The following is a 271,674-nucleotide window of genomic DNA, read 5'->3' on the forward strand; positions in this document are numbered from 1 at the left end:
AGAAGATAGACAGACAGTGTCATGTGCAGTGCAGTCTTACTGTTTGTGCATGTCTGAAGCTGAATCAGATCAATCATGAAGGTACAGCAGCCTAGCTACATTATGATCTGACAGGCTGTTCATCACTTTGCCTGATGATCACCTCAGCTCATGGATAACCCTTTTTGAAATAGGATTTCCATATAAACTGAAGCATAACTTCAACGGGCATGTATCAGGTTTTCAATACGCAGCCATTTTACTAGAACCCCTAATCGTAAATCAACCCTTGTATCACATTGACGTTGTCAGAGTTGGTGTTTAGACTGTAGATGTCTTGTGTTTTTAATGGATATGATATCCTCACTTTTACCCTCCTAAATCTGGTGACCCGCCAAGGAGCGACATGGGCGAACACACTTGGTTCACTGGGTGAGTGCCGTCATTCCCCACCGGAGGATGGACGCAGTCGTTGGTGTCATTTGAGCAGTGCCACACATTGGCATACTGTTATTGTTGTTTCTATTGAGATAATGTGGCATTAATTCACCTGTATGCTTGTGTGACCTCAGCTTTGTTGTACAGTGTGTTTGGGGGTGGTCATCGAGAAGGCACGGGGAGCAGAGGATGACATCAACACTGTTGCTGCTGGGATTATGACAGGCATGCTGTACAAGTCCACAGGCTGGTAGAGGTACTTTTATTTTTTTTACAGTACAATAGCTGGCTGGATAGTACGATGTTGAATGCAGAACGGGAAAATCCGATTTCCGCTCTGGAAACATTTCCTCACGTCTCCTCACCCACACAAAGAAACAAAGACCGAGCCCTGGCTCACATTTCATTTACTTTTTGCATTTCAGGTCAATTGTGGGAAAAAAAATCCCATTGTTCTCATACAGTAGAACCAGTCACTCACTGTTTTCACTGATGTGAATGAAGTATTGAAAATATGCAGAGGTCAGGCCTTCGTCAAATTGAACATAATAGTCAGACAGCCGTGTTAGTGTTTTTGAGTAGCTAATACTGGATAGATCTATACAAGGATGAAAGGTTGAGGATCAGTAAGTGATCTGTTAATGATTGATACACCTGCTGCTTATTGGATTCAAAAACAAAATCTGCCCTCTGTCCAGTGGATGCATAGCCTCGCGTAGCCAGACCTTGGGCTGTAGCATTCAAAGATTGCGGAAGTGAGTGAGTGAGTGAGTGAGTGAGTGAGTGAGAGAGAGAGAGAGTGAGAGAGAGAGAGAGAGAGAGAGAGAGGATAAAAACTTTTAGATTTTTCCCCCCAGCGTATTCTTTTTAGAGGAAGCTAACAGAAAATACCAATCTAGGACTTTCTGGTTTGGTCGACCAGGAAAACCTGATGGTTTATCTCAATGGTTAAACAGGTTTTGACATGCTTCTAATTTTCCTTGTAGATTCCACTTAAAACTCCACTCAGATGTCTGCATGTGATTGAAAGAGGTGGTTGCAGACACCACTTCCTGGTTAGACTGATGACAGGTTCAGAGGGTTTGGTGGGAGGGACAGTAGGCTGTAATTGCCAGATGTTGTTATCATATAGACCGTATCTAGACAGGACACCCCTCTGCTGCCAACATTTCCCAGCATGCCTCGCACCAAATTCACGAGGGGAAGGTTTTCGAAAGCTCGCACTGGACTACACTGCTATATCACTGGGAGGGAGGTGCGTGGGTACAACATCAGCCAAAGGGGTATAAGGACACCCCACTAAATACACAACCTTGGGATCAACAACAGGTTTCGGCTTTAAAGAGTTTATATACTGCTAAGGTTGTCACATGAACACTGCTCCCCTGTCCGAGTTGACGCCGTGGGTTTTCTTTACCAGACAACTATTATTTCTGGTCTGAACATGCTCGAAACTCGTCAAGCAGACATACTGTCTGTCACATTTTAAACGTTAGACTCACATGTAGCCTCTGTAAAATCTTTCCCTTTCTGACTTTTTATGGTACAAAACAAAGTCTAGTTATGCTACTTTTTTCAAGGGTGATTTACTCTTGTTTATATTCTCTCCATCTGTGTTAAAGCCCTGTTGTAAAAAAAACTAAAAAACAAGTGGTTTTGATCACACGTCATTGAAGCTGTGCTGCTGAGTCAAATGTCAAACTAAGACCATGGTCGTAATATCTCTGTCACTGATATGTTCAACATCTAGATTTCCACTCGTGCAATGTGTCCATTGGAAATGAATCAAGTGAAGAGGTGCCTGTTTCCAGTTAGGGTTTGTCTTGTCTAGACCAGAGTCATTTATCTCTGTATGGCCCTGACCTTCACCAGTAGGAACACTCAGATGGAATCTGATCAACATAAAAAAAAGAAAAGATTATGGACTGACATTTGTATGACTTGCTTACACACGTCACTAAACCTTGCAGGAGAACGTCTAGACATACAGATCATTTCTTACGTCCATTAGGGAAGTAGGATAAACATAGCTAGTTGGGCTTTTTGTTGTTGTCCTGAGGCAACTGGCATCCAACCTGCATAATTGTAACATTATCCCATTGTGCTGATGCCTCTGCTGACTGAGTCTGCCTCCCATTCAATTTGGTTTCAGACTAGTGGTTCATTGAGAAGTCTCTTAATAGTAGTGGTAGTGATTCACACAGCGTCATAGTGGGATATGAATAACAATCCTGACACACACAGATGAAAATAAATGTTTTGTATCTAGCTACAGTGCCCAACCCAATCACATAGCCTAATATGAAGGGATCTTCATTCTTTTAGAACAATCCCCTGGTGCATACGGCGTATGGAAATGATCCAAAAGCAGTTCAATGTAGTGTTTTTGACAATGACAGCATGTTTTGCATTCTCCTTGCATCAGTGCTCTGCTCCCATGGTTGTGGGCTCCCTTGTGTGGGTAATTGGGGTGTTGTAATTCAAGCAACCTCTCTGTCTTCCTGCCATGGTGACATAAGCACCCCTACTGCATCACACACACTTATCTAGGGGCTGCTGGTTGTGGGTGTGGGCCTGTGGCTGCAGTACGAGAGAACTTATCAGTCTTATCCCTTACCGCTGTATGTGGCCAGGGACAGCCAACCATGCTGATACTCGGCTCTCCTGATACACTCTGAAGACGTGTTGGGTCTGCCTTTGCTTCTGCATGCCCATAGCAATGGCTTCTCATTGAGATGCTTTGCCATTCAAACCTGATCCTGAACTTCTCTAATCCAAAGTTAAATCTAGAATTGACTTCCTATTTCGCAAAAAAGCATCCTTCGCTCATGCTGCCAAACATACCCTCGTAAAACTGACCATTCTACCGATCCTCGACTTCGGCGATGTCATTTACAAAATAGCCTCCAATACCCTACTCAATAAACTGGATGCAGTATATCACAGTGCCATCCGTTTTGTCACCAAAGCCCCATATACTACCCACCACTGCGACCTGTACGCTCTCGTTGGCTGGCCCTCGCTTCATACTCGTCGCCAAACCCACTGGCTCCAGGTCATCTACAAGACCCTGCTAGGTGAAGTCTCCCCTTATCTCAGCTCGCTGGTCACCATAGCAGCACCCAGCTGTAGCACGCGCTCCAGCAGGTATATCTCTCTGGTCACCCCCAAAGCCAATTCCTCCTTTGGCCGTCTCTCCTTCCAGTTCTCTGCTGCCAATGACTGGAACAAACTACAAAAATCTCTGAAACTGGAAACACTTATCTCCCTCACTAGTTTTAAGCACCAGGTGTCAGAGCAGCTCACAGATCACTGCACCTGTACATAGCCCATCTATAATTTAGCCTAAACAACTACCTCTTCCCCTACTGTATTTATTTATTTAGCTCCTTTGCACCCCATTATTTCTATTTCTATTTTGCACTTTCTTCCACTACAAATCTACCTTTCCAGTGTTTTACTTGCTATATTGTATTTACTTTGCCACCATGGCCTTTTTTGCCTTTACCTCCCTTATCTCACCTCATTTGCTCACATTGTATTTAGACTTATTTTTCTACTGTATTATTGACTGTATGTTTGTTTTACTCCATGTGTAACTCTGTTGTTGTATGTGTCGAACTGCTTTGCTTTATCTTGGCCAAGTCGCAATTGTAAATGAGAACTTGTTCTCAACTTGCCTACCTGGTTAAATAAAGGTGAAATAAAAAAAATAAAAACTGTAAGCTGATCCCATGTACTTTCCTATGTATCTATGTGAAATCATGCTTAGTGCTGATGATTTACACCATCGTGGTAACTGTCACTCAACCCCGCCTGGCGCATAGGGCATCGTGTTAACTAGGGTTCCATTAACCAATGAAGACATATCCCACTGTTGCCGTTAGCTGTGTGTACTTTCCAGGTTCCATAGGCGTGTGCAAATTCCCACCAACAAACTGTCCTTTTACAATGCCTTTGTCAAGAGTCAATGTTGAATGTAGACTGTGGAAACATACCTCATGTCTTTGTTCTATTGTGGCTGTGTGAGGGGGATGGTCAGCTGGCAGGTGCTAGATGTCTCTGTGGTACTAGAATTCCATTCTTTAATCCTTCACTGTTTATAAGTCAGTGCATGATATTGTTGGCTTTATCAGTGTAGGCTGGTTAGATTTGACTTGTGTGATTGACAGTTTTTTAAAAAATTTATAGGGGGTGTACATGGACCAGCGGGAGGGGGCCTGGCCGGCCTGGCTCTGTCAGCTCTCTATATAACTGGGACCACCTGAAGGGAAACCCTCCCACCCGCTACTGAGCCCGGCACTGCTGGAACACGGACCAGTCAAAACATTTCCCCAAATATATCTTGATTCCTTTGTAGACATATCCTCCCTTTCCGTAATAACTTGTTCTCTTGTCCCTGATTGGGTACCTGAGTTAGGCCCCTAAGTTTGCATGAAAGGGTGGCCAGAGGTCTGGAAGATGTGTCAAGCGTTAGACCTAGTTTATGCTGTAATGCACATCAACGCTGCACATTCTGATGTGTATCAATTTGTTGCTGGTGTTAGGATTCATTGCTGTGAATATCTGATCAACTGCCTAAGTGCAGTTCAGGGAAAAGCTGTGCAGTCTGTAAATGTCACGTTGAATCAGTATTATTGACTGAATTGAATGTTGTTGCAAAGATTGAATGCTGTCTTACTGAAGTGAGAGGTGGAGTTGCTTCCTATGGATGTCTACATAACAAGTATCTCATTCCATAACTTTGCATGTGGTAATTTGCTAATGTTTGCTTTATTATTCCAAGAGAACGTTACTGTTAATTTTATTAAACTAAGGGAACATATCAATGTCCTGCTTTCTATAAAATGTATGATTTCCTTTATCAGTAATGTCTTATCAAGCCAGCTTGTCATTTCACCTGACTTGCACAAAAGATGTAAAAACAGGAAAGAGGCTCAAGTCTGTTCTGCTCATCACTGTAAACAAATCTCAGAAGTTATTTTGCTTTGATTGCTGTTTCAAAGGTTGCAGTCATTGAGTTCAATCATATTTGACACTGATCTGTGTATCATAGCATGTTGAATTAGATTGGTCCTCACATTGATTTACTTGTGACAGGTTTTGCTACATGAAGTTTCTGCAGTTCCAGAAAAAAAAATGGTAATGAGGCAAAGTTAACCCATTTGTCTCTACAGTCTTGGCACGGTTCTAATATTGGTCGAAAACCCTTTAAAATAGATTGAAATCAGTTTTCAGAGTCTAGAACACTTGCAGCAGTTGTAGGGTATTCAAGAAATGTGGGCTATGCACTTCTTGACTCAACCCATTTCAGTGAGGGGGTGTCTGAGTAGATATAGGCCATAGGTTGAGGCCGTCACATGCACAGGCAGGGAGAAACAAAGACGCCTGTGCATCGAGTTCAGAGTATGGTTGATCTATGGCCAATGTCTGTCATCGGTAATCGTGGGAAGACTGGTGAAACTTGGTCTGACATGGCTTATCTAATCCACAATAGTTGGGTACACAACGCCGTTGTGACAGCAGCAAATATTGGTTAATGCTTCACTGTGCATTTCTCCAGACCAACTGCCCATGCTTGCAACTTGGTTTGGGCAATAAAAAGAAGTTCAAACACTTGATTTAGGAAAGAAGTCCAACAACAGAACTCAAGGTGTTGTTTTTATTAAGAGTTAAATATGGTACAGGTACAACAGCAGAGAAAGTTAGACACGCGATCATATGGATAGTACTTTATGGTAATATGTTAAAAATCAGCAGGGAAAAAACAATATTAGAAGCATTCATCAAGCACCATTGTTTCTCCTCTCCTACCCAACTCCCCATTGCACTTCAAGAGCCATGTACAAATACCTTTGGTTTACCCACTATGGAGAGACATCTATAGAGGTAATATGCAGAAAGACATATCGGTGGTTATCAACACAAAGTGTTATTTTTGATAGGTTCTACTGTGATTACGCAGTAGTCGTTTGCTTCAGCCAATCAAAAGTCATTTCAATGGAATTACTATACTGGGCACAACGTTTTCAGCTTGCATATTTGCAACATGAAAAAAAAAAAAATCAACTCTTGCACAGCAGTGATACAATTTCAACACACAGGTGATACAGGACAGGAAAACCACCACTGTTTTCACAACGTATCCACTAAATACAATGAAGCAAACTTGAGGCACATAAACCAGAGTTATGGTAGTACGATAAAGGTAGATGTATTGGTCATGGAAAACTCCTTTAGGTTAAGCTTGTAATTCAGATGACTATTTTGAAGCCATTTCAGAGAGAGCTATACTGGTGTTTAAGACAAAGTAATATTTCACCAGATCGGAAGAAAACATACTAGGAAATAGAAATCAAAGTGTAGCTTATATGACCTGATAGTCTTATTTGAGTATGGGGGGGGAAACTAGATATACCCACAGCGCATAGTTAGACTGATGGAATTCTGTGAATATCACTAGTGATGTATACCTGACAACTCTTTACCGCATTCCATAAAAAGGGTTTCTTAAAATATGGTTGATTAAAATAAAATTTCACCTCCCTCAAACCAAACATTCATGTATTGAGCTGGTACTTTCTCAAGAATAAAGATTCTCAAAATCACATTGCGAGTTCGCTTTAGATCCAAGAGCCCATCTTGTTAGCTTGACATTGAAAACGCTATGATTATAGAAGACAAATTCAAAAAAATCCAGATGGCAGTACGTCCACAAACCCCAGTCTCTACTTCAGACCAGAGGCACATCTCAGAGAGAGAGGGAGGGGAGAAAGAGACCCAGACGAGCATTGGAGGAAAAAGTAAATCAAGACATTGTGTGCGACGATCAGCATTAAAGTGGCTCCACAATAGAATCCTAAAAATCTCCTCAAAAAGCTACTGGTTACAGCTTTTACATCTGGAAAAGAAAATAAAGAATTCAGGAACAAATAATTAACAAATTGGTTTTCAGATAAATATGAATGCCTATTGAGATTCTTACCTGTATAGGTGCCCGGTGTAGCCACTTCTCTTGGTCTCCACCGATTTTCATACAGGAAAATAGATCACATACTGTGGGAGGGGAAAGTCGCTCCTGAAATCAGACCAAGGAACACAGTATTGTGAGTATGACCCAGCTTTAGCTTGAGGCTAAAAAAGATTCACTGGTTAACCAGTGGTTGAGAGATTTCAAAACTAAAGAATGCAAAGACTACTGTGAGTTTTTCCAATCAGTTCATTATACGTCGCCTTACCTGAGCATTGGCCCGCTTGCGTAGAAGCCACTTGTCTTCTGGTTCTGTGCTGGGTTGCTCCTTTGTGCTCTCCTGTCTCAGTGTGACAGCAGTGCTACTGTGGGTCTTCTCAGGTAAGACCCAGCACTCTGGCTTCAGTGGTATGCTGAAGGGGTTCACCCACTTGGGGCCTTTGATCTGGGAGCTGTGTTCTACCCTGCTGGCCTTCTCCTCCCCCTGGGAGGCTGGTTGAGACACACAGGCTGAGAGGGATAAGGCTTGGGACGTGGGGCCTATGGTCTTGTCAGGCTTTCTAGGGTAGAGCCAGGCATCCAGGATTCCCTGAACCTTCTGTTCTTGCTCTTGGTGGTAGAGGGTGGACTGCTTGCTGGGGTTGTTTTTGTCCACCGAGACCCCGTTCTTGTCCCGACCCTCCTTCTTGAGGAGCCAGGTGGAGAGGGCCTCTTTGCCGCAGTTCTCATCACACACACACTGGGAGAAGCTGGCGCAGGACTCGTTGGCTTTGCAGGACTGCTGGCCTGGAATGGCCTGCTGCAGCCAGTTGTCTACAGGGCTGGGTGTCTGGGGTGTGTTTGGGGTCTGGGGTGTGGTGGCAGCAGAGGTGGGGGTGGTTTTCAGGCACAAGAGTTTACCCAGGTTCTCAATCTCCACGGACTTGTCACAGCAAGAGCCGCAGTCTGATTTGATCAGCCAATCGCTAGCGATGAAGCCCTCCTGGAAAGGCTTGAAGACCTGGGGTGTGTTGGGGGTCTGGGGTGTGGTGGCAGCAGAGGTGGGGGTGGTTTTCAGGCACAAGAGTTTACCCAGGTTCTCAATCTCCACGGACTTGTCACAGCAAGAGCCGCAGTCTGATTTGAGCAGCCAATCGCTAGCGTAGAAGCCCTCCTGGAAAGGCTTGAAGACCTGCTTCCACCTGTCAACATCAGAGGCCTGGCAGCTCTCGCTGGTGGTCTCCTTGGCGATAGTAGCTGGGGTGATGAGCCAGTCACTCAGTTTCTCCATCTCTGCCCTCTCTTCCTCCTCCAGAGCCATGTCTAACTCAGACTCATCAATCTTCTCGATGGAGAAGGTTGAGCTGCTGCTGGTGCTACAGATACTGTTGGTTCTCTCTCTGATGGGAGTCTCCTCCTTCAGCAGCCACAGCTCCAGGTCCATCAGGTGGCCCCAGGACTTGTGGAAGTCAAAGGGGGCCTTAGGGGAGGATGACTGGACGACAGAGGAAAGAGAAAAAAAACATGACCTTTTTGACTTTGTGATAGTCTGGGTATAAATTGGACCAAATGTTTTTCATGTGAAAATAGATGTAATTAAATATTTGTTTTTCTAGGAGCAGAGTCTAGATAAATTATAAGCAACAAGAAAATGTATTTCGCGTCTTCTGGTCTCACCTGAATATCCCTGCGGGGGATCAACCAATCCTGTGGGTTCTTGCTTGCCTGGTATCCAACTGGGGTCGTCGTCACTGGACGGTTTCCAAGGAGCCAGTCGGAAAGCGGTGCAGACTCCACCCTCTACATATAAGAAAACAAACAGGCGTGCATGTCAGTACAGTGCATTTCCTTGTGACTGAGGACTCCATGCATGTAGAACCAAAGGAATCACAACTTCACATGGAAAGGGTCTGTGACATCATGGTACAAACCTGTTTCTTAGCTGCGATTGGACAGCTCTGCTGAAGCCAAGGTTGCTCGCTAGTATTACATTTTTCAGGGACAATATTCAGCACGGGTCCTACTTCCATGTGCTGGGGAGGGAGAAAGGGAAGTTATGAACATTCTATCCACAGTTAAATGACGTGGGAGATGTCAGCGTTTTATGTAAACCGTAACCACAGATTGAGGAACTAGGGCCACAAGGCAGTCAGCGAGGAAAGCATAACCAATACCTTCACCGTGTTGTTCTCAAACGGCAATTCCCAAGATTCCCCCCAGAATATTGATAAGATGCAACTGTATACCTTCATAGAACATGGGACTGTATACATGGGAAATCTTTTCTAAGACTCTTTCCTTGACGACAACTGATATATCAATTTACATGTCTAAATCTTATGAAATATACCTTTAACATTTACACGTTCACAAAGACTGGCAATGAGTACAGTTTTATGCCTCAGTGTTCAGAGGAGTTAGTTGCAAACCTCCATTAAGAGCAGATGCGGGCAGGGTGACAGAAGAGGCTCAACCGGTAAACACACAGCCAAAGTTTAAACTTCTCAAATCAACATCGGGCTAAATCAGGTCTGAAGTGAATTTTGTTAGTAAGGTGTGTGTGTGTGTAATTCTGCTTGTAGCTCACAGAGGATCACGTACCTGGGTGGCAATGGTTCCAAAGGAGGTAATGGCCTGACGCAGGGAACGAGTATCAGCCTGGAAGCTCATCTCAGGGGTTTCCTCAGGAGTCAAGTTCAGGGAAGATAACCTGAACACACAGAAGTAGACATTTCAGCCCGCCCTCCCACAGTTAACTACATCTACCTACTTACACATGCCAAACTTCAGGTTCTAACAACTATGCCCAAGTTAATTATAGAGATATAATGGAAGAAAATACTGAAAGACTGACATGATTGCTCAAGCGCCATGACTTAAACACCAACTGTAAACAATAGTTGTGAATGCTGACTCCCAAATTACATTCAATTCAAGACAGAGGCCATTCTGGCGGCTCTTACTTTTCCATGCAGCTGGTGAGCTGGTTGGCCAGATTGTTGCTGTTGGAGTTCGCTAGCTGATGAATGAGAATGTCAAACTGGCCTCGGAGCTGTGGGCAGAAGAGAGGGAGAGAAAAGGACAAGATCAGACATGACACCAGTAACATGACAAGGTCAAAAGAGACTAAATGGAACTTGATCTTCAGAGGTTTCTGAGCAGACACTGTGCAGTGCAGATATTGTGTTGTGCTGCAGACATGGTGGTACTACTCACACAGTGAAGCTGATGCAGCTGCGCCTGCAGAGCCTCTCCCTTTAGCTGCTCCACAAGGTCAATCTGCTCCAGCAGCCACACCTCACGGGAGCGCATAAACTCCAGGTGTCTGCTGATAGAGGTGTGAAGCTGGGACTTCACCTGTAAAAATGAGAAGAGAAATGAACAAATTAGATTGCAAAAAATAAATAATTATATATATTTCAAAAAAAAGACCTGCATACACACAAACACACTGCCAAGTCATGGCTGGGAGATATCGCTCTGCTGCTGAAGCTAAGCAAGGTCAGACCCACAAACAAGACGGCACAATGACCTATACACCCATCAGAAGTCTGATTCTAGCCTCCTACACAGTCAACTACTATACCCACGTCAAAGAGTAAGGGAAAACACCTTTGCTTTTACCTATTCCTCTGCTGGGTAGTCAGAAAAGGGCTGGATAATTCTCTAAGATGCAGTGAGACGTGAGCTGCTGCTGCAGTAGTGGATCCTCCGCAGACTGCAGTGACCTGCCCTCTCCCTGCTACTGCCTTATAAAGGCGGGTCAAGGAAACTATCCGGTGGTCATGTTTCAATTGTTGGCCTCTCCGGTCCCTCTGCTCATCCTCATCACGAGCCACATACTAGTCATTAAAAATGTGGTCACGTCAGGAGGACAAAGACCCGTTTTATCACAGCTCAAAAGACCCATTTTAACACCACAGCTCTAACAGGGCTTTGCATATCTGCCACAGTTATGACATACAATAATGCCATGGATCAGTTTGTGGGGAACTAATGACTACCCTGCCATGTTTTCTAGGCTTCCCAGCACATCAAAACATACACGCCCTATACCCATCTGCCTTCCTTAAGCCTGTGGTGACTAACCATGTTGCTTGTCCTAAATCCCTGAAAACCACTGTGTTTACAGCATAGAGCCCATTGCATCAAAATCAAATCAAATGTTATTGCTCACATAGACATATTTAGCAGATGTTATTGCAGGTGTAGCGAAATGCTCGTATGAGCCCGGCTGTGTGCTCCTGACATAACCGGAGCACAGACTGACCCAGTGGGGGTTCCTTCTGATCCACTAGAATGGGGTCAACCCTGGGTGGACCACGGGGCTGTAAGAGGGTCCCCTGGTGGCTTACTCACCTCTCTGGAGTTGTCCTTGAGCTGGGCCTCAGCCCTCGTCACCCCACCAATGGCCTCCTCCAACTGAGAGCGGGCCTGCACACACTGCCTGAGGGTGGCCTTCTCTTGCTCCTCCACAAGAGACATTCTGCAGAGACACAGTTTTTGTTACAGGGTTAGAATGCTGGAAAGAAAACACGAAAAAAAATGCTGTTCTTTCTAAAGATCTAAATCCTCCCTTGGTTCAGTGAGCCACTGTCTGCTTTCAGGGATCAACTGAGCCGAATGGGGGTGCTCGAACAATCAAGTTCATTGCCTATACACAAATAAAGCAAATGCTAGTCTATTTAATGCACGAGTATGGAAATATTGTACCGTCAGCACTGAGGTTCAATTTCTGTTCCCTTATATGTTGAAACCAACACATCCACTCTCACTTTCCTGCTTTCTTTCCCCTTTCACTTCTGCTTTACATCCCTTAACACGAAGAAACAATTTGGGGGGAAATAAGTATCAGACGTGAGAAATTAAACATGGTGCACACACTCCCATCACAGTACTCATTTGTCATTGTGACCACCAACAGGTATAACTACAGTGACCGATCAGGGTCCACGCTCCACAGGGAGATGGGCCTAGTGTGCTTCAAAATATACTGAGTGCTGTATACTGTAATCATTTACCTGTGTGGAGTCACTTTTTTATGCATTTTTTAATTTAACTAGGCAAGTCAGTTAAGAACAAATTCTTATTTACAATGACGGCCTACACCAGCCAAACCCGGACGACACTGGGCCAAATTGTGCGCCGCCCTATGGGACTCCCAATCACGGCCGGATGTGATACTGCCTGGAATCGAACCAGGGTGTCTGTAGTGACGCCTCTAACCCTGAGATGCAGTGCCTTAGACCGCTGTGCCACTCGGGAGCAATGACTGAGGTCAATTTTAGCAAGGGAATTAAGTTAAAAGGAATATTTAGGCCTATTAGTTCTGAATTGGTCTCATGGCTTGTTGTTAACTCGATCTTTACACCAGCTTTCAGGTCTCTCACATGACATCCCTCACAGGCATAATGGAGCCCACAACAAAACCCCATCCTAAAATTGCTACTCAATCACTACCTGCCATACCCATTTTGCTGGGCTTTTGACAGACAACAATGGACAACTTATAGTGAATGTTCAGCATGCCCTCTAGGTCAGGTTTTCCCAAACTCAGTCCTGGAACACCTCCCCCGCTGGGTGCACATTTTGATTTTTGCCCTAGGACTTCACAGCTAATTCAAATAATCAAAGCTTGACAAGTTGGATATCATGATGAGTTGATGATTTGGTCCTGGGGGGGAAATAAACGGTAAACAAACAATGTGATTAGATGTGTTGCAAAATACAGGTCCAGAATCAGACCGGATGCCCATCATTGATTTCACAGATCACCTCAAAATCAACAAGTGGGGTTACTCTTGGTTGTATTTGAATAAAGGTTCAATAAATAAATGTTAAACTGAGACCCCAGTGTTAAACTATAGGCCTAAGCAAGTATTTCAATGCAGCTTAAAATTTAGGGATAAAATCTCACTCCCACTTAAAACACTTCCCTTTCTATACATCCATCCATGTGAGTGCTTGTTCAAGCAGCTGACATAGGATTTATTCAACTTTAAGGATCAAGCTGCAAAGTTACTGAAATGCACTGTTAAACATCACAGTAAAACGTAAGAGTTAGAATTCACATATGTTAGTACACTTTCAACCATATATAAAAACAGTACCTTGCAACAAAGTAACTGATACAAATGTCAGCTTTAGAGACTTGTTTAATCGTTTGTTAAGAGTAAAAGTAACGGTCTCCAGGACCGGGCAGCTTGCTTTTACTCTTTCTTTAGTCATTAGGAGACGACGACACACATTTAAAGGTATTTCTCATGTTAAAAATAGCACCGTCTTCGACAATTAACCGGTTGGTCAATACACGTGTTAGGGTTTAAAATGTCATGTAACATTAGCTCAGGTAAAATGGAGGAGTTCGTCTCTACATGGCTTGAATCGTCAAGGCTGGCTATGCAAGAGCCGGCAAAAAAATTACGTATTCTTGAAAATCAGCCGTACAAAGCCAACCAAACTCCAAGGTCATAGCTACCTCATGTTATGGAATGTCCAGCGATATCTGTCCGTTTTAATCCGCCGATGTTGCTCCCTTCTCTCATAAACAAAGGATAGCAGTGTAATTGTTCGCTTTCATGATTTATCGTGCAACGAACCACGGCTGATCGCTTCGTCATTGGCTGAGTTTCCTTCAGAGCCTACGTTCAATCGACCACCATCATGCCGCGTTCAAATAAAATGGGAACTCGGAAATCTCTGACTTCCGACTTCCAGACGTTCAAACAAATTAGAACTAGATCACACTGGGAAAGTAGATTTGAACGGTCATCCAACTCGGGCCTCTTTCTAGAGCTCCGACTTTCCGACCTGATTCAAATCAAATGGATTTATATAGCCCTTCTTACATCAGCTGAAGATCGCTAACGTCGAGATATGGGCCACGTATTTTTCCGAGTTCCCAGATGTTTTGAACGCGGCATAAGTCTCGCATTCCGCACGTACACCACGAATAGGAAAACAAGGGCCCTTCAAAGGCGGTTCTAAGACCGCAAAGCGAATACTTGTCAGCATTTTTCCTTTTGTCAGTCACACCAAAGAAATGCAGAGCAGGCACGGGCGCGTTAACCACACAAATAATGATTTGGCTCATTGGCTGGCTGTAATAAAATTACTTACTGTCTTTATTAAGACAATGTGAAGAACTCGTCTATTGTAAATCCCAAAGCAATCAAGTGAATTCGACATTTCTTGACATTGTAATAACAAACAATAACAATTTCCATGTAGGCAACACACTTGCAAAGTTACCAGTGAGGGTCCGTCCAAGTTACAGGCTGCCATCCCCAGAAAGTGGGTTCAGTGTTAACTATAGCGATACATTGTATCGTGTAATGTTAACTAGTTAATATGTTTTGGTAATCAGGAAGTTGCCCATCACTGTGTGTGTCCATAGATAGACAACTTTCACAATCATATGTTGACAATCTGCTACTGTGGGGTGGGGTCTTCCTAGCCCAACATGTACTATTTTAAGGAACCTACTGTTACTCCTTAAAGTCCAAGAGGTAGACTGGCTCTGGCAGCCAAAACAGCCACATACTTCATCTAAACGTGAATCGATTCTCAATTGCAATACGGTTCTAGAAACATAAAGCCCTATACTTTCATATCACATCCAAATAATTTCACAAATGCAAAATATACACTTACTGTACACTGTTTTAACCGGATTTATCACAGTTGCAGTTGACAGTATTTTTTCAGTGACAACACGTTTCTGGCGGCCTTCGAATCCCTCATGGTGTGCCCGATTTTGTTTTAAATGCGGACTCACATTTATTTAGGTATTGTGTTGGGAAGAAAAGTGCAATCACCACCTTGAAAGATTAGGAGCTCAATTCAATCCAACACGCATTGCAGTATTTACAAAGTAACTTTTTCCCCAATGTCAAATGATATCACAGATTGGTCTTGGGTAGTGTATAAACATGTAAAACTACAACCTGGGCCACCCCTCATAAGTATGCTTTCACTTTTAAGAATTAGAAGTGTGTGGGCACGGGATGAATATTGTAAATAAAGGATAAAAAAACATCTTCCCCATGTCGGATTAGATCTCACAATAATCGAACTATGAGCCAACTGTTTTTTAATATTGCGGAAAGATTGTTGCTTCCCATTGTAATTGTTTGCATCATTTCCAATCCCCCATATATTTTTGGGGTATATATATATATATATATATATATATATATATATATATATATATATACATACATACATACACACACACACACACACACACACACATATTATTCCCCGCAAACCCTACCACCCCTCCCCCAATTGGAGTAAACGAATAAACAATAACACCTAGGCTTCTACCTTCAGTTTATACATATTATACACATTTTACAGACAATCTAATTTACAATAGTTATATTTCGTTTGTTTTTAGTCCTTCCTCTATTTCTGATGTCCATCCAGTTTGATTTCTATTTGTACCTGTGCTATTTCACAACATTTCTGAACCTATATACATTTTACAGACCGTATGTTTTACATTGGTTATCTTGTTGTTATTAGTCCCACCCTTCAGCTCCATTCAACCCCTCCCATCTATCGCTTAACACCATCCATTTTGGATTTCTATTTGCCAACTGTGCTGCGATGCTTCACAAAATGACTGAACCTTTCTATTATCATAGCTTCAACAGATTGTAAATGAAAGATAAACCTTATTATATTATTGATTGACTGACTATGACTTTTAAAATCACCCAGTATTGCTATCTGCAGCGTTAGTTCTAGGTAAATGTTGCAATTCTTGTGGAAGGTAGCCTAGTGGTTGCAAGATCGAATCCCCGAGCTGACAAGGTGAAAAAAAAAGCTGTCCCTCTGCCTCTGAACAAAGGAACACACTGTTCCTAGGCCGTTATTGAAAATAAGAATTTGCTCTTAAATGACTTGCCTAGTTAAATAAAGGTATAAAATAAAAATTCCAGGACCTGTGACCAAAAACGAGCTATTTTTGGACAGTACCAAAATAAATGCCTCCTCACAGCAAAATCTGCAGAGCTGGGAAGATTTTATCCCATATATACATTGTATCCCCCATTCTATTGGTTGCAAGAATTTTGTACAATCATTTAAATTGAAAAATTCAAAGTTTTGAATCCAGCGTTGTTTTGCATGTCAATTCATAAACCATGTGCCATGGAATAGGTACATCGAAAATCTCTTCCCAACTATTTTGAAATTAATATGGCACAGCTGTCAATTTTTTGGTCCTTAAAACCTGTTGGTGCTAGGGGGCAGTATTTGCACGGCCGGATAAAAAACGTACCCGATTTAAACTGGTTACTACTCTTGCCCAGAAACGAGAATATGCATATAATTAGTAGATTTGGATAGAAAACACTCTAAAGTTTCTAAAACTGTTTGAATGGTGTCTGTGAGTATAACAGAACTCATATGGCAGGCCAAAACCTGAGAAGATTCCATACAGGAAGTGCCCTGTCTGACAATTTGTTATCCTTCTAGGGCATCTCTATCAAAAATACAGCATCTCTGCTGTAACGTGACATTTTCTAAGGCTTCCATTGGCTCTCAGAAGGTGCCAGAAAGTGGAACGACATCTCTGCAGTCTCTGGGCGAAAAAAAGCAGGAGTTTTTGTGAGTGGTCAGGCTGAGAACAGTGACACTGATGTGCGCGCCCACGAGGACTCCATGTTTTTCTTTCAGTATATGAATGAATATAACGTCGCCCGGTTGGAATATTAACGCTATTCGAAGTACGGTAATGGAATATTTTGAATTTTGTTGTCACGAAATGTGCCCGCGCGTCACCCTTCGGTGACACCGCGATTGCATAAAGGAGATCTGTATCTATAATTCTTAAAATAATTATGTATTTTGTGAACATTAATCGTGAGTAATTAAGTAAATTCACCGGAAGTTTGCGGTGGGTATGCTAGTTCTGAACATCACATGCTAATGTAAAAAGCTGTTTTTTTTATATAAATATGAACTTGATTGAACAAAACATGCATGTATTGTATAACATAATGTCCTAGGAGTGTCATCTGATGAAGATCATCAAAGGTTAGTGCTGCATTTAGCTGTGGTTTTGGTTTTTGTGACATATATGCATGCTTTGAAAATGGCTGTGTGATTATTTTTGGCAGGGTACTCTCCTGACATAATCTAATGTTTTGCTTTCGCTGTAAAGCCTTTTTGAAATCGGACAGTGTGGTTAGATTAACGAGAGTCTTGTCTTTAAATGGTGTAAAATAGTCATATGTTTGAGAAATTGAAGTTATAGCATTTATGAGGTATTTGTATTTCGCGCCACGCAATTCCACTGGCTGTTGACTAGGGTGGGACGCAAGCATCCAGTTATCATCCAGTAGGCTTTGATTAAATTTCCAATATCCTCACCCAAATTCTGTAAGCCAACTGTTTTAGCAGACTGCACCACCAATCAGTCATAGCAGTTTGGGAAAAAATACAAGTTGACATGACCACCATTATAATCTAGCTCTAAATATATAATCCTCATAGCCTACATCTTTTTTTTTACTTTGTCAAAGCACAAATGTGTATGAAGCAGGAAACAAAAATGTTGAATTTGGTCATATGCGTAAATGTGCCTATTGTGCAACGTCAGTAGTCTAGTCAAGGATACATCATGAAAATTATATTGGCACACTCCACTTACCAAGGCCATTGCCAAATAAGGCACGCTGTTACCTGCTTTTATAGTAAGCCTTGAGGTGGTACCAACCAGCACATCTAGAAAGGAGTGTATTTCATACCGAACACCTTCTCAAGGTGCCTCTACATCACGATTTCAATGGCAGAGTTTAACTGCTAGGGGCAAAGAGAGCTAGATTTACTACTAAAATATAATCACTTTGCAACGAACTGTAATGAAGACCAGAGTTGATGTGTCTCACTATAACTAAAGCCTAAATCTGTTTTCCAATTTAAAAAAAAATACATTTCAGGAAAGTTACTCTTTAACAAAACTCCCCCCATACAGGAGACATCTTCCTCCAATGACTTACTGAATGTGTCTTTTTTATTTTATTTACCTAAGCAAGTCAGTTAAGAACAAATTCTTATTTACAATGACGGCCTACCTCGGTCAAACTCTAACCCGGACAACGCTGGGCCAATTGTGCTCTACCCTACGGGACTCCCAATCACGGCCGGTTGTGATACAGCCTGGAATCGAACCAGGGTCTGTAGTAACGCCTCTAGCACTGAGATGCAGTGCCTTAGACCGCTGCGCCACTCAGGAGCTATAATGGAACTTATAGTCATGATCAACGGCTAGGGTCTTCCAATCTACAAGATGTGCCATCAATTACACGCATGATCAGGCCACACACACAGCATCGGAGCTTCACAAGCCAAGGTAGCTAGCTAATGATTTGCCTCATTTCTAGCTAACTACCTAGCTACAAATGCAATGCCTTCAGAGAATTTTGAACCCCTTCACTGCTTCCACATTTTGTTGTGTTGCAGCCGGAATTGAACATTTATTAAATTGATTTTTTCCCCTCACCCACCTACACACACACACAATACCCCATATAATGACAAAGTGAAAACATTTATTGAAAATGAAATGCATAAACATTTCATTTACATAAGTATGCACACCCCTGAGTCAATACATTGTCTGAGTCTTTCTGGGAAAGTCTAAGTGCTTTTCACACCTGTATTGGAGAATATTTGCCCATTATTCTTTTCAAAATGCTTCAAGCCATGTCAAAATAGTTGTTTATCATTGCTAGAAAACCATTTAAGTCTTGCCATAGATTTACAAGGAGATTTAAGTCAAAACTGTAACTCGGCCACTCAGGAACCTTCACTGTCTTCTTGGTAAGCAACTCCAGTGTAGATTTGGCTTTGAGTTTTAGGTTATTGTCCTCCTGAAATGTGCATTCCTCTCCCAGTGTCTGGTGGAAAGCAGACTGAGCCAGGTTTTCCAATAGGATTTTGCCTGTATTACTTTAGTGCCTTGCTGCAAACAGGATGGATGTTTTGGACAGGGTTTTCGTTAGCCGGTAAAAGTCGACTTTTGGTCGATTAAAAAAAGAGGAAAGCCGATAAATGAAATTGTTGCCAGGCGGGGAAAAAATGTGATGGTAATACCAGTCGATGCGCTCCTACATCAAAGGCAAATATACTTCATAGGCTAATAAATCCTCAAGCTGCTTGTAACTCTGTGTCGAGTGTGTTTGTTTTTATTTTTACTCATGCAAAAGACACGAGGTCCTCACCCATAAGGGCCCTCAAAAGGGACTGGGAAAAATTGGTGAAGATTATCCCCGTTTCCACTATGCCTGCCGAGAGGTGATTCTTTCTCCAAAACAGAGTGAAGACGGCCTCAAGATCGCGGCTTCTTGAGGACATAGTAACGAGGCTAATGAGCATCGCAAGCTGCTCCAAGAATTTGGACAGGTTTGACTTCCCAACAGCAGCAGCTCACTGAGCAGGCCAAGGTCCGCAGAAAACACAAGTAAATTAGAGGCAAATTATTGTGTTCGTCAGGCCTGGCTATCAACTCTGCTTCCACCCTAGGCAAGATTAACATATGCCACCGTGTCATGTATAGTATAAAGATTTGGAATCGATTGATTGACTTGAGTAATGATGTGTATCATGCGTAATTAATGTATTTTAGTTATGCTACTGAATAAGCTCTTGGAAACATCGTTGCCAACTTTTCACATCGGAGTTACAATGTTGCAATCACTAGGCAGCCAACTGCCTATAGTAAGAAACAGAGTTGTTATCAATAAGCCACGTATAGCACACATGAGTCACAACCCAAAGACATTTATTAACATCATCCAGTAGAACTATAAAAATAGTGAGAATTTGAGCTTCGGAAATAAGTGCGCTTCATTTCACAGGAGCATTGTAAAATAAAAGTTCTCTCAATGAACCAGCCTTAACGAACCCTAGTTTTGGAATATTTTTATTCTGTACAGACTTCCTTCTTTGCACTGTGTCAATTAGGTTAGTATTGTGGAGTAACTACTAGATGTGTGCCGAGTAGTCGGACAAAACGAGTATCGTAACGGATATGGGACATTTTCTGGATACGATTACGAACAGGGTATTTTTTTTATTATTATTAGTGATCAGAAAAAAGTAAGCACACATCTTTCTCATGTCAGTCAGTCAAGTGAGGTGCTAATTGGTTTAAATAACTCAACTGGCTAGTTTGTTTGTAAAGAGAAGAGTACATTGATCCTGCTGCTCTGATTGGATATAGTAAAGCTGCATTTGGCTTCATAATTTCACCCCCTCACTTTCACTTCTCTGTTGCGGTCTGTTGGGTTCTAACTTGAAATATCCTTATTCATGTTAACATATTAGAACTGGCTGTATGCAAATTTACTGAAAGTTTACATTCTGTCAGAACATGTTATGGTTAAATCTCATGTACCCTATGGAGTGGAGAAGGGCAACGTCTGGTTTCAGTCACTGATAAGGTATGACAGCTGTGAGTTAGGGAGGAGTGAGGAATGTGGGTCGAGGTCAGGTCAGATATTGTGAGGAGGAACAGTCCTATGACATACACACATAGGAGCCAGGGCCATGCCTACACCAATGAGAGGAACATGGCTGTATAGATGTGTAAGGAGTTTTATTTTACCGGTACCTTTATTTAACTAGGCAAGTCAGTTAAGAACAAATTCTTATTTACAATGACAGTCTAGGAACAGTGGGTTAACTGCCTTGTTCAGGGGCAGAATGACAGATTTGTACCTTGTCAGCTTGGGAAGTTGATCTTGCAACTTTTTGGTTACTAGTCCAACGCTCTAACCACTAGGCTACGCTGCCGCCCCAAAGTTGACTCTGACCAGTAGAGGGTGTAAATATATGTGTGGAAACATGTTGAACACTTTACTCAAGCCATTTAAGCTTTTGATTTTGAATGAATTTGTAAAAATTTCAAAAAACAGAATTACACTTAGACATAATGGGTTATTGTCCATAGGACAGTCAAACAAATACCAATTGAAATCTACTTTAAATTCAGGCTGTAACAACAAAATGTGGGAAAAAGTAAAAGGATATGAATACTTAGTGAAGGCACTGTATAAAAATCAAGTTGATCTACTGTATAGCTAGATAGCGATGTGCCCATGTGTCACATACCCTTTTTGTTTGACACCAGGCCTCAAACGATACCCCGATAAAGTTTTTTGGCTAACACTTTCGGTTATTACCCGCATGTGTTAGCTAGCTAGCTAGTATAATTAATCAAATGCAGTCTCCTGACTGGTTCATATTTCTTGAGTTTGCTCAATGAAGTATGAATACTTTGAGGCAATTCATGAGTCTCGACATAGAACCCGTCGGGTGATTGGTTGAGCCTTCTTGAGTGCGTGACGTCTCACACATGCGCTACAGAGCCATCTGTTTAGCTAGCTCGCACTACCGGCATGAGCAGTTAGCACCAGCCAAACAACAAGCCCACCAATTGTTATTTTTACCTTAACACAAACGGTCTAGTATGTGTTGCTTGGCGCAGCGGTTTAAGGCACTGCATCTCAGTGCTAGCGGCGTCACTACAGACCCTGGTTAAATTCCAGGCTGTATCACAACCAACCGTGAATGGGAGTACCATAGTGCGGCCCACAATTGGCCCAGCGTTGTCCGGGTTAGGCCATCATTGTAAATAAGAATTCGTTCTTAACTGACTTGCCTAGTTGAAAATAATAATAATGAGCAAGTTAACCCAAATGTTTCAAAGAATAGGTCATGCGTCCAGTGCCTGGCCAGTGATCTAACTAGCTACATTTCAGTAATTAGTTATCCTCCTAGATATGGTCACTGGATACACTAGCTGAGTTGAACACATTTGTCTAAAAACAGACTAGTAGCCAGTTGTTGCTGCCCAAGGTGGCCCATTGGCTCCTGGATACTATGCTATGTCCACATAACCATGTGTATGTGGCCAATAAATTTGGATGAGCTCCCGTGTCTAGCTAATGTCGCGAATTAGCATTTTGCAAGCTTGCTAGCTGAGCTGTTTTATAAGAAAAGCGGATGATATGAAGCAAACACTGTAGTTAGCTAGCACGCTCTCCTCTGCGACAATATATTAATGTCAGATTCGTATTATAATTCATGTTAACTGTAATTGAAGATGGTGGTTACTACTGGATTCAGATCCGATGGAGATAAATTGTCCGCCATGTTTTGGAAAGGGCTCAGCCTCAAGGAAACTCAACCAATCGACTCATGAAATTCCCCCTGGTCATGGCTTTTGTCAAATTAACGTCAGATTTGACTTTTTGTAGCAGTTTAGGAGAATTAGCTTAAAGCTAGGAGAAGGGTCAAATCTACTTCTGACGTTAATTTGATAAAAGCTGGATCCCATCTAGGCATGAACATAACTTTCGCGCGCTGACGTGGTTAGCGAGCGGAGCTAACGTTAGCCAACTGAATATTTTCAAAACCTTTTAGCTAAATGCCACCGACCGCACCTACCTTTCCCCCTTGTATTGCACTCTTGACTTTGAATACATCGACGTATATAGCTAAGTTAGCTAGCTGTTTTAAAATATAATTTAAAAACAACCTAGAGTCAACTGCTCTTTCTTCTCCCCGGTAAAACGTCCCGTGTCAGGGTCGTAACTAGTTAGAACAGCAACAAAGTCATACACCCAGCTATTTCTACAATGTATCTTCTTAAAATCTGATTTTAAACCTAACATTAACCCTTACCTTAACAACACTGCTGACCTAAACTTAAATGTAGACAAAACACACCAAAAAAAAGTGTTTTCTTGATTTTAAATTTGGACTTTGTGGCTGTAATATCTAGTGGAAACATAATGTGTGGGGCAAAATGACAGATTGTCTCGCACGGAAATCTCTCGCGATAGTTGTACCACTACAAATAAGTGTTTATGCTTTGCTGCTATCTAGAGGTCATATTTTTTATGTCTCTACATTAATTAGATCAGTAGGTAGGGCAGGCTGACACGAATGAAAGCACTGAGCTACTACTATATAATAAAAACAGATGAAAGGGGTTAGTTATCATAATATTTGCTGGACTATTGTATGTACAGGTATGTATGACATTGATAGTTATAGTTTTGGCCAATTGTCAGCTACTTCACCGAAATGCATTTGTGGAGATTATTATTAGGATGAGGGTGGGATCATAGAAAGGATATGAGAAAATACAATTTTATTTGTCACATGTGCTGAATACAACAGGTGTGGATTTAACCCCCTAGAATATATGCCTGGTTCTACTAAGCTAACATATGGAATTGTTTTAAAATAGTCATAGACAAAGGAGATGATTGTGGACTACAGGAAAAAGAGGACCGAGCAGGCCACCATTCTCATCGACAGGGCTGCAGTGGAGCAGGTAATGAGCTTCAAGATCCTTGGTGTACACAACACCAACAAACTAACATGGTCCAAGCACACCAAGACAGTCGTGAAGAGGGCACAACAAAACCTATCCCCCTCAGGAGACTGAAAAGATTTGGCATGGTTCCTTAGATCCTCAAAAGGTTCTACCGCTGCACCATCGAGAGCATCCTGACTGGTTGCATCACTGCCTGGTATGGCAACAGCTCGGCCTCCGACCGCAAGGCACTACAGAGGGTAGTGTGAACGGCACAGTACATCACTGGGCCAAGCTTCCTGCCATCCAGGACCTTTATACCAGGCGGTGTCAGAGGAAGGTCCAAAAAATGTTAAGACTCCAGCCACCCTAGTCATAGACTGTTCTCTCTGCTACTGCACGGCAAGCGCTAAGAGCGCCAAGTCTAGGTCCAAGAGGATTCTAAACAGCTTCTACCTCCAAGCCATAACACTCCTGAACACCTAATCAAATGGCTACCCAGACTATTTACATTTACCCCCCTCTTTTACACCACTGCTACACTCTGTTGTTATCATCTATGCAGTCACTTTAATAACTCCACATGTACACTACGTTCAAAAGTTTGGGGTCACTTAGAAATTTCCTTGTTCTTGAAAAAACAACAACATTTTTTGTCCATTAGAATAACATCAAATTCATCAGAAATACAGTGTAGACATTGTTAATGTTGTAAATGACTATTGTAGCTGGAAACAGCTGATTTTGTTTATGGAATATCTACATAGGCATACAGAGGCCCATTATCAGCAACCATCACTCCTGTGTTCCATTGGCACGTTGTGTTAGCTAATCCAAGTTTATAATTTTAAAAGGCTAATTGATCATTAGAAAACCCTTTTGCAATTAAGATCTCGCTTTTCTTAAAAAAATAAGGACATTTTTAAGTGACCCTTAACTTTTGAACGGTAGTGTACATATTACCTCAACTAACCGGTGCCCCCGCACATTGACTCCGGTACCGGTGCCCCCCTGTATATAGCCGAGCTATTGTTATTTTACTGCTGCTCTTTAATTACTTGTTACTTTTATTTCTTATTCTTATCCGTATATTTTTAAACTGCATTGTTGGTTAGGGGCTTGTAAGTAAGCATTTCACTGTAAGGTCTACACCAGTTGTATTCGGCGCATGTGACTAATACAATTGTATTTTATTTGATACCAAGGATCATTTAGTCAGTGGCATAGAGTACTTAAGTAAAAATATTTAAAATACTATTTAAGTAGTTTTTGGGAGTATTTGTACTTTACTTTAATATTTCTATTTTTGACTACTTTCCTCGACACTCAAAGTACTCGTTACATTTTGAATACTTAGCAGGACAGAAAAATGGTCAAATTCACACACTTATCAAGAGAACATCCCTGATGACTTTGATCAATAAACACAAATGCTTAGTTTGTAAAGATGTCTGAGTGTTGGAGTGTGACCCTGGCTATCCGTAAATAAATAAAAACCAAGAAAATGGTGCCGTCTGATTTGATTAATATAAGGAATTTGAATGATTTATACTTTTACTTTTGATACTTAAGTATATTTAAAACCAAATACTTTTAGACTTTTACTCAAGTAGTATTTTACTGGGTGACTTTCACTTTTACTTGAGCCATTTTCTATTAAGGTATCTCAACATTTACTCAAATATGACAATACCTTTTCCACCACCGTAGCTATTTAATTTAGAATTTTAGGACCCCAAACGCATTGAATAACAGATTCACTAAGACCGCACTCAATGAGTTGTATACGTCCATAAGCAAACAGGAAAACGCTCATCCAGAGGCGGTGGCCAGGGACTTTAATGCAGGGAAACTCAAATCCGTTTTACCTCATTTCTACCAGCATGTTAAATGTGCAACCAGAGGGAAAAAAACTCGACACCACCTTTACTCCACACACAGAGATGCGTACAAAGCTCTCCCTCGCCCTCCATTTGGAAAATCTGACCATAATTCTATCTTCCTGATTCCTGCATACAAGCAAAAACTAAAGCAGGAAGCACCAGTAACTCGGCCAATAAGAAAGTGGTCAGATGAAGCTGATGCAGGATTGTTTTGCTAGCACAGACTGGAATATGTTCAGGGATTATTCCGATAGCATTGAGGAGTACACCACATCAGTCACTGGCTTCATCAATAAGTGCATCGATGACGTCGTCCCCACAGTGATCGTACGTACATACCCCAACCAGAAGCCATGGATTACAGGAAACCTCTGCACTGAGCTAAAGGGTAGAGCTGCCACTTTCAAGGAGTTGGACTCTAACCCGGAAGCTCATAAGAAATCCCGCTATGCCCTCCGCCGAACCATCAAACAGGCAAAGTGTCAATACAGGACTAAGATTGAATCGTACTACACCAACTACGACTCTCGTCAGATGTGTCAGGGCTTGCAAACTATTACAGACTACAAAGGGAAGCACAGCCGCAAGCTGCCCAGTGACACGAGCCTACCAGACAAGCTAAATTACTTCTATGATGGCTTCGAGCCAAGTAACACTGAAGCTCCATGAGAGCATCAGCTGTTCCGGACGACTGTGTGATCACGCTCTCCGTAGCCGATGTGAGCAAGACCTTTTAAACAGCTCAACATTCACAAGGCCGCTGGGCCAGACAGATTACCAGGATGTGTACTCTGAGCATGCGCTGACCAACTGGCATGTGTCTTCACTGACATTTTCAACCTGTCCCTGACTGAGTCTGTAATACCTACATGTTTCAAGCAGACCACCATAGTCCCTGTGCCCAAGAACACTAACGTAACCTGCCTAAATGTCTACCGACCCGTAGCACTCATGACTGTAGCCATAAAGTGCTTTGGAAGCCTGGTCATGGCTCACATCAATACCATAATCCCAGAAACCCTAGACCCACTCCAAATTGCATACCGCCCCAACAGATTCACCGATCATGCAATCTCTATTGCACTCAACACTGCCCTTTCCCACCTGGACAAAAGGAGCACCTATGTGAGAATGCTGTTCATTGACTACAGCTCAGCGTTCAATACCATAGTGTCCACGAAGTTCATCACTAAGCTAAGGACCCTGGGACTAAACACCTCTCTCTGCAACTGGATACTGGACTTCCTGACGGGCCGCCCCCAGGTGGTAAGGGTAGGCAACAACACATCTGCCACGCTGATCCTCAACACTGGGGCCCCTCAGGGGTGTGTACTTAGTCCCCTCCTGTACTCCCTGTTCACCAACGACTGTGTGGCCAAGCACAACTCCAACACCATCATTAAGTTTGCTGTCGACACAACAGTGGTAGGCCTGATCACTGACAACGATGAGACAGCCTATAGGGAGGAGGTCAGAGAACTGGCAGTGTGGTGCCAGGACAACAACCTCTCCCTCAATGTGAGCAAGACAAAGGAGCTGATCGTGGACTACAGGAAAAGGCGGGCCGAACAGGCCCTCATTAACATCGATGGGGCAGTAGTGGAGCGAGTCGGGACTTTCAAGTTCCTTGGTGTCCACATCACCAATAAACCGTCATGGTCCAAACACACCAAGACAGTCGTGAAGAGGGCACAACAAAACATTTCCCCCCTCAGGAGACTGAAAAGATTTGGCATGGGTCCCCAGATCCTCAAAAAGTTCTACAGCTGCACCATCAAGAGTATCCTGGCCGGTTGTATCACCGCCTGGTATGGTAACTGCTCGGCATCTGACCGTAAGATGCTACAGAGGGTAGTGCGTACGGCCCAGTACATCACTGGGGCCAAGCTTCCTGCCATTCAGGACCTATATAATAGGCAGAGGAATGCCCATAAAACTGTCAGAGACTCCATTCACTCAAGTCATAGACTGTTTTATCTACTACTGCATGGCAAGGGGTACCGGAGCGCCAAGTCTTGGACCAAAAGTCTCCTTAACAGTTTCTACCCCCAAGCCATAAGACTGCTGAACATTTAATCAAATGGCCACCGAACTATTTACATTGACATCCCCCCATCCATTTGTTTTGTACACTGCTGCTACTCGCTGTTTATTATCTATACATAGTCACTTCAACCCTACCTACATGTACAAATTACCTCAACTAACCTGTACCTCCGCACACTGACTCGGTACCTGTACCCCATGCATATAGCCTGACTATTGTTATTTTATTGTGTTACTTTTTATAATTTTTTACTTTAGTTTATTTGGTAAATATTTTCTTAACTCTTCTTGAACTGCACTGTTGGTTAAGGGCTTGTAAGTAAGCATTTCACTGTAAGGTCTACACTTGTTGTATTCGGAGCATTTGACAAATAATGTTTGATTTGATTAGGGATGGTGCCAGGTTTCCTCCAGCCGTGACGTTTGGCATTCAGGCCAAAGAGTTCATTCTTGGTTTCATCAGACCAGAGAATCTTGTTTCTCATAGTCTGAGAGTCCTTTAGGCAAACTCCAAACAGGCTGTCATGAATTTTTTTTTTAACTTAACCTTTATTTAACTAGGCAAGTCAGTTAAGAACAAATTATTGACGGCCTAGGAACAGTGGGTTAACTACCTTGTTCAGGGGCAGAACGACAGATTTTTACCTTGTCAGCTCGGGGATTTAATCTAGCAACCTTTCGGTTACTGGCCCAACGGTCTAACCGCTAGGCTACCTACCATCATGTGCCTTTTACCAAGGAGTGGCTTCCATCTGGCCACTCTACCAAAAAGGCCTGATTGGTGGAGTGCTGCAGTGATGGTTGTCCTTCTGGAAGGTTCTCCCATCTCCACAGATGAACTCTGGAGCTCTGTCAGAGTGAACATCGGGTTCTTGGTCACCTCCCTGACCAAGGCCCTTCTCCCCCGATTGCTCAGTTTGGCCGGGCGGCCAGGTGGCCAGGTCTAGGAAGAGTCTTGGAGGTTCCAAACTTCTTCCATTTAAGAATGATGGAGGCCACTGTGTTCTTGGGGACCTTCAATGCTGCAGAAGTTTTTTGGTACCCTTCCCCAGATCTGTGCCTCGACACAACCCTGTCTCGGAGCTCTATGGACAATTCCTTCAACCTCATGGCCTGTTTTTTGCTCTGACATGCACTGGCAACTGTGGGACCTTATATGGACAGGTGTGTGCCTTTCCAAATCATGTCCAAACAATTGAATTTACCACAGGTGGACTCCAATCAAGTTGTAGAAACAGCTCAAGGATGATCAATGGAAACAGGATGCACCTGAGATAAATTTCGAGTCTCATAGCAAAGGGTCTGAATAGTTATGTAAATAAGGTATTTCTGGGGGTTTAAAACGAAAATGTGCTAAGAAAATTGTTTTTCGCTTTGTCATTATGGGGTATTGTGTGTAGATTGTTGAGGAAAAACATTAATTTAATACAATTTAGAATAAGGCTGTAACGTAACAACATGTGGAAAAAATCAAGGGGTCTGAATACTTTCCGAATGCACCTTATTTACATAAGTATTCAGACCTTTTGCTATGAGACTCGAAATTGATCTCAGATGTCTACCCTTACTAAGCACTTAAATTTGGCAACGATGTACTGTCCTCATGTGTGACAGAACACTGAGCCAATCACGGCGTGATGCTCCTATTTTCTGCTGGCTCACCACACCACCACAGAAAGCACTGAGCTAGGCTGAAACACCTGCATTTTGGAGCTGATTTACTCAAGAAAACAAAAAAGAGACCATGTCTGTATGCAACTTTATTAACTGAATGATATCTTTCTTTTTTTACATTGCTTGCAAACTGATATGTGACACGTATTAATGCCAAAATAACATGCAAAACAGGCCCCCCAAAATATTTTTATATATATATATATATATATATATATATATATATACGTTTTCTTTCTCAGAAAATGTGGGTCTCAAAACAGCTCCACTTGCACTGAATGACGGGTCGCCACTGGATGTTACCCACTGACATGATTAAAAAAATCAAAAGGCACTCGCACATCTGAGCTATCTTTTTTGCAGGTGCATGGCAACAGTTGAATAAAATGAGAAAAAAAGAAGAAACAGCAGCATGCGGGTTTCTTCTTTTTTACCCACTGACATATGAAAACTCTGAACACAAACCAGTCCAAACCAACTCTAAGCATACACCATATGCACCTATGTGAACTAAGATTTGGTCACTCTGATTTGGAGCAAAGATATTTTTGTTAATTGATTGGAGCTACATGCGATGCTTTCCATTTCAAAGTCACGCGAGATGTTATGTTTGCACGTATTACGCACGACGTGTTATGCATTGACGCACCCCCACCTGATTTGGCAGTGTAATGCATTTTTGGGAACAAATATTTATCTTTAAAGCGCCCCTGATGCTGTAATTGACAATTCATTGGTTGTATGTGAGATTAAAAGTGCAGTTTTCTTTTTAAAAGGGATCAAGAACACGTTCACCTGCTCTAAAAGATGGCTTCGTCTGATGGAAACAAAAACACGAACACGGAACCATGGGGTGGTTTTGAGGACAACATTATCCAGGTAATATTAGCTAGCGAGCTAGCTAGGCAGCAATAGCTAAGAAAATACTTGCAATGTATATACTATTATTTTCCTCGCTACATCGCGGTAATGTTACATCTTGTTTAGTGTTGCCAAACTACATTTTTCTGTGCAATACATATAGTACAGAGATAGCTAACGTTAAAGTTTGTCCGACAACAATGTTATGCTAGCTAGCTAATCAGAAACATTTATATATTTTCTTAGCTAGCTAACTTAATTATTAATTTCACAGGTTGTGACTGTCTGATGAAAACATGAACAATTTGCGCGTGAAACAATTTCACATACAAGGATGTACAGTAATTATATGTAATAAACGATCTATTACTAGGGCACTGGATCAGCAGTAATTGACATGGAAAACATGGATGACACATCAGGCTCCAGCTTTGAGGACATGGGGGAGATGCACCAGCGCATGAAGGAGGAGGAGGAGGTGGCAGAGGAGGCTGAAGCAACTGAAGAGGAGACTGGAGAGGATGGCGAGTTTCTGGGAATAAAGGGTATCAAGGGCCAGCTGGGGAGACAGGTGGCAGATGAGGTGAGCTGAGAAAGCTTTGTGATGCTGATGGACAACAACTTGTCACACACAACATTACCTTTGTTATAAAAAGGGCTTTGCCGTTACCCAATATTGTAATTTCTATCTCAATAGCCTTGTCTGGTTAATGTTGCTGTCATAACTTTGACTTTCATCACACCTTTGTCAGCTAATTTATAATGAACATTCCCTCATCCTCTTAGGTGTGGCAAGCAGGAAAGCGGCAGGCTTCCAAGGCTTTCAACCTATATGCCAACATAGACATTCTCCGGCCGTACTTTGATGTGGAGCCTATGCAAGTTAGGAACAGGTGAGTCAGTACAAATGTGTTTTGTAATCAACATGTATAGTTTAGCATTTTGTGACACTCTTCCTGACATGTACGCCTCTTTTCTACCCTAGGTTGATTGAATCAATGATACCCATCCGCATGATCAATTTTCCACAGGTGAGTTGGATTTTCTTTTCTCATACTATTTTCACAGGCTGGGGAAATATTTAAATCTAGATGTTTTCAGAGCTTACCTGGCCAATTAAAGGAAATATAAATGTTTTCACTGCTCTTCTTTTCCAACTGTAGAAGATTGCTGGGGAGCTGTATGGGCCCATGATGCTGGTGTTCACGCTGGTGGCCATCCTCCTGCACGGAATGAAGACATCAGGAACAGTTATTGTAAGAGAGCCCAACTTATACTGGCTTTATAAATACATGTTAATATACAGATGGATATGGCGTATTAGGTGTAATGAACACTTTTCTACATACAACTGTAGATGAAGGTAGCATCAACTCAACCATTTTGACATTACGAAAGCAAAAAGCATCTGTTCAGAGTCTCAGACATTAGGTACTGCTTATTTAGTACTCATGTGGTCTGTTCATCCTGCATTGTTATTATTAGTTGTCTATCTGACCTTGATTAGGCCTAATACATGTTTTTCCTCCCTGGACAGAGAGAGGGTACTCTGATGGGAACAGCCATAGGGACATGCTTTGGTTACTGGCTGGGAGTTTCCTCCTTCATCTATTTCCTGGCGTACCTATGCAATGCCCAGATCACCATGCTCCAGATGCTGTCTCTGCTGGTGAGTAAACAGTGACCATAACTCTCCTCACAGCATCCCTGTGTAATCCGTTTGCTATAAAAGCAGTGTGAAATCTCACCGTCTTTTCTACTATGTGACCCCAACAGGGTTATGGTCTTTTCGGGCACTGCGTGGTTCTCTTCGTCACCTACAACGTCCACTTCCACTCCCTGTTCTACATCTTGTGGCTGGTCGTAGGAGGGCTCTCCACACTGCGGATGGTAAATAGATTAATTACTTCAAATCTAAAGAGCCCTTTGACACTCACCGTCTTCGTTTTGAGTGGTAAGGCTAAAGCAACAGACTAGACGAACGTCGAGTAGTGAAGTCGGACACTAATGTGGTTTTCCAACAGCAAGGCTCAGATTAACATGGCAGTGTTGCCGTTGTTTATAAAAGTTTTTCTTTATAATGTTGAAATAAATATGTCAAACTGAAATCATATGTGTGTAGATTGTTCAATCAAATAGTGAGAGCCTAAAATATCACATTCATTTGTATATATCCACTAATCAAATCAAATCAAATTTATTTTTATATAGCCCTTCGTACATCAGCTGATATTCTCAAAGTGCTGTACAGAAACCCAGCCTAAAACCCCAAACAGCAAGCAAAGCATGTGAAAGAAGCACGGTGGCTAGGAAAAACTCCCTAGGAAAAACTCCCTAGAAAGGCCAAAAACCTAGGAAGAAACCTAGAGAGGAACCAGGCTATGAGGGGTGGCCAGTCCTCTTCTGGCTGTGCAGGGTGGATATTATAACAGAACATAGTCAAGATGTTAAAATGTTAAAATGTTCATAAATGACCAGCATGGTCAAATAATAATAATCATAGTAGTTGTCGAGGGTGCAACAAGCACGTCCGGTGAACAGGTCAGGGTTCCATAGCCGCAGGCAGAACAGTTGAAACTGGAGCAGCAGCACGGCCAGGTGGACTGGGGACAGCAAGGAGTCATCATACCAGGTAGTCCTGAGGCATGGTCCTAGGGCTCAGGTCCTCCGAGAGAAAGACAGAAAGAGAGAATTAGAGAGAGCATATTTAAATACACACAGGACACCGGATAAGACAAGAGAAATAATCCAGATGTAACAGACTGACCCTAGCCCCCCGACACAAACTACTACAGCATAAATACTGGAGGCTGAGACAGGAGGGATCAGAAGACTGTATAGGCCTATATGAATCGTGGAAAAGTTGGTTCCCGTCTCAGTCATTTCTTTGCGTGGGTCAAACAAAAACACCCGAATGACTGGTTGACAATAGAGCCTCCCACAATGCAGGCGAAGGCAGCAGGATGAAGTTGGTGAAGAGCAACTGTAGGTGCAAGTCAGACAATTTGTATCCCCATAATGCAACACACTTTGAAAGACAAAATATATCCGCTCGAATGTGCCCACTATGTCAGTGATAGTCAGTCTCTTCCCCTGGCTCACCTTCTCTCTCTCTCTCAGGTAGCTGCTGTTATCTCTCGGACCGTGGGCCAGACCCCACGCCTCATCCTCTGTGGAACACTGGCTGCTCTGCATATGCTCTTTCTGCTCTACCTGCACTTCGCTTATCACAAGATTGTTGAAGGTAAGATTCCCAGGAAGGCAAACCAGGACTCGTCTTCACAAAGCGTCTCAGAGTAGGAATGCTGATCTACACTGAGCAAAAATATAAAACGCAACATGGAACAATTGCAAAGATTTTACTGAGTTACAGTTCATATAAGGAAATCAGTCAATTTAAATAAATTCATTAGGCCCTAATCTATGGATTTCACATGAATGGGAATACATATATGCATCTGTTGACCACAGATAACTTAAAACCAGTCAGTATCTGATGTGACCACTATTTGCCACATGCAGCGCGACACATCTCCTTCGCATAGAGTTGATCAGGCTGTTGATTTTGGCCTGTGGAATGTTGTCCCATTCCACTTTAATGGCTGTGCGAAGTTACTGGATATTGGCGGGTACTGGAACACGCTGTCATACACGTCGATCCAGAGCATCCCAAACATGCTCAATGGGTGACATGTCTGGTGATTATGCAGGCCATGGAAGAACTGGGACATTTTCAGCTTCCAGGAATTGTGTACAGATCTTTGTGACATGGGGCCGTGCATTATCATGCTGAAACATGAGGTGATGGCGGCGGATGAATGGCACAACGATGGGCCTCAGGATCTCATCACGGGATCTCTGTGCATTCAAATTTCCGACGATAAAATGCAGTTGTGTTCGTTGTCTGTAGCTTATGCCTGCCCATACCATAACCCCACCACCACGGGGCACTCTGTTCACATCATTGACATCAGCAAACCGCTCGCCCCCACACGACAGATGTCTGCCATCTGCCCGGTACAGTTGAAAATGGGATTAATTCGTGAAGAGCAGACTTCTCCAGCATGCCAGTGGACATCAAAGGTGAGCGTTTGCCCACAAAAGTTGGTTACGACGCCGAACTGCAGTCTAAGACCCTGGTGAGGACGACGAGCACGCAGATGAGACGGTTTCTTACAGTTGGTGCAGAAATTCTTCAGTTGTGCAAACCCACAGTTTTATCAGCTGTCCAGGTTGCTGTTCTCAGACGATCCCGTAGGTGAAGAAGCCGGATGTGGAGGTCCTGGGCTGGCGTGATTACACGTAGTCTCCGGGTTGTGAGGCCGGTTGGACGTACTGCAAAAATCTCTAAACAACGTTGGAGGCGGCTTATGGTGGAGATCTGAACATTAAATTCTCTGGCAATTCCAATTGCAAGCTCCCTCAACTTGAGACATCTGTGGCATTGTGTTTGAGTGGCTTTTTATTGTCCCTAATACAAGGTGCACCTGTGTAATGATCATGCTATTTAATCATCTTGATATGCCACACCTGTCAGGTGGATGGATTGTCTTGGCAAAGGTGAAATGCTCACTAACGGGTGTAAACAAATTTGTGCACAACATTTGAGAGAAATAACCTTTTGTGCGTATAGAACATTTCTGGGATCTTTTATTTCAGCTCATGAAACATGGGACCAACACTTTACATGTTGCGATTATATTTTAGTTCAATGTAAGATCATTTTTGCCTTTTAAATCTTTAATGAAGGGTGGGGGGACCAAGATCAGCACTCCTACTTTGAGACACTTAATGAATACAGGCTCCCTTGTCCAATTATAAACACATTTTAATTGCTTATATTCAATGATCCTCCTAGGTAGGCTTGGGCAGTATACCGGGGTATTTTTAAATACTTATAGTATGATTTTTCAATACCGTCAAAATAAATAATATATAATAACCTCTGAGGTAGGGATAGGCGCTTTAAATAATTTCACTATTCAAACAGTATCATACATTTTTGTCAGATATCCGGACATTCAAAATCCATGTTTTCTTCACTGCTGCGCATTGGAGAGAGGCTGGCGCTCTATTGCTGCAGCTACAGAGGGTTGTGTGTGTGGCAGTGAGCAGGCAGAGGAAGAGCGAGAGACGCAGTAGCTGACTCGGCCACATCCAAGACTAGCTAACTTGTAGGAGCCACAATGTTATTTATCATCCCATACAGTGCATTCGGAAAGCCTTATTCTAAAATGGAATAAATAAAAAATCCTCCTCATCAATCTACACACAATGCCTCATAATGACAAAACAAAAAGGTTTTTTTCTCACATGTTTGCTAATTAAAAATAAATAAAAAACCTTATTTACGTAAGTATTCAGACCCTTTGATATGAGACTCGAAATTGAGCTCAGGTGCATCCTGTTTCCATTGATCACCCTTGAGCTGTTTCTACAACTTGATTTGAGTCCACCTGTGGAAAATTCAATTGATTGGACATGATTTGGAAAGGCACACACCTGTCTATATAAGATCCCACAGTTGACAGAGCATGTCAGAGCAAAAACCAAGCCACGAGGTTGAAGGATTTGTCCGTAGAGCTCCGAGACAGGATTGTGTCGAGGCACAGATCTGGAGAAGTGTACCAAAACATTTATGCAGTATTGAAGGTCCCCAAGAACACAGTCGCCTCCATCGAAGTTTGTAACCACCCAAGACTCTTCCTAGAGCTGGCTGCCCGGCCAATCTGAGCAATCAGGGGAGAAGGGCCTAGGTCAGGGAGGTGACCAAGGACCCGATGTTCACTCTGACAGAGCTCTAGAGTTCCTCAGTGGAGATGGGAGAACCTTCCAGAAGGACAACCATCTCTGCAGCACTCCACCAATCAGGCCTTTATGGTAGAGTTGCCAGACGGAAACCACTCCTCAGTAAAAGGCCCATGACATCCCGCTTGGAGTTTGCCAAAAGGCACCTAAAGGACTCTCAGACCATGAAAAATAAGATTCTCTGGTCTGATGAAACCAAGATTGAACTCTTTGGCCTGAATGCCAAGCATCACATCTGAAGGAACCAAGTCACGGTGAAGCATGGTGGTGGCAGCATCATGCTGTGGGGATGTTTTTCAGTGGCAGGGACTGGGAGACTAGTCAGGATCGAGGGAAAGATGAACAGAGCAAAGTACAGAGATCCTTGATGAAAAACTGCTCCAGATCATTCAGGACCTCAGACTGGGGCGAAGGTTCACCTTCCAACAAGACAACGACTCAAAGCACAAAGCTGAGACAACGCAGGAGCGGCTTCGGGACAAGTCTCTGAATGTCCTTGAGTGGCCCAGCCAGAGCCCGGACTTGAACCCGGTCGAACATCTTTGGAGAGACCTGAAAATAGCTGTGCAGCAACGCTCCCCGTTCAACCTGACAGAGCTTGAGAGGATCTGCAGAGAAGAATGGGTGAAACTCCCCAAATACAGGTGTGCCAAGCTTGTAGCATCATACCCAAGAAGACTCGAGGCTGTAATCACTGCCAAAGGTGCTTCAACCAAGTACTGAGGAAAGGGTCCAAATACTGATGTAAATGTTTTTTTATTTTTAGTACATTTTATAAAAATGTCTCAACCTGTTTTTGCTTTATCATTATGGGGTATTGTATGTAGGTTGATGAGGGATTAAAACAATTTAATCAATTTTAGGATAAGGTTGTAACGTAACAAAATGTGTAAAAAGTAAAGGGGTCTGAATACTTTCAGAATGCACTGTATAACAGTGCCTGTCTTGACTGGAGTAGCCTAGAGAACTTAGCCAGCTATAGCTAGCTAGGCTAACTGAGGCCACATTCTGCGCTTTCTCCCCAACCCCATTAGGATAAACAACAGCCTACCTGTTTGCTGCTCATTGTAGACTACTCCTTCTCATTTTGCTAACTTTTTAATTCTATAAACTTGCATTGCATTAGTGAACTGTCACTCCACTTGCTACACATTGAGCCGCTTTGATTGGCCAACCTAAACAGCAAGCTACACACCAGCTACCAGTCTTTTTATGGGCGCACGTCATAAAAACTACATTGAAAAGTTTGTTTTATTATATTAATAGTTTGAAACGTCATGGTATGTAACGATGTCACATGGATATTTTAATTTAATTTAAAATATTTTTCTGTGTTAAATAGACGTAATACAAATTAATACTCACACACAACTCAGTATTCTTATACTATTGTCCGTTCGAATATTCAAATAACTGTGCACATCTCTACTCTGGGGCACACCCACTTTGAAGGAACAGTGGGGGTGCATGCTACGCCACTGCTGATAACTATAAGGTAACTATCTAAGGTGCCAAATAAATGATCTCCTGCTAGGCATTTGGTTTGCTAACTTGCTAGCTACGTGTCTAGCTTGCAAGACCGAGCTTCTTGGTTACATCAGAGACAATCAATCAACTCCTGGATCAAGATCCCTGCTGCCTAAATTTGTTTTGTGCGTCAATGTGTTATGTCCTGTGGGTTTTTTTGTTTGGGAAGGAATAGCGCCCCTTGTGTGCACTGCCGGTAATATCGTATATCCTGGTATGGTACAGGAACGGTATGAAAATCTGGATACCGCCGAACCCTACGCCAAGGTATATTCCTAAAAGTCCAATGCAGATGTTTTTATCTCAATATCAAATAATTTCTGGGTAGCAATGAAGTATCTTACTGTGATTGTTTTAAGTTAAAATGGTAAAAAAATAAAAATAAGTAGCTTTTTAGCAAAAAGCTATTTCTCAAGCAATCATTTTTCTAGGACTGTCTGGGAGTGGTCTGAGGGAGCTAATTGGAGGGATATGTAATTTGAACTAGATGTTATTGGCAGAGAGGTTTGAAACTCTTTGTAATTGGTCTATTAACTTATACCACGTGGTGATATTGCAGGCCAAAAATCAATCCTACCAAAACAGGATGAAATTTCATGTTTTTTCCAAACAGCTCTTGTACTAAAAGGTAGTTATCATAATTGTCACAATATTATTTCAACCTCAGCGTGGAAATACCATACAAAACACTGGAAAAATCTGGTTTTTGACTCCACTGCCCTTTTAAACTGGGTCTTGAATTTGATTAAATAAAAATGAGACATTTGTTTTGCATTTTTTTGTCTGAAGGTATCCTGGACACATTGGAAGGACCCAACATGCCCCCCATCCAGAGAGTGGCCAGAGATTTGCCTGTGGTGGCCACCGCTGCTATGAATGCTGTGAATGCCACAGTGAAGACCCTTGGTGTTATCCTGCAGTCACAGTGATGTTGTGTCCAACATCAACGATGAGACCATAGGCTCATGAGAACCTGAATTCCATGGTGGTGGTGTTGTGTAGATAATACAGACTGATGTGAAGGTCAAAGACCATGGTGGTTACTGGTTATAGTTGACATTCTTCATGATACATGAACATTGTCTCGGCAAACAAATCATCATCAGTTCACAACAACTATTGGTTGTTTATATTGAACTAAATCAAAAAACTACATGGGAGTGAATGTCATGTTTGTGCTCTTCAAGTGATTGACTCCCTTTTTCATAGGGATCTTGTATTTGTTAAAGCAGCTTGAGTGCATTAAGATTCCCAGCTGTTTGCATTTGTTCTCATGTTTAGACAAATTAATATTCAACTCGACACTCTCCTTTTTGTAGGCTTTGTTACACAGGTTATGGTGATTCTATAAAATTCTAGACGTTCAATGGGAGGACGGTTCCCTAAGGCTGTGTGGTGCCTTCTATAGTTTCTTCAAAGGAATTATTATTATTATCATGTATGATACGGGGTAAATTTAGAGTTTTATCTAGCTTATTTTACACAATGCATCTCTCCTGTCTGATAACCTAATGAGAAAATAACCAGATAGATATGCAGTTGATGTCATATGAGATACTGCATTAACTTATGAATATTGTTCCTTCTAATGAGCTTTTGTTTCACCCAGTCATTTGTGTTGTGCATTATTTGTACTTCCTAACATTTGAGTGGGATGCAAGGTAACCTCTCCTCCTTTTTATTTAACTGTAAAATTGTATTTATAGGGTTATTGTACAAAAGTATACAATGGAAATAAACTTTACGGACCTAAGACATGGTCTTCTGAAAAAAAATCAAGAAGTCCTGCAATTAGATCCTAATCTATGAATTTCACATGCTTGGGAATACAGATATCCATCTGTTTGTCACAGATACCTTAAAAAAAAAATCAGTGTCTGGTGTGACCACCATTTGTCTCATGCAGTGCAACACATCTCCATTGCATAGAGTTAATCAGGCTGTTGATTGTGGCCTGTGGAATGTTGGCCAACTCTTCAATGGCTGTGTGAAGTTCCTGGATATTGGCGGGAACTGGAACATGCTGTCGTACACATCGATCCAGAACAAACCAAACATGCTAAACGGGTGACATGTCTGGTGATTATGCAGGCCATTGAAGAAGTGGGACATTTTCAGCTTCCAGGAATTGTGTACAGATCCTTGCGACATGGTGCCGTGTATTATCATGCTGAAACATGAGGTGATGGCGGTAGATGAATGGCATGACAACGGGCCGCCTGCCCATACCATAACCCCACCGCCACTATGGGGCACTCGGCAAATGTTGACATCAGCCACCCGCTCACCAACAAGGCACCATACACGCTCTGCCATCTGCCCGCTTCAGCTGAAACCGGGATTCATCCGTGAAGAGCAGACTTCTCCAGCGTGCCAGTGGCCATTAAAGGTGAGCATTTGCCCACTGAAGTTGGTTACGACGCCAAACTACCATCAGGTCAAGACCCTGGTGAGGACAACAGATGAGCTTCCCTGATACGGTTTCTGACAAGTTTGTGCAGAAATTCTTTGTTTGTGCAAACCCACCGTTTCATCAGCTGTCCAGGTGGCTGGTCTCAGACGATCCCGCAGGTGAAGAAGCCGGTTTTGGAGGTCCTGGGCTGGCGTGGTTACACGTGGTCTGTGGTTGTGAGGTTATTTGGACATGCTGCAAAATTCTCTAAAATGATGTTGGAGGTGGCTTATGGTAGAGATCTGAACATTAATATCTGGCAACAGCTCTGGTGGACATACCTGCAGTCAGCATCTCAATTGCACTCTCCCTCAACTTGAGAGATTGATGACATTGTGTTGTGTGACAAAACTTCATATTTTAGAGTCGCCTTTTATTGTCCCCAGCAAATCAAATCAAATTTATTGGTCACATACACTAATTTAGCAGATATTATTGCGGGTATATCTAAATTCTTGTGTTCCTTGCTCTAACAGTGCAGTAGTATCTAACAGTTCTCAACAATACACACTAAAAGTAAAATAATGGAATTAAAAAATATATAAATATTAGACTGAGCAATGTCAGAGTGGCATTGACTAAAATACAGTACAATAGAATACATTATATACATGTGAGATGAGTAGCAGTATGTAAACATCATTTAAACATTAAAGTGGCCAGTTATTCCAAGTCTATGTACAGTTGTGGCCAAAAGTTTTGAGAATGACACAAATATTAATTTCCACAAAGTTTGCTGCTTCAGTGTCTTTAGATATTTGTCAGATGTTACTATGGAATACTGAAGTATAATTACAAGCATTTCATAAGTGTCAAAGGCTTTTATTGACAATTACATGAAGTTGATGCAAAGAGTCAATATTTGCAGTGTTGACCCTTCTTTTTCAAGATCTCTGCAATCCGCCCTGGCACGCTGTCAATTAACTTCTGGGCCACATCCTGACTGATGGCAGCCCATTCTTGCATAATCAATGCTTGGAGTTTGTGGGTTTTTGTTTGTCCACCCGCCTCTTGAGGATTGACCACAAGTTCTCAATGGGATTAAGGTCTGGGGAGTTTCCTGGCCATGGACCCAAAATATCGATGTTTTGTTCCCCGAGCCACTTAGTTATCACTTTTACCTTATGGCAAGGTGCTCCATCATGCTGGAAAAGGCATTGTTCGTCACCAAACTGTTCCTGGATGGTTGGGAGAAGTTGCTCTCGGAGGATGTGTTGGTACCATTCTTTATTCATGGCTGTGTTCTTAGGCAAAATTGTGAGTGAGCCCACTCCCTTGGCTGAGAAGCAACCCCACACATGAATGGTCTCAGGATGCTTTACTGTTGGCATGACACAGGACTGATGGTAACGCTCACCTTGTCTTCTCCGGACAAGCTTTTTTCCGGATGCCCCAAACAATCGGAAAGGGGATTCATCAGAGAAAATGACTTTACCCCAGTCCTCAGCAGTCTAATCCCTGTACCTTTTGCAGAATATCAGTCTGTCCCTGATGTTTTTCCTGGAGAGAAGTGGCTTCTTTGCTGCCCTTCTTGACACCAGGCCATCCTCCAAAAGTCTTCGCCTCACTGTGCGTGCAGATGCACTCACACCTGCCTGCTGCCATTCCTGAGCAAGCTCTGTACTGGTGGTGCCCCGATCCCGCAGCCGAATCAACTTTAGGAGACGGTCCTGGCGCTTGCTGGACTTTCTTGGGCTCCCTGAAGCCTTCTTCACAACAATTGAACCGCTCTCCTTGAAGTTCTTGATGATCCGATAAATGGTTGATTTAGGTGTAATCTTACTGGCAGCAATATCCTTGCCTGTGAAGCCCTTTTTGTGCAAAGCAATGATGACGGCACGTGTTTCCTTGCAGGTAACCATGGTTGACAGAGGAAGAACAATGATTCCAAGCACCACCCTCCTTTTGAAGCTTCCAGTCTGTTTTTCGAACTCCATCAGCATGACAGAGTGATCTCCAGCCTTGTCCTCGTCAACACTCACACCTGTGTTAACGAGAGAATCACTGACATGATGTCAGCTGGTCCTTTTGTGGCAGGGCTGAAATGCAGTGGAAATGTTTTTTGGGGATTCAGTTCATTTGCATGGCAAAGAGGGACTTTGCAATTAATCTGATCACTCTTCTAACATTCTGGAGTATATGCAAATTGCCATCATACAAACTGAGGCAGCAGACTTTGTGAAAATGTATATTTGTGTCATTCTCAAAACTTTTGGCCACGACTGTATATAGGGCAGCAGCCTCTAAGGTGCAGGGTGACATAACCGGGTGGAAGCCGGCTAGTGATGGCTATTTAACAGTCTGATGGCCTTGAAATAGAAGCTGTTTTTCAGTCTCTCGGTCCCAGCTTTGATGCACCTGTACTGACCTCGCCTTCCTGATGATAGCGGGGTGTACAGGCTGTGGCTCGAGTGGTTGATGTCCTTGATGATCTTTTTGGCCTTCCTGTGACATCGGGTGCTGTAGGTGTCCTGGAGGGCATGTAGTTTTCCCCCTCTGGAGAGCCCTATATGATTACATGAGAATCAAAATGTGACCATGGATGCGTTTCTCATTTTAAAGTTGATTGTTAAATTAGTCTGTAAGATAGCCTTAACTTTAGGCTATTTACGTTATTAAAAAAGTAATATTGAACTGTGTTTGGTTGTCAACGCAACCAAATATCAACATTTCAAGGAGATGCATCTTCTGTTTGGATAGTTCCATCTGTGCTGCTGGCTTTAATTCAAGTTTGTCTACAAATTAATTAAAACCAACCAGAAATCTAATTTAAAGAATAGAACTAAATAAAATCAAACTTTAAATGCACTTTAAATAAAGTTTGATTTGATTTAGTCCTATTCTTTAACTTAGATTTTTGGTTGATATGGAGACGTGAATCCAGCATATTAATTATTAATTTAAAAACAAACTGGTATTAAAGCCAGACTAATTCAGTGGCACAGATGGAACTATCCAAGCAGAATATAAATATCCTTAAAATGTTGATATTTGGTTGCGTTGACAACCAAACAATTCAATAAGACTAAATATAATTATATTTGAAATCAACCAGACCTTGAAACCCTAGGCCAGTGGTTCCCAATCTTTTTGTAGTCCCCTACCCCTTCAAACATTCAACCTCCAGCTGCGTACCCCCTCTAGCACCAGGGTCAGCGCACTCTCAAATGTTGTTTTTTTGCCATCATTGTAAGCCTGCCACACACACACTGTACAATACATTTATTAAACATAAGAATGAGGTTGAGTTATCACAACCCGGCTGGTGGGAAGTGACAGAGTTCTTATAGGTCCAGGGCACAAATAATAATAATCAATAATTTTGCTCTTTATTTAGCCATCTTACATATAAAACCTTATTTGTTCATCAAATTGTGAATAACTCACCACCGGTTAATGAGAAGGGTGTGCTTGAAAGGATGGACATAACTCTGCAATGTTGGGTTGTATTGGAGAGAGTCTCAGTCTTAAATCATTTTCCACACAGTCTGCCTGTATTTAGTTTTGATGCAAGTGAGAGCAGAAAATCCACTCTCACATAAGTATGTGGTTGCAAAGGGCATCAGTGTCTTAACAGCACCATTTGCCAAGGCAGGATACTCTGAGCGCAGCCCTATCCAGAAATCTGGAAGAGGCTTCTGATTTAATTACATTTTCACAGAACCGTTTGTTTCGATGAGGCTCTCTTGTTCAGATATCGGTAAGTGGACTGGAGGCAGTCTCTCAATTCATAAAAACATAAAATACTTTGCCCCTTGATAACCAGCGCACTTCTGTATGTTGTAAAAGCGTTACATGGTCGCTGCCCATATCATTGCATAATGCAGAAAATACATGAGAGTTCAGGGGCCTTGCTTTAACAAAGTTAACCATATTCACTGTAGTGTCCAAAACGTCTTTCAAGCTGTCAGGCATTCCCTTGGCAGCAAGAGCCTCTCGGTGGATGCTGCAGTGTACCCAAGTGGCGTCGGGCCATCAGTACAGATACCAACACATCTTGACCACCAAAGTCCATTTGATGTCACAAAGCTGTCCAGTACTTTAAAAATATCTTCTTCTGTTATCCTGGTTTCCAGAAGAGGATGTCTTCCTTAATTGACCCTCCATAAACGTAACGGGCATAGCTGGGCTAGCAACAAATGTAGAATTACTGATGCTAGCATTGGATGTGCTCGTGGAAGCAGAACAACTTGTGTCGTCGACAGGTGCAGGTGTAGTACTGCTGGTAGTAGCAGTGCAACCAGTAGAGCTGGTATGTGTCTCTATGGATGCGGGCCTTACTTTAAAAAAAACTATTTATCCATTTTCAAGCAAACAGAATGAGCAGCAGCTACGTTTGGCTACATACGGACCGTTAGTGGAATTCCGCCGAGAGAGTAACGGTTAATGTGATTGGATGTTAATCATTTGACTAGGCTACCTGTATTTGACATTGTGTTGTTGTTTCGCTGAACACTAGATGGTTTAATTTTATTTTTGGCAGTGAAATGTGGCTACTCAGGCAAGAAAAAAACATCACCCAAATGTATAGCCCCATGGAAAATCTAAATGGACTGTTTGAAAATGTGAATCACATTTTTATTTGGCATACCCCTGGGGATACCCTAGTCTGGGAATAGCCTATGTGTTCTCTATTTTTTTGTTGAATTGAAACAATAGCTATGGATGACTGCAAATGCTTTATACTATAGTCCTAAATAGCTTAATTTAGGATATGTGAATGATAAAGTATGGTCAGATTTCATTTGCTCTGTTAAACCTACACTTTGGAATGACTTTGATAGCAACAGTAAATCTATTTCGTTTTTTAAGTGGAGATCGCTCAACAATCATTCTCACGATAGCACATTGGTAATAGTCAGTGATAAATATAATCGCTAAGCAGGGCTGGGCCTGGCTATAACCTTGCTGCCCAGCCTATTGAATTTTATTCTGATAGTGGAGCTAATGTTGTGTTAAAGGTACAAATTCAACATATTTTATACAAGGTTTGTCTATGTTGAAATTTGGCTACCATGATCACAAAAACCTGTGGTTAAAATTCTACCCTCAAAACATGTTGATTACTTTTTTTCAAATCCAATGTATTTTCCACATATTTCACATCACAATTACTGATGGTCAAAGAAGTGGGCAATACTGAGCTGCTTCACAGCAGTAGCCATCTAATTTTAATAAAGGACGTTCTTTAAAAAGAAACACTACCCAGTCCATGTGTTTTGCCGTGCTTTGTCAGTGGAGAAATACAATTCGGTGTTTGACTGTAGAATGTGAGTATAATCCATACTTATGGATCTAAATGTAACCTTGCTGGGTAATGGCAAGGTGAAGCATTTCCAATATTGAACTGAACAATGGAGACTTGGATGCAGCATAGCCATGCCCTCCACTAGTCCTCTCCTTTCACTCTTCGCTCACTAGGGGAACTATGGGATGTGACTGCAGTCTGCAACGAGACATGAGATAGGCACAGTGGAAGCATACTCAGCTGTCACACCCTCAACCTGGGTGACTACCAATGTGCTGGAGGCTATGGTTATTCAGTAATCCATATATATATATGAGTAACAGTCAAAGGGTTGGACACACCAACTCATTCACAGGTTTTTATTTTTACTATTTTCTACATTATAGAATAATAGTGAAGACATCAAAACTATGAAATAACACATATGGAATCATGTAGTAACCAAAAAAGTATATATTTTATATTTGAGATTCTTCAAAGTAGCCACTCTTTGCCTTGATGACAGCTTTGCACACTTTTGGCATTCTCTCAACCAGCTTCATGAAGTAGTCACCTGGCATGCATTTCAATTAACAGGTATGTCTTGTAAAAAGTTAATTAGTGGAATTTCTTTCCTTCTTAATGCTTTTGAGCCAACCAGTTGTGTTGTGACAAAGTTACATTCTTCAAGAATCAATGGCTATATATTAATACATTAAAAGTCCCTTTAATAGATTTAATTAATTAAATCTGATGTCAACCAGATGTCATCAAACAGGCACCAACTCACATCAACAAAACTCTCAAACATTAATATAGAACAATATCAACAAACTCTCTCCTTGCACGCACACACATACGTGATTCATGTGATACAGATAGCCTAAACATATCTCATAACAATGTCTTACTATCTAATAATTAACAATTTACTATCTCATAATAATGACTTACTATCTCATAACTCTTAGTCAGATTTTACTGTTTAGGTGGCGGGAACGAGCTTCCATAATAGTGTGTTTGACCCAGAGAACAGTGCAATGGAAAGGTTAAGGTTCTCATGCCAGTTTATTCTAGGCCTGTTGATTATGATGCTTTTTAAATCAAAACGTTTTTATAGGGAATAGTTATATAACAGGTCTATCTATTTGGTGATCATGTTACATTATGCACTTACATTAATTTGAGGGGAAAAAATGTAAAGGCCAAGGGCTATCTATCTATGGGTGTGGTATAGACAGGTCAGGTGATGTATTTGGGCAGGGCTAGACCAGCACAGCCCCGGTCAGACCAACGCCAGCACTGCATGTGATCAATAGCAATAACCTACTCTGTACTGAGACCACAGCTATATATATATTCGCCCTCGACTTGCATTTTTTTTTTTTCTCAGACCAGCAATATTTCCCGAGGTCTGTAGCCATACATATTCTTTGAGGAGGCTGCACGCGCCCTTGACGACTGAGGAAAACGAGCATTAGTAAAATAATTAGAGAGCAACATGTGACAGTCAGAAAAGGACTGATTGCAAAGATGTTTCTGATGACATTGAGAAGAGGGTGTCCATAGTAACCGATACCTGCTGCAAAAGGGGCAAACAAACGATCGCCTTTGCTTCAGTGCCAAGCTCAAAACATGACTGGAATGCAACCCGTTTGTTCTGCATGAGGACCTGGGAAACTGCACGACATTCGATTGTATTGGAGCCTGGCTAATATGTATCGACGAATGTATCCATTCATGGCCTGTGTAAGAAGAATCGCTAAGGGTTTAGCGAGCTACGTTGTAGCAGGAGGTTATGTCAGCGCTTGAAACGGCGCATGGTGGTTTAGGAACGATTTAACTTCAGAACACCTACCTCGTGTACTCTTTTCCTATGCATAGCCTAATAACACATGCTCAATTAAACCAGCTACAATACAGACAGCCTTGCAAATATCGGATATCGTAAATAGCCTATTGACTTTGAAATGTAATTTAACAGCTTACCGACGTTGGATAATTGTATGCCTATTATGCATGTCCATCTCTGCTGGGCACAAACCTTGAATGTAATGTAGGCCTAGTAGACAAACATTTACCAAAATGCTACCAGGTTCTATTCAAATAACAGGAGAGGCACTGTCGGGAGCTGAGATCAAGGATATTTGTGAAAGCCTGAAAGAGAACAGTGTGAGGCTTTTGTCTATCAGGGGATGTCAGCTTTCAGACCGAGACTTCGGACGGGTGTGTCGCGGAGTGACGGAGTCCCACTCACTGGCGCAACTCAACCTGAACCTCGGTGTGGTCTCCACCATCAACCGAACCAAGCATCTCGCCGATGCACTCAAAACCAACAGATCGATCCAGACCCTTTTGTAAGTAGTAGGTCACAATTAATAAGTTGTCTGTCTGATTGAATGATTGATTGGTCTTAGTGGTTGATAATGATACGGCTGCTGTCTATTCACTCACTGTAATCAGCATGGGTCCCTCAATTTGGGATCCATTAAGAGCCGCTGCGTGTTTTCGCCATGGCATCACATGGGGGACTGGACCCTAATTACCACGAGAATGAGCATGAACTCAAGTCTATGTCAAGTTGATGCTTTATGTAGCTTGAAAGCGGTGCTCTGCATTAGGCTATATGTGTAAACAGGAGTGAATGAATTGGATGGTCTTCACTGGCACTTTTATACTGAATGATATTTTGCATTTTTTCCCTCTTTCTTTCCTCCCATTTCTCATATGCCACAGTCTCCATGGAAGCCCCCTCCTGGATGCAGGATTGGTCACACTTAACACTGCTCTTTCCACTCACCCTTTACTGGTGTCTCTGGACCTGGGGGACTGTATGCTGGGGGACGAGGCACTGCGGCTAATCTGTGGCATGCTGCCTCCAGACGGGGCCAAATCAGGTAGAGCCATGCAACACTGCCCTCACTTTTACTGGAGGTATCGGACTTTGAACCTGCTCGGCCGGCTGAGGGACTGGGCCCTGGAAACAGTAGGCTAGTGTAGAGGTCCTCTCTTGTTAATGTGTGTGTAGGGAAAATGGAAGCAGAGAGTTAAACACAGATTTTAGTATAGAAAATACAGGCCAGACAAATTGCAACTTCTATAGGCTTTATAGAGCATTCATAAAGTTGTTATTAACACTACATAGCTCTGTCACAATTATCTTTTTTCATCCTATATGTAGCATGATATTCGCTTATGAGTGATTTCTGAAGCATCTTTATAGGTCGTATAAAGGGCTTTATGAAGGCATCATGTTTACAATTAGACACATTTGCCATGATAATGGAGAAAACACACACTAGCTAGTCAGAGCCTTTAATATATGGCTATATTCGGCTCTGGCTATAGCTAGTTGGTCATTTGATGGTGATAGACTGCCTGTCCCACAGGTCTTAGGGAGCTGACTCTGAGTGCAAACCCCAGCATCACCACAAAGGGCTGGGCCCGCTTGGCCATCGCTGTAGCCCACAGCTCCCAGCTCCGAGTCCTCAACCTGGACTACAACCCCCTGGGTAAGAACCAATCACGAGGACACAAAACCAATTACTGTACTTTATATCAGTGAATTTCTTTATATGGAATCCGCTTCTATGGAATCAAGTTCTTAACATTTTAAAGGAATATTGCACCTAACCCAAAGTGTTGCCATAAAAATACTTAATCAATATTAACTATTGTGAACTTCAAGTGTTGGAACAACAATGTGTCATCATGCGTAATGGGCCCGTTTCAGAGGTGAAGCACTCTTGAGTTGCCGATGATGTCCATTTTATGGGCCAGTTGCCTCCTGCATTACCCAATAATATTTGTTATCTCCATGACAACCACCTGGCTGCACTAGAGAGAAAGATAAATAGGAAAGGAGGTCATCTGAAGAATATAATGTCCCAAGTTAACTTAAGGTTACATTTTAGAGGGCATAGGCCTACTTGATACACAATTATAGGGCTATGGTCATTTTGGGTTATACAGGGTATAACATTTGGGTTCCATTTCATCCATCTGAATTATGGAGATCAATGACACTCCTAATGACTGGCACATCAAAATCAATCAAGTTTATTTATAAAGCCCTTCTTGCATCAGCTGATGTCAAAGTGCTGTACAGAAACCCAGCTTGAAACCCCAAACAGCAAGCAATGCAGGTGTAGAAGCACGGTGGCTAGGAAATGCTGTAGCAAATTGTAGGGGTAGCCCAGACCAGGACTCAAACCTGGGTTCAGTGACTGTCAGCCCAACACCTTAGCTGTTACGCCAAGAGATCTGAATCCCTTGACGAGGTCACTAGGTGTTGGATTAAGGTGGTTACACTATAGCAAGTCCCTCGTGTGAACTGCCCCTCCAATGGCCTCACGGGCGCTATCCCACTTCTGACACCAATGTAGTGAACACTGTGGGTAGCCCCAACTGGGACTTGTTTGGGCTCCCGAGTGGCACAGCAGTCTAAGGCAGTGCATCTCAGTGCTAGAGGCGTCACTACAGACCCTGGTTTGGTCACGGGCTGTATCACAACCGGCCGTGATCGGGAGTCCCATAGGGCGGCGCACATTTGGCCCAGTGTCGTCCGGGTTAGGGGGGGTTTGGCCGGGGTAGTCTGTCATTGTAAAATAAGATTTATTTTAAGACTTGCCTAGTTAAATAAAGACAATAAATCTAAACCCCTTGAGGTCGCTAGGTGCTGGGTTAAGGTCACAATACTTATACTGTTGAAAAGATGTGCATACGCCTGATGAAGGTGAAAGCCGAAACATATTTATTAGGTACACCCATCTAGTACTAGTACTGGGTCGGACCCCCCTGTAGCCATGAAGGGATGCACCTGGTCAGCAACAATGTTCAGATACGCTTTGGCGTTCAAATGTTGCTCAGTTGGTATCAAGGGACCTAACGTGTGCCAGGAAAACATTCTCCACACCATTGGCCTGTACCGTTGACACCAGGCAGGATGGGTCCATGGACTCATGCTGCTTATGTCAAATCCTGACTCTGCCATCAGCATGACGCAACAGGAACTGGGATTCGTCGGACCAGGCAATGTTTTTCCACTCCTCAATTGTCCAGTGTTGGTGATTGCGTGCCCAGTGAATAGGAGTGGAACCCGGTGTGGTCGTCTGCTGTAATAGCCCATCCGTGACAAGGACCGATGAGTTGTGCGTTCTGAGATGCTGTCAATTTTCTTGACCCTCTTTTCTCCTCAATTTTGTGATATCCAATTGGTAGTTACAGTGTTGTCCCATCGCTGCAACGCCCGTACGTAAATCGGGAGAGGCGAAGGTCGAAAGCCATGCTTCTTCCAAAACACAAACCTCCCAAGCCGCACTGCTTCTTGACACACTGCTCGCTTAACCCGGATGCCAGCCGCACCAATGTGTCGGAGGAAACACCGTACACCTGGCAACTGAAGTCAGCGTGCGGGTGCCCGGCCCGCCACAAGGAGAGCGATGGGGCGAGGACATCCCGGCCGACCAAACCCTCCCCTAACCTGAACGACGCTGAGCCAATTGGGTCTCCCCCGGCTGCGACACAGCCTGGGATTGAACCCGGGTCTGTAGTGACGCCTCTAACACTGCGATGCAGTGCCTTAGACCGCTGCGCCACTCGGGAGGCCTGAGATGCCGTTCTGCACACCGCTGTGTGCCTATTTGTGGACTGCCTGTTAGCTTGCATGATTCTTACCATTCTCATTCGACCTCGCTCATCATTCGACCTCTCTCATCAACAAGCTGTTTTTGTTTGTCGCACCTTTCTCTAAACCCTAGACACGGTCGTGGGTCAAAAATCCAGGAGGCAGGCCATTTCTGAGATACTGGAACCGGCGCGTCTGGCACCCACGATCATACCACGCTAAAAGTTGCTTAGGTCACTCGTTTTGCCCATTCTAACGTTCAATCGTACAGTAACCGGATGCCTGTCTGCCTGCTTTATATAGCAAGCCACGGCCACATTACCTACTTTCTGTAGGAGCGAATCATTTTTATGAACGTGGTGTACCTAATTAACTGTATATCAGCTTTATGCTGTCGGAATAAATGAACTGTTTATGCAAATACTAATGTGTGTGTGGTCCTAATCTGTTGTTCTGAGTCAATGGCACCAATCATCTTTCTGTAATGCTGAAATGACAAACTCACCTTCTGAATTCACTGATGTTTTGGCTGTGTTGGGATTCCAGGGGACCAGATTGCTGGTATGCTAGCAGTGGCTGTGGCGTCCAGCAGAACTCTGGAGGTGTTAGATCTGGAGGGAACAGGACTCACAAACCAGTCAGCACAGGTCTGTAGTGTCACCAACATCATCACTAGAGCATAGTCATCTGCACCACTGAGTGTGTGGAAAAACATTACAAAGAAAGTGAGAAGAAATCTGATGACTACTGAACAAAAATATAAAAGCAACATGTAAAGTATAAGCTTATTTCTCTCAAATGTTGTGCACAAATGTGCTTAGGTCGCTGTTGGTGAGCGCTTCTCCTGCCAAGATAATCCATCCACCTGACAGGTGTGCCATATCAAGAAGCTGATTTAACAGCATGATCATTACATAGGTGCACCTTGTGCTGGGGGCAATAAAAGGCCACTCTAAAATGTGCAGTTTTGTCACACAACGCTACAGATGTCTCAAGTTTTGAGGTAGCGTGCAATTGGCATGCTGACTATAGGAATGTCCACCAGAGCTGTTGCCAGATAATTTAATATTCATTTCTCTACCATAAGCTGCCTCCAATGTCGTTTTAGAGAATTTGGCAGTACGTCCAACCTGCCTCACAACTGTAGACCAGGTGTAATCACGCCAGCCCAGGACCTCCACATCCGGCTTCTTCACCTTCACCTGATTGTCAGAGACCAGCCCCCCGAACAGTTGATGAAACTGATGAGTATTTCTGTCTGTAATAAAGGCCTTTTGTTTGGAAAATCTCATTCTGATTGGCTGGGCCTATGCCGTCCCAGGGCTGCACCCCTGTCCAGGTTGTAAAATCATTAGGGCCTAATGGATTTTTCAATTCATTGATTTCCATATGAACTGTAACTCAGTAAAATTGTTATTTTTGTTCAGCATAGTTTCATTATGATTTAAAGCCGCCACCCCTAAATCAAAACATTTTAGTAATTTAGCAGACACTCTTATTCAGAGTGACTTACAGGAGCAATTAGAGGTCAGTGGCATAATCAAGGGCACATTGACAGATTTTTCAGCTAGTCGGATAGGGGATTTGAACCAGGGACCTTTCGGTTACTGGCCTAACGCTCTCAACCGCTAGGCTACCTGTCGCCTTGTCGTGTGAAAATGTGTATTTCATATCATTGGAAAAGACACCGCATTCACATGGATTTGCACCAAGTGAGCAGTTCGGATTTGTCACTTCAAGCCCAAATATCATACTTTGACTAAAACGATGACTTGACCTAAATCGTTGTGCAACATCATGGGTAAGCTCTGGCCATCATCTTTCAGCTCGAAAAAGTGGATTTCTACTGGTGTGGCCGTTTAACTTCCATGCCTCTTCTCAAAATGTGGTGCCCATTTCCAGCATTACTAATGCCAATCATCAATTGAAAAATAACATTTTATGTTTATTAATGTTATGGAGGTAGCTTTTCACATCCCTTGTGGTTCCATTATATTTGATGACCTTTAATGTGAATGTAACATTGTTCTTTTTCAATCCCACCTATTCTGTAGATTTGTAAATTGATTTTATAGTTATATCCACTAGGTGGGGCTGCTGTATATCAAATCTCCCAATTTAACTGTAATCATAGCAAAGCCCTGTTCCTCTCATGGTCTAATTTCAAAGTCAGTCCGTTTTCTTAGGAGATGAAGGGGCTTTCATGTGCATGCATATGAGTGTGGAACAACAAAGGGTGGGAGTGCTGAACAGAGCCTTGGGCTAGCATACCAAAGTCACTGTCTGGTGGCAACGAGGCCTCCTCAGTCTTTGATCGAGGTAAACTTCATCTAGACAGGCAGCTCCTTCTTAGTCTCCCTCCCACACTCACTGGTATTGACCCATAACCCTGAGTCTAATTTGCTGTGAAGATGTGCTTACCACACTCCGATACTCTTTTCTCACAAAACACGTCGCCAGCTGTGGCCCGGCAAGTGCAAATGAAGTGCTCAAGGCTTATGGACAATTTATCAATTTCAGACTTTCAATTTGTTTTCTAGCTACTATGTCTCTCTCCAGTCTAAAGATGACTGATTTATAGAGACTAGCCTTCACATGCACTTCACACTAAGAAGAAATGTCACTGCTTTTGAGACGAATACTATAAATCTGAAATCTATCTGAGCAAACAAAAATACACGTTTTGACATTGAAGTGATTTGTTACGTGCTCAAGTAATTCAAGAAGAAAAAAAAAAACACAAAATAATCGCAACATGCAACAATTTCAACGATTTTACTGAGTTAGAGTTCATTTAAGGACATGTAAATAAGTTAATTTGGCCCTAATCTATGGATTTTACATGGGAATGCAGATATTCATCTGTTGGTCACAGATACCTTTAAAGAAAAGGTAGGGAGTGGATCAGAAAACCAGTCAGTATCTGCTGTGACCACCATTTGCCTCATGCAGTGAAACACATCTCCTTCGCATAGTTGATCAGGCTGTGGAATGTTGTCCCACTCTTCTTCAATGGCTGTGTGAAGTTGCTGGATATTCGCGGGAACTGGAACACGCTGTCGTACACGTCGATCCAGAGCATCCCAAACATGCTCAATGGGTGATATGTCTGAGTATGCAGGCCATGGAAGAACTGGGACCTTTTCGACATGGAGCCGTGCATTATCATGCTGAAACATGAGATGGTGACGTCAGATGAATTACACAACAATGGGCCTCAGGATCTTGTCATGGTATCTCTGTGCATTGAAATTGCCAACGATAAAATGCAATTGTGTTTGTCTGTAGCTTATGGCTGCCAATACCATAACCCCAAAGCCACCATTGGGCACTCTGTTCACAACGTTGACATCAGCAAACCGCTCACCCACACATTTTACATTTAGTCATTTAGCAGACGCTCTTACACGTGGTCTGAGGTTGCAAGCCGGGTTGGACGTACTGCGAAATTCTCTAAAACGACGTTGGAGGCTTATGGTAGAGAAATTAACATTTCAGTTCTCTGGCAACAGCTCTACATTTCTGCAGTCAGCATGCCAATTGCATGCTCCCTCAGCTTGAAACTTCTTTGGCATTGTGTTGTGTGACAACTGCACATTTTAGTGGCCTTTCGTCCCCAGCACAAGGTGCACCTGTGTAATGATCATGCTGTTTAATCCGCTTCTTGATATGCCACATCTGTCAGGTGGATGGATTAACGCTCACTAACAGTGACGTAAACAAATTTGTGCACAATATTTGAGAGAAACAAGCTTTTTGTACGTCCGGAACATTTCTGGGGTCTGTTTCAGCTAAAGAAAATTGTGACAAACACTTTACGTTGCGTTTTTTAAATTTTTGTTCAGTGTAAATGTAAGTTCACAGCCTAGAATAAAAATCCCCACTGGCATGCAGAACTCTACCTACAAAGTCCTCTTATCAACCCCTACTGTAACCTATCAGTGCTCCATGACAGTCTCCCTCCCCTGTGCCCTCAGGTATTCCTGGACATGGTGGAGAACTACCCCACCTGTCTGCGCGTGCTGGTCCTGGCTGAGAACGCCATCAACCCCGAGCTGCAGCAGCAGATCTCAGACCTGCTCTCCGAGGGAGAGGAGGACGACGACAAAGAGAGCGAGGCACGATGCAGCGCTGGCATCCCCACCAGGGAGAAAACCACCTGGGTCCCCCACAGTAGTAAGGGCTGACCTGGCCAACCAAAACACTCTCCTTCCCTGTCCCTTCTTAGTCATCGTCTAGACAGTTCCACTGAGGTGTTCTGTTCTGGAGTCTTGCAGATTCAAAATAAATCATTTTCTATAATAAGCTGCTATAAACCCGAAACGTCGGTATAAGTGATGACCTAAAAGAAATAACCCTACTAACTAACTAACCCATTTGCTGAAGAATGAGGCCTGTTCCTGTTTCCTGAGTGCTTTAGAGTAGACTGGTAGTCAGATCTGTTTGTGCTTTGGCCAACTTGTTCATTGTCTTTCCGTCTAAGGCTAAAGCACCCTACAGATGTGGCGACCAGGCTAGCTGTGGAGTTATAGAAGTCCTAAACCCGTTTCCATTGTCTCTGCCCCTTGCAGACTCCCACCCCCAGAGGGTCCTGCTGACGTCAGGTCTAGGCGAGAGCCTACTAGCTGAGACTGAGATGTGATTCCACAGCCTTCCTACCTTTTTTTTGTTTTTACCCCTTTTCCTTTTGCTAGTCTGCACATAATTGCGTTTAAGATCACCTAGTAGCCTGCAACCAATTACACTTTTTGCATGACCTGTAGCACTTTTACATAACAGAACACATTTTGGAGCAGGCACAAAATCCTTAACCCACACCAAGTGACTTATAGGCAATAGTGAATTATTTATTTTAAACATGCACAGTCTATTTATAGTTCCGATTTTGAAGGTTATGTAACCAATACAAGTCTGTATGCTCTGATATGATAGATCGACTATATATGATTGTTGTGATGGTCTGATGTCAGAATAAATCTGTTTACATCTTCTTAAAGACGTTTGGATTCTCGTGTTTCCTGATTGGAATAGCTTACTTATTAATGCAATTCCTGTATAATACTGTACAATAGCTCACTGAACACGGGTTTCCTTTGATCTTAATGTACTTTTCTCTCCACTAAATGGTATACCAATGCTTCATATGGACATTATTTTGAAATTGTAGTAATAGCCCTAATAACAGGATGTTCCTGGGGTCAGCACTTAAACGTCACATACAAAATGATCTGAATTGAATGTAACGAGCATGTGGTAATTCAGTGTCACACTATGACAATGCAGCAGTGTTGTTTCATCATCCCTGTATACAGTGAGCCCTACCCCCACCACCACCATCCCCCACAACCGCCAGTCAAAGCTGATTACTATGGAGGAAAGACATTATCCCCATCAAATCCCCTTGTTTGAGGCCTTTGTGCCTAAATGAATTTCTAACTGGCCTAGATCTTTTGCAAACCTCCACATCAATACATTTTAAACGCCTCTCTCCAGTGTGCTTAGGGATGTTATGGACAGAGTACTAACCTCAACGTTATCCATATTGTGACATTCTATAGGACATTCTTTCTAACCTCGTCTTAACGCCTCTTTCTTTGTGATGTTGTGGATTGAGGGTACAACAAGCCAACGTTAAAGGCACAAAGTCTTAGATACAAAATCTCTGCATGACATGTCACAGAACGAAAAATAGAGAGCGGGAATTACTTTCAATGCCCATTCCGGACCAGCACATTCTCATGTACTGTAAGCGTAAACCAATCACTCCTACAATTCACATTCAGTTTCGTTGGTAATCAGTTTCCAAGGAGACCATAATCTTATCTCTCACTGATCTGAGTAATCCAGTGAGGCAGGTTTCTGATGTTGGGGTGCATAAATGAAAACAGACATTTACTGTGTTACCCCCTTTCAGTGCTCCATTCCCATAGGACAGCTAAATAATGAGTGGAACCAGGGATGGATATCGTGATCAATCTCCCGAGTTGCTAAGTGACAGGGACAACAGAGGCCTGTTTTTCAGTATCTACTCCTGTTACACTTGAACCCCTTGCTGGATATATGCTTTGAGAGCCCAACACCTAGTGGCATGATACAATAGTTTAGGGCATAGTCATTAGTTTCAATGTTGATTAAATGAATGTTAATTATATCCTTGTGATGGCAACTGTAAGTAGGCTACTTACACTTTTCATAAGCAGATTGCTGACCCTGTTGCAGTCATCATTGGATGCCACAGAGGAGAACGGAATGCCCACAGGGAGGCAGGCTGGTTCACTGCTGGACCATGCCAAACGAACGCTGCATTGCTGGCAATGATAACATCTCGTCTGCTATGCAATCCGATGACGTGGAGAATCTCTAATGCCGGCATCTAATTCAATTACCGGTAGGGTTCCTTTTTTTTGTTGAATCGCCGTCCCCTTTCTCAGGCAATGAAGGCATTTCAGCCATGAACATCTAATCTGAGCTGCAACTGGATCTTTCGCTGGAGCTCCAATTTCCTAGGTTTTACTATTGTGAGAACATTGGATGGTGTGATATTGAAAAGGAATTGTGCATACCTCATATACAAGTACTTTCGTTTAGTATTTTTAATGATTGTCAATTTTGTTAAGTGTCCACCAAATGAATACATTAAATCATTCACAAATGTATAACAGGAGGGTAAAGTATTTAGGCTTTTGTTTGTATTCATATCAGTTAATCATTGGAGGGGAAAACTCGAGCTGGACTAACATTTTAAAAGTGATCCTTAACTGCAAGTCCAGGATGAGTCATATCAGTAGGGGGAACCCTTAGGTAAGAGCTACTGTTCTAATCTTCCAAGGTAAATGTGGCTGAATGTTTAAAACGGAGCTGAACTTTCTGGTTTAGCCTCGTTTTTCGGCTCGTTCATTAAGAAATGCAGCTTGTTTGACATCAAATAGCCCATCTCTGGGGCTAGTTAGGGACCAAAAAATTACACAATGTAAATGGGACACTTAATGTTGCACATCTTTTAGTTGTCTCAATAAATACTTAATATTTGTATATGAATTTCTACAATTTATAGTTGGTTTGAGGTTAAGTCGAAGTTCGGGGGGCTATAGGTGGGTTGGTTGTTTAGCAACAAAACCAATGCGTGTGGAACTGTGGGGCAAAACAGACAGGGTTGGCTTGGATGGTTAACATGTAAACGATACTTAGTCTCCAATGTTTATTGAAAACAAAATACATTTGCACAATGAGGACTTGTCTCATGCAGTTGTTGGTTAGCTAGCTAGCAAATGTTAACCATATTAGCATTGACGTGACAAAACACCTCAACTACATGGTAATAAAAACTAGCTTAAACGAGCCACCTACGATTCCCCACATTGCAGCTTCTTTTCATTGTTGCTGGATATCTAGTCACAACACACAGACGTCTGCCCCATTGAAGCGTGAGCATCGTTGTCAGCTAACCAGTCTACGGACATTTTAAAGGATGGTCCCATGTACATTGTGTAATTTACTGATGGTCCCTAACTAGCCCCATAGGGATATCACATGTCAAACCAAATTGACCATGGTCATGACGATAGGGTCGCGAGCAGCTGCACTGCAGCTTGGGGCAGGAATGAAAATCAACCCAACCCAAGGAAAAGTGTTTCAGTACCCTTCATTCATTGAAATCCAATTTTTTCCCCCCTATCTCGCAAATCTCCGTTTTGTACGAGACCAACATCAATTATCGTATTTACACTTTGTAGTCAATTTTGTCACTAGAATGAATGTTTGACTCAGATGCCATATAGGCCGTTTTCAAAACAAGAAGTTACTTTTTAGGGGCAGTCGCTCTTTAACCTCTTAAGGAACAAACCAAGTAAAAATGTTGAGGTAACATTGCTTAACATAAAGATGGCTACATCCCTCGTACATAACCAGACCACAAATTAAGTTTAAAATATTTAATTTGTTTTAAAATATACATCAGTTAAATTCAGAAAAAATGAGTTCAGTTTTAACAGTCTTGTGTATAATTCTGTCCAAGTAATTTTTTTGAGAAAAAAAATAAAATTCACATGATACATAACCATGGAAACATACACTTACATACAAAATCAAAGGAAATCTACAAAGCTATGAATGAACAGACACCGCATCAGGAGTGCGATAATATGCAACCAAAGAACTCAACGAAGCACACTTTTCTTAGTATGAGAAAATAAATGTGATTGCCACTCTTAACTGGTAGACAGGGGTTGGGACCAACAGTTTCCTCGTAATGGAAAACATCAGGTACCAGACTGCAGTGTGTACCCTAGAATCATATTATAGGCATAACAGTATTAATCCCCAATAAGCACACCATATATTTTAAATGGCACCTGCAGCCAAATAAAAGTCCTGAATTAGGCATGTGTATCTGAGAGTATTTAACATGTATTTCATTCATGTCAAAGGGATCATTTGACAACTGAACTCCATAAAAGGAGACATGGTGAATAATAAACAGCAATGGATGCATACATTGATGTGACAAGACAGCATCTTTATTAGTATTCATGAACCATCTCATTGCAATAACACCGCCCTTGGGCAGGGACTGGCTTTGTCACCTGGCAGAAATGAATGCTGAGAGAGAGCACAAATGCAACTCCAAGCTCAGAATGTAGGATTACACTATAAAACCTGCTTCTGTATTCATATGTAGAGCCGGGGTTTTCTAATTGCATAATGTAATACTTTACGCTCCAGTTAGTCAAATATCAATATATCCAATAAACCCTTGGCACTGTGTAAATATTGTATTGGAGACAAGGCTCCTATGAACAACTGACTGGCTGTTTAAGTCATGCTCCGACTAAAACCTACACCTTAAAAAGAACTGTGAACTACCTGTTAACGGTCACCGTCACAGAGGGATTATTCCACCGCATCAGATAAAAAGAGGAGCGACGAAGCTGACATTTTTCAACATTTCAGACTAAATTTGAAAAAGAGCCACATGAGTGGAGCATCCTGGGGAAGGTGACCTTGGATCAAAGAAGCGATGTGTCGGACAGAGATGTGTTCAATTATATTCTTGAAAGAGGATTCATTAAAGTTGCAGGAGACCAGATGTAAAGGCCTATTTATAATGCTGGGTACATTAGAGCCCCGCACATTTTATCCTCCCCCCATTTCGATTTTTGTATTTGCACAAAACCTTGTCTACAGCACATCTGATGAGCCCATTAAATATTAAAAATGTACATTTCCAGTTTCAAGACCATGACAGACTACCATTCCTCCTTTCTCTTTTTGAAGTATTAGAGACCTATTTCTGAGTGTAATAAAACATGAATAATTTAGCCAAGGGTTGTTACAACTATTAATGACGGGCTATTAACAGCACATCTAGACATAATGGAAAGACCAATAAGCAGACTGTAAGCAAAAATAAAATAGCTAAAATTAAAAAAAATGTAAAAAAGTTTAAGGCTATAAATGGGTGGAGTGACGTGAACTGTGTGGATTTGTGAGCCCTCAGTCCCACGTCACACAACAAAATGGAGTTGAATTATTCAGGTTTCAGGAGTGCAACAGAAAGCTTCCAACATATTGGATACAGTATGTGGAGAGCCTTTTATACTGGGATATGGGGACTCATCTCACTCAGGAGGGAATACAGCTCTCAAATATGACCCCAGTACTGGCAGCGGCACAGTACTAAACAGAACAATGTTTCCATTTCCATGATATGTCTTGTACTTCTTGGTCTAAGAACAGAGATTTTAGGGGGGACTGAAACCCACATCTACAGGTACAGGGAGAGGGCAGGTTCAAGAGACATCAAGGAGGAATCTTTTTTTTCAGGTGGTTTCTGTGTTCCAGCATGCACTGCCTGCCAATGGACTTGAAATGATATTACACCGTCATCAGCCCATAGACGGTGGCATGAACATATAATACCAGACGGATTAGAGTCTGACTGACACCACGTGGACACAAAAGCATGTCTGAGGGTTGAGAACACTGCACCAGGCATGCAAATGTATCCTGGATTACTGCCTTATAACGAATGCAACTGCAGAGCTCCCACTGTGAGCGGTCAATCTAGGATCAATAAAACAGCAGGACTGTATCATAGACTTCATAACCACACAATCAAAGAGCTGTTAGAAAGGCCAACAAATATAAAACGTATTTTTTCCGTCAGTAAATCATCCTTATGTACTAAAGCTACATAGTTGAGTGTCTGATGCTGAACAAATGGAATTAAAATGAACACAAATTCAACATGGCTGAATGCAGAACGCTAAGTCAATCGAATATAATGGAACAAATCAAAAATCAAAAACACAAGAAAAAAGTACACACAAGGTCAATCCATAAAAATCACAAAAATAATAATCTCTTGATGAATGAATAAATATTCCCGATCCCTATAAAAGCATGTGGATGAAAAAGTAACTACAGTGAAAATAAACGTTACATACTTCATGCCATTTATCAAATCCAGTTACAAGTATGACATCCTCTGTGAACCCCCACAATGGAGACTGAGTAATACACCAATCAAAATACTTTCCTGGTTAGGATATTGTCAACGGTAGAATTACCCCAAAACTCATCATCAACCAGCTGTCACACCATACAGACCTTTCGCCTTCGATTATTCCTTGTCACTTAGATGTTCTGGACACGTACTGTAGCTGTATGAGATACAAATACGTTACCAACAGAAGTGGTACACAAAGAGAATTGAAGGCATCTTCAAGGAGAATTACTTTCACCCAGAGCCCAATGAATACTTGAAAAACACGTCCACAAAAATGCCTGGAGATGGATGTCTTGGTTCTTCCGAAAAAATGCTGACACCATTTTTCATGCCATATGGGTCTTCCTTTGTAATACCCCATGTACAGTAGAGTTACCAATAGTACTACCGGCCTGTTTGTTTCTTGAAATGAAAATACAGTGATGACAAAAATCCAATGACAGAACAAAAGTGAAATGATCTTCAATTATAGAGCAAATGTTATATCTCCATATCTAGTTATGGAAATAATATTTACACACAACAATGACATAAGTTGCACTCTGAACACAGAGCTTCAGGTTATAGGGGTGTAACGGTTCACCAAACCCAAGGTTTGGTACGTATTGCCGTTTTGGGGTCACGGTTCGGTTTTACAGAGGGGAAATGAAATCAATTGTTGCTTATTTAAGAAGACACAAAGTTTTGGTATTCCTGATTCCATATATGATCATGAGTCATAATACCTGATGAGAGCACAATCAGGAATAACACTTTTGTATTTTCTTAAATGAAAACACACGATTACTCATCAACACTAAAATAAAGTGCAATATGCGTGTGAAATCAACATGTAAACATGGCTCAGACATAGACAGGCCTATGCTATAAGGTTTTCTTACAAAGAGAAAAATATGAACACTTCTGTGACTCTCATAAAGGGGGCCTGTCTGTAGCACGGTACTTGTCATTTGCCACTCGGGGGGTAATGTGATGGGCTGTCACTTAATAAGTAGTGCTCTGTAGCCCTGGAGGTCCATCAATCTGTAGTAAGCGCAACACAGGGTGGATTGGCCAAATCATTGACAACTTCGGTTTTAGCTTGCTTATATAGAGCGGGTACTAACTACCTGTTTGCTGAAATGGGTTACGAAGATCGTAACGTTGCTCGAGCACTTTCACGAGGTGCTGAAACCCCTTAATTTTCTCAACCACCCGAAAATGGGCGCATATCCTCGGCTATAAACATGCCTATCGCTCTTGTAGTTTCTTTGGCCGGTCAGAATCAGCTGTGAAGGGTTTCTTGAATGTAGAGGGGAGACGAAGTTGTTATTTTTTGGGGCGTTTCCGTCTTGCTCCGGTGGTAGGAACACTGGGGTGATGTTGGCATGAATGTATCAACATGTTTGAGATGTTGGCAGCTGCATAGGCTCTTCTCGTTGAGCAGTGGCGACATACTCTCCCTGTCCATCGCTGTTGTAATCTACTAGGAAGCAAACATTTTCCAAAACTGGAGATTTAAACGATGGAGAACCCTCCTGGTTTATCGACCACACCACTCGCCATACAGAACTACTTCCCGGCTGCGCCTCACAAAAGAACGGTTTGAAATGCACAAATTAAGATAAGAATTTTGATTGCAATTTTGAGATATATATATATATATATCTTTTTTTTAATGTATGTATTCATTTGGGTACACAGTGCGGATCGAACCCAGGTCCCCGTACCAACCGGTTCAGTACAAATACGTGTACCGTTACACAACTAGTAGGTTACTATAGCTCAGAGAACACAAATACATTGACTGTTCTAGATTATCATTGTCATATCTCTATAAATAGTTAAGTTAACACCTGTGGCATAAAATGGTCACAAAAATAAAAAGGCCGAAATGTAAATTATTTGAATGAAGAAGTGATTGAAGAAATAATAAAAGTGAACACTTAGGATAATAGAAAGACAAAATAAAATCCCCCCCCCCCCCCCCCAAAAAAAATCTATGAAAACAAAAATACAGTTTTCTAGAAAATACATTTTGGAGTGAGACCTAGAATTTCTGGAATCAAGGGTGACCTTCCTAGTTGTTGTGTGGTGGACCAATTTCAGAGAAGAGAGCCCTTAAGATAGGGGTGCTCAACAGACCTGTGCACACTGCAGGAGCTTCAGAGGGGGATCAGAACAGATCATCTCTAGGCATTGGGGGATTACAAACCCCCTCAGACAGAGAGGGATAGGCACAGAGTCTGTGTGGGTGTCCGGTCCACCATCCACCCCAGACAACAGCATGTACTTGCAAGTGCTCATCCTCTCCCCCATTCATCGATGGAGGAAAAGTTCACATGTTATCAGATGCCTGCATGACATAACATTTCTTTAGGGGGGGGGGAGGAAACAAAAATTCAGGGCAAAAGAGAACAAAGGAGGGAGAAGGCAACGACTCCATCCATATTGTCTGTTTTCAAGTCCTGCATATCAACGATCATCTCAAATTATGAGCTGAATCGTAGCTCCATCTGGGCTGTTCCATGAAAACACACTGGCTGGATGTTTACACACAGGAAATGACACGGTATGGCTATATCCTGGAGTCGCCCTTCTCCTCCGGCAACAGTTTGGAGTGTTTGAGAGACAGAAAAAACTAACCCTCTGTAGGACCCTTTGTTCTGCTACTGGAGGGGTTTGCAGCTCACAGTGGCAAGAGAAGGAACACCATGAACTTTGCCGTTCAACTGGCAGGCAGGCATTGCACATATCTCCAAAAAAAATCAGCTCTTGAATGTGGTTATTAGAGAATGTGCATATTTCCTGACTAAACTCATGAGAGACAGCAGCACGGACAAAGGTAGGACCAACACGTAGGCATGTTGGTCGACTCGAATCATCCTTCCTTGCTGGTAAGATAAAGCGTCCACAGAGCAGAGAAGACTTAGTCTGTCAGACGACATATGAAGTGAGAGGAAAAAGTCCCCTAGTCTCAGTCCAGCAGGTTACCATGCTCCTGTGCCCGGGTCAGGCTGTCTTTGCGGTGCAAGTGGTGGACTCCCATCCTCTTTGGGCTCTTCAGGGGTCGGCCGGGGGTGGAAGTGGAGGAGTTGCCGGGGAGGGGAGGGGCGTTCTCTGTGTAGTCCTCGAGCCCTGCCAGGACCCTGGGTACTATGACAGGGAAGTCCTGGGGCAGGATGTCTCTCTCCTCTGCAGAGCTGCCTACAGACCCCGTCTCCTCCACAAACTCATTCATCTTGGCCTCCGCCAGGCTGGTCTCCACAGTGATGGTTGTTGACACGGTGTCGCCACTGGCGTCGTCTTGGTTGTCCAGGGCCATCAGCAGCTGCTCGCTCTCCTCTGTGGAGAAGTCTGCTCCGTAATGCCCCCTCCTGTTGCGGAGGTCAGCCATGCTGCTGGTGTCAGTGTCCAGGCTGGACTCTCGGCTAGCAGTCCAGCTGCGAGTGGAGGACCCCTCCTCCCCGTCAGAGTAGGCTCCCCGTAGTGCCCCCCTGTGGGATTCCCCGCCCCCTGGCTTGCTGGTCCGGGTCCTCTCCAGGTCCTTGACCGTCTCGCTGCTGAAGGAAGTGCGGTTGACCAGGGTGCCCTCAGAGGATGGTGCCATCTTCTCCACAAACATGCGCTGCCAGTTGGCCAGCAGGTCCTCCTCAGAGCTGCCTGAGCTGGCGAAGGTGCTGGGGGGCTGTGGGGGGCTGCTGAAGGGGCTGGACTGACTGGAAATGGGGTCTGCTGTGTCCAGCTGAGTAGGTGTACGGCAGGGGTCACGCTGCCCCCTTCCCCCTGAGGAAGAGGAAGCCCCAGAGCGCCAGCCCCCGTCCGACACAGCGGGGCTGTTGGGCACAGTGCGCTGGCGCTCGTTCTCCTCGTCGTTTTGCACCAGGCTGAGGGAGATGGCCTGGCGCGTTGCGTAGGTGCAGTTGGGCAGGGGGCTGTTCTTGGGGATCTTCACCTTGTCGTCCGAGGAGAACTCGATCACCTTGCGGCCGGGGTAGAGGGGATGGGGCGGAGGGGGGGCTGGGTAGGGGTTGAGCTTCTCAAAGGCCCCACCACCCTCCTCTCCTGGCTGGCCATCTGCTGACAGGCTGCTCTGGCTCCGACACATACCGTTCTGCTGGAGGAGCTCTTGTGCCTGGCTGCTTTGGGGTGGGACTCTGCTGCTGTGGCGGGGACCCCCATTCTCTCGACCCCCTCTTCCTGCCTCGGCCTGGGGCCCCGTCATGTCCACATGCACAAACACGTCCTCTGCCTGGGGTCGGCCTGCACTGCTGCTGGACTGGGCAGAGTTGAGCACCAGCGGCTCAGGCTTCTCCAGTACACGGGCAATGACGGATGTGGGCACCACGTCGGCAGGCGTCAGGCTCATGGTGTCGGAGTCCTGGCCCTGGGCCCCCTGGGGACTCTTATCCGGCAGACTGGCCTTCATGTGCTTGTTCACCATGTCCTGCAGCTCATAGGGCAGCTGGAAGACAGAGGAGACACAAACATAAAACGTAACATGTTCCACAGACAGGCAAAAAAGACCAAATCAAAAAGTTGAAGGCTATTTTAAACTAAAGTCCCGTGGTACACTAAAGTACTACATATTACAGACGTAACTTGTATTAAAAAAACATGGTACCAAATAATGAGAACTCCCAACTGCAATATCTCCCAATTCCCTCCATTAAGTGGAACGACTTTAAAAACCTGCATCTCACAAGGGCTGACAAATCTCTCTCGACTTGCGATTTTAAAACTCCCACTAAGAGCTCGCAGTGGGAGTATTTACAACCTCATGTCAAATGCAATAAGCCTTAAAACTTTACCTAATAACCGAGTAGCAAAAACGTAGCACTCATATCGCTCCTATGCAGGGACTTTGTGCTCCGATCCAAATTAGAAAGCGGCACATCTCAGTGGGATACGAGCGGAGTCAGTATTGTCAACAGTTCCAGATTATTTCTAAAAGAGCTGCTATGATCCTGTAGTGGATCGGTCTCCCTGTGTAAAAGCAGTGAGTGACTAACACATGGCAGCCAGGTCAGACACGACACTGGGCTGTCTGATGCCAACATGTGAACGGAAGAGAACACAGGGATCTAGCTGGTGGGTTGCCTTCAGAGAGGACTACAGTGAGGGAAAAAGTATTTGATCCCCTGCTGATTTTGTACGTTTGCCCACTGACAAAGAAATGATCAGTCTATAATTTTAATGGTAGGTTTATTTGAACAGTGAGAGACAGAATAACAACAACAAAAAAATCCAGAAAAACGCATGTCAAAAATGTTATAAATTGATTTGCATTTTAATGAGGGAAATAAGTTTTTGACCCCCTCTCAATCAGAAAGATTTCTGGCTCCCAGGTGTCTTTTATACAGGTAACGAGCTGAGATTAGGAGCACACACTTAAAGGGAGTGCTCCTAATCTCAGTTTGTGACCTGTATAAAAGACACCTGCCCACAGAAGCAAGCAATCAATCAGATTCCAAACTCTCCACCATGGCCAAGACCAAAGAGCTCTCCAAGGATGTCAGGGACAAGATGTGTAGGTCTACACAAGGCTGGAATGGGCTACAAGACCATCGCCAAGCAGCTTGGTGAGAAGGTGACAACAGTTGGTGCGATTATTCGCAAATGGAAGAAACACAAAAGAACTGTCAATCTCCCTCGGCCTGGGGCTCCATGCAAGATCTCACCTCGTGGAGTTGCAATGATCATGAGAACGGTGAGGAATCAGCCCAGAACTACACGGGAGGATCTTGTCAATGATCTCATGGCAGCTGGGACCATAGTCACCAAGAAAACAATTGGTAACACACTACGCCGCGCAGGACTGAAATCCTGCAGCGCCCGCAAGGTCCCCTGGCTCAAGAAAGCACATATACATGCCCGTCTGAAGTTTGCCAATGAACATCTGAATGATTCAGAGGACAACTGGGTGAAAGTGTTGTGGTCAGATGAGACCAAAATGGAGCTCTTTGGCATCAACTCAACTCGCCGTGTTTGGAGGAGGAGGAATGCTGCCTATGACCCCAAGAACACCATCCCCACCGTCAAACATGGAGGTGGAAACATTATGCTTTGGGGGTGTTTTTCTGCTAAGGGGACAGAACAACTTCACCGCATCAAAGGGATGATGGACGGGGCCATGTACCGTCAAATCTTGGGTGAGAACCTCCTTCCCTCAGCCAGGGCATTGAAAATGGGTCGTGGATGGCTATTCCAGCATGACAATGACCCAAAACACACGGCCAAGGCAACAAAGGAGTGGCTCAAGAAGCACATTAAGGTCCTGGAGTGGCCTAGCCAGTCTCCAGACCTTAATCCCATAGAAAATCTGTGGAGGGAGCTGAAGGTTTGAGTTGACAAACGTCAGCCTCGAAATCTTAATGACTTGGAGAAGATCTGCAAAGAGGAGTGGGACAAAATCCCTCCTGAGATGTGTGCAAACCTGGTGGCCAACTACAAGAAACATCTGACCTCTGATTGCCAACAAGGGTTTTGCCACCAAGTACTAAGTCATGTTTTGCAGAGGGGTCAAATACTTATTTCCCTCATTAAAATGCAAATCAATTTATAACATGTGTTTTTCTGGATTTTTTGTTATTCTGTCTCTCACTGTTCAAATAAACCTACCATTAAAATTATAGACTGATCATTTCTTTGTCAGTGGGCAAACGTATAAAATCAGCAGGTGATCAAATATTTTTCCCCTCACTGTATCTCAACCTCAATCAGAGCTGTGAAGGAGACTGTCTCCTGCTGCCTTTCTTCCCTGGCCACCAAGTGTCTCTTTGTCCCCGACTCCCCATTCACAGGAAACGAATAGCAGAAAGAATGAGAAAAAAAATCTCTCACCTCTAATGAGATAACTGAAGGGTGGCAAGAAAGAAAGAGAAAGTGAGTAGAGAGAGTAAAGGAAAAAAAAGGCAGGCATCTAGGGCCCTTCTATCATGGTAATACTGGGTGTGAAGAGGCAGGGCAGAGATATTGATTTGTGGAAAATGGGCAGAGAGAAGAGGTGATTCCACAGCACCCACAGCCTGATGCCCTAACGATCCTGGTGAGCAACGATCGGACAGCCCGCCCTCCTCCCGTTCACTTCCTCTGGTCAGCCGGGCCGGATCAATAAAACAGCACAGGGCTGCCAGGATGACCCCTGAATTTTGTATGACATACCCCTGACCTCTGGACCAATTACGTATAGAGAGCTTACAGGCTGCCTAGAGTCACAGGTCATAACCAATGATGTATATATACACTAGATGACTGACAAGGAGCGCTGTGTTGAAGCCCCTGCGCCTCCATCTTGGCACTCACATTTGTAAAGAAAATATTTTGGAAGGTATAGAAATGCATTTATTAATGTCTACATTTGTTTTTTCCACGTTTATTCTAATTGACACATTAATGCATACTTTCAAATTTTATAGTTTGAGCTAGACATACAAAAAAAGACAGTGCATTTGGAAAGCATTCAGACCCCTCTACTTTTTACATATTTTGTTACGTTACAGCCTTATTCTAAAATGGATGACATTTTTTTTTCCCTCATCAATCCACACACAATTACCCAAAATGACAACGCTAAAAGTTTTGAAGTTGTGAAAAAGTATTTTTTTTAAATACAAAAAAACCCTTAAATGTCACATTTACTTAAGTTTCAGACCCTTTACTCAGTACTTTGTTGGAGATGGGGAGCGTCACTGTACAGGTATTTTCAGTTCTCTCCAGACATGTTCGATCAGGTTAAAGTCCGGGCTCTGGCTGGGCCACTCAAGGACATTCAGAGACTTGTCCCGAAGCCACTCCTGCATTGTCTTGGTTATGTGCTTAGTGTCGTTGTCCTGTTGGAAGGTGAACTTTCGCCCCATTCCGAGGTCCTGGGCGATCTGGTGCAGGTTTTCATTAAGGATCTCTGTACTTTGCTCGGTTTATATTATCCTCAATCCTGACTAGTCTCCCAGTCCCTGCCGCTGAAAAACATCCCCACAGCACGATGCTGGTTTTTGCTCTGACATGCCCTGTCAACTGTGGGACCTTATATAGACAGGTGTGTGCGCCTTTCCAAATCACGTCCAATCAATTGAATTTACCACCAGGTGGACTCCAATCAAGTTGTAGAAACATCAAGGATGATCAATGGAAACAGGATGATCAATGGAAACAGGATACACCTGAGCTCAATTTCAAGTCTAATAGAAAAGGGTCTGAATACTTATGTAAATAAGGTCTGATTTTTTAAATATTTGTAATAAATGTGCACAAAAATTAAAAACCTGTTCTCACTATGTCATTATTGGGTATAGTGTGTAGATTGATGAGGATTTATTTTTTTTAGTTAATCAATTTTCTAATAAGTCTAATATAACAAAATGTGGAAAAAGTCAAAGGGTCTGAATACTTTCCGAATGCACTGTATGTAAAAAAAGATTCTCCTAAAAGTATACTTTTTCGAAAGTTTCTAATGTTAATGTCCCCACTACAACAACAAATACTTAAATACATATACGTTTGTCCTTTAAACATTTAATTGAAATACTGTTGATTTACGTTAATTCTTATGCTGTTCCTTCTGGGGAGCGACAATATTGTCAACTGGTGGCTTCAAAGCCTCATTGGCCAATACATAGCATCAGCAATCCAAGGTTTATATACAGTACCAGTCAAACGTTAGGAAACACCTACTCATTCCAGGGTTTTTCTTTCTACATTGTAGAATAATAGTGAAGACATCAAAACTATGAAATAACACATATGGAATCATATAGTAACCAAAAAAAGTGTTAAACAAATCAAAATATATTTGAAATTCTTCAAAGTAGCCACCCTTTACCTTGATGACAGCTTTGATTTGTTTAACACTTTTTTGGTTACTACATGATTCCATAGTTGATGTCTTCACTATTACATTTACATTTAAGTCATTTAACAGACGCTCTTATCCAGAGCGACTTACAAATTGGTGCATTCACCTTATGATATCCAGTGGAACAACCACTTTACAATAGTACATCTAAATCTTTTAGGGGGGGGTTAGAAGGATTACTTTATCCTATCCTAGGTATTCCTTAAAGAGGTGGGGTTTCAGGTGTCTCCGGAAGGTGGTGATTGACTCCGCTGTCCTGGCGTCGTGAGGGAGCTTGTTCCCCCATAGGGGTGCCAGAGCAGCGAACAGTTTTGGCTGGGCTGAGCGGGAACAATGTAGAAAATAGTACAAATAAAGAAAAACCCTTGAATGAGTAGGTGTGTCTAAACTTTTGACTGGTACTGTACGTCATTGGTCATGACGAGCTAACAAGCAGCTACGTATCATGTAATAGCTGTAGCAAAAAGTGTTACATTATTCAGTGAGTTAGAGACCTTTTTAGCACCATTCTTTCCTATAGAACACTGGCTGTATTATTGTAGGCACTGCAGGCAATCACCGTGACGGAAATCTGCACGGGCCCCATTGATGGCCACAGTCATGGTCATTTTACATGCGGTTGTATTAACTGCTTGTGCGCTGAAAATGTTATCAATTAGCATAAACGCATCAATCGAGGGCCAGTTTGAGGCAAAGTGGGCATACTATATATGGCATAATGCCTGGGTAGACAAAGCTGAGCTTTCTCATAGAACAAGTCCATGTGCAGCAGTGTGAATGCCCGGGTAGACAAAAGCTGAGCTTTCTCATAGAACAATTACATGTGCAGCAGTGTGAATTGGTGCTCAGACAGCCAATCCACTCTAGCGAGTAGCCTCAGGACTGGGCTGCTGGGCAACTTCTGCAATGCTGTATAATTGACTTGTTTCCTTAGGCAATCTTCAGAATTCATTAAATCTCCCACAGATGGCTGCTGCCCGCCTGATAAGATGATTTGTATACACAGCTTCGTTTCAGACCACCTCCCAGGGAGCAGCGCATCTGGACACAGGATGACTCAACGCTGTCTGTCTGCCTCTTTCTGCCCTCCTGTCTGTCTGCTTGCCTGTCCATTCTGCAGCATCTTTCCCCAGGAGGAAGCCGTAACCATGGTTATCCATGTTGCCCTTTGGTGTGCTTTTATCTGCTGGTGTCATCCTTCCTCTCCCCCTTTTCTGATTCTCTGCTAATGGATGATGACTGTCAAGGGGATGTTTCCTAACGGTTCATGCTTTGATTTTTCGAAAATGTGTCCTCGTCTTCCAAGGCACTTTACTTGTTTTGTTTTGCGAAAAAAAGCGCTTGCTGCAACAATTAGACTTAGATCTCAGTCGGTGGACCCAGTACAAGAACTACCAAGTTCTGCCCACTAGTTTCTTATCTAAGTCCTAAGTAGCTTAGTTGGTCAGAGCCAAGATATTTGAAATTCCAAGATGCTTCAAATGTATGCACTCATTGTACCTTAAGTTGCATTGGGGGGGGCATCTGCTATGTGGCACCTAAATACACAAAATCAGTCTCGCAAGCTCAGACAAAACGTGGGGGGGAAATTGCTGGCTCACTTGTTGAATGTATAAGGGAAGTCCATACAAGTCCATAGAATCAACAAGTGTTTAAAACAGGCTGCACAATGTGGATGCCTCTGACTACTTGAGCAGTTTAAAGAAGATCATGTGAAATGTGTGTTTAAGTACTAAAGTTGCCTTTGGTATAGAACCACCAGGTAAAGCAAAACGCTCACTCTTTCAATTAACACATGACAAATATAGGAGAGCATAAAATAGTTCCCTCAAAGCACAAATAAGCTGATCATAAAATAAGGGAATAAAATGAGGCGTGCGAACAGATCTGCAGTTTGAGGCAGGTTGTTAGGTTCCCCAGCGGTAATACTGGCTGCCACACATCCTGTAATGAATTACGGCAGGACTGGGAGATATATTTCTGCTCAGATGAATTATACTTCTCCTAAAAATAGCCCTGGCTCCTGGCTGCCTGTCACGGCCCTGCGGCGACAACCTGGCTGGCACATCGGTAGTAATAGTCCTCCGGAGACCAGAGTCTCAGGAATTAAGACAGCACTGTAGATGAATAAACTAACTGAAGGTGTTCCAGCCGGCAGGTAGCCCTGTGTATCAATGGACTGGAGAAAAAACCCTAAAGTCACTAAGCCGCACCTCCAAACATCGTCTCTCATTTAATAAGGGATTGGATTGTTAGAGCACAGGTAGTGTTGGACTATGGCACGAAAAGGGAAGCTGCTCATACTAAATGTATTTATTCAAGAGTCTCAGGGAGTGAAATAGGAATCTAATGGATTGTACACCTGAGAAAAACATTTCATCTAAGAGAAATTCATAGCGCAACACTTTGATTGAGATGGACTTGTTTATGCATACTGACTTCAAGTCCTTTGTTAGCTGATGTGTTGATTACCCAGCAGTCTGTGGTTTAACAGCTCTGATGAAGCCAGTGTTGAACTCAGTGGCTCTTGATTTAGTGGAGAGACAGCACTGATCACATTATGGGCCAGAACCCAGAGGTGAGAACAGCGACTGAGGTGCTTCAAGTTTTCATTGAAGTCAGTGGCAGGTCGAAACTAAGAAATGATTTCTGGTACTGTATATCGTCCACCTCAGAGTTGATTGGTCAACACTCAAAACACACAAAGGCCAGGAGCTGTGATAAAGCGGCCAGGCAAACCTCTGCTTTTTTTTAACCTCTCCCTCTTTCTACTCTCTTTGCTTCTCTCTTTGCCTAGTCCTCTCTGACGCCAGGGTCAGACAAAAGTCACCCAGGCGACCGCTCTCTCCCCCTCTTTCTCTCTTTCGCTCTCCCATGTCCAAGATTGTCACTGCGGAGGGCAAAACACAAAGATCTAACAGTGCCACCATGACAAGCAGAAGGCGTTTTATATATGTATGAGACGTAATCATTCACATCATACGATCAGAGCTGTACTTACATCTGCAAACTTGTGGTTTCTGAAATGGGACTTATTGCACTTCAAAAGCTGCACGGCCAAATTGCAATCTTGCCGATAGCGCTCCTGTCAGGGAGAAGAATAGAACAAGGGGTGAAAGGGTAGGGGTATGGAGAGAGAAAAGGATAAAAAAGACTAAATGTTAGAGGTATACTGGAAACGTCCATTTCTCACAAAGCACTTGGACTTTGATTCTCAGAACGGTGGTTGATCTGTTTCAAGGTCTCAATCTTCCCCCCCCCCCCCCCCACACTGTGGTTCTATACATCTAACTTCATATCTGGTATGAGATAACTCAGAGAGGGACAGTGTGACAACACCCACGTTCAACTCCTCCAGCTTGTCAATGGTGTTCTTGGCGTCCAGGAGTTTGTTGGTGAGCTCCACTATCTCCTGGTCCATGGTCTTCTTGTCCCTCTCCACCTTACGGAGCTGTAGACGGATAATGGTGGTGGGATGCATAACATTAGAAAAGCAGCGTCATGCATCACTGGCGGAGGGATAACTATGTTTAAGTAAGCACACATAGGGATTTCCTCATTGATTACAGCTAATGCCTGTCTCCGCCTCCAAAGGCTGTTGCTATCCACTCAGCGGTGTGTTGAGAGAGAGAGAGAAACCAAAAAAAGTACAGCCGCATAAAATGTCATAAAAACAGATCGATGGCACATTATGAAGTGACAGTGTGAGCTCAAAAAGGTGTCCGAGTCTGTGCCGAGTCACCCTAATAATGCGGTTACTCCCTCTCACGCCATACGTTTGGGGAATACAATAACCTAGAACTGCCGTCTCAAACAGCTGGGCAGGTGACACGCTGTTGTGGCGTTAAGAGAGCCAGTGAATCGCTTCAGTTAACATCCAGCTATGTGAGTAACACTAAAAACAACAGGACCGATAGTTTAGGCAACAATTGATCAAATACTCTGTAGCTTCAGCACTAATATTATCTGATGCATCATTATAAAGCAGGATTTAAGGGATTCTCTAATATAACAAGATGTCTCGGATTTCAGAGGTACCACAGGAATAGCTTGTGGTCCTGATTGGCTATGGTGAGTGTTTTTTAAGTAACCATGACTTAGCCAACAAATTGGGATTGCTACAGTAGGGACTTCACACTATACGTGCAATATTTCTCAAGTGAACAGAAAAAAACAAAAACGCCTTTTCTCTGGGCTTCGGTACGTTCTCTCGCAGAAAGCAATCCCTAAACCCCTGAGCTGGAGAACTTCCAGACCAATTAATAGCGTGTGCGGATCCAGACTCCTCTCTGTGTGTGTGTGTGTGTGTGTGTGTGTGTGTGTGTTAGCTAGCACAGGCCCAGATCGTTGCATTAATATTTCACCACAGGCTCATTATTTGTTATTTTTTTCATTTAACCTTTATTTAACTAGGCAAGTCAGTTAAGAACAAATTCTTATTTACAATGACCGACAGATTTTTACCTTGTCAGCGCGGGGATTCGATCAAGCACACTTTTAGTTACTGGCCCAACGCTCTAACCACTAGGCTACCTGCCCCCCCCCCATTAGAGCTTCCAGTAAGCCCACTGTGTGAGGTTTGGACCTGCACCGACGCCCTGTGAACAGCTGAGAGGCCCGGACCACGGCTGCTGTTCTGACCATCTGCTAACGCAATATGAACATCATTATTGGTGAACACACCAAGCACAATGTCAGGGGGTCCTCCCTGCATCTTCTATCTGACATTGTCCATTTACTAGCTAGATGTTGACTGAAGCCTGCACGGAAGTGAGCACTGAGCAGCTCTGTCCAGTTGTTTTAGAGGTCGTGATCGATCGCGCAACATGATTGGACAATGAAAATAGCAAGATCCAATCCTCAGAGGGACAGGGTGTAGTCACCACCACTAAATCACACTTGGTAGCAAAGAGGAACCGTCATCCATCTGTCCAGAGAGAGTCAGTGAGAGACATATAGACAGAATGAGACCCAGACTCTCCTGCTCCACTGGCTGCCATGTCAATAATTAACCAATTAGCTTTATATATGCTAAACTGAAGAGGCTTAGGAGGAGAAATACAAAATGCACACAGAAATAAGCCAGCCAGCTCCTCATTGTGATGCAGAGAGACAGTTTGACTGGGCAATGCCACATCCATAAAACACCAGAGCGATCTCTTCTACAGCACTTGTGCTGCAGCGCATAACACGCCTATGGTAAAGGGGATATACAGTCTACGCCGTCCTAATATTGAGTTGCACCACCTTTTGCCCTCAGAACAGCCTCAATTCGTCAGGGCATGGACTCTACAATGTGTCGAAAGCTAATCCACAGGGATGCTGGCCCACGTTGACTCCAATGCTTCCCACAGCTGTGTCAAGTAGGCTGGATGTCCTTTGGGTAGTGGACCATTCTTGATACACTCGGGAAACTGTTGAGCGTGAAAAAAAACACCAGTGTTTCAGTTTGACACACCGGTGTGCCTGGAACCTACTACATTACCCCGTTGACAAGTCTTTCGTCTTGCCCTCTGCACGGCACACATACACAATCCATGTCTCAATTGTCTCAAGGCTTGAAAACCTTCTTTAACCTGTCTCCTCCCCTTCATCTACACTGATTGAAGTGGATTTAACAAGTGACATCGATAAGGGATCACTGACTGACCAGGTGAAAGCTATGTCATGGGAACAGTTCCTCATGAAAACTAAAAGTTTTAAATCACTGGGCACACCCAGAGATTCACATATCGCCCAGCCCCTCCTGCCCAACCCAACCCCCATGCATAGGGGCCATAGCAGAGCTACACAGACAGGATGATCGACTGCGGGACATCTAGAGCAGTTTGCCAGGACAAGACAAGAGGATGGAGCGACTTCCCTAGTTCAGAGGCGACAAGCAGAGCAGTAATGAACATGACAACTGCAATAAATGCTCAGGGGGAGGATGGGAGGGAGGGAGACGGGGAGAGAAATAGAATGATAACGCAACTGCGTAGACCCAGGTTTGACTGATAGCAGCCTGATGATGAGACAGCCCGTCACGATGCAGCAGCATGAGAGAGGGAGAGAATGAGAGAAACAGACAAGAGAGCGAGAGGGGGAAAAAAGAAAAGAAAAGAGAGAGACGGATGGTGAGAACAAAAAGACAACAACGGAACATTTCGGTCTCTTGTTTTGGACGCTTGGCGAGATCTCCCGCGCGTCATCGGCTAATCCGGTTTCTGATCGCGAACTCCTCTAACGCAGCACGTCAGAATAGGGTGAAACAGGCCTGTCATTTAAGCCTCGACTGTTAGACAGTGGTCCATAGGCCTATTCCCAAGTCACACAGTCAACAGAACCGGGACAATTGCGTCAATTTAGGCTTAACACAAAAATAATGGAATCCACAAGGATGAGGAAGGATTTGAGAGCCGTGTGCTAGGGATGGCGGCGAGTACGCGGTAATTCGATTCGAGGTTCGCAATTCGTTTAATAATTGAATAAAAAAATGTACAAAAATGCAACCATTGTGCAGGTTAAATAATAACAAAAATGTCTAACTGTCAAATGCTGTGAAAACGTGTTGTTTTCCGTGGTGCATCAGAACAACCAGTAATTGGAACAATGGATAGCGTACTGCAAACGTTTTGAGTTCAGCCAAGTTCCACGGTAACATGCAAGAAGTCAAAATGATGAGAGTACTCAAACGCAGACATTGTTTTAACTGCCTATCCCTACTGTGCATGTTTTTAAAGGCCACCGTTGACAAGGTGAATGTGGGGTCAGAGCATGTTTTGGGCAGAGTGATCCTCTGGCAACTGCAAAGAGATGACCTCACATCAGGGCCAGACTCACTGTCACACACACACACACAACCTACCTGTCCCAACCACAAAGCTCCAACCGGCCCATCAGTCCTCGATCGTCTGTTTTCCTAAAGCTACATCCTCTACAATGACAATTAATCAGGGCTGGACTGAAGTCAGAATCGGACAGTAGAATGTTTGTAGATAATTCCACAGAACATCTATGGCGTGAATCCAGTCTGGGGAGGGCAAGCCTGTGGGTAATGGGCAGTCAAGGGGGATGGCTTGTAGTTGTGCTCAGATCACTTGCCATGCGGAGAGCTGGCAGTTACACACTACACCAAGCGACATCATTTATTTCCCTGTCAGTGTAAAACAGAGCAGCTTGAACTTTGGTTTTGTCACACAGCTATCACAGAGGGCAGGGGATCATACCACAGCCACCAGCAAAGGATCACAGCAAACTATTTCGACATTAGTCAATCTACATATTTATGGGAAATTAATATTTGGCCAGTGGGAACGTTTGCTTTGACTAAACGTGATTGGATTAGAAAGAATAGAGGTACAGTATGCACACGCATACACATACCACCAACACACACACACACACACACACACACACACACACACACACACACACACACACACACACACACACACACACACACACACACACACGGGCTAATCAAACAATCATCACACATGTGTAAACAGCAGCATACATATAGACAACATAGATGCATACTTTATGTCCTGACACACAATATCTGATTGGTGGTTGTTAGACTGTATGGTTGATGAGTCGTATTATAATCATCCAATAAACGTACAGCATCATACATAGGTTACTATGTTTTAAAAGGGACAGTCTGGGATTTGACATTGTGGGAATATGTAAAAGAGTCTCTTTGCACATATTGGTTGTCATCTAGTGTGGTTCGGGAGCGTGTGTAAGCTCGCGCACACAGACACACGTTTGCCTGGCATGCTGCCCGGGGGAATAGCAGAGCTGTGGACCTTCCCATCTCCCGGAGGGGCTAGCAGAGACATGGGTGATAGAGAGAATTGACTTCAATGAAAGGCCAGATCATTCTGTGCTAATCCCTTGCAGCACTCTGCACCACAGAACCTTCCAAAAGAGACCCTGCGGCATAATTAGCTGGCAGGTGTGGGATAACGGCGTAATGAGAGTGCTCTTTAAAAAAAAAATACACACCGCTGTATGGGAAAGGTTCTTCCCCAATACAGAACAACTCCACTGACCTGGCATGCTGGGAAACTCCTCCGACATAGAAACCTTTGGACGTTGTAGTGTTTGCAAATCTACAATACTTTTGACCAGGGAAAGGTGAAAAGGAAAAGCAGTATTTTGGGAAATGGAGTGCAGGTTAAGTTGTGTGTAAATGTTTCCTTTAAAAAAAAGGTAGTCACCAGAAGTACATTGAATATTTATGTCCAATGAACACCTATAGATAAGTAAAGAGGGCAGGTGGGAGAGTTGAAAGGTGAAAGGTTACCAGGGAATGAAGCTTCTCCTCCAGGTCCTGGTTGGCCCTCTGGGAGGCGGTGTAGCTGTTCTGCAGTCTGTGGAGGACAGAACGTGTCTCAGTTAATAGAACCGTGTCTACAGAGCTGAGCCCCATCCAGATAGAACACGTATTGGAAACCCACAGATGCTATGCTGCAGAGACTGAGACAGAGCCCACTGGTACAGAACGTAGCACTGCAGTAAAAACAACAACTCAACCACTTCATATTTTTGGTCTTTTTTTCAGTGCAATCGCCTCCCATCATAGTTGAGATTACACGGTTGTCTTCTCTTATCTGGTTGTCAAATGAATAATTCAAAATTGCCATATAGACCAGAATTATTTCCACAATGAGGCACCAGAAAACAGACAAATCCTGCAGTAGAAGTATGCATGCAGTTCTCTTGGCAGTCACATCCATGCATATTTAGTTCACTTGATTTCCATTGCTACTCAACAGCAGCGCGGTATGAATCCTCTCAGACTTAATGAAGCCATCAGAGTTTTTGCTCGCTCCGGTTTTCAACAGGTTAGACATTCGGAACAAATTACGAGAGATGGGAGGAAAAGGGAGAGGGGACCGTATTAAACCCATTTCAATAGGACCAATAGCAATTACTTTCCCACTATCCACTGCCTCCTAAATTGGCTAGATAAATTCCTCTAAAAAAAATGAGAGGTTGTGTATTTCATGAAATGCAATTATGGAGAAAATTTTAAAAAGGGCTAAAATGGCAACATGCTGATTTTCTACATAGCTTTGCAGGACATGTTTGAGATGGGCCCTGCAGTCATGTACTGAATAGGTATTGATGTTCCTGTTGCATAGAAATAGCCTCCAACCCCTGATTGTGCACCACCTTCATCATCATCATCATCATCATCTGTCACGCTCACAATGTGTAATGGTGAGCAACAGTAAAGAGGTGTGGTAGTCCGGAAGTTCAGGGCACTAAAGAGCGCCACACCTTAAGCTTTCATTAAGCATGAATCATGATAAACTATGCTCAAGTCAACTCCCTTTGAGACTTTTTAACCAAGAAACAGATGTTAGGGGGAAAATAAATCAGTATTTACAAAAAAAGTCTCATCGCTTCTCGGTCCATAGTTATATTACAAATATTGCCTTTGTATGGTTCAAACCCCATCTCACAGAAAGCCCAGAGGGTATGAATGCAGGACTTGTCCTGAAATCCAATCGAAGTCTAAGCAGCACACAAATGATGCTCACAAAGCACTCTGCCCGTCAGCCTTTCCACTGAGAGCGGATTACAAGGCCAGAGTCCAGCAGCCTGTGATCCTCTCCGTGGTCGTGAGGTCTGCACCAGGGCCAGGCTCTAGCCTACTAGTTTCATTTCCTCTTTCTGCCATGAGCCATACTGGGTGCTCATTTGACCACGCAGACGTGAACGTGTCACAATAACTGTTGTCGCCGGGCCAACTGGCCACGCGATTGATTCATTGATCGAACAATATTGCACATGGACAGGCGCACCGGTGTAACCTCATCTATATTACAACCCTGACGCAATGACACTAAATAGCTATTTCAGTGTCCAGGGTGATACCAGTGTGTATCAATGGGATTCATAGTACAAAACCTCTGGCATTTTAAGACATATTTCCCAAAGGGCTTTCCTTCCCAATAACACCAGCATCTCTCATTGCCCTCTGGACACATCCGTCGCATTCCTCACTAATCAAAAAGGCTTCGCTGCAAATCACCGCCAATGACTTCCACTGTCTTTTTTCCCCCCCAATCAAAAGTGAATAAACACTTGAGCAAAGCTCACCGATTCCCACCGAGACCACAGCGGTACCCATTTACACTTGACATTCAAGTCATTCAGCAGACGCTCTTATCCGGACTTACAGTATTGAGTCCATACGTTTTGTTCACCCTCCCGCTGCATTCCAGGGTTTCCGAGGGTAGACATTGATCTGACTTGGTGCTGATGGACTTCCAAATTGGGGAGAGCAATTACAGTCACCTGATGGCGCCACTAAGAAGTCAGATTGAATAGTCTGGCAGCCGTAAACTAATCAAATGAAGTCCTCAGAAAGTCACATGTGAATGCTGCTAAATGGGTCTGGTAAACTAAATAAACAGCTAAATAAAAAAAATTGTAGACGTAATTACAACCATTGGCTTTTCATTCCCAGAGCCTTTTCGGAGATTGATCTCTGAAAACGTCTGTAACGGTGCTGCCCGGTGATAAATCAGACAGGACGTACGAGTGGAGCACACCAGTTAACTAATGGTAATCCAAATGAACCCTTAACTTTGCTGAGGCTGCATTTGAATGGTGTGATCATCTAGTACGGAAATGCAGATGGACCATCGCATCCCACATAGGCATGTGATTTATTGATGGAAACACTGCATGGATAATTGAAAGTGACTGGTTGCTCAGAGCGAAAAACAGGAAGATGCCTCTTGATTGGAGATAAACTGGGATGATTGCTTTTGAAATGTGACACACACACAACACACACAGGATTTGAACATGAGCAGCCATGTGGTTTCCCCTGGAATCTTGACTTAAACGTGCATTTTCACATTACCGCAACCCAGAACCAAAGCATTCGTAACAGTAAATGAGCAAATCTATGTCTCCACATACATGTGGACAGCGAGATAAAAATGAAAATGGCACATTTATATATAAAGCTATTGGAAATGTATTAGAAAATAATTCAAAAAGCAAGCAACATATTTAACAATTGAAATGCTTAAGAAACAAAATGGCAACCATTATCACCCGACAGCAGATATGGGAAAATGTGTTGCCGCCAAGTCCCATTTACCAGCGTCAGCCCTGTGTCCTCCCTCTGGAAGAGTTTGTTTCCTCGTGTGGTGGTGAGAACCTCATTGATCATTACCATGACACTCCATAATAACATAAGCTTTACAATCTCATTAAAGTGAGAGAGTTTGTCTCATTAAAAAGGTGGATTATGCATACCCCGACCATTACGCGAGTCATTTTTGCCTCTTTTTTTAACCTGCATTTAAACTCAGAAATTAGGAGCAAAAAAATATATTCTCAAATCTATTTTAAATGGGTTTTTTTTTTAGGAATCAAAGCGCGCATTTTCCAGGCTTTTCAAGACCGACTTCCGTTAATAAGCTTTTAAAGTTATCGCTAAACTGAACATTTGAAATCTTTATTTAACAAGCTACAAAGTTGTACACAGATGGGACTGGGCCTGCCCTTTTCATCAGAAGTAACTTGATTGACAAGCAGATGTGTAGAGATTGATTTTTAACCAAAAACTGAGAGGCGGGTTTGCAGGTGTATTGCCAGGGAAAGCAGGAGACGCTTTCTCAACATTCAGGCTCTGAGTTCCAACTCAAAAAAGGACTGGTGGTCATGTATTGTAGAGGAAGGCCTGATGCCACTAACGAGGGCTGACAGAGGAAGTGTGATCGGGCGCTGAAGAATCCTATGTTAACATCCTCCCATTGAACAACGCTCTGAAATATAGATAGATACATCATAGATAAAACAGCATAGACTTCCTGGAATCTACATTCTTCTCCATGTGGCAGAAACTTAAAACTCCCCCCACCTCGCTCTCAAATAGACGATCCAACATGCCCAGAGGTTGAAGGAATTAAAGTAACAGCTAGCTGCATAAACAGATGCCTAAGCTCTCATTAATTCAACAGCTTTGATCAGATTCATTAAAAATGGATTGCCGGGGAAGGTATTCATTTCATCTTTCTGTTTCCGAAGAAAGTGAGGTTGGGAGAGGAAGTGAGTTGTGCGGTGTAACGGAATGAAATATTATCCGTGTCGCGAGGTGGCAAGAGTGCTTCCCATAACATTGATAATGGGCTCAGGAAATGAGGGACGTTAAACTCGTCACCTGCGGAACTTGTCTCTCATCTTCTCCAGGTCGTCGCGCGTGCGACCCATCTCCCCCTGCATGTAGTGGCGGCTGGTCTCAAACTCCGTCTCCATGGCCTCCATCTTGTGGGTGGTGTGGGAGAGCCGCCGGCGGAGGTCTTCATTCTGCTGCTGCAGGATCCTGGAGGGGAGAGGGAGTGGTAGAGAGGTGGAGGTGGAGGTGGAGGGGGGGGGCAGTCAGCCCAGGTGCAGTGGAATGGTTCACAGACAGTATTGTATTCACACATAGTGACTAGACTGACAAGACAAACAGAGAGCCATGGGAACTTGCTTCAGCCACAGAACTCACCCAAAATTCAGGGACACAGTTTATTGAAAATAATGTCAATGGGAACAGAGAAAATTCATGATTAACAACTACGATTAACATGTGGGAAAATTGGCATATGTGAAAGAAAGGTCCATGCATATGAGTGAGTGCATATTTATGACAGAAAGTGTGTGTCTTTTCTCTGTGTGTATGAGAGAGAGCGAACACATGGTTGTCCACAGCACTGGTGTGTGTGTGTGTGTGTGTGTGTGTGTGTGTGTGTGTCGGGTGGCTGCCTGCCTTTGTCCTAGTGTGTCTGTGGAGTTTAATGGGAGCAGCTGTTAGGATGCTGGGGGGACGGAGCAGCTGCCATGGGACAGGACACATCTGCCACAACCCACTGTCCACAATCCTGTCACCACACCGTGTGTCACACTATGCAGCATCCAGCCACCCACTCACTGCTGCCTGCACACTGATTAAAACCACTGTTTTCAGGGTCTCTGTCCTACTGGCTCAGACAGGCCACAATACCTCTGGGACCGCTCTGCTGCATGACAGCAGTTAGCAGCAAAAAATATCTCCGAACTACAGTCCACCGACGTATGTTTAAGTAAGACTTCCGGCGGGCTCAGATTAGGTTGTGAGAGCCAGGCAACTGATTGGGCAGACGGGGGACCACAACAGGAGCGTCCAGGTGCGTTACCCTGTCACAGGGTATGATTGGGTGTGACAGGGTGGAATGAAATTAACCCTCGCATCGCTATCTGTTCCCCGTGCTGCGTCTGCAACAGTCAAAATGGGACATTTTCCCCACCTAACAGCTGGCAGACAAAATCTTGAAAAATCGACACGAGCGCCGTCCAAACTTCCAGAGCAACAGGGTAAGTCCTCTTCACTAAGTCGACAGCTCCAGAGGGGAAGGAAGGAAAATGCCCACGTGTATCCTACACACGCAGACACACTTGCCAACCAAAACCAGAGCGGCTCAAGAAAAGAGAACATCAATAATTCATGGTATGTTACGGTTGGTGGGGCGGCAGCCAATGTTTTATTCTATAATTACACACAGGATTTCACTGTTTCTGCATGGTTCTGTTTTGGCTCTTTCAGGGCACGGGTTTGAGTGAAAAAAGGCAGAAAATTGGTTTTTGGCACAGTCTGTGGGTGCTACCCTGTAAAAGTTTACTTGAGCGAAGTGTGTGTGCGCATACACACAACACATATGTTTATGTGGATTGTGACATGAGGGACATGAGCTCAGATTCTATTCAGATCACGGAGAGTGGGTGTGTATAAGAAGTCAAGCTTACGCCTTACATTTAAAAAAAGAAAAAAACTGAAGTTAAAACAGCAAAAAGGAGCATTATCCACTCTGCTATGCTGTAAATACACGGAAGCAGTGAGGGAAAAATGTACATGAATTATACGGTAGAATACACGCTTTCACAGAACTGCTGCTGCTAACCAACGCACAGTGTGTATAAAAGCAAGGCGTGGCTACCGTCAGATCTAACCTGGATGATTGAGCATTACGGTGCAACAGCAAAGCAAAATGAGCATGTCACAGGATAAAGGCATCTTGCAATTACAGACTAGCCAGAACCTGAGTGCACCGCGGTCAGGGTACTTTTTAGGCTGTTACAAACACCTCTAACAGCCTTGCACATGGAGATGCTCCCCGGGATCCAAACAGGGAGGAGGAGGAGGAGGGGTAAATTAAGGTGCAATGGGGAAATAACTGTGAAATAACTGTGATAAGAGGAAATATATATTCCCAAGCTTTCAGAAAGTATTTTGAAAGACGGATTGGGAAACGGTCTTTCAATTCACTTGTAAAACACATCCTTAGAGGTTCAGGGGTTTTACATGTATTATACCAGGGTTTCCAAATTGGTGGCCTGTCCCAAGTTTTCTAACTACCTACATTTTTTTCTTTCTTGTTTTAAATTGTTGGACATAAAAAAAGACTGTAAAAACACCAAAAGTATTCCCACACATAAGAGATATACACCGAGTGTACAAAACATTAAGAACATCTTTCTAATACGGAGTTGCCCTTTTGACCTCGGTATCGAAAGCGATCCACAGGGATGCTGGCCCATGTTGACTCCAACGCTTCCCACAGCTGTGTCAAGTTGGCTGGATGTCCTTTGGGTGGTGAACCATTCTTGATACACATAGGAAACTGTTGAGCGTGAAGAACCCAGCAGCAGTGCAGTTCTTGACACAAACTGGTGCACCTGGCACGTACTACCATACCCTGTTCAAAGACACTTAAATCTTTTGTCTTACCCATTCACCCTCTGAATTGCACACACACACACACACACACACACAATCCATGTCTCAAGGCTTTAAAAAGAAAATCATTCTTTGACCTGTCTCCTCCCCTTCATCTACACTGATTGAAGTTGATTTAACAGGTGACATCAATAAGAGATCATAGCTTTCACCTGGATTCACCTGGTTAGTCAATGTAAAGGGAAAGAGCAGGTGTTCTTAATGTTCTGTACACTCAGTGTATCCAAATGTAAGCAAGGTTTGAAATGACTGTTTTAGTCAAATATTATATCCATTTGGGCTTCGAGCTCAATTTACAGTCTATGAATGATTTGTAATTATGTTCCAGGCCCCTTGACCATCCGTTCAATAAAATAAAAACATTTAAAATCGGCCCGTGGCTGAATCTAGCTTTTCATCCCATTAGACTTTGTCCTTGTGATCTTTGAGAGGTGAGAGAAGCAGGCGTGCGTATCATAGTGAGATGAAGAAGAGCAAAATGCAACTAAAAACGACCGCTTTCCCTAGGACTCCGATGTCTGATTTCCCTGACGGCTTCATTGGCAACAACACGGTCAGTCATCTTATCACTGTGGCCATGACGTCGTGTGACATCTCTGTCTTTCATAGGGGCCATCCCATGGTCGTCACAACCTGACACTGGGTGACGCCTGGAGATAAAGGCTGGAAGGATGCATCTGTGTGTTATGTCTAGTCAGCCATCCATACAGACAGACACGGCATAGGAAGAGAGGTAAACAAAAACAAAAAACATACTGCTAAAATACAACGAGCAAGGGTTGAGCATGTTTGGCTGAGGCCGTTAAACTCAGTGAGGCACGGCAAGGTATAGCGGAGAATGGGAAACCATTTCTGACAAAACAAAACTATTGTGACCTTAGTTCCGATTTTTCGGACCTTTTCCCATTCAGAAGAGTATGGTGGAAACAACGGGAGGAAGATCTGTCTGTCAATCGATGTATTGGTAATCCCATTCATCTGAGAAACAGTCCTCCGCAGCATACGCAGCAGACGAACAGCCAACATTCTATAGAACAGCATGACAAAACCCCTCTACCGCTGGGGAGACAGACTCAGCTCTGGCCTATGTGGAGACTTGGTGCCTTGAGGAACTCTAGGGCAAGAGTGGGTGGTAATGATTAACGGCGGCACTCAGCTCAGGTCCAGTTGTATTCAGTTAGTCAGACACAGAATCATTCAACATCCCACACCAGCACAGGGGCATCTAGGCCAATCAGTGACATTGCTTGTGTGCCACAAAGCAGCTTATCAGCATTTACCACCACAGGGAAGGGGGGGAGGGGGGGGGGGGGGGGGGGGGGACTCCAACAGCAGCTACGTCAGCGGCAATTCATTAAGCATTGCTGCCTGACGATGCCCATACATGTGGATAGTGGCCTGACTATATTTACCCTTTACATCTCGTTCACTGTAGTGTACCAGAGACGGCGCTGGGCTAGACTTTACTGCGAGAGGCTAAAATCACACATCAAACATGCACTGTCACACACACAGTTGATAGATTTGGTAGTAATTAGCTGACTATAGGGATTCTTTTGGAAGAGGAAGTGGAGCGGAGGAGGACAGCAGGACTGATGGAGGTGAAAGTTTGAGCTGTAATTACAACTAGTGTTCCGTCTCTGTGCTAGTGGTCAATCCTGCACGGCTGGTGGTGCAGAGCTGCTCTCTCATCATTAGCTGTGTGGAGTTTTCACAGCTGTGTGTGTGTGTGTGTGTGTGTGTGTGGTGTGTGTGTGTGGTTACAGCTGGGAGACACCACTGATTACATAGATTCACTTTGAGCCCAGGCTGGGGTGGGAGGAGGAGGTGTGGGTGACGGATGTTGGCGCTAACAGCAACCTGCTCCTCTTCCACTCTCGCCAACCTGCGCAGCACCCTTCCCACCACAGGGCCTTGTCATCCTAGCACCATCTGGGATCAGCCATGTCTCTATGAACCCTCCCTCCTCTCAGTGTTACTGGCGCAGAAGCTGGGCGTCTGAGTGCGGCCTGCCCGGCACCCTCTCCCCAGGAAGTGTCTAGACGGGAGCAGCTGGGGCTCCTGGGCAGGGCTGGCTGTGGCTTGGTGCCAACCTGGCCGTCTCCTATGAGCAGCCCATCTACCCAGTGCCAATCAGGTCGCGCCACCCGGGGCTACAGCTTCCCACACAGTAGACTGAGCTATACAGTACACACTGAGGAGGTGTCAAAACTGGGCTCAAAGTAAGGCAGGCAAATAGACACAGAGACCCATAGCCAAAAAAGTCATGCTGAGATTCACCGTTTTCTGTTTGTTTAAACTGTAAATCAAATTGAGTATTTTCAATCCTGTGGCTGAAGCATTTCTCACAGAAAATACAGCACATATTAGTCAAAGGAGATGATAAAATAATGACTTACTTGATCCTGTCTGCATCTGATAAGGAGTCCTGCAACAACATAAACATCCTATTAGTTTGGCCATTGTAGATATGTTTGCAACAAAACAGACATTTTGCTGGACCGGCAATCATTACTGGCTGTAATTCTTCATTTCTTTTAAAAAAGGCTCTCCATCTACAACCTTGAGGCATTCAGCTAGACAGACAATGAACAGAACTGGGAAACATCGGACATGCACTCCGTGACAACGACACACATCATTTCAAAAACACTCACCAGCGTTCAAGGACTGAACTAAGCAGAAAATTGTACAAAAAAAAGGTTCCGCATTTATATTATCCAATTTTGCACCGCACAGAATTCAGATTCCTTGGTCGTTTTCAGTGTTAGCCACATTTCTGTTGAAGCCAAAGGGTTACAGAGATAAGCAGCCAGGGCAGAATTTGACATGTCTCTCAGTGACACAGGCCGATACGTACACGTCTCATGGAGCTATGAAATCAACTTGACAGCCCCTGTCATTCTGCAAACTAAAAAGAAGCCTTCGGTTTACACAGAAGAGCAGCCTGCGCATCTACCGCACTTAAGTGGCTAGTTATCAGCACCACATTTATGAATATTGTATTCTCATCTCTGTAGAATAATTGCACTGTATTAAATCAAGAATATCTTCACGACATAATGGCCAGTCTCAACAACGGCTATACACCGAGTGCACAAAACACTCATGATCTTTCCACTGACCAGGTGAAAGCTATGATCCCTTATTGATGTCACTTGTTATTAATTCCACTTCTAATCAGTGTAGATGAAGGGGAGGAGACAGGTTAAAAATGGATTCTTTTAAGCCTGGAGAAAACGCAATATTAGGAAGGTGTTCTTAATGTTTTGTACACTCAGCGTAGCGCTATAACAGAATGCAGTGCATTAAAATAAAAATATCTAAAAGTAAAAAAGGATGAACTAACATGACAGCTGCACAACACTGACCTTTTCAGTTTGGATTGGACTCGAAAGCTGGCTAGTGAATACCACTTGATTGTTTGTACAGCACGTTTCTACTCTCGAGCCATCTAGGGAAATGACTTACCTTCAGTTATTGGCGAATGTAATTTCACTTTATAATATGACGAGAGTTGTAGCTAAACAACTCGCATGTTGAATCTGCTCGACACAATACACATATTTGTTGAGAAGGCTTCCAATTATTTTTCTGGAAGGCGTACAACAATGGAGGGGGGGAGGAAGAAAGAACTTCTCCTCACATACCTTGACCTGTGATAAAATAGAAAAAGAGAGGTGTTGTGATACTGTTTCAGAGTGAGGAGGCTGGGGCACGTATTTAGCTGTGGGTTTATCCATAGCGTCCTTGTGCTGTGTTCTGGTGTCCAGCTGAGAGGACTGGTGCCGTTTTTGCTGGTGATGGTCTCTCTGCCAACTCTTGTCCTTGCAATCAGTCTCACTGCAGCGTCGAGAGCTGGAGTCGCCGCCACCCCCCACACGGCTGTAGACGGGCCCCTCAGCTTTGGGCCTCGCTCCCTCCCTAAGGGGGCCTGCCCTACGCTTCTCTGCATTCTGGTTATGGATGTCCTTCGGGGTGGGGTGCCAGGTCTTTGGCCGACCTTTTTCCTTCCTGGAAGGCCTGTCACTGTCCAGCGCCGAGGACCACTCGTCCCACGGCCGGCTCATCGCAGACTTCCTCTCGATTCCTCGCTTCTTCTTCGCTTCAGGAGTCGGGGGAGAATTTTTTGCCTGGTGCTGAGGCTGTTTTCCCTTAACCGGTCTTGTGTCCTCTTGCTGTTTTCCACCCAGTATTTGCATTCTGGCAGGGCTGATGACCCTGGTGGTGACATCATCCAGGAAGTTGGAGAACTTCAATTTATTTTCTAGGAATTGGATCATTCTTTCTGAGGTTGCTGAGCTTTGCGAGGTGGAGGATGGGGTTATATGTCTGGTTGAGGTGGTCTTGGCCAGAGACCTCCTCTGGGGCTTCCGGCCACGGCCTCGGCTCTGGCCCAGCATCTCGGCAGACTTGGACTTCCTGAGGTCTGAGAAGTGGACGCCCAGCTGGTTGGGCTGCTTTAGGATCCCCTTAGGAGGGAGGGCTAGTCTCTGGAAGGAAGTCTGCTGGTGGTGCTGACCTCCTCTGGGAACCAGGATCTCTGCATTGTCCTTGAAGACCAGTGAGCGCTCCAGGCTGCGACTGGACTGGGCTGGAGAGGTAGAGTAGCCACCTCGCTGGGAGTCATCTGAGCAGAGGTCTTCGTCTCCAGAGAGAGCGAGTAGGCCCTCACTGCGGCTCAAGAAACGTCTCATCCCCTGCAAGTCCCTGGCTGCGACGCCTCTATGGCTGAAGATTTGGGGTGGGGGCAGGACGGTAAGATCCAGGCTGGACAGGCTGGAGACGTCCAGCTCACTGTCCGAGAGCAGAGACCAGGAGGAGGAAAATATATTGCGGCCCTCAGGACTAACTGGGCATTTCAGGTAGGGGTCTGTGAACTTTGTTCGCTGAAAATCTGGAGTATGGTTTGGAATGCGAATTACCTGGCAGGGGTCAGGAGGGTTGGGGCCAGCGGTGTTGGCAGGCGCAGACGGCGTGCTCCCACTAAGGTCCTCTAGGAACGAGGGCAAGCTGTTGCGCGACTCGCGGTGCTGAGGCGGAGCCTTGCGGTACGGCTTCCTGGCCGGGGTAGCGCTCGTCATCCTTGGTGCTCAGCGTCTGTCCGGTCGGTTATTCCTGCCAGGAGACAAGCATTAGATGTGGTAGAAGCACCAGCAGCCCTGAGCCGAGCCCTGCCCTGTGCAAAAAGCCAGCTGTAAAGGTCTGTGTCCAGTTCCCCTCCCTTTCTCTCCCTCCCTTCTGACCATGCATACTCTCTCCACTCTCCCTCTCTCCTAAAGCGGCTGCAACAAAAAAGTGGTTTGAATCAATAGGCTTTGATGAGAGCAGTAGCAGTGGGCAGTAAAAGAAACGGCTGCCTGGTGAAAACTGTCTGTAGTGGAGAGTGGAGGGAGGGGTATGGGATGCCACTTCAAATAAACATCAAACACAATTCATGTGTCGTGATGGAGTTTTTTTTATTTTTATATCTGCTCTCAGAATTTTGTCTGCAGAGTATGTGTGTGCATACGTGTATGTGGAATAGAATGAGAGAGGGGAAAATCTGAGCATGCCCTCAAGCCTACAATTGATTACAAGCAGAAGTGTGTTTCCAATAGAGAAACTCTTAAACTACAGTCCACTGACTGGAAGCATTGTGGGCTAAGTTTAGAATGTAAAAACTAGGCACATTCATTAGGAAAAGAAGCCAGACCCCCTACCAAAATCGAAACAATGCACCAAACACACTGATGCTCCGGAAGGCACTTTTAGGAACACAGGGACACCCACACACACTAGTGGCCGTAAATGAGTAAGAAGCTGAACAGGAGAAGAGCCTGTCACTATATCTATTCTGATTGATGACTTGGCTTTTGCTGAGTCACTCTGTAGCCCTGTGGATCCAATTGCCACAGAGAGTGGAGAAACACCAGAGAGCCGTCTATCCTTCCTGCAGCAGAGAGAAGGATACCGTAGTCCTCTCTATATCCATTATACATGTTACTTATGCCCCAGTCAGATACACTCGTTGCACTGTAAATGTGTCCGCATGCTTTCCAGCCGAAACAGTTCTGAAGAGTTTGTGCATATATCATGACATTTCGGTCTTTGGCAAGGTTTTTTTCCCCCGAGGTTATTTGTGCACACATTTTTTAGAGGCAAGCTGAAGTCGGTAGCCAAAGTCTACGCCTCTTCATAAGTGAACATTAGGGATTCTTCAATGAAGTGTTTGTCATTCAATGAGACAAATCATTTTTATACAATTTTTTTCACTTGAGAAACACTGCAGCAAACATCTTAGTTGGATGTAATATTGCGCGACAGATCTCCTTGGCAAAAAACGTGAAAAGTAATGACAGATGAGTTATCTTTGAGGAAGTGTATACTGGCTACGGCATTTTTTTTGACAAACAGTACTATTGCCGCGTTTTTCTAGCGATGGTCTTTTAAGGGAGTATGCGAGCACATACCTGCCAGCCGAACTGAAGTATGCCGACAACTTAAGCCACAGAAATCCTCTTAAGAGGTTCAGATACAATAAACCAGATTGAAGACCAGCACTCAAGATAACCTAAAAACATCCTAAAAACAACACTTCGATACAGCTAAGACCAGAAGTGGCTTCTTCATGGCAGGTTGGGAGAATTTACACAGAAGGTTAGGAAAATTAACATAGCAGGTTAGAAGAATTATGTTAAGGTTTGGAAAAGGGTTTGAAGCGGTGTGTTTTTAGGGAGTCCCATCAGCACTTTGTTATGTATCCCTGAGGAGAACATTCTGAGAAATCTGAATGATTAGGAAAACATTATGGAATAAAAGAAGGTCTAACCACCTCTGGCTTTGTTCAAAGATTCCCAAAACAGTGCATAATTGCACGACTGGATTATGCCCTGGGGGGACCAATGAAAATAAGCCATTGATCAGTCCACCGCTTCCTGGGTCACAGATGCCCCCACCACCACTGTTCTCTCTAATGTCCCACATGAGAAGCACAGGGGTGTTCATCATGTTGCTATTTTTACAGTGTGTGTACCCCGTTGACTGGTTCAATGGGGAAAATAAAGGGAGGGAAAGGCTGGTGCGTCACAGCGGAATTCCAACGAAAGATCGATGACCTTCCCTGTGACATGACAGAAGCTTGTGCAGTGCGGAGGGGTGGGGACACATGGTCAGAACTAGTGTATGCGATGTCAGAGCAGAGTGCCAATCAAATCAAACTATATATGTCACATGCGCCGAATACTGTGAAAAGCTTACTTACAAGCCCTTAACCAACAATGTTAAGAAAAATAAGAGTAAGAGTTTACTAAATAAGGGGGGGGGGGGGTTCAGGTTAGTCGAGGTAATATGTACATGTTGGTAGGGGTAAAGTGTCTATGCATAGATAATAAACAGCGAGTAACATCAGCGTAATGCAAATAGTCCGGGTGGCCATTTGATTAGGTGTTCAGCAGTCTTATGGCTTGGGGGTAGAAGCTGTTAAGGAGCCTCTTGGACCTAGACTTGGCGCTCTGGTACCGCTTGCAGTGCGGTGACAGAGAGAACAGTCTATGACTAGGGTGTCTGGAGTCTGACCATTTTTAGGGCCTTCCTCTGACAGAGGTATAGATGTCCTTGATGGCAGGAAGCTTGGCCCCAGTGATATACTCGGCCGTACGCACTACCCTCTGTAGCACCTTGCTGTAGAACGTTTTGATGATCTGAGGACCCATGACAAATCTTTTCAGTCCCCTGAGGGGGAATAGGAGTTGTCATGCCCTCTTCACGACTGTCTTGGTGTGCTTGGACCATGATAGTTTGCTGGTGATGTGGACACCAAGGAACTTGAAACTCTCGACCTGCTCCACTACAGCCTCGAAAAGAACGGGGGCCTGTGCGGCCCGTCTTTCTGTAGTCCACAATCATCTCCTTTGTCTTGATCACGTTGAGGGACAGGTTGATGTCTTGGCACCACTCTGCCAGGTCTCAGACCTCCTCCCTATAGGCTGTCTCATCGATGTCGGTGATCAGGCCTGCCACTGTTGTGTCGTCTGCAAACTTAATGATGGTGTTGGAGTCGTGTTTGGCCACACAGTCATGGGTGAACAGTACAGGAGGGGAATACGCACGTACCCCCGAGGGGCCCCCGTGTTGAGGATCAGCGTGGCAGATGTGTTGTTGTCTACCCTTACAACCTGGGGGCGGTCAGTCCAGGATCTAGTTGCAGAGGGAGGTGTTTAGTCCCAGGGTCCTAAGCTTGTTGATGAGCTGAGGGAACTGCTGTGTTGAACGCGGAGCTGTAGTCAATGAAGAGCATTCTCAAGTAGGTATTCCATTTGTCCAGGTGGGAAAAGGCAGTGTGGAGTGCAAGAGAGATTGCGTCATCTGTGGATCTGTTGGGGCGTTATGCTAATTGGAGTGGCTCTAGGGTTTCTGGAATGATGGTGTTGATGTGATCCATGACCAGCCTTTCAAAGCACTTCATGACTACAGACGTGAGTGCTATGGGTCGATGGTCATTTATGCAGGTTACCTTGCTGTTCTTGGGCACAGGGACAATGGTGATCTGCTTGAAACATGTAGGTATTACAGACTTGGGTCAGGGACAGGTTGAAAATGTCAGTGAAGACACTTGCAAGCTAGTCAGTACATGCTCTGAGTACACGTCCTGGTAATCCGTCTTGCTCTGCAGCCTTGTGAATGTCGACCTGTTTTAAAAAAAAGTCTCGCTCGTCTGGAATAGCTGGTGTTCTCATGGATGCTTCAGTATTGCTTGCGTCAAAAAACAACAAAAAAAAGCATTTTATTGGCGGCAGGTAGCCGAGTGGTTAGAGCGTTGGACAAGTATCCGAAAGGTTGCAAGACTGACTTGCCTAGTTAAATAAAGGTAAAAAATAAAATAACAATTTTGCCCATCTGGTAGGCTCGCGTCACTGGCCAGCTCCCGCCTGGGTTTCCCTTTGTAGTCTGTAATAGTTTGCAAGCCCTGCCACATCCAACGAGCATCAGAGCCGGTCCGGTATCAGCAGTAAATCCTTTGTGTCCGACTCCATCCATTCACCCTGTCTTTCCCTATAACCAACTTTGTAAAACAAAATTTGCATATACTGTAGAAAACATTCTCTAGCATTCTATAGCATGTATCAAGTTCACCTAGACATTAAAATATGACCTTTGTCTTTGGAAACTGCAACACCCACTTAACTGATGCTTCTACTATTTACATTTCATAGAAAGAATGACTAGAACGTGCATCCCCATTAGAAGTTCCAAGCCTGTTCTAGTCATTCTATTTCTGTGGTTCATCTATCCTCTATCTAGATTGCGAAGGACTTCACAGTATGGTGGAAAGGGAGGAATTTGGACTTAACACGAGATGTTAAATCGCTGTACTACGTAACGGTTTGACTCATCCTCAAGAACTCTATTTCCTTGCCACACTGAATTTCTCATGCATGGTGTAGTCAGTGACCCAGACCTCCGTTAAACATTAATTCAGTTACAGCAAGAAAGGGAAGAGAAAATAATGTTTTGAGTCTGGAAATCATAAATGTTTTGTGTGTTTCTTCTTCACATTTGAGTGATGAAGCCTAGAGTGATGGCCTACGCTACAAGTCCCCATGTCACGCAAGGCATGGCAACCCCTGCACTGGAAAGGAAGGGTGCATCTACTCAAAACAGGTCTTTGCCACCGGACCTGCTTAACCAACTGCATAAGAATGTGCACCTATTGGCCTGGGGTCAAATAACGTTGGCAGATATAGAAAATGTCAGCCAATTTGTCCCTGGTCACTAAAATAACCAGATCAATGAAACACCACATGGATGTACCGCCTGTATGTATGCACTGCCTATGTTTTACCAATAGGAATCTCTGTCCCCACGTCTCTGTCTCTGCCTGCGTGTGGATTTGTGAAATCGACCTCTTAAGAAAGCCAATTAAGAGTGGATTTCTGTCACTTTACAGCACTGCGGCTCTTTACAGAAATACACTTTACAGCTGTGTGGCAGCTTTTCTCAATAACAGCGCAGTGGAAAATAGCATAGTGATTTTTCGGGACTTGATGTTTGCCTGGGATTTAAGTGGCAGCACGAGAGGGTGGCAAGTTGCGTTCCATCCGTCATGAAAGAATTGGTTTCTACTCTCAGTTCTCAGCCGCACTCACACACAGGGGGGGGGGGTCTTTTCAAATGTTCCGGCAGTTAGAAGCATTAGTTTGTGGCATTTTTAAATGTGCAGGCAACAAGTCCCATTTAATGAACTTCCCTAATGGTATCCCTGCCTTGTCCTTTTCTTCATATGTCAGATGTGTCTTAAAGCTTTGCCTGAAAAACAGCATTATTATAACTGACTACGGCCCAGTTATCTTCTAAAAAGGAAGTCAAACGTATTTTATTTATTTCACGAGGTAGGCAAGTTGAGAACAAGTTCTCATTTACAATTGCGACCTGGCCAAGATAAAGCAAAGCAGTTCGACACATACAACACATGGAGTAAAACAAACATACAGTCAATAATACAGTAGAAAATAAGTCTAAATACAATGTGAGCAAATGAGGTGAAATAAGGGAGGTAAAGGCAAAAAAAGGTCATGGTGGCGAAGTAAATACAATATAGCAAATAAAACACTGGAATGGTAGATTTGCAGTGGAAGAAAGTGCAAAGTAGAAATAATGGGGTGCAAAGGAGCAAAATAAATAAATAAATACAGTAGGGGAAGAGGTACAGTGGGGCAAAAAAGTATTTAGTCAGCCACCAATTGTGCAAGTTCTCCCACTTAAAAAGATGAGAGAGGCCTGTAATTTTCATCATAGGTACACGTCAACTATGACAGACAAAATGAGAAAAAGAAATCCAGAAAATCACATTGTAGGATTTTTAATGAATTTATTTGCAAATGATGGTGGAAAATAAGTATTTGGTCACCTACAAACAAGCAAGATTTCTGGCTCTCACAGACCTGTAACTTCTTCTTTAAGAGGTTCCTCTGTCCTCCACTCGTTACCTGTATGAATGGCACCTGTTTGAACTTGTTATCAGTATAAAAGACACCTGTCCACAACCTCAAACAGTCACACTCCAAACTCCACTATGGCCAAGACCAAAGAGCTGTCAAAGGACACCAGAAACAAAATTGTAGACCTGCACCAGGCTGGGAAGACTGAATCTGCAATAGGTAAGCAGCTTGGTTTGAAGAAATCAACTGTGGGAGCAATTATTAGGAAATGGAAGACATACAAGACCACTGATAATCTCCCTCGATCTGGGGCTCCACGCAGGATCTCACCCCGTGGGGTCAAAATGATCACAAGAACGGTGAGCAAAAATCCCAGAACCACACGGGGGGACCTAGTGAATGACCTGCAGAGAGCTGGGACCAAAGTAACAAAGCCTACCATCAGTAACACACTACGCCGCCAGGGACTCAAATCCTGCAGTGCCAGACGTGTCCCCCTGCTTAAGCCAGTACATGTCCAGGCCCGTCTGAAGTTTGCTAGAGAGCATTTGGATGATCCAGAAGAGGATTGGGAGAATGTCATATGGTCAGATGAAACCAAAATATAACTTTTTGGTAAAAACTCAACTCGTCGTGTTTGGAGGACAAAGAATGCCGAGTTGCATCCAAAGAACACCATACCTACTGTGAAGCATGGGGGTGGAAACATCATGCTTTGGGGCTGTTTTTCTGCAAAGGGACGAGGACGACTGATCCGTGTAAAGGAAAGAATGAATGGGGCCATGTATCGTGAGATTTTGAGTGAAAACCTCCTTCCATCAGCAAGGGCATTGAAGATGAAACGTGGCTGGGTCTTTCAGCATGACAATGATCCCAAACACACCGCCCGGGCAACGAAGGAGTGGCTTCGTAAGAAGCATTTCAAGGTCCTGGAGTGGCCTAGCCAGTCTCCAGATCTCAACCCCATAGAAAATCTTTGGAGAGAGTTGAAAGTCCGTGTTGCCCAGCGACAGCCCCAAAACATCACTGCTCTAGAGGAGATCTGCATGGAGGAATGGGCCAAAATACCAGCAACAGTGTGTGAAAACCTTGTGAAGACTTACAGAAAACGTTTGACCTGTGTCATTGCCAACAAAGGGTATATAACAAAGTATTGAGAAACTTTTGTTATTGACCAAATACTTAATTTCCACCATAATTTGCAAATAAATTCATAAAAAAATCCTACAATGTGATTTTCTGGATATTTTTTTCTCATTTTATCTGTCATAGGTACACTTCAACTATGATGAAAATTACAGGCCTCTCTCATCTTTTTAAGTGGGAGAACTTGCACAATTGGTGGCTGACTAAATACTTTTTTGCCCCACTGTAGTTGTTTGGGCTAAATTATAGATGGGCTATGTACAGGTGCAGTAATCTGAGAGCTGCTCTGACAGCTGGTGCTTAAAGCTAGTGAGGGAGATAAGTGTTTCCAGTTTCAGAGATTTTTGTAGTTCGTTCCAGTCATTAGCAGCAGAGAACTGGAAGGAGAGGCGGTCGAAGGAGGAATTGGCTTTGGGGGTGACCAGAGAGATATACCTGCTGGAGCGCGTGCTACAGGTGGGTGCTGCTATGGTGACCAGCGAGCTGAGATAAGGGGGGACTTTACCTAGCAGGGTCTTGTCGCCAAACCCGCTGGCTCCAGGTCATCTACGAATATGAAGCGAGGGCCAGCCAACGAGAGCGTACAGGTCGCAGTGGTGGGTAGTATATGGGGCTTTGGTGACAAAACGGATGGCACTGTGATAGACTGCATCCAATTTATTGAGTAGGATATTGGAGGCTATTTTGTAAATGACATCGCCGAAGTCGAGGTTCGGTAGGATGGTCAGTTTAACAAGGGTATGTTTGGCAGCATGAGTGAAGGATGCTTTGTTGCGAAGTAGGAAGCCAATTCTAGATTTAACTTTGGATTGGAGATGCCCGATGTGAGTCTGGAAGGAGAGTTTACAGTCTAACCAGACACCTAGGTATTTGTAATTATCCACATATTCTAAGTCAGAACCGTCCAGAGTAGTGATGCTGGACAGGCAGGCAGGTGCAGGCAGCGATCAGTTGAAGAGCATGCATTTAGTTTTACTTGTATTTAGGAGCAGTTGGAGGCCACGGAAGGAGAGTTGTATGGCATTGAAGCTCATCTGGAGGGTTGTTAACACAGTGTCCAAAGAAGGGCCAGAAGTATACAGAATGGTGTCGTCTGCGTAGAGGTGGATCAGAGACTCACCAGCAGCAAGAGCGACATCATTGATGTATACAAAAAAAAAAGAGTTGGCCCAAGAATTGAACCATGTGGCACCCCCATAGAGACTGCCAGAGGTCCGGACAACAGGCCCTCCAATTTGACACACTGAACTCTATCAGAGAAGTAGTTGGTGAACCAGGCGAGGCAATCATTTGAGAAACCAAGGCTATTGAGTCTGCCGATGAGGATGTGGTGATTGTCAGAGTCGAAAGCTTTGGCCAGGTCAATGAATACGGCAGCACAGTATTGTTTCTTTCGATGGCGGTTACGATATTGTTTAGGACCTTGAGCGTGGCTGAGGTGCACCCATTACCAGCTCTGAAACCAGATTGCATAGCGGAGAAGGTGCGGTGGGATTCAAAATGGTCGGTAATCTGTTTGTTGACTTGGCTTTCGAAGACCTTGGAAAGGCAGGGTAGGATAGCTACAGGTCTAACAGTTTGGGTCTAGAGTGTCCCCTCCTTTGAAGAACGGGATGACAGCAGCTGCTTTCCAATCTTTGGGAATCTGACAACACGAAAGAGAGGTTGAACAGGCTAGTAATAGGGGTTGCAACAATTTCGGCAGATAATTTTAGAAAGAAAGGGTCCAGATTGTCTAGCCCGGCTGATTTGTAGGGGTCCAGATTTTGCAGCTCTTTCAGAACATCAGCTGACTGGATTTGGGAGAAGGAGAAATGGGGAAGGCTTGGGCGAGTTGCTGTGGGGGGTGCAGTGCTGTTGACCGGGTTAGCCAGGTCGAAAGCATGGCCGGCCGTAGAAAAATGCTTATAGAAATTCTCAATTATAGTGGATTTATCAGTGGTGACAGAGTTTCCTATCCTCAATGCAGTGGGCAGCTGGGAGGAGGTGCTCTTATTCTCCATGGACTTTACAATGTCCCAGAACCTTTTTGAGTTTGTGTTGCAGGAAGCAAATTTCTGCTTGAAAAAGCTAGCCTTCGCTTTTCTAACTGCCTGTGTATATTGGTTTCTAACTTCCCTGAAAAGTTGCATATCACGGGGGCTGTTCGATGCTAATGCAGAACGCCACAGGATGTTTTTGTGTTGGTTAAGGGCAGTCAGGTCTGGAGAGAACCAAGGGTTAGATCTGTTCCTGGTTTTACATTTCTTGAATGGGGCATGCTTATTTAAGATGGTGAGTAAGGCACTTAAAAAAAAATAACCAGGCATCCTCTACTGAAGGGATAGGTCAATATCATTCCAGGATACCCGGGCCAGGTCGATTAGAAAGGCCTGCTCGCTGAAGTGTTTCAGGGAGCGTTTGACAGTGATGAGTGGAGGTCGTTTGACTGCTGACCCATTACGGATGCAGGCAATGAGGCAGTGATCGCTGAGATCTTGGTTGAAAACAGCAGAGGTGTATTTAGAGGGCAAGTTGGTTAGGATGAGATCTATGACGGTGCCCATGTTTACGGCTTTGGGGTGGTACCTGGTAGGTTCATTGATAATTTGTGTGAGATTGAGGGCATCAAGCTTAGATTGTAGGATGGCTGGGGTGTTAAGCATGTCCCAGTTTAGGTCACCTAGCAGCACGATCTCTGAAGATAGATGGGGGGGCAATCAGTTCACATATGGTGTCCAGAGCACAACTGGGGGCAGAGGGTGGTCTATTGCAGGCGGCAACGGTGTAAGACTTGTTTTTAGAGAGGTGGGTTTTTAGAGAGGTGGATTTTTAAAAGTAGAAGTTCAAATTGTTTGGGTACAGACCTGGATAGTAGGACAGAACTCTGCAGGCTCTCTCTGCAGTAGATTGCAACACCGCCCCCTTTGGCCGTTCTATCTTGTCTGAAAATGTTGTAGTTAGGGATCAAAAGAGAGCGCCTGGGGAATAGGAGTGGAGCTAGGCACTGCAGGGCCTGGATTCACCTCTACATCGCCAGAGGAGGAGTAGGTTGAGGGTATGGCTAAAAGCTATGAGAATTGGTCGTCTAGGACGTCCGGAACAGAGAGTAAAAGGAGCAGGTTTCTGGGGGCGATAAAATAGCTTCAAGGTATAATGTACTGACAAAGGTATGGTAGGATGTGAATACAGTGGAGGTAAACCTAGACATTGAGTGATGATGAGAGAGATAGGCTCTAGAAACATCATTGAAACCAGGTGATGTCATCGCATGTGTGGGTGGTGGAACTGAAAGGTTGGATAAGGTATAACAAGCAGGGCTAGAGGCTCTACAGTGAAATAAGCCAATAAACACTAACCAGAACAGCAATGGACAAGGCATATTGACATTAAGGAGAGGCATGCTTAGCAGAGTGATCATAAGGGTCCAGAGAGTAGTGAAGTTGGATGGGGTCACGGCGATTCAGACAGCTAGCCGGGCCATGGGTAGTAAGCTGGCAGAAGATGGACTGTTTTTAGCCACCTTGTGCGTTTCTGTCGGTAGATTAGTGGGGTTCCGTGTGGTAGAGGGGACCAATCCAATTGGCAAAATAGTTAGTGGCCCGAGAAAACTTCAGTCAAGGGATTTTTCTGCCATTGAAATGCTTGGGTGAACCACCTACACTAAGTGTTTTTTCAGGTTGCCCAAGTCCTAAAAGTGTAAAATAAACAAAGCTTTCGGTGTAAACGACTAAAAACAGATAAATTATGTAGGAAAGATAATGGACCTAGATATGGGCGGCAGGTAGCCTAGGTAGAATCCCCGAACCGTCTAGGTGAAAAATCTAGTGATGTGCCCTTGACCAAAGCACTTAACCCTAGTTGCGCCTGTAAATCGCTCTGGATTAGAGCGTCTGTTAAATTTCTAAAATGTTATATATTTTCTTAGAATATAATCTTTGAGAACTAACAATGACCTAAATAAAAGCTAGAGACAGTCAGGGAGAATTTAAAATTCCAAAATCAATTAATTTAACAGTATATTTTTGGTTATTGTGTGTGAGCAAAAGAACACAGCATTAGCAAAACACATAGAATTGCAGGAAATTAGCTTTAAACTGATACATTGTCTCTCAGCTGCATGGCAAAAAGTGTAGAATTTCAGGAAATTAGCTTAACCTCAAATGTGAGAATTTCTGGGGAATTGCAGGAATTTTCTCTACACCACCTTTAAAAAGCAGCTGACCGCACCCCTTGCCACGCCCACCACCTAAGCCCCTTTTTGATTCAGAAAAAAACCCTTTCAGCTCATTAGAAAGATGGAATTACTTGTAGTGACAGCCCTTGCTTGGGACATGAGTGTTGGAATGCCATTTACCTAAAGACAGTGTATTTGAATGAGCCAGGGGGGGGGTCTTTGTAAATGAGGGTGTGAGTTAAATCAGCCTTGGAATGAATGATCAGATGCAATTACAGCACAAAGATCGTCAGGCAGAGGAACCGTGAGTGTATGAAATTACAGCACATCAAATGAAGGGATTCTGATTAGGCAATCTGAGGTTAAGGAGGAAGACATCTCAATATTATAAGGAACATAAATATAAAATGGAACATGCAACAATTTCAAAGATTTAACTGACTTGTTCATAGAAGGAGATCAGTATTAGGCCCTAATCTATGTATTTCACATTGGCGCAGCCAATTAGTTTTCCCCCCACAAAAGACGCCAAACTGCAGTCAGATTAAGACCCTGGTAAGGATGACGAGCACGCAGATAAGCTTCCCTGAGATGGTTTCTTACAGTTTGTGTAGAAATTCTTCAGTTGTGCAAACCCACAGTTTCACCAGCTGTCCAGGTGGCTGGTCTCAGACGATCCAGCAGGTGAAGAAGCCGGATATGAAGGTCCTGGGCTAGCGTGATTACAGGTGGCCTGCAGTTGTGAGGCCGGTTGGATGTACTGCCAAATTCTCTAAAACAACGGTGGAGGTGGCTTATGGTAAAGAAATGAACATTACATTCTCTGGCAACAGCTCTGTTGGACATTCCTGCAGTCAAAATGCCAATTGCACGCTCCCTCAAAACTTGAGACCTCTGTGGCATTGTGTTGTGTGACAAAAATACACATTTTAGAGTGGCCTTTTATTGTCCCCAACACAAGGTGCACCTGTGTAATGATGCTGTTTAATCAGCTTCTTGATATGCCACGCCTGTCAGGTGGATGGATTATCTTGGCAAAGGAGAAATACTCACTACCAGGGATGTAAACAAATTTGTGCACAACATTTTATAGAAATAAGCTTTTTGTGCATATGGAACATTTCTGGGATCTTTGATTTCAGCTCATGAAACATGGGACCAACACTTTACATGTGGCGTTTATATTTTTGCTCAGTATAGATTGCTAGTGGGTACAGCAGTACTTAGAACATAGAGCAAAATTGACTATAACATACTTTAGAATAGCAAAGCCTAGTCAGTGATTTAGCTTTACTTTGTGTACATGACATGAAATCTAACAAGCTATTCTGAGCTGACACTGACATGAAGAATGATATGCTGCAAGAAGGCCTGAAATATCTCTTAATGAAATGGCACAATCCAGTAGCATTACATTTGATACAATTATTACACCACACAATCCCAGTTCCTAAACCTACTTTAAAAAAACAAAACGGCATCATCATTATGGGAAACCGTACAGCTCTTCCACCGCAAAATAATCACACATGAGCAAACATATCCAACGCTTTCTGCAATCAGTAGCATGAAGAACACAGCATCTTCTAGAGCCTTCTGTATGTACTTCACAGGGGATCTGAGTGGAGCTCTGTGGTTCCCCAATGGCGAATGTGCATAAAGATGGCAGAATCTTGAGGGAAACCATTGTTTTAGCACTATCCACCAAGTTTTTAAACTACAGCACGCGATTTGGTTCAATGTGGCAATAAAATTTGCACAATCCAAAATTTGGATCATGTATACTCTGCTAATGACCATAGAAAAAAAAAGTGGAGAGCAATGTACAATACGGCAAACTTAGCAAAAAAAGGAATTTGTGGTAGGCCGCTATTACCAGGTTTTATTTTACCTTTATTTAACTAGGCAAGTCAGTTAAGAACAAATTCTTATTTTCAATGACGGCCTAGGAACATTGGGTTAACTGCCTTGTTCAGAGGCAGAACGACAGATTTTTTTTACCTTGTCAGCTCGGGGATTCGATCTTGCAACCTTTCGGTTTACTAGTCCAGCGCTCTAACCACTAGGCTACCTGCCGCCCCGTCTGGTGACTTATTATACCAGAAACATTTCCCCATGGTAAACCCACACACCTAAACATAGCAATATAACTGTACTGAAACAACCCTAGGTATATCATTATTATAAATAGAAATATGTTCTATGAAAATAACCACCATACCCAAATTCTGAGGTATTCCAGCGATGTCCTCATCCACAGGTTCTTAAGTCACAGGCATTCTGAGGAGATACAAAGGAGCAGGCTGAAATGTAATCAAAAGGGTTCCAGTAAAATAGCTATTAGCTAGTGACTTCATTTTACCCTCCGTGATAGAAAGGATTCAATGCACGTGGTGCTATGCTGGGTTCCCTCCTCCAGAATCGTGACACACCAAGGGGACTCGCTAACCTGAGACAACCCTAAAAACATTATGTGTGGAATCACTACTTTATCATACCCAGTTACCTAATGATGTCCACTGGGATTTGAGTGACATAGCTCACAATGATACCAGATTTCAAAAATAGGTCACTGAAAAAAATTAAAAATAACTTTTTACACACCCAAAACTGTTCCGAGGCACTCTACCTAAAACGTTAAATCAAATATTGAGAGAGAGTTTCATGTTTGAGTGGAAATTCACGTGAGGGTGATTGCACAGCAAGAACACTTCATACAACATTCAGCGCCCCACTTTCAGAATCTTCAATTACCTGGATTTGGTTTCGTAAAACTATTTTTACGAAACAAAGTAGGCATATGTTTAAGCAGAATACTGTAATTTAAACACAGTGGGTGTTTGGTATTCCTGTATCAAAGAACTCTTGAAGGATATGTATATTTTCTAAATAAATTCTCCTTAAATTGGCTAATACAGCTTTCTGGTTTCCAGCTATAACTTTACCACTCTCTCTCTCTCTCTCTCTCTCTCTCTCTCTCTCTCTCTCTCTCTCTCTCTCTCTCTCTGTGTGTTTATCTGCCTTGAGCTGATCACACACAATATTATTCAGTGTAAAAGCGGTCTTTTTTTGGGCTGCTCAGGGCCGTGGATAAGCAACCCTTGCAGGAAGATGTGGCAGAGAATAACAAATGTGAACGCCTGTGCTGTTGTCACCAGCAATGCGTGACAATCAGCTGGTGGTGCCCTGGATTACAAATGCACCAGGGTTTTTTCTGGATCAAAATGGGGCTTAATTGGTGGGTGTGGCATGGGCGTGGCCAATGGTGTGCTAGCCAACTCCTGTTGACAGCAGTGACAACATCTAGCTGTTTTAAAGCTCATATCCTGCAATTCTACACAGATAATCAGTTTTAATAGCAACGTGCATGCCTCGCCCACCAGAGGATCTGTCTTTCAGCCGTCTTCCTGTGTGTTTGAAATGGGCTCGACGGAATACAAAAATGTATTTTGGATCTATAAGAACGCTAAAGCGTCGCTGGGATTTAACGCATCGTCTCGACATCTTACATCACAAAAAAGATAACTACATTTTTTTTATGGGTGTTCATTTTTGTGTGGAATTGAAACAAGTTATAATTTAATAAAAAAGTTGCCATTTTGACAAATTAGACGTGTGGAAATAAAAGCAACTTCTGAAAATGAATACTCGGATTATGGTAATGTGTCTGATCTCGCCAACAATGTCAAGCATGTTTTGATGGGTGTAATCTAGAGTCAAGTGTGTTGATTTCTAATCCAAGGGTATCTTGCGATTGGCAAACATGTTGAATTATGCAAGACAATAACAGTAATTAATAAGGCAATCTAGACAGTGCAGGTGATTGAGTGCAGATAGGGTAGTGTTTAGGGAAGTGTTTAGTGCTTGAAGCCCTGTTCCACCCATTTATGCTAATGTATTTCATATATGCAAATACACTGTGTATTTATACAAATGAGGCACATAGTCTTTATTTTAACAAAAAATATTTTTACCAAACCTGATACAAGAAAATATTGTTACATTTCACAATAAGGTGAACACCTGAATTCCCACTAAAATCTAATTTGTAAAATGGTGTGTGTGCTATAACTCAGTCAATATCTGATGGTTTATAACATTTAAAAAAGTATTGTTATTCATTGTCCAAATGTTGCATTAAAAACATAATTTTGATGACTGTTGCTAATTGTAAAGCTAATTTCCTGATATTCTACAAATCTTGCCATGGCTTATCCTATCGGAGTGATTCACATTGTATAACAAAATCAAAAATGGGGGCCTCCTGTCATGACAAAAACACTCCTGAATGCATAATATTTAGATTCTCCCTGACTGTCTAACTTTTATTTTAATGATTGTTCGTTCTCAAAGATATAAAAAAAATACAAATACATACATTATCTTACACAGAATTTATCCAATCCAGAAAAACGGTCCAAAAAACAAACAAACAGTTACGTGGTCCGCCCAAGACTTTCCCATGCAGAAAAAACCTGCACACACAAGTCCACAAACACGTATGCACATGCACACACTTCAAAAACAGTCTCAGCACTGTTTGACATTTACAAATAATAAAAATCACGACGATTAAAGCCATGGAGAAAATAATGGAACATACTGTTTGCCTCACAGAGGTCACCCAGGGTTTTATAGGGCTCATTTACTATAGAACAAGCCGGTCAACAGTAAGGGAACCAAATCATTTAAAAAATATATATATATATATATATAAATTAGAAATATACCTTTTTAGCCTGTGGCTTACAGCATAAGGGCACAGCTATAGGAAGAGCTTGACCATAGAGCTTTATGGTCGTCATGAATCAATCGTAGAATTTCTATTTTAAGAGCCATCCTTAAGGTGACTCCTGAACAGTGGGTTGGTGTAAGAGTACCCCTTATTGTGATGCGTTTATCTTGCCACTGCCCTGGTAGCACTCTATGCCATAGTTAATAACGGCTGGGATGTTCATGTTGCTCCTAATCTGTGCTCCCCCTGCTGTCATTCTGTGCTAATGTGGCTATTTAGATGCCTCTCTACTCTATGTCCAGCATCCTGCTACCTGGGCTTTGTTTAACTTTCTGTAACAAATGAATTCGCAAAAATTGATTGATTGTACCGCCATTTTTGCCTCATCAACCCAATATAGCAACCAATTAGAGCAGCTGTTGGTGGCGGGCTGTAAACGGGTGGTTTTAGGGGGGAGATGGAGGCACACAGCTGGTGTACTCAAGGTCACCTGAACTGGTCCAATGAAAAAGGAGCTGCATATAAAGTGAACCTAGTGAGAGTTATTTGCAAAAAAAAAAAAAAAATGAACTAATGTTTCCACTGAGGTGATGTGCTCTGTTATTAACAAGCACCTGGACCAGGCGGCGGTGTGCTCTGTTATTAACAAGCACCTGGACCAGGCGGCGGTGTGCTCTGTTATTAACAAGCACCTGGACCAGGCGGCGGTGTGCTCTGTTATTAACAAGCACCTGGACCAGGCGGCGGTGTGCTCTGTTATTAACAAGCACCTGGACCAGGCGGCGGTGTGCTCTGTTATTAACAAGCACCTGGACCAGGCGGCGGTGTGCTCTGTTATTAACAAGCACCTGGACCAGGCGGCGGTGTGCTCTGTTATTAACAAGCACCTGGACCAGGCGGCGGTGTGCTCTGTTATTAACAAGCACCTGGACCAGGCGGCGGTGTGCTCTGTTATTAACAAGCACCTGCACCAGGCGGCGGTGTGCTCTGTTATTAACAAGCACCTGGACCAGGCGGCGGCGTGCTCTGTTATTAACAAGCACCTGTACCAGGCGGCGGTGTGCTCTACAGGGCCATGTTCAGTCTTGTTTGGGGCTAAGCTTGAATCATTTCAACGGCGGTAGAGAAAGCCACGGTTCATATAACTGAGCCCGTGGAAAATAGTCATTATTTTCCAGGGACATTGAGTATGGGCGAGAATAATAACCCGAGTCATTGTTACACTCAGGGCTTTTGATTTGGTGGAACCTAGGTGGCTGGCTCTCCTTCGCCCCGATTATGGACGCATGTATTATGTGTCTGGAGCTACTGTACTAACAACAACACACTAGACATTTACTACAAATATTGTGGCTCTTCTGCCTCATTTACATTTAGTCAACAGAAAACCCATTACATTACCTTCTTGTATCAATGAATAAATAAACATGTTTAAACAGGCTCTATTTCGAGCTTACGAGTGAAAAGCATTCTTCACTGAGGAAACCATTGGAGAATATCCCAAACAGCAGGTCCAGTGTGCCATGCAAAACTTACCTGACAAGCAATTCACAAAACAGTAAGGCCAATGTACAGAAGGGACATGAATGTGTATTTTCACACTATAATAGGAGTGATTTTGTGCATTTTCCATATACAAGAAAAAGGGAAACCAAGGACAGAGAGTAATGGATGAAAAGAATACTTTGTGTGTTGCGTGTCTGTGAGGGGGAAGAGTGAGCAAGCGAAAGAGAGAGAGAAGGCGGTAAAGCAGGATGATAGAGAATGGTGTATGAATAGCCACTCACCTTTAGGAGCATATGCTACGTGTTCCAGACTGATCGCCCTGGGTGTGTCCCCTCTGGCTCCTCTTCCTGCCCCTCCTCCTCCTTGTCCTCCTCCTCGCCTTCTTGGCATGTGAACCTATGGGCTACTGATAACCTGAAACAAAAGAAGGTGGATGGAAAAACACGTCGTGTCAGTACCTCCGAGGTGTCAATCTCCCGACTCCTCGGATATGTAACAAGCCAGACAGAGCTGGGGCTCAGGGGACAGTGTGCGAGGCAAGCCTCATACAGGAGGCTTTCATTCTCTGTCCTTGACATTCACTCCCACACCGTCTGACTGCCTGAATGACTGCTGCCACACATTAGCTCCCTCTAAGCACAGTGATGCTATTGAGGGAAAAATAAGGCCTTGATAATACATTTATGCTTCGATTGAACCGTCGGTCTGGAAGAGAGATCGTAGTCCTTTTCAAACAGAGATCCAGTGTTTCTAATGTGAGCATGATTAAGTGACAACTTAATTACTTTGTTTCCTTGGATGAGCCCTGGGGTTGAGTGCGTGAAGTCATTTGTTCAAAGTAAGGTCACAGGAGCCAAATCGCCCTGTCAAGAGCGTGACTAACACCCCGGGCCCAGCCAAATAGATACAGTAAACCTGACAATCTCTCACCTCCAATTTATTAAGGCTTACCTTAGGATATACTGGGATTTTGAATCCTTCATTTGAATAAAATAAATGAAAAAGAGAGTAGCCGAAGACCCGACACATTTGTTGCCTGGGGACGAGAGCCAGTCAGTCAGTTCACAGCTCGACCCTGGCAAAATCAGGGCTAACTTACTGACTCGTCTCTGCCAATCAGAAAGTCAATGAGACAAAGCTATGAAAGTATTTACAGGGTTAAAATGTGTGCTACTGCGGATTGGACAAGGTTCACAGTACCCCTTGGTTGCTGCGTAGATGAAATACTGTAACCCACAGGTTACCTCAATGACATATTTTACTTCATGCTCAAGTCATGAACAAAAAATGTTTAAGTTTGAAGTCTTAGAAAATAAATGTTCAGCACTGCAGTGGGCCATAGACTACAGCAGGGTTCTCTAACTCTAGGGCTGTGTTTTTAAATGCATTTCTCCATTTTCATTGTTGGACACAAAAGATGGTAAAAACACCAGGAAATCAGCTCAGAGTGATTTTAATTTAATAAATCTGTTCCCAAATATTCCCACACATAAGAGAGACACGTGATCTTATACAAACTGTAAGCAAGGTTTGAAATAATTTTTTGGTGGGGGGGGGTCAAATATTATATCCGTTTAGGCTTCTTGCGGTCAATCTGCAGTCTACAAGTTAATTGTAATTATTTTCTGACCCCCTGACCATCCACTCAAGAAAAAGATTTTCCCCTCATTCTTCCAGAATTATTTACAGACAATACAAAACACGGTTCATCATCGGCCTAAAACATCTTGATTACTGTCCAGTCATATGGTGTGTGCAAAACTGTCAAAGGCCGGCTACTTTGAAGAATCTCAAATATATTTTGATTTGTTCAACACTTTTTTGGTTACTACATGATTCAATGTGTGTTTTTTCATAGTTTTATGTCTTCACTATTATTCAGCAATGTAGAAATTAGTAAAAAATTATAGAAAAACCCTTGAATGAGTAGGTGTGTCTAAACTTTTGACTGGTACTGTAGTTAAGCTGCAGCTAGCCCAGAACAGAGCACATGTCTTGCTCTTCATTATAATCAGAGGGCTAATATTAATACTATGCATGCCAGTCTCTCTTGGATAAGAGTTGAGTAAAGACTGACTGTTATTCTTGTTTTTATAAGAAACAATGTGTTGGAAATTCCAAATTGTTTGCATAGTCAACTTACACACAGCACTGACACACACATGCTTACCCCACACCAGACATGCCACCAGGGGTCTTTTCACAGTCCCCAGTTCCAGAACAAATACAAGGAAACGTGCAGTATTATACAGAACCATGACTGCATGGAACTCTTCCATCTTATATAGCACAAGTGAACCGCAAACCTGGTTTCCAAAAACAAATAAAGCAACCTCAACGCCCCCCCCCCCCCCCCCCCCCATGTGACCTACTTGTTGTGTGAATGGACTGACATGCATGTGGAATTGATAGGCGCGAACACGTTCTTTGTAACGCCTTTTCGTTTCGTGTCCGACCCCGGTAAGACTAGCTGTCACCACTGGCGTGGGGATCCTAATAAATCAAAAACACACCCGAAGCCGGGATATAATTAAAAGCATCAGGTGGAATGTCAGTTAAAATGTCAGCAGCTGTCTTCCGACTGGGAGACACCGCTCTGTTCACAGTAGGCCTACATGGATAAAAAAATCACAGATCATATCGCAAAAGATAGAGGGGAATGAACTGTACTGTGTTATGCATGTGGGGGAGTGACAAGAAAATATGCAAATCCCTTTAAGTATCATCAACAAGACAGCACAAAATGCATTTCAGTCATATTGGATGTGGGCCTAAGTACTGAGCAGGAGGACTGGATCTAGTTTATCCATGCTGCTTTATATGAGACATGAAGAAGAATTGTAAATATCATACATGTGATGGATCAATCTCCATCGAAACGGATCCATTTTGAGAGCTGCCATGGGCCTATTCCTCCTGAATGCACCATATTGCATCACCTAACCCCAGCCCTATAACACATCCCTACCTACAATCGCGCTCTGCCCCATCCTAAACCGTGTGACGTTTAATCCACCCATATTTCCACTCATACGCTTCGTAGAGCACAGGCTCACACAGATGGACAGACCGGCCTGGACGGAGACAGTGGACACACCCCTGAGAGGAGACTGACAGTCTTCCATACTATAGTGACATTAGTTCCTCGGCCAGGGCTCAGGACATGTTTGAGTTATGGGGGCCTGAGGGCTGTGGTGCAGAGGGAGCGTCCGGCTGGGTCTGGGAGCTGTCAGATCAATGTGTGGCAGCCTCCTCACTCTCAGGTCATGGCTTCCTGTCTCCCCAAGGAACATACAGTATGGCACCAGGCAGCAGGCTCCCCACAGGAACCACACAGTGGCAAAGAGCGGAGTCACTGGCTGACTGACTGAACAGCACATTTCTATAGAGCGGCATTCTTAGTACATGCTAGATGAATTGAAGTATTCTTTAATTGTATCTTACCACAATGGAATGTCTCTAAATGACCTTGGATTTCACATTCTGTTCAAAACTACCACGCAATCAACTGTGCGGATAGAAGTGTGATTTTCGAGATTCAAATCAACTTCGAAATCCTGTGTGTCATTTGTAGGAAATGGAAAATAACACGTATAAAAACACAAAACGAGAACAATGAATCAAAACACTGTTTACCGGGGAACAGTTACTAAGAGGCTGACAGGTGTGTTTAATTACTGCCGCGTTGATGCTGGTTGGAGGAAACTAATGCAGTTTGCAGCTTTGAACCATGGTAATTATTTTCCTTTGCCTATTACATTGAAGCTTAAAGGGGCAATCTGCAGTTGAAACGATAACAAAGCACTTCCCCCCCCGTCTCTGTTCTGGTAAAAAGCTGAGGGATGGGCCTGGAGAAATGTAACCACTCTCAGATTCATAGACAGAGCTACGGATGCAAGAATTGACCATCCGTGATATTAACATGATCGTTTTAACCATGTTTTCAGGCTATATAGTGTTTGTTTACATTTGCTTTGTTTACAAAACATTGGAGTAAAACAAGCTTATATTTTGGGTTCTCATGGAGCGTGACAGTTAAACTAAGCTCATGAGGCATTTATAAGTTCTATTCTTCAAGAATCAAATGGGTATTAGGGATGCAAACTTCGGTACATTTTGCTGCCAACTAACTGACCCTCATTAACCGGTCACATTTTTTCCAAACATTAAAATTATGTGAACAACAGAAAATACTTGTATGCATACAAGGAAAGGACATTTTTCATTGAGCTTAATGTAAACGTGCAACAATAGTCAGCCTATCGTATTACAGTCAAAATGCTATAGCCTATTATTGAACATTCAACTCATGTAATGAAGCAACTAAACTAATAAACACACCATTTTCATTTCTCAAAAGGCAATTTGCGGGACACAATTTGCGGGTTCTAAACAGGGCACCTAATGCAAGCGGTGAGAGATGAAAATCTTAGTTAGAAACTTAGAAAGATGGGGAATCTAATAGTAACAACTAGGATGGGTTGCTAATATGACTAGGATTGTGTCTTTGGCTTCTAGACAACAAAATAGAGTTAATATGAAAATCAGTAGAACAGGAGAGAAATGCTGGTTATTGGCATGAGGAAGTCTTGCATTCACGTTTCTATGAATGGATTTTGGCAAGGCTACTTTGAAACAAGGTAATGCCTCATTATTTGAAGTCAAGTAAAACTTTCAGGTTTCAAACAAGTACACTGCCTCAAGCTCCCATTGGAAAGTGGTGGGTGATGCGCCGATAGCCTGACTACTGTTGACTATAGCCTATGCCAGGGGTATCCAACCTTTCCTAGCATGAGAGCAACTTCAAAAGAAATAAAACATGTCGCTAGCTTTCAAATTAGGCTCATTCTCCTCTCTCCCTTGCAACTCTTCCCCGGATCTTTAGTGCACTACTTTCTCTTGTGCACTGTGTTTTCTGTCAATATACCTAGTAAAATAAATGGTTCATAAATAAATAAATAAAGTTTTTCAACAACTATTTATCTAGGCAAGTCAGTTAAGAACAAATTCTTAATTTACAATTACGGTCTACCAAAAGGCCTCCTGCGGGGACAGGGGCTGGATGTAATTAAAAAAATAAAATAAATATAGGACAAAACACACATCACGACAAGAGAGACAACATAACACTACATAAAGAGAGACACAGCATGGTAGCAACACAACAACATGGTAGCAAACATGGCATCAGCACAAAACATGGTACAAACATTACTGGGCACAGACAACAGCACATAGGGCAAGAAGGTAGAGACAACAATACATCACGCAAAGCAGCCACAACTGTCAGTAAGCGTGTCCATGATTGAGTCTTTGAATGAAGAGACGGAGATAAAACTGTCCAGTTTGAGTGTTTTTTTTTGCAGCTCGTTCCAGTCGCTAGCTGCAGCGAACTGAAAAGATGAGCAATCCAGGGATGTGTGTGCTTTGGGGACCTTTAACAGAATGTGACTGCTGTACGTGGAGGATGAGGGCTGCAGTAGATATCTCAGATAGGGGGGAGTGAGGCCTAAAAGGGTTTTATAAATAAGCATCAACCAGTGGGTCTTGAAACGGGTATACAGAGATGACCAGTTTACAGAGAAGTAGAGTGCAGTGATGTGTCCTATAAAGAGCATTGGTGGTGTAACAGTATAGCTTCTGTCCCTCTCCTCACCCCAACCTGGGCTCGAACCAGGGACCTTCTGCACACATCAACAACTGCCTCCCACGAAGCTTCGTTACCCATCGCTCCACAAAAGCAGCGGCCCTTGCAGAGAAAGGGGAACAACTACTTCAAGGTCTCAGAGCGAGTGACGTCTCCGATTGAAACGCTATTAGCGTGCACCCCGCTAACTAGCTAGCCATTTCACACCGGTTACGGTGGCAAATCTGATGGCCAAATGGTAAAGAACATCTAGCCGCTCGAAAGCACCCTTACCTTCCGATCTATAAAATACGCCTCCATAATCTAGCATGGGTAGGATGGTCATCTGAGTCAGGGTTAGTTTGGCAGCTGGGGTGAAAGAGGAGCGATTACGATAGAGGAAACCAAGCCTAAATTTAACCTTAGCCTGCATCTTAGATATGTGCTGAGAAAAGGACAGTCTACCGTCTAGCCATACGCCCAATTACTTGTATGAGGTGACTACCTCAAGCTCTAAACCCTCAGAGGTAGTAATAACACCTGTGGGAGGAGGGGCATTGTTACCAAACCACATGACTTTTGTTTTTGAGGTGTTCAGAACAAGATTAAGGGCAGAGAAAGCTTGTTGGACACTAAGAAATCTTTGTGGAAGAGTGTTTAACACAAAATCCGGGGAGGGGCCAGCTGAATATAAGACCATCTGCATATAAATGGATGAGAGAGCTTCCTACTGCATGAGCTTTGTTGTTGATGTAAATTGAGAAGAGCGTGGGGCCTAGGATCGAGCATTGGGGTACTCCCTTGGTGAAAGAACATCTTCTGTCTCAGCTACTGTCTAACATTATACACTGCACTCTGAGGTAGTTAGCAAACCAGGCCAAAGACCCCTTAGAGACACCGATACTCCTTAGCCGGCCTACAAGAACGAAATGGTCTACCGTATCAAAAGTTTTGGCCAAGTCAATAAGAATAGCAGCACAGCATTGCTTAGAATCAAGGGCAAAGGTGACATCATTGAGGACCTTTAAGGTTGCAGTGACACCAGATTGCATACCAGAGAGAATACTATAGACATCAAGAAAGCCAGTCAGTTGATTATTGACAAGTTAACACTTTTGATAAACAGGGCAAAATATAAATAGGCCTATAACAGTTAGGATCAGCTTGATCTCCCCCTTAAAGGACGTACCGTGGCTGCCTTCCAAGCAATGGGAACCTCCCCAGAGAGGAGAGACATGTTAAAAAAGGTCAGAGATGGGCTTGGCGATGATAGGGGCAGCAACATTAAATAAGAAAGGCTCTAATCCATCTGACCCAGATGTTTTTTTGGGGGTAAAGTTTTAGGAGCTGCTTTAGCACCTCGGACTCAGTGACCGCCTGTAGGGAGAAACTTTGTAGCGGGGCAGGGGGAAAATAGGGAGGAGCATCGAGGCTAGTTGCATTAGCATGGGTGGGAGATGAGGAAATGTTGGACGGGCAAAGAGGCATGGCTGAGTCAAATAGGAATCCTGACTTAAGTGGTGATTAAAGAGCTCAGCCATGTGCTTCTTGTCAGTAACAACCAGCTGTGAGGAGGAGGGTTTATTATCCAGATCTTTAACAGTTTTCCAGAACTTCTTGGGGTTAGACCCAGAGAGAGAACTGCTTCTGAAAGAAACTAACTTTGGCCTGCCGGTCTTTTTACTGTTGTTTTATTTCTTTACCTACCCATTGTTCACCTAATACCTTTTTTGCACTATTGGTTAGAGCCCGTAAGTAAGCATTTCACTGTAATACCTGTTGTATTCAGAGCACGTGACAAATAAACTGATTTGATCAAGCTGATTCTATACCAATTTACAGAGGCCAAGTCATGAAGAAGGCTTGCTCATGAACGTTTTTTAGCAAGCGTCTATGACAAATCAGGACAGGTCATTTCACTGAGCAGCCATTATGAACACAGGCTGTAAAACAGTGATCACTAAGGTCATTACAGAAAACACAACTGATCAGGATTATTTGTGAGGATAACATCAAGGAGAGTAGCCTTTTCTGGGTGTTTGGAGTCATACCTTGTGGGATTGGTAATAATCTGAGAAAGATTTAGGAGTCCCAGTTTAGGTCACCTAGCAGGACAAACTCAGACTTAGTGTAAAGAGCCAGGAGAGAGCTTAGGGCATGTAGGGTACAGGCCGGTGCTGATGGAGGACAATGGCACCCAGCAACAGTCAACAAAGAGCTACTTGAAAGTTTAATACTTAAAACCAGCAAATCAAATTGTTTTGGGGACAGACTTGGTGGAGACAACCAATCACTGAAGGTGATTGCTGGTAAAGATTGCCACTCCCCCACCTTTGGAAGATTTGTCTTGCCAAAAAAAGGTTATAACCAGGAAGGTTAACATCCGTATTCAGATCACTCCACCTTAACCACGTCTCAGTAATGAGCAACCCATCTGGATTGGAGCTGTGAACCCACACTTTCAATTGATCCATTTTAGGTAATAAGCTTCTAGTGTTAACGTGCAGAAAACCCAGGCTTTTATGACAGCAGAAATCAGTGAAGCAGATAGTCAGAATTGGGGCTAGCAACTGTAGATGGGCCAGGGTGTACATGGAATTTCCAGATATCATTTTCCCCAAATTATGTTCTCAGTTTTATTTTTCATGATTTTAGATTTATTTTATTAATAAAGAAACAATGAAATTGGATGTTCTGAGTCCATGTCAATGCTTAAATCACATCAACAACAACAAAAAAGTATGTGCCTGGAAGAAAACGTAAACATTTATTTGAGTGTAATTCCCCTTAAATAGCGCATCTAGCATGTGAGGAATGTGCCGGTCTAGCGATGGTTTTGTACTTGTCCTGCTCACTTCATGGCAAAGTTTGTAAATGACAAATAGATACAAATTATATACTTACTCATGATATACTTCTGCCAGGTAAGCCTACTTTGCAGTTGACATTTAATTGAGAAGGTTTTGGGGGAAGTATTTCTGTAAGCCCACAAGATGGTAATCACATCAACTGTCGCGCAACACAAAGACAGACAGGGGCCAATATTGCTGGAAATTAAATTGGCAGATATTGTGTAAGGTTTGGCTTTTTAAGCCAATAGTGGCTAACCAGGGGTGAGATCATGTCGATGTTGTGTTGATTAGATAGTAGCTGGGAGCTTACGGTGTCTGATACTTGTGAGATGTGTTTATGACAGTTTGTTATGACAGGATTTGCCCCAAACATAACACTTTGTATTCAGGACAAAAACGTTGTTTCTTTGCCACTTTTTTTTGCAGTATACATGCAAACGGGATGCATGTTTTGGAATATTTTTATTCTGTACAGCCTTCCTTCCTTTTCACTCTGCCAATTAGTTTCATATTGTGGAGTAACTACAATGTTGTTGATCCATCCTCAGTTTTCTCCCATCACAGCCATTATACTCTGTAACCGTTTTTAAATCACCATTGGCCTCATGGTGAAATCCCTGAGTGGCTCCCTTCCTCTGTGGCAACTGAGTTAGGAAGGGCGCCTGTATCTTTGTAATGACTGGGTACATTGATATACCATCCAAAGTGTAATTAATAACTGCACCCATTTACCAATAGGTGCCCTTCTTCGCGAACCATTTGAAAGCCTCCCTGGCCTTTGTGGTTGAAATTCATTGCTCGACTGACCTTAGGTAGTCATTCGAAAAGTATGTTAAACACCATTACTGCACACAGAGTGAATCCATACAGCTTATGTGACTTGTTCAGTACATTTTTACTCCTGAAAAAAATAAAATGTCCATTTAGGATTGCCGTAAGAAAAGAGTTGAATATTTATGGACTCAAGACATTTCAGCTTTTCATTTGTAAACATTTCTAAAAACATAATTCCACTTTGACATTATGGGGTAGTGTGTAGATCAGTGACACGAACTCTGAATTTATTCCAATTAAAAAAATGTGGTGTGATTACTTTCTGAAGGAGCTGTACATGCGCACCAGTTTAATACCACTAAATTATGAAAATGAACCTATAGACTGATAAGCATGACTGGACAAATATATTTTCGGCAGTTAACATCCCTAACTGGGGTCGCATTAGCTTTCAGAAATCAAAACACATCTGTGTTTTAAACCATTTCACCTGCGTTTTATATTTAAAGTCAACAGTTTCTTGCTTCAATAGAGTGATGAGGCGTGCAACTAAAGTTTTTAAATCACACAAAATACATTAGTACAACACATTCGGCAGAAACTCGTTTTAAATCAGATGACAGAAATGCAACGCCATTTGGCTAGCAGCCACACGAGTAAATTAGCTTACAACGAAAAAGCAAGGTGTTGTTTGGCAAAAAGGATGCATGCCCATCATATTTCTAATGTTTATCATAGAAAGTAGCCAGCTTCATTTCCTAATGTTTTGCTTGAAGTTAATATTCGCTACTAATCGGAGAAAAACTACACCTGTGATCCAATGAGGAGCGCAAATATATTTAATCCGAGTGGAGAAGTGCAATTACTTATTACTGTTTATATACATGATTTGGAGCGAAGCCGGACTTAAACCGGGCAGAATTTACAATAAGAAATGTTTACAAAGCACAGCAAGACAATTTTTTCTGCGTTTTATCTTTCCTTCTGAGTAAAACAAAAAGCAGAATCCTGCATGAACGCGACCCCTGCCCTAAAGCGTATTGTATTCATTTATAAATCAACAAAACGGGATGTAGCAGCTGAAGATTGCCCCGTTAACTTTCTCACGTTAAGACTACCATCTATGCCTTAGAATTAAGCTTAGCAACATTTGCAATTATGAAACCTTCATGACCAGGGAACTTTGTATAATGTAGCCTACAAGTAGAAGTGTTTAAACTGTTCTGAAAAAAACAAACAAGGTTCATAGTCAAGTCAATGGCTTAGGCACTAAGTGCCTTAGCAGCTGAAACAATCATTCATCCTAAAAAGATTCAACACTAATGCAGGAAGAGTGTACAAAGAAAACATGTCTTATACAGAATAACAGATCTGTCAATGTACAGTATATTTCTAGCTAGATTTAAAATTAGGCCATTGTCCAAAATTGGATTGAGTTTGCTCAAATACAAACGCTTCACATTTCAATATTCCGCTCAAGAGCCCACTCACTACAGATTGAGCCATCTGATCACATTAATTTGTGAAAATCTTAGCATTTCTACTCCGTTACGGTTAAAGACCAGCAGAATCTTGAACGCTACCACACCAAATGGACAGTTGAACAAGTCTATCAACTCAATGCTTTGTCTGTGAAGCTCAGACACTTGCTCTTTCATCCTGTGAAAATATACTAGTGAATTAGGAAAGTATTCAGACCTTTACTTTTTCCACATTTTGTTACATTACAGCCTTATTCTAAAATCGAATAAATTGTCCCCTCCCTTCAATCTACACACAATACCCCATAATGATAAAGAAAAAACACATTTTTAGAAACGTTTGCTAATATAAAAAAATATACATCTTTTTACTGAAATATCACATTTACATACAGTTGAAGTCGGAAATTTACATACACCTTAGCCAAATACATTTAAACTCAGCTTTTCACAATTCCTGACATTTAATCCTTGTAAAAATTCTGTCTTAGGTCAATTAGGTTCACCACTTTAATAAGAATGTGAAATGGCAGAATAATATCAGCTTTTATTTCTTTCATCACATTCCCAGTGGGTCAGAAGTTTACATACACTCAATTAGTATTTGGTAGCATTGCCTTTAAATTATTTAACTTGGGTCAAACGTTTTGGGTAGCCTTCCACAAGCTTCCCACAATAAGTTGGGTGAATTTTGGCCCATTCCTCCTGACAGAGCTAGTGTAACTGAGTCAGGTTTGTAGGCCTCCTTGCTCGCACACGCTTTTTCAGTTCTGCCCACACATTTTCTGTAGGATTGAGGTCAGGGCTTTGTGATGGCCACTCCAATACCTTGACATTGTTGTCCTTAAGCCATTTTGCCACAACTTTGGAAGTATGCTTGGGGTCATTGTCCATTTGGAAGACCTATTTGTGACCAAGCTTTAACTTCCTGACTGATGTCTTGAGATGTTGCTTCAATATATCCACATAATTTTCCTCCCTCATCATGCCATCTATTTTGTTCATTATGCCATCTATTTTGTGAAGTGCACCAGACCCTCCTGCAGCAAAGCACCCCCACAACATGATGCTGCCACCCCTGTGCTTCAAGGTTGGGATGGTGTTCTTCGGCTTGCAAGCCTCCCCCTTTTTCCTCCAAACATAACGATGGTCATTATGGCCGAACAGTTCTATTTTTCTTTCATCAGACCAGAGGACATTTCTCCAAAAAGTATGATCTTTGTCCCCATGTGCAGTTGCAAACCGTAGTCTCTTTTTTATTGCGGATTTTGAGCAGTGGCTTCTTCTTTGCTGAGCGGCCTTTCAGGTTATGTCGATATAGGACTCGTTTTACTGTGGATATAGATACTTTTGTACCCGTTTCCTCCAGCATCTTCACAAGGTCATTTGCTGTTGTTCAGGAATTGATTTGCACTTTTTGCACCAAAGTACACTCATCTCTAGGAGACAGAACGCATCTCCTTCCTGAGCGGTATGACGCCTGCGTGGTCCCATGGTGTTTATACCTGCGTTCTATTGTTTGTACAGATGAACGTGGTACCTTCAGACGTTTGGAAATTGCTCCCAAGGATGAACCAGACTTGTGGAGGTCTACCATTTTTTTTCTGAGATCTTGTCTGATTTCTTTTGATTTTCCCATGATGTCAAGCAAAGAGGCACTGAGTTGGAAGGTAGGCCTTGAAATACATCCACAGGTACACTTCCAATTGACTCAAATGATGTCTTCTAAAGCCATGACATCATTTTCTGGAATTTTCCACGCTGTTTAAAGGCACAGTCAACTTAGTGTATGTAAACTTATGACCCACTGGAATTGTGATAGTGAATTATAAGTTAAATAATCTGTCTAAACAATTGTTGGAAAAATTACTTGTGTCATGCACAAAGTAGATGTCCTAACCGACTTGCCAAAACTATAGTTGGTTAACATTATGCTGCCAGGTTTACTCCAGACGTGACACTTTGCATTCAGGCCAAAGAATTCAATCTTGGTTTCATCAGATCAGAGAATCTTGTTTACCATGGTCTGAGTCCTTTAGATACCTATTGGCAAACTCCAAGCGGGCTGTCATGTGCCTTTTACTAAGGAACCATAAAGGCCTGATTGTTGGAGTGCTGCAGAGATTGCTTCCCTTCTGGAAGGTTCTCCCATCTCCACAGAGGAACTCTGGAGCTCTGTCAGAGTGACCATCGGGTTCTTGGTCACCTCCCTGACCAAGGCCCTTCTCCCCCGATTGCTCAGTTTGGCTGGGCGGCCAGCTCTAGGAAAAGTCTTGGTGTGTTCTTGGGGACCTTCAATGTTGCAGAAATCTATTGGTACCCTTCCCCAAGATCTGTGCCTCGACACAATCCTGCCTCGGAGCTCTACAGACAATTCCTTCGACCTCATGGTTTGGTTTTGCTCTGACATGCACTGTCAACTGTGGGACCTTATATAGACAGGTGTGTGCCTTTCCAAATCGGGTCCAATCAACTGAATTTACCACAGGTGGATTCCAATCAAGTTGTAGAAACATCTCAAGGATGATCAATGGAAACAGGATGCACCTGAGCTCAATTTCGAGTCTCATAGCAAAGGGTCTGAATACTTATGTTTGCACGGACAGAACTTATTTACATGTCTAAAAAGCAGTTTTAATTCTTAATCCATATTTAAAATCAATTTTAGAATAAGGCTGTAACTTAACAAAATGTGGAAAAAGGGAAGGAATCAATATTTTCCGAATGCATGCGTGTGTGTGTGTACACACACAAAAGTTGGGCACCCCTTCAAAATTAGTGGACTCGGCTATTTCAGCTACACCAGTTGTTGACCGGTGTGTAAAATCACGCACAGTCATGCAATCTGAAGAGCTCAGTGACCTTCAACAAGTCAGTTCATCAAATTTCTGCCCTGTTAGAACTACCCCGGTCAACTCTAAGCATGACAGTGCTGTTATTGTGAAGTGGAAATGTCTAGGACCAACAACGGCTCAGCCGCGAAGTGGTAGGCCACACAAGCTCACAGAACGGGACACAGTGCGTAAAAAGGAATAATGGTCTGGGGCTGTTTTTAGTGGTTGGGGCTAGGCCCCTTAATTCCAGTGAAGGGAAATCTTAACGCTACAGCATACAAATTACATTCTAGACAATTCTGTGCTTTGTGGCAAAAGCGTCGGGAAGGCCCTTTCCTGTTGTTTCAGCATGACAATGCCCCCGTGCACAAAGCGAGATACATACAGAAATAGTTTGTCGAGATCGGTGTGGAAGAACTGATTGGCCTGCACAGAACCCTGACCTCAACCTTATCGAACACCTTTGGGATGAATTGGAACGCAGACAGAGTCAGGCTTAGTCGCCCAAAATCAGTGTACGACCTCACTAATGCTCGTGGCTGAATGGAAGCAAGTCCCTGAAGATTGGATGCTGTTATAGTAGCAAACGGGGGACCAACACCATATTAATGCCCATGGTTTAAAAAAAAAATAAAAAATGTATGAGATGCTCGACGAGCAGGTGTCCACATACTTTTAATCATGTACTGTGCCATCCTTTAATCATGGATAAAGATTCATACAAAGTTAGACACTCCATAATTGCTGTAGCCACAAAGCGTGAATCTGATTGTACCATTCCACGGATTCCGGCAGGGGTTCAAGGTATGGTTATCTAACTGGCTCAATGCAGGTTGGCCACAAAGGCCTTGTGATTCATCCCCTCTTGGACAACCTAACGCTTAGTACGTTTCATTCTTTCTGAAAGATAGATTTTTTTTTTGAAAACGTCTGAAATCCAATCTCTTCAAAACGATCATGTTCTGAAAGAATATCGCTGTTAAACAAATGCTGGCTTTATTGATGTGTCCGGCATAGGTCTGGCTGCCTATGAATCCTGCGGCTCCCTCTACTTTGGTCGGCTGCCGCTGCTTCCATTCCTCATTATTTTTAATGAGAACGTGGAACACACCTGTAGAGCCCAGAAAGCTCTCACACAAATGATCAGCAGCACTTCACCTTGGGATTAACATTTATCACATAACTTCTGAATCAGAGACAGCTAAATTATTCACAATCCTTCCATTAAAGGTCAATGGAGAGTCTGAGACGGAACCCGAAGGCGGACGTCACTACTGACTAAATGTACTTTTTTCTCCTCCCAACCAGATCCAGGGTTTACCAGAGTGCCATTTCCATCCCAATATAGTGCTCAATCTCCAGTGCTCCACAAACGGACAGTCTAAAAAAGGGGTTATAAAGGCACAGCTTGGATTACAAAATAGCGCCCCTTGTGTGCACTTCTGGTAATACCCCGGTATGGTACAGAAACGGTATGACGGTATGAAAATATGGATACCGCCCAATCCGACTGCACTGCAGCCTCACAAACAAGTGACACTCGGTCACAGAGGGAAATTTCCACAAGCAGTGCTTAAGCGCATGAATGGTAATTCAGCTCTCAAGTTTGTGACAGCTAATAAAAGAAGAGAGCAGTCCTAATTAAAATCAGTAACACCCTCTGTTCATCTCTCCTCTGCACCCCTGTCTCCTTTGGGCAAAGACAGAACATTCTAATTGGTCATGGGCAGCACAGGCAAACAGAAAAAGGCTGATAAAACACATACACAAACATCTTGGCACACCAGTTGGTTACGGTCTACTATTCCGATTTAGTTATTCTCCATCTTTGACCTTCGAATGAAATTCTGTTAGTTTACTGAAAGGCTGCCAGTCTATGTCCTGTGTCAGTAGAGTGCTAACCACATGACCTAGGTTGAGAGAGGATAAGACTGCAGGAAGGAAAAAAAGAAATGTCTGGAGACGCCAGCCTGGTGTGCAATCCATCACCCGCCCCGAACGAAGTGCCCCGTCAACGAAATAAATAATATGAAGCACAAATGTCAGTCAATAATGAATAAAAACCTCCGTCCTTGTCATTACCTGTGAGTACTAACACAGTGACACCATGATGTAAAGGGATGGAGAATTTTAAAATAAATATACATGATAAAAAAAAAAGGGCATTTGAGTATAGCCTAATACCATGGCTGTCACTCCATCTCCTTCACTATGCCAGCCAAATATCCCTTCAGAGCTTGACGGGCACGCAGAGTGGCGTACATTTCCCTAACTTTGTCTGCCTGTCACCAGACACAAAAATATTCGAAATGTCAGGGAGAATCTGCCATTGGTCTTTTACTTGCACACATTTACGCAGACACACACACACATGCTATTATTTCACCACTGACCTAGGACTAATGAAAATACTGTTCACAATCACTTATAGCAGACAGTGTATTGTAATTCAGCTTTTTTTTTTATTAAAAGGAAATCAGCAATGTGCATTCATTTCCACACTGCGGATACAATCCCTGAGCAGAATAGGATGGAGTAAACACAGTATCAACATTACCACTATCCAGTACATGCTAAACAAAGCGCAGTAGCATATGAATTAGAACTAAACGCTTAGGTATCCTTTTCATATCTTTTAACACCTGATTTACTTAACAAAAAGGCACATCTCAATAGGTGGTCCAGGTAAGTCATGACATAGCACAAGTAAGGGGGTGGGCCTTTCCTCTTTTGCTCATCAAGCAAACGGGGAGCCCAATGACATCACAGATTCCCATCAGACCAACTCCTTGAATGCCCTACTCCTTGTAGTTTGCAGTTGTGTCAACAACAAAAACGTCTTTACCCTTTAGTGTGTGTGTACTTTACTGTATTGATACTTTTGATATCGCTTTTCAACAATAAAAGTTCCAAATTGGCTGGAGGATCTCTTTAAAACAATAAACAAAGGCTATCAGAGCCTGGTGAATGTAGTGGTCTGTGAAGAGGGAAAAAAATTAACTCATTATGGCATGGAAGAGTACACATTTATAGGGATATTACAGCAGCAGCAACCAGCCCAGAGGAACCCTGCTGCTGGAATGCAGTGGGGGAGAAGACGAGGCAGCTGTATTACCTCTCAGAAAGGCAGTGGAGGGAAGCCGATCCACCTGCTTAGCTGAGCAATGTTACCCAGAGCCCTCGGAGGACCGATTGTGGCTCTCATCCAGGTGTGACCTCGTGTTTCTCTCTCATTACCCAACACTGAATGAGCAAACACGTACGCACATGAACACACACACAGCCTACCTGCACCGGCTCATGCCAATTATCTGGAAATAGCGTGGAGGCGCACACACACACACACACACACACACACACACACACACACACAGTACCGTTTTAACTACACACCATACACTAAAAACAGCACACCCACACACTGCCTTCAGCCCAATTAGGCTAGGCCAACAGTATGTTGAGTTCTGTCGCCATTTCTCTCCCACCGTCTCATCTTCTCCTTGAATCATTAGTGGGAACAGGAGAAATGTCAGTGTCTGCTCTGAGCAAGGAGGGTATTTTTCCTCAAGACATTCAACAGATGTTACAACAGCTTGTGATGGAGTCTAAAAGAGACACTCATACTTTGGAAACGAGACATTTGGATTCAGATGAAAAGCGGCTAAAAAAAAAGATCAAGTTAGAGAACAAAGAAGAAGAATGAGAGAAAGTGAGACATGATAAGAGAAACCGATGAGCTGAAAGACTGGTTGAAAAGCTTTAAAAAAAAAAAGGATAGAATCAAAAGGAGGAGAAACATAAGTCAGTCTAACGTTTAGGCTATGGCTCAGTGCATGAGAGAGCCAGATGAATCACCTCATTTCCTTAGAGGAAGAAATCAACGGCAGACCACACCCCTGCCATATTCAAATAGGCCTATCAACCAGGGCCAACAAAAAAACTATGCATACCAAATGGGACAAGTGAGAACATGATGGGGAATGGAAGCAGGTAGCCTAGCAGTTAAGAGCGCTGGGCCAGTAACCGAAAGCTCGCTGGTTTGAATTAGGGCTGGGCGATATATCGAAATAATGTTTTAGCGCAATGTTCCAAATGCCTGTATCGGTTTTAATGAGTGTTTGTCGTTTTGGTCTCGTGTGCACCTTCCAACTCGCAAAGACACCAAGCCCCTCCCCCTGCCCCTCACGTCAACAAAAAAAATCTTCTTCCTCTCTGACATGCCGTTCCAACTCACTATTTGCAGTTTGGTCCAACATCGGTCATATGGACACCGAAACATTATTTGACCGTAATAGAGGAGAACTTAACCTTTGTAACGATACCCTTTTTATGTCTCAACTCCCAAAACTTAGAGCAGAGCAGACCTTACTAAGACGGGGGTATCAATGAAAATTTGTGGAAAATCTGTATTTTAGCCATACTTACATGCTAGCCGTCTAGTCGGTGTTTTATAAATGTGCAATGATCATAAAAATACGCATCTATATACAGAATTGGCAACTCGTTCTCATTCGGAGAAATAAGCATCTTATCCAGGAAGGCCACTTGACTTCAACATCTAAACAAAGTGAACAGGCTGTTGTTGTTCAAACAGTTGGAGATGGACAGGAGGGTGTATTCATAACAGTTCAACTGTACTAACTTGTCAGCAAGCAAATAGATCTAAATTGGCTAGACTTTAAATACACTGAGCAAAAACATAAAAACGCAACATGTAAAGTGTTGGTCCCATGTTTCATGAGCTGAAATAAGACTCCAGAAATGTTCCATATGCACAAAAAGGTTATTTCTCTGAGATTTTGTCAACACATTTGTTTACATCCCTGTTAGTGAGCATTTCTCCTTTGCCAAGATAATCAATCCACCTGACAGCTGTGGCATATCAAGAAGCTGATTTAAAAGCATGATCATTACACAGGTGCACCTTGTGCTGGGGACAATAAAAGGCCACTCAGTTTTGCCACACTACACAATTCCACAGATGTCTCAAGTTGAGGGATCATGCAATTGGCATGCTGAATGTTAATTTCTTTACCATAAGCCGCCTCCAACGTCATTTCATAGAATTTGGCAGTACGTCCAACCAGCCTCACAACCGCAGACCACGTGTATGGCAGTTTGCTGATGTTAACGTTGTGAACAGAGTACCCCATGGCGGCAGTGGTTATGGGCAGGCATTAGCTACGGACAACGAACGCAATTGTATTTTATTGATGACAATTTCAATGTATAGAGATACCGTGACGAGGTCCTGAGCCCCATTGTCGTGCCATTTATGCGTCGCCATCACGTGTACGACAGTGTGTTCCAGTTCCCGCCAATATCCAGCAACTTCGCACAGCCATTGAAGAGGAGCGGGACAACATTCCACAGCCAGATCAACTCTATGAGAAGGAGATGTGTCGCACTGCATGAGGCAAATAAAGGTCTGACTGGGTTTCTGATCCATGCCCCCATCTTTTTTTTAAGGTGTGTGTGACCAACAGATGCATATCTGTATTCCCAGTCAAGTGAAATCCATAGATTATGGTCTAATGAATTGATTTAAATATTTCTGATTTCCTTTTATGAACCGTAACTGAATAAAATCTTTGAAATGATTGCATCTTGCGTTTATATTTTTGTTCAGTATATAGAGATTAGCTACTCACTATGTGTAACCTTTATTTAACTAGGCAAATCAGTTCAGAACAAATTCTTATTTACGGCCTACCCCAGCCAAAACCGGACAACGCTGGGCCAATTGTGCGCCGCCCTATGGGACTCCCAATAACGGCCGGTTGTGATACTGCCTGGATTCGAACCAGGTACTGTAGTGACACCTCTTGCGCTGAGATGCGGTGCCTTAGACCGCTGCGCCACTTGGGAGCCCCATGTGCTTGAGAGACTGTTTAGTTGTGTGTTAATGTATTAGAATGCCTGCTATGAGAAGTTAGTCATTATCAGTGGATGTGCATGTTTCTGGTTACATTTGTAACAAAAATTACATTTTTCATAGACTTCAAAGCCAGTGATTATTGCAACAACAAAAAAAACAGGTTAAACTATTTTGATAAAATAATACAATTATTAGTGGGTCTTATGGATGAAGGCTTATATTTAATCCAAAGTATAATTTTACAAGTCCTGAATTTATTCGATTTGTCCCAATGCAGTCTATTGACCTTTTAATAATGCTTAGGCAATTTGTTAATATATATAAAAAAAATTATAGATAACGTGATATGATTTTTAGGCCATAATCGCCAAGCCCTAGTTCGAATCCCAGCACCGACTAGGTGAAAAACCTGTCCATGTGCCCTTGAGCAAGGCACTTAACCCTAATTGCTCCTGTAAGTCGCTCTGGATAAGAGTGTCTGCTAGATGACTAAAATGTTCATGTAAAAATGGGGGAATAATCTGACAAAATGACTTAGGCGTAGACTGCCTTTTGGGGATGTGGAAAAATGGAATAGAACAGATTGAGGGAAAAACATTGAAGGGGCATGAATACTGGGGGCGGAGACCAGAATAAGCATTGTTTACTTTGACACACTGTAGAGTACAAAATACACACTAAAATATAACATTGTCAGACAGCTTGCTGTGCCTGCCAAACCCCTGCTGGTGCAAACCCACGTTTGTTTGGATATTTTAGGTATGTAGGCCTATAAACAGCTCTTTCATAAGGTTATTAATATTATCATCAGGCAATGGAATGTGCATGCAAATGTTTTTCCTCCATCGATCCTTTTTATCCACCTCTGAATCAAAATAAAAACACCCTGTACCATTCAACGCTGATTCAAAATGTGTTTTCATATGTTTTGACAAGACCTGGGATTTCTGGGATTCATCTGTGCCTCTGGTGCAGTTTAGGAGGAGACGAACCAAGAAAGTTAGTGGATGGACTCCAAACGGCATAGAGGCTCTGCTCTTCCAAATAAACTTCCAACATTATTCCACAATCCAAGAGACACTTCCACCCTCTGTCCTGGAATCAGTCAGGAGATGGGACTAATTCACAGCCACTGCAGGGGACAAAAGACTGGAAGAGCAGACAAAGACAGCTACTGGCAGTTTCTCTTACAATTGGCTCATTCATCCCCCCCTCCTCTCTCCTGTAACTATTCCCCAGGTCGTTGCTGTAAATGAGAATGTGTTCTCAGTCAACTTACCTGGTAAAATAACGGTAAAATAACTCAATTCTCTCTGACGCTCTCCCTCTAGCTGAAACTATCCCATGGTGCCATCGGACTGCGGCTCTGGTGAGACATGCCAGTCCAGACTTCCCATACAAAGCCGCCTGTGCAGTACAAGCCCGAGCTCCTTTTATTAGTAGTCCAATATCATAGGCAAACCCCCAGGAGGCATAATGGCTTTACCGCCACTTCATATAGGAAGTAGGGGTCTGAAAATCACTTGGAGGCCACCAAGAAAATTGGACATGGACACTTCTAATCCAGAGCAAAGCACTAAGGCTGTTGCTTTTATTGCTTTGCAGTTGATTTTCCTTTTTATTTTTCTAACCCGGAGTCAAACCCCATGCTTTGCCTGTCACAAGGCACCGTTTCAACAAAACAAGTCACACGCGTACGTAGCTAGGCGACAAAAAGCAAGGGAGTAAACAGTGAACAGTAGAACATTCTGGTTAAATCATAAAGGGTAATAGCTGCCAACTGGCCTAAAAAGGCTGATAAAAATAACATCCTCTAATTGCGGTATTCTTTTTCATTACGAGGCAGTCTCAACAAAAAAACAAACACATGCGGAGTCTTTCATTAAAAGTTCATGTTGGCCAGCTCTCCCTCTATACATAATAAAAGACCAGTTTGCACACACAAAGTGCTCCCACACACTCTAGGGAGCTGGAAATCGTTAAAACCACGTGTGTAGCAGGGAAAACAAAAAGGTGGACCTGGCCAATCATATTCATAAAATATTGAGCTATAAATGAGACAGCCATATTAGTGGTAGCAACTGTGAGGATGTATGTCCTGCTTGTCTGAATAGTACTACCAGAGAACACAGTGCCTGGCAGGATTCAGGGCTGTAGTAGAGGAAGAGATGGACTCAGGAAAAGACTGCACTGTCCCTAGGGAGTGTCAATTCTCATTCTCTCTCTCTGTAAGGCCAACAACTGCTGTAGGCGACTGAATGAAACAGGAGGGGAAGTATATTCACTATGGAAACAGGGACATTCCCTGAAGAGAGAGAGAGAGTGTGTGTCTGTGTGTCTGTACGTCAGTGTACCATTGCTATACACTAGTGAGAGAAAACAGTAATCACTTGAAGTTTCTTTTAGAAGGACTGACCTCTGCTTTAATGCAATGGATCCAGAGGTCAGTACAATGCTGATGTGACCGTTTCAGCCCTAGTGATTCACTGGGCATGCAGGGGTGCCGATAATGTGCAATCAGCGCAAATCACTGAAATCACTCGAGCCTGGCGCAACCTTGGGAGCACTCCTGAAATCTTCAAACAACAGAAGAGGCAAAACTGTGACATTAGAAATGCAGATATGCTGCATGCTTTGGCCATTGTTAAGTAACACCTCTTTCCAAAGCAAGCAACGGTTTTTTCTTTTTTAGATCGTTCAGCCAAAGCATGATTGGTTATATGGGTTTTGCTTCATCATTTATTTTATGAGTCGCTTATAGGTAGTAATAGAGCCAGGCTCAGACCAGGATTACATTTTTCATCAGTATCTAACTCATTCGCAAGACACATTCCACAAAGGGATGTGTAATGAGTGTGTAAAGTGTATGAATGAATAAATGGCAGAAATAGACTCAACCTTCAGAGGAGAGCTTGAAAAAGGGAATGTTTTAAGAAGAAATACTGTGACCACTTGTTTGCCTGGATGTCAGAACACAACCAGCCCGTGATGCCAAAAGCACGGCACAATAGTAGGGCCCTGTTCACCATATCTGGAACAGTCTGTCCAAAGGTTTGCTGGGAAATCACAGGCAAGGACAGCCACTGGCACTGACGCAAGAGCGACAGCGTGGGAGGTGGTGTTGAAAACGAGTGAAAAGAGGAAGAGACAGGGCGAGAGTGAGAGCGCCTGGGAAAGGAGTCAAGAATGTCCTGGCATGAGCTCGGAGGACCGTCATGACGAGTGTGACTGCAGATGATCCTCAGCTAAAAAGGACAACGCCAGATCCACTAGAAAATAAGCAACAGACCAAATTACACGAGAGAATCCCTAATGCAAAAAGTTTGTCAAAAACAAGAATGCCATTAAAATTAAGGAGTTAGACAGTATTTCTTCTTCCTGAAGAAAGATAGCAACTTTCCCTTCCACCACAGCCTACGGTAAGGGGTGAATGATAAGCAGTGGAGGAAGTAGGCAAAGAAGCAGCTCTCGTGGCAGCCAGAATGAGAGGCCTGTAGTGCAGGCCAGAGAGGCCTATAGCCTAATGAGCCAGGCCAGTCAGAAGCTCTAATGAGGCTACGCTCCTCATCCTGGTGTTGCCACCACTACTCCAGTAGCAGCTGGCCACACAGGCAGTCACACCTGGAGAATCCCAGGATGCAGGGAGTTAAGCCCCAGCCAGCAGAGCTGGTAGCAGTGGGAGGCAGGCACAGAGAGGTAGGCTGTTAAGGCGTCTACACACTTGGTTCGGTTTGCTCCTAGCAGAGAAAAAAGGGGCAATAGTACCGTTTTGCCCCTCTTGAGACGCTGTAGCCAGTATACCCTTAGATCCATTCTAACTAAGACAAGAAATCTGTAATTAATTGACGTAATTCGCATGAAAACGAGTCCCCTCCCGTTGAACGACAAACACTCCCTACTGTTGACCAATCACTGTCGAAGGGGTTTGCCTCAAGAAAATAAAAAAATGTGTGTGCACGAACAGCCGAAAAACCCTTGGCGGAGACCAATATGAATAAAATATATGCACTAACTGTTCCGAACTCTTCGGATAGGATGCACACGACGTCTTTAGCCTAGCTAGCTAAGGCCTACGTCCCGTGTGGCTCAGTTGGTAGAGCATGGTGTTTGCAACGCCAGGGTTGTGGGTTCGATTCCCACAGGGGGTCAGTACGGAAGAAAAAAAAGTATGAAATGTATGCATTCACTACTGAAAGTCGCTCTGGATAAGAGCGTCTGCTAAATGACTAAAATGTAAAAAATGTTCAAGACTTTGTGCTGAGGAGTACGGTTTCCTAACCTCTGACTGACTTAGACACAGCCAGCCAGGTCTAACAAGGGAAGGTAAGCAACAGGAATAAGTGAGGGAAGGAAGGTTTGATGGAGTGGGTATGGAGGGAGGGGAGAGGCTTTTGAATGGCTGTGGTTGTATGCCATCGTAGAAATACCACAGCAGGCTGTCATGGGCGACAATTCATTTTAAATACTCACCAAATGTGCAAAACACCTAGATAAATCATTCAATTTGAAAACAAACTGGATATACCGGGATCCATCAGATTAAGAGAGAAAGTGTGTGTGTTGGAGGACACAAAGGGACTGTGCAACTTCTCCCAAGGTTACTTTTCAAACGGTTTAATGTCGTCTTGAGGGATGGGTGTATAGCCTAGATCAGTTATTCAACACTAGTGAGGAGAAATTGACTAAAAAACTATGGCCTTAATTGTTTTACTTTGAGTTAACGGAGTTATAAAACCCTTCAAATAAATAAATAAATAAATAAATAAATAAATAAATGCATTAGAGATCGACCGATTATGATTTTTCACCGCCGATACCGATTATTGGAGGACCAGGGGAAAGCCGATACAGATTAAAAGCGGCCGATGTTTTTTTATTTTTTGTAATAATGACAATTACAACAATACTGAATGAACACTTATTTTAACTTAATATAATACATCAATAAAATCAATTTAGCCTCAAATAAATAATGAAACATGTTCAATTTGGTTTAAATAATGCAAAACAAAGTGTTGGAGAAGAAATTAAAAGTGCAATATGTGCCATGTTTAGAAAGCTAATGTTTAAGTTCCTTGCTCAGACCATGGGAACATATGAAAGCTGGAGGTTCCTTTTAACATGAGTCTTCAATATTCCCAGGTAAGAAGTTTTAGGTTGTAGTTATTATAGGACTCTCTCTCTATACGATTTGTATTTCATATACCTTTGACTATTGGATGTTCTTATAGGCACTTTAGTATTGCCAGTGTAACAGTATAGCTTCTGTCCCTCTCCTCGCTCCTACCTGGGCTCGAACCAGGAACACATCGACAACAGCCACCCTCGAAGCAGCGTTACCCATGTAGAGCAAGGGGAACAACTACTCCAAGTCTCAGAGCGAGTGACGTTTGAAACGCTATTAGCGCGCACCCGCTAACTAACTAGCCATTTCACATCAGTTACACCAGCCTAATCTTGGGAGTTGACAGGTTTGAAGGGGTGGGTATAATTTCTGGAACGTTCCAACAGGAATCTGTTCCAAAAAATGTAAAGTAAAAGGTTGCCAACCAACAACGCATACAAAGTAGCAACGCATACAAACCTAGCTAACTAGCTACTGAATAGGCATCAACTCACCACGTAGCTTATTCTTAATGTTTGTCCATAGGCAACCAGAGTGAGGACAGACATTTTTTGGAATAAACGTGATGAGTGAAAAACGCAATGAAATAGACCACTCCCTACCCGGTATCTTATTCGGCCGCTATACAACTTTGTATGCGTTGTTTTTTGGCAACCTTGTTATTTACGAAGTTTTTGGAATAGATTCCTGTTGGAACATTCCACAAATTATACCCACCCGGCTTGAAGTCATAAACAGCTTGAAGCACAGCGAAGAGCTGCTGACAAAACACACAAAGTGCTGTTTGAATGCTTACGAGCCTGCTGCTGCCTACCACCGCTCAGTCAGACTGCTCTATCAAATCATAGACTTAATTATAATAAACACACAGAAATACGAGCCTTAGGTCATTAATATGGTCGAATCCGGAAACTATCATCTCGAAAACATTTTTTTTTTTCCTTTCAGTGAAATACGAAACCGTTCCGTATTTTATCTAACGGGTGACATCCCTAAGTCTAAATATTCCTGTTACATTGCACAACCTTCAATGTTATGTCATAATTACGTAAAATTCTGGCAAATTAGTTTGCAACGAGCCAGGCGGCCCAAACTGTTGCATATACCCTGACTCTGCGTGCAATGAACGCTAGAGATGTGACACAATTTCATGTTAGCAGGCAATATTAACTAAATATACAGGTTTAAAAATATATACTTGTGTATTGATTTTAAAGAAAGGCATTAATGTTTATGGTTAGGTACATCGACAGTGCTTTTTTTGCAAACGCGCTTGTTAAATCAACACCCGTTTGTCGAAGTACGCTGTGATTCAATGAGAAAGTAACAGGCACCGCATCGATTATATGCAACGCAGGACACGTTAGATAAACTAGTAATATGAACCATGTGTAGTTAACTAGTGATTATGTTAAGATTGATAGTTTTTTTTACAAGGTAAGTTTAATGCTAGCTAGCAACTTACCTTGGCTGCTCGCTGCCCTTGGGTAACAGGTAGTCAGCCTGCCATGCAGGCTCCTCGTGGAGTGCAATGTAAGGCAGGTGGTTAGAGCGTTGGACTAGTAGCCGGAAGGTTGCAAAAACGAATCCCCCCTGAACAAGGCAGTTAACCCCCGTTCCTAGGCCGTCATTGAAAGTAAGAATGTGTTCTTAATCTGACTTGCCTAGTTAAATAAAGGTGTAAAAAAAATAAAAAAAAATAAGTTGAATAAAAAAAAATATATATTTTTGAAAATAAAAATAGGTGGCCAAAAATACCGATTATGGATTGTTATGAAAATGTTAAAAATCGGCCCTAATTAAATCGGCCATTCTGATTAATCGGTCGACCTCTAATAGGCATACGCTTATTAAAAGCTCAGTGGTAGCCAATGTTCAACTGAATTGTTTGGTGTGACCTACCAAGCATGCACCTGACATGTCATGATGATTGGTTTCAATAATGCCTCAAATGTACCCTAATCAATTCACTGTCACTCAGTGTCATTCATCCCCTTTTCAAAACATTTCATTAACACTCTGAGTGTACTTATGTTCAATGATACTAATTAGGTTAGATTACTTTCTAAGAGAGATGGAGTGTGCACGTAACAGTCCACCGCCTCTTCTCTGAAGCAATGACCTTTCACTTAGACATCTGAACAGGTTATAATGAGGAAACAAGTAACTTCATTAACTTCCAATAATCCCTGAGAAGCATTTAAGATGTGAATGAGGTAGGGAGGGAGCTAACATAAAATAATTAAGAGCATGGAGAAAACAAAATTGCTGGTTAAGTCAGAGATGGCCAAACATCTAGCGTACAGACTTCTAAAAGCAGTCGCTGTTGCTTTTCAAGTGTATAAAATAAGCTTTGGTGGAGTTCGGTTGCAGATTCAATCATTTAGAGAGACGATTTGTCTTGAACTGCCGGCAAACAAACACTATAGTGCAGGATGTTTATATCCACCTCTGTCTGAGACCAACCGGAAAGTATGTGGCGGGTCACAGATAATTGGATTCGGCCAACTAAACAAACAGAAAGAGTCCTGACAGGATGGCAATGGGAGCATGTGGCTGAAGGGTACATTTGCATAAGAAACGCATGGTGCTGCTTTCTGAAGTGCATTCCACCAAAATGGGGGCACTGAAGGACAGCTCGCGCCACACGGCTACGGGTTTCAGAGAGCAGCCTCCCTTTCACCAGCCCCCTGGTTCTTCCCCCTCCACACACACACACATACAACAGATCAACAATTGTCTGCTGAGCTCCCTGGTAAATGGTAGGGACTGTCCTGTGTTCACGTCACTTCCAAGCGCTAGCAGCAGCTTTCTGAATACTCAGCAGCAGGGATAATGAACAGTCACGCAGTAGCCGAGCTGGCTCGGATTCAGCTCAAATCCACTGCCCCAGACATGCCGCTTCCGCTGTGTCCGGAGGATGATTAATATCTCAGCTACAAATCAGTCAAGTTTTATTACCAGGTCCAACCCATGACGGTGAGTGTCAGGTTTATTGCAAACCCAGCCCCCACAGACTTGTTTTTTTTTTTGCAACAAATTTTCTTCAATAATAAAAAAAAAAAAAAGGAGAGGTGGCATCATGGTGAAGAGCACAGGCTCCCGGCTTAGCTCTCCTTATTAACGCACAAGTGCAACAAAGATTTAATTTCCACATATTGGTGAACCATTTTATTTTACAAGCTCAAACATCATCTCTATTCAATCTCACTCTAAGATCCATCAGCAGCCAATACTCGAAAGAGTAATCTTGCCACAAATCCTAACATCTCTTTCCTAATTGACAAAACCCAAAGAGATCTCTATATTACCAAACCACACTCATCCTGATTCAAATTTTTTTTATAAACTCCTTTCTCTCGAAGCTGGATTTATCCCTCTAAACTACCACACCAAGCTCATCATTCCACCACTACACCCACAAACCTCATGGGTGTGGGCCTACCACATGGGCCCCAGAGTGAGGAGAACTTTCTGGGACTGGTGGCAGAGGCTCCCTCTCAGGGGAGACAACAAGTGGTGCTGATAGGCCTAGCTCTTTAGGCTGCTGAAACAGTGGTGTAGTAGAGGTGCCCCTCCTCCTCCTCTCTTCCCTGGAGCAGAAACATAGGACAACAGAAGAGTGCTGTCCACACTGCAGGCCATACAATTTTAACAAGGTCCACCTCTCTCTCTCTCCTCTCTCTCTGCTCGCACTTCTCAAAAAATGAAATCCCGTTAAACATTTAAGGGGATATTTTACCCAAATTACAAAATGACTTTAGTTTAGTTTCCCTAGCACCGTCTCCAAATGCTTACGTTTGAGCATTTGCGGCACAAATCCCATTCAAGTCATGGTACCGATATTTGCATTTTTCGCGCATCATGTTCAAATCATCTATAAATGACATTCAGAATCAATTTGACATACTTTCGGATGATTTGGACAAGACGCACAAAAAAAATGCTAATATCAGTACCATGATGAATGGGATTTGTGCCACAAACACTAACACATTTGCATTTGGAAACAGTGCCAGGGACAGGGTAAGTAAACCAGTGAATTATTTTGTAATTTGTGTGAACTATCCCTTTAATAAAATGCGTATTGCCTTAGCCTAGTTATCCAGCTGAAATCCCACACTCTCAGCTACATCCGTCAGCACACCACATGGAGTGTGCATTATAGGTCTTCACGGGTCCCAAAAATTTGATCTGGGGCTTTCCCACCCAGACCCGATACACATACATTTATTTTATTTTTTTTAAACGTAGAGACCTGTTCCGAACAGACCCGAGGACATATAGACCTGGTCAGATCCAGTGAGGGAAGCAGCAGAAAAGTAATTTAAGCTACATTATTAACCAGAACTGATAAAGCCCGAGAGGGAGAGAAGTGGCGCTCTAGCAGGCGGAGAGGGGCCGTACTTTGAGCGAGTGACACAGGGAGGAGGCAGCAAGAGACAGCAACCAACCAAGACTCGCGCTACTGTAGATTAATAGCTGCCATAGCTAGGGTATTTATCATCAAATATGATTGTAGTACCAGTCTTGACTGCTAGTTAAGCTATCTAATTTTAGCTAACTAGACTGAGGCTGCAGTGCAAGCACTTTCTAATCCTACAAATAACTCTATTCATAATTTTAAGTGGCACCCTGTTGGTTCTTTTAGCTCCGTCATTTTAATTCAATTTTACATTGACTAAGTATCTATTTTTGACCACACACAGGGCAAGGCTCTGACTGTAGCCTATTGCCGCTTTGATGACTCACGATTGGCCAACAACAAGCTACACGCTCCACTCTCGTGAAAAGCAAAAGCAGCAGCATAAATTATGCATTTTCTCTCTCTCTCTCTCTTTATCTACAGCAGCAGTCGCGTTCGGGTCTGTACAGGCCCTTTCTGGACAAGTTAGTTAAAATGTACAGACAATCATATCAGATCCAACCCAGACCCGTGATATTATTTAGAATTCTGGATCCGGATTGGGTCTCGGGTACAAGTGGATCCGTGAAAACATCTAGTGTGCATCCCGTCCATGTTATAACAGCATCAGTAAAATGTTATCAGTGTAGTGGGGAGGCTGGGTTTGCCTTTTCCCAAGCGTCAATTCCAGGGAAATGTAACTCTCATTATGACCCGAGATGTTTCGCAATACAGACAATGGCATTCTGGTTAGACCATAATTCAAGTAACGTTTTCTACAAAAGCCACATTTGTACCACAAGTCAAGAAACACAAGGAGGACAAAAGACAGTGTGGCTACAAACCAGAAGCAGGGAACACATTTGACTGTGTGGAAGTTTCACTACACTATATTTCTGATGAATGATTGGCCAGCAAATACATTGACCACTGGTAGTCTTCTCATAAAAAAACTGGCAGCCCACTGGTGTGTGGGTAAGTATCAATGGAAAAGCACCACTAGACTGCTAGAGCTAGACTACTGCTCTCCCTACAGAGACAAGCATGATGGAATAAATGTACCACCCGAATATTTGAAGGAAAAATACAAAAAGCACTTAAATAGTTCATTTCATGTTCACATAAGAACACAGAGAAAGTGAAAAACTGGGACTAGAGTGAAGCCTAATTAATTACCAGGCTACTTTGGATATGGCTTTGAAACTCCAGGTGGCATTCTGCCTTCTCCCTACAGTTTTCAGCCATTGGCTTTGCCCACGACTACCTCGCGTGAACTACATCCCGAACGCTGTGATTTAACGTTCAGAAACAATAATCAGCGCTTGCGATACAGCTTTCGAAATATATACGGCCCTCATCTTTCATCGGCGAGATAGAATCCTTCAAATATAAAATAGACACTTACTGTAGCGGTTTTGCACAGATCCATACAGCCATGGGTGTCTCCATCCGATGAAACGATACTTCTGCTACCCTTCCCTTTTATTAGTCACGTGCGCCGAATACACTGTAGACCTTACAGTGAAATGCTAACTTACGAGCCCACGACCAACAATACAGTTTAAAAACAAATACGGACAAGAATAAGAGACAAAAGTAACAGGTAATTAAAGAGCAGCAGTAAAACAACAATAGCGAGACTATATACAGGGGGGTACCGGTACAGAGTAAATGTGCGGGGGTCACTGGGTTAGTTGAGGTAGTATGTACATGTAGGTAGAGTTACTGAAGTGGCTATTCATAGATGACAACAGAGAGCGTAGCAGCAGTGTAAAGTGGGGGAGGGGCAATGCAAATAGTCTGGGTAGACATTTGATTAGATGTTCAGGAGTCTTATGGCTTGGGGGTAGAAGCTGTTTAGAAGCCTCTTGGACCAAGACTTGGCGCTCCGGTACTGCTTGCCATGCAGTAGCAGAGAGAACAGTCTATGACTAGGGTGGCTGGAGTCTGACAATTTTTAGGGCCTTCCTCTGACACCACCTAGTATAGAGGTCCTGGATGACAGGAAGCTTGGCCCCAGTGATGTACTGGGCCGTTCGCACTACCCTCTGTAGTGCCTTGCGGTTGGAGGCCGAGCAGTTGCCAGACCAGGTAGTGACGCAACCAGTCAGGATGCTCTCGATGGTGCAGCTGTAGAACATTTTGAGGATCTGAGGACCCATGCCAAATCTTTTCAGTCTCCTGAGGGCGACAGGTTTTGTTGTGCCCTCTTCACGACTGTCTTGGTGTGCTTGGACCATATTAGTTTGTTAGTGATGTGGACACCAAGGAACTTGAAGCTCTCAACCTGCTCCACTGCAGCCCCGTCAATGAGAATGGGGGCGTGCTTGCTCCTCTTTTTCCTGTAGTCCGCAATCATCTCCTTTGTCTTGAGCACGTTGAGGGAGAGGTTGTTGTCCTGGCACCACACGGCCAGGTCTCTGACCTCCCTAAAGGCTCTCGTCGTTGATCAGGCCTACCACCGTTGTGTCATCGGCAAATTTAATGATGGTGTTGGAGTCGTGCCTGGCCGTGCAGTCATGAGTGAACAGGGAGTACAGGAGGGGACAGAGCACGCACCCCTGAAGGGCCCCTGTGTTGAGGATCAGCGTGGCAGATGTGTTGTTACCTACCCTTACCACCTGGGAGCGGCCCGTCAGGAAGTCCAGGATCCAGTTGCAGAGGGAGGTGTTTAGTCCCAGGGTCCTTAGCTTATTGATGAGCTTTGAGGGCACTATGGTATTGAACGCTGAGCTGTAGTCAATGAATAGCACTCTCACATAGGTGTTCCTTTTGTCCAGGAGGGAAAAGGCAGTGTGGAGTGCAATAGAGATTGCATCATCTGTGGATCTGTTAGGGCAGTAAACAAATTGGAGTGGGTCTCGGGTTTCTGGGAAAATGGTGTTGATGTGAGCCATGACCAGCCTTTCAAAGCACTTCATGGCTCCAGACGTGAGTGCTACAGGTCGGTAGTCATTTAGGCAGGTTACCTTAGTGATCTTGGGCACAGGCACTATGGTGGTCTGCTTAAAACATGTTGGTATTACAGACTCGGACAAGGTGTTCGGAGCATGCTTGATAGCTAATTAGCACAGCTGGTCGCATCTTGTCTTCTGTAAACAGGCGCTGTAACATGGAGATATGGCCATGGGGGAACACTAATCCTAACAAGGTGTGTATCAATTTAAAACATGTTTTAAATTATTATTATTTCTCAGTGATGAAAGGTCCTTATGCTTCCAAAACCATATGAGTGTTAATGTTCAGACATAGCATCGAGGCTCATAACAAAACTTCACTGTACAGAAGATGTCTTTGTCCAATGACTCTTGTGTAATGTAATGGAACTGAGAGTCATGATCAAGGGCTGTTGGATACTGTCTCCACCACTGGCTAAAACAATGACAATTTCAGAAGTTACTGACCACTGTAAAATGCTTTTTAAACATCAGTTCTAAACATCAGTAATACGATTTGTAATGTACACATTCTAATTACAGGGACTCAAGAGTCCTGTATTGTAATTTTTCGTCATTACATCCCAGAGTCGGGAGTGGATCATTTGCATGCCTACTGCCTTCCTTGGATGTGGTAGCCGTTTCTCAGGCAGCCTCTCCGGAATCGAACCTTGATTCCCCGTTAGCCCTGGTCACCATGGTAGGCACAGAAACTACCATCAAAAGTTGATAGGGCAGACATTCGAATGAGACGCCAGTGCTGCAAAGGATTACCAAAAGCGGGTGGGGAACCCGATAGCAACCCATATGGGTTTTGGGTCTGATAATTGCACATGTCACCGAAGGTCAGCACTTGTTGGCATGTCTTAGCACTAGAACTGCCACAGTTACAAGTAACATTGGAGCGATCAATGGAACCATAACTGATTTAATGAGCCATTCACAGATTCCCTGTACCGACCATGTGTACTTAGATTTGCAGCGATTCATCTTTTTTTGTGAAAAGAATATGGCAGATCCAACCAGGTAGCGCATGAGGGAACAGTCTCTAAAAGAGGCATGGTTGATGAGGGCCCTCCCAGGATGGATCACGTATGCCAATTGGTCAGGAGTGAGACTGATAGACCATCCTCTCAGTGTGTCCTAATACAGAGAATGAGAACCAGGAATGGATGTACTACAGCCAGACCCCAATATCTGTCTGCACCATCACTACAGCCAGGTAAAATAACTAGACCCTCCCCAGATGGCAGAGACAGACCCAGAGGATGCTGAAACAATGTTCACCTGCTGAGAGTGAGAATCCAGGCGTGGGAGAATGAACACATAAAATTTCACTCAGAACCACTTAAAATGCTAAAAATTGCAACAGAATAGAAATAAGTGTCATTTGATGAACAATAAGTTTAAAAAGGTCATTATAGAAGTTTATTAACGGGCTAAGTCCCCTGGAGTGACACCATCTTCATGCAACACTAACAGGCTGACCACACCACTCACGTCGCGTGCGTGTTGCAAAATAAATGTAGAAATCTGTGTTATTCAATTATTGCACCCACACTGCTCACGCGCGTCAGCGAGCATCTGCATTGCCAAGGGCTAAAAAAAATCCTTTCTAAAGTCCTTTCTATTTCTCACACAGATCGCGCTGCAAGTCCTGCCTCTCCCATCTCCTCATTGGTTTATAGAAGCAGGTGCCATCTCCTCATTGGTTATACCCACGTGGGTGATTGAAAGACGAACTGTGTTGCTGATCAGTGTAGTAATACTATGAAAGTTTAGATGCCAATCACCATGTCATTTCAAAGATGAAAAAGGCTGGAAGGAGGAGAGATGACTAGAAATGATTCGGTTGACCGTTTTATGTGTGGATTAATTGTCGGAGTAGAGGACCTTGTGCATTTCAGGTAAAATAACAACTCAATGTTTATATCCCAGGTCAAATTAGCTAGCAACAGCAGCTAGCTAAATAGGCCAAATTAGCTAGCAAGTGCAAGCTAACTAGCTAAATTGCCATAAATGTTTAATGCTTTTCGACCTGTCCCCAAATTAATTTCATTGGTTCAGAGTTTGTTTTGATATTTTAACCTGCGTGTCGTGATTGCGTTTGGTGTAGGTGGACAAAATAAATGTATGGACGATGGCGCACGCGCACAGCCGGTTTGGGTTCCGTGTAAGGGGTAAAAAATCTCTCACTCCGTTGGAAATCTCAGACTGTTGGTCCATTTTGGGCCTTATTGTTAACAGTAAGCCTACCATTTCACCACAACATGTTTTCATTGCTTTTTATACTTTAATCGTACAAATTATTTCCATATATAAATTCAAAAGGCATCACATCACAGGACTAAGAAACAGGCCCCTTTTATGGCAATGGCAAAGAAGTGCAATATTTTGATAAATATTTCTGACATTTAATCAATCAGAAGTATCATGATTAGACTGGGGGTCTATTTTTTCTTGAAATACATTTCTGTTACAACTAAAAGAGTAGGTGAAGGGAATATTAGTTTAACGACCTTACCTGGGACAGTCACACCATTGAACAATTGTCACGGTTGGTTCATTGTAAGAAAAAAATTATACACTGCATGAATTGACTCATGATTAAAGTAAAAATAAAAAGCTTTTACTATTGTATAACAATTTTGCCATTATGGATTTTTTTTTAAAATGGGCATCTAGTCAACTACCCATATCAAGTTTTGATTTCAACTTTTAAAGAAGGAATTGTCTCCCGACCTCGCATTTCATGAGGTTTTCTTGAAAGTGAAAAGTGACAGGTGCTTAGATCAAACGATATGGACGAATCAGAGTTATCAGATCTGAGGCCATATTACTTAAGCAATCGAGATAGTGATGCATTGACAACATACTGGCATACTCATTATGCAGATTCGGTTGCAAAACGTTTCGTCAATCGTTTACATTACTAAGCAAACGAGAGTTTCTATTGGACAAATTCAAGTATATCCCTCCCCATTTCGTTCCGTTTACTGTTTGCCTTCGTTTGGTTTCTTACACCGTAAACGTTTTCTGATGCAAGACGTAATGAATCTACCTCTAGCTCAGTGCCATCAATATCAGTCAACGGTGGATTTATCGGTCAGATCAAATCATAAAAACATTGAGTAGGCTTTAAATACAAACGGGCACCTCTGTCGATACTTACTCACACGACATAGCCTGCGGCAATGTCCGACTCAATGATTTACAGTCGATGCAAATAACTTAGCCAGTTAAAACAAATGCAAAATATCTGCGATATCGATGTTAACAATTTAGCTAACAAAAAATAAAAATAATCAATTTGTTGTCATGATTGACCGGTCAGGCGATAACGAAAGTACATCCCCATCGAATTCGGTTCTGTGGCCCACTTCAAAAGGTATTGTATCGAATTCTGTTCACAAATAACACATCTACAAACGTTTGCTTGTTTAGGTTATTATAAATATAGAGAGAAACTTAAACCTTACCTGTTTAATGTCTGCCGTTATAGTTACCCCAAATAATAAAAAATTTAAAAATTACATCAGTGTCAGAGGGCTGAGTCAGATCCGTAATAAACTTTATCCGCTCTTCTTAGGACGGACGCTGTCTGCAGTTTGGTTGCAAGGAAGGAAGCTCATGCGCTGTAATTATTCGATCACGTTGCGTAGACTCACGAATGACAATGATATAAGTGCCTAACCATTAAGCAATTACACAACCGATAACTAACGGTTTATTCTCTATAAAACCGAAATTCAGCTATGGTTGTTCCCGGCCAAAGTTGATCTCCTACCCTCTTCATCTATCGCCATCTTTACCCGCGGGGTACGCTGGGTAATCCTAGGAATCCCCACGCACTGCGCGTCCTGACGTTCATGATATTCTGGAAATGGGATGGCAGGTGGGCTCTTCCAATTTTGCGCTAGCTGCAGCACTTCATAGGCCACTAGTTTCATGGTAGACATAATATGAGTGAAGGTGCTATTTTTTATATCAATTGAAGTACATTCATTTAATAATAGGCTAAAGGTTTAAATGTTAAACGTGTATAGCAAAGTGCCCAATAGTCTACTTCATGATGTCAATTAAATTAGGCCTACTGCCCAACATAGGCTATTTAAGCAATAAGGCCTGAGGGGGTGTGATATATGGCCAATATACATACCATGGCTAAGGGCTGTTCTTAAGCACGGCACAACACAGAGTGCTGCTGGAAACAGCCCTAGCCGTGGTGTATTGGCCATATACCACAAACCCCTGAGGTGCCTTATTGCTATTATAACCTCTTTACCAACTTAATCAGAGCAGTAAAAAATACATGTTTTGTCACACCCATGGTTACTCTTTTTTTGTATGGGCATTAGCACAGTATACCTGATCCCAATTCTAGTTCCAAGACAGCAGCAATTAGAAAAAACTAAAAAGTAGATTTTGCTGATTTATTGGTGCATTGAACCATGTCGCGCGCTGTAGTTTAAAAACTCTGTAGATAATGCTGAAATGATGGCATCATATCTGAATTTCTCCATCTTTATGCATTTTCACCATAGATCCCAAGTGGAAGACAAAACAATAATTCATAATTGTATTCACAGGATAGGCAATCCCAAAATATTTAAAGTAATATCTGAAATGTAGGCTACAGCAGGAATCTTTGTTTTTTGGACAAAATGAGCCAGAACAAAGCATTGGGAGAAAAGAGGCTGCCCAATACTGATATTTTTTCCACTGATTGGTCTTTTGACCAATCACATCAGACCTTTTCACATCAGATATTTTTCTGAGCTGATCTGATTGGTCAAAAGATCAATTAGTGAAAATAAGATCAGAATTGGGCTGCCTTTGTAAACGCAGTGAGGGTCCTCTGGGCTCCTGATGTGTTACAGACAGAGGCTGAGCAGCAGGTGGCAGTCTCAGATCCTAGTTGACACATTTGTGGCTCCATGAGCAAAGATGAGCACTCCTCAGAGCAGAAAACCAGTTCAGTTAACTTTATCAATGATTGCTCATTCCAGGCACCCTGCCATTTTAAACGGAATCAATTATTACACAGGGGTTGGCAATGGTATATGCTATATTTGGACAAATAAAAAGTGTTTTAAAAATGGTATTTTACTAGGCAAGTCAGTTAAGAACAAATTCTTATTTTCAATGATGGCCTATGACAGTGGGTTAACTGCCTTGTTCAGGGGCAGAACAATAGATTTTTACCTTGTCAGCGCGGGGATTCGAACTTACAACCTTTCGTTTACTAGTCCAACGCTCTAACCACTAGGCTACCTGCCGCAGAATGATTAACCACTTTAGGATTATATAAGATTAAAGGAGGTAAATGATATAAGGCACTTATGGTTGTCTCAGAAGTCATTGTTTAGAATCACTAGCTCAACAACATTTCAAACAATGTTGTCAACAGCACCTTGCCATACCCTCTAGTAAGACAATTAATTAACCTGCATTCATCTTTCAACAGCACAAAACAATGCTCCTGCAGTTGCATATCTCTCTATATTCTAATGTGCTGGTTGTTGTTTGGTTTCATCAGGTGAGGAGGCCCTTTCCTGTCAGGCCCAGCAGGAGGTTGCATACTAATGCTCTACCTGCCTGTTAGAAATGCAGACAGCTGACCTGAGAACAGAAGGTAGAGAACACGTGTCACGCCATAGGGGTCAGAGTCCACTGGCCCAGCACTTCAGCAAGCCTCACATCATGACGGGGAGCAGGCTGGTGAGTGAGTCATTTCCATTTTAGGTGGAGGAGCTAGAAAAAAATTGGAATGAATTAAAAACAATGAGTCATCATGAATAATTTCCCCCAACACATGACAAAACCAGCAAACCAGAGCATTGTGATCACTGTCTCCTCATCAAACAAAATCCTCTCAAATGTGCACAGGTAGGTGGGTGGGGGGATGAGCAGCAGAGAAAAGCGGATTACAGTAGTTGAGATATTGTTTATTTAGGAATAATTAAGAGTCGCATGAAAAGGTAAGTGCTTTCAAAATACAACATGCAATTTCATGGTAGAAAATGCCCAAAAACCTTTCACAAAGCTCTGTAGGCATATTACTGAAAACATAAACTGCAAGGTCAAAGAAAACTTTTGGTAACACGGCGGCCTGTAATTAATGGCAGTTTGATAATTCCGTTTTTTTGTGTTAAAAACAGCAGAGGAAACCATTTTACCATCACCCAGGCTTTGTTTTTACCGGTGGTGGAAAAAGTAGTTGTCAAACTTGAGTAAAAGTAAAGATACCTTCATAAAAAATGACTTAAGTAAAAGTGAAAGTCACCCAGTAAAATAATACTTGAGTAAAAGTCTAAAAGTATTTGGTTTTAAATATACTTAAGTATTATAGCTAGCCAGGGGCACACTCAAACATAATTTACAAATGAAGCATTTGTGTTAAGTGAGTCCACCAGATCAGAGGCAGTAGGGATGACCAGGGATGTTCTCTTGATAAGTGCGTGAATTGGACCATTTTCCTGTCCTGCTAAGCATTCAAAATGTAACAAGTACTTTTGGGTGTCAGGGAAAATGTATCTTCAGGAATGTGGTGAAGTAAAAGTAGTACTTTAAAGTATTTTTACGTAAGTACTTTAAACCACAGATTTTTACTACAACAACCTTTTGAATACATTGAGGATGTTTTATGTTTAAATACACTAAGCTGCTAAAATGGGGATTCATCTGTTTTCTTTATATTTTTCTTTATGTTTAAAAGAGAATATAAATTATAATCAAACTAGACCAAACCTAAACTAGAATCCATTCCACAATAGGCAATTATGGTTGTTTGTTTTAACTAGATAGAAAGGGTTATATTTGTGTGCAACACATAAAAGTATAAACATGTTTTGATTCTAATATTCTCATGAAGAGGCAGCATGAACCTTGAGAGAGCCACTGTTTCCCCTTTTTCACACCAGCAGGTTCAGCCCCCGGCTATGTTTGTTTTCCTTGGTTGGAGAACGTTCTGGCTTGCTGGAAAACCCATTCGTGGCACAGCGGGAAAATCTGCTCCTCTTCCGCTGTAGTGTAGTGTCGCAGAGCTTCATGTCACTAATGTGGGTAAGGCAGAGTGACAGAGCCTGCCAGATCCTTTCCCCTGTTGTCTTCTGATGGAGTGTCATTATGGTTTACAAAACCGACATGCCTGTTCCGCTCAAGTGGTGGCAAGGCCACTAAACAACTATTTACAATTCTCAACATTTGAAGTGTTACAAATTGTTATTCACAGACATAAACAATGACTGATTGGCTATATGGCTTGTTGAATGGAGCTTTCAGAGCTCTCAGACATTACATTTCACAGACGAGTGATTGAATGTAACCCCTGTGTAGCTCCTGGACATCTCTAATAGGATTAAATGAGACAACAGTTACATGCTGCCTTCAAATAAATGAGAGGAAATTCACTATATTATCTCTATATCTAGCATTACCAGACATAACCACAAGGGGAGGATTGGTAGCAGCAATTACTCTGCTAATTGTCGATGAGCATGGGGGGGGGTTGGGCTCACTTAGGGTGACGTGATGATGTCTCATATGGATGTTTTTGAAGGTCTATGTCCCTAGAGGAAAATGTGTGATAGCAGTGCAGCAGCTGGAGCTTTCTCCGGTTATCACTCATTCTTTCATACCTCCATCCCATTCATTTTTCCCATAGGGATTTGACCCTATTATAAACACTGTGAGTATACAAGTTATTGCACATGTATACCCTTTAATCATGTGTCATTGGAAAGCTTAGATTCACACCTATCCATCAGACACATTTTCAGAATGTTCAGATGGACAGTACTTAATTTTTGACCTCTAGGGTACCTATCAGAATGACCTGTATAAATTGCTTTAAAAAGGCAATCCTGTTACATTTTAGACTTTGTTTGACATGTGATTCTGAAAGCTCATGAAATTACCTTTCAAATTATATATAATATACAGTAACCAACTTTGAAAGCATCAACTACAACTATTGTTTATAAATCCCCCATATTCTGCCATTGACATTAGGATGTTGGAAGCTTAGCCATATGTTTATGGATTGTAACTTTGGTGATAGAGGCACCAGATTTCAAACAAACAGATAAAACAGGTTAAAAAAAATATTTGTAGATACAGGGCCATCACAGGATTCAAACATTAACCACACAGAAGCCTTTTTCCAATACTGCCAACTTATTGGATGAATTTTGCATGACCATACCTGTATAAAATATAATTGTAGTATGCCCAATAATATAGTAAAATGTTCATAGTGATGTAGAATACACAACCAAATGAGCCAGGAGTGCCAGATATACAAAGATGTTAAGTTATTCACACAAATGTGGTAAGAATGTGCACAAAAAGCTGTCCGAATCACCGATTTCTGATTTCTGTTTTGATCCTTAATTGAAATATTTAATATTCAAACATTTACAATTTATTTATACATGTAAATAGTCATGAATTTAAGCTGATTAAAACGATATACAATGTTAACTGTTTTCATTATGAGAACTATAAACCTTCTACGTATATTCCGTTACCATGTAGTAAATCCGATGTTGGGCCTGTTAAGGCCAATTATATTACTTTTAGTATTCTATTAACAGACCAATCTGCTATGGCCTCATAGTAAGAATAGATCTTAATTTAGACAGGTTAAAACGTATTGGCATTCCTATTGAATTTTACATTGTAATGTATGCAGTTTATTTTTTATGAAAACAGTTAATAGGACAACATTGTATATCATTTGAATCAGATCACATGCATGACTTTTCACATGTACATAACCATTTTAAATGTTTGAAGATGAAATATTGCAATTAAAGATACAATAATAATCAGAAATTGGCAATTCAGACATCTTTTTGGGCACATTCTTCCCAAAATTCTGTGAATAATTTAACATCTTTAAATATCTGGCACTCCTGGCTCATTTGGTTGTGTATTCTACATCACTATGAAGATGTTAAGATATTAATGGGCATACTACAGTTATTTTTCAATCAGGTATGGTCATGCGAAATTGATCCAATAAGACCCCATTGGGTTGTTTGGCGGCCATATTGGAAAAGGGCTTCTGTGTGGTTAATGCGTTAATCCTATGATGGCCCTGTATCTACAAATCATAAAAAAAAACTGTTTTAGCTTTGTGTGTGACATGTGGTGCCTCGGTCGCCAAAGTAACAATTCAAAAACATACCATAATTGAATAAGCTGAACTCCTAGGATAAATATTGGATGATCAATTATCATGGTCAAATCATATTGACAAAGTTGTGGAAGTGGGGTCAGGTACAGTACCTTCAGAAAGTATTCACACCCCTTGAATTTTTCAACATTTTGTTGTGTTACAGCCTAAATTTAAAATGGATTCAATTTAGATTTGTCACTACACACAATAACCCATACTGTCAAAGTGGAATTATGTTTTTCGAAATTGTCACAAATTAATAAAAAAGCAAAAGCTATAATGTGACGTGACCCTTAAACGAGATGGCCGAATGAACTGAGCGCTCCGCAGCTCCGCACAAGTAATGTCCAATTTTTTATCTTACTTCCACTTCAAGTTAAACCCATTAGCTTTAGTCAAAATCCACTTAAAGTTAAACCCATTAGCTTTAGTCATAAAAGCCATGGCGGCTACAAAAGGCGACATTACATGTGACATTTTCACCCGGACTCGAGCAATTGCCGCGGAAAAAGTCTCCAAGAAACAGCTAGCTTCAGAAAAAGCACAACCATCAACGCCGGGCGAATCTTATCCATGGAAAACTCACTGACAGACACCATGGAAACATTTGCATCTGCTAAAAACAAAATAGAGGACCTGGAAAATAGGGGGCGAAGGAATAACTTTGTTCTATTACACCTGACCGGAAAAGAAGAGGGAAACATACCACTGATCCGCTACCTGCAAGACTCCCGGAGTGGCTCCACCTGTCTGTCCACCGACAGGCCATAGAACTCGAGAGCTCACCGAGCACTGAGGCCCCCACCAACAGGCAGTCAACACCCGCGCCCAATCACCATACCATTCCTGAGATTAACCGACAAGAAACAAGTCCTACAGGCGGCGAAAATCAACACCATACAGTGGGAAACGCAAACTCACCTTACACAAGGACCTGTCAGCTGGATTACTTAATTGACCGAGGCATCTTCAGGGGATTCAAATACCCAAACGAGCTCAGGATTCTTCACCAAGGAGCCCTGCGACACTTTGAAATTCCAGAAGAGGCTAAATGTTTTTTGAAGGACATTCCTGGCCACTGAGAAATGGACCAATGACTAAAAGCGATTACTGTTATTACTAATGGAGGTAAGACAACATATAGCCGCAGTCCAATGACCCACCCGCCCAACTAAATATCATTATAGTCGTCTATTTATTATTTATTTTAGCCGAGAGGGAAAGGCCCTATAGGTTAACCTCGGCCTACTAACGTTTTAGCCTACTTGTATTTCCTCTTTTACAGCTTTTCATCTTCTCTGTAGAACATAAGCTAATTGGCAGACAAAGTGATCAGACACTGTCAATTTATATTAGGCCTATAGCCTACTTTTTTATTTGTATTTATCACATAGGCCTTCACCATTGAGCCTGTCGATTACGACACATCTACATACCTAACGAGAGGCTCAGTGTGTCAATTTTATGCCAATGGTTATGACCGCCTTATCCTGTTGATATTTTGTTTTAATAATAACAAATAACTTATCCTATAGATCCCTCTTAGTGATTTGCTCCCTCATGTCTGTTTTATTTAGTCCAAACGATTAGGCTTATGTCCTTTGGGGGATGTATTTGTTGGCTGGTCTATTGATTTTATTTACGTCATTTCTCACTCTTTTTTACTGTGGTCTGGATGTGGGTGACGTTATCACTTACTTACTGTGGGGCAGAAAGGACGAGGCCTTTCGTTCTCTCTCGGGAGATGTTGGGCGTTGCGAAAAACGGGAACACAGAATTGTGACTGTGAGTGGGGTTAACAGATCCAACGGGATATGTCGAGTTGTTTGGGAACTCGGCTGGGGTGTTCAGAGATTGTTATTTTATGTACACCGTTTCTTTTTCTTTTATGTGATCGGAGCTGTAACTATTATCCACCTATACCCAGAGATGACTTGCACTAGAGTTCGATTACTGTTCGAAGACGTTGACTAGGACCTTAAATCTACTGACATGGAACGGCCATGGGCTAAGTCATGCAATAAAACGGAAAAAAAATACTATGTGCGCTCAAAAAGGAAAAAGCAGACAAGAGACACACCTCTGTGAGGCTGAACATGCTAAACTCCACAGAGCTTGGGTGGGACAGGTGTATTTCTCATCTTTCAAATCAAACAGTAGAGGCACAGTCATACTTATCCATGAGCATGTTCCATTCATAATTGACAAAAACATATCTGATCCAGAGGGGAGATTTATTCTGTTAACTGGGTCACTGTATGGGCAACCAATTTCTATCTTAAACATATACGCCCCTAACACAGATACTCCTGCTTTCATGTCAAAAATGATAACCCTGTTCAATGAGCATTGTGTTTCCTTTGGAGTGGTGGCCGGAGATTTTAATTGTACGCTCAAGTCAACTCTGGACAAATCATCTCAAGTCCCCCACCACAAACCCTAGATCGGCAAAGATGTTGAATTCTCTTGCTAAAGAGATGGGACTGATAAATATCTGGAGAGCGACTAATAGCTCATCTATGGACTATACATACTTCTCCAATATCCATTACACCTACTCTCGTATAGATGACATTTTTATTCCTAAGATTTTCCTAAATGTCCTACAATCGGACTCATAGCTCTTTCAGAGAACACCTTTGTCCACCTCTGCTTTGACCTCTGTAAACACATCCCAAGGTCAAAGTGCTGGAAATTCTACACCTCCATGTTATCAAACAAAGCATTCCATACATTGGTTACTACATGGATAGACAGCAAAGACTCTCCTGTTTCTCCGGCCACAATGTGGGACGATGCCAAAGCCACAATAAGAGGTCATCTAATTGCATATGCTTCCTTTAAGAAAAATATAAATGGAAGCACACAGGTTAGATCTTGAGAGGGAGCTGAAACGCTGTGAAAAAGTACATAAACAACCCCCAGACAGCGCCTCCTGGAGTCAACTTAAAGCAGCCAAACTAAACTAAACTTGGACTATACTCAGGACTATACTCTTTACTAAACAGAAATACCATAAGTATAGCAATAGGCCTAGCAGATTGCTTGCTTACCAATTAAAAAAAGAGCAGTCAGAGCGTACAGTCATGGCCATCCGAACAGCAGATGGCAAGGTCACATATGAGCCAAATGAGATAAATGTAACTTTTCATGATTTTTACTGCAAATTATATACATCTGAGAGAAAACATACGGAGGCAGAACTCCCTTCCTTTCTAGAGGGATTCTCGCTACCAAAACAATCAGAGACCGACCAAGAAGATCTCAACTCCCCTTTCACTCCCGAGGAGGTCCTGGAGGCAATTATCTCCATGCCACCTAACAAGAACCCAAGCCCAGATGGATTTCCCAGAGAGTTCTACAAAGCTTTTTGGCCCCAGCTTAGCACTATGTTCATGCCAATGCTGGCTGATTTTTAGCAAAAACTGAGCTCTCCCAGATTCTATGTACACAGCCCACATTAGTGTTGCTCAAAAAAGACAAGGACCCTCAAAAAAGACAGGTACTCTTCTGATAACATTTGCCGTCTTTCAAATCAAATTTTGTTGGTCACATACACATATTTAGCAGATGTTATTGTAGGTTTAGTGAAATGCTTGTGTTCCTAGTTCTGACAGTGCAGTAATATCTAACAAGTAATCTAACAATTCCCCAACAACCACCTAATACACACAAATCTAAAGGGGTGAATGAGAATATGTACATATAAATATACAGTGCCTTGCGAAAGTATTCGGCCCCCTTGAACTTTGACCTTTTGCCACATTTCAGGCTTCAAACATAAAGATATAAAACTGTAATTTTTTGTGAAGAATCAACAACAAGTGGGACACAATCATGAAGTGGAACAAAATTTATTGGATATTTCAAACTTTTTTAACAAATAAAAAACTGAAAAATTGTCCGTGCAAAATTATTCAGCCCCTTTACTTTCAGTGCAGCAAACTCTCTCCAGAAGTTCAGTGAGGATTTCTGAATGATCCAATGTTGACCTAAATGACTAATGATGATAAATAGAATCCACCTGTGTGTAATCAAGTCTCCGTATAAATGCACCTGCTCTGTGATAGTCTCAGAGGTCCATTTAAAGCGCAGAGAGCATCATGAAGAACAAGGAACACACCAGGCAGGTCCGAGATACTGTTGTGGAGAAGTTTAAAGCCGGATTTGGATACAAAAAGATTTCCCAAGCTTTAAACATCCCAAGGAGCACTGTGCAAGCGTTAATATTGAAATGGAGGAGTATCAGACCACTGCAAATCTACGAAGACCCGGCCGTCCCTCTAAACTTTCAGCTCATACAAGGAGAAGACTGATCAGAGATGCAGCCAAGAGGCCCATGATCACTCTGGATGAACTGCAGAGATCTACAGCTGAGGTGGGAGACTCTGTCCATAGGACAACAATCAGTCGTATACTGCACAAATCTGGCCTTTATGGAAGAGTGGCAAGAAGAAAGCCATTTCTTAAAGATCCATAAAAAGTGTTGTTTAAAGTTTGCCACTAGCCACCTGGGAGACACACCAAACATGTGGAAGAAGGTGCTCTGGTCAGATGAAACCAAAATCGAACTTTTTGGCAACAATGCAAAACGTTATGTTTGGCGTAAAAGCAACACAGCTCATCACCCTGAACACACCATCCCCACTGTCAAACATGGTGGTGGCAGCATCATGGTTTGGGCCAGCTGTTCTTCAGCAGGGGCAGGGAAGATGGTTAAAATTGATGGGAAGATGGATGGAGCCAAATACAGGACCATTCTGGAAGAAAACCTGATGGAGTCTGCAAAAGACCTGAGACTGGGACGGAGATTTGTCTTCCAACAAGACAATGTTCCAAAACATAAAGCAAAATCTACAATGGAATGGTTCACAAATAAACATATCCAGGTGTTAGAATGGCCAAGTCAAAGTCCAGACCTGAATCCAATCGAGAATCTGTGGAAAGAACTGAAAACTGCTGTTCACAAACGCTCTCCATCCAACCTCACTGAGCTCGAGCTGTTTTGCAAGGAGGAATGGGCAAAAATTTCAGTCTCTCGATGTGCAAAACTGATAGAGACATACCCCAAGCGACTTACAGCTGTAAGTATTAACTACAAAGTATTAACTTAAGGGGGCTGAATAATTTTGCACGGCCAATTTTTCAGTTTTTTATTTGTTAAAAAAGTTTGAAATATCCAATAAATTTCGTTCCACTTCATAATTGTGTCCCACTTGTTGTTGATTCTTCACAAAACATTACAGTTTTATATCTTTATGTTTGAAGCCTGAAATGTGGCAAAAGGGGGCCGAATACTTTCGCAAGGCACTGTATGAATGAGCGATGGCCGTGCGGCATAGGCAAGGTGCAATAGATGGTATAAAATACAGTATATACATATGATATGAGTAATGTAAGATATGTAAACATTATTAAAGTGGCATTGTTTAAAGTGACAAGTGATCCATTTATTAAAGTGGCCAGTGATTGGGTCTCAATGTAGGCAGCAGCCTCTCTGATTTAGTGATTGCTGTTTAGCAGTCTGATGGCCTTGAGATAGAAGCTGTTTTTCAGTCTCTCGGTCCCAGCTTTGATGCACCTGTACTGACCTCGCCTTCTGAATGGTAGCGGTGTGAACAGGCAGTGGCTCGGGTGGTTGATGTCCTTGATGATCTTTTTGGCCTTCCTGTGACATCGGGTGCTGTAGGTGTCCTGGAGGGCAGGCAGTGTGCCCCCGGTGATACATTGGGCAGACCGCACCACCCTCTGGAGAGCCCTGCGGTTCCGGGCGGTGCAGTTGCCATACCAGGTAGTGATACAGCCTGACAGGATGCTCTCAATTGGGCATCTGTAAAAGTTTGTGAGGGTCTTAGGGGCCAAGCCGAATTTATTCAGCCTCCTAAGGTTGAAGAGGCGCTGTTGCACCTTCTTCACAACACTGTCTGTGTGGGTGGACCATTTCAGATTGTCAGTGATGTGTACGCAGAGGAACTAGAAGATTTCCACCTTCTCCACTGCGGTCCGGTTGATGTGGATAGGGGCGGGCTCCCTCTGATGTTTCATGAAGTCCACGATCAGTTCTTTCGTTTTGCTGACATTGAGGGAGAGGTTCTTTTCCTGGCACCACTCCGCCAGGGCCCTCACCTCCTCCCTGTAGGCGGTCTCATCATTGTTGGTAATCAGGCCTACTACTGTTGTCATCTGCAAACTTGATGATTGAGTTGGATTTATGCGTGGCCACGCATTAATGGGTGAACAGGGAGTACAGGAGGGGGCTAAGCACGCACCCTTGTGGAGCCCCTGTGTTGAGGATCACTGAAGTGGAGATGTTGTTTCCTACCATTACCACCTGGGGTTGGCCTGTCAGGAAGTCCAGGACCCAGTTGCAGAGGGCGTGGTTCAGACCCAGGGCCCCGAGCTTAATGATGAGCTTGGAGGGTACTATGGTGTTGAAGGCTGAGCTATAGTCAATGAACAGCATTCTTAAGTAGGTATTCCTCTTGTCCAGATGGGATAGGGCGGTGCGATCTAGGGTGTCAGGTAAGCTAGAGGTGATATGATCCTTAACTAGCCTCTCAAAGCACTTCATGATGACGGAAGTGAGTGCTACGGGACGATAGTCATTTAGTTACCTTTGCTTTCTTCGGTACAGGAACAATGGTGGACATCTTTAAGCAAGTGGGGACAGCAGACTGGGATAGGGAGAGATGGAATATGTCCGTAAACACTCCAGCCAACTGGTCTGCGCATGCTTTGAGGACGCGGCTAGGGCCGGCAGCCTTGTGAGGGTTAACACGCTTAAATATCTTACTCACGTCGGCCACGGAAAACGAGAGCCCACAGTCCTTGGGAGTGGGCAGTGTCGGTGGCACTGTGTTATCCTCAAAGCGGGCGAAGATGGTGTTTAGCTTGTCCAGGAGCAAGACGTCAGTGTACGCAACGTGGCTGGTTTTCCCTTTGTAATCCGTGATTATCTGTAGACCCTGCCACATACGTCTCGTGTCTGAGCCGTTGAATTGCGACTCCACTTTGTCTCTGTTCTGACGTTTTGCCTGTTTGATTGCCTTACCTTGCCATGGTTAAATGCGGGGGTTCGCGCTTTCAGTTTTGCCGTATACTGCCATCTATCCACAGTTTCTGGTTTGGGTAGGTTTTAATAGTCACAGTTGGAGCAACATCCCCTATACACTTCCTGATGAACTGATTCACTGTGTTTACGTCAATGTTATTCTCAGAGTCTCCCTGGAATATATGTGCATGTGATCAAACAATCTTGAAGCATGGATTCCTATTGGTCAGACCAGCATTTATTGGTCAGACCAGCATTCATGTCTGAGTTTCTGCCTATAGGAAGGGAGGAGCAAAATGGAGTCGTGATCTGACTTGCCGAAGGGAGGGCAGGGGAGGGCCTTGTAGGCATCTCGAAAGGAGGAATAGCAGGGGTCGAGTGTTTTTCCAGAGTGAGTACTACAGTCAATTTGCTGATAGAACTTCGGTAGCGTTTTCCTCAAATTTGCTTTGTTAAAATCCCCAGCTACAATAAATGCGGCCTCAGGATATGTAGTTTCCAGTTTGCATGAAGTCCAGTGTAGTCCCTTAAGGGGCGTCCTGGTACCGGCTTGAGGGGGAATATACACGGCTGTGACTATAAGCAAAGATAATTCTCTTGGGATGTAATACGGTTGGCATTTGATTGTGAGGTATTCTAGGTTGGGTGAACAAAAGAACTTGAGTTTCTGTAAATTATCACAATCACACCATGCGTAGATAATCATGAGACATACACCACCACCTTTCTTCTTCCCAGAGAGGTCTTTATTCCTGTCTGCGAGATGTACTGAGAACCCAGCTGGCTGTATGGACGGGGACAGTATATCACGAGAGAGCCATAATTCCATGAAACAGAGTATGTTACAGTCCCTGATGTCTCTCTGGAAGGAGATCCTTGCCCTGAGCTCGTCTACTTTATTGTCCAGAGACTGAACATTAGCGAGTAATGTACTCGGAAGCGGTGGATGGTGTGCATTCTTCCTGAGTCAGATTAGAAGTCCACTCTGAATACCTCTTCTCCGCCGGCGGCGTCTTGGAGCAGCCTCTGGGATAAGTTAAATTGCCCTGGGGGGTTACGAACAATGGATCCAATTCGGGAAAGTCGTATTCCTGCTCGTAATGCTAGTGAGTTACCGCTGCTCTGATATCAAAGTTATTTAGGGCTGTATGTAATAACGCAAAAAAAATGTTCTGGGCTAATAATGTAAGAAATAACACACAAAAAAAACAAAATACTGCAAAGTTGCTTAGGAGCTAGAAGCAGAGCTGTCATGTCTGTCGGTGCCATCTTGTCAATGATATTATGGATCAAGTAAACTAACAGAAGACCCCTGTCCTGCTGTCTTCACTGGATGCTGAGAAAGCGTTTGACAAAATGGAGTGGAGTTTTCTGTTCTCAGTCTTAGTAAAGTTCAATATAGGCCAAAAACGTTATTAAATGGATTAAGTCCCTATATTCTCATCCAAATGTCATGGTGACTACTAACGGTCTGAATTCTGACAGATCCCCTTTGGGACGTGTGTCACGTCCTGACCTTAGAAATCCCTTTTATTCTCTATTTGGTTAGGTCAGGGTGTGACTAGGGTGGGCAATCTATGTTTTCTATTTCTTTGTTGGCTGGGTATGGTTCCCAATCAGAGGCAGCTGTCTATCGTTGTCTCTGATTGGGGATCATACTTTGGCAGCCTTTTTCCCACCTTAGTTTGTGGGATCTTGTTTTTGTACTGTGCTTTCCAGCCCTACAGAACTGTTGTGTTTCGTTTTTTTTGTTGTATTCGTTGTTTTGTCGGTATTCATTATTAAATAAAAGTAAGATGGAAGCCTACCACGCTGCACCTTGGTCCGATCCTTCCATCAACGAACGTAACAACGTGGCACAAGACAAGGATGCTCGCTGTCCCCATGCTCTACTTATTGGGGGGGAGTCTTTGGCAGAGTTGATAAGGAGCAATCCAAGTATTATGGGTCTGCAGGCGGCCTTCAGCACAAGATTTCTCTCTACGCGGTTGATGTCTTGTTTTACATATCCAACCCTCAGATATCCCTCCCATTTTAGACACAATTGCTCAGTACGGCAAGTTTTCAGGATATATACAAACAAATCCATTGTTTGCCCTCTCAATCTTACACTCACCAGCTCTATGAATACACTCTGTCTGTTCCAATGGAAGACACAGGGGTTTCAATACCTTGGGATCTTTGTAACACCAGATTTGAATTGCCTTTTCAAGGAAAATTATCTCCCACTCCTGGATCGATCAAGAATGATCTCTGAGAGCTCCCGAGTGGTGCAGTGGTCTAAGACACTGCATCGCCGTGTTAGAGGCATCACTACAGACCCTGTTTCTTTCCCGGGCTGTATCACAACCGGCCATGATCGGGAGTCCCATAGGGCGGCGCACAATTGGCCCAACGTCGTCCGGGTTAGGGGAGACTTTGGCCAGAGGGGCTTTACTTGGCTCATCGCGCTCTAGCGACTCCTTGTGGCGGGCCGTGCGCCCGCAGGTTAACCCATGTTGTCAGGTGAACAGTGTTTTTTCCGACACATTGGTGCGGCTGGCTTCCGGGTTAAGCGGGCGGGTGTTAAGAAGCACGGTTTAGTGGGTCATGTTTTGGAGGACGCATGACTCAACCTTCGCCTCCCGAGCCCATTGGAGAGTTGCAGCGATGAGACAAGATCGAAATTGGGGAGAAAAAAGGGGGTAAAATACACAAATCTTTGAACCTGAATCTCCCTCCCAATTAGCTTAGTCGGAGGAATCAATGTTATCCGTATGAACATCTTCCCTAGATTGAACTATTTATTTCACATGCTCCCATGTTATCTCCCAGTTTCTTTTTTCATAACAACCAACCAAAGCATCACCAAATTGATATGGCGCAATAAAAACCAAGGATCAAGTTCTCCACTCTATCAAAACCTGAATCTAAGGGTGGTCTTGCCCTTTCCTGCCTTCAATTGTTCTACTGTTCTGCCCAAAGATGCTACATGCTAACATGGATCACAAAGAGACAAGACTCAATGTGTATTCAGATAGAGGCCCAATCCTGTGGTTCATTGCCCCTAAGCTCAATTATATTCATTAATAACTTTAGTGAAGTGGGCAACATATCCAAAACCTTTGTGATTTACAGAACCCTACTAACATGGAAGGACTGTAGGAAATAACTTGGCATTTCCTCCCAGATATGCTCCTACTTGCCTATAGTATGCAACCCAGACTTGCCAAAAGCCCTGAGTGATGCCAACTTTAGTCTTTGGCATACTCTAGGGATCAGGAACTTTTTAGACCTGTTTCAGCAGAACACAACTACACTGAAATTCTTTCAAGAGCTCTGCAGGGAATTCAATATATCGTCAAATTAGACACGTAATTTCCTCATTCACTTCCAAGGGGAGGTTTAGAGCTCAGCTGAATAGGTTGAGACCCTTCTTGCTACAGCACAATCCATCAAAGGCAAAATATCTATAGACTCCTTTCTGAGAATGTTGGCTTCTGCTTTACTCCTTTGAAAAGAATCTGGGAAAAGGACCTTTTCTGACTATCAGTGATGAGCTATGGGCGGATGTTTGCGACAGGGTATACTGCTCCTCTACTAATGAAAGAAACTAACTATACATTTTTGTACAAAAAGTGGAACCAAATGCATATGCATGTATTGGAGTTGTAGAGAGATTACCAGATTTTGGCAATCTATATGTACTGCTGCACAGAAAATACTAGATGTACAGTTTGATATGAACCTGTGTCTCTACCTTCTTAATGCCCAGCAGGACTTTTTTCTTGATCCCGACAGAGAAAATGTGTTTATGACTACCACGTACTTTGCTAAGAAATGTATTCTCCTACTGTGGGCTTCTAATTATTCTCCTACATTTAAAATGTGGATTGACCAGATTGTTAACTTTTTTCCTCTTGAAAAGCTCACTTATGACATCCACAAGAGACAGCCCAGGTTTGATCAACTCTGGTCTCCACTACTCAACTATATTTCAAATTGGACAGAGTGAACGGGGTGATTAGGGAAATTAGTGTATATACATGTTGTGTAATGTGCTGTAAAAACTAATTATTTGCTCGTTGTCTCAGCTAAAGCTGGAAATAGCTAACATGATCACAGCACTTAGCTAACATGATCACAGACAGTGCTGCTGCAAATGTTTTTGTTTTATATTTTATTCTATTATTTATGTATGCCACATCTGTGAATGTGGAATGTGTTTTGGGTGTTGATTGAAAAACAAAAAAACGTAATGTTTAATTGGGAAAAAAAAAGTAAAATGTCTTGAGTCAATAATTATTCAACCCCTTTGTTATGGCAAGCCTAAATAAGTTCAGGAATAAACATTTGCTTAACAAATCACATAATAAGTTGCATGCTCACTCTGCAATAATAGTGTTTAACATGCTTTTTGAATGACTACCCCACGGGGGACCAGTACGGAGAATTTATTTTATGAAATGTATGCATTCACTACTGTAAGTCGCTCTGGATAAGAGCGTCTGCTAAATGACTAAAATGTAATGTAAAATGTAATGGAAATTATATGATTAAAGGTGTGACTAAATGATTTCACGCTGAAAATGTATAACCGAGTGATTATAATGTTAATGTACTAATGTGTGTGCATGGGACAAGCTGAGACTTTAATATTTAGCAATGTAAGTGAGACGTTCAAGGAAAAGGGGAATTGTTAACAGACAACTTGGGACCACGGAGGAAGTGATAACAGGAAGAATGTCTCCCCACCCAGGGAGGGGAGAAACCTTGAGGCTTACAGTGGATTGGGTACCAGGTGCAAGATATGAGAAACCATGGATGTGTTGTAGCAAAGTTTGTAAACTGCATCGTCAGTGTTAGAGAAGAGGAGGGACATTTGTATGACGAAATGTGTAATATAAAAGGCTGTGTGGATTTTAGAGCGCTCGTAAATAAACATTCTGATCATTGTAGGCTGGGTCTCAGTTTTTTTTCTTTCAACCGGAACCTTACACCTTCTGGTATACAAACTGAGTAGTTCAATTGAAGTTCGGTTTAAGAACATTGATAACTTAATTCCCGTAACACTACCTCATCTCTGTACCCCACACATACAATTATATGTAAGGCCCCTCAGTCGAGCAGTGAATTTCAAACACAGATTCAACCCCATAGACCAGGGAGGCTTTACAATGGCTTGCAAAGAACGGCACCTATTGGTAGATGGGTAAAAAAAAAATGTAAAAGCAGACATTGAATACGGTGAAGTTATTAATTACACTTTGGATGGTGTAGCAATACACCCAGTCACTACAAAGATACAGGTATCCTTCCTAACACAGTTGCTGGAGAGAAAGGAAACCGCTCAGGGATTTCACCATGAGGCCAATGGTGACTTTAAAACAGTTACAGTTTAATGTCTGTGTTAGAAAACTGAAGATGGATCAACACCATTGTAGTTATATACATAAGTATTCAGACCCTTTGCTATGAGACTCGAAATTGAGCTCCGGTGCATCCTGTTTCCATTGATTATCCTTGATGTTTTACAACTTGATTGGAGTCCACCTTTGGTAAATTTAATTGATTGGATATGATTTGGAAAAGCTGTCTATATAAGGTCTCACAGTTGACAGTGCATGTCAGAGCAAAAACCAGGCCATGAGGTCGAAGGAATTGTCCGTAGGGCTCCGAGACAGGATTGTGTCAAGGCACAGATCTGGGGAAGGGTACCAAAACATTTCTGCAGCATTAAATGTCCCCAAGAACACAATGGCCTCCATCATTCTTAAATTGAAGAAGTTTGGAACCCTTCAAGACTCTTCCTAGACCTGGCCGCCTGGCCAAGCTGAGCAATCGGGGAGATGGACCTTGGTTAGAGAGGTGATCAAGAACCCGATGGTCACTGACAGAGCTCTAGAGTTCCTCCTTGGAGATGGAAAAACCTTCCAGAAGGACAACCATCTCTGCAACACTCTACAAATCAGGCCTTTATGGTAGAGTGGCCAGACGGATGCCACCCCTCAGTAAAAGGCACATAACAGCCCACTTGGAGTTTTGCCAAAAGGCACCTAAAGACTCAGACCATGAGAAACAAGATTCTCTGGGCTGATGAAACCAAGATGGAACTCTTTGGCCTGAATGCCAAGCTTCTCGTCTTAAGGAAACCTGGCACCATCCCTACAGTGAAGCATGGTGGTGGCAGCATTATGCTGTGTGTGTGGGGGGGGGGGGGTTCAGTGGCAGGGACTGGGAGACTAGTCAGGATCGAGGCAAAGATGAACGGAGCAAAGTACAGAGAGATCCTTGATGAAAACCTGCTCCACAGCGCTCAAGACCTCAGACTGGGGCGAAGGTTCACCCTCCAACAGGGAAGGTTCACCCTCCCTAAGCACACAGCCAAGACAACACAGGAGTGTCTGAATGTCCTTGAGTGGCCCAGCCAGAGCCCAGACTTGAACCCGATTGAACATCTCTGGAGAGACCTGAATATTGCTTTGCAGTAACGCTCCCCATCTAACCTGACAGAGCTTAAAAGGATCTGCAGAGAAGAATGGGAGAAACTCCCCAAACACAGGTGTACCAAGCTTGTAGAGTCATACCCAAGAAGACTCCGTTCTTGCTGTGAGATGTTACCCCACTCTTCCACCAAGGCACCTGCAAGTTCCCGGACATTTCTGTGGGGAATGGCCCTAGCCCTCACCCTCCGATCCAATAGGTCCCAGACGTGCTCAGTGGGATTTAGATCCGGGCTCTTCGCTGGCCATGGCAGAACACTGCCATTCCTGTCCTGCAGGAAATCACGCACAGAATGAGCAGTATGGCTGGTGGCATTGTCATGCTGGAGGGTCATGTCAGGATGAGCCTGCAGGAAGGGTACCACATGAGGGAGGAGGATGTCTTCCCTGTAACACACAGTGTTGAGATTGCCTGCAATGACAACAAGCTCAGTCCAATGATGCTGTGATACACCGCCCCAGACCATGACGGACCCTCCACCTCCAAATCGATCCCGCTCCAGAGTACAGGCCTCAGAGTAACGCTCATTCCTTCAATGATAAACGCAATCCGACCATCACCCCTGGTGAGCCAAAACCGCGACTCGTCAGTGAAGAGCACTTTTTGCCAGTCCTGTCTGGTCCAGCGACGGTGGGTTTGTGCCCATAGGTGACGTTGATGCCGGTGATGTCTGGTGAGGACCTGCCTTACAACAGGCTCACAAGCCCTCAGTCCAGCCTCTCTCAGCCTATTGCAGACAGTCTGAGCACTAGTGGAGGGATTGTTCGTTCCTGGTGTCACTTGGGAAGTTGTTGTTGCCATCCTTTACCTGTCCCGCAGGTGTGATGTTCGGATGTACCGATCCTGTGCAGGTGTTGTCACACGTGGTCTGCCACTGCGAGGGCGATCAGCTGTCCGTCCTGTCTCCCTGTAGCGCTGTCTTAGGCGTCTCACAGTACGGACATTGCAAATTATTGCCCTGGCCACATCTGCAGTCCTCATGCCTCCTTGCAGCATGGCTAAGGCACATTCACGCAGATGAGTGGGGACCCTGGGCATCTTTCTTTTGGTGTTTTTCAGAGTCAGAAAGGCCTCTTTAGTATCCTAAGTTTTCGTAACTGTGACCTTAATTGCCTACTGTCTGTAAGCTGTTAGTGTCTTAATGACCATTCCACAGGTGCATGTTCATTAATTGTTTATGGTTCATTGGGAAACTGTGTTTAAACCCTTTACAATGAAGATCTGAAAGACAGGGTCCTGAAAAAGGGGCGTTTCTTTTTTTTGCTTAGTTTATAAATGTGTTATTTCGTAACTTTTAATAAATTAGCAACCATTTTTAAAAACAGTTTTTGCGTCATTATGGGGTATTGTGTGTAGATGGACAATTTAATCAATTTTAGAATGAGGCTGTAACCTAACAAAATGTGGAAAAAGTCAAGGGGTCTGAATACTTTCTGTGGTTGACACTACACTCCAAAAAGCAAGTCTTGCAGGCTCTAGTTTTGTCTTATCTTGTCCATTCGAGTGCTGCAAGGAAAGACCTAGTTAAGAACAGAGCAGTGCACGTCTTGCTCTTCATTGTAATCAGAGGGCTGATATAAATACTATGCATGCCAGTCTCTCTTGGCTAAGAGTGGATGAGAGACTAACTGCATCACTTCTTATTTTTATAAGAAACATTATTGTTTTGAAAATCCCAAATTGTTTGCATAGTCAATTTATACACTGCTCTGACACACACACGTACCCTACCAGACATGCCACCAGGGTTCTTTTCACAGTCCCCAAATCCAGAACAAATACATTTCAAGATGGCTGCTACCTACATTCCGGTTAGCAATGTGAAGCATAAACGAAATAAACACGGAATACGTTGATACACACCGAAAGCCGGGACTCCACAGATCATGAGGATATCTTATTTGTCTGCCTGTAACCTACCGTTATTGATCACCAGCCTCGAGAGTCAATATTTTTATTTTACACGTTTTCACCAAACAGAAAACATCTTATAAGGTAAGCTTCGATTTGGTCTGTGTTTGAGCTATAGCTACATGGGGGAGGGGGGATCAAATTGATCACATCTGGCCTATTGCCATCCGATGATGTATGACTTAATGGCAACATCGAATGTCCACAGAGTGACTATGTCTTTGCGCATCAAAAATATGTTGCCTGCTTCCGCGCTGTCGGCGTCCATATCGCCTGTATGTCCCCCGACACCACCACAATGTTTGAGAGAGGTTGGTGTTGCACAAATTTTGTTTTTATAGTGAACAATAACTTTTAGGCACATCCAGTGTGCAAAAACAGTGCAATTACCACATTCGGACACTTTGGAATGGTTGAAAGGACTCTTGAATGTATCTTGGATTCCCCTTAACACCACCACAATGCTTGAATGAGGTTGATATGGAATAAATTGTGTTTTTATACTGAACAAATAGCATTTAGGGATTGCAAATATGTAATAGCACTGGAATTATCTCATTTACAGACATATGCCACTTTGGAGAGGCTTAGGGACACTTGGAAACGTCCCGTGACCACACCTGACACCATTTACTAAAACATATGCCCGTTTCTAGTTGTTAGGTCTATCAATCCCATTTTTTTGTTGATATTGTCACATGTTGTGGAAGCCATCTGATGTGTTTCCAGCTCTAGTCATCAATAATTCACTTATAGCTTGTTAGTGAAAGATGACATTCAAAATAAAAGAAATACGAAAATGGTTATTTTGTTTGTGCTTGATCTTGTGTATTCTGAACTATGTAACTCCTATCTTCTGATAATTTCCTCACAATCTCCCAGATGTCTTCTTTCCAAATATACCAAGTTTTTGCATATCAGAATCATGTAATTACCCCAAAATAACTGCTATTCATGTGTATGGTCTATTTAGGCGGAAATCTACATTTTGCCGTTACATTTACGAGTTAACACCATGCTCATGAGTGTGCCAAAGTGCCATTCCCTCAGAACCCTCCGCCCCACAGACAATTCAATCACATCTTTGACTGCCCTGAGGACACCATCGCCCTTAATAGGTCATTATCCTTGCCTCAATTACAAGGGAGTAATCAGCAATCTGCTCCTAATTTGCCCTTTATTGTCCTGTCTGATTAAGGTTTTACAGCTGTGAGGCAGCTGGTTTGTGAGGACCACCTGGTTGGGCTATAGATTATGTCCATTATTCTGATGTAGGAAGAGACAATGCCCAGTCCCAGCCTCACCCCAGCTGCTTCAGAAACAGGGCCAAAGCCCATCTCCGCTCTCTGGAGCGTTGGGAGCTATGGCAAGTATGTGCATTAGTTTAGTGAATGACTCCCAACTTTAGCAGCTACTCTTGTCATTATGGTTTCTACAACACTGTTATTTTAGATTGTCTGCAGTGCTGTTTTCTTTCTAATGCTCATGTTAATGATGGAACAGCGCACTAGGGAGTTAGCCTACATTGAGTATTGGTGTAGTTTAGGTCAGGGTGCTGCATGCTGCATGTGTCGCAGCGTGTGTAGTGGTAGAAGATGACAGCGCGGGTGAAAGTGTAATCTCAGGGAAGTTCAGACTTCCAAGTCTGACTTGAAATAGTGACAGATCTCATCGCCTGATTGAGCTGGTGCCTCCCCTGCTGCAGAATGCATCCGATTTCATGAGACAGTGTGAAGAGACAACCTCTATGTCATGTGAACACAGCACCAGTCCCACATCTAGGTGACAGAATATAGAGATATATAAAAATAGCTGTTTTATGATCGACTCATGTTTTGCATTTCGAGAATATTACTATCTACACACCCCATTATCCAGCTCTTTTTCATGTTTTTTCAACCTCATGTCTTCTGAGATAATTGGTGGTACATGTAGTCTTTGGGGATGTGTTGTTTTTCACACATCAGGTGTTTATAGGGGAGTGGAGACGGAACTCGTTTTCTCACTAGAGTATGAAGTGACAGTTAATGCTAAGTGTGTGATGAACACTGACTGAGTCACGCCTGCTTCATCGTTTATTGGAGGCAAGAATAGACACAAACGATCACCTAAACAATGATATCATCAGAGCATTCAAGAACTGCCTTCGTTTTGGACAGGGCACTGTTAAAGGGAATATTTCATATTTGTGTGGTTAAAAGCTCAATGTAGACATTTTTATCTCAATCTCAAATCATTTCTGGGTAACAATTAAGTACAGTTGAAGTTGGAAGTTTACATACACTTAGGTTGGAGTCATTAAAACTCGTTTTTCAACCACTCCACAAATTTCTAGTTAACAAACTATAGTTTTGTGCATGACACAAGTAATTTTTCCAACAATTGTTTACAGACAGATTATTTCACTTAATTCACTGTATCACAATTCCAGTGGGTCAGAAGTTTACATACACTAAGTTGACTGCGCTTTTAATAAACAGCTTGGAAAATTCCAGAAAAGGGTGTCATGGCTTTAGAACCTTCTGATAGGCTAATTGACATCATTTGAGTCAATTGGAGGTGTACTTGTGGATGTATTTCATGATGCCATCTATTTTGTGAAGTGCACCAGTCCCTCCTGCAACAAAGCACCCCCACAACATGATGCTGTCACCCCCGTGCTTCACGGTTGGGATGGTGTTCTTCGGCTTGCAAGCCTCCCCCTTTTTCCTCCAAACATAACGATGGTCATTATGCCCAAACAGATCTATTTTTGTTTCGTCAGACCAGAGGACATTTCTCCAAAAAGTACGATCTTTGTCCCCATGTGCAGTTGCAAACCATAGTGGGGCTTTTTTATGGCTATTTTGGAGCAGTGGCTTCTTCCTTGCTGAGCGGCCTTTCAGGTTATGTCGATATAGGACTCGTTTTACTGTGGATATAGATACTTTTGCACCTGTTTCCTCCAGCATCATCAAAAGGTCCTTTGCTGTTGTTCTGGGATTGATTTGCACTTTTCGCACCAAAGTGCGTTAATCTCTAGGAGACAGAACGCGTCTCTTTCCTGAGCGGTATGACGCCTGCATGGTCCCATGGTGTTTATACTTGCGTACTATTGTTTGTATAGATAAGCGTGGTACCTTCAGGCGTTTGGAAATTGCTCCCAAGGATGAACCAGACTTGTGGAGGTCTGCAGTTTCTTCTGAGGGCTTAGCTGATTTCTTTTGATTTTCCCATGATGTCAAGCAAAGAGGCACTGAGTTTGAAGGTAGGGCTTGAAATACGTCCACAGGTACACCTCCAATTGACTCAAATGATGTCAATTAGCCTATCAGAAGCTTCTAAATCCATGACATCCTTTTCTGGAATTTTCCAAGCTGTTTAAAGGCACAGTCAACCTAGTGTATGTAAACTTCTGACCCACTGGAATTGTAATACAGTGAATTATAAGTGAAATAATCTGTCTGTAAACAATTGTTGGAAAAATTACTTGTGTCATGCACAAAGTAGATGTCCTAACCGACATGCCAAAACTATAGTTTGTTAACAAGAAATTTGTGGAGTGGTTGAAAAACGAGTTTTAATGACTCCAACCTAAGTGTATGTAAACTTCCGACTTCAGCTGTACCTCTGCTGCAGAGCATAAGTTCATTAGAGTTACCAGCCTCAGAAATTGCAGCCCAAATAAATGCTTCACAGAGTTTAAGTAACAGACACAACATCAACTGTTCAGAGGAGACTGCGTGAATCAGGCCTTCATGGTCGAATTGCTGCAGAGAAACCACTGCTAAATGACACCAATAAGAAGAAGAGACTTGCTTTGGAAAAGAAACATGAGCAATGGACATTAGACCAGAAATCTGGCCTTTGATCTGATGAGTCCAAATTTGAGATTTTGGGTTCCAACCACTGTGTCTTTGTGAGATGCAGAGTAGGTGAACAGATGATCTCCGCGTGTGTGTATCCCACCATGAAGCATGGAGGAGGAGGTGTGATGGTGTGGGGGTGCTTTGCTGGTGACACTGTCTGTGATGTATTTAGAATTCAAGGCGCACTTAACCAGCATGGCTACTACAGCATTCTGCAGCGATACGCTATTCCATCTGGTTTGAGCTTAGTGGGACTATCATTTGTTTTTCTACAGGACAATGACCCAACACACTTCCAGGCTGTGCAAGGGCTATTTGACCAAGAAGGAGAGTGATGGAGTGCTGCATCAGATGACCTGGCCTCCACAATCACCCGACCTCAACCCAATTGAGATGGTTTGGGATGAGACCGCAGAGTGAAGGAAAAGCAGCCAACAAGTGCTCAGCATATGTGGGAACTCCTTCAAGACTGTTGGAAAAGCATTCCAGGTGAAGCTGGTTGAGAGAATGCCAAGAGTGTGCAAATCTGTCATCAAGGCAAAGGGTGGCTACTTTGAAGAATCTCAAATATAAAATATATTTTGATTTATTCAACACTTTTTTGGTTACCACATGATTCCATATGTGTTATTTCATAGTTTTGATGTCTTCACTATTATTCTACAATGTAGAAAATAGTAAAATTAAAGAAAAACCCTTGAATGAGTAGGTGTGTCTAAACTTTTGACTGGTACTGTATATACAACTCAGGAAAATAACCTTTTTGACTGCACTGGGTCTTTAAGCAGCTAGGCCATTCCACTAATTCGGTGTCTTTTGAGAAGTGTAACTTGGTTATTTCAACTATTTAAAAAAAGTATGTCATAAAGAGCAAATGTTCAACTTAATAAAAAACATGTGTTCCCATGCTATAGTAAATGCCTTTTAAGTGCCAAATAAAGTAACAGGGTTGACCATAAGGTTGACGAGTTCATGTTAAATCAGCCATAAATCCCCTTGTGGCAGGGTGAATGGAAGCTTGTGTGCAACAGGGAGTGGTAATTAAATGCAAGCTTCACCAAAAAAATTGAATTGTTAAAACAATTGTAGCCTGTCTACAGTAGGTTGGTTGAATGTATTAATTATGATTAAATATCCTCAATTCATAGTATTATCTGTGTGAGAGTGATGATCTAGCTGTCTACTGTATATGGTTTTGGGGGAACTGGAGAGTTCACCCGGTTGCTGTTCTGTGTATCAAGTGTCATCTTTAGTCATCCAAATTCCCTCTTTTCGACCCCCTGCCCTTGCTCCAAACCTTTACCATCCGCATGATTGATACCCAGTCTTACGAGGTATCTTTGCCCCCTCCTTCAGAAGTCGTGTATCAGGTGTCCAGATATTAAAGGAGCTCTTCTTCTGATGGTGACGCAGGCTCCTTGCTGGGTTGTCAAAGGAAAACACGCATGAGAAGCACAGCAGTACCTCTCACTGCTCCCTCCACCTTGAAATCTGGCACTTCTTTTAAATAGCTGGAGGGGTATTTATAAAGAGAAACATCAGAGGTCTGACATGTGAACTGGCTGACAAGTGCATCTCATTGAAAAATGGCCTTGGTCTAATGTCTGAGGTAATAGTGTCTGGGCAGATGGGTTATAGTGTTTCATCTTATATGCTGTACATACCGAATGTTACTTTCCAGTGACGGCTGAAGGAAAGTAATCATCAAGCAATATTGTATGTCACTTTAAACACACCCTGTTGGTGCCATGCAAAATCAATACCTCAATAACTATGATACCGTAGACCATCACTTAATATGTTGACACCAAATGAATATGAGGCTGATGCTACAGTATCTGTTCCAGGCCAGGGAGCATATGAAAATAAACCCAAGACTAAGAGGTGAGTTACAGTACACATGTTATATAGAAACAACATGCAATTACCCGTGGCATGGTTTTCATTTCACACACTCTTTCACAGACAGGTCCTGGATCCTCTTCCCAGTCACATTTTAAAGCCCTTCGCTCTCTCTTGTTTGAAGTGGCCATCACTCGGGAGTGTGTGAAACAAGACACTTGGCGTATCTCCTGTCGCTCTCCTGCTCCTATATGAAGCCTTACATTCTCCGGTCCAATCAGTGTAGTAGGCCATTGTTTCCTTCTATAAGGGTAACAGTGAGTTAAGGGTGTAAGATGAGATAGGTGTTACTCTCTTCTCATCGTCTTACTATTGTCATGTCCCAGTCATGGGATTGTACCGGTGCATCAAGTCTGACACCAACAGGAGTCTTGAACAGCTTCTATCCCCAAGCAACAAAATAGCTACATGGACTGATTTTACCTTGTATCTTTATTGACCTTTTTATTTCAGTATTTGCACTGTCTCTATGCACACTCACAGGGCCCTACACACTCACACACACTGTCACTCCAACACATAACACTCACTCCATCAATTGCTCACTCGCACATAATATGCACATACATTTATACTGACTCTACACACCCACACACCCACTCACATGTAAGCTGCTGCTACTCTGTTTATCTTACATCCTCCCTGTTGCCTAGTCACCTTACCCCTATACATACAGTTTCTACCTCCATCACTCCAGTATCCCTACACATATGGTATTGGAACTGACTTTTGAAATATTTCCTGTATATAGTATGCTTACTTACTTACTGTCACGCTCTGACCTATGAGAGCTGTTTTTTTCTCTGTGTAGTTAGGTCAGGGTGTGATATGGGTGGGCAGTCTATGTTTGTTGTTTCTATGTTTAGTTCTTGTTTTTCTATTTCTATGTTGAGTTTTAGGATGATCTCCAATTAGAGGCAGCTGGTTCGTGTTGTCTCTAATTGGACATCATATTTAAGTTGGGGTTTTTCTATGGTGTTTTGTGGGTAGTTGTTTTCCGTTTTGTGGTTGTTGCCTGACGGAACTGTTTGCTGTCGTTTTTTTGTTCCTTTGTAAAGTGTTTAATTTTTTCATTAAATAATATCATGAGCACTCAACAAGCCGCGCCTTGGTCCCCTCTATACGACTGCCGTTACACTTACTTTATTGTCTATTTCATATTTCTTACTCTTATTTTTTTGTTCTTTCTAGTAATACATTGTTGTTATTAATTATTGCATTGTTGGGTTTTGAGTTTGCATTTCAGGCATTTCGCTGTACTTGTGCATGTGACATAGAAACTTGGAAACTATTTTGAATTATTGACCACCAGTTGTCACAACCTTCCCCTCACAACCTTCCAAACCTAACTGACAGCACTAATCTCTGATCTCCTCTATCAATTACTAAGATTTGGAGGGCAAAGGCTGAGTAATGAAGGATCAGTCATTAGGCCCCAAGAGAACCTGTTTTCACTTCTAGGCAGAGGCCGTGCATTGAATAGTTTTATGGAAAGCGGTCAATACAGATGTAGGATCTTAATTTGATCAACGTGTAGTGCATTTGAGGTTTAAAAAGGCTTCTGAAGTTTTTCATTTCCACTTTCAAATGTCAGACTTGAATTTCCCTTATGAAAAATAGTTCAATCCCTATTCATTATAATCCACATAACAATTAACATTTCCTGTTGCTGCAGGATTATTTTCATGCTGTCGCAAACTGGCTCAAATTAAGATCCTACAAATTAAGATCTGTAACCAACACTTCAGAATTGGTTTTCAGTTACGTATATGGTCCCTCATGTAACATTGTCAATGTGCAATACATCTAATTCATTAAATATAATGGAGACCTCCCGTATGCACAATTGTACATGGCTGAAAGTAAATGCTGTACAAATTCCAGATCTTTATTTCATGGACACTGCTATTTCACATCCATATTCTTATTCACTGCACAGTTGTATATACAGTGAGAGTGATAGATTTTTTTGGTTTTGGCTTTGCACTCCAGAACTTTGGATTTGAAATGATACAATGAGGTTATAGTGCAGACTGTCAGCTTTAATTTGAGGGTATTTTCATCCATATCGGGTGAACCAGTTAGAAATATCAGCACTTTTTGTACATAGTCTCTCCATTTTTAGTGGACCAAAAGTATTGGGACAAATTCACATATGTGTATTAAAGTAGTCAAAAGTTTAGTCTTAGGTTCCATATTCCTAGCACGCAATGAATATATCGAGATTGTGACTCTACAAATGTGTTGGATGCATTTGCTGTTTGTTTTGGTTGTGTTTCAGATTATTTTGTGCACAATAGAAATTAATGGTAAATCATGTATTGTCATAGTGTCATTTTGGAGTCACTTTTATTGTAAATAAGAATATTTATTTATTTTATTTAACCTTTATTTAACTAGGCAAATCAGTTAAGAACAAATTCTTATTTACAATGACGGCCTAGGAACAGTGGGTTAACTGCCTTGTTCAGGGGCAGAACGACAGATTTTTACCTTGTCAGCTTGGGGATTTGATCTAGCAATCTTTCAGTTACTGGCCCAACGCTCTAACCGCTAGGCTACCCAATAGAATATGTTAGAATATGAATATGAATAAAATATGAATAGAATATGTTTCTAAACACTTCTACATTAATGTGGATGCTACCAGGATTACAGGATAATCCTGAATGAATTGTGAATAATGATGAGTGAGAAAGATATTTACAGATGTGCAAATATCATACCCCCAAGGAGCAGCCTGAGTGGAAAGGAGGTTTGGAACTCTCTTTCTTATTGGTCTATTAAGTAATTTACCACCTGGTGATGTCCCCAGGCAGTCTAAACTCCATTCCACCAAAACAGGCTGAAATTTCAGGTGGTCTTTTCAAACAGCTCTTACACTAAAAGGGCATTATCATCATTTTCACAGTATTATTCCAACCTCATACTGTGGAAATATAAAACACATCTTTTTTTTTTTTTTTTTTTTTTTACTGCACTGGGCCTTTAAGCAGCTGGGTCATTACACCAATTCTGTGCCTTTTGAGAAGTGTAATTTGGTTATTTCACCTATTTTTTACATTATGTCCTAAAGAGCACATGTTAAACTTAATAGAAACTTGTTTTCCCATCTCAATAGGTTAAATAAATAACAATACTATAGTAAGTGCCAAATAAAGCAACAGGGTTGACCGTAACAGGATTGACTGTAACAGGGTTGTCTATTTCATGTTAAATCAGCCATAAATCCCCTTCTGACAGGGGGATGGAAGCTTGTGTGCATGCCATGCCAAGGGCCATTTTATTAAAGTTTATTGCGTGTTATTTGTATAACGTCTACTGTAAGTCACCTCTTAGTCTTGGGTTTATCTTTCATATGCTCCCTGGCCTGGAACAGATAGCATCAGCCTCATATTCATTTACGATCAATGTATTAAGTGATGGTCTACAGTATCATAGTTATTGAAGTATTGATTTTGCATGGCACCAACAGAGTGTATTAAAAGTGAAATAATATTGCTTGATTATGTCACGTCCTGACCAGTATAAGGGGTTATTTGTTATTGTAGTTTGGTCAGGACGTGGCAGGGGTGTGTTTGTTTTGTGTTGTCGGGGTTTTTGGGTTGCGTTCTATGTTTTGTATTTCTATGTTCTATTTTCTCTATTTCTATGTCTAGTTTATTGTTTTGACCTTCAATTGGAGGCAGCTGTTCCTCGTTGCCTCTAATTGAAGGTCCTATTTAGTAGGGGTGTTTTTCTATGGGTTTTGTGGGTAGTTGTTTCCTGTTTAGTGTTTGTTGCACCTGACAAGACTGTTTTCGTCGTTCTTTTTGTTCAGTGTTCATTTTTGTTTAATAAAAGAGAAAATGAGCAATCACGTACACGCTGCATTTTGGTCCAATCCTTACGACGCCCGTGACAGATTATTTTACCTTCCTTCAGCAGTCACTGGAAAGAAACATTTAGTATGTACAGTTTTTAAGATGAGACACTACAGTATAACAATTCTGCCCAGGCACTATTACCTCAGACATTAGACCAAGGCCAAAATGTGTCGTTTTGTAGTCACTTTCATTGTAAATAAGAATAGAATATGTTTCTAAAAACGTCAACATTAATATGGATGCGACCATGACTACAGGATAATCCTGAATGAATCGTGAAAAAGTTAGACGCACAAGTATCATACCCAAAGACATGCTAACCAGTGGCGGTTCTAGACCATTTCAACTGGGGGGGGGGCAAGCTGTGGCCAGTTGTACTGTTAGAGGGGGCCAGTTACATTAGACTTTATTGTTGTCATATCGTTTTCTTCACTGCATTGCAGGCATTAGCAGGCAAAAGACTATGTTCATAATCATCATCGTTGCCACTGTCTAATAACGGATGTAAAAAAAGAACGATAGCAAAAATGTGTTATGTAAAAATGATTTCATACTCCACATTTAGGGGGGCCACAAGGGGGTCCAAAATTATTGTCACAGGGGCACTCTATCACTCTCCCAATACTTTTGGAGCTCACTGTATATACTGTATAGCCCATCTATATAGAGAAAAAAAAACAGCTGATTTAATTAACAAAAAGTAAATTGACCTTAATTTCAACTCCTGACGCAATCAATCAGGGTCCATAATTCTTTGTACAAACCACAGGCTCCTGCTAAGAGTCCGGCAGCACTGCTATATCTCCCTCAGAATTAATAAAAGAGAGTGGCCGGATTAGGCCTGGAGATAATTAGAGAAAGGGTCTTCCATCAACCACAGGGATTAGACTTCACACTTTATTGAAGTCAAGCCGCTAACTGAAATTCCCAAGACACTGCAGATAACATTCAGTCTTGTGGGGTTAAATGGGACATTTTCCTTCAAGATGGAGAGAACAAAAGGAGGAAAATCCTTTGATGAAGAGAAACCAAACTGACCGTGTATGTTCTGCATTTCGAATATCTAATGTGGACTTTGATAGCCAACCCAGGACATCTGCTTAGACCAGCAATCAGATGAGGAGAATGGCTGCGTTTCCAAGAAGCTCAACAATGCACTCTCAGCATCATGCTCAAGGCCAGTAATTGTCAATTAATTATACTGTTTGTCCTTCCTGGAATCAATTAACCTCTCTGTAAGGAGGACAATTAATATGTGGAAATGCTAAAACTCTGTTCATAATAGGGTCCCTAACCTGCAATGTTCTCTCTGAGCCTCTCAGGTCTCTGTGGTGCCTGGATGGGAAGGAAGGAACTGTGTGCATCTTTTGCGGGGAAAAAAAATCTCATTAAATGCACACCATTGCAGTTATGTTAATAACTGCGTAAAGTTGGAGAAAAAAAAACTGTTGCCCTGGGTGATAAGTCTGGTGGCAGCAGCATAGGCAGCAGAACAGACATTTCCACTCTAATAAGCGCGTTAGAAAAATGATCTGAAGTGCATGTGCTGTGTGAAATCTTTTAACAATATAATAATATCTGCGATCATTTTTAAATGTCAAAGAAATGTAGACCGACATGCAACTTTGGACGAACGATCATTTCATTGATCTAATGTTTATTACCCTCGAATCAATTTGCAAACCACTATATATCATCGCCATTTGAATACAGTTGATATTGGCATGATACAATCCTGTCTCTGTTGTCTCAGCACCCATCTCACTTCCTTTGAATTATGGGTAGTAGTGGAGTGAGACACACGAAGCCTGTTGAAAGACCTCTGCCCCGCCAGGGAACGACGGGGTCCCCCTGCACCTCCTGTTTGCACCCCACGAGCAACACATCATGGCATATTATAATCCAGATGAAAGGCAGAGTTCTCTCCCACAGCCTCAGGGCAGAGGAAAACAGGGCGCTTAATTGGTGCTCTCAGGCTTATTGGTTTTATTCGATGAAGCACTTTTGTTATCACCTCTCGGCAGGTATTAATAATGCTGCTTGGAGTGTGCTCATTGTGGCGCTGGGGGTGGATCGGGTGTCGACGCGAGACCCCTATAGTAGCGGCCAACAGGTGTGAAGGATGTTCCTCTGTGTGTGTATACATTACTCCCGCTGCGCACTGCCTAGTGTCTATCTGTCCAATGTACACGAGTCATCTATATTTAGTCATGGCTGAAGACGGCATTGAAGTTGATGTTATTCACTCTTTCGTCACCATACAGCCCCAGGGGAGAAACAGCAGGCAGGGTCGGTTCTCCCCCCACACACACCAAAAAAAAGTATTTTTTAAGGAACTCATTCGGGGTCTCAACTTACTATTGCGAGGAAGAATAGTAGAATACACCAGGTGAAATTTCGAAATCTGGTTGTGCATCAGCAGTTTTTCTCTTATGTCAGTCACTGACAGTCACTCAATTAGCCCATGTCAGCTAACAATTTTTAGATTGGTAGTTAGTCTAGCCAGCTATCTAAACTTGTAGTAATGATGGCCGAATACCAACAAGGCATGCATGGCAAACTACAAAAAATAAATATCTCTGCCCCATTGCTAAATGTGTAGAATTGCAGAAAATGTACTTTAAAACTTACATTTTTCCCTCTAATTGGATGGATTTTGAAAAGTGTGCATGTCTTTGTGTGTGTTTGGATGCCAGGATGCGGGGTGGGGGGGGTCCCCGTAACCAAATCTCCCTTAGGGCCCCCAAAAGGCTAGAACCGGTGTTGTGCCGAAAAGCTCCCCCCTGCCAGAATTCTCCCCCCCCCTTCACGTGAACACGCACCCACTCAATTCTTCATTGCTGGGACTTGCTTGCTAGTTGAGATTTCTGATCACGTTAGGCTGCGTTTCATTTCATTTTTTATGTCGGTTTGATCGTGGGGGAGGCACTAATAATGTCTGCAGTTTTCGGTTTGGCTATTTGTTTCAAGTATATTAGTCCATAAATAAATCTTTTATGGACTAATATATTTGACTCTAGCCACAAAATTAAGGAAATTAGAGGGGGGGGGGGGGGGCAAGGCTATTTACTTGCCTGCCGAAACCCCCCCCCCCCCCCCCCCCTATTTTTGGACTGTAAGGCCTGGCACACTTCATAATCATTTTAGTAGTTCATGTTGACCAGTAGTGTGTGACTCTAGCCACAAATGAAGGAAATTAGTAATAATAAAATAATAATAACAATGATAAGTCAAAAATGTGTACTCTGGGCGAAAAATGAAGTTCAAATATATAAGTCAACATGTGTGCATATTCATAATCACAGTAAACTGTTATAATAATAGAAAAAAAATAAGAAAAATATAAATAAATGTATAATAGTATAATAAACAAAACTAGGACTGAATGCGCCTCCATGAAGAATCTCCTCCCCAATAGGTCCCTTCACTCTCAGTAGGACACCCCCAGCACCTCCACCATCCCAATCAACCTCCCCCCACCATCTCCATCAACCTCCCCACCCTTCATCCACAAAACACAATAATGATTATAATAATAGAAATTAAAATACAACAAATATATAACAAGATATATATATATACACACATACACACACATGAACTGTACATATACATAAACATACTCACAGGACACTCAACTTATCTGTTATCTCTTTTCCTACATCAGATATGCAGGTGACATTTCCACCTGGATGACAGCACATAAATCAGCAAGACGGAGATGCTCTTTATCCGAGGGAATGCCTGCCCATTCTCAGATGTTAGATCATCCCAGATGATCACATGTCATTTACATTCCAGCCCTTGTCAGCTCCACATTTGACTACTTCAACTCACACCCTGCTGGAATCCCTGCCTTCTCAGATTCCCCTCTGTTATTAATCTCTATATTGTAATCAATAAAGTGTTTCAAAATGCTGTACTTTTATGAACATATATGTTCAGATCCTTCCTGAGAGAGAAGGGGTGTAATATCTCCAGATGGGCGTGTGGTACCCTTCCTCACCCATGCCAACAAGGTGTTACTTCTTGTGGGGTCTTTGCCTTGAAAGTAAGTATGAGAGTATAAGTAATGTACAATTAACCTACTGAAAGTATACTGACTAAAAGGAAAAACAGAACTGTCAAATTATATTAAAGCTGTGTCGTTGTATACTTGCGAATTATAATCTTAAGTGTAACATAATTTTGTTGGAGAAAACTGTAATGCCCATCACGTTTTTTTCCCAGTTTGCTGAATGTGTTCTGAAGGAGGAGTCGATTGTCTTTTCAAATTCGGACAAAGATGTTAACATCATGAGAGAAGAAATAGCAGTCACTCTCCTCCAAAACACTGGTATGTTCAATTTCTAATTCAATATAATTGTAGATAAAAAATAAAAATAAACATTTATATGGATCTTTCAAAGTTATCTTTGATCCAACTTCTGACTAGATGGCCACTAAAACACATGTATTTAAATAATTTTGTTACAAGAAACCTGTACTATTCCCTTGTTCCCTGTTCCCTGTTTGCTCAGAAAAATACATGTAAAGGAGTACAGACTACTTGACATTATGTTTTGCTAGATGATCTGAGCCAACTGTGCAACTTCTGTGGGGAGATGGACAATAATGAGGAAGACACTAACTGGGGAATTGCTTGTTCACTTCTAAAGCCACATTTTTACGAGTATGAATTTGTATAAGTAGTAATATTTCTAGAGGTAGTATTATCCGCTTTGTCTTAAGAAGTAATTGTATTTCAAGAAAATGTATTTAATGTTTTAAATATATTAACATTTTTCACCATAAATTTCAGATTGGTTGTGACCGCTGCCCACGATGGTTCCACCAGTTCTGTATGAAAACCATCCCATCATTTGAGGATTATGTCTGCGCTGCCTGTCAGGACTAGGTTAGGCTAGTCCTGAAAAAAGTGGACTAAATGTTCAGTCGAGCTGTTGCAGCTTTCCAATTTGTTTATGTTATTTATTGTCTTATTATATTTGATTTATTGTCATTTTATATCTTATTATGCCAAGATTTAAATTTGTATTTCCTATTTAATGTTTGTTAACCTCTCTATTAACAAACGTAACTTTCTGTGATGTTTTTGTGTTATTGTGTGATAATATTTGTGTATTGTCTTTATTGTCTTAAAGATTACAAAATGTTTCCTTAATAAATGTTTATGTTTCTTTATACTCTAATTTAGCTTTCTGTGGCACACACTACTGGTCAACATGATTATGAAGTGTGCCAGGCCTTGCAGTCCCAAAATAGAAGGGGGGATTTCGGTAGGCAAGAAAATAGCCTTGCCGAAATCCTCCCCCTCTTCTAATTTCCTTAATTTTGTGACTAGAGTCAAATACTTTCTATAGAACAAACTTCACATCAGGATAGGCAACCGAAATTAATCATTCATGTATGTGTGTTGTATTAAACATAGAGGAGGGAGTAAAATGTAGGCAAGCAATAAACATTTTAGAACAACTACGAGTCAAATAAGACATGGGCGAGATGACGAATTTTGGCAAAGAGATTTATTTATGGACTAATACACTTGAAACAAATAGCCAAACCGAAAACTGCAGACATTATTAGTGCCTCCCCCACGATCAAACCGACATAAAAAATGAAATGAAACGCAGCCTAACGTGATCAGAAAGCTCAACTAGCAAGCAAGGCAGCAATGAAAAATTGAGTGCGTGCGCATTCACGTGAAGGGGGGGAGAATTCTGGAAGGGGGGAGCAATTCAGCAGCAGGTATTAGAGAGCAATGAAAGTGAAGCATTTTCCAATGAAAGGCTCACAGTCAGTTTTACATTCTGTAGTTTCTTGTGGTTTGAGGTATTTCTCAGACAGGTCTTACACTGCCTTCCCGGTCATTAGGCAGGATTAGGCGGTTGTCTATGGCGGCAGATTGACGGGCTGGCATTTTCTGACCTAAACTGACCAACAACACATAAAACCTCACATAATTCTGCCAAAAAACAATGACAATTTCTCTCAACCAGTGGCATATGGGCTTTTTAAGTGAGTGCTGATGCCACCCTTTGATAAGCAATGCTCACTTTGTCAAAGGCAGGGGAGCAAAGTATTTTGCTTGTCCATTCCCAGCATGCCTCTCCAGGGTGCTGTTGGAGAGACGCATCTCTGCAGCGCTCCACCAACGTTCTGTCAAAAAAACATAAATCATATAGCAAATATAGGATATGGTAGAAAGAGTATGTATCATTTTCTGTAGCCTGCAGGCTGGAGATAAAATGTATGACAATGTAATGAGAATGACACGTTTTACATCATGCAGGTTTCTCCGATCAAATATCCTAACCTAAATGGCGCTCAATCGAATTTAAAAATGACCTGTCATATTAACAAGCAACATATTCTAATAACAGGACAGGTCAAAGTAAAATGGACAATATGGAATGGACAATCACAACTGTTGTCCAGGAGTTTCATCCCATTGTCATTATCAGTGGTTTCAAGTTTGTATTCTTAAATCTTTGACAAGCTGATCATAGCGAAAAATAAAATACTGCGGCATTTCCCGCTGTGTAAACACATTGCAAATAGACTTGCGATAACTCCTGATAAAGTTGGGTAGCTGATATTAAGAGCTTAAATAACCAAATGAATTATTCACAGGAATCAGGACTATTAAAGCCAATGCAATTGCCTATTTTACAAACGGTGGGCCTACCACATGGATGGGCATTCATAAAATTCCATTGCGGGGGACATGTAAGGCTACACCCCAGTAAGCACGAGCCGGTGTCTTTTGGACATCTTTTTTTGGTCCTGTCCGGACTTCATTTTTTGGTGTTTTACAAACGGTAGGCTTGCCACATAGATGGGCATTCATAAAATGCAATTTCAGGCAACACTGGAGGTTACACTTCAGTAAGCATGGACTGACGCCGACGCCTTTTGGACTTCTTTTTTTGGTGCAGTTCTGGACCGGCCTTGATTTCCACATCTACTGACATCGGTTTTTAGTCCAGTCCGGACCAAATCTGAACCAATCATAGACGTCTATGTTTGGTTCAGATTTTGTCCAGTCTGGACCAGCCTTGATTTGGCCCAAACATAGACATCTATAAATGACTTATTTTCAACTGTCATTCAGAACAGAAAATGAACCTGATTTCAACAAAATATGTATTTTAAACATACGGAAAATACCTTTTCATCTTTCATTCAGAACCTAAACTGAACTTAACTTCAACGTCTGGAAAATGTACCTTACTGGGACTATTCTAGTTTTGCAGGGGGCATCATTTTTTGTTCAAGGGCCGGCCTTGAGTTCTTAAGCTACACTAAGTATGTAAAATACTGTATATGGCATGTAAATGTTGAAATACAAAGAGGGAAGATTACGATTTGAAACACAGTAACAGTATGAGTGGTTCTTGAATGTCAAGACTAGTTTGTTCCAATGATTCAGTTACATTGGTGTGGAATGGCGCATGTCAAGGTGAAGAGGTCAAACACACAATGTTCGTCCATCAGACCGTTTGTCTCCGTGTTTTGGGAGTGGGGTCTCTAGTTACCACGCCGACTGCTCTCTGGCCCCGTCACTCAGTGCCCCAACTCGCCCTTCTTCATTTCTACACACATAATGTGTACACGCACGCACACACTGAACAGAAGCAAAGCTTTTAATCCTCATCTTCGATTCCAGTAATTACTCAACAGCATAGCAACATGACTGTGTTTACCTCAGGCAGGTCCTGAGTTACAGTTCATATAAGAAATCAGTCAATTGAAATAAATAAATTGGGCCCTAATATGTGGATTTCACTTGACTGGGAATATAGATATGCATCTGTTGGTCACAGATACCTTTCAAAAAAGGTAGGGGTGTGGATCAGAAAACCAGTCAGTATCTGGTGTGACCACCATTTGCCTCATGCAGCTTGACACATCTCCTTCGCATAGAGTTGATCAGGCTGTTGATTGTGGCCTGTGGAATGTTGTCCCACTCCTCTTCATTGGCTGTGTGAAGTTGCTAGATATTGGCGGGAACTGGAACATGCTATCATACACATTGATCCAGAGCCTCCCAAACATGCTCAATGGGTGATATGTCTGGTGATTATGCAGACCATGGAAGAACCGGGACATTTTCAGTTTCCAGGAATTGTGTACAGATCCTTGCGACATGGAGCCGTGCATTATCATGCTGAAACATGAGATGATGGCGACGGATGAATGGCATGACAACGGGCCTCAGGATCTCTTTACGGTATCTCTGTCCATTCAAATTGCCATAGCTAAAATGCAATTGTGTTCGTTGTCTGTAGCTTATGCCTACCCATACCATAATCCCACTGCCACCATGGGGCACTCTGTTCACAACGTCGAAATCAGCAAACCGCTCACCCACACAATGCCATACACGTGGTCTGCTTTTGTGAGGCTGGTTGGACATACTGCCAAATTCTCTAAAATGACGTTGGAGGCGGCTTATGGTAGAGAAATTAATATTCAATTCTCTGGCAACAGCCCTGGTGGACATTCCTGCAGTCAGCATGCCAATTGCATGCTCACTAACAGGGATGTACTCACATTTGTGCACAACATTTTAGAAAAGTAAACTTTTTGTGCATATGAAACATTTCTGGGATCTTTTATTTCAGCTCATGAAAGATGGGACACTTTACATGTTGCGTTTATATTTTTGTTCAAATGGCATTCCCACAGCCCCGGACCTCACAACACATAACCTTGCCCTTAACCCCCACATACTACACAGAGAGGCATGCACGCAAGCATCCTGGAACCCAAACATAGACAAACACATGCACACTTTTCAAAACCCATGCAATTGGTCATGATGAAAACTGTACAAATGTAGGATCTTAGTTTGAGCCGGTTCGCTACAGCAAGAAATGTGGATTATAATGAATGAACATATTTTTAGGGGGTTGATACATTGATACAAGGGAAAATCAAGTTTGACATTTCAAATAGGAAATTACAAACTTCAGAAGTCTTTTTAAACCTCAAATACACTACGAGTTTTACATTTACTGCATTGCAGGAAAGTTATCCTGCAACAGGGGGATTAAATGATGATCCTACATCTGTACAGACATAATGCACGAGGCACATGGGACAAGCTTATGAGGACTTATGTGCTTATAGGATCTCTGTATTGAATCCATACAGTCAAGAGATCCTGGGTTCGTACAGCCATTGCACGTAACATGCTGTCTGTCTGTGTCAACCATCCGGAGACATCGGCCGTTTGGATGCCTATTGGCCCTGCAGTCTTCTTCACAACCCTCAGCTGCTCCCAGGTCAAGGCTGCTGCTTGTGTGGAATGTTTGTTGTTCGCTCCTCCCACCATATCTGTCCCTTCACATTTGAGAGTCATTCAATACCTCCGCCATCAAGGTCTCTCCATGCTGACAGATAGCCCCCGCGCCCCGCATTGTGTGCAGATTACTAGCAGTTAGGGAAGAACGCATCTCACAGCTGCACCGTCCAGTTCAATGTGCTACCTATCAACCCCCCCCCCCAAACGAGTGGCTATTTCAAAGTCACCATTGGGCATAGTCAAATTTAGCGCCCCTCAACAAACGTAACAATGAGCCCCGGGAATTAGGTTACACCAACCTGGCCATGTCCCCTGGGACACCATCCCCGCACCTGCCTCAGCCAGGGGACGGGGAACATATTTGCCAGAATGCAGCAGGGGGACTCTGGAAAATATGAATTAACACCATTCGTAACCGCCCACCTCAAAGTGACAGGAGCGGAGCATCCCAGCAATGGAACGTTAATTCTCTCTCCCTGCTTGTAACACACAGGGGGACGAAGGGTGTTAATGACTAGATTGATATCACAGATAGAACAATGAGCTAGTTATACAAATCTTTGGCGATATCTCCTTACAAAGCAAATATCTGTAAAGAGCAAAGAAGACCGAAAACTGTCTGCTTGGACTTGGCCACTGTGTCTCAGCGTCTTTTCAGAAAGTCAGGGGACTACTTCAGGCTGTGCGTCTCTCTGAAGAGGACCTTACCTGAGCTCTGTGGGCGGCTCAGTGTGAGTTCAGCTGCTCTCTCTCTGTCTATTGAGTTTCAGCTAACAGTGTCGTGGTTACACCTATCAAGGAGGGCTTACAGAGGGATCGGGAAAAAGAGGTTTAGTCAGATTAACGGCGGATTAAGAGGGCTTCCGGACCTTGGCTTTTTTTCTTTGAGTTACCGATGTAATAAAAAGAGATTCCCAACAGGCCAGTAAGACAAGCTTGAGCCTCTCTGGTGAAGTGATACTAAGCACTCCTTTCCTTGCCTGAACACTGGACCTGGCTTTGGACAATGTTAGAGGTTTATACAGAGGTTTTTCTGTGGTTTGATGCTGACAGAAAAGCACTTGCCGGGTGTTGATTTATGGACAATAAAATATTCACACGACAAGCTTAGCTACCTGATATGCCATACAGCAGCCACAGCAGTCTGACACAGAATCAATCAGAGAACACGTGGATGGCTTGAGGACTCTCTGTACACTGGAAAGGAAGAGCGAGTAAGTGAGCTAGGGAGTGAATAGTGGAGTCAGCGAGCGAGCACTCGTTGTCCCTCCTCGGGGACAGCAAATTTCCACCAGCACAACCCAACAACTTCTGTTCAAAGACCCCGAGAGCCAGTGGCTGCTGTCTATTTTCTCTCTTTCCTTCTCATCGCGATCTATCCCACTGCACTTGGAGGGGCAATAAATAGCCACAGGTTCGCTGAGTGTGGAGCTGCTATCTAATCAAAGCTTAATTCAACACTGCCGCAAAACAATTTATCCGACAAAGTACTTGGCGATAGAATACAACCTCAGGCACTCCCTCAATCTCTCTCTCTCAAGCTCAACGAGGACGTGAATAAGAGTGTGTGGCCTGGAGGGTCAGGTCTGCACCCAGAGGAGAGGGCGAGGCGTGGAGCAGCCAGAGAGGGTGTGAAGTGGGGTGGACGAGAGTGTCTCCTTGTCGTCCATCTAGGGGGGAGCAGAGGCTTCTCCAGCCTGTCTGCAGCTCACCACACTAAAATAACCCAACACCCACAAGAGGGAGGCTGTTGCCCAGCGGGTGTGAGGATTGGACACACTTCAAGGGCAGAGGAGCCCACCGCCAGACTGATAGATTGGAGTGTAAGAGCACACTACAGGAGAGTGGACTGAGGGGAGTTTACTTGCCAAGCAAGGTAAGAACTGAAATTATTTCACATAGAATACATGAACACATTTAATGTAGATGATTATGTGTGTTTGCTTGCAAAAGTGTTTTCGGACGAAAAGGTTAAGAGCAACCTACTAAGTACATAAAGGGATAGGTACCTAATGACAAAATGACATGTTGGTTTCCTTGCCCTGTAAGCAGTCTATGGACAAGGTATGACAGCAATCCATGCTTTGGTTTTGTTTACCTGGCCACTGTATCAAGTGTATACCTATATTATATTAGCTATATTAGCATTGTTTGGCTTTATGTCCAAGTCATCCTAAATGATAAAAAAATCTATTGTGTAACTCAATGACGTTACTTATAGATGATTTGGACATGAAGCGTGAAAATGCTAATATTTCAAGTCTTTTACCCTGATTAGACATGTGCTTTTCGTTCCTGGGGGTTGAGTTATATTCTAAGCCCATTGACTTGCTCTGCTCTCTTGAGATTCATTTTCCAGATCAAAAGCTACAGGCAAACAAATGTGGTCTCCATAATAAGGGGACCACGGTGGCCCGTAAATCAGTGAATAAATACCACAACTTCCTAATAAAAAGCCAACAAGAGTCTATAATCTGATTTCACTGGCCCTCACAACCCACTGGACACACGCTGGTGGAATCAACATTGTTTCCACTTCATTTCAATGAAATGACCTTTAACCAACGTGGAGTAGACATTAAATTGACGTGTGTGAACGGGCAACACGGCTTAGTGTAGCAGGTGTGTGTGTAGCCTACACAAGCCTGTGTCTGTTTGGGTGTTTGTAAGCTCCGCTGTCGAGAGAAAGAGTTTTGTATTTATGAGAAAATACTTTGTCTACAGCATGCGTGAGGTTCCGGTCCTCACATCTCTTGTGTTAGCCCACTTGCTTTTGATTAAAGGTCCTTCAATAAACACCAATGTAGACATGCTGGGCACATCGACAGGAACCCTGTATCAGTGAGACTCATCTGCCAAGGCTTCATCGTGTTATTTTCTGGCTGCAGCACTGCAGGACTCGACTCGAGATTCCTTGTCCTCCTTCACTGTCACACAGTTATCTCTCTGCCTCCTGTCCTCTACAGATGCTGCCTAGTGATTTGTAGGAGCTGGCAAAACCCAACGTAGGGAGTATCTAACACACTTAGGGGTTGTTATTGGCAACATCAGGCCCAAAGGGTTTTCAGGTTCGGTCATTGACTATCTGCAAGTCAGACTCCAAGTCATTGACTGTAGGCCATTAGTATAACAGCCTTATGAAAATGAAGCCGCTGAAAGCTAAATAACTCATCATGAACAATATGCCCTGCAATGAGGCAATATTATGCTAAAGACCCTTTTAGAGATTCTCCAGAAAAGCCCATCTCTTTCCACTGTTGCCGTAGCAGCCGTTGACTCCTGTGGCAATCAACCAGTGTTCTGGTGGGGTTAGCAACTGGATTATTCACTTCCAGGGCACATAGCATGTGAGAGGCCGTTCAAGGTACTCCTGTTCTGGTAAAAGAAGGATGAGCCACATTGCACAAACAATAAAGACAGATATTCAGTTTATGCATAAAGTCTTTTCCTCTTTCAGACTCTGTATTTTCCCTCCAAATCCGCAAATAAAGAAAAAAACGGTGACAGCTAATGAATACTAGACAGAGTTTTGGCAAGGTAGATTGGTAGTTCATTCTAAAGACAGGCAAAGGAGTCCGAGTGCAGTGACTACTATAAAGCTGGCTGGCTAGAGTCACCTTTCACAACAGCCCTATATACGTAACAGGGAAGGTCTATGCAGTTAGATAAGACAAAGGAGAGGCAAACTCTTCAAGGGTGGCATCTTTTTCCCTATGAGCCAATGCATGTTCTGCCTTGGAGAGGAAATTGACACTTGGGCCAATGGGAGTGGTGCAGGAGCATGTCATAAAGTATGTAATCCATAAACATTGATTTGTATTTTGTATTTGTTGCTTTTGTAATGCCTAGAGGATTTTGAGGCCTGACAAATTGCTTTCCCTGTTCCTGAACTTAAGTACATGTGTTACTAGAGTTACTTGAGTGGAAAAGCTCTGGGCAGATAGTACAACTTTCTAAGACAAAGGGAACCAGAAAGATCATTAATGAATTAAGAACGCGTGGGAAAAGATATTCAATAAAGTCAAGTACATAACAGGATGATAGCATGTGAAGGAGCTCAGTTGTCCAAGACAACTATGGGAAAAGCACACATATAGTATTTGCTCAACTCAGGCCAAAACTTTAAACCCTTGATTCTTACTTCTCTCAGTGATACATTTTGTCCCTGATATTTGTGTAATGAAATGTGATTGCAGTCAAAATCAAAGCAGGAAATGGCACAATAAATTGGCCACAGATATGACGCAAATGTTTTCATTTCATTAAGAATGACAATCTGACCATATTTATTTTGGGAAGGCATTACAATGAAAAAAACGAACAAATGACAACAAACACATCCCCTTTTCTGAACTCTCTTTTATAGTGTGTAATGCATACAAGTGTTAATTTAGCATTTTTCTAAATTGCAGTCATTGACATCAAATGTGGCAATTTAGAATCAAGGGGGTTAGGCAGGCTTAGTAAAAAGACCAACAGAAGCCATATATTAATAAAAGACGAACAAAAGCCATACACTCTCTGAAAGCAGGAAAGTGAATGCTATTATTTTGCGGCTGGTTTTCATGTGGAAAAGATGCATCATAATCATGTAGTCTGAAACGAGTCACACAAACGTAAACATCAAATTGCCTGGTCAGATGGGTAGAATAATTGGCATGCCATTATCCCAATATAAACACCATACATGCAGGCAGATAGGCAGGCAGCAGAAAGCAGCACAGTTGAGTGTGCTTCTCCATTCATCAGAATTTGGAGGGATATTATTTGTACACAGAGAGGGAGCCAGGACAGCTCTAAGGCTGTTTGGGTTGAGTGAAGTGGATGGAAGTCCTTGATGTGTTTCAGGAGCTGGTTGGGCTCCAAGAGTCAAATTCCCGTTTTACAGCAGATGTACAAACTGCATACCCAGGGTGACTGGCAAAGCTTTATAATATGGTTTATTTCATGGACAGATGCTAGTTTATACAGGTTTTCAGGGCTTCTTACAAGTGAAATGGGACTACAGTCAATTTGAAAAACAAGTGCCTGTAACCATTGTCTACTAAAAACAATGGTTTGCCCACACACACACACACACACACACACACACACACACACACACACACACACACACACACACACACACACACACACACACACACACACACACACACACACACACACCACAGTGTCTGCGGGAGGCAGTCTTCCAGGCATGTGGATGCCTGTTTTCTAAGGCACACAGCCATGAAATTGTGGAGATAATCCCCTGAAAAATGATCCTTTTCTTACTATCGCCTGCAGTGGAACGTGTGGGCACAGCAGCCCTCCAACCTCAGGAGCCCGATCTGTCGCTACAGCAACAGCCGTCCATTGACTAGCTCCACATTTCCAGGAGGCACAGAATCTCAGCGAGCACACATAAGGGTGCTTGATTGATATTAATCTCAAATATGTTTCTCGACTCCAGGGAGGTTGAGATTTTGAGAAACAGTGCCAGAAATTGATCACACAATCAGTTTGTGAGTCCAGTGTGGAATAGAAAGGAAGGTTATTGGCAGAAGTGATGGCTGTCTAATGGAGACAAACACAAACTGTGCCTGTCCCTTTAAGAGCTGGTCCTTGGCAGGTCTGTGTTGTTAAGTGGGGAGGTGGATCACTGCCTGTCTTTATTCTGCCTCTGTTTCTTTGACAGGCCTTTTGATCAACAATCCCCTCCGTAATGTCTGCCCGCTCCTGCTCCTGAACATGTGTCTGTGTAGCTCTATTATGTGTTTTTAATAGTTTGTGAGAGCGTGTGTTCTTCATCATTCTACCTGAGGACTCTTATTCAGCGGTGAGGTGACCACCTTCAGCTCAGGTGTGTAACATACATACAGTGTCTGTCGGGTGTGTGTGTGTGTATGTTTTAATTATTGTAACCTTTTCTAGACAATATCCTGCATTGTTTTGCAAATGAACCAGAATCGGGATTGCTGATTAGGATGATACAGTAGATGAAAATGTGTGTAGGCACCTTGGTGAGTTATCTAACCATCTGGATGGTGCTTTTATGTCTACGCAAAATTGTGGCCTATAATTTGCATCCATCTTGGTATCTTCTTGTTCTACTTAAAACTGGATAAAAAAACATGTTGTGCCACGAACCTACATGGAAAATTCACATTTCAATTACAGAAATGTAATAAGTAAGACGGTAATTACTGAATGAAACAAAACCAAGTTCATCTTCATTTTGATTAGATGCTATTTGTCAGCAGTGCAAATCTTTACAGTGTGGGTTTGATTGAATTCTACACAAAGTGGTGACTGTTAGCATTTGAAAGTCAGCCTCTATGGTCATGTTATCGTTCACGTTACCATGTACACAATCTTTTCAATCAACAATTATAATTGTTGGATTACAGTCAGTATTCTGAATACTGAGATGGATGTTTTACCCTTGCCACTCCATTAGCGTTTCAGTGACATGAGGACATGCTTCCAAATACAGTTGAAGTCGGAAGTTTACATACACCTTAGCCAAATACATTTAAACTCAGTTTTCACAATTCCTGACATTTAATCCTAGTAAAAATTCCCTGTCTTAGGTCAGTTAGGATCACCACTTTATTTTAAGTATGTGAAATGTCAGAATAATAGTAGAGAGAATGATTTCTTTCAGCTTTTATTTCTTTCATCACATTCCCAGTGGGTCAGAAGTTTACATACACTCAATTAGTATTTGGTAGCATTGCCTTTAAATTGTTTAACTTGAGTCAAACGTTTTGGGTAGCCTTCCACAAGCTTCCCACAATAAGTTGGGTGAATTTTGGCCCATTCCTCCTGACAGAGCTAGTGTAACTGAGTCAGGTTTGTAGGCCTCCTTGCTCGCACACGCTTTTTCAGTTCTGCCTACAAATCTTCAATAGAATTGAGGTCAAGGCTTTGTGATGGCCACTCCAATACCTTGACTTTGTTGTCTGTAAGCCATTTTGCCACAACTTTGGAAGTATGCTTGGGGTCATTGTCCATTTGGAAGACCCATTTGTGACCAAGCTTTAACTTGCTGACTGATGTCTTGAGATGTTGCTTCAATATATCCACATAACTTTCCTCCCTCATGATGCCATCTATTGTGTGAAGTGCACCAGTACCTCCTGCAGCAAAGCACCCCCACAACATGATGTTGCCACCCCCGTGCTTCACGGTTGGGATGGTGTTCTTCAGCTTGCAAGCCTCCCCCTTTTCCCTCCAAACATAACAATGGTTATTATGGCCAAACAGTTCTATTTTTGTTTCATCAGACCAGAGGACATTTCTCCAAAAAGTACGATCTTTGTCCCCATGTGCAGTTGGAAACCGTAGTCTGGCTTTTTTATGGCGGTTTTGGAGCAGTGGCTTCTTCCTTGCTGAGTGTACGTAAACTTCCGACTTCAACTGTAGCCTCACACAAATAGCACCTCCAATAAATGGTTAATTATGAGACAAAATCCCACAGGAACAATTATGTTCAAACAGTTTCTGGGGAAAATGTGAATGCTGTTTCTCAAAAGGAAATGTGTAAATGCTGGCAGGCTTGTGAAAGAAAGAAAACGATGGTGTCAAGAATATCACAGGAGACCCTAAACTCACACTGTGGCTATGTCCTACAGATACACCATAGAGACAAGCAGTCATTTACAGTTTCCACAGCGATAGAGCAACATTTAGCTAAAAAGACTATAAGTGAGTACAGGAGCGGGGTGAAGTACAGGTCAAAGTGTTTATGATTCCTGTGATCTGAAATATAATTTGATTCAGCAGTAGAGCACAAAACATTTATGTTATAACCAAGGGAGAAAGGGGACAGAAGGTAGGCCTTATTATTAATGAAGAGAGCTGCACTCAAGTCTCTATTTAAAGCAGGTAACAGACTGCATCTTGTGGAAGGTCTATTGAAATCAGACTTGTATCTGATTGATGAAGAGCCAGGGCCAGAATGAGACGTGCTGCCTGCTGTTAGTATGTCTCCTCCTCGAGCAGTTATACCCTCAGATCTCTCTGCCATTTTCTATCAACAAACTGACATAAGACACATGGAAAAGGTATCTTCAGAAAGGAGAACAGGTGAGAAATGGAAGGATCTCAATGTCATAACGTAGATGTTGTGTCAGAAAGGCCAGTACATGTTACATTTGGCATAGTTGGTCAGGTTGTTGTTAACGTGGGAAACAAATCCATACGATTCATTTGTCGGGGTTGTATAACATTCTTGTCAACACTTGAGCCAGAACAGACAGCATAGCTGATAATTGACATGGAATCCAGAGCGTCAAGGAAAATGGACTGTGGCTATTAAATGTGGCATGGGGAGAAAGCCCTCCTTATATGGAATTAAAACTCCTCTCAGGTTTCCCGTTCAAAGCAGGGCCCATGTTGGCTCTCATTAGCAGTCCACAGAACTCCATTAGGCTGTAGCAGGAACAGAGAAGGGCCCAGTTGGTGCCCACAGCGACATTCACAACAGCCATTCAACGGAATCTCAGAATGACAATTGGGAGATTACTGTGAAGGATATGAAAACTCCATCCAAGGGTAAGGTTGAAAAGTATAGCTCCCGACCCCTCGCTCTTAGTTTGCTCCATTCCAGGAAGAGCTGGAAAGGTCAACTTTCCACTGCATAGAAAGTGAGGACAGCGCCTTCATCTGGATAAGGCATTTAGATGGACCTGGATAGGACCTGGATAGGGTCGAGTTGGCCGACTACCAAGTGGATATCAAAAATGTAAGTTCAAGTGCTGTGTGGCGGCAATGCAAACGTGATATACCTGAGTCACTCCATACTCTAGCCATCTAAACGGTTTAGCAGACCACTGTAAGCAAAGAGACTACGCTCACATGTCACATAGGTAACTAATAGCAACACGATATAAACACAGTTGGAGGAGCAGGTTTATGCACTAAGCTAAGATGCAGTATCACTGCACTGCTCTCAGGAAGCCATAATGGTCAGTTATCTTTCTAACGGAAGTTAGGTGACAGTGTGTGTGATGGCCCTGAGAGAGAGAGGTGGCACTGGAGTGGTGCAGTCTTGCTGTAAATGTCCAGTATTAAAGATTCACACAACAGTGTAAATTATTGAGTGAGTGTCTGTCGAGCAGATCAGGTTTCTCTTAGTTTGATCTTTGGGGAGAGTTGGAGGAGTATTTTCACGTTCCTGACTAACTCCTGACTAACAGCCTTCCCTGTGGCTCAGTTGGTAGAGCATGGTGTTTGCAACGCCAGCATGGTGTGTGCAACACCAGGGTTGTGGGTTCGAGTCCCACGGAGGGCCAGTACAAAACAAAAAGAAATGCATGAAATGAAATGTATGCATTCAGTACTGTAAGTCGCTCTGGATAAGAGCGTCTGCTAAATGACTAAAATGTAAATGTAACAGCACACTTCATTTTGGTAGACTGAGTAAGCAATGCCCCACTTCTGAGCTCTGGAACTACAGAGACATAGAGCTGAGTAATATGGGGAAAGAGATCTCGGCTGATACAAGGTTTTGTTGGAATCAGCAGTTGTAGGTGTCTCTCTCCAGGACCAACACTTGTCATGGGATGCCATCATGTCCGAGCTGATTTATAACTGGGACACCTGGTTAAGTGTCCTTTATCAGAACGATGACAGCAGAATAAGAGTTATGAGCCAAGATGTAATGACCCTGCAGGCCTCCGTGGCGGAATTTCTCACTCCTGTTCTGTAACCTTTGGAGACCCCTTTGTGGCCGTAATCACGTTTGCCTTATGGTAGAGATTTATGTCATGCCAAAGATAGATGTCTCTACATTCGAGTGTATTGGCACAAGGTAACCCCCTACAGCCTAAAGAGGAACCCTTCTGTGCTCGGTTTCAGATCCCGTTTGCACCATGCCTCTGAGAGACTCAGTCACCCTGCTGCTCTGGAGTTGCTGTGTACTAATGGTCATCCACCAATGCGAGGCTCAAGGTAAGGTATTTGCTGCATGTCAATTGGTGCCCTCAAGTAGTCAGTGGCTCAATGCTAGCCAGTAGCCATCCACTACAGAAGTGGATGTATACCGGTATGTACTTATTATAGTACATATATGTACTAATAGTCAGAGAGCCCTGGCAACTGATACTGTATGCTGGGTAACTATCGGATTGAAGCCAAAGGCGCAATACGATTTCTGCTTGTTGATAAAAGTAAACAAAACTCTGTGAAAAACATGCATCAGAAGTAGTTTGCTAAATAATTTTGAAATAAAATATAAGTAAATCTAAAAAAGCTACTTAAAGGAGCACACTTTATAATAAAAAATATATATATATTTTTGTGTGCAATAACGAATGTTTTAGATCCGACTCAATAAAACAATGTTTAAAGCATGAAGTACAAAGATTCTTAACTGTATTTCAATTTAAACTTTGAACATGAAAGACACCAAGACACCAAGAGACAACAGTAATACGATTTACACACTATTCATACATACTGTGAGGGGACACACACACACACACACACGCACACTAACACACATATATGTTTTTGTATTGTTTGTATTCTTCTTGTTGTTGTTGTGTTGTTTGTATATTGTTGTGTTTTAAATGTATGGGACTTTCTTTGTCTATCTGTGTTTTGTTACTTGTTTTGTGTTTTTTTGTGGGTCCCAGGAAGAGTAGCTGCTGCTTCTGCAAAAGTGAATGGGGATCCAAATAAAAATGTTGAATCAGTCATAATCTGCCCTCAGTATGGAGTGCAATAGCAGAGAAGTTTTTCTTTCCTTCTCCCTCCCTTGTGAACTCAACTGTGAAATTCCTGTCTGGTTACAGAATGTGATTAATTTTTGCGTTGGCCCCTTGGGGTGAGAAGGGGAGCCGTGATGTGGTATGAGGCATTGTGTCAAGAGGTGTGTGACACGTGTCAGAGAACAGATGTCTGACCCTAGAGCGAGCGGCAGGAAAGCCCTCTGTGTCACAGCAGTAGCTACTAGCCATGGGGTTTGTTTTAAGGATAAAGGGTTGAACAGTCTTTCCCAACCCCGTCTGCGTCTTTAGGCCCCGCCAGGAGCCTCAGAGCCAGGGGATGGCGGCTGATGATCCCTACTCGGCCGTCTTGCCTAAATATTTTTCTAGCGCTGCAAGCAGCTGAGTGGATCCAGAGATTAAATGATCCTTAATTTCTCAGGGATCTGGTTACAACTCCCTCATCTCCTTCAGACACTGGTGGCCCCTCGCACGTCCCTCCTCACCTCCCCTTCCTCCTCAATCTGAACTTAGGGCACACACACGTTCACACACTCCTTGGAGCGTGGGCTGGTGGCAGGCACACGGCCTGTCTGGGGATCAAAATGGAGGAAACCCAAACCTGTGCTGTGTGTATGACTGGCACCAGAGCTCTGGCCGCGGCGCGAGCAGGGGAGGATGGGAGGGGGGATAAAGTTTCATGGCCAGGGTTAAATTTAGATCCCCCTGGTTTTAACATGGAGAGACTCGTGTGAACTACCCCCCCAGAGGAGCACCGGGGAGCTTGCAGGCCCTGGGGGCCAGCCTAGGAAAGAAAACAGCACCTGTCCCCCCATGATTAGATGGCAAATCAGAAGCTCTTAAATAACACTGCTCCAGACAAAGGGCATTGTGTTTAACAGTTGGTGGTCCAGTCATTATTTCCGTGATTATCATGGTGATACATAAGCTGGTGACAAGGCCCTGTCCAAGGCCTGGATACGCACGATATCACCAACAAGCATTCTATGAATGACAAGTTGACAACTTACAGTATACTGTATATAACGCTACACAGTTGTCCTTATTTCTATTTTGACAATGCTTATACTATACAGATTTTTTGTTGTTATCTTGCTCAGTAATCAAGCAGCTGGGGACTTCGTCCTGATTAGTTCAGGACTATTTACCCTGATTCCAAGTCTTCCAGGAATCAGTCTGTTGCTGATTCTGAGCCCTGGGCCTATTTGGGGTCGTGTGTGCCTTCATGGTTCCAATCTTAACAGAGCTGGAGGGAACTTATTACAAGCACACAGAGCTCACCACAGGGACAGGGAATGGGGCAGACCAGACAGGCTTCCCTGGCAAACAGTGGCTGGGACTGGGCCACTCTGACTTGCTGCAGGGCCAGCAGCAGGAATGAGAGGCAGGCTGCTGTCCATGCCAGGAGGCTGACTTGTCTCATCAGTCTATCCACACTCTGCAGTGATCAGACGGCTGTCTATCTGTGCACCATGGCCTGCTCATTCCCTCCCTATGGACATGTGCATGATGTGTGCCTTTGACGCACCCCCATCTTGCATACTCCTCCTCTCTGTCCCTCTCACTCTCTTCTCAATCATTGTGATGCTCACTGTGGCCCAACTCTTCCATCCCCTTAAACACTCAATGTGTCTTTCTTCCTGCCAGATGTAACACAGTTCACACAGCGCTTCAAGAGGCTTTGAAGTTCACTCTAATAAAAGGGAATTAAAATAGTCTCCATGTAGCTTTAACACTAGGGAGGATGAGAAATCAGAGAGCTCTCTGCTCTTCAGCTCCCATCCTAACCTGAGGCACTGGCATCATGGGATAAATGGCATCTGAAGGATTGTTGATGGTGTGTACTGTGACATCCTCTGTGCCATTTCAGGACAATGTACAGGCCAGGCAAATGGCTGGATCAGGGGTCAATTCAACTGTAATTGCTTTGCTTTGCGTACACAGTAGCATTTAAACCAATTTATTTCCCATGGTCCTATAAAATTGCTAAATGTTTCTAGATAGACATGCATATGTATGGGCAGGTTTAATTAGATTCAGCCCCAAGTCATATACAGTGGGGGGAAAAAGTATTTGATCCCCTGCTGATTTTGTACGTTTGCCCACTGACAAAGAAATGATCAGTCTATAATTTTAATGGTAGGTTTATATGAACAGTGAGAGACAGAATAACAGCAAAAACATCCAGAAAACGCATGTCAAAAATGTTATAAAATGATTTCAGACGGCTGTCTGAAAGTTTCATTTTTGAATGCCAAAAACATAAATAAGGTCTTTGAAAATATAACAGCTTACTGCAGTATTCCCCATTGTCTATGGGATTTATTGTTTTAATAACTTCCCTGTTTAGAATACATGAGCTAATACTGGGCTTTCCCATCTGTCCGCATCTAAGAGATGACGGTTTCTGAACTGGTTCACCATTCTCAGATAACAGTTAGTACTTCTCAGCTGTTCCCGTGATGGCGATGGGAAAGCCAAGCCTTTCATTGTTCAAGGTCCGCTATGTTCCCACGGACACAGGGCTTACCGCAAGTCCACTGTCGTGTTGTTCATGGAAAATGCCTGCCATTCCACATCAAACCAATGAGTGTCTGCATTCTATGCATACGCAACCTCAGGATAAACCAATTGTCTTCTGGTACAGATTATAATTGCCAAAGTTACAACTATTCTAAATGTTGAGATGTGAAAACGGAACAAAAGGAAGAAATATAGTCAGTTTAGCTGAGAAACTAAAGCTAACAACACAGGCTATACTAAAACATTTCCTACTGTATATTAAAGACAGAATTTGTATAAGTTACTGTTTGGGAACAAAATTGAATATAGGCTGCTGTAAGAACACTGCTCTAAAAATCCCTCAAAGTCCACCTCTCTATAGTGAGAGGGTTAGGATGTGTATAGTACTACAGAATGGGAGGGTTTGAGAATTCCAGTGGGGTTTGGGCAGAGTTTGTGCGGGTGGAGACATGACTGCACGGCATTCCTCTCCTCCCACAGCACACGCTCCCCTCGTGCTGCTCACTGCTACACGCACCCCACACACCCTACCTGGCAAACCCCCATTATTTACCAAAGCCAAACGCAGACAGTACATCGGTATGCCTAAGGCCAGCCAAATCCACTAGTAACAACTGAGGACAATAACAGATGACTCACATATCCCTTTAGTAGTAGTTCAAATGCTTGCCAGTTTAAGGGGATGTTTAATAACTCAGCAATGCAGCTGTATTTTCCTTTCTGAAACCAATAGCATATAACTCATAGTCAGATACAATCATATGAAACCCCAAGTCAAATCAAACTGTGTGCCTCATCCTGTGGGCTTCGTCGAACCTCGTCACCACTCCCCAGAAATGTGGCTGGTGGACGAGGCTGGCTTCTCCTGACATTTTTTTCACTGTTGTTTCATCATAACAAATGAGTCGCCCTATAAGGCAGATCCTCAGATGCCTGTCTGTCTGTCTGAGCAGCAGCTCAAAGTTCCCCAGCAGTTGCACTGAGGAGTCATCGCACAGTCTCCGTGGAAGACAAGCTCTTGTAAAGAAACACTGCACACACGGACGACCGACTGCCTAGGGTTAGAGGTCAAAGTATCATCAGCGTCCCATCGAGCCCTGAAATCCCTCAAGCATCACTCAAACAGCGGTCATTCAGATAAGCTTATTCTGACTTCACAATTATCGAACCCCGAGTGTATTTCTCAGATACTGTTGTGTTAGAAATGGTTGTGGTAGAAAATGTATGCGCGCATGACTGTAAGTCGCTTGGGATAAATGGCATATATTATATTAGGAATTAACTCCCTGAATTCAATTGAGTTTTATAGAGCATCAAATGTATTTATTATCAACTGCTGGAGGAATAAAGCTGTGGGGTACATGCTTACAAACAGCAGAAATATCACAGATAAGGCAAATTAATCTGTTCCGTGGATAATAGCCGTATCTAATCAATGACAAGTATTGAGTCTGAAAGACAGGATATTACTGGTACACCTGGGATCTTTCTCTGAAATGAGTGCTTCCTTTCTCTTACAGCTCTAAACTGCACGTGTAATGTGACCAATAGTCGGTGTGACGAGAATGCGGTGTGCAGGTAAGGAGAAACTTGGTGGAAGATGCATCCATCTTTAACATGTCTAAAATATGATACAGTGCCTTCGGAAAGTATTCAGACCCCTTGACTTTTTCCACAATTTGTTAGGTTACGGCCTTACTCTAAAATGTATTAATTGTTGTTTTTCCTCATCAATCAACACACGATGCACCATAATGACAAAGCAAAAACAGCTTTTTAGTCATTTTTGCTAGTTTATAAAAAGTTAAAACAGAAATATCACATTTACATTAATATGCAGACCCGTTCCTCAGTACTTTGTTGAAGCAACTTCGGTAGCAATAACAGCCTTGAGTCTTCTTGGGTATGACTCTACAAGCTTGGAACACCTATATTTGGGGAATTTCTCCCATTCTTATCTGCAGATCATCTCAAGCTCTGTCAGGTTGGATGGGGAGCGTTGCTGCACAGCTATGTTCAGGTCTCTCCAGAGATGCTCGATCGGGTTCAAGTCCGGGCTCTGGCTGGGCCACTCAAGGACATTCAGAAACTTGTCCCAAAGCCACTCCTGCGTTGTCTTGGCTGTGTGCTTAGTGTCGTTATCCTGTTGGAAGGTGAACCTTTGCCCCAGTCTGAGATCCTGAGCGCTCTGGAGCAGGTTTTCATCAAGGATCTCTCTGTCTTCATTCATCTTTACCTCGATCCTGACTAGTCTCCCAGTCCCTGCCACTGAAAAACACCTCCACAGCATGATGTTGCCACCATGCTTCACCGTAAGGATGGTGCCAGGTTTCCTCCAAATGTGGCACTTAGCATTCAGGCCAAAGAGTTGAATACTGATTTCAACAGACCAGAGAATCTTGTTTCTCATGGTCTGAGAGTCTTTAGGTGCCTTTTGGAAAACTTCAAGCCGGCTGTCATGTGCCTTTACTGAGGAGTGTCTTCCGTCTGGCCACTCTACCATAAAGGCCTGATTGGTGGAGTGCAGCAGAGATGTTTGTCCTTCTGGAAGGTTCTCCCATCTCCACAGAGGAACTCTAGAGCTCTGTCAGAGTGACCATCGGGTTCTTGGTCACCTTCCTGACCAAGGTCCTTCTCCCCCGATTGCTCAGTTTGGCCAGGCGGCGAGCTCTAGGAAGAGTCTTGGTGGTTTCAAACTTCTTCCATTTAAGAATGATGGAAGCCACTGTGTTCTTGGGGACCTTCAGTGCTGCCGAAATTGTTTGGTACCCTTCCCCAGATCTGTGCCTCGAAACAATCCTGTCTCGGAGCTCTACAGACAATTCCTTCGACCTCATGGCTTGGTTTTTGCTCTGACATGCACTGTCAACTGTGGGACCTTATATAGACAGGTGTGTACCTTTCCAAATCATGTCCAATCAATTGAATTACCTCAGGTAGACTCCAATCAAGTTGTAGAAACATCTCAAGGATGATCAATGGAAACAGGATGCACCTGAGCTCAATTTCGAGTCTCATAGCAAAGGGTCTGAATACATATGTAAATAAGGTATTTCGTTTTTTTTGCAAACATTTCTAAAAACCTGTAGATTGCTGAGGATTTTTCTTATTTAATCAATTTTAGAATAAGGCATTCATGTAACAAAGTGGAAAAAGTCAGGGGGTCTGAATACTTTTCGAGTGCACTGTATATCTTAATGTCCTGCCTATGACAAGCATACAGTTGAAGTTGGAAGTTTACATACACCTTAGCCAAATACATTTAAACTCAGTTTTTCACAATTCCTGACATTTAATCCTTGTAAAAATTCCCTGTCTTTGGTCAGTTAGGATCACCACTCTATTTTAAGAATGTGAAATGTCAGAATAATAGTAGAGGGATTTATTTCTTTCAGCTTTTATTTCTTTCATCACATTCCCAGTGGGTCAGAAGTTTACATACACTCAATTAGTATTTCGTAGCATTGCCTTTAAATTGTTTAACTTGGGTCAAACGTTTCGGGTAGCCTTCCACAAGCTTCCCACAATAAGTTGGGTGTTTTGGCCCATTCCTCCTGACAGAGCTGGTGTAACTGAGTCAGGTTTGTAGGCCTCCTTGCTTGCACACGCTTTTTCAGTTCTGCCCACAAATGTTTTATATGATTGAGGTCAGGGCTTTGTGATGGCCACTCCAATACCTTGACTTTGTTGTCCTTAAGTCATTTTGCCACAACTTTGGAAGTATGCTTGGGGTCATTGTCCATTTGGAAGACCCATTTGCGACCAAGCTTTAACTTCTTGACTGATTTCTTGAGATGTTGCTTCAATATATCCACATCATTTTCCTCTTCATGATGCCATCTATTTTGTGAAGTGCACCAGTCCCTCCTGCAGCAAAGCACCCCCACAACATGATGCTGGATGGTCATTATGGCCAAACAGTTCTATTTTTGTTTCATCAGACTAGAGGACATTTCTCCAAAAAGTACGATCTTTGTCCCCATGTGCATTTGCAAACAGTAGTCTGGCTTTATAATGGCGGTTTTGGAGCAGTGGCTTCTTCCTTGCTGAGCGGCCTTTCAGGTTATGTCGATATAGGACTCGTTCTGGGATTGATTTGCACTTTTCGCACCAGAGTTCGTTCATCTCTAGGAGACAGAACGCGTCTCCTTCCTGAGCGGTATGACGGCTGCGTGGCTGATTTCTTTAGATTTTCCAATGATGTCAAGCAAAGAGGCACTGAGTTTGAAGGTAGGCCTTGAAATACATCCACAGGTACACCTCCAATTGACTCAAATGGTGTCAATTAGCCTATCAGAAGCTTCTAAAGCCATGACATCATTTTCTGGAATTTTCCAAGCTGTTTAAAGGCACAGTCAACTTAGTGTATGTAAACTTCTGACCCACTGGAATTGTGACACAGTGAATTATAAGGGAAATAATCTGTCTGTAAGCAGTTGTTGGAAAAATTCCTTGTGTCATGCACAAAGTAGATGTCCTAACCGACTTGCCAAAACTAGAGTTTTTTAACAAGAAATTTGTGGAGTGGTTGAAAAACATGACTCCAACCTAATTGTATGTGAACTTCCGACTTCAACTGTACATGACAAACATATAAAGCCATCATTCAGGCCCACGATGTTCTGGTGTCAATTATGTCCTTTAGCGCGGGTCACACTCACAAAATGTATGGAGTGTTTCTACGAAAGAACACTCTATGAATGTTCATATGTATGTGCCTCACAGATACTGTGCAGAGCAGCGCATTGCAAAAGTTATTTTGTTAAGTATGGGCGCCCTCCTGTGTCCATTGCGGAGGATAAGAGTGGCCCTGCCATTTTTGATTATGCCACTGTATATAACTGTATATCAGTGGAGGCTGCTGAGGGGAGGACGGCTCATAATAATGGCTGGAATGGAGCGAATGGAACGGCATCAAACCATGTATTTGATGTGTTTGATACCATTCCACTGATTCTGCTCCAGCCATTACCACGAGCCCATCCTCCCCAATTAAGGTGCCACCAACCTCCTGTGCTGTATATCTCCATCATGAGGCTGTGTTGGCTATAGAGTTGAGAGCTGATCTAACTGGCTGTGCTGTATTCCAGGTGTGACCCGGGTTGGGAGGGGCAGCAGTGCGACGTCTGTGTGAAAATGCCAGGCTGTGTCCATGGATCATGTCATCAACCCTGGCAATGCACCTGCGAGCCTGGATGGGCAGGGCGCTTCTGCGACAAAGGTGACAGAAAATATTTGTATGTATCAGACCATCATAATTATATTTGTTCAGTGAGTGGTAGAGCAGTACGTATTCATCGCTTCTCTCCTCTGCTTCAGATATCCATGTTTGTACAAATGAGGCACCTTGTCAGAACGGTGCCACTTGTTACGCCAACGTTTCAGGGGAATACTCCTGCCTCTGCCCCGAGGGATTTCACGGGAGGAACTGCGAGCACAAGACAGGACCCTGTCATAAGACCGGCAAGTGAGTTCAATTAGCAACACACTCGAAGACAATCTATGGAACAAGTTTGTCTGAGGCCTACTGCTTCTGCCTTAATCAAAACAAATCACAAGTTCAACCCCAACCAGTGACTCAACACACAGGAATGAGTGGTCATTTTAGACTTTCCAACGGGAAACTAGCTACACTATTAGTGTGTGTAAATTACAATAAATCAGTTGTTCTTTCAATGAGTGTGTTTCAGTGTGTGTGTGGGGGTTTTGACTGTGTGGTGTCCCAGCTGGTCCCCCGATGGCAGTCAAAAACATGCAGACTGGTGCGGGCCACCTAGCAGCCTGGTCAATTTGTATCCACTGGAGAGCAATCATGTGATTTAATGGGCTCATTATCGGCCAAGTGAGTGGCCTTTAGTGGTAACAAACACATTGAAGCCAGGCATCTACACTACAGCCCCCATGGAGTTCCCAAATCACTGGCTAAACGGTTACCAGGGAAACCATACAGGCCAAGGCACAGGCTCTGGGGCAGACTTGTCTTAAAGTGCCAAATCAATGCCTGATTGAATGTAATCAGTGATCATCACAGAGTAAGCGCCACACATTTACTTACAAATCAGTTGGATGTCCAGGCCCATATGAACAGACTTTGGTTAAGTAATCAATTCAGCACTGAAATTCTATTCAGATCATTTACCTCAGGGTTTTTAGTGCTTATGTTGTCTTTATCTTTCAGGTCTTCATGTAAGAATGGCGGGCAGTGTGAGGACAGTGGCGGTTATGCTCCAGAGCTCTCCTGCCGCTGCCTGGCAGGCTTCACCGGGCCGCGTTGCGAGAACAACATGGACGACTGCCTGATGCGCCCCTGTGGTAACGGTGCCACCTGCCTGGATGGCATCAACCGCTTCTCCTGCCTCTGTCCCGTGGGCTTCACGGGCCGGTTCTGCACCGTCAACCTGGATGACTGTGCCAGCCAACCTTGCCTTAATGGAGGGCGCTGCCTGGACCGCGCCAGCACCTTCCACTGCCTCTGCAAGCCTGGGTTCACTGGCAGGACCTGCGAAGTGCCCTTAAGGAGCCCAGAGAGCCAAGCGCCCATCAGCAGCTCCCATGACTGGGCTGGGGGAGGTGGGGGCTGGGGAAGAGTAACTCAGGCCAGGCCAGAACAGGACATCACGAGGGGGGACAATAATAGTGGAGACAGGCTGCTGAAGATCTCTGTGAAGGAGGTTGTGACCCAGTGGGGGTCGTCTGGCCTGTCAGAGGTGCAGCTCATCACCCTCCTGGTGCTGGGGGGCATGACACTTGCCGTGGTGGTGCTCACAGCTGGCCTGGTGCTGAGGGGGCATTGGCAGGACCGCTGTGCAAGCTGCCGGTGCGGCCTCACCCCCCGCCTGCACCCGCTGAAACACCGAGACCGCCAGCCGCCCCCGCAGAGCCACCTAGTCACAGTGGAGCAGGAGTGTAAGATCAGCTTCCTGCACACGCCCACAGCCCCAGAACTGGAGAAGAAGAAACTGAACACTGAGGTGATTTAGGTTATGTTTACTACCTCCACAGCCCTGAACACAGGACACAGACTGCTCTCAGCAGAGGGAAAGCCATGCTTTTATCCCAGCCCTGCCTCCATGACTGATTTTCTTCAGTACTGACAGTCAAAATACAGACAACATACCGACCTAGGTATCGATACCTAAAGAGACGCAGGACCAAGAAGGGACCAGTTGGTATGTTCAAGGGTAAATGTTAGGAGTGGCAAACACATTCTCCTAACAAAAGGAGCGTAGTCCTAATATGACGGATTATTTGTTGACCAGAGGGGTAAAGCGGAGGTACATCATGAGTAATATACTCAAGTTCTTTGGTTACTTGTCATGGACAACCAATGTGTAATTTGTCCGTCCTCAAAAGCAGCTGATGCGGTTTCTTGGCATGAACTGCATGTAAGACAGGCCTACTGACAGACAGCTTTGGAATGCAAGCCGAGACAATGCCCTTGTTATGTCAACCTAATTGGTGTACTGGTATTTGTCACTGCTGTTCTCGTCACGATATTAGGCCAAAATGTTAGACATGAATGAATCTACCCATATTTTTCCAAATGGGCTCTGACCTCGGAACAAGCTCTGCAGTGAGCAGAATTCAGACATCCAGACAAATTATTGCCTGAGTTCATGTTGTTTTAACAGTGTACTTTTTATACCACAGACTAAAGAGCTGCAACACCACAACACCTACTTAATTTAAGTAACTGTCCAGTGTTTCCAGATTTCTATGGAATATGACCTATAATTAATTACCATATGATTAAAATAGTTTTCCTTCTAAAAAAGTGTAATAATGTATGTAAAAAAAATCTGCTTTTCTGTGTTGGAATGGTGTGTGCATACCCCATAGATAGAGACAGATAGAGGCACGGGAATGGCCATTTAGGGCTTTCAACATTTGAAGGTAGTCAACAGGGTTGTACTTTCTATGGGTGAAGGAAGGATGACATGATTCCATCCAGGTCATCAGGAGGGATCAGCCAATGAATTAAACTTGTGAGAAAACACTAGGTGGCCGTATGTACCTTTTCGGTTTGTTTGTCAACTCATAGAAGTAGAAGAAAACTGACTACTTCAAAATAAAGATAGCCTTAATGGCGCTGCCTGTGCGCTCACAGACGCCATCATGGGACATACACTGAGTGTACAAAACATTAGGAAGCCCTGGTCTTTCCATGACAGACTGACCAGGTGAATCCAGGTGAAAGCTATGGTCCCTTATTGATGTCACTTGTTAAATTCACTTCAATCAGTGTAGTTGAAGGGGAGGAGACAGGTTAAAGAAGGATTTTTAAGCCTTGAGACAATTGAGACATGGATTGTGTATGTGTGCCATTCAGAGTGTGAATGGGCATGACAAAAGATTTAAGTGCCTTTGAACGGGGTATGGTAATAGGTGCCAGGCGCACCGGTTTGAGTGTGTCAAGAACTGCAACACTGTTGGGTTTTTCACGCTTAACAGTTTCCTGTGTGTATTAAGAATGATCCTAAGGACCCAAAGGACATCCAGACACCTTGTAGAGTACATTCCCTGACAAATTGAGGCTTTTCTGAGCAAAAAAGGGGGTGCAACTCAATATTAGGAAGATGTTCCTAATGTTTTGTACACTCAGTGTATATAAAGACGATATCTCGATCTATCACTGTGGAGTAACGCAACAACAGTGATGTGAGTGTATACCGGTCATTACAAATATTCATGTGTAGACCGCTGATTGGCAAGCTCATCCTTCTCTATGAGGAAATAGCAAGCATTTTTTAAATATTCTGTTTGAGATACACGTTTGAGGTGGGGACTTTGTGTTTTTTTTATTTATTTATGCTTTGGCCACATGAGTATAGGATGAGTCAACAACATTATTGGGGTATTACTTAACAGAATATGAACTTTTAAGAGTGAGATTTTCACTGGACAGTTACTTTAAATTATAATTGTATTATTTAGTAAAAAGTAATATTCTGTCAACACTGAAAATGAATTCGTGACATGTTTACTTCTGTATGGTGTTTAATAGCGAATAACAATATGGATTTGCTTAACAGTATTTTGAAGCTGTACATTTTATTTATTTTCTGTAATTTATTTGTAGAATGTGGTCTATTTACAATGAGTCTTATTTTTTATACGGAATTGTCTGCAATAAAGTTGTGAACTGTTTCCTGTACAAAGTGCCGTAATGACTGGCAAAATGCTTCCACTTCAGTGTCGATAGAGCCAGGATACAGATAACAGGTACAGAAGATCTAAGAACACATACCTGTCTTTATCCCTAAATTACATGACATGACAGGTCAATTCAATCAAGCAATTGAAAACAACACAATGATCATCCATTTACCTATGATACTGTCCCTTCTTTGCTACAAGGTGTCAAATCTATTAAAAAAAGCAATCTGAATGTCTATTTTCCAGGAGACAAACACCAATGGTTCAGACTTAGCACTTTATACCATCACTGTTATAGACCTGCAGTCTTTTCTAGCAAGCAATTGTTTCTACATAATTTGAGACTTACCCTTTTAGTTTCCCTGAATCTTCTCTGTGCTCTTATCCCACCATCAATATTTCCTCAGCTCCCAAGCTCCTGAATTAACTAAATAATGCCCCGTGGGGATGAAATGTGACCTGACATAATATCCAGCAGAAGAAGTTAAGGAGACCCCAAGAATAAGCTGAAACTAGAGTCCTCACTTCCTGTGGGAAAGAGCTCCAGACAGTTTCTCTCCTCAGGTTCACCACACAGGAGTGATAGAGCTACTCTGTAACATGCATGTCATCGCAACACAAGTTACCGTAAGATAGCATTGTTGGAATCAATGTTAGAACACACCAAAATCACTGTCATTTTACCAATTGAAAAGTCAGGCCCTAGACCAAACACACAATAAGGTAACATGATCCTTAAACCAGCAGCCAGCACAAGGAAATGTAGTTGTCTATACTCTCATTGAGGTTTTCACTGATCTTTGGCCAGTTATTCAGTGCCCTAATCACTGCCGACGAGAATTTGTTCCTGAAGCAGATGGTTTGCTCTGGGAGCCTAATGGTGTACCTCCAACTCGGTACAACATCCTCATAGCTGTGCTCTGTCAACTGGTCCTGATGTGAAACAAATGGGAACTGTTTACTGATATATGATGGTCCATCAACAGTCATGCATTCTTATCCGATAAAATATGAGCTAGTGAGCCTGAGGAAACCCATCGGGTTGTTTTAGGAGAGAGGTGCAACATCCCTCTATGCCCTGTTATCGGCAGAAATGAAAATGACTGTCCTAACTTTGTAATGAACACAGACAGTTATGATACTCAATACTGCCAGAGACATGCCTAGTGTGAACCAATAACTATTTCTTTCTCTAAGGCTGACTGGTTCCTTTTCCATGGTCACCTGTCACAGTTCAGTTGTAAAAAAAAGGACTTGGGAGAGGATTTTGATATGTTTTCAGAGGTGATGGAAGTGCCAAGTGCCAACAGCTGGGCCTGTGTGGGCAACAACACTTGTGTCACAATGGCAGCTGAAGCTTGAGGGACAGGACGGCAAAAATGTATGCCTGTGTAGACCGGACTCTGCCATCCTTCCACAGCTCTGCCGCCTGTTAACATGCAAGTCAAGCTGGCACCACTCCACTATACCATATATCCTTATAGCGATACAGCGCGATACTTTAGTCTAAATAGAACCCAAGAGTTATACTGTATGAGAGAAAGTGTTATGATTGACTTAAAGAGATATAACTCATTCACCTGCTCTGGTACTAAGAGCACACGTTCTTGTTGCATCAGTGAGAAATAGCTCACTAACTCAATGTGTCAACCATCTGTCCATTTTAGGATATCATACATTTTTATATGAAAAGAGCCCTACTTGGTTTTTAAAAGGGAGCCAGTGACACCCAGTGGACAGAAGAACCCGCATCTGCCTCATGAAGCAAAGTACAATTAACAAAATAGCAAATGCACCATGGATGTGACCTTATGATATAGCTTTATAAGCCTTCAACAAACTGATATGAAATCAGTAAAAAGACAAGGTGTATGTAGAAAATGTATTCAAAACATGTCATATCTATACAATCTCTACAAAAAAATGGATTCATAATCATTTTTGACAAACATAGGGCCTTAACTGAGAAACTTGTAGATCAACAAAGTGGGAATCATAACCATATCTCTTCTTATACTTTTGAAGGCACCATAGATGTGCAGTTAGACCGTCTCAGACTTTGACGAGTCCGTTGAAGTATTCTTCCAGGATGCCCTCCACCTCCTCCTCTTTGTAGTCTCGCACCTGGAACAGGGACCCGTCAACCGCCCCTCTGATCATGGCAGACAGTGCTGGACATGGGTAGAGAAGCCATATCATACAAGGTCAGTAGGTTTAAAAGACTGGAATATGATCAAATCAACATCAAGTTGTGACTGTCTCAAATGTGAGATTGTTTAAATGTTTACAGCCTGCTGTGATATGTGTTATTGAATTCAATTACACGTATTATGATCATTTCTCTCAAAGTCAAACTGTAATCTTACATTTCCCAGAGGAGGGCCGGAAAAGACAGAGGATCTTCTTGTGCATGTCCAGTGCCCTTCCCAGCTCATACCCAACTCCAAGAGAGGGCTGTGTCACTTCAGCTATTATCACTGACATTAGAGAAGAGCAATGTTTAGATGGAAACATTGTGTAGTAGCAAACACTACTAACTTGTCTTGCAACATGGGTATAGATTAGTCACTTTCAGCAACGGGTAACTTTTTAGCAAGGACAAGAGCTAATATGTAAGTACTGTAGGAGTAGCATTATACAACCTTTGCTATTCTGAAATAAATCGCTTTCAATTAATAGTGACAGATGCACATATTATAAACAAGACAGACATTTAAATATTTTCATCCTAGGCAAACTCGTCCTGACTCTTCCTCACCATCAGACATCATAAGCCATTCCATATCTCGGTCATGGATAAATGTGTCGCCGTCCTGCACAGCATCCTCTCCTAGGACAGTCAAGATGCAAGGTTCAAGTAAATGTTGACAAGTTCATGACCACCACAGTACAAATTCTAGTCACAATGCAAAAAAATCGTTTTATAAAACGTAACAGTCCAGCAAACGACAAGCAAGTTGAGCTCATGCTGGTAGCCAACTGTACAAATTCTTACAGGGAAGAACAGATGTGTCACACACTGTCTGTGGTAAAGAACGTGGCTCACCTTTCTCTGACAGATCACAGTGACTCACGTGCTCCGTCAGAACTTGTCCATATTTCTGTAGTTTCTGCACAATTTTCTGATAAATAACCACGTCCTGTCTTCCTCCACGAATACTGCCACAGAAGTAAATATGCATAGCTTATTTTAGTTAGCTAACTTATAGGTGTCTGAAAACGTTTTGATTGAGTCGTGTGAAAATGATGCCTCAAAAAATCCAGTGTCCACTAGATAGCACAGCCACAAAGTCGAAATGGTTTATATCGTAAAAAATGTCTGATTTTTTGGTTGTTGCTTTTCTTCTTAATTTAAGGTTAGGACACAAGGTTAGCAATGCGGTTAAGTTTTGAGTTACGGTTAGGTTTAGTTTTTAAATCACATTTTAAGAAGAAACTTCGCAGAAATGGGAGGGGCTTATAACTTTGTGGCTATGGTAACTAGTGATGACCCAAAGTGTGTGATTAGCTAGCCTATTCATCGTGCCCTTTCTCATTTTGGCGCCATCTCGTGGCACACATGCTGGCGCCAAAACGCGATGACGTCAAATCCGCCTCGATTTCCGTTTCGTTGGTATACAGGAACAGGAACGTCAACAGTGACTTGGTGGCCCAAAACGTTGACAAAAATATAACTGTCAAGGTTAGTGAAATTAGATGTTATTGTTACACACACCGATATATATATATATATGTTCAAAAGGTGTATAATACTCTCACCTCATGCATGGTGTGTGTCCCTCATCGGGCAGTCTGTATCGACGGCCTTTGCTAGCTAGTCGTTTAGCTAAATTGCTAACGTTAGCTAGCTGGCGTCGTAAGAAAGCTATCGTTGTTTGCTTGCAGGCTATCTAAATCAGTTTATTTACATTTTTGTCATTTAGCAGACGCTCTTATCCAGAGCGACTTACAGTAGTAGTATTTAGCTATTAGAAAACAGCAGATGGGCTACTCTAAACTATATATCTGTCTCCATGTTCGTGCATTATTCGCTTTGTGTCAATATAGTTAGCTAGCTAACGTTAGAAAGTCATTTTATTCGTCACTTTCTTCGTAAACAACAGGTGTTTACTAACAGTGAAGTGCTTACCGTTACGGACCGTTCCAACAATGCAGAGAGAAAGAAAATACATAAATAATAGAAAATAAATAACGAAAATAATAAATACACAATGAGTAACGTTAACTTGGCTATGTACACGGGGTACCAGTGCCGAGTCGATTTTTAACTAGGCAAGCCAGTTAAGAATCAATTATTATTTACAATGACGGCCTACTAACATGCCTCCTGCGGGGACGGGTGCTGGAATTAAAAATAAAATAAAAAATATAGGACAAAACACACATCACGACAAGAGACAAAAACACTACATAAAGAGAGACCTAAGACGACAACATATCATTGCTGCAACACATGAAAACACAGCATGGTAGCAGCACAAAACATGGTACAAACATTATTGGGCACAGACAACAGCACAAACGGCAAGAAGGTAGAGAAGTGCAGGGTTACGAGATAATAGAGCAAGAAATGTACATATATCTAGGAATAAAGTGACTAGGCAACAGTATAGATAAAACAGCAGCGTATGTAACGCGTAAAAAGGTCAATGCAGTAGCTGTTTGGTTAACTATGGCTTGTGGATAGAAGCCTCACAGGGTACTGTTGGTTCCAGAATTGGTGCATCAGTACCCCCATGCGGTAGCAGAGAGAACAGTCAATGACTTGTGTGTTACAAACTTTAATATAAGCCAAACGTTCCTAGTTCCATAATAAACATCCATTGCAAAATGACAAGCCACAGGTAGATAGCACGTACTGTATATAACTGCTGTGTTGATATGCCATTTCTACCCCTCAATAACACACTCTACCCCCAGCCAGGGCTTGTGCCTGAGTCCGGCGTCTGTGAATGGAAGTGGAGATAGCATTCGAGATGGGTCCTGAGAGAATCTTACCAAACTCTGAGGAGGAGCTGGGCCAGGAGCGGCCGTCGGATGGTGGAGTGGGCGGGGAGTGGAGTGGAGAGGACATGGAGGAGGGTGATGTGGGAGATGAGGAGGAGGATGATGGAGGTTACTATTACCAGCCACTAAACCAGGACCCTGATGGACTAAATGCTGCACCCGGGGACCAGCCTGAGGATATGCCCCCAGTAGCAGAGCAACTGCATGAAGTCCAGGAGAGAATAGAGGTAACTAACCCTATGTTCTGAATATGATCTGTGCAGTATTTCAGTCAGTGTCATGTGTTTATCATTTAGACAAAAGTCAGTAAAATGTCAGTTGTCATTGCTTGTTGAGACATTGATGAAACTTAATTGATTCCTCCACAGTCAATGGGCTTACATCTTCCCCAGCCCCCTCCCCTAGACAGTGATGAGGAGGAGGAGCCAGAAGGAGCCTCTGGCCTGAACAGCGCAGCCTCCATCCCCATGGATGAAGGTGAGGATCCAGTCTTGCTTAGTTCTTCCACAGTACCCAAACATACAGGGGATGCTCATACAGCCTTAGAACTGACCATAGCTATTACTACTCCTTTATGGTGTTGCTCATTAAGTCTCCATGTAATGCTCATTCTCAATGTAATGCTTTGTACTGATGTCCACTCCTCCTAAAGACCACGTGGAGCTGGTGAAGAGGACCATGGCAGCAGTGGCCCTGCCCTCTCTGGCTATCCCGACCTGGGCTCAGGAGATCTCTGATGACCAATGGAAGGACATGGTCCAAAAGACACTCCAGACTCGCCAAAGCTCTGGAGGCCTGATGCTAGAGCGCAAATAAGACTGAATTGCCTCCTTCCCACAGTCTGTCTTTAAATGTGCCATGCATTTCACCATCACATTTACCCCAGGGGAGTCTGAGCTGACCTCCTCTGAGTGGGTCATGAGTCCTAGGTGTCTCAATTCCTATTAGATTAAGATATCTCTCCTAAATATGTGTTTGATAGGAGCCTCTGGGTACTCACTACTTCTAAGGGCGGCAGGTAGCCAGTAACTGAAAGGTCGCTGTTTCAAACCCCCAAGCCGACTAGGTGAAAAATCTGTCTATGTGCCCTTGAGCGAGGCACTTAACCATAATTGCTCCTGTAAGTCACTCTGGATAAGAGTATCTGCTGAATGACTAAAATGTAAACATTTTACTTGGCGTTTGTCATATATAAAGTTTAATGTGAATGAGGTCAAATGAATGAGTATAGTATATTTGTCTCTCAGATCATGCAAACCCGTACTGCTTCTGGAAGGAAGAACTTGAATCGGTGTACAGCAGTTTAAAGTATGAGGCTCAATGGTTATGACAGGTAAAGCCAATTGGCCTTGAGAACAGAAATACTACTCTACATGAACTAGGAGTTCCCCCAACCTAAGCTTTCTGAAACGTTCCAGTGTACAGTCAAACCACCTTTCCAACACCAGATCGCCTTTGTTTTGTTTGTTGTTTTTGGCTGGTGATTACCATATTGCAATACTGTTTAATCATTGTCTTTGTTGAGCATACTATATCTACATATGTATATGAGCATCCATAAGAAATGAAAATGTCCCTGTCTCGTAATGTGTTCATTTCCTGGGGACTCAAAGGGGTGCACATTTTAGACACCTGATTCCACTCATCTGTTTCTGATGAATGGAATCAGGTGTGTAGTGTTAGGGTAAAAACACAAATGTACACCCCTTTGGTTCCCCAGGACCCTAGAAAGACTAAGCTACTGCAGTTCAATTGATGATGGATATTGACTTGTTTAGTGTGTGAGGGCAACATATTTCCAAACTCAATGGATGTCAAACATGTCCACTTTATTTTTTTGCCTTTTTCTTTTGTTCTGTACATACATGAACATCTGTACAAAATGATTTTCATACTATGTAATGCTCTAACTAATTAAAGTACAACATATGTACATATGACCAGGAAGGCAATTTAAGATTAGTGTCAGAACTGGACAGAGTGCAGGAGGGAGTGGAGCAAGACCCTTTGTTTCAAAATGTAATCTTCAGTTTGTGTGGCTGCTGGACAAACTAAGCACAGTTCCATGTCATCACTTGACACCCAGCAATGGCATTTAGTGTACAGTAACAATGCTACCGCTTAGCGAGTCTGGAATGTTTCAACAGCTACCTTTTGGAAGCATGGTCAGTAGGAATGCATGTGCCTTGTTCAGTCAGGTAAGAGAACAGTTACATTCATTGTATTGTTATGAACTAATATTTTAAATGATATAGCAACATATAATATACTGCGTTTAAATAGATGAATAGAAATGTCTCATGCACAGCTTACTTTTTCAAACCTCACCAGAAAAATACAATTTAGAGCACGGGTCTTTGGATTTGCCAAATCTTATCTGCTATCTGAGCCGATGAGATTTGTTCCACGCAGGGTGAGTGTAGAGGTTATCGCTACTTTGATAACAGCACAGTACAAGATAAATATATTTAAGTGTAAGGATAAACGGATTTAAATGTAAGGAAATTGAGATTATATAATAAACAGCTCCAGATAGCTTGGATTAAGACTGCTCTAACATGATTACTGTCATGGGGGGGAGGAAACATTGGCAGCCAACCTTTCACTAAGCAAATCCAATTTTATTTGTCACATGCGTGGAATACAACAGGTGTAGACTTTACTGTGAAATGCTTACTTACAAGCTCTTAACCAACAATGCAGTTCAAGAGATTGCCTGGGTGAGATGACGAGTCACTTTGCCCAGCAGCCATAGAGGGAGTTGTTCCCTACTGTTGGAGTGATTGACAGGAAGCTCAATCAATAGATGAGACCCTTACAAAGAAATGACATCATACAGCAAGTGGTAAGAAACAAGAGGGGGGGGAGTGGTAAATGGGATAAACCTACAGGACAAGGGGTTGCAACCCTAAGCAATATACATTACAATATACGGTAAAACAAATATTTGGAACAGTAATCGCAGGCTTTCCTTTTTCCAACATAATAATTGTGCCTGATTAGTGAAGCAAGTATCTTTTCTCATCTGTAGATAGTCCTTTAAGGAGGATGAATTGTGTATGGAAGTGCACAAAACAAAGTGCATGAGTTTGTTTCCTAAACCAAAAAATATTGCTTGAGTGCTTGAAAGAAAGAATAGAACACAATCTACGACAGAGACCTATTGAATCAAGCCGGTTTGGAGGAAGAGAAAACGGAATAGGATATTTTGTAGAGATTCCCTACACTTGAACTGAAACAACCCTTACCTTTCTACAATGAGGCCGACTCAACAGAGGAGCATTTTCAAGAAACATACACTGAACAGAAATATAAATGCAACGTGTAAAGTGTTGGTCGCATGTTTCATGAGCTGAAATACACTTTCCCAGAAATGTTCCATACTAACAAAAAGCTTATTTCTCTCAAATTTTGTGCACAAATTTGTTTACATCTCTGTTAGTGAGCATTTCTCCTTTGCCAAGATAATACATCCACCTGAAAGGTGTGGCATATCAAGAAGCTGATTAAATAGCAAGACCAGTACACAGGTTCACCTTGTGCTGGGGACAATAAAAGGCCACTACAATGTGCAGTTTTGTCACATAACAATGTCACAGATGTCTCAAGTTTTGAGGAAGCGTGCAATTGGCATGCTGACAGCAGGAATGTTCACCAGAACTATTGCCAGAGAATGTAATGTTCATTTCTCTACCATAAGCTGCCTCCAATGTCATTTTAAAGAATTTGGCAGTACGTCCAACCGGCCTCACAACCGCAGACCACGTGTATGGCATCGTGTGGGTGAGCGGTTTGCTGATGTCAACGTTGTGAACAGAGTGCCCAATGGTAGCGGTGGGGTTAAGGTATGGGCAGGCATAAGCTACAGACAATGAACACAATTGCATTTTATCGATGGCAATTTGAATGCACAGAGATGCTGTGAATAGATCGTGAGGCTCATTGTCGTGCCATTCAACCGCTGCCATCACCTCAAGTTTCAGCATGATGATGCCCAGCCCCATGTCACAAGGATCTGTACACAAGTCCTGGAAGCTGAAAATGTCCCAGTTCTTCCATGGCCTGCATTATCACCTGAAAATGTCACCCATGGAACATGTTTGGGATGCTCTGGATTGATGTGTACGACAACGTGTTCCAGTTCCCGCCAATATCCAGCAACTTTGCACAGCCACTAAAAAGGAGTGGGGCAACATTCCACAAATCAACAGCCTGATCAACTCTATGGGAAGGAGATGTGTCACGCTGCATGAGGAAAATGGTGGTCACACCGATACTGACTGGTTTTCTGATCCACGCCCCTACATTTTTTAAAGGTATCTGTGACTAATAGATGCATATCTGTATTCCCAGTCATGTGAAATCCATAGATTAGCAGGCCTAATGAATTTATTTCAATTGACTGATTTCCTTATACGAACTGTAATTCAGTAAAATCTTTGAAATTGTTGCATGTTCCATTTATATTTTTGTTCAGTATAAATCCACAAAAAAACTAATAAAAAAATAAAGGCAAGAAGAAGGCTAGAGAGGAATAATTAGAGGCTGAGGCGACATTAAGCATTGGGCCAGAAACATTAATAAACACATTAACATGAATTTGACGGAGGAATGGATGAGTTGGGATAACAATCATGGCAGTCAAGAGTCTGTAGACAGAACAAGGAGGTTATCTTTGAGAAAGCGGAGAAAAGGATGGACTAATTCTGCACCAGGTTATGGTTGCTTTTCCTAAAGACCAACCACTTGAGGACAATATTAACCTGACATTCTATCTAACAGAATTATTTTCTGAGGTTTTTTTTTGACACAGTGACATGATTCGTTTTTTGAGCTACACCTCTAATTATAAAAAATACAAGAAACATTTTACAGTTCTATTACAAGTTGAGACATTTGTCAACTCATTCTCTTGTACAGACAATTGCTAATATATCACGGTTTTGTATCTTTGAGTGCTTTTCAGAAGACCGGCTAGGAATTAACATATGAAAAGCCATATCAGTTTTGTGAACTACAAAACGCTGTCAAAAACAGACCAAAACAAAAACACAAACCTACACCTATTCATGTGAGCAGCTAGGTCTGAACTAAGGTGATTGTTTTTTCATGGATTCTGACATAAACCAATCATCAGGATTACAATCATGTTATTAGCATATGACTAATCAACAGGGAGAATGCAATTCAACAGACGGTGTAAGGCCATGATTTTACTATGCAAAAAGAGGTGACAAATATACAATTATAGTACTAAAACGTGAGCAAAACAGTCTCATGGAAGAGTAAATAATTCAATTAAGATAGTCAGCCATCTTGATTCCTAGTGCTCTCTCATTTGATTTAATTGCCTTGCCTAAGTTGTAGTGCTGAGCGATTAGTGCTTTTTGAGGTCGGTTTGGTTATGAAAAAATAATCATGGTTTAAATGCTCTATACATTATGTGGGTTGTTGTGCTGAGTGATTAACCAACATTTCTTTTTTTTTTCTCCGGTTATTAAACAACTAATTGACCGGCATCAGTTCAATTACCGTTCTTTGTGAGCCCAATGCACCGTTTCACTAGTGGGAAATCAAATCATTCACGAGAGAACTCAAGTCAAGAACTATGTGGGACGCTGGGTTGATGGGAGTTGTAGTTTTCCTTAAGCAAATGTTCAACCTAGTTCATTGCAGAAACATGGCAATTAACTACAATAACCATAATCCATTGCACCTGTTTTTTCCAGCTCGGACAGAGACGGATCAGAGAGGAAGAGGCGGAATGAAAGGTTTCACTGTCGCCAAAATCTGCCCAATATTTTGAACCAAAGCTTGTCCCCTTGCCTTCCCGCCTTTGGGACAATGACATTGTTAGGGTGGCGACATGAGCATCTCGTCATTTTAAACAGATCTCTGGAAGGATACACTTTTGAGCCTGCTACGTTAGGTTAGAAACACAGACTGCGTGAGAGAGGAATGTACACAACAAAACAATGAGAGGGACAGAGACAGTTCGTGAAAGTATGCCTTATCTACTTTGAAGAACAAGTAAAAAAAATATATATTTTGCCAGTCAGCTCTGAAGCATACTTTAGGCAGGCTAGCTAAATAGGATGACTGAAGACAGTACAGTATGGGGAGCACATAGATAGCGTTAGATGGCCTGGCTGGCTGACTGCTACTGCCTGAGCAGAGATGAGATGATGACTTTAAGGAATTAAAAATAATAAAGAAATCAAATAAAAACTAAAATATTTTATTATTTCATAGAAATGTCCTATTTTTTATTGATGTCTACCCAATGTGGAGTTGACAGAGACACTGGAATATTTTCAATGTTTTGGCAATTTAATGTTCGGAATTTCCATCAAAAAGCTCGAAAATCATTGCAATGTCATTATTTCATAATGAATTTTATATTTAAATAAATAATCGAAACCGAAATTGAAAACCGTGATTACTTTTTAATAATCGAACTGACCTCAAAAACCACTAATCCTCAGAACTAGTTGGTTGAAAGCTTTAACACAGAATAAAATCATTAATAAAAGTCCCATGATGGCAATGACTGCCCAGTGCTGCTTATCACTTATTAACCATCATTTATTCACATTACTTTAATAAAATATTTCAGTTGTGTATATTACAATTGTTTTATTTGATTATTTCATTCCAAGTCATAATCTCATCCCTATAGAGCTATGCTGTCTGACAAAATTGATATTTCAATAGTAAATAAGGTATACTTTTATGACTGCTGAATACCAACTATCAATTACGTATTTTCAGTGAATTATGGTCATTGTAGGTAATTACCACATTTTCCCCGCTAAACTATGTAGAATATTGGCCTGTTGGAAACTACAACTCCCTACTATATCGTACAGTTTGGGCTTGATCTGATTTCTCTAGAAAAACGGCGCATTGAGCTTACAGACATTTTTTTGAAAGAAATGTTATTCAAATAATAGAAACGATATCGGTCAATTAGTTGTTTAAAAAACATTTTGGTTAATAGCTCAGCACCACTAAGTTGTTTTGTAAGCTTTGTGTCACAGACTAGGTTTCCCCAACATTTACTATGTTGCCTGGGCATGACCTGACAGCTAGGGTTTTTTACAGAGCAGAACCACTACTTTCACTAGACTTCCAGCTAGACTAAAGCATGGCCTCATCATCCACCAAACCATTCAGATTACCCACACCCTCTCACTCCAGGCTAGCTAGCAAGAGAATCAATCACAATCTACTGCCCTCTATAGGTAATGCTGGGTTCCAAAAAGGAAACAAAGAAACATGCTTCACGGATGCTTACACTTAATACTACTGTTGTGTTATTGTTGTCCTCGTGCAACCTAATGATCGGCCCACTGTAGTCAAGTATGTGTGTATTTTTGTGCAAGCTGGAACTATTGTAGGTCTGTATGTTCCTATATGTGCGCATATGTGTGTTCTTGTCCGTCTCTGTGATGGCCCTGGTTTTCTGCAGATAGGAGTCTCCGGCAGAGATGAAGGAGTGGAGGGGGAGGAGAAGCGGAGGAGAAGAGGGGGCGTAAAAGCAGGTGACTGGTTGGATGCGACACGGGGGGGGGGGGGGGTGTTAGGTGCAGGGGGTGCCACTGCTCCCTGGTCAGAGGGCCTCCTCGTTGGCCGTCAGGTACTCCTCCGCTCTCTTGTGCTGCTCCAGGGCTTTTATAGTGTACACGTCCTGCGGCAGCTCCGACTTCCGCCGGATCATCACCTTGTCTTTCTTGATGTCCTTCATCCCCTATGGAAGTTTATAGAACAAAGTCTTCAAGACCATATCCAATACAGTAATGAAATGTCTCGAATGGACAGACAAGGTCTGGTGAATTCATGAACTGACATGAGTTGGTTGAGGAATACGTTTAAACTTTAAAAACATAGAAAGATGAACAGAAGAAATAAAGAAGAAGAAATAAACATGTGAAACATCAACAGAACAGTGCTGTTTTTTTCTTAATTCATTGATTAGTTGGTAGGTGTATTAATACTATCCTGAACGACAGCCTGCAGGTGGGCGTACAGTATGTGGTACGGGTGGTGTGAGTACATACCTGTGATTCAACAAATGAAGGCCTTGACGATTCATTGATTAGTAGGTGTGTTAGTAAGTGATTAGGCTGGAAAAACAGCCTGCAGGTGGTTGTATGTAGGCTAGACAGAGCAGTGTACCAGTGAGTGTGTGCTGGTAGTTGTACCTGTGTGGCCTCTGTCTCGACAGTCTTCTTCAGCAGCTGAATGTCCTCAGCAGTTGGCGTCTCCGTCTCCATGGAGTACAAGGGCACCCCTCCCGGACTCTCATTGTACATCATGTACTGGAAGATTACAGACACAAATTAGTTGTATCTGGTCTGGATCCGGCCTGTGAAATACACCCACGAATGTACCAAGAGCAACATCAGACAGCCCAATGAATTCAGTAAGAAAAGAGGCAGACCTCTTCTTGTGGGTGGAGACCAGGTCGGAGGTTGGTAACCTGCAGAGAAAGTATACGTTACACCATGGTTACATTCACTGAAGCATATTTCCTCTTAATTAAAACTTCAGCTATTTGTGCCTGAGCGCTTGGAGCTGGGAATCAGTCACGAGAGATGATGAACGGTGATAATTAGATGTGTCTGGAACAAAAGGACTTTACAAAGTCAAATTAATTAAAGCATGACCCTGTTTAAAACTCAAAGATCCCTGCCTACACCTCTTAATGTGCAGACAATTTCACACGCAATCATAGCAACATAATTGCTGAGGACTGAGGAGTTTTTCTCCCTTTTGGTTGCTTTTAACATCCTTTTTCCCCCAATTTCGATGTCGTCTCATCGTTGCAACTCTCCAACGGGCTCGGGAGGCAAAGGTCGAGTCATGCGTCCTCTGAAACATGACCTGCCAAACCGCGCTTCTTAACACCCGCCTGCTTAACACGGAAGCCAGATGCACCAATGTGTCGAAGGAAAGACTGTTCAACTGATGACCGGAGTCAGCCTGCAGGTGCCCGGCCTGCCACAAGGAGTCGCTAGAGCGCGATGAGCCAAGTACAGCCCCCCCCCCCCCCCGGCTAAACCCTCCCCTATCCCGGACGATGGGACTCCCGGTCACGGCCAGTTGTAACACAGCCTGGGATTGAACCCGGGTCTGTAGTGTCGCCTCAAGCACTGCGATGAAGTGCATTACATGCTGACCACACCGTTCGCGTCATGTGTGTAAGTGTTGCAAAAATAAATATCAACATACATGCTATTCAATTATTGCACCCATACTGCTCGCGCGTGCCAACAAGCATCTGCGTTGCCAATCGCTAAAACAGAACAGTTTTATTTGTGACGCTGAACGTGGTGCAAGTCATGCCTCTCCCATCTCCTCATTGGTTTATAGAAGCAGATACCCACATGCCATCTCCTCATTGGTTATACCCACGTGGGTGATTGAAAGATGAACTGAGTTTGGTCGGTCGTCGTGGTAACTAAGAAAGTTAGATGCCAAGCGCCATATAAAGTCCAAAGAAGAAAAAGCCTGGAAGGAGGAGAGATGACTAGAAACGATTTAGTTGACCGTTTTATGTGTGGATTAATTGTCCAAGTAGAGGACCTTGTGCATTTCAGGTAAAATAACAACTCAACGTTTAGATCCCAGGACAAATTTGCTAGAAACAGCAAGCGATCTAAATAGGACAAATTAGCTATCAACTGCAAGCTAGCTAGCTAAATTGCCATAAATGTTTCATGCTTTTTGACCTGTCCTCAAATTAATATAATTGGTTCAGAGTTTGTTTTGATATTTCAACCTGCGTGTCGTGATCGCGTTTGGTGTGGGGGGACAAAATCAATTTGCGCGCAGCCGGTTTGGGTACGGCGTTAGACTGCTGCGCCACTAGGGAGTCCAACACACAGTGTCTTAATAGGGGTTTGGGCCACCACTAGTTAGAACAGCTTCAATCCACCTTGACATAGATTCTACACATGTCTGGAACTCTACTGGAGGGATGCAACACCATTCTTCCGCGAGAAATTACATCATTTGGCGTTTTGTTAACGGTGGTGGAAAACACAGTCTCAGGCGCTGCTCCAGAATCTCCTAGAAGTGTTCAATTGGGTTGAGATCTGGTGACTGAGATGGCCATGACATATGGTTAACATTGTTTTCACGCTCATCAAACCATTGAGTTGCCACTCGTGCCCTGTGGATGGGGGCATTGTCATCCTATGGGGCCATAGCCATGGTAGCCAAAATACTGGCCTGCAAAGGAAAAGGCAAAACACTCACTCGCCTTTAAAAACACGTTTTATTTAAGAAAGATTAAAACCTTCAGAATAATCACACTAAGGGAATGGACAAGTTCATATAGGGCCTTCAAACTCTGTTTCTGTTCCATCTTAAAATAAATTGCACCTACCTGGTGTTCCAGGTCTAAATCAGTCCGTGATTGGAGGGGAACAATGAAAACAAGCAGTGGCACTGGCTTCGAGGTCCAGAGTTGAGTTTCAAGGCCCTATATCAGGGGTGTCACACTCATTCCATGGAGGTCCTAGTGTCTGCGGATTTTTGAACTCGACAACCACGTGAGGGGAGTTATTTACTAATTAGTGGCCTTAATTCATCAACCAAGTACAAGGGAGGAGCAAAAACTCGCCGTATATGAACTTGACCATTCCCTTAGTGTGATTATTCTGATGAAGGCCATTGTAGGCCGAAACATTTCTCTTTTAACCTTGCTTAAATAAGAAACGTTTTGATGGTGAGCGAGTGTTGCGCCTTTTCCTTTGCAATGATGATTACATTTTTTGGTTGCACCTCGACTTACGTTGGTTGAGCACCCTCCTCTACTTCTTTCCAAAATACATGACCCTTAGCATTATGGGATGCTAATTGCGTAATTAACTCAGGAACAACGCTTGTGTGGAAGCACCTACTTTCAATATACTTTGTTTCCATTATTTTGGCAGTTACCTGTATTTGCAGGATCAGAACAACAGACGGGATGCGTGTTGCTAGGGACCATTCATTTGATACTACATACAGTACACTTTTTGGGGGCAAATCCAATTATGCAGTGTCCATCTACAAATGTGTATATGGAAATAAACTGCAGTGTCTCATTTCCTGAGCCTACTCCCTGGAACAACGTGATGTGAATGTTCCACAATGCATGGGGATAGGGTAGTGGTGTTTTTGACATCCTGCCATAGGGATCACCTGCGGGTTATGCTTGGCCAGCTCCTCTATCTTGTGCCAGACCTCCTCACGCTCCTTCAGCTTGCACTTCTCTCTGAAAACACATCAGCAACAAAAACTACGGAGTTGGAGCCAACCAGGAAATCAGCTGGCTTGGCATTTTACTGTGCTTTGAGGGAGAGGATCAATAGTTCCAGATGGGAATAAAGGAAGGTGCTGATTTACTAGAAGACCATGCAGATGTCCTCTTTGAACATGCCAAGTGAACTCACTTCTGTTTCTCAGCCTTGTACTGCTGGGTGCAGTCATCAAACAGCTTCTGGTTCATCTCCATGAAGAGCTTCAGGGCGTTGTAGATCAGCCCATGGATTGTCCTGAAGAGAGGAAGGGCATGTAACACAATGTAATATGTGCAAGTTAACATACAATGAATCATTGAAATGCATATTTCAGAGAGTGCTGTACATCAAATGTTTTGATGGATTATATTCAAAAGGATCCAGCGTCCTATTTTCAGGGGGAGAAACAATATTTCTGCACTATTGCAAATTGTATTTTCTTCCATTACAACAATTCATAGATTTGTTCTCTCAGATGTGAACCCAGGGTTCTAATAGCCAGGCTTGTTTTGGATGCACGCAAGTTCAGCAGGAGCATTGATCTTTCAATTGACTTGGCTGCAGGGGTCGTACTTGTTCCAGTGGCTCTTGGAGTTCTTGTAGAGAGCAGGGAACATGATGGGGAGGATCTTGGCTGCATTGTCGCTGATCAGGCTCATAATGTACTCGTTGTTCCAGTAGTACAGCGCCCTCTCTGCCACCTTGAGAGCACAACACAGGAGGCAATCAGAGACAATACACCCCTTGTCACCTACCAAAGCAGTCTTCTTCTATTGTGGGTATTGTATAGTTCCTGTTCATGACAGAATATCGCACTCGATTCTAATACTAATTACTTTCAGTTGACATGACAAGTTATTTTTCCTTCCTGAAGGCAATTTTATATTCTGTTATGTTTGGGGCAATGAAGCAGAATGAGTAAACACAGTAGCGTGAGTGAGCTTGAGGCAGGCGTAGTGTACCTGGAAGTGTGGACTGGACACACACTTGGCCAGCTGTCTGAACAGTGGCTCCATGATCTTGACGAACTCAGAGGGCTCGATGACGTCCAGGATCTCCTCCAGCTCGTTGAGGAACATCACCTCTTTGGGGCTGTGGGTCTTAGGCCAGAACTTCAGCAGGCCCATGATCACCTCAGGGTTAAATAATTAACACAAAATTAACATTCAACGCCCACAAACAGCAAAAATCCAGCAAAAAATCTGGATGTTTTTGCACCTCCACTGAACATTTTCATAATCCATATATTTTAACTAGTTTGGTTTTGACCACTAAGGTTTTGCTTCACTACACTCCACTGCTTTGATTGGTGCAGCTAGAAACCACAAGTGTCTATCCTATAATGAAAAAGGCACCCGTGAAAAATTATTCAAGGAACTTGTTGATGTTTTGTTGTGCTGTTGTTACATTTGTATTGGTGTTTAGTCTCCGATGCACTCAGGGTGTCGATATCATTTGCGGCGTGCATCATGAGCAAAGTCATTGTAGCCTATCATTTCACTTCCCCTGTGAGAACCAAGAGCACGGGCTGACTTGGCTTTGACATACCGCAGCCGAAAAGCTTTTCAACAGCCCAACAAAGGTTTTCACCGTGTCCAACACAACGTAGAAAAATACATCTCTAGCCCAAACCGTTCAATAGGTATCCATATTGCCGGAGCTTCATCTTACTCTTTCTAACAATTTCTAATGCTTATGACAAATTCAGCTCCAGAACCAACCATAGCCTAGCCAGCTGGATAATGTTTTGAATATGTGTAGTAAAAAAAAAACCCAGCAAAAACAAATAACATTAGCTAGCTAGTTAAGGTTAGCAAGATAGCTAGCTAGATAAGGTTAGCATTCTAGCTAGCTTCAGTGACTGTCAGTGCCCTATTTGTCGTTGTTTCTCCACTCCACGTGGAAATCTCCACGACGTTCCCACCCCCAATTCGTGAATATGTATGTATTAGGAGCCTACGTCATTCTTCTGAGGTGGAACCAAATCCAAGCATTTCCGCTTCAGGACAGGAATTACGTCAAAATAGGGGCGGCAACTTCCTCTAGAGGGCGCCTTTCACTTTATGATGAGTATTAACATATATATATATACATATATATATATACATATATATATATATATATATATATATATATATATATATATATATATATATATATATATATGCCAAACTCACCGGTTCAGTTAGACTGCTGTCCTTTTCCAAGAACTGCACAACGCAATATGCCAGCTGTGGAGAGATAAAGAGAGAGACAAGTCGTATGAGTAAGAGCATATCAGCAGGAACTTAAACGAGAGGCACGTCTCACCCTCATGCTGTGTGGGGGGGGGGGGCCTTTCAGAGCACTACGATACCTGGGGGTGGTAGACGCTGAGTGACTTCACTTTGTGAAGCGGCAGCAGCCCTCGGATCAGGAACATTTTGTGCTCCTCTTTCAATGGCAGGGCAAAGCCGTTGATTATGCTGGGGATAAGGGACAAGGGAAGATTTGTTTTAGGTGAATGGTAAAAGAGAATGTGTTGAGGTGATAGTACACTGTGCAGTGTGCACTCACCTTCCTAAGATTTCTAAGAGCTCTGCGATTCCATTGTGATGCTCCGTTTCATATATAAACCTGCAATATGAGACCAGACCAAGGTCAACTATCGATTACATTGCACAGATAACAGATATACTGACACATCTTCTTACATACATCAAACACAACCTCAACATTTGACAACCTTGCGTTTTTTTCCTTTGTTGCGGTTACATATCTATCCTCCCAAGAACAGACAGACTCACTCAATCACACTCTGTGAGTAGATTTCAATGGCGAGAGATGTAGCTGCTTGCAAGACAGACGCATAGAAACAGAATAACTAGAACGGGCATCTCCCCAATCAAGTCAGCATTCTGTGTTAGGTGGACCGGCAGCCACATTGGGTGTAATTCTATTTCTATGGACAGACATAACTGGTGTAAAAGCCATATCTCACCTGTAGAATATGTTGTTGATCTGTCTGCGGATGTAGGCCCGGAGGCCCAGGAACTTGCCGTAGATCCTGTGGAGGATGGTCTTCAGGAAGTCCCGCTCCCTGGGGTCTTCACTGTCAAACAGCTCCAGGAGCTGTGGGGGTGGAGGAGGGACATGACCAGCATATGTATTCAAGAAACTAGCACTACTCAATACAACAGATACAAATGGGACACTTGCAAACGTAGAGGCAAAAACATTTTTTTCAATCAGGCAAAGGTAGAAAATATACTATTCGCCAGACAAATAGTCCATTCACTGATACACAAAAGTGTTCCTGAACATGTAGCACATAGTGTTAAGTGGTGCGGTGAAAACAAAATGACACTGCCATGAGATTTGATAGAGGCTGGGTTTTGCCATAACATAATGCAAGGTCATGTGTGTTTGGAGCCCAGGCCAGCACTCAGAAAGTGAGTAGGCTGACTCAAGTCCTTAACATTCATTCCCAGCAGCGGTGGATGGGAAGCATCATGTGGTCAGATGGAGCAAAGTGATCCTTGCTAATTCCCTCTCAGCTCTCATGTCTCTCTACTGTGTGGGCGGGAGACGGAAGCTGGTCAAGGTATGAGTGAACACACACACACACACACACACACACACACACACACACACACACACACACACCCACACAGCATAATTCCCAACTGCCTGGGCGGCAGGATATTACACATACTGCCAATTAAATATTTCAACAGCTCAGCAGTTACAGGGAGTGCAGTTTGTGTTTTGTTGGAGGAGGAGAGGGATACTTACAGACAGTACAAACTTTTGGTCAATGTATTTTTTTGCGACATTAGGCTGGAAATCAGGGGACTCCAGGAATCGTAAGAAGAATTCATACACCAGCTAGAGGGAAGAAAAAGATGAGCTTGAGATAAAAGGTTGGTGTGATTTGAGGCTGAAAATACTGAAGGGGGGAAAAAACTATTATAGTCTAAATTTCAAATGTAAGAAAATATTCACGCTTACACTCACATGTGCACATACACACACACACACACACACACACACACACACACACACACACACACACACACACACACACACACACACACACACACACACGTTACCTGTAGGTGTGGCCAGGCAGCCTCCAGTGTGGGCTCGTCCTCCTCGGGGTCAAACTCAGCCCCCGTGGGGTTGGAGGATGGTGGTAGGGTCCTGAACAAGTTGATTGAAAACTGAACAGGGCAGAGGAGAGATGTCAATCAACGTGGCAACAATCAACAACGCTAAAGCTGCCATTCGATTGTAAATGTTAGGAAAAACACAGCACAGCACAACCCATCTGATACCACGCAAAAGGGCCAACTTCCATACGATCAGAGCACAGTGTGCCCTGGCCTCCTCTGCCTACCAATGAGAAAGGCCCTAGTAAGGGCAGTTTATAAGGTAACCCTGCTAACTCTTGTTTAAAGGCTGTTTAGGTTAGCCCTGCTAACACTGCCACTGGGAGAGCATCCCTCTGCCTGCATCCCTGCAGCTGACGCAACGCTTCCCCAGCACCTGCTTCTTGTCTCGGCCCGAGGCTGCCGCAGCACAGAGCCCCTTTGGCACAGAGGAGAGAGAGAGAGAGGCTGGAAATAGCCTGCCTGGCTCCACAGCTCCATCGCCCAACCTCAGCCTCATTACAGAACACTGGGAGAGGGAGAGACGACAGCAGAAAGGGAACAGGAGGTGGTAGTTTTGAAAGAGGGACAGTGATGGACAGCGGGGAAGGGAAAGATATACAGTGGGATGGGGACAGAGAGAAAGGAGGGGCGAGGGAGAGAGAAAGGGAGGACGTAGGAGAAAGAGAGGAAGAAGTGGAACGATATACAGAGTGGCCGATTCACATGAGGCCAGTGTTGTGGTGCATGGCCAACAATTCACAGATGCTCAAAGGAAGAGCAGATGTATGGGCTATAATTTGTGATGGATAATTGTTCAACATTTACCAGTGCACGCTTATTACTCGTTGAGCACGATGCTCAAATTTGTCACAAGCGGAGGGGGAGAGAATGACCCAGGGGGAGGAGAGAGGGAAAGAAGAGGGTGAAATAATACCCCGCGGGGAGGAGAGAGGGAGGGAGTACCTCAGAGGGGAGGAGAGAGGGAGAGTACGACGGGGGAGGAGGGACAGAATTCCCCAGGGGGGATGAGAGAGGGAGGGAGTACCTCAGAGGGGACGAGAGAGGGAGAGTACGACAGGGGGAGGAGGGACAGAATTCCCCAGGGGGGAAGAGAGAGGGAGAATACCCCAGGAAGTAAGATAGAGGGGGAAGAGAGAGGCAGATAATAGCCCAGGGGGGAAAAGAGAGGGAGAGACTTAAAGGCTTCCAGGGGGATTTGGCTTGATCTGACTTATCACTGACATAAATAATGACCTTTGGGTGCTCCTCAAGGGTTTGATGCTGATTCTCTCCCCCTACTGTGCTGGGTGGAATCCTGAGCCAGGCCAAGCCAAAGTCATTATTGAACACAGAGTCAGGATGTGGCATACTGAGGTGACAGGGGGCCGTGACAGCATGTTTATACCCACAACCTTCCCCTGAACATAGTGATTAAATACAGGCCCAAAACCTTCCACACTTTGACAGGGTTTTATGTACAGTAGGTGCATGTATCTCTTTTTACCATGATGACACCCTCTGGATAGATGGACTCGGTGACCACATCGCGGTTGTGCGTGATGTACTCCACCATCTCATTCAGACCGGCACGCTTCACCTCCTTGTACTTCAGGTCGCTCAGAGGGTCCGTGACAAAGTCAAAGAGCACGCAGCACTGCCGTAGCTTCTGCACAAACAGCTCCTCCCGGTCAATAAGGGGCGCATCTGAGGAGGAGAAAGGATGGGAAGATCAATGATATGCTGTATGTCTAGATCAGGGCTCTCCAACCCTGTTCCTGGAGAGCTACCTTCCTATAGGTTTTAACTCCAACCCTGTTCCTGGAGAGCTACCTTCCTATAGGTTTTAACTCCAACCTTGTTCCTGGAGAGCTACCTTCCTATAGGTTTTAACTCCAACCTTGTTCCTGGAGAGCTACCTTCCTATAGGTTTTAACTCCAACCCTGTTCCTGGAGAGCTACCTTCCTATAGGTTTTAACTCCAACCTTGTTCCTGGAGAGCTACCTTCCTATAGGTTTTAACTCCAACCCTGTTCCTGGAGAGATACCTTCCTATAGGTTTTAACTCCAACCCTGTTCCTGGAGAGATATCTTCCTATAGGTTTTAACTCCAACCCTGTTCCTGGAGAGATACCTTCCTATAGGTTTTAACTCCAACCCTGTTCCTGGAGAGATATCTTCCTATAGGTTTTAACTCCAACCCTGTTCCTGGAGAGATACCTTCCTATAGGTTTTAACTCCAACCCTGTTCCTGGAGAGATACCTTCCTATAGGTTTTAACTCCAACCCTGTTCCTGGAGAGCTACCTTCCTATAGGTTTTAACTACAACCCTGTCCTGGAGAGCTACCTTCCTATAGGTTTTACTACAACCTTGTTCCTGGAGAGCTACCTTCCTATAGGTTTTAACTCCAACCCTGTTCCTGGAGAGATACCTTCCTATAGGTTTTAACTACAACCCTGTTCCTGGAGAGATACCTTCCTATAGGTTTTAACTCCAACCCTGTTCCTGGAGAGCTACCTTCCTATAGGTTTTAACTCCAACCCTGTTCCTGGAGAGATACCTTCCTATAGGTTTTAACTCCAACCCTGTTCCTGGAGAGATACCTTCCTATAGGTTTTAACTCCAACCCTGTTCCTGGAGAGATACCTTCCTATAGGTTTTAACTCCAACCCTGTTCCTGGAGAGATACCTTCCTATAGGTTTTAACTCCAACCCTGTTCCTGGAGAGATACCTTCCTATAGGTTTTAACTCCAACCCTGTTCCTGGAGAGATACCCTCCTGTAGGTTTTAACTACAACCTTGTTCCTGGAGAGCTACCTTCCTATAGGTTTTAACTACAACCTTGTTCCTGGAGAGCTATCTTCCTATAGGTTTTAACTACAACCTTGTTCCTGGAGAGCTTTATTTATTTTTATTTCACATTTAACCGGGTAGGCTAGTTGAGAACAAGTTTTCATTTACAACTGCGACCTGGCCAAGATAAAGCAAAGCAGTTTGACACATAGAGTTACACATGGAATAAACAAACATACAGTCAATAATACAGTAGAAAAAGTCTATATACAGTGTGTGCAAATGAGGTAAGACAAGGGAGGTAAGGCAAGAAATAGGCCATGGTGGCGAAGTAATTACAATATACCAATTAAACACTGGAGTGATAGATGTGCAGAAGAGGAATGTGCAAGTAGAGATACTGGGGTGCAAAGAAGCAAGATAAATAAATAAATACAGTATGGGGATGAGGTAGTTGGATGGGCTATTTACAGATGGGCTATGTACAGGTGCAGTGATCTGTAAGCTGCTCTGACAGCTGGTGCTTAAAGCTAGTGAGGGAGATATGAGTCTCCAGCTTCAGTGATTTTTGCAGTTCGTTCCAGTCATTGGCAGCAGAGAACTGGAAGGAAAGACGACCAAAGGAGGAATTGGCTTTGGGGGTGACCAGTGAAATACCTTCCTATAGGTTTTCACTCCAACCCTGTTCCTGGAGGTTTTCGCTCCAAACCGAATCTAGCTGGTTGAGAAGCTGAATCCAGTTAGTTACAACTGGGGTTGGAGCGAAAACCTACAGAGGGTAGCTCTCCAGGAACAGGGTTGGAGAACCCTGGGCTAGATAGTGATTCATAACTTCCGAAAACATTATACACTTGTTCTGTCATTTTGTCATCCCACCATTTTGTGTCCAATGCTAACATCGGGGATAAAGTGTGAGACTCATACACCTCCATTCATAGACCTCCACGTTATTTACCCTGGCTCAATTGAACCCTTAGAGTTGTGAAACCCTGTTATTCCACACAGCTAGTGTGGGAGCAAAACACATGACTATGATTACGTTTCCATTATTAGCAGCATTTAGGCTGTCCACTTTGAAGAGCTGAGACAGAATAGCCATATAAGGAATGGTCCCGTGTGGCTCAGTTGGTAGAGCATGGTGTTTGCAACGCCAGGGTTGTGGGTTCGATTCCCACGGGGGACCAGTACGGAGAGAAAAAATGTATGAAATGTATGCATTCACTACTGTAAGTCGCTCTGGATAAGAGCGTCTGCTAAATGACTAAAATGTAAACGTAAACATATATGACCAGGGCCTGCTACCATTATAACCTATACAGCTGTCATATGTGGGTGTTAACAAGCAAGAACTGAGATGGAGAGATAATAATGGAGAAAGGTCAAGGAAAGCTATTTTCATATAGAGGGAGGGGACTCTATACGTTATGCAAAGACAGAATCCTATAAGGGCAGGACTCTGTAATATGAGAATTTAGTCTTTTTCATGGAAGGGCTCGGCTCTGTTACGTGTGTAATACGGTCCTTCCATGGAAGGGCTCGGCTTTGCTACTCTGTTTTACAGTCTACATTGAATTCACAAGTTCTCGTAAGAGTGTTATGTTTCTGAGGCAATATTCCACGACACTAGCTACTGTTTTAAAATTCAGACTCCCTTATGCAACTAGGCTTTCATGAAACCACAGCACCCCTCCTCCTCCTCTTTTCCTGGACAATGAACATCAAGGTCTCCACACGGAACTGAGGAAAATGGCATGACGCTGTGGCATGGAGGCATGCAGACTCCACCTCACACACAGGTCCATAGGTGTTTCGGCCCTCCGGGACCGGAATTGAACAGCCTTGATCTAGTGTGTTGTTGCTTGTTGCGTAATGTTTAAGCACACTTGGCGTGAGTGCTTTACTATCATGTCAGCTTAAATGAATAGGATTTACATGAATGACCCATTTCAAAGGGTCAGAACATGTTTGGATGTGAGCTATATTGTAGTGCGTCAATTTGCATTGTGGGATAAGACCATGCAATCGAGTGGGTATGAGAAACACTTGAAACAAAGGAGGATTATGGTCAAGGACATAGACGTGAGGGTTGAGCCGTTTTTCAAGAACACAAGGAACTGAATAAGAGGGAGAGGCTGGAATCTGGGGCACAGACAACAGTCCCAATAAATCTACATTTGAGAAGAGCCTTAGAGAGCGGCACATAGATTTCTCAATTGTACTGGGCAATACAAGTACCAATACATGAGAAACTGGCTTTAAATTGCCAAGACTTGGTATCAAAGGTTATAAAACACGTTCATAAATATATACAATACCAGTTGGTAACAGGATCTATTTTACTATAAAAGCAGGGGGTCTAAGTTGCAAATTGTGTGTCTACTGGAGGAATGATTCCATACATTTTTCAAATGAACTGCCAATATGCCAACATTCTATTCAAACAATGCAGTCAATCCACAGCCATAGATACACTGGCTGAAATCGGGTGATTTGTATTGTATTTATTACGGATCCCCATAGCAGCTACTCTTCCTGGGGTCCAAATACATTAAGGCACTTGCATCACACATAAAACAAAAGATAAAACAGTACATCATACATTATTACACCACTATATATCTACAATACAAAATGTATAATATCACCATACAACAACATTACAATGTACGTGTATATACAGTGAGTGTGCGTTATGTGTGTGTCTGTAACTGTGTGTGTGTCTCTTCACAGTCCCTGCTGTTCCATAAATTGTATTTTTATCTGTTTTTTAAAATCCGATTCTACTGCTTGCATCAGTTACTTGATGTGGAATAAAGTTCCATGTAGTCATGGCTCTATGTAGTACTGTGCGCCTCCCATCGTCTGTTCTGTTCTTGGGGATTGTGAAGAGACCTCTGGTGGCATGTCTTGTGGGGTTTGCATGGGTGTCCGAGCTGTGTGCTAGTAGTTTAAACAGACAGCTCAGTGCATTCAGTATGTCAACACTTATTACAAAAACAAGTAGTGATGAAGTCAATCTCTCCTCCACTCTGAGCCATGAAAGACTGACATGCGTATTGTTAATATTAGCTCTACATGTGGTGATAGGACTTAGACAAGTTGTAAATGCAACAAGTATTGTAAATGTATCATATAATAACTCACAGCTTTCTGTGAAAACAAACATTTAGACATTTATGGTCTGTTTACATATATTGTAGAGGCTATTTATACAGAAAATGGGTGTAAAACCAGTATACACTGTATTTATAATTATATGACAATATTTTCGGTTGACAATTCTATTACACAATTTCTGAAATATCACATGCCTTACTTTGATTTTCCTGCATTAGTAAAATCAGGATTATGCCTCTACTGCCATTCATTCCAATTAGACTTGTTTGGATTTCTCTCTGACCAATATGGCTGACATTTTTACCCCATTATGGAACTTTTAGGGTTTATGACATAACCCCTCTAGTAATTTAAAAGGATCTCTATGTATGGCACCATCTTCTCCACTGACCAGACCAGGGCCTTCCTGGTCAATACAGCCTGCCCCAACCGACACAAAACAGACACTTTGACACCATACAGTCAAATTTCTCACAGGGGGTCTATTTCATTATCTCAATGTTGTCACACTCCCCACAAATGACCCTGGTATGTGACAGTTTCTCTGGGGAAGCTCACACGCAATTAGATTCAGCCACGGGATGATTTTTGTTGGAGCAGATGGTTTTGCGGAACATTATAATAATATACAGTGGGGTCCGAAATTATTGATACCCCTGAGAAAGATGAGAAATAACAACTGTCTGAAAAATAAATAATCAAAATACTGAGCTATATTGTATGCAAAAAAATAGGGAAATTATATTATTTTATACTAATACAATTTCTCAGAGAAAGAGATTTTGTTTAACAAGTAATATCTGTTATTGGTAATGGTGAGAGGTTAGCATGTCTTGGGGATATGATATTTGACCCTCTGTAACTTTCTCATTCATCATTATTCACGGCTCATTCAGGATTAAATGTAATCACAATAGCATCCACGTTAATGTAGAGTGTTAACAAACGTATTATATTCTCATTTACAATGAAAGTAACTCCAAAATGGCACAATTATGTTATATACCATCAATTTCTATTGGACACAACATAATCTGAAACACAACCAAAACAAACTGCAAATGCATCCAAAATATTTGTAGAGTCACCAGCTTGATGTAGTTAAACTTTTGACAACTTTATTTCCATTAATATTTAGAGGTGTCAATAATTTTGACCCCTGCTGTTGAGAAAAAAATGTGTTTTACTTGTTAAACAAAATCTATTTCTCTGAGCAATTGTATTAGTATAAAATAATACAATTTCACCCAAAACAATTGGACAGCTCAGTATTTTCTTTATCAATGGCTCATCTTTATCAAGTGTCAATAATTTCGTACCCCACTGTATATTATGAATAATTTGTACACTGCAAATTGACCACAACTAAGCCCAATAAGAGATTGTACTTGAAAATAACTATAATGTATTACCTAATTTCTACCAGCATGTCACATGTGCAACCAGAGGGGAAAAAAACCACCTTTGTCTCCACACACAGAGACGCATACAAAGCTCTCCATCACCCTCCATTTGTCAAATCTGACCATAATTCTATTCTCCTGATTCCTGCTTACAAGCAAAAACTAAAGCAGGAAGTACCAGTGACACGCTCAATACGGAAGTGGTCAGATGACGCGGATGCTATGCTACAGGACTGTTTTGCTAACACAGACTGGAATATGTCCCGGGATTCATCCAATGGCATTGAGGAGCATACCACCTTAGTCACCGGCTTCATCAATAAGCGCATCAACGAAGTCGTCACTACAGTGACCGTGCGTACATTTCCCAACCAGAAGCCATGGATTACAGGCAACATCCGCACCGAGCTAAAGGCTAGAGCTGCTGCTTTCAAGGAATGGGACACTAACCTGGACGCTAATAAGAAATCCCGCTATGGCCTCAGACAAACCATCAGACAGACAAAGCGTCAGTAAAGGACCAAGATTGAATCCTACTACACCGGATCTGATGCTCGTCGGACGTGGCAGGGCTTGAAAAATATTACGGACTACAAAGGGAAACCCAACCATGAGCAGCCCAGTGATGAGAGCCTACCAGACGAGCTAAATGCCTTTTATGCTCGCTTCGAGGCAAGAAACACTGAAGCATGCATGAGAGGACCAGCTGTTCTGGATGACTGTGTGATCACGCTCTCCGTAGCCGTTGTGAGCAAGACCTTTAATCAGGTCAACATTCACAAAGCCGCGGACTGACATTTTCAACCTCTCTGTCACGTTGGTATAAGGGATCGGGAGACAGGGGCAGGAATGCGTAATAGGGGTTTTTATTTCCCAAATTACAGCGTGCCGTGTAAAGGCACGGGGACGAAGACCAAACAAACACGTATACAAAACACAGGGTAGAAACCCAAAGAAAAGAGCGGGGAGTACCTCGAATAAATACACACTCGCACAATGATTATCACACGGGAGGAGACCCGTAATCATATGCACAATATACGTGGCACAAAAGCCAAAACAAAGCACAGGTACTCACACGACCAACGGCCATTGGAACAATAATAGACAGGACAATGGTGAACAAAGGGCACACTTATACAATTACTAATCAAATAAGAATAGGGACCAGGTTTGCGTAATGACAGTTCCGGAGGGATCCGTGACACTCTCCCTGACCGAGTCTGTAATACCAACATGTTTCAAACAGACCACCATAGTCCCTGTGCCCAAGAAAGCGAAGGTAACCTGCCTAAATGATTACCGCCCCGTAGCATTCACTTCAGTAGCCATGAAGTGCTTTGAAAGGCTGGTCATGGCTCACATCAATGACATCATGCCGGAAACACTAGACCCACTCCAATTCGCATACCGCCTCAACAGATCCAAAGATGATGCAATCTCAATTGCACTCCACATTGCCCTTTCCCACCTGGACAAAAGGAACACCTATGTGAGAATGCTGTTCATTGACCTCAGCTCAGCGTTCAACACCATAGTGTCCACTCATCACTAAGCTAAGGATCCTGGGACTAAACACCTCCCTCTGCAACTGGATCCTGGACTTCCAGATGGGCCACCTCCAGGTGGTAAGGGTAGGCAACAACACATCTGCCACGCTGATCCTCAACACTGGGGCCCCTCAGGGGTGCGTGATTAGTCCCCTCCTGTACTCCCTATTCACCCACGACTGCGTGGCCAAGCATGACTCCAACACCATCATTAAGTTTGCTGATGACACAACAGTGGTAGGCCTGATCACCGACAACGATGTGACAGCCTATAAGGAGGTGGTCAGAGACCTGGCAGTGTGGTGCCAGGACAACAACCTCTTCCTCAATGTGAGCAGTACAAAGGAGATGACCGTGGACAATAGGATGCTCTTGATGGTTCAGCTGTTCGAACCGGCCCCCATTACCATCGACAGGGCTGAAGTGGAGCGGGTGGAGAGTTTCAAGTTCCTTGGTGTCCACATCACCAACAAACTATCATGGTCCAAACACACCAAGACCGTTGTGAAGAGGGCAAGACAACACATTTCCCCCCTCAGAAGACTGAAAAGATTTGGCATGGGTCCCCAGATCCTAAAAAAGTTCTACAGCTGCAACATCGAGCGCATCCTGACCGATTGCATCACCGCCTGGTATGGCAACTGCTCGGCATCTGACCGTAAGGCGCTACAGAGGGTAGTGCGTACGACCCAGTACATCACTGGGGCCAAGGTTCCTGACATCCAGGACCTATTTACTAGGTGGTGTCAAAGGAAGGCCCAAAAAATTGTTAAAGACTCCAGTCACCCAAGTCATAGACTGTCTGAGGCCTTTCTCTCTGCTACCACACGGCAAGCAGTACCGGAGCGCCAAATCTAGGACCAAAAGGCTGCTTAACAGCTTCTACCCCCAAGCCATAAGGCTGCTGAACAATTCATCAAATGGCCACCCGGACTATTTACATTGACCCCCCCACCTCTGTGTTTTACACTGTTTTTACAAATTACCTTAACTAACCTGTAACCCTGCACATTGACTCAGTACCAGTACCCCCTGTATAAAGCCTCGTTATTGTTATGTAATTTTCATGTGTTACTTTTTGATTTTATAATTTTTTAAACTTTAGTTTATTTAATCAATATTTTCTTAACTCTATTTCTTGAACTGCATTGTTGGTTAAGGGCTTGTCAGTAAGCATTTCACGGTAAGGTTTCACCTGTTGTATTCGGCGCATGTGACAAATAAAATTTGATTTGATTTTAAGATCACATCTCTTTTTATATTTTGGGGAATACTTGGGAACAGATTTCCAAGATTAAACACATTTTTTGCTGAATTCCTGGTGATTTTACAGTCTTTTTTGACCCAAAAAAATGGAATCCTACAAAAACAACATAATAAACTTTTCACTCGCGGGTCTTGACCCCTACTATTCTATAACATCACGGAGGACTTGAGACATAGGCACATCCTCCTACATAAGATGATATAATACGAGTGCCCAATACTGTTGCCAATAACAAGCCGTTAAACTGAGTAGCTATGAGGCTCAAGACAACAAAGAATGTCTCTGTCTACTCTAGTCTAGAGCAATGAGAACAAATGGTGGGTTAGAGTGGAAGGGGATACTGGACACTACGGGTTTGGCATTTGACTACTTATGTCTGCCACTATTGCACTAGGAACGTAAGCTGCTTAGTGGTATAATCACAGCAAACAAAATCACTACGCTATACTGCTGACCTCAGTCTTCCTCCTACCCCTCCTCCTCACAACCGCTGGCTCTATTTGAAAGCATTTCACTCCAGGCCAGGGCCACGGAATCCATGACACAAAGCTAGATTATATAATTTCAAATTCGTTTTTTTTTTTGTGATGGAGGATGAATCATCCAAGGAGGCCAGCGGCATGTGACAACAGGCAGAGGCTCCCTATTGGCCCATTGGCCCGAAGGACTAGTAGAGTGGCTGCATATGACTTGAATGCGATGAAGTGATGCGAGACCAGTTACAAAACAGCACAACTACCATCAGGCCTCACACTGATGGAGAAAGGCTTGAACGGAGACAGAATTTGTTCAATGTGCCCAACGTGTGACAGTGCCTATGGGAGATATATAATAGGGGAGAGTGGGATAAGTTAAGCCAAAGGGTTAAGTTTAGCCACCCTTGTTTCTAGGCAACCAAACACAAAATTTAGCATTTTACCAAATATTTACGAAGAGGTCATAATTTCATGGAGTCTGTGAAGGAAGAAACCACATGAAAAAGTGGTAAGCAAATTAGGTAAAAAAATTTTTTTTTTTAAGGATTTTCACGAAGTCAAATGATTGTGTTAGTGGTTTCATGATGCTTGTATCTAGACCAAATTAGATCATTTAAAGATCGTTCTTTACAGCAATTGGGGTCTCTATAAGCTTCGATATGAGGTCCTAAACCTAGCATGAAATTGCATCCTTGTAGCTGTGTGGGCTAATATAGTCAAAATGTTTGCCAATGGCAAGTTGAGCAAATTGAAGCAATTTCTTCCCAGGTGTAATGCAAGGCATTATAGCTGGGAAATTACGCATGTTAAATGTTAAAAGTGTTTTAAAAAGGTAAAAAGTGTTTGTTAGGTGTTAAGTCTGTGTTAAAAGATGCTTAAAACGATTAAAAGGCTAAAAAAGCTATTGCGATTGTGTTGAATTGTGTTTGGGAAATAAACAGACATGGTTTTAAAAATGTAGTGGTAATACTTAATTCAGTACAGAAACTTGTAGGCAGCTTAATTTACCTTGTCCCACGGCTCAACTTACCCTATGTTTTCAAAATTGTAATGTTTACATGGATTATGATTATTTCCAGGGATACACAACATCCTGAAATATATGTAGATATCTTTATTAGAAATAATACTAGATTTCTCTTGACAGAGTGATGTTGAATGTAAAAAATGGCTCAACTTACCCCACTCTCCCCTACTGTATTCTAAATTAAAAAAGAGAAAATAATAAAAAAAACATAAAAAACATAAAAACAAAACAGACTGTATGAATCCCAGTTCTAAGCAGATTCAAGCAGAGACATCTGTACACCTGACCAACTACGACTCAGTGCTCTCCCTGCACCCTCCTGAGAGCACGGGGGAGGACACTGCTGTATACATGACTCACTCTTACAATACAGCCGCAAGTGCTCCTATATCTATAAGTACACCTTACTGATACCAAAGCATATCTCAAAGTTTCCATCAGACTATAGATTGGATATTTTCTATTGCCCACAGGTAGAAAACATGACCTTCTCAGGAAAAAGGTTTACTGAAGATGAATTGGAATCCATATAGCCTTCACTTAGCTAAGAGCAATCTGTTGGACAGTATTGTGCATCTATGCTTTTTAATCCCACTTACTTGTAGGCCTACATTGAAAAAGATCACCAGTGGCCTCACGGAATCTGATATCCATCTGACTTGACTTGAAAGACTTAGGGAGTGCCAAAACAGTGGAGTTCCTTACGAGAACCAATCAATAATCATGTACCCAAGCATATGGAGCAGAACATCAACATCCTTCCTCTAAGCACAGCAGAATCAGACGAGCCTTGTACAACATAGCTAAATAACATTCAACCCTCTGTACCATCAGTTCAGTTCTGCGTGTCAAAAACAACATCTTGGCAATAACATGTGGCCAAGGCCTTTCAGTAGGGCTGTCATGAGACCAAGCCTTCACCCTAAGGACCAAGAATCCCTCACTTCCCTGGAGTAAGATATACTCTCCTATACACAGACTTCTATTATCTCCAATAGATATCAAATAAACAAATAAATAAAAGGATATAAATAAAAGACAGTATTGGCAAGTTAGAATTGAACACGGAAAGGGTACTACAGTTCTGGACATCTTTTTGTAGCGAGGTAAATCCTTTTGAATTCAATCACATTTTGACAGCACCCCTTTTGATTTGAACAAAACCTTCCATACGTATTTGCCCGTTGTAGAAGTGCTCTTTTTGGACCTGAATGCCAAAACATTCAGGAGATAAAGGTGATCAAAGTTGACTCATTTTGCATACCCCACCATACCATGAGACATCCATGTCTTCATCACTGGAAAATATAAACGTTTGAGATTAATATCATTTAAAAGCTTACAAGCTTGCTCTTGAATACAGAGTGGGTGTCATATCTTGGCTGATAAATGGACTAAAATGAGAATAAAATAGAAATGTTGACTTTCAAATGGTACCACAAAAGGAGTTCCACACATCAGAGAATGTTGACTTAAAATGGGAATATCTGTTATTTGAATTTATATGGTCATCAGTGGCGTGTCCAGGGGGTGGCACACGGCCCCCCTGAAATCTGATTGGCCACCCCAGTGGCCCCCCAGAAATTCTGAGATCTGATAGGTCGTCTCTGAATATATTGACAATTTTGACCAAGACGGGCACCGACAGCAAGACTCATCATTGGGTTTAATGCGGAAGACACATTTCGGTTGAATGCATTCAGTTGTGCAACTGACTAGGTATCCCTCTTTCCCTTTCATCAATCTCACTGGAGAAAGCCTCCGAGCGAGCGAAACAGCACCCCTCTGTCTTAGTATGTGTAGCCCATGTATGTGATGCTGTCTGGCCAAAAAGAGTACGACATGTTTGCCTCGCTCGGATGCTTTCTTTGGTGAAATAGATTCAGCCTCTTGCGAATTGAAAGACAATTATGAAACAAGGATAGACACGAACAAAAATCCTTTTATAAGTTTGTTTACTTTTTAATTGTTACATTTTTTGGGGAAGCCAAGCTTTATTTGGCATCCATGAATAATTCCACTTTGTAGGCTGAATGACTTTACCCTTATGGTGTTTGTAATAGATGTCCCTATTCATTCAAATTGTGGGTGCACAGTGCACTGTTCAGATGCTGGACTTGAGTAGAAGAACGTGCACAAGTTAACCTACTTTTTGAAGTGATTTGTTCAGACAACTGGATGAAAACATCATGACTGGTTGTGTTCATGAGACATAAAGGTAATACATTTTTACAGTTAAATTACATGTCTTTACTATAAAGCAAGTAAAGAAAGTACATATAAAACGTTATGGTATAATTCACACTCTGGATGGCATTTTCAAGTGAATGTACTCCTTTATGCTAATACCCTCATATAAAATCCTGACCTTGAAGGCAAACACTGTTTTTTGTTATTTACTTCTGATTTATTTGAACAGGTAAATTTACCAAACCTAAGCTGAAGAATTTGATGCGTTGAACTATCATAATTACACTACCGTTCAAAAGTTTGGGGTCACTTAGAAATGTCCTTGTTTTTGAAAGAAAATAACATTTTTGTCCGTTGAATAACATAAAATTGATCAGAAATACAGTGTAGACATTGTTAATGTTGTAAATTACTATTGTAGCTGGAAACGTCAGATTTTTTATGGAATATCTACATACACAGGCCCATTATCAGCAACCATCACTCCTGTGTTCCAATGGCACGTTGTGTTAGCTAATCCAAGGTTATCATTTTAAAAGGCTAATTGATCACTAGAAAACCCTTTTCCAATTATGTTAGCACAGCTGAAAACTGTTGTTCTAATTAAAGAAGCAATAAAACTAGCCTTCTTTAGACTCGTTGAGTATCTGGAGCATCAGCATTTGTTGGTTCGATTACAGGCTTTCTTCTGAAACTCGTCAGTCTATTCTTGTTCTGAGAAATGAAGGCTATTCCATGTGAGAAATTGCCAAGAAACTGAAGATTTCGCACAACGCTGTGTACCACTCCCTTCACAGAACAGCGCAAACTGGCTCTAACCAAAATAGAAAGAGGAGTGGGAGGCCCCGGTGCACAACTGAGCAAGAGGACAAGTACATTAGTGTGTATAGTTTGAGAAACAGATGCCTCACAAGTCCTCAACTGGCAGCTTCATTAAATAGTACCCGCAAAACACCAACCTCAACAGTAAAGAGGCGACTCCGGGATGCTGGCCTTCTAGGCAGAGATCCTCTGTCCAGTGTCTGTGTTCTTTTACCCATATTAATCTTTTATTTTTATTGGCCCGTCTGAGATATGGCTTTTCTTTGCAACTCTGCCTAGAAGGCCATCATCCCGGAGTCTCCTCTTCACTGTAGACATTGAGACTGGTGTTCTGCGGGTACTATTTAATGAAGCTGCCAGTTGAGGACTTGTGAGGCATCTGTTTCTCAAACTAGACACCACTACAAGACCATGGTAGTTGCCTACGGAGCAGCAAGAGGAACTGCCCCTCCCTACAGGCTATGCTCAAACCCTAGATCCCAAACCGAGCACACCGTGCTGGTCTCTTGGCTCTCCCACCACTACAGGAGGGCAGCTCTCGCTCAGCCCAGTCCAAGCTCTTCTCTGTCCTGGCACCCCAATGGTACACCAGCTTCCCCTTGAAGCTAGGACAGAGTCCCTGCCCATCTTCCAAAAGCATCTGAAACCCTGCCTGTTCAAAGAGTATCTTAAAGGTGGATTGACTTATGACTATCCAATCTACTCATCACTTTTAGGAATAATTGGCTATCTTTTAGTCTGAAAATGTGATGATAAATGCATGCAATACTTTATCATAAAGGTGATTTTTTTCATGATTTATTTATTTGTCTTCCCCTAACTCAGCATTTCCCAAACTATGGGTCACGACCAATGTTCCCTCCCATTTTTTTGCACTGAGCGGAAACTTGAACGTTGTGAGAATTTTGTGCAACTTATGGGGCACATTCACAGTAAACACTGAGGCTGTACTCTTACTACAATAGTCTATATGTGGTGTTCAATGCAGGCCTACATTGCATGAGACTTTTAAAAACGTTTTTACATTATGAAGGGCTTGATATGAACTAATTATTTTTTACTTGGTGTACGCGGCAGTCCTGGAGGAACATTGGTCGCAAACCCCATGACGGGTCGCCCGAATTTGAAAATAGAGTCGCGCGAGAAGCGCAGAAATAAAAGATTTGCTCCTGGTTATTAGAACAGGGGTTACGTCAGTAACATCCATTAGCCGCTAGATGTGGCTGTAATAAACAGAGCAGTTTCTGTTTTCTTCCTACACGTGGCTCTATCTTTTAAACGGTTTAAGCAAAAAAAACATTATGATACAAATCACTGACAGATAAGACCCTAAGTAACAAGTATGTGTCTTCTGTTCCCTCTACAATACCCACAAGCCGCGCATGACTCATTAGAAGAAGTGGAGACAAGATCAGGCACTCATTCTGACTGGGGGGAAAAGAACATCATCAATGATGGACGTTCTTTTCTACCCAGAAAACCTTACAGAATTATTGCCTGATTATCTTTTGAACTTCCCAATACCTTTCGGATGAATCAGTCACTTCAAACCATGCTTCCTTCAGATTGAAATATTGTCAAACGTACTGTCAGACTGATTTGTAATAGATTGTCACAGCCCCAGTTAAAAAAGTAAACATTAGCCGTTGATTACATCACCTTTTTTTGTTTTACATGGTGAGGTCGCAGATGTTTTTTAATATCAAAATGGGAACCCCTGCCCTAACTCGAAACTGACCCGCTACCTACGGATGTGACCTTTGACCTATATGGGCTGAGATCTCAAGTGCTCTGAGCAAACATCATGTAAACATTATGTATCAGCAGCATGGATAAGTTACTGCATCATCAGTTATCCCAGTTCACGACCTATTCTTTCACAGCCCACATTTATGATGCACTCAAAGTGGCTAGCTAAAACAACCAATAGGACCGTATAATTCATTCTCTGCGTGCATTTGCGTCTGAGAGGTTCAAATCCTTGGTGATCTTTGAATATGCATGCCACGGCAAGTAGCGATCTACGTCTAAACATACGAAATATTAGCAGTTACAATCCATCTTAGTCTAAAGCACTTTGCAGTACACAGTGCATGCAATGGGGTTAATCCCATTTCTCAGGATATTCCAATTTTAACATTCCCTGAAAAAGCGAGCTGCTGCGGAGGTCGACGGGTCACCTACCCAAGACACTCGGCCGAATGTGCTGATCACAAGCGGATAGTGATAGAGAGAGGGAGTGTATGTAAGGCCATGTGTAACACAGCCTCAAGCACTAGACCGAAACGAGCAGCAGCGCAGTGCCACTGGACAATATGACGACTGTCTGTTGGGAGAGAAATAGTCCTCATGCAAAATCCATGGCTGAATCACCCCGGCGGGGAACAGCTGACAAACACTGACCTTTCTCTGTTGAGATCGCCGTCATAACACCGCAGTGTAAAGCAGATGTTTGTGATCAATAAAAGAAAATCAATAGAGCTTATGAAGGGCTAAATAAGTTCATACTAACTAATAACCACAGCAACACAGCCTCAACAGTACATGCATTATAAGCTCTTTGACTACAGCTAGGAGTTTACTCCTACGGCCATTGGCCTTTTGAATACAGGGAAGAGGAGGAGGTAGGTTAGGCTGTCCTAACTAGTTTTCTCTTTTGTTTGTCATTACATGGGATGATGATGATGATGATGATGGTGATTTTGAAGACGATGTAAATGAGCATTTGGATGTTTTGCTTTTGGTCGGCATGTTTTTTTTTATGAGGATGTTGACGTGATGTTTCTGAGAATGTGACAGCGCACTTTACTTACCTACTATTACTACTGCTAATGTTGATCATAGTATTGTTGTATTTATATTGATGGCTGCCAACCCATGTCTGATGCACAAGCATTGTATGTACTACCTTTGTATTCAGTATCATGGGGATTCATGTGTGTTTTTTATGTTTTCACGTCTCATGCGCTTCTTGCTACAAAACCAATTGCCGTCTGGGACAAATACCTTTGAACCTTGAGTCAAGAAGCATGTAATAGATGTTGACAGCAGAGTGTGTATGGAACTGGGAAAGGGCTTCAGCCATGTCTGAACAACAAATCTCAGAAGTAGAGGTTTCCATCCAATTTGAGAGAGATTTTCATGCAAATATTATAAATCTGCATCGAAATATATGTGCATTTCCCCACCAGAGGTGTTTCCATCAAACTGACTTTGTTGCGGAAGGAAGGATGTGTTTGAGGACCTAGCACACATTAAAACAACTTTTGCGCTTAGGTTTTCATGTACCGGATAAAAAAACATGGGTTTAATGTGTTTCCATTGCATTTTTCATTCTACTGATAAATGGCAAACTTGCCGACGCAAAAAGATCCCACCATGTCGAATAAACAAATTGTCTGTCAACATGTATTAAATTGTACTGACATTTCCTGTTCCCATCACACTTTTTAATTTAGACGCCATAAGAAACAAGCATCTACTACAAACTACACCTATGCATTTTGGTATGGCAGAAAACCTATTTTTTCCCTAAAGCCTGTGAACTTGGTCTATATGCTGTTAAACAGACGCTTATTATATCAGATTTTGGCATTTATCTTCTAGAACTATAATCATAATTTACCAAAATATGCAAATCCTCCAGGTACAATATGTCAAAAAGCCTGAATTGCAGAGTGAATGTGAGGAGGAGGCTGTGCCTAATCTGCCTGTGTGTTACGGCGAGGTTTCGCTGTCCTACTTAGTGAAGACACTTGCACTGCTGATCCAATTACTGCCTGTGATCCGTCTGTTCTGCCTCTCTGCCTGGCCAGACAAGGGGAAACTCAATGAGAGGAGAGCCCAGAGCAACAACAGGAGGGACAGGCCGAGAGAGAGAGACAGAGAAGGAAAGGGATGTGGTGGTCATTGAGAACCTGGGTATTACAGTAGCTTTTGTGCCAGATCCTTGAACTTAATAAGTAACCACGCAATAAAGGCAATTAGGCATCCATTTTAATTTCTACGCATTTTATCAAGACCATACCTGATGAGTCATACGAATAACAAGGCATTTCTGTACCTTGAATCACATTGTATTAGAATAATAATAATATCAAAGTGTAATTATGTTTTTGTACAAAAATACAAAATGAAAAGCTGAAATGTCTTGAGTGAATAAGTGTTCAACCCCTTTTTAATTGCAAGCCTAATTAGTTCAGGGGTAAAAATGGGCTTAACAAGTCACAATAAGTTGCATGGACTCACTGTGTGCAATAACAGTGTTTAATGTTATTTTTGAATGACTACAGTCGAGCAGTGAATTTCAAACAGATTCAACAACAATGACCAGGGAGGTTTTCCAATGCCTCGCAAAGAAGGGCACATATTGATAGATTGATTTTGTATCAATACACCAAGTCACTACAAAGATACAAACTTCCTTCCTAACTCCGTTGCCTGAGAGGAAGGAAAATGCTCACAGATTTCACCATGAGGCCACTCCACAATAGTAACCTAAATTACACAGTGAAAAGAAGGAAGCCTGTACAGAATACAAATATCCCAAAATATGCAACAAAGTAAAACAAACAAATTTGGCAAATATGTCCTGAATACAAAGTGTTATGTTTGGGGAAATTCCAACACAATACATCACTGAGTACCACTCTTCATATTTTTAAGCATGGTGGTGGCTGCATCATGTTATGGGTATGTTTGTCATCGGCAAGGACTAGAGTTTTTTAGGATAAAAAGAAATGGAATAGCGATAAGCACAAGCAAAATCCTAGTGGAAAATCTGGTTCAGTCTGCTTTCCACCAGACACTGGGAGACAAATTCACCTTTCAGTAGGACAATAACCTAAAACACAAGGCCAAATATACACAAAGTGTTCAAAACATTAGAAACACCTTCCTAATGTTGACTTGCAAGCCCTTTTGCCCTCAATCGGGGCATGGACTCTACAAGATGTCAAAAGCGTTCCACAAGGATGCTGGCCCATGTTGACTCCAATGCTTCCCACAGTAGGCTGGATGTCCTTTGGTTGGTGGACCATTTTTGATACACATGGGAAACTGTTGAGCGCCTGGCACCTGCTACCATACCCCATTTAAAGGAACTTACATATTTTGCCTTGCCCATTCACCTTCTGAATGGCACACTTCTTTAACCTGTCTCCTCCCCTTCATCTACACTGATTGAAGTGGATTTAACAAGTGACATCAATAAGAGATCACCTGAATTCACCTGGTCAGTCTATGTCATGGACAGAGCAGGTGTTCCTAACTCAGTGTACACTGGAGTTGCTTACCAAGACAACATTGAATGTTCCTGAGCAGCCGAGCAACAATTTTGACTTAAATCTTCTTGAAAATCTATGTCAAGACTTTTTTAAAGAATAATGTGCAAATATTGTACAATCCAGGTATGGTGAGCTCTTATACTTACCCCGAAAGACTCACAGCTGTAATTGCTGCCAAAGGTGATTCTAACATGTATTGACTCAGGGGGTTGAATACTTATCTAATCAAGATGTATTTTAGTTTACATACATTTTTTGTGTTAGAATGTTAGAATTTTTCTTCCACTTCCACTTTGAATTTTGTGTAGATCTTTGCCAAAAAAGTACAATTAAATGCATTTTAATCCCACCTTGTAACAACAAAATATGGAAAAAGTCTAGGGGTGTGAATACTTTCTGAAGCCACTGTATATGTGTGTGATTCATTTGACTGAAGACTATACATGCAGTTCTGCCTTTTGAAGTACTGGGATGAAAGGGCCAACATCAATGTGCATCATCATTCTCCATGACTGACGCAAGTGGAAGAGATCTAATGAAAATATCCAGACAAAAGCTATTGCCAGTAAGTATTCATATAGATGCGAAATAATTACACTGCTTACGTGTACATGCCTGAGCATCGAAGCCACTACAGGTGGAACATTTAAAGAGCGATATGAGTCAGAAATATTTATTCTAGTGTCAAAATTGACTACAAGTGTAAATAGGATCATTTTAGTCATCAAGTCAGTCTCGTCCAAAACGGAGATTTGCGAGATGATAGTTAATAAATTGTAGAAATTCATATATAATGAGAAGAAAAAAAAGAGCTGCGAGAATTGAATAAATAGGGAATGCAAGGATTGATGGAGGGTTGGTAGATATGACTAATTTATGTTATATGGGTCTATATTTTTCTTTCCTCTCTCGCCCTCTCCTGCATACCTTGAGTGTTCAAATGATATTTGTATGTACTTTGAGTTGAAATGAAGGGATGCATGGGCTATAACTTGAAACACGTGGCTTGTTCTAGTTTATTTGGAGAAGACCGTGGATTATGCTTTTCTTCAATTCTGAGGGGTCTAAATGATCCTCCCATGTCCGTTGTAGATAGCATCAGCTGTAGGCCAGCGTTCCCCCAAACTCAGTCCTGAGAACCCCAAGGGGTGCACGTTTTGGTTATTGCCCTAGCAGCCAGGACCGAGTTTGGGAACCGCTGTTGTAAGCGTGCTCAGCTCCATGCCCACCCGGGAGTCCAGCCGGCCTGGTCTTTACTGTCCTTGGAAAATCCCCTTTGGGCTCGGGGCAGGGGCTTCACCAACGACAATAATTTAGTATTTTTTTGTTTGTTCCTTTTGGAAATACTATAGAAATGTTATAATTTTATCAATGCAGTTAGTCAAAGTTATTTTAATTTCATTTTTTAGACAATGTCTAAAAATGATTTATTGAGAAATGGAGGGTGGAGAGGGGAATGCAATAAAGGCCTCACAGTGGGGAAAGCTAGGAGGGACACATGGAGGGTTATATAGGGCAGAGATTTACATAGGCCTACTGCTCCTTGGGATTAGGGATGGAATGTGTGGGGAAGGGGTTTTTGGTTGGTGTGTTATTGTAAAGGGGGAAATGAAAAGATTATTAGTGACATGGAAATTATGGTTTGTTCCATTTTGGGATTTTACATACTATTTCTTTCTGGGTTACATCACAATGAATATATGGAGCGATCCACTCATTTGATCGTTTTAGATGATCTCTTTGAATATTAATGGCTCACATAATCCTGTGAAAAGAAGGGAATGCTTATCCCATCTTAAAACAAATAAAGTACAATACGAGTCAAAAGTTTGGACACACCTACTCATTCAAGGGTTCTTCTTTATTTTGTATTATTTTCTACATTGTAGAATATTAGTGAAGACATGAAAACTATAAAATAACACATATGGAATCAAGTAGTAACCAAAAAAGTGTTTAAAATATATTTTAAACATAGTAGCCACCCTTTGCCTTGATGACAGCTTTGCACACTCTTGCCATTCTCAAATCAAATGTTATTTCTCACATGAGCCGAATACAACAGATGTAGATCTTACCATGAAATGCTTACATACAAGCCCTTAACCAACAATGCAGTTCAAGAAATAGAGTTAAGAAAATACTTACTAAATAAACTAAAGTAACAAAAAAATATATATAAAACACAAGAAATGTACATGACAATAATGAGGCTATATACTGGGGGTATCGGTACCAAGTCAATGTGCGGGGGTATAGGTTAGTCGAGGTAATTTGTAAAGTGACTATGCATAGATAATAAACAGCGAGTAGCAGCAGTGTAAAAACAAAGGGGGGGGGGGGGGGTTCATTGTAAATAGTCCGGGTGGCCATTTGATTAATTGTTCAGCAGTCTTATGGCTTGGGGTAGAAGCTGTTAAGGAGCTTTTTGGTCCTAGACTTGGCCCTCTGGTCACCGCTTGCCGTGCGGTAGCAGAGATGACTTGGGTGACTGGAGTCTTTGATAATTTGTTGGGCCTTCCTCTGACACCGCCTACTATGTCCTGGATGTCAGGAAGCTTGGCCCCAGTGATGTACTGGGCCGTACACACTACCCTCTGTAGTGCCTTACGGTCAGATGCCGAGCAGTTGCCATACCAGGTGGTGATTCAACCGGTCAGGATGCTCTCGATGGTGCAGCTGTAGAACTTTGAGGATCTGGGGACCCATGACAAATCTTTTCAGTTTCCTGAAGGTGTTGTCGTGCCCTCTTCACAACTGTCTTGGTGTGTTTAGACCATGATAGTTCGTTGGGGATGTGGACACCAAGGAACTTGAAACTCTCGACCCGCTACACGTTAATGGGGGCCTGTTCGGCCCTCCTTTTCCTATAGTCCACGATCAGCTCCCTTGTCTTACTCACATTGAGAGGTTGCACTTATCCTCATCTCTCAACCAGGTTCACCTGGAATGCTTTTCCAACAGTCTTGAAGGAGTTCCCACATATGCTGAGCACTTGTTGGCTGCTTTTCCTTCACTCTGCAGTCCAACTCATCCCAAACCATCTCAATGGTAGGGTGATTGTGGAGGTCAGGTCATCTGATGCAGCACTCCATCACTCTTCTTCTTGGTCAAATAAGCACTTACACAGCCTGGAGGTGTGTTGGGTCATTGTCCTGTTGAAAAACAAATGATAGTCCCATTAAGCGCACACCAGATGGGGTATCGCTGCAGAATGCTGTGGTAGCCATGCTGGTTAAGTGTGCCTTGAATTCTAAATAAATCACTGACAGTGTCATCTGCAAAGTACCCCCACACCATCACACCTCCTCCTCCATGCTTCACGGTGGGAACCACACATGCAGAGATCATCCGTTTACCTACTCTGCATCTCACAAAGACACGGCGGTTGGAACCAAAAATCTCAAATTTGGACTCATCAGACCAAAGGACAGATTTCCACCGGTCTAAAGTCCACTGCTTGTGTTTCTTGGCCCAAGCAGGTCTCTTCTTTTTATTGGTGTCCTTTAGTAGTGGGTTCTTTGCAGCGAATCGACCACAAAGGCCTGATTCACGCAGTCTCCACTGTACAGTTAATGTTGAGATGTGTCTGTTACTTGAACTCTGTGAAGCATTTATTTGGGCTGCAATTTCTGAAGCTGGTAACTCTAATTAACTTATCCTCTGCAGCAGAGGTAACTCTGGGTCTACCTTTCCTGTGGCAGTCCTCGTGAGTGCACGTGGTTTTTGCGACTGCACTTGAAGAAACGTTCAAAGGTCTTGAAATTTTCCCGGAGTGACTGACCTTCATGTCTTAAAGTCATGATGGACTGTCGTTTCCCTTTGCTTATTTGAGCTGTTCTTGCCATAATATGGACCTGGTATTTTACCAAATAGGGCTATCTTCTGTATACCATCCCTACCTTGTCACAACACAACTGATTGGCTCAAACGCATTAAGAAGGAAAGAAATTCCGCAAATTAACTTTTAACAAGGCACACCTGTTCATTGAAATGGATTCCAGGTGACTACCTCATGAAGTTGGTTGAGAGATTGCCAAGAGTGTGAGTATTTTTTTACTTTTTTGTTACTACATGATTCCATATGTGTTATTTCATAGTTTGTCTTTACAATTATTCTACAATGTAGAAACAAGTCAAAATAAAGAAAAACCCTCGAATGAGTAGGTGTGTCCAAACGTTTAACTGGTTATGTAAGTCTTCACACCATTTGCTATGAGATTTGAAATTGAGCTCAGGTGCATCCTTTTTCCATTGATCATCCTTGAGATGTTTCTACAACTTGATTGGAGTCCACCTGTGGTAAATTCACACACCTGTCTATATAAGGTCCCACAGTTGACAGTGCATGTCAGAGCAAAAAACAAGCCATGAGTTTGAAGGAATTGTCCGTAGGGCTCCGAGACAGGATTGTTGAGGCACAGATCTGGGGAAGGGTAGCAAAACATTTCTGCAGCATTGAATGTCTCCAAGAACATAATGGCATCCATCATTCTTAAATTGAAGAAGTTTGGAACCACCAAAGATCTTCCTAGAGCAGGCCACCTGGACAAACTGAGCAATCGGGGGAGAAGGGCCTTGGTCAGGGAGGTGACCAAGAACCCAATGGTCACTCTGACTGAGTTCTAGAGTTCCTTTGTGGAGATGGGAGAAACTTCCAGAATGACAACCACAACTGCAGCACTCCACAAATCAGGACTTTATGGTAGAGTGGCCAGCCAGAGGTCATTCCTCAGTAAAAGGCACATGACAACCCGCTTGGAGTTTGCCGAAAAACACCTAAAGAACTCTCAGACCATGAGAAACAAGATTATCTGGTCTGATGAAACCAAGATTAAACCCTTTGGCCTGAATGCCAAGCGTCATGTTTGGAGGAAATCTGGCACCATACCTACGGTGAAGCATGATGGTGGCAGCATCATGCTGTGGGTATATTTTTCAGCGGCAGGGACTGGGAGACTTGTCAGGATCAAGGGAAAGATGAACAGAGAAAAGTACAGAGAGATCCTTGATGAAAACCTGCTCAGAAACTCAGACTGGGGCGAACTTTCACCTTCCAACAGGACAACGACCCAAAGCACACAGCCAAGACAACGCAGGAAGGGCTTCGGGACAAGTCTCTGAATGTCCTTGAGTGGCCCAGCCAGAGCCAGAGTGATGGTGTGATGGTTGCTGATAATAGGCGTACAGAGGCCCATGTAGATATTCCATTAAAAATCATCTCAGGAGAGACCTGAAAATAGCTGTGCAGCGACGCTCCCCATCCAACCTGCCAGAGCTTGATCTGCAGAAAAGAATGGGTGAAACTCTCCAAATACAGGTGTGCCAGGCTTGTAGCGTCATACCCAAGAAGACTCGAGGCGGTAATCGCTGCCAAAGGTGCTTCAACAAAGTTCTGAGTAAAGGGTCAGAATACTTACGTAAATAAGGTATTCTGTTAAAAAAATTAAATATACACTACCATTCAAAAGTTTGGAGTCACTTAGAAATGTCCTTGTTTTTGAAAGAAAAGCATATTTTTTGTTCATTAAAATAACATAATATTGATCAGAAATACAGTGCAGACATTGTTAATGTTGTAAATGACTATTGTAGCTGGAAACAGATTTTTTTAATGGAATATCTACATAGGCATACAGAGGCCCATTATCAGCAAGAAGGCCATCATCCCGGAGTCGCTGCTTCACTGTTGATGTTGAGACTGGTGTTTTGCGGGTACTATTAATGAAGCTGCCAGTTGAGGACTTGTGAGGCGTCTGTTTCTCAAACTAGACACTCTAATATACTTGCCCTCTTGCTCAGTTGTGCACCAGGGCCTCACACCCACCTTTCTATTCTGGTTAGGGCCAGTTTGCGCTGTTCTGTGGAGGGAATAGTGCACCACGTTGTACGAGATCTTCAGTTTCTTGGCAATTTCTCACATGGAATAGCCTTCATTTCTCAGAACAAGAATAGACTGACGAGTTTCAGAAGAAAGGTCTTTGTTTCTGGCCATTTTGAGCCTGTAATCGAACCCACAAATGCTGATGCTCCAGATACTCAACTAGTTTAAAGAAGGCCAGTTTTATTGCTTCTTTAATCAGAACAACAGTTTTCAGCTGTGCTAACATAATTGGAAAAGGGTTTTCTAATGATCAATTAGCCTTTTAAAATGATAACCTTGGATTAGCTAACACAACGTGCCATTGGAACACAGGAGTGATGGTTGCTGATAATAGGCGTACAGAGGCCCATGTAGATATTCCATTAAAAATCAGCCATTTCCAGCTACAATAGTCATTTACAACATTAACAATGTCTACACTGTATTTCTGATCATTTGATGTTATTTTAACTGACAATTTTTTAGCTTTTCTTTCAAAAACAAGGAAATTTCTAAGTGACCCCAAACTTTTGAACGGTGGTTTATACATTTGATAAAATGTCTGAAAACCAGTTTTTGCTTTGTCATTATGGGGTATTGTGTGCAGATTGAGGGAAGAATTAAAAAAAAATCAATTTCAGAATAAGGCTGTAACGTAACAAAATGTGTAAAAACTCAAAGGGTCTGAATATTTTCCTAATGCACTGAACACTGTGGCTTTCGAGCTATCCAGAATGGCTAAGCACTGGAGGTGAAGGGGAGGTTGAGGAGATTTGCGTTATGTTACAAAGTGGTTTGAGAGCTCCTTTTGGACCATTCCAAATGTTACGCCAAAAAAAGAGTCAATGATACAGATATTCAGGGCATCACTCAAGTTCTATTCCATTCTAGGACAGTGTGGTTGTCATTACATGAAAAGGATCAAAGAGTTTCCACATAGACAAAGATATGCTTCTGTATGTTATAATCCTGCTATTTGTATGGGGAAGCAGTCAATCATTTTGGGGAAAATGGGTAAGAGAAGGGGTTCAAGCTCTGGGAGAACTGCACAAGAATTAGGTATTTTAGGCGAAATATGCTAATTAAAACCTGTGTGTCAACACTAGATGTTGCCATTAGGTCAAAGGGCAACAATGTTCTTTTCAATGCCAAGCTCTGTACAATCAGCTTATTTATGTTACAAAATACTGTTAAAAGATTAATAATGACACCTGTGAAAAACTTGAGAATTGTGTGGCAAAAGTATTTACAATGTGAGATAGATAAGAATACATGGTTGTATATTATTTCAAATATTGGGCAAAATGTCACAAGCCGAGGAAAAGGGTATACGATTAAAAGTTTTTAATAGATTTCACTCCCAAGGTTACTAACCCAGGACGGGTTAGTCACAGAATGGTGTGTGTTGGCGTGAAGGGGCAAAAACAACCCTCCTACATGCCAAAGAGTTCAGTCTTGGTTTCATCAGACCAGAGAATCTATGTATTTGTGTTTTGTAGTTTAATATGTAGGTTTGTTTAGTTGATTATTGTTTTGGGATTGTATTGGTTATGGTCCACTGTGCTTAGATATAGTTTGGTGTACTGTGTGTTTTTTGTTGTTGTAAGTATAAAAAAAAAAAAAAATTGTCAATACAGAAAAATACACAATGTACAAAACGTTAACGCTTGCTCTTTCCATGACAGACTGACCAGGTGAATCCAGGTGAAAGCTATGATCCCTTATTGATGTTACTTGTTAAATCAGCTTCAATCAGTGTAAATGAAGGGGAGGAGACAGGTTAAAGAAGGATTTTTAAGCATTGAGACATGGATTGTGTATGTGTGCCTTTCAGAGGGTGAATGGAGAGACAAAAGATTTAAGTGCCTTTGAACGGGGTATGGTAGTAGGTGCCAGGCCCCGGTTTGAATATGTCAAAAACTGCAACACTGCTGGGTTTTTCACGCTCAACAGTTTCCCGTGTGTATCAAAAATGGTTCACCACCCAAAGGACATCCAGCCAACTTGACACAACTGTGGAAAGCATTGGAGACAACATGGGCCACCTTGCGAAGTCCATGCCCTGACAAATTGAGGTTGTTCTGAGGCAAAAGGGGTACAACTCAATATTAGAAAGGTCTTCCTAATGTTTTGTACACTCAGTGTATATTGTCCCATTTACATTGTGTCATATATTGAGGGTTCCTTACTAGCCCCACATATATGCTATCCAAAGTCAAACCAATTTTGCCACGGTCGCACACCGGCCGGCTGAAGCTAATTGCCGAAAGAAGTTGGCTATTTTCCTAGCTAGTCTAGGCTACTTCCAGACACAATACCTGGTTAGACTGTTTGAAGTTATCTGAAAGGTTGAGTGACTAACTGTGTACTGTTTTGGCAGAGTGAATGTACAAACGCTTCCCACGTGCAAACACACGAGACACATGAGACACCCACATCAAAGCATACCTCCAAGACACAAATGTCATTCTCAGTCGCATTTCCTAACGAGGATGACTGAAACTGAGGCCAAATCAGTCAGTTCAGCCCCCATTTAAGATCTGGATGGAGCGAGGGTAGCATAGAGGATATGAGGGTTTCTATGAATAGGACAGTGGTTGTGTCCCGATTCTCCACAAGTTTGCACTTGCACACTTTCCATCATGAATTTGAAATGGTGGAAACCTCCTCCAGCCAATGGTTACACCATGCCAATGCTTTAAATGTGTGAAAGGAACAGCACATTTCATGAGAATGGAGGAGAATCAGGATACAGCCAGAGAAGCTGATGGGTTAGCTGGTGATACCTTTGAGGGCAGGAAGCTTCTGCAGCTCTCTGTTCTTGGCGAGGTTGAATCGTGACGAACTCTGGCGACGCTCCTTCTTGACGATCTGGGGACCGCCAGAGTATTTGATCTTGTTGAGCTGAGTGGGTGGTGGGGTGCTGTTGCTGGGACGCTTGCTGGCAGTTTGCTGCTGCTGCGCCTGTGGACAACACACACACGAAAATCACAATGAGCTTGATGGTCGGTGAGGCTTGGAAATGTTGGAACCACTGAAAATAGATTGCAAGATGGATGTTTTATTCGAACTGAATGTATAATATTGCATATACATTTTGCTATCTGTCCTCCGGAACCCTTGACAGACTTGTCTATTTGAGAAGATTACAATTTGCATTCCCTCAAACATCACTGCTATTTCTTGGGATTGACATGTACTATCACAGCAAATCCATCTCGTAGACAAAATCCCATTCAATCTGGTATACATTGTTTCTCACTAGCTGCTAACCCATACTACAGTCACCATGCAGAGAGCAATAAATGACTCCACAGAAACACTGATTGGCTTGGTCTAGTGCCACCATTATCCTGGAGTTTTAAAGGGAGCACACAGAGAGACGACTCCTGAACATAGAACTGGTCATGTTATTGAGAATGAGAGGGGTTTTATTCTGTCAAACACTACAAAACACTATAATTCCATGTCTAAAAAAAAAGATATGTTTTCTCTAAAGCTTCCCTCTGGGACATTATAGACCAGAGGGAATAGAGTAGTATTTTCAGTGATGTCCTGATTCTGTGAGATCTAATTTGTAATCCTTTCATGACATCCATGATTACATGCAGAGAAGTTCATCACAAACCTCAAGAGCATTGAACTCCCCTGACAGAATTGATGTCCTCCTCAAGGATTGTAATGAACTTACATATGTGTAATCACAGACCAGCAGAAAGGATATAGGTTTTCACGTCACTATTATGTTCCCTCTACAATGCCTCTTGGGAATTGTAGTTCTATGCTAACCTAAAAAAAAAAACGATTTGCATATCCATGTTCTTGAACAAGCTTGTCATTGGATATGCAGCTGCTCTTGTAAATAGGTTGACTGAATAATGTACTGCTCTCATGCAGTCCACGCTGACCGACTAAGGTCCAGAATCGAGTGGACAATCACATCTTTGTACTTGGTTTGGACTCAAGTATGCATGAGTAACACTGCGCTCCATTCAGCAGTAATGTCAACTACTCCTTTGTAATACTGAAACAGTTCAGTTGAGGTTAAACTGTATGTTCTGGGGTATTACATGTATATTTTATAATAGTTACCCTCTCTTTGCTTTCAGTAGCGGTGCATGGGTAAAAATCGCTGGGGAAGCCAGAAAAAAAACTAAATTACAACCTGTGTTGTGTGATAATTGCGTTGCTTGCTCTATAACCTGTTTGTTCATATGCCTTGCGACCGTGATACAGTGCCTTTGGAAAGTACTCAGACCCTTTGACTTTTTACACATTTTGTTAGGTTACAGCCTTATTTTAAAATTGATTAAATTGCTTTTTTCTCATCAATATTTGGGGAGTTTCTCCCATTCGTCTATGCAGATCTTCTCAAGCTTCGTCAGGTTAAATGGGGAGTGTTGCTGCACAGCTATGTTCAGGTCTTTCCAACGATGTTCGATCAGGTTTAAGTTCAGGCTCTGGTTGGGCCACTCAAGGACATTTAGAGTCTTGGTGGTTCCAAACTTCTTCCGTTTAAGAATGATGGTAGCCACTGTGTTCTTGGGGACCTTCAATGCTGCAGAAATGTTTTGATACACTTCCCCGGAAATGCGCCTCGACACAATCCTGTCTCGGAGCTCTACGGACAATTCCTTCGACCTCATGGCTTAGTTTGGGACCTTGTAGAGACAGATGTGTGCCTTTCCAAATTATGTCCAATCAATTGAATTTACCACAGGTGGACTCCAATCAAGTTGTAGAACCATCTCAAGGATGATCAACGGAAACAGGATGCACCTGAGCTCAATTTCAAGTCTCATAGCAAAGGGTCTGAATATTTAAGTAAATAAGCTATTTCTGTTTTACATTTTTATAAATTTGCAAAAATATCAAAAACATTGTTTTCACTTTGTCATTATGGGGTATTGTGTGTAGATTGCTGAGGATTTTTTTGTTTGTTTTATCCATTTAGAATAAGGCTGTAACGTAACAAAATGTGGAAAAAGTCAAGGTCTGAATACTTTCCGAAGGCACTGTGTATAGGCCTGAAGGCCGAGACAATAAGAAGGCACAGTGGCAGAGTAAATTCAACCACACATTTGTTTCATTACAAAACCGGAAAGCAACATCTGCCCAGTGAAGTCCACAAAACATATTGTATGTAACAAACAGTGACATGACCTACAGCACGGTCAAGCAAGTTAATGTTTCCAACATTTTCGGACCACTAAACAACTATTGATTTAGAACCACAGAGAGTTACCACAAGTCGCAAAGAAAACAGGAGCTGCCTCCACTATTCCAGCACCATTTCAACATCATCTAATCACCTCTGCTTAGTCTAACACAGTGACAACTAAAAGATACCAAAAACGATTTAGTTCAATCAACGGAAGCTAAATATCATGTGGCTGTCTACGGTTCTGATTTCTGTGTGTGTGTGTTTGCTTGTTTGTTTGCTCAAGTCAAAAAAACATGTTGACTCACCCTACTTGTAGACAAACGCCAATGCCATTCTCCTCTCTTTCATGTTGATGAAACGGTCTATCACTCTGTCATACAGTACACACTTTAATTTTTTGTTGTCCTAGGCTACCTGGCTAAAAGCTTGCTTGCTAGCCTAACTTCCTTTAGTGGGCAGCGTTAGCTAGTTAACATCAGCCTTCTACATCTAGCTACATATTGAACTTCCATCCACACAAGCCAGGGGCACAATGTATGAATTAATGGTTGGATCAGAATCTCTGTAATAATCATTGGAGTGTTAAGTAAAACCAGTCCAAATCCCTATCTCCATCCATGGCTAATTTAGGAAAGGGACAATTTCAGATAGCTAGCCACTGGAGGACAACACCACAACAAGATGCAACAATTCAAGTTGTTTCTGTCAATGACGTACAGTTCAAGTCGGAAGTTTACATACACCTTAGACAAATACATTTAAACTCAGTTTTCACAATTACTGACATTTAATCCAAGTAGGAATTCCCTGTCTGAGGTCAGTTAGGATCACCACTTTATTTTAAGATTGTGAAATTTCAGAATAATAGTAGAGAGAATGATTTATTTCAGCTTTTATTTCTTTCATCACATTCCCAGTGGGTCAGAAGTTTACATACATTCAATTAGTATTTGGTAGCATTGCCTTTAAATTGTTTAACTTGGGTCAAATATTTCAGGTAGCCTTCCACAATCTTCCCACAATAAGTTGGGTGAATTTTGGCCCATTCCTCCTGACAGAGCTGGTGTAACTGAGTCAGGTTTGTAGGCCTCCTTGCTCGCACACGCTTTTTCAGTTCTGCCCACACATTTTCTATATGATTGAGGTCAGGGCTTTGTGATGGCCACTCCAATACCTTGACTTTGTTGTCCTTAAGACATTTTGCCACAACTTTGGAAGTATGCTTGGGGTCATTGTCCATTTGCAAGACCCATTTGCGACCAAGCTTTAACTTCCTGACTGATGTCTTGAGATGTTGCTTCAATATATCCACATTTCCTTCCTCATTATGCCATCTATTTTGTGAAGTGCACCAGTCCCTCCTACAGCAAAGCACCCCCACAACATGATGCTGCCAATCCCGTGCTTCACGGTTGGGATGCTGTTCTTTGGCTTGCAAGCCTCCCCCTTTTCCTCCAAACATAACGATGGTCATTATGGCCAAATAGTTCTATTTTTGTTTCATCAGACCAGAGGACATTTCTCCAAAAAGTACAATCTTTGTCCCCATGTGCAGTTGCAAACCGTAGTCTAGCTTTTTGATGGCAGTTTTGGAGCCGTGGCTTCTTCCTTGCTGAGCGGCCTTTCAGGTTATGTCGATATAGGACTCGTTTTACTGTGGATATAGATACTTTTGTACCCGTTTCCTCCAGCATCTGGGCCTTTGCTGTTGTTCTGGGATGCGTCTCCTTACTGAGCGGTATGACGACAGCGTGGTCCCATGGTGTTTATACTTGCGTACTATTGTTTGTACAGATGAACGTGGTACCTTCAGGCATTTGGACATTTTCTGAGGTCTTGGCTGATTTCTTTTGATTTTTGGCAAGCAAAGAGGCACTGAGTTTGAAGGTAGGCCTTGAAATACATCCACAGGTACACCTCCAATTGACTCAAATGATGTCAATTTGCCTATCAGAAGCTTCTAAAGCCATGACATAATTTTCTGGAATTTTCCAAGCTGTTTAAAGGCACAGTCAACCTAGTGTATGTAAACTTCTGACCCACTGGAATTGTGATACAGTGAAATAATCTGTCTGTAAACAATTGTTGGAAACATTACTTGTGTCATGCACAAAGTAGATGTCCTAACCGACTTGCCAAAAACTACAGTTTGTTAACAAGAAATTTGTGGAGTGTTGAAAAACTAGTTTAAATGACTCCAACCTAAGTGTATGTAAACTCCCGACTTCAACTGTACGCTCTTAATGCAATTTGATAGGAGTGACGTCAAACTGGCTTCCCTTGATACTTATTTTTTGGTGCGCTAGGACAATTCACAGTTGAGCTCACTCAGTTTAGCTCAACGCTGATTGGTTAGTATTTGACACTTTTTATTTATCAAGGGAGGCTAAATGCTCGCTTACTTCCCTTGCAATCAATGCTATAGGCTGCAACAATGGCATACTCTTTATGACCAGTTTGCATCAGATAGATGGCCTACAGAGACAGAGGGGGGCTGTTTCGCTCGCTCAGATGCGTTCTCCGGTGAAATAAACGTAACCTTTATTTAACTTGGAAAGTCAGTTAAGAACAAATTCTTATTTACAATGACGGCCAACCCCGGCCAAATCCTAACCCGGACGACGCTGGGCCAATTGTGCGCCGCCCTATGGGACTCCAAATCACGCCCGGTTGTGATACAGCCTGGAATCGAACCAGGCCAAATTCAGCCTCTTCAGAATTTAAAGAAAATGTTGAGAAACAGAGACAAAATGTATTATTTTATGTTGTTTTTTTCTTCTTGGCATCCATGAATACACACCCCTGTTGGCTTTACAAATCACTTGTCAGGCCGCTGTCCCCTAAACGTCCGTTCTCCATCTTGTTTTGGGCACGAACCCCTCTCTACCCTACAGGCAGATATGCTTACAGGGGTATTTCCAGTGTAGTTGAGTACAGGAGGGATTCCCTCAGGGAATTAGCTCTATGTTAAAAATGTATTTCATTCAATGAAATCACTGAAGTATACTGTTGAAATGAAGTTGAATAAAAAAAACGCATGGTCCCATGGTCTCATGTCTCAATAGCAGTGTCAAATGATACTCTATTCAAAAGGTCTGGCTAAAAGGTCTGGCTAAAATATCTGGCTAAAAGGGAAAGAAGTACTGTAAAAAGTTGCAGGTTGAGTAACTGCAGCACTCTCATTGAAGTACAGTAAGAGGATCTGTAGGATTGATTAGCTGCTGAAACGGCTTCCCCTTTCTTACGAGGCCACGGGAACGGATCAATCCAAAAGTGAACAACAACACGACCATCAAAGGGGAGTCCTTAATGCTCATCCTCAGATAGTGTAAAATACCCATCAAACTGAGCAATACATGTTATATATTGGCCTGCAAAGATTAAGTGCAGCAATTAGGTCTCCTTTCCGGTATGACCTTTTGATAGGTGGAGTGACCGGATATGTTTTTACTACGGCTTTCACCTATCACAATCGGTGATCCAGAAGAAAAAGAGATGAAGAAAGGTTGTTTTCTAAACTGTTGTCCCAACCTTTATGATTTCATGTATGTTTGACAGTGCATAGTCTGCATGCAGTGCATTGACACATCTGGGCATGTTTTTGAAAACCTGGGTGGTGATGGTGTATGTTATGGACCATTCCCATCAGACACATGTCGGGGCTTGCCCAAGGCATGGCAGAGATGGCCGGTTTGCATGACTGAGCTGGTCTCAAAATAGACCCAATCAATAGCCTTTCACCCTACGCAACGTCAAACCCTAAGCGCCCTGCGTTTCCTGTCATCAATACCGCTCTCCGGACTGTGGGATGTTTTGAGAGCGCAAACACTATCGTTTGTTAAGGTACGCACGCTAATACTTAACGCGAGAGGTTAACAAGCCACACTCAGCAACTAATGGAGGGTATCCAGTGTCTAACCAATGTTAATGAGGTGTACAGTTGCTGGACATGATGACGCAACACATACAGTATTGGCTTTTAATGTACATCAGTGTTTTTCAACCCTGTGCCTGGGGACCCACTTGTGCACACATTTATCTTCTGACCGAGGACTAACACACACGATTCAACGTATCATCTGATCACTAAGCCCCGGATTAGTTAAATCAGGTAGTTGATTAGTTAAATGAGGTGTGTTAGTGCTCCACTGAAAAATAATGATTAAAAAAAAAACACTGCAAGATCAAAGTAATATATCTATTTAAAGCTGTAAGAAGAGCTACATTTGTTTCTGTGAGGATCCAGGTAAGCCATAAAGCATGTGCCTACATTGCTATCTTGGAGTAATCTGTGGGCACTATATCCTAGAAACCTGCCTAGCCGTCACAACAATGATCTGTTGCATACTGAGTGGAAGGCCATTTGAAACTCTTAGAGGAAAACAGGTCAGTGTTTGTCATCTACAAAGATTCATGATCGCATTTATCTAGCCATACCAAATCAGACATAAACAGCCAGATCAATCATATTCTGAGCTACCTGAACCCGCTTGACATTTTCCACACTGTTTTTCCATCTCAGAGAGCTTGTTGGCTAACTAAAACAAAATTAGAGTTCTGATTCCAGAATGTTTATTTAGATTTGTCAAAAACCAAAATGTAAAATAGGCAGGTCTAACTTCTACTTTGACAGGACGACCCTTTACTGGGCAGTAAACTATGGAGAATGTACTGCCTCTATGGTGGTCTATGCAGAGAGCTCAGCTGCATACAGAGAGGTCTGTACACAGAGGACAGCCGCTCCCTTCCTGATAAAACAGCTGGAGTCTGGATCTATCTCGAGCATCCTAATGACCCCCATAACAATGTTCCCAAGGAGCTGCTGTGAACTCAACCAGCAGGCATATGTGGCTGAACAGACATAAGCCATATGTGTCATTATACAAAGGCCTGACATTATGTTTAGCTTCTCTCTGTAATGTTGGCCTAAGCAGGGCGAGGAACAAGTATTGACACTAATGCATTACTATCTATGTAACATTGAAAACGAGCTACAGAACAAGATTAAGAAACAGGAAATACCGTGTCAAATAGAATTACATGGGGGCATACATAGGCCCCTGACGCAATAGACCATTTATTATAATATTTTAGTCAAAATAAACCTCAAATTAAACTCAAATTATAGATTAACAGACATACACAAATCTGTGATCAATTCATCTTCAGAAATAAACTGCAGGCTAAAAATGAACAAATAAATACTGTCGAATAACCATTTGGAACTGTCATGTTAATCAAATAATATCTTACCTCATCTGCATTTTCAGTTCCTGTGTCTTTCCCACTAGTGGCGTTACTGTTTTTAGTGCTACTTTTGGCAGATTTGGTTGGCTCCTGTGAATGACAACAATAGTTAGCTTACTGTATTCATAAAGAAGAACACAATTGATATGGGACCATACACAACTCACATCCTCTGATCTTTGGAGTGCACACTGCACCGGGATTTAATTGCTGTGGTATTGAAGAATGGGCACGCAGGGCATATGCCCCCAACCAAAAGGAAGTCGGAGGCCCTTCTGGAGGTTGGGGACCCACAGATAGCATATGCACACGTCATAAGTATTCGCAAAATGTTTTGAATTGAAGGAAATTTGCTTTAAAACTGCAAAATGATCTCTCAGCTTCATGACAAAATGTGTCAAATAGGGGAGGTAGGTACCGGGGTAGGTGACCTGAGGACTCAAATGCGGTAGTTCCACCCTGGGTAGCTACAATGGCCTTAATTGCTTTACCTTCAAAAACATTAAGAATGCATTCTTGTGGCCAAGACTGCTGCATTTGTAAGACAGACTGTATGGAACTAGACTTGAAATACCCCTTAAGTGGGAAAAAAACGGCAATTACTGTCCGCTCAGACACTACTAAGCACAAGCCGATATTGAAACATTGTAGCAAGCGATCTGACAAATTATAACAAGACAAGAGTGCATTCACTTAGGAAGAACGAGACATTGAACTTGTAGCTATCAACTTGATGATAATCTTGTGTTTATGTAACGAATGTAGTCTAATGAAATGCATGCAAGAATAGCAGTCAACTTACTATCAGAGATCAGCCTAGGCTCACACTAATGCATGTTTGCAGGTCATATTCTGACAACACATTCGGAGACACATACGACAATATGCCATTACTAAAACTAAACATTATATTACAGAAAAAAAATGATTTGAGAATATGAATTATTTAAAAGTTAAAACGTATTGTTGCTGTAGGCCTAGGCTAGTGTATCGGTATCACATCTATTACGTCAATTTTCTAAGAATGTAATATTCAGGGTAATGTAAACGATTTGATAAGAGTACATTTGTATATGTTGTTGGCTGCTGATGGTATTTGCACGGTCTGAAAAATTATCTGCTCTGCTAGGCCTTACGATAATAATACAAAATCTAGTTGGCGAATTAGAATACAATCACGAGATACGGTCCGCTTCCTCTGAACATTTGGCAACAATATTTTGATTGTTACCATTATGTTGCGATCATTACGTTACCTTTTCCTTTTTAGTTTTATTCGGCATTTTGTGGCTGTTGGTGTTTTTCACGGTGACTCCGCGACAGACTTCGCCGGGACTCGATCGCTGCCACTCGGTTACCTTCAGCTCCCTGCGCCCTTCTAGGCCAAGAAAAAGACCATTGGCCAGTCACACGTTATACTGCCTAGTGACGGGCCACTGTAATTATTACATTGGGTGGTTATAGGATGGGCGTATCGCACTCCCGGTCTAGCGGTTTCCACTAGAATACTAGATAGCACAGCCACAAAGTCAGATTCTACAGCCACAAAGTCAAAATGGTATTTTTAGTCTTCATTTAAGTTTAGGGTTAGGCATAAGGTTAGCATTGTGGTTAAAGTTAGGTTCAAATCTAATTTTTAAAAGAGAAAGATTAGAAATGGGCGGGATGTAGCCATAATTATGACTGTGGTTGTGCTAACTAGTGACGACCCCATCGAGGGTGGAGGTAAAAACAATACAGTATGGTGGAGTTGCTGAAATGTACTTATTACCTAGCAACAACTCATGAATGAATCCCTCCCTAGGCTTATAACATACATCAACATAATTAGGGCGAAATTGTGAATTAATTGAAAACATTGTTCAGAAATATAGCAATAGGATGACTAGCTATATAGTTAACAGTAAATTACAGTATAATGGAGATGCAGCCCTTACATTGAGCCACCTTTGCCGTGGTCATGAATGGTTCAACCTTTGGCATGTACGCTACAGCTGAGCACATTGATGGCAATGCTTCAGTCACATATACAGGCAGCTCTGTAACAGAAAATGATCCATACTAGTTTGATCAGAATCTAAAAAAAAATGTGTTCTGAAATGGAAGATTAAAGATATGATTATCCAATACCTTTATTCTAAACAATATTTGGTCTATAGGAAGATTTGGGGTTTTCCAAAGTAACCCCATACTGTAAAGTGAGAAGTCTGACATGAATTTGGGCAATTTGTGCAGCACACCACTGGAAATATGCCTCCAAAACAAGGTTTCAGACATCTGGCGAACTGTACAACCTACAAAACTATAGCCACAATTTATGACCACTTACAATGCACTTTTACTTGACAAAACATCTACTGGCAAAAGGCTGTGGCCTCATATTGTATTGTCAATGTACTTTACCAGCACCACCTGCTGGACATGATCCATAACTTCCTTAGGGGCTAAAGAGGAATCCCATCTCTGTGCATGCATGCCAAAACACATTTGTAAAAACACACGTTGGTAAGCATGTTATTGGCAATGATCTGCATACTCTTTTCATACATTACATTATCAATACGGACAATGAGCTTCCCTTCAAAATAATTTATTTGGCAAATGAAATTACATCGGTTGAGGAAGGTTTTAAACACATACAATAGCAAATAAGCCAAACAGTTTAGGCCATGCTCCAAAGATCTTACAGTGAGCAATATATATATATGGTACCAGTGGCGATAGCGTATTAACCACAGTCAGTGTAATACATGAATAGAAATGAGCATTTCAGTACAGCTGAATAATTATTCAGTGACAGAGTAATGAATGTTATGAGACAGAGAACAGCAATATCCTATGACAGACTGCCCCTGGTTTAACATACATAACAAGTACATCAATTCCCCTGATGCATAGATTGTGTTGCCTTATTCCATCCACATTTCACTGAACATTCACAGGCAAATAATATCTTCATTGTTTAGAGTGGCCTTACCTTTATCTGAAGAGAAGTCTGATCTCCCAGCAGGCATTGTTGAACATAACATTATGCAGAAACTTCAGATATGGTCTTCGCCATACCTTTGATCTCAAGTCCAATCACTTGCGCTCAGAATTCTATAATTAATTCTTAAAGTAATGTTGTTTAACGATGAGCCAAAAGCCTTATTCATGCTGCCCTCAGCTTTGCCATACTACTCATACACAGGTAAGTGACAAAAAACATTTAGTTCATCCACACAATTAGAAAGAACACCTATGTACATACATAAATACATATAATAACATTGTTCTATTCCTTTCAGAATTGCTGTAACTGAGCTTTTTCCTTCAGAATTCCTTTCGACTGCAATGGGCATAACCAGGGTTGGGGAGTAACGGATTACACATCATTTTGTAATCCCTTACATGTAAGGGATTACAAAAACGGTAACTGTAATCCGTTACCAGCAAAAAAATATTGTAATCGGAGTACAGATACTTTTGAAAAACTAGATGATTACTTTAAAATTCAGAAAGGATGTTTGCGAAAAAAAATCTTTGACACTTCTGTTTTCTCAATGACATTCAAATCAGCATTGAAAAAAAAGGCACACATTTAAATTTGTTCCACCTGAGCGAGTCTGACCATCTATGTTGACAAACCAAATGTGTTTAATGGATCGCGGGAAAAGGCTTTTGTAGGCTACAGTCCATGCTATGTCTTCCAATGGTGCGACTGCTGTCGGCATCCAAAGATGATCCAACTTGAATAAACGCTTGGAGTTAAAGATAACAGCAGTGGTGTAGTCTACGGCGATACGGATATCAGTTATTATTGATATCTACATAGCACATTGATGTGAATCACACTGCTGCTCTCTCATTTAGCTATTTGCGGATTTTGGTTGTTGTGGATGGCTGTTCACAAATCTAAATGTGTATTTGAAACCAATAGTTGAATTCAAGATGTTTAAGCTGCCTATCAATCATTGTTTTTGAAACCAGCAGACAGCCAGTGAAAATTACGCTATTGAAACAGCTCCGAAGTGTGGATCCCAGCCTATGGAATAAAAGTGGTGCTTTTATTGCCCAATCTAATGCATGCTGAAAAAAAATAAAAAATCCATAGGCCTAATCGACACACGCTAAAATTTGCACACTTTTGATTGCCCCTTTAAGTCTTTCTGTAGTTGCTACATACACACACACACACAAATATATACATACATGCACATATACACACACATTGATTCTTGAAGAATATAACTTAGAAATGCCTCATGACCTTAGTTCAACTGTCACACTCCATGAGAACCCAAAATATAAGCTTGTTTTACTCCAATGTGTGTAAATATTGTAATGTAAACAAACACTGTATAGCCTCATAACATGGTTTAAAAAATGTATATCAAGGATGGTCAGTCCTTGCATCCATAGCTGTCTATTTATCGGAGTGGTTACATTTCTCCAGGCCCATCCTTCAGCTTTTTACCAGAGGCAGGGTAACTGTTTTGTTATTGTTTCATCTGTTGATTTGCCCTTTGATATCGTGATAATATGCAGCTGTTTAAAGTGTCACCAACAAATAGGCAAACAGGCCTTAAGCAAATGTAGCATATGACATTCACTTTTCAAATGTAAATAGCACTTTTCAGTAGTGCTGAAAGTATGCCATTCCACGAGCGCAGCATTTATTTTTCAACTCGAATCAATGAGCCCAATCAGTCCTCCATGACAACAAAATCATAAACAGAGTAGGGCTGGCTAATAAGTCCTTAGTTTTGAGGTTATCCTCAGGTAAGACAATTAGGCTAATCTATACTTCCCTATTTCCAAGTCCTATTCTTGACTGGAATTCGGATAGATTTTGCCTTTTAATGTGAAGATATAATTTAATTGTATTATTATATGTAGTATAAGGCGATGGGTTAGAAGAAGCCTACATAACCAACCCATAACGAAAAATGTTACATCCATATATGGCCAACTATGTAAACTTTAACATTGATTGATGCTTCAATAGATGTTGTTCAATTGGTAACAAACATTGTCTTCTTCTAATGCCGCTTAAGGGGAAAGTAATCTAAAAGTAACCGAATGTAATCAGATTACATTACTGATTACGATTTGGGACAGGTAACTAGTAACTAACGGATTACATTTAGAAAATAACCTACCCAACCCTGGGCATACCATAATGATGTTTTATGTTTCCAATGTCTGATTACAAGGTCTGAGAAATAATAGAGAAAATGTTGTGGTCACTGAAATTTATTTGAACTCTACTTTAGCAACAACAGGTAAAGGACAACCATTTTTATTTTTATTTTTTAATTTTCACTAACTAACACAGAATAACATTGAGCATAGTAAAGTCAGTGAACAAATGAAAAGTAAAAAAAAAAAGCAACAATTCCAAGGTTATGTTCATAAGTATCTATATCCACATCTTCTTTTCTGGAGGGTGCTGTAAAGAGTGACAGATATTACATGGTGTAATTGTCAAAGAAAGCCATGTTCAGATATCTTTTGGTCCATGCTGCACTACCTTACCAAATTCTGTTTTCTTCTTAAACGTGAGTTCTTGTTCCTGTATTAAAATACCTTTCAATCACTTAAAGAGAAAAGAACACATTTCTTAAGAGTCTGAAGGTGGATATACCAAAAACAATAGTAATCAATATGCATGTTACAGTACATTACCTTTTAAGAAGTAAAGAAAGGTTTTGCTGAACGAAGAAGTAAAATTCTCAAGTCAAAAGGCTTGAATAAGCTTCTAAAGTTCTGAAGATTCATCACTTAATATGAAAGTCAAGTCTTTTAGTGGAAGTTTCACTCCATTGAAATTCGAGCTGCCTGCTAGGGCCGTCAAGTTAACAGGGCTTAGTTTCCGAATCAGCAGTATTTGTGTGGGTTACTACTTGTTCCTGTCTAATCCCATCAACTACCTAAAAACACAAATTCCCAACGGCCTGCTGTCTAGTGGAGTCTGTTACTCAAGATTAAAATCAAAGAGGTCTAAGCCCAGCACTTCTGTTGGGAGATCCAGGGTCTCTGTTGAGATACCCAGAGAATCTGATGGGTTATCCAGTTGTACGGGGGCATCCTCAGGAGACTCTTCCTTGGGCTGCGGGTCAGACCCACTCTCAGTCTCCATTGACTCCGGAGTGTTGGTTTCAATGGTGTTACTGTTGTCAAGAGCTGGGAGCTCGGGTTGGGTTTGCTCTGTTTGTGGGGCCGTAGCCTCCAAGGCTTCGCTGTTATTTGAGTCATTCAGGGCAGCTTTGGCCTCTACGACAGCCTTAGTGGCCTGTGGGTCAAACCCACTCTCAGTCTCCATTGACTCCCGAGTGTCGGTTTCAACGGCGTTACGGTTGTCAAGAGCTGGGTGCTCGGGTTGGGTTTGCTCTGTTTGTGGGGCTGTAGCCTCCAAGGCTTCGCTGTCATTTGAGTCATTCGGTGCAGCTTTGGACTCTACCACTGCTTTAGTGGCCTGCGGGTCAAACCCACTCTCCATCTTTATTGATTCCTGAGTGTCGGTTTCAACTGTGTTACTGTTGTCAAGAGCTGGGAATTCCGGTTTGGTTTGCTCTGTTTTTGGGGCCGTAGCCTCCAAGGCTTCGCTGTTCTTTGAGTAATTCGGTGCAGCTTTGGACTCTACGACTGCTTTAGTGGCCTGCGGGTCAAACTCACTTTCAGTCTCTGACTCCTGAGTTTCAATGGTGTTACTGTTGTCAAGAGCTGGGAGCTTGGGTTGGGTTTGCTCCATTTGTGAGGCCGTAGTTGCCAAGGCTTCGCTGTTCTTTGAGTCATTTGTTTCACCTTTGGACTCTACGACTGCTTTAGTGGCTGTGCTGGTGATGGATGTGGTACTGGCTGTGGTAATGCTGCTATAGAATATGTCAAATAAATCTTGGGCTTTTGCGGCAGCTAGATTAGACTTTGGTTTTTCTGATTTGTTCATCACCTCACTTGGAGGTCTCTGCATGAAAGGAGGGGGTGTGACCATCACAGGGACATTCTGCTCACTCTCAGGGACTCCTGGTGCAGATACATCAGACTTCATGGTCATCATGGTCAGGGGAGGCAGGGGAGTCTTGAACTCGGGCATCACTGCTGAAGGAGTGGATGTGGAGGCTTGACTAAAAGACTCTGCTGTGGAAGCTTTCTTTTCGTCTGGTGTAGAAGTGGGACCTGGCTTCCCAGTACCATCTGCTGACTTTTTCAAATCCACTTCCTCACCACAGAAAGCCTTGGAAATTATGTCTGCTGCCAGTACTGGGTCATTTTTAGGCTGGTTCTGTATGACAGGCAGAGGGGTCACTCCACTGTCACCGGGTGGTCTGATAGAGAGGAAGGTGTTGAGAGGGGCCGGTTTAGCATATACCCAGGGCCCAAGTCCAGAGGGCTTTCTCAGGACCGTGGAAGGAGCAGGGAGGTTTGGGCGTATTTTCCCAGAGTTGAAGGGTACCCATGCGCTAGTTGGGGAGATGACCGTCTTCCCTGACAGTTTGATAGCAATGCTCTTGGCTGCGGCCAAAGACTTTGAAAATGCATCTGGGTCGTCATCCTCTTCAACCTCCTCCTCATCTTCCTTCAGGAACTCAACAGCCACTCTCTCAGCCTCCTTTGCAAGCTCATTTTCTAGATTTTTTTTCCAGCTGAACTTACCGAAGGCAGATGGAGTCTTTGGCTCCACTTTGGCAGTTTCTTCACTTTTCTTGCGCAGCTTTGCTCTCAATGCTGGATTAGGACCACAGAACACTTTGGGAGGGTCACTGGGTTTCTCAGGCTCAGACTGCTTTCTAGATCCTGACTTCTCCTCCCTTTGACACCCACCCTTCTCTTTCCTTGATTGTCTTTCCTCCTTTTCATTCTTAGGTTTCCCTTCCTCCCTCTCTGATCTATACCTCTCCTCCTCTTTCTTGCTACATTTGGGATAGGGCTCTTTCCACTTCCCATATCTGGACCGGTCTTCCTCTTCCTCCTGCTCATTATCCCTCCAACTAAACTTGGGTCTCTCCTCTACCCTGCTAAACCTAGGCCTGTCTTCATCCTCTCTACGGTTTTTGAGCCGCTCTTCCTCTTCCCTGTGATTTTTGAACCACTCCTCCTCTTCCCTGCGATTGTTGAACCGCTCCTCCTCATTGCCATGCTTGTATCTCTCGTCCTCCTCCTTCTTACTGTACTTGGGCCTCTCTCCTCCCTCCTTACCATATTTGTACCGCTCCTCCTCCTCTCTCTTGCGGTACAAATACCTCTCTTCTTCCTCATTTTTGCTGTACTTGACCCTCTCCACCTCATCTTCCCTTTTGTGTTTGGACTTCTCCTCCTCCTTTTCCTTGTCCTTTTTGCTGCGTTTAGGTTTCCCTTCCTCCTTCTCTTTGCTCTTTTTGGACTCTTCCTCTTCGTGTTTACGTTTAAGCTCAGAGTGCTTTTTGTCACTAACTTCCAACGTGAGTCCAGCCTGACGATCCAGGTTCCTTCTCTGTTCGTAGAGCGGATACTCATACATTCGTTTCTGGCAGAAGGACCAAAGAAATATTCAAGTCATTAGAGTGAAATGTAAACAAAGTGTCACAAAATTTGACTTCAAGGGAACAGCCCACCCAAATTACAAAAACATGTTTGTTTCCTTACCTTGTAAGCAGTTTATGGACAAAGAGAGTGCAATATACGATTTGAGTTTGTTTACCTAGCCATTGACACCAAACACTAACATTAGCATTTTCTAACCAAAAACTATTGTGAGCCAATGTACCCAATATTAGCATGTTTTAAATGTCATGTCCAAATTCTCTTATAACTTCAAACCAAGCCATTGAACAACACAATCTGGGGGGGGGGGGTTAGAAAATGCTTAAGTTAGCGGTTTGTGACAGTTGCTAGGTGAACAAACAAAACTTGGTTTGCAGATTTGAGGAAATATATATATATAACTTTGTAATTTATGGCTGTGTTCGAATACCTATTGTAACATACTGTATACTACATACTTAATGAGTATATACTACATGTTCATTTTAGTATACTGTAAACTAACAGTACCCTTACTAACGCTTCACCGATCTACCAGAAGTTGATGCTGCTATGCAACATCTTGCTAGCTTGTTAGCATAACTAACAAATTACTAGCTAAACTTCTTACGACTTCATTAACAATGTCCATTGCGAACGCTCAACGACTATACCACAGCTAAGAATGACGTAAATAATCAAGTCAATAAACGTGGGTAGTTCGTTAGATAGTTAATGTACTGGCAAGTTCGATGTATTAGTAGCCAACTAACGTTAGTTAGCCAACATACTGGTACATACAAGTAACTGCTGTAATGATATGCGGTTTGTAAGGCTAACGTCATATTTCAGATACCATTTGATCATAGTAAAGCAGAGAATAAAAGACTACTGTGCGCACAAATAAATAAATTCAGTAGTAGTGTTCAATAGAGGTCGACCGATTAATCGGGCCGATTTCAAGTTTTCATATCAATCGGTAATCGGCATTTTTGGACGCCGATTATGGCTGATTACATTGCAATCCACGAGGAGACTGTGTGGCAGGCTGACCACCTGTTACACGAGCACAGCAAGGAGCCAAGCTAAGTTGCTAGCTAGCATTAAACTTATCTTATAAAAACACTATCAATCTTCACATAATCACCAGTCAACTACAGATGGTTGATGATATTACTAGTTTATCTAGCTTGTCCTGCGTCGCATATAATCAATTCGGTGTCTTAATTTATCATCAAATCACAGCCTACTTCAACTTCGCCAAACGGGTGAGGATTTAACAAAAGCGCATTCGCGAAAAAAGCACAATCG

General features: G+C 42.6%; 9 protein-coding genes across 18 annotated transcripts in view; 4 read left to right on the forward strand and 5 right to left on the reverse strand.

Annotated features, from left to right (window-relative positions):
* Nucleotides 1-6,065: 6,065 nt before the first annotated feature.
* Nucleotides 6,066-23,166, reverse strand: ncoa4 (nuclear receptor coactivator 4). Of its 4 annotated transcripts, none has more exons than XM_014154093.3 (10): nt 23,069-23,166; nt 11,726-11,852; nt 10,583-10,723; nt 10,330-10,418; nt 9,968-10,076; nt 9,298-9,399; nt 9,044-9,166; nt 7,656-8,861; nt 7,403-7,495; nt 6,066-7,318 (listed from the first exon to the last, which is right to left on the reverse strand). In XM_014154093.3, exons 2-10 carry the CDS (start codon nt 11,849-11,851, stop codon nt 7,313-7,315), a joined length of 1,995 nt encoding a protein of 664 aa, XP_014009568.3. In that variant the 5' UTR covers nt 11,852; nt 23,069-23,166; the 3' UTR covers nt 6,066-7,312. The 4 variants fall into 4 exon arrangements, with proteins under 4 accessions (XP_014009568.3, XP_014009566.3, XP_014009569.3 ...); XM_014154091.3 differs by lacking the exon at nt 23,069-23,166 and adding an exon at nt 22,832-22,980; XM_014154094.3 differs by lacking the exon at nt 23,069-23,166 and adding an exon at nt 22,923-22,978.
* A 6,791-nt stretch (nt 23,167-29,957) lies between these two features.
* yipf3 (Yip1 domain family, member 3) lies at nt 29,958-39,282 on the forward strand. The gene is given in 9 exon segments (NM_001140041.1): nt 29,958-30,190; nt 30,546-30,755; nt 30,959-31,065; nt 31,158-31,203; nt 31,336-31,428; nt 31,710-31,841; nt 31,949-32,062; nt 33,293-33,416; nt 38,297-39,282. Coding segments are annotated over 9 exon segments (1,038 nt in total). The 5' UTR covers nt 29,958-30,118; the 3' UTR covers nt 38,437-39,282.
* A 7,173-nt stretch (nt 39,283-46,455) lies between these two features.
* Nucleotides 46,456-55,808, forward strand: lrrc73 (leucine rich repeat containing 73). Its single transcript, XM_014154090.3, has 6 exons — nt 46,456-47,543; nt 47,923-48,083; nt 48,576-48,698; nt 51,359-51,459; nt 54,790-54,988; nt 55,384-55,808. Exons 1-6 carry the CDS (start codon nt 47,272-47,274, stop codon nt 55,452-55,454), a joined length of 927 nt encoding a protein of 308 aa, XP_014009565.1. The 5' UTR covers nt 46,456-47,271; the 3' UTR covers nt 55,455-55,808.
* A 2,920-nt stretch (nt 55,809-58,728) lies between these two features.
* On the reverse strand, nt 58,729-143,139 carry tjap1 (tight junction associated protein 1 (peripheral)). 2 transcript variants are annotated; one of them, XM_014154086.3, is made up of 10 exons: nt 142,778-143,137; nt 107,669-107,801; nt 103,368-103,426; nt 89,851-90,043; nt 87,325-87,353; nt 82,331-82,492; nt 78,446-78,512; nt 73,496-73,603; nt 73,154-73,237; nt 58,729-65,763 (listed from the first exon to the last, which is right to left on the reverse strand). In XM_014154086.3, the coding sequence occupies exons 4-10, from the start codon at nt 90,007-90,009 to the stop codon at nt 64,276-64,278; spliced, it is 2,097 nt and encodes a 698-aa protein (XP_014009561.3). In that variant the 5' UTR covers nt 90,010-90,043; nt 103,368-103,426; nt 107,669-107,801; nt 142,778-143,137; the 3' UTR covers nt 58,729-64,275. The 2 variants fall into 2 exon arrangements, with proteins under 2 accessions (XP_014009561.3, XP_082820846.1); XM_082964720.1 differs by lacking the exon at nt 89,851-90,043 and having other exon boundaries at nt 142,778-143,139.
* Nucleotides 143,140-183,901: 40,762 nt separating this feature from the next.
* dlk2 (delta-like 2 homolog (Drosophila)) lies at nt 183,902-205,238 on the forward strand. The gene is made up of 6 exons (XM_014154083.3): nt 183,902-184,729; nt 192,697-192,789; nt 197,612-197,669; nt 201,182-201,312; nt 201,411-201,558; nt 202,270-205,238. Exons 2-6 carry the CDS (start codon nt 192,711-192,713, stop codon nt 203,069-203,071), a joined length of 1,218 nt encoding a protein of 405 aa, XP_014009558.1. The 5' UTR covers nt 183,902-184,729; nt 192,697-192,710; the 3' UTR covers nt 203,072-205,238.
* A 1,811-nt stretch (nt 205,239-207,049) lies between these two features.
* Nucleotides 207,050-208,694, reverse strand: dnph1 (2'-deoxynucleoside 5'-phosphate N-hydrolase 1). Its single transcript, XM_014154082.3, has 4 exons — nt 208,294-208,694; nt 208,006-208,077; nt 207,614-207,724; nt 207,050-207,418 (listed from the first exon to the last, which is right to left on the reverse strand). The coding sequence occupies exons 1-4, from the start codon at nt 208,427-208,429 to the stop codon at nt 207,300-207,302; spliced, it is 438 nt and encodes a 145-aa protein (XP_014009557.1). The 5' UTR covers nt 208,430-208,694; the 3' UTR covers nt 207,050-207,299.
* Nucleotides 208,695-208,785: 91 nt separating this feature from the next.
* Nucleotides 208,786-212,194, forward strand: mea1 (male-enhanced antigen 1). Its single transcript, XM_014154081.3, has 4 exons — nt 208,786-208,929; nt 210,168-210,481; nt 210,623-210,731; nt 210,907-212,194. Exons 2-4 carry the CDS (start codon nt 210,200-210,202, stop codon nt 211,068-211,070), a joined length of 555 nt encoding a protein of 184 aa, XP_014009556.1. The 5' UTR covers nt 208,786-208,929; nt 210,168-210,199; the 3' UTR covers nt 211,071-212,194.
* Nucleotides 212,195-212,854: 660 nt separating this feature from the next.
* Nucleotides 212,855-263,272, reverse strand: LOC106576729 (serine/threonine-protein phosphatase 2A 56 kDa regulatory subunit delta isoform). Its single transcript, XM_014154079.3, has 17 exons — nt 263,139-263,272; nt 261,889-261,972; nt 254,258-254,435; nt 227,183-227,382; nt 225,637-225,747; nt 225,320-225,412; nt 224,526-224,656; nt 224,102-224,161; nt 223,902-224,010; nt 223,723-223,776; nt 222,508-222,678; nt 222,119-222,246; nt 221,699-221,800; nt 221,448-221,520; nt 218,698-218,736; nt 218,459-218,575; nt 212,855-218,004 (listed from the first exon to the last, which is right to left on the reverse strand). Exons 1-17 carry the CDS (start codon nt 263,163-263,165, stop codon nt 217,867-217,869), a joined length of 1,815 nt encoding a protein of 604 aa, XP_014009554.1. The 5' UTR covers nt 263,166-263,272; the 3' UTR covers nt 212,855-217,866.
* Nucleotides 263,273-267,101: 3,829 nt separating this feature from the next.
* Nucleotides 267,102-271,674, reverse strand: part of LOC106576727 (uncharacterized) — a 26,877-nt gene continuing 22,304 nt past the window's right edge. The window contains exons 10-12 of one of the 6 annotated variants that reach the window (XR_001321990.3): nt 267,550-270,367; nt 267,400-267,436; nt 267,102-267,313 (exon numbers count right to left, since the gene is read on the reverse strand). Coding sequence is in view for 1 of the 6 variants with exons in the window: in XM_014154076.3 (XP_014009551.3) it covers nt 267,839-270,367 (2,529 nt within the window). In the remaining 5 variants the exon portion in view is untranslated. Of the gene's footprint in view, nt 270,368-271,674 lie in introns of all 6 variants that reach the window. The other 5 variants (XR_014381358.1, XR_001321989.3, XR_014381357.1 and 2 more) reach the window with 5 other exon arrangements.

Source organism: Salmo salar, chromosome 18 (genome assembly GCF_965601325.2).
Source record: "Salmo salar chromosome 18, fSalSal1, whole genome shotgun sequence".
Classification (NCBI taxonomy): Eukaryota; Metazoa; Chordata; class Actinopteri; order Salmoniformes; family Salmonidae; genus Salmo; species Salmo salar.

What these genes read in the sequence shown, in the direction of transcription:
- ncoa4 (XM_014154091.3), bottom strand. Translation starts at nt 22,869, where the DNA reads ATGTATTCAAAGTCAAGAGTGCAATACAAGGGGGAAAG. An exon ending in CAATCGCAGCTAAGAAACAG is followed by an intron (nt 9,167 to 9,297) that starts GTTTGTACCATG and finishes TCTTATATGTAG; the next exon opens with AGGGTGGAGTCTGCACCGCT. An exon ending in TCCCCCGCAGGGATATTCAG is followed by an intron (nt 8,862 to 9,043) that starts GTGAGACCAGAA and finishes TCTGTCGTCCAG; the next exon opens with TCATCCTCCCCTAAGGCCCC.
- dlk2 (XM_014154083.3), top strand. Translation starts at nt 192,711, where the DNA reads ATGCCTCTGAGAGACTCAGTCACCCTGCTGCTCTGGAGTTGCTGTGTA. An exon ending in CCACCAATGCGAGGCTCAAG is followed by an intron (nt 192,790 to 197,611) that starts GTAAGGTATTTG and finishes TTTCTCTTACAG; the next exon opens with CTCTAAACTGCACGTGTAAT. An exon ending in GACGAGAATGCGGTGTGCAG is followed by an intron (nt 197,670 to 201,181) that starts GTAAGGAGAAAC and finishes GCTGTATTCCAG; the next exon opens with GTGTGACCCGGGTTGGGAGG.
- dnph1 (XM_014154082.3), bottom strand. Translation starts at nt 208,429, where the DNA reads ATGCATATTTACTTCTGTGGCAGTATTCGTGGAGGAAGACAGGACGTG. An exon ending in CTGTGATCTGTCAGAGAAAG is followed by an intron (nt 208,078 to 208,293) that starts GTGAGCCACGTT and finishes TGACTGTCCTAG; the next exon opens with GAGAGGATGCTGTGCAGGAC. An exon ending in CCGGCCCTCCTCTGGGAAAT is followed by an intron (nt 207,419 to 207,613) that starts GTAAGATTACAG and finishes ACCCATGTCCAG; the next exon opens with CACTGTCTGCCATGATCAGA.
- mea1 (XM_014154081.3), top strand. Translation starts at nt 210,200, where the DNA reads ATGGAAGTGGAGATAGCATTCGAGATGGGTCCTGAGAGAATCTTACCA. An exon ending in AAGTCCAGGAGAGAATAGAG is followed by an intron (nt 210,482 to 210,622) that starts GTAACTAACCCT and finishes ATTCCTCCACAG; the next exon opens with TCAATGGGCTTACATCTTCC. An exon ending in CTCCATCCCCATGGATGAAG is followed by an intron (nt 210,732 to 210,906) that starts GTGAGGATCCAG and finishes CTCCTCCTAAAG; the next exon opens with ACCACGTGGAGCTGGTGAAG.
- tjap1 (XM_014154086.3), bottom strand. Translation starts at nt 90,009, where the DNA reads ATGACGAGCGCTACCCCGGCCAGGAAGCCGTACCGCAAGGCTCCGCCT. An exon ending in ACAAGCTGGAGGAGTTGAAC is followed by an intron (nt 73,238 to 73,495) that starts GTGGGTGTTGTC and finishes TCTCCCTGACAG; the next exon opens with GAGCGCTATCGGCAAGATTG. An exon ending in GAAACCACAAGTTTGCAGAT is followed by an intron (nt 65,764 to 73,153) that starts GTAAGTACAGCT and finishes TCTGTCTTCCAG; the next exon opens with CTGCCCTATGAGCTGCAGGA.
- lrrc73 (XM_014154090.3), top strand. Translation starts at nt 47,272, where the DNA reads ATGCTACCAGGTTCTATTCAAATAACAGGAGAGGCACTGTCGGGAGCT. An exon ending in AGATCGATCCAGACCCTTTT is followed by an intron (nt 47,544 to 47,922) that starts GTAAGTAGTAGG and finishes CATATGCCACAG; the next exon opens with TCTCCATGGAAGCCCCCTCC. An exon ending in CACCTGGGTCCCCCACAGTA is followed by an intron (nt 54,989 to 55,383) that starts GTAAGGGCTGAC and finishes TGCCCCTTGCAG; the next exon opens with ACTCCCACCCCCAGAGGGTC.
- LOC106576729 (XM_014154079.3), bottom strand. Translation starts at nt 263,165, where the DNA reads ATGCCGAATAAAACTAAAAAGGAAAAG. An exon ending in ACCAAAAGTTTGTACTGTCT is followed by an intron (nt 224,657 to 225,319) that starts GTAAGTATCCCT and finishes CCACCCCCACAG; the next exon opens with CTCCTGGAGCTGTTTGACAG. An exon ending in ATCAACAACATATTCTACAG is followed by an intron (nt 224,162 to 224,525) that starts GTGAGATATGGC and finishes CTCATATTGCAG; the next exon opens with GTTTATATATGAAACGGAGC.